Raw genomic sequence first — 243,793 nt, 5'->3', positions numbered from 1 at the left:
AATGCTCCAGTATATGATGGCCCCATATAATGCTCCATGCAGTATATGATGAGCCCCATATATTGCTCCATATATATTGGCCCTGTATATTGCTCCAGTATATGATGGGCGCCATATGATGGTCCAGTATACGATGGGCCCCATATAATGCTCCATACAGAATGTGCCCTATATAATGCTCCAGTATATGATGGGACCCATATAATACTCCAGTACACTATATGATGAGCCCCATGTATTGCTCCATATGTAATGGACCCCATATGATGATCCAGTATATGATGGGCCCCATATATTTCTCCATATATAATGGACCCCATATGATGATCCAGTATATGATGGTCCCCATATATTGCTCCATATGTAATGGGCCCCATGTGATGCTCCAGTATGATTGGCTCCATATGATGAACCTGTATATCATGGGCCCCATATATTGCTTCATATATAATGGGCCCCACATGGTGCTCCAGTATACTGTATGATGGGCCCCATATAATTCTCCATATGTAATGGACGCCATATGATGCTCCAGTGTATGATGGGCCTCATATGATGCTCCAGTATATGATGAGCCCCATATGATGCTCCATTGACATGAACTCGTTCCCTCGGTTGGTGACCATTTCCTGGGGAAACCCCACTCGGGAAAAAACCTCCAGGAAGGTGGTAGCCACCTTGTTGGCCTGAATGGACGACAAAGCTACCGCTTCCGAGTACCAGGTGGCATAATCTACTACCATCAGTATGAAGCATTACCCAGAGCGGCTGGGAATGGACAGTGGTCCAATGAGATCCACAGCGACCCTCCTGAAAGGTTTGTTAATGATGGATAGAGTTACCAGTGGGACTTTGGGACGCGGCCCCGCCTTCCCCACCCTCTGACAGGTGTCACACGAACGGCAGTAGGCAGCCACATCAGCCCCCATTTTAGGCCAGTAGAAATGCAGGGCTAACCTGGCCTTGGATTTAGGTGTGCGGCCATCGGAATCTCGTGTGCGATCCGCATCAATTCTTCCCTGATAGGGCACCACTAACTGTCGGTCCCTGGGCCACACCTCCGGTGAACCCTGCTTGACCGTTACCCGGTACAGCCGTCCCTGGTCCCAAACTAACCGCCCCCAGTCTGACTGCATGGGAGGCTGTGCTGCCTGCTCCTTGAGAGCTTTCAGGCTGTCATCAGCTTATAATGCCATCTGAAACCCCTGACTAGACCAGAATAGATTAAACTGTCACGTCCTACGTCAGTTCCTCGGGACCTGTCTCCTGGCCTCCGTCTGACTTGGCAGCCACTTGGCCGGAGGTGGGGAATTCGCGGCACCTCTGTAAGGTTATCTGGGCTCTGGCGCTGGTGTTTGTGTAATGGGATGCAGGTACTGAGTGTGTCACCACGGAACAAACAGACCAACTGTTGAGGGGAATTTATTAACAGGAGTAAGATTCTCCTCGCAGGGAGTAAACAGGGGGTTAATAGAGAAAAAGAAAACAGTAAATAGTTAAGCGGAATCGAAACGGTTAACGAATGTTCTTGTAACTTATCAGTCCAGGACGGTCCTGACTGGAGGATGTGGGTACAGTCACCAGCAGCGCTTGAAGATCCTGAAGTCTCTTCTCTGTCTCCTGGGAACTGGAGACTCCAGGGTTAAGTCTTTGCAGTCTTTCCTCCAGCAGTTTACTTTGTCACACTCAGGGGTCCTGGCTTGTCAGTGCAGTCACGGGGGCTGCGTGCTCAGGTCACTCTGATTATGGAGGCTTCCAAGTCCACACTCTCACATCCACATACCTCCCAACTTTTGAAGCTGTGAATGAGGGACAAAGTTAGCGGCGCGCAACGCGCGCCGCGGCAAATTTTAGGCTGCGCCTCTGACCACACCCATTCACTAGTCACACCCATATCCACGTCTCAACCACACCCATTTAGCACTGCTGATCACACTGTTCATAAAGAATAATTATAAACAAAAAAATATGGCCACACAGTGCTCCATACTGTATAATGGCCGCACATGATGCTCAATACTGTATAACGGCCACACATGATGCTCAATACTGTATAATGGCCGCACATGATGCTCAATACTGTATAATGGCCGCACATGATTGCTCCATACTGTATAATGGCCGCACATGATTCTCAATACTGTATAATGGCCGCACATGATTGCTCCATACTGTATAATGGCCGCACATGATGCTCAATACTGTATAATGGCCACACAGTGCTCCATACTGTAATGACTGCACATGATGCTCCATACTGTATAATGGCCACACATGATGCTCAATACTGTATAATGGCCACACATGATTGCTCCATACTGTATAATGGCCACACATGATGCTCAATACTGTATAATGGCCGCACATGATGCTCAATACTGTATAATGGCCACACATGATGCTCAATACTGTATAACGGCCACACAGTGCTCCATACTGTATAATGGCCACACATGATGCTCAATACTGTATAACGGCCACACAGTGCTCCATACTGTATAATGGCCACACATAATGCTCAATACTGTATAACGGCCACACATGATGCTCCATACTGTATAATGGCCACACATGATGCTCAATACTGTATAACGGCCACACAGTGCTCCATACTGTATAATGGCCACACATGATGCTCAATACTGTATAATGGCCACACAGTGCTCCATACTGTATAATGACTGCACATGATGCTCCATACTGTATAATGGCCACACATGATGCTCAATACTGTATAATGGCCGCACATGATGCTCCATACTGTATAATGGCCACACAGTGCTCCATACTGTATAATGGCCACACATGATGCTCAATACTGTATAATGGCCACACAGTGCTCCATACTGTATAATGACTGCACATGATGCTCCATACTGTATAATGGCCACACATGATGCTCAATACTGTATAATGGCCACACATGATGCTCCATACTGTATAATGACTGCACATGATGCTCCATACTGTATAATGGCCACACATGATGCTCAATACTGTATAACGGCCACACATGATGCTCCATACTGTATAATAGCCACACATGATGCTCCATACTGTATAATGGCCACACATGATGCTCCATACTGTATAACGGCCACACATGATGCTACATACTGTATAACGGCCACACATGATGCTCCATACTGTATAATGGCCCCACATGATGCTCAATACTGTATAACAGCCGCACATGATGCTCCATACTGTATATTGGCCGCACATGATGCTCAATACTGTATAACAGCCGCACATGATGCTCAATACTGTATAACGGCCACACATGATGCTCCATACTGTATAATAGCCACACATGATGCTCCATACTGTATAATGGCCACACATGATGCTCCATACTGTATAACGGCCACACATGATGCTACATACTGTATAACGGCCACACATGATGCTCCATACTGTATAATGACCCCACATGATGCTCAATACTGTATAACAGCCGCACATGATGCTCCATACTGTATTGGCCGCACATGATACTTTGTACCGTATAATGGCCACACAGCTACTCCTACACACGCGGCTGCGCTCCGTACACTTTGCATACACAGCTCCGCTCCATACACACGGCTCCACTCCATACATCTCAAACACACACGGCTCCGTTCCGTTCACCTCGTACACATTCAGCTCCGCTCCATACACCTCATACACACACGGCTCCGCTCCATACATCTCATACACATGGCACTACGTACACCTCATACACACACCGCTACGCTCCATACATATTGCAGAAGCTACTCCGCTCCGTATACCTTGCACACACACGGCTCCGCTGCCTACACCTCATACACATACGGCTCCTCTCCATACATCTCATACACACACGGCTCCGCTCTATACACATTGCACACACTGCTCCGCTCCGTATACCTTGCACACACATGGCTCTGCTCCGCACACCTCGTACACACGTGGCTCTGTTCTGTACACCTCGTACACACGTGGCTCCACTCCATACACCTTTCACACTCTGCTCTCATCCGAACACCTCTTAGGCTACGTTCACACTAGCGTTGCGCCGCCCTGCGTCGGCGACGCAACGCGCGGCGCACGAAAAAACGCGCACGTTTTGCGACGCGTGCGTCGTTTTTTGACCAAAATCGGACGCACAGAAAATGCAACTTGTTGCATTTTCTTGCGTCCGACGCTAGCGTCGGAAACGACGCAAGTGTCGAAAAACGCCACCCTAAAAACACACGCGTCCCCTATGTTAAACATAGGGGCGCGTCGCCGCTGCGTCGCCGGCGCAACAGCGACGCACATTGGCGGAATGCCAATGTGAACGTAGCCTTACACGACTCCGCTCCGTACACCTCGTACACACGCGGCTGTGCTCCGTACACCTCGTACACACGCGGCTGTGCTCCGTACACCTCGTACACACAACTCCGCTCCGTACACCTTTCACATGCTGCTCCGCTCCGTAGACCTTGTACACACGCGGCTGTGCTCCGTACACCTTGTACACATGGCTCCGTACACCTCTTACACAAGACTCCGCTCCGTACACCTTTCACACGCTGCTCCGCACACCTCGTACACACGCGGCTGTGCTCCGTACACCTCGTACACACGCGGCTGTGCTCTGTACACCTCGTACACACGGCTCCGTACACCTCGTACACACGACTCTGCTCCGTACACCTTTCACATGCTGCTCCGCTCCGTACACCCGCGGCTGTGCTCCGTACACCTCGTACACACGCGGCTGTGCTTCGTACACCTTGTACACACGCGGCTGTGCTCTGTACACCTCTTACACACACGGCTCCGCTCCGTACACCTTTCACATGCTGCTCTGCTCCATACACCTCGTACACACGCGGCTGCGCTCCGTACACCTCATGCACACGGCTCCGTACACCTCGTACGCACGCGGCTGCGCTCCGTACACCTCATACACACGGCTCCGTACACCTCGTACACACGCGGCTGCGCTCCGTACACCTCATGCACACGGCTCCGTACACCTCGTACACACGCGGCTGCGCTCCGTACACCTCGCACACACGCGGCTGCGCTCCGTACACCTCATGCACACGGCTCCGTACACCTCGTACACACGCGGCTGCGCTCCGTACACCTCATACACACATGGCTGTGCTCCGTACACCTCGTACACACGCGGCTGCGCTCCGTACACCTCATGCACACGGCTCCGTACACACGCGGCTGCGCTCCGTACACCTCGTACACACGCGGCTGCGCTCCGTACACCTCATACACACATGGCTGTGCTCCGTACACCTCGTACACACGCGGCTGCGCTCCGTACACCTCATGCACATGGCTCCGTACACCTCGTACACAGGCGGCTGCGCTCCGTACACCTCATGCACACGGCTCCGTACACCTCATACACACGCGGCTGCGCTCCGTACACCTCATGCACACGGCTCCGTACACCCCTTACACACACGGCTCAGCTCCATACACCTCGTACACACACGGCTCTGCTACATCCACCCTGTAAACACCTCCTGACCTCACACATACACTGCCTTACCCTCCTCCGGCGCCATGGCAACCAGCAAAGTCCTGTACACGGAGGTCCTCCTCCCGATCATGTGACCCCTGACTCCTCCCATCCTGTGACCTCATCACAGGTCCTGTGCACAGAGCAGCCATTATGTGCTGCTGTGCTGGCCGGGTGCAGGGAGCTCTCAGCTGACCGACCGGGTGATTCACATACCTCCCAACCAGTGCGGGACAATTAATGTCCCGCCCGGGATCGTGGGGCTGACTGTCAAAATCAGGACAGTCCCGCTGGATCCGGGACGGTTGGGAGGTATGCATCCAGTCTCCACTACGGCTGGTATCTTAGCCTCAGTGCCCTCACGGGGAGCACTCTCTTTAAGGGAGCGTGGCGCTGCAGCCTGCTCTCTCTGGCGCGCTGTCCCCACTGTCTCCTGCGCTCTGCTCTCCCGCTCTTTTCTGACCACACTCCTCTCTCTTCCTCTCTGCCCCCAGCAGTCACATGGTCTCCTCTGTCCAGGGCAGAAAGTCCTCCCCCCAACAACCCAGCTCTCTGACTAAGTGGTTCCACGTAAGGAGCAGGGAAAGCAACCTCCTTACATTCCTAGTCTCTTGAAGCTCGCCATTCCACGGGCGAGGATTCTTCGTGTTTCTCTTTGTTCTTTTGAGGGGAGTCAGATACCTGCAATTCTCGCATCTCCTTCTGCCTTTCTTCTTTCACATACTGCCAAACTAAATGATCTAGCAGTTGTTCATCAGTCAGGTTGAGATATTCTTTCTCTACCTTGTCGGCAGCCAGAGAAGAAAATTCCTCAGATGAATTTTGTGTTGTCACATAAGATTTTCCAACGGCATCCACTGTCCTCTTCTTCTTTTTCTTCTTTTTGGCTTTGCCGCTAGGAGATGCTTGCATTGACGATTCGTCCTTTTCCTTGTCGTTAACGGAAACTTTAGGGACTTCTTGCCCGGGCTCCTCAGTCTGGGGGCTTAGTACACGTAATTCTTCTCCATAGCTCCCCCTCTCTTTGACAGAAGTATTCTTGTCGAAACTAGAATCAGATGGATTAAGACCATGCAGGTCGGACTCTTCATCATCTGCGCCGGGCTCTGCGGGCATCACTTCCCAGGGCTTCTCAGCCAGACACCCTGTCTCACACAGCTGTTCCATTTCCTCTGTCCGATCAGGATCTTGTGATCTGACAGCCAGCACACTCTTTACCTCAGGGGGCGACTTCAGTGGTTCCTCCTTCTCATCGACTAGGACCTTGAAAACGAGCGTCTCAGGAACACTTGGCACTTTTTCCCCTTCTCCGGGGCATCCAACATTGTGGTACTGTCTTGCTCTAGGTGGGGCTCTTCTCTTCCTGCCGTACCACTCTCTCCAGGGGCGACGTTCCCTCCAGTTAGCAGGACCCTCAGAGGGGTGAGCGGATCTCTGCCACCGCTCTTCTCAGGTAAAGCAATTTCTGGACATGTGTCCCACCCACCTGCACGACCAGCACTCACGTCTGCATCTGTCTGGAGGGCGCTTCAGTCTGGATCGTCAACCTCGGCGGGAGATATCTCTCATCTGCGGTTGCTCTTCACTCCAGGATACAGAGTTACACTCTGGGGCCACCACTGAAGCCTTCTTCATACTACGCACCTCTTCGCTATCTCTTTCTGGCTGCTTCCACACATTACCTCGGGGAATGCCGCTGGTCCCCAAAACGGCAGTCAGGGCTTTCCCCAGACTCTCAATCTCTTCCCAGATTCTTCTTATTTTGAACCGAGAATCCCGGATCCATGTCATCTCCTCTTCATTCTGACTGGGTGCTCCACAATTGTAGCATGTCGGCAGTCTTCTTTGCCGAGCGGCACTAGTCTCACTTTGGGGGGCGGTCTCTCTTTCTCGCACCGGAGGGCTGTACTTTGCAGCAGGGGTCTTCTTATATTCAGCCACTTCCTCACGGACCCACTTAACCCCATTCTTCAAGTCTTGTACCCATTGGGGGCGGTTACCTCCCAACTCCATACCTTGCCCACTGGCACTACCAGCCCTTGCTCACGCGTGCGTGCCTCACTCCCGACCTCAGAGAAAGTCATATCTGGCTTTACTCGCATGTGCTCTCTCAGGGCCTGTTTCAGCAACACATCTCACAAGCCTTTCACCAGTTGGTCTCACAGCACAACGTCAATTGCCCCCACACCTATGCCGTCCTTCCGTATGATGGCAGTATGAAGCTCCAGCAGGGCATTCAGATATTGCGTCACGGTCTCCCCCTGTGTTTGTACCTGGCGAAACAGTCACATGCGCAGCTTCCCTATGTCAGTGGGGTTCCCATGCGTATCCTCAAGTATGCGTAATACTTTGTCCTGGGTATCTCTCGCCTGGAGGATCTGAGCATAAGAGAGTCCCGTGCATCCCCCTCTAGGGCCATCACAGCTATTTCCGCCTGCAGAGCCGGCGTCATAGGATGCATCTGCATCATCCCTCAGATGCACTCCGTCCAACTCCACAACATGACATCGCTTCCCGATAATTTTGGCAGGTTAACTAACATGGCTCCCAGGGAGATGCTAGACCTGGGGCCTCCCCCAACTGCTTGGTCTGACCTTTCCGCGCTACCGTGTGACATCCTGCCGACTACACCAAGTGTAATAGGATGCAGGTACTGAGTGTGTCACCACGGAACAGACAGACCGACTGTTGAGGGGAATTTATTAACAGAAGTAAGATTCTCCTCGCAGGGAGTAAACAGGGGGTTAATAGAGATAAAGCAAACAGTAAACAGTTAAGCGGAATCGAAACAGTTAACAAATGTTCTTGTAACTTATCAGTCCAGGGCGGTCTTGATTAGAGGGTCCTTATTCCAACGTGGGTACAGTCACCAGCAACGCTTGAAGATCCTGAAGTCTCTTCTCTGTCTCCTGGGAACTGGAGACTCTGGGGTCAAGTCTTTGCAGTCTTTCCTCCCAGTGCAGCTGGAAGCAGGAAGTAACACAGCCACTCTGCTGCGAGTCTCTGTATATTAGGCTAGTAGTCTCTCTCTGCAGCAGCAATGCTACACACACACTGAGCAGTTTACTTTGTCACACTCAGGGGTCCTGGCTTGTCAGTGCGGTCACCGGGGCTGCGAGCTCAGGTCACTGTAAGGGGATACGTCTTCTCTGATTACGAAGGCTTCCAAGTCCACACTCTCCCATCCAGCCTCCACTACGGCTGGTATCTTAGCCTCAGTGCCCTCACGGGGAGCAGTCTCTTTCGGGGAGCCTGCTCTCGCTCTGGCGCGCTGCCCCCTCTGTCTCCTGCGCTCTGCTCTCCCGCTCTTTTCTGACCACTCTCCTCTCTCTTCTTCTTTGCCCCCAGGAGTCACATGGTCTCCTCTGTCCAGGGCAGAAAGTCCTCCCCCCAACAACCCAGCTGTCTGACTAAGTGGTTCCAGGTAAGGAGCAGGGAAAGCAACCTCCTTACATTTGAGCGGACCCAATGGGCACGCTTGGCCATCAAGCCAGAAAAATACCAGCTGGGCATGAGCAAGGTCCTCTACCTGGGTCACTGGGTAGGCGGGGGGGGGGGGGGGTTCTGAAGCCAGAGCCTGGTTAAAGTGGATGCCATTGCATTCTGGCCCACTCCCAGGACCAAGAAGCAGGTGATGTCCTTCTTGGGGACCGCCAGGTACTATAGGAGGTTTGTCTCACACTCTAGTATTCTGGCAAAGCCCCTGACGGACCTCACCAAGAAGAAGCAGCAATTCGCAGTTGACTGTACAGTGCCCTGCGAGACAGCTTTCCAGTCGCTCAAAACCGCACTCTCTAGCTCCCCAGTGCTACAAGCTGCTGACTTTGAATGGCCGTTTGTAATACAGACCGACGCCAGTGACTTTTGCCTCAGTGCTGTGCTCAGTCAGGTTAACTTGACAGGCCAGGAACATCCCGTCTTGTACCTGAGCAGGAAGCTATTGCCGAGGGAGGTGGCCTACTCCACGATGGAAAAGGAATGCCTGGCCATTCTATGGGCCCTGCAGCATCTGCAGCCCTACTTATACGGGTACCACTTCACCGTGGAGACGGACCACAACCCCCTCAGCTGGTTGCACACGATCTCCAGGACGAATGGGAGGTTGCAACGCTGGAGCCTCGTGCTCCAGCAATACCACTTCGCCATTCGCCACAAAAGGTGGCGCGACCACGTGAATACTGATGGGTTATCCTGGCAAAGGGAGGTTGTGGAAGGGCGCACAGGAGAACACAGGAATGTGAAACCCCTTAGCGCCTTCTAAAGCGGGGAGGTGTGAGGGATGAGGGAGACTCCATTTTGGATTTATGAATTCAGGCCCCATAGATTCAGGAGCTCTCCCTTCACTTCTGAAATGTGGCCTCCACCCTAAGAAAAAGCACACAGATTCCCACCAGAGCAGGACTTTTACCATTTGGCCAGACGATTAGAGGACACGTGTTAATGAAGGCAGGGAGGTACAGAGCTAGGACCCCCTGCTGTCTTTTGTGTAAGGCAGCCAATATCAAAGCAGACTCGAGACCGAACGTCACCGAACGTCACCGACACCTAGAGATGAATCATAAGAGTACCATGAAAGCCAGATCCAGCGTCACCGACATCTAGAGATGAATTATGAGTGTACCGTGCATCTCAGGGTTATGTCCGATATACCATAATCCTGGGAGCCCCCTGCACGTACCCGTGTGTCCCATATCTCTTTAGGAGTCCTGGATTCTGAGCTATCGAGACTGGCTCTCCAGAACCACTTAGCCGACCCGAGTTTGGACTCTCTGTGTCAGTCCAGCCCCAATGAACTCGTTAAGATGTCAGTCGTCCCATTTGGACCTCCCCCTGGGAAGTTATGACCCATCCTAGACATTGGCAATTAATTCGACTAGGAGGTCAAGGGAGGAGAATTCAGTACAACCCAGAGGTTCGATGGCAAATATAGGAGGGTGCAAGCTAAGGGTTAAAAGCTGGCTACACACTTCCAGCCCCATCTTAGTTATGCTTTAAAAGCCATATCATGTTACGTGTGGAGACGGACTCAGGAACTAAGGGAGTACCTGTGGACTCAGCGCTTCCCTGGGGCTCACATGCTATAAGACACGTTAACTTCACACCTACAGCTAACGGCTGTTCCCAACCTGTACCTTAATTTTTATCTGTACCTCTGACTGTAATATCTGTATATATTTGTAGTTTCTAGTGCGCCTTTTGGCAATTAAAATATCAATTAATTTTGGGCTGCTCTTTTATCTCAAATCCCGATTTCCCACGTTCGTGAGTTTGGCTGGTGCTTTTACGCTACCTGGAGTTGGTTTCTGACCCAATAGAAGCTTGTGAACGGATCAGGCTTATATCTAACGAGGAACTGGTGGCAGCATACCGTTCTGGTGTTATTGGGGGATCCTGGCATTGACGGTTCGGAGGTTTATATATAGATTCCCCGCCTGGGACTGGTGAAATATATACCTCCCTCACTGCAGTATGCCCTGACAACCAGTACGTGATAGGGCAGCCTCTCCGGCGACTACTTACCTTAGGTGCAGTTCCCTGACGGATCTGAGGGTAAAAGGGAACCAGAGAGCTGCAACTGTGTAAGCTCCATCACAGATTGGTGACAGAGGGGTGATATCCGTATCCCCCTGGACTCCGAACCTCTCTTGTGGGGTGTTTTCCTTACAATCAGTGTTTGTTTTTTTCCCCCAAACTGCAGCACATCTGTGACGCCCCAGGGTCCTGGTTGTTACAGTGGCATTGCTTTCCTCACGGGGAGAGTGATGTCGCGCTTGGAAGCGAAGGATGATCTCTTTCACCAGGTAATCACAATGCACACAACATGTTCACACTCCAGGCCAGAAGGGGGAGCTCTAAACCTGGTTTAGGGGGAACTTCCCTATAAATACATTCTGGTCTGGAGGGAAAGTTAGTTTTTTTAGTTAAGATAGTGCCAGACAGCAGACTTGAGCAATCTGAGGCAGTGAGACGTCTTTGGGGCTGTGCAGCCGGAGGTGTTGCAGCTCCTAGATAGTGAGATATGGAAAGAAGAACAGTGTTTAGTGAGCTTGTAGGAGAACGAAGCACAGGAGAGAGACACCAGGGGAGCAGAGCAGCGTTTGGGCTACCTACCTGGCTGAGCGCAGATTCCGGTAGCCGGAAGACTGAGGTTGTGACTCTAGGAGGCACAGCAGAAACCGGCAGGACAGCTGGATTACACATCACCTGCCTGCCCTAATACCCAGGAGACACAGTGGCATATAGAGCCCGGGTCATGATAGAGACCCTGTAAAAAGGCTCGAGCCACCTGTCATACGGGTTTGTGTCCCACCTTTATGGAGGACAGAGAGAATTGTGAGGACCTTGCCAGAAGCCAAAGGCAGTAAGAGACTACAACAACACCGCGCTATGAGGAAGGCTTTTAACTCTGCCTGGTAAAGGGGACTCTGAATTCGCTGAAGTCTTCAGTAAACCAGGTAAAGAGACTGCAAACCTGTGTTCTCTGTTCTCTACTGCACCATTTACCATCTTCACCTACATACTGGGAGCCCTGGGGATATACTTCACCTGTGGGAAGGTATACCATCTAGCTGCCATTACATCACCCCAGCGGACGCCTTTAAGCAGTGTCGGTCCCCACTGACCGAATACCACAGGTGGCATCACGAACACAAACTTTATTTCAAATCCCCTTAAAAGACCCTTCCCTTTATTTGGGGACCGGGTCGCAGCCACCGTGACATCCCCTTTAAGTACCGCACCCTGTACCGAGTACCCCACGGCCCTGGCGGGCGACTCAAATCACACTCTGGTTTTTACTGCAGAAAAATCTGCTGCAAATACCCAGGCTGGAGTGACGCATCCATGTTTTACAGTCTAAGGCTACGTTAACATTAGCGTTGTGCGGGGCAGCGTCGGCGACGCAACGCACAACGCATGCAAAAACGCATGCACAACGCAGCTTTTTGTGATGCATGCGTTCATGTTTGCATGATTTTTGGCGCAGAAAAAACTGCATCATGCAGCGTCCTCTGCGCCCTGACAGTTGCGCCAAAATGACGCATGCGTCACAAAACGCAAGACAGCGCATGTCCATGCGCCCCCCATGTTAAATATAGGGGCGCATGTCGCATGCGTTGCCGCGGCTGCGCCCGACGCTGCCCCGCACAATGCTAATGTGAACGTAGCCTAAGGCCGGGGTCACACTTGCAGCTGCAGTACGAGAAACTCGCACGAGTCTCTCGCCTCACCCGGCAGAACTCGGGACCAGAGTGTGCGGCTGCATGTATGTCTATGCAGCTGAACGCTCCGGTCCAATCCGCCACCGGCAGAGCCGGGTATTGTGGAGAGCGACTCGCACAAGTTTCTCGCATTGCAGTTGCAAGTGTGACCCCAGCCTAAGTGTGGACCCCAATGCATAGACTGGATGTGGGTCTCCATGTTTTATGGGGGGTTTTTAATTATAATTTTCATCATGGGTTCTTGTGGGCGATGTTAGTATCTGCTGGGAAAAGAAGTGCCATAATAATAATAAAATATTATTATTAATTTTTCCTATAGTATGAACAGTAAATCCCCACCTCCCCTTAATACCTTAATAAAAAAAAGCCCTATTTTACCCCTAAAAAAACAGTTACATCAGATCAGATAGGCTGGTGTCAGAACACTGCGCGGTCCCTTTAAAAAAATAGAACTCAGAGCAAGAAGCAAACATTCCAGTAACCTGTTCCACAGCTCGGTCTTGCCGGCGATTGGCTGCATTCTGGTGTCACGTGACAGGCAGTACTTATAACTATGACAGGCGTCTGCGTTGCTATAGCGACCAGAGCACAGAATGGCTGGGAAGAAGTTTAGAGGTGCTCCCTTTGGCTGCCAGAGTGCCAGGTACAATGTCCTCCCTCCTGGGAGACCAGGGGCTTAGGTGTCTCCACTTTACCCAGCAATGACTGGCGCTGCTCCTGGAAGATCAGAGATCGATGTGTATGGTCTTCCTTTAAGCAGTGTTTTCGGTGCAATGTGCATTTTTTTAATTGCATGCTGATCTTCAGAGTTGATCCAACAATATAATAATTTCAGCTTTTCTTTCTCATCAGTATTGCAAACATTTTTAATTATTTATTTTTTATTATTTTTTATAATTTTGAGCCCAAACTTTATTTGTGTGTACCTTGTCCTCCATGGCATCCAGAAAAGTATCCAAACTAAGGTAACTTTGCATGACCAAAATATTTGTGCCACTGGCTGTAATTGGACAGCAAGAAAGGAAAAAAAAAAATAACGACCACATTGCAGATATGTTGTAATACACAACCACAGTTGCACGCTGCTTACATTGAGGTCTATGGGGGAAAATTCATTGAAAGACAAGGGAATCTATATGTTTTATTTAGAAAATCTGCCTCTCCAAAACCGGAAAATACGCACTTGAATGCATATGCAAATGAGACTGAAGTGCTGTGGGCGTGATCGGAGCACTCACTGATCCTCTGCATCTAATCTCTGTCTATGTCTATCTTCTTTTGCTTGACTGACAGATAAGTAGGCTTGGGAAGTGCTCTAATCACACCCAGAGCACTGCAGCCTCATTTGCATATGAGCTTAAAAAGCTACTTTTTGGTCATTGAGCGGCAGATAATATAGGGTTACAAGCTGGTTAATCCTTCAACAAACTGCATGACAAGCAGTTCATCGGGAGGGGGATCAGGTTGATCGTCATGATAAATTCCTTCCATTACATAATTGATATTCCAAGAATCTAACAGGTAAATTTTTCGGGTTTATTAAACATATCGTGAATTTTTCAAGATCAGATGTATGATTTTCGCAAGACATTAATAATAGGTCTCTGTAACACACATTTTATTTTTCAGCATTTTTATAAATGCTTGTTAAAAAAATAAAAAAAAACACTATGGATTTCAGTGTTTTTTTTTATCTTTTTTTTTTTTTTTTTTAATTTAGGTTGCTTGTAACATGCAAGTAACATGCTTTTTCTATGGTATTTTTTAAGTTCTATAAAAGAAGCCAGAAAAATCTTGACTAAGGATATGCTGCTTGAAAAATAAAAAATGTCACTGACCCTAAAATGTCAGAGACACCACAAACCATAAAGGTCTGGTGTATATAGCATCTGGTTAAAAGAAAAACAAAAGTTTAAAAAATGCCTTGAAAAATGCCCCCAAAAATGTAATATGCAAATTGCCCCTTCAGAGAGGAAGAGGACTTGAACTCTATAGCGCCACCTGTTGGAAGCAGCAATCCTACAAGTCGCTGTCGACACTTCGAGTATTGCAATATGGCTTAGGATAAAAGCCAAATCAGGCTCTCAATTTGCAGACACCATGTTTCGGGGTATTGCCCCTCGTCACTGCAAGTATGAGATCTGATTTGGCTAACTGAGAGGCGCAGCAAGTGAGTGAAACCAGCCATGCAGGCATACAGTATCTTAGTGATTAGTGTCCTGGTTTATGGTCCTTGACCTTTGTTGTGAACTTGCACCTAAGTGACTAACAGGGCCAGACTGGCCATCGGGCAGTTCTGGCAAATGCCAGAAGGGCCGGTGCGAGTAGTGGGCCGCTGCGCGCCGACTACCCCCTCCCCCCCCCGCCCCCACCAGCGCCGCCACCACATGACGCCGGTACAGTTGAATGCAATGGTGGAGGAGAGAGCGTCTGCTGACGCTACCTCTCCCATCATTCCCCGCTCTGCCTCTGACACTGCGGGTGCGCGCGCACTCATCGTGCCCCAGGCAGTGCAGCGGCAGCCGCAAAGACAGGACCAGGGAGCAACGCGGGCACGAGGAGAGGTGAGCAGTGTGGTTTTTTTTTACTGGATTGTGTGGCCATTTCGGGGGGAGGAAAGGTGCAGGCTGGGCTGTTTACTACTATGTGAGCTGTGCTATATGCTACTATGTGGGCTGTGCTATGTACTACTATGTGGGCTGTGCTGTATACTACTATGTGGGTTGTTCTATGTACTACTGTGTGGGCGGTGCTGTACACTACTGTGTGGGCTGTGCCATATACTACTATGTGTGCTGTGCTATATACTACTATGTGGGCTGTGCTGTATACTACTATGTGGTTTGTGCTATATACTACTGTGTGGGCTGTGCTGTATACTACTGTGTGGGCAGTGCTGTATACCACTGTGTGGGCAGTGCTATATACTACTATGTGGGCTGTGCTGTATACTACTATGTGGGCTGTGCTATATACCACTGTGTGGGCTGTGCTGTATACTACTACGTGGGCTGTGTTGTATGCTACTATGTGGGCTGTGCTGTATACTGCTACGTGGGCTGTGCTGTATACTGCTACGTGAGCTGTGCTGTATACTGCTGTGTGGGCTGTGCTGTATACTACGTGGGCTGTGCTGTATACTACTCTGTGGGCTGTGCTGTATACTACTGTGTGGGCTGTGCTGTATACTACTACGTGGGCTGTGTTATCTGCTATGCAGGTTGTGCTGTATGCTATGCGGTTTGTGCTATATACTATGCGGGTTGTGCTATATAGTATGCGGGCTTTGCTATATACTATGCGGGTTGTGCTATATACTATGCGGGCTTTGCTATATACTATGCGGGTTGTGCTATATACTATGCAGGCTTTCCTATATACTATGGGGGTATATTATAATCTATGGGGGAGGCTGTGTTATATACTATGTGGCTGTGTTATATACTATTGTGGGGGTATATTATATTCTATGGGGGAGGCTGTGTTATATTCTTTGGGGGAGGCTGTGTTATATACTATGGGGGGCTGCATTATATTCTGTGGGGCTACATTATATATTATGGGGAGGTGGCCTGTATTATATTCTATGGGGGGATGTATTAGATTTTATGAGCGATGATTGCATCATACTCTTTGATGGGGCTGCATTATATTCAGTGGGGGGGATGGGCGGTTTTAAATTGTATTCGGGGTTGCATAATATTCTATGGGGGGCTGTATTATATTTATATTCTTTGAGGGGTGATTGCATCATACTCTATGAGGGTGCTGCATTAAACTATGAGGGGGGCTGCATTATATTCTATGGGATGGCTGCATTATACTCTGGGGTGGCTGCATTATACTATATGTTGACTGCATTATACTGTATCGAGGGCTATGGAGAATACGTTATACTATATGAAGAACTATGGGGTGCGTTATACTATGGGAAGTGAATTGTACTACATGGATGACTATGGCGGTGCATTATACTATATGGAGCACTATGAGTAGTGTATTATGCTATATGGAGGACTGAGCAGTGTATTTTAATATATGGAGGACTATAGGGAGTGTATTATACTATATGGAGGACTGTGGTGCACATTATAATATATGGAGGACTACGGGGTGTATTTTACTAAACAAGTAAAATGCTGCATATTCAGATGTTTTTGCTGGAACAAAAATCCTTGTTCTCAGCAGCACATTGCCGCTGTAAACTGTAGATGTGCTGCTGATAACATGATACTGTATGGTGATCTGTTAGTGATCTATTAGTGATCGTTCTGTCCCATCAATATTCCTCAGCTGGTGGAAAGAGGCCGGGAAACAAGCGTTGAACAACATCAGTATTGTCGATCAAACTTATTTAGCGACCTGAGATCAGCGCATGTAAATACAACCAAAATGCTTTTGCGTGATGTTCAATATGTTAGTATTTGGGGCCCCATTTTAAACTTTGCCTAGGGCCCCACTTTGCCTAAAACCGGCCCTGCCTACAAGTGTACAAAGATATTATACAGTCACCATGTGACAAGTGGGCCTGTGTAACTTCAAATGCCAGGGCTGAATTTTAGTCCCAGTCTGGCCCTGCTACTATGTGGGCTGTGCTATATACTACTGTGTGGGCTGTGCTATATACTACTATGTGGGCTGTGCTGTATACTACTATGTGGGCTGTGCTGTATACTACTGTGTGGGCTGTGCTATATACTACTATGTGGGCTGTGCTATATACTACTATGTGGGCTGTGCTATATACTACTGTGTGGGCTGTGCTATATACTACTGTGTGGGCTGTGCTGTATACTACTGTGTGGGCTGTGCTGTATACTACTGTGTGGGCAGTGCTGTATACTACTGTGTGGGCTGTGCTATATACTACTATGTGGGCTGTGCTATATACTACTATGTGGGCTGTGCTATATAATACTATGTGGGCTCTGCTGTATACTACTCTGTGGGCTGTGTTATATATTACTGTGTAGGCTGTGCTGTATACTACTATGTGGGCTGTGCTGGATATTGCTACGTGGGCTATGCTGTATACTGCTATGTGGTCTGTGCTGTATACTGCTACGTGGGCTGTACTGTATACTGTTGTGTGGGCTCTGCTGTATACTACTATGTGGGCTGTGCTGTATACTACTGTGTGAGCTGTGCTGTATACTACTGTGTGGGCTGTGCTGTATACTACTGTGTGGGCTGTGCTGTATACTACTACGTGGGCTGTGTTATCTGCTATGCAGGTTGTGCTACATGCTATGCGGGTTGTGCTATATACTATGCGGGTTGTGCTATATACTATGCGGGCTTTGCTATATACTATGCGGGTTGTGCTATATATTATGCGGACTTTGCTATATACTATGCGGGTTGTGCTATATACTATGGGGGGTATATTATATTCTATGGGGGAAGCCGTGTTATATACTATGTGGCTGTGTTATATACTATTGTGGGGGTATATTATATTCTATGGGGGAGGCTGTGTTATATACTATGGAGGGTATATATTCTATGGGGGAGGCTGTGTTATATACTATGGGTGGGCTGCATTATATTCTATGGGGCTACATTATATATTATGGGGAGGTGGGCTGTATTATATTCTATGGGGGGGCTGTATTAGATTTTATGAGGGATGATTGCATCATACTCTTTGATTGGGCTGCATTAAACTATGAGGGGGGTTGCATTATATTCTATGGGGTGGCTGCATTATATTTATATTCTTTGAGGGGTGATTGCATCATACTCTATGAGGGTGCTGCATTAAACTATGAGGGGGGTTGCATTATATTCTATGGGGTGGCTGCATTATACTCTGGGGTGGCTGCATTATATTCTGTAGGGTGGTGGCTGCATTATACTATATGTGGGCTGCATTATACTGTATCGAGGACTATGGGGAATATGTTATACTATATGAAGAACTATGGGGTGCATTATACTATGGGAAGTGAATTGTACTACATGGATGACTATGGCGGTGCATTATACTATATGGAGCACTATGAGGAGTGTATTATGCTACATGGAGGACTGAGCAGTGTATTTTAATATATGGAGGACTATAGGGAGTGTATTATACTATATGGAGGACTGTAGTGCACATTATAATATATGGAGGACTACGGGGTGTATTTTACTAAGCAAGTAAAATGCTGCATATTCAGATTGTTTTTGCTGGATCAAAAATCCTTGTTCTCAGCAGCACATCGCCGGTGTAAACTGTAGATGTGCTGCTGATAACATGATACTGTATGGTGATCTGTTAGTGATCTATTAATGATCGTTCTGTCCCATCGTTATTCCTCAGCTGGTGGAAAGAGGCCGGGAAACAAGTGTTAAACAACTTCAGTATTGTCGATCAAACTTATTTAGCGACCGGAGATCAGCGCATGTAAATACAACCGAAATGCTTTTGCGTGATGTTCAATATGTTAGTATTTGGGGCCCCATTTTAAACTTTGCCTAGGGCCCCACTTTGCCTAAAATCGGCCCTGCCTACAAGTGTACAAAGATATTATACAGTCACCATGTGACAAGTGGGCCTGTGTAACTTCAAATGCCAGGGCTGAATTTTAGTCCCAGTCTGGCCCTGCTACTATGTGGGCTGTGCTATATACTACTATGTGGGCACTGCTATATACTACTATGTGGGCTGTGCTATATACTACTATGTGGGCTGTGCTGTATACTACTATGTGGGCTGGATTTTAGTCCCAGTCCGGCCCTGGTGACCAAATCCTTGATTGGAAGGTAATTACTGAGCACAATTGCATCTTATTTTACTGCTTTAGACATCTTTGTATCGCACTTTATCTTGCAGATTTGATGTGTCTGCAGTTTATCCTGAATTGAAGAAGCCTGGCACATACACGCAAGTATCATACTGCAAGAGGGCAACCTCAGAGCTAGTGAGTAAAAGATGCCAGAAGCCATTGGACAATAAAAGGCCATAATCGAACAGCCTTTGTTGCTTCAATAAACATTGCATAACACATGTTCAGCTAAATATACGGTACTTATTTCTCCACTTATGAGTCACTTCCTTTCAACCCCCTCTGCCTAAACGTATCATTCACTCAAAGGCCATGTTCATATATTCAGTATTTGGTCAGTATTTTACATCAGTATTTGTAAGCCAAAACCAGGAGTGGGTGACAAATACAAAAGTGGTGACGTGTTTCTATTATACTTTACCTCTGATTGTTCCACTCCTTATTTTGACTTGCAAATGCTGATGTAAAATACTGACCAAATACTGAACGTGTGAACGTGGACTGAAGGGGCAGCTAAAATCTGTAAGACTGACTGTCAATTCACTGAGAGATCAGGTTACAGCTGCCTTTTGAAATGTATGGAGGGAAGATATGGAGAGTTGGAGAACAGGCAGAGAGATACATCTAGGACAGTTTATTAGAAAAAGACATATCACACAGACTGGAGAACAATATAATCAAACAATCATTAAAGCGGTTTACAGTTTTCATAAAAACCCTGTTCACCGGCTGCAATTTGTATGTGTTTTTTTTTGTTTTGTTTTTAAAAGCAAACTGGTTTTATTCACCCTCTCTGGGTCCAGCACTGATTCTCCACTGCTGCTCCCGGCGTCTGTTACTGTCTGCAGCACTGACTTCACGTCAACAGCACTGCAGTCAATCAGTGAGCACAGCGGCTCTCACCACTTTTTTTGTGCCGTCAACTAAGGTTACTTTCACACTTGCGTCGGTACTTGGCCGTCACAAAGCGTCGGCGCAACGTACCGACAGAAGTGTGTCCTTTCATATTTCCGCCTGCAGTCCCGGGGAGGAAAGAGTCAGAGAGCGAGATTTCCTGCCGGGCATGCGCAGTCGGAAAAACAGGATACAACGCACAGAAAAACGTTCCCTTGAACGTTTTTTTCCCGACGACGGGCCGCCAAATTCCGACGCAACCAGTGGGCGACGGACAAAACGTGTGGCCATAAGTCACGATGCGTCACTAATACAAGTCTATGGGAAAAAAAAAAAAAACGCATCCTGCGGGAAAATTTGCAGGACGCGTTTTTTTCACAAAACGACGCATTGTGACGGGTTCTGAACAACGTAAGTGTGAAAGTAGCCTAAGTCAGAGCCATTAAGCTCAGTGATTGGCTGCAGCGCTGTCTACGGGATATCAGTGCTGCAGACAATAACAGTCACTGGGAGCAGCGGCGGAGACACAGTGCTGGACCTGGGGAAAGTGAGTAAAGCACACAAATAGGTATATATTTTTTAAACAACCTGCAGCCTAGATGACAAGGTTTTTTGAAACCAGAAAGCCCCTTTAGCTTTTAATGTGGCCGTGTGGATTGGAGCTCTGTCCTAAGTTTTGCTCTGTGGAACATATGGTTACAGCAAAAACGGCGAAATTGACTAAGGTCCATGTTATCAGTTTATTGAGTTTGGAATGACACCATAATCTAATCCAGGGAAGACGGTTGGGTCCAGGATCATATGAAGCAGCACCGGGCGATTTCAATCCATCAGTTCTCCAGAGAAATGCGTCAGCGCCTGGATGGAAACGAGCCGAAGAAACAGAGAGGCTGACGGAGATGCCTCACGTTCTTTACAAAGAAGCCTGGGAGAGGAACCGCTTGTTGGTGAGGGATGACGGTGGCATGTTACATTCTTCTCAACTTTAATAACTGGTCTGACTTCTTGGATATAACTTAATTTCTACAGAAACAAAACATGGGACCCGGGCGATACAATACGAAGTCATTTGTGGAATTGCTGGACGAGAAGCCAAGTAGTGTGCGTGGCGTGTGCGACACCAGAGACGTGCGATTCAAGGAAGATAAAAGGGTAAAGCGTTTTGCAATATTTTATATCTCTGTCTTTGCCACACGCAAGATGGCTGCTTTGTGTAGATGATTTTATACGCTAGATCCATGTAGAGTCCAAATTTCCTGCTGTAGCTCTGGCTGCAAATCTGCATGTGTTACTGATAAACGCACAAGAGAATGAGCATGCTGCAGAATAAGAAATCCGCACTTGCTCATTTTTCTCTACGGACACATGGATGAGATTTACAACGTTTCATCCACTTGCCCCGTACTGTAATGTCTCCTGCGCAAATCTGCAAGTAAAATCTACATTGAACCCATCACAACTGAATTTCACCAAAATTATATCAAGTCTGGTTGCTTCAGATAATCTCCTGAATATCCATACACTAATTATCCATAGGCGTGTCCATAGGATGGATTATAAAGTGATGGCATATCCCAACAATATTCCATCGTTTTCTGAGATGGGAGTAAACCTAACAAGAAAATCAGTTTATATCTTGGCATTAAAGAAGGGAAATGTCTTTTATAGTTGTTTTACGCATTTCCATCTTTGTATGTAATTATACTTTAATTATTATACATGTAACCAATTTGGCCGCTTCTCTCCCCTCCATGCAGGACTGTTACCCAGGTCCCGGATCTTATGGAAAAAAAGGAAACCGTTCTGCATTAATAGAGGAGAGGACTTCAAAGTCTGCAAACTCCAAAGGCATCATGGAGAGCGAGACAAGTAGATGTGGCACAGCAGACAGCAATGTGAGCGACTGTGTAACGAGAGGGACCTGTAGTAATTTGCATATTTCTTCATGGCGCTATAACAATAAATAATAATAAAATAATAATAATGTTAATCTCATTTTACAGGGATGTGACCTGGGACCAGGAACCTACAACATCACGAGCTCCACAGATGAAACCTTTAATCACATTGTGGGAAAGAGAGGTCCGTATGACTTATTCACCGGATCAAGATCAGGGCCCATCCTATACGGACACTTTGCTACACCTGTAAGTAGGGTCACATATATAAAGCTTGAAAGGTAAAATCTTTGGGCTTATGTGTAGTAATAAATCCCTCCTGCATGGCACTGAAGCCGACAAATTGTCAAGTACAGCAGGCGGAAACATTCTTTTTTTTTTTTACGGAGCTTTTTCTAAACAGGTTTTGGAAGATTTTGTGGTGGTGCTTCCCAGGTTTTCCTAAACCAGCGGTCTTTTTCCCTCTCGTGGCATTGCTGGCAGTTTTGTCATTGTTTTTTTTTTACGGCAGCTCCTCTTTATACTTTCAACTAAATGATTGGGTGGCTTCACAACAAAGAAGATTGAACATGTTACTTCTTTTATTTCATGTTACTTTTTCATGGTTTTTGAACCCTAAGGCTATGTGCACACGTTGCGGATTTTGCTGCGGATCTGCAGCAGTTTTCCATGCGTTGTACAGTACCATGTTAACATATGGAAAACAAAATCTGCAGTGCACATGCTGCAGAAAAAAAACGCGCGGACATGCAGCGTTGTTTTTTCCACAGCATGTCAATTCTTTGTGCGGATTCCGCAGCAGTTTACACCTGCTCCTCAATAGGAATCTGCAAATAAAATTAGGTAAATCCGCGGGTAATCCGCAGTGCGGTTTACCTGCGGATTTTTCAAAAACAGTGCGGAAAAATCCGCACACCATTCCCCAACGTGTGCACATAGCCTAAAGAAGTGATAAAAGACTGAACATGTGCGCAGCAATGTCATTTTTACATTGCTGTGCATTATGTTCCTTTTTTGCTGCGATTTTACATGGCTATGCATTAATTTGCAGCACTTTTATAAGCACATTTGAGGCAGAATCTGCCTGGAAAAGACATCATGTAAACATACCCTAAGGCGTTTTTTAAAGATTTTTTTTTTTTTAATGAACCTTCTTCAAAAAGTTAGGCCGGCCTCACACTAGTGAGTTTTACGGACCTATGAGCGCATTAAATACGTCCGTAAAACCCGCATTCCACACGGCCCTATGCCCCAGCTCCTATCTGCCCTATTTTACTGATCCGTATTATACGGCTTTCTACGGCTGTAGAAAATCGCAGCATGCTGCGTTTGTCACCGTATTGCGCCAAAAAATCGCCAATGCAAGTTTATGGGGGCCCGAAAAATACGGATTACACACAGACCAGCAGTGTGACTTGCCAGAAATACGCAGCGGTGTTAGCGAGAAAAGCCGGCAATTCAGTGCGGTGTACAGTAAAATCACACTGACAGCTTACAATAGAATAGGTGGACTAAATGTGTACACATAGAATAGGTATATATATATATATATATATATATATATATATATATATGTCAGTGAGACACATATATGTATATATAATAATATTTCATCCAGCGCTAGATAGCTTAAAAGCCGGTAATTCAATTGCCGGCTTTTGCTATCTCCTTCCTAAACCCGACATGATTTGAGACATGGTTTACATACAGTAAACCATCTCATATCCCCCTTTTTTTGCATATTCTACACTACTAATGTTAGTAGTGTGTATGTGCAAAATTTGGCCGTTCTAGCTATTAAATTAAAGGGTTAAATGGCGGAAAAAATTGGCGTGGGCTCCCGCGCAATTTTCTCCGCCAGAGCAGTAAAGCCAGTGACTGAGGGCAGATATTAATAGCCTGGAGAGGGTCCACGGTTATTGGCCCCCCCCACCCCGGCTAAAAACATCTGCCCCCAGCCACCCCAGAAAAGGCACATCTGGAAGATGTGCCTATTCTGGCACTTGGCCACTCTCTTCCCATTCCCGTGTAGCGGTGGGATATGGGGTAATGAAGGGTTAATGCCACCTTGCTATTTTAAGGTGACATTAAGCCAGATTAATAATGGAGAGGCGTCAATTATGACACCTATCCATTATTAATCCAATTGTATGAAATAGTTAAAAAAAACTCACACACATTATTAAAAAGTATTTTAATTAAATGAACACACCGTTTGTTGTAATATTTTATTGTACGCTCAATCCACTGGCTGAAGACCCTCGCTCTGTGACAAAGAAAAAATAATAAACCAACAATATACATACCTTCCATAGATCTGTAACGTCCCACGTTGTAAATCCATCTGAAGGGGTTCAATTTTTTTTACAGCCATGAGCTCTGCTATAATGCAGCTGTGCTGCTGGCTGTAAAACCCCAGGGAATTAATGGAAACTAGGTCAATGACCTGTAGTTACCTTCATTCGCGGTGAGGCGCCCTCTGCTGGTTGTCCTCATTTGAACTCGAGCCTGGGAACTTTTCTGATTTTTACCCACGCTCGAAGGACATCCACCAGAGGGCGCCTCACCGCAAATGAAGGTAACTACAGGTCATTGACCTAGTTTCCATTCATTCGCTGGGGTTTTACAGTCAGGAACACAGCTGCATTATAGCAGAGCTCCTGGCTGTAAAAAAACGTAACCCCTTCAGATGGATTTACAACGTGGGACGTTACAGATCCTAGGAAGGTATGTATATTGTTGGTTTATTATTTTTTCTTTGTCACAGAGCGAGGGTCTTCAGCCAGTGGATTGAGCGTACAATAAAATATTACAACAAACGGTGTGTTCATTTAATTAAAATACTTTTTATTAATGTGTGTGTGTTTTTTTAACTCTTTCATACAATTGGATTAATAATGGATAGGTGTCATAATTGACGCCTCTCCATTATTAATCTGGCTTAATGTCACCTTACAATAGCAAGGTGGCATTAACCCTTCATTACCCCATATCCCCCCGCTACACGGGAATGGAAAGAGAGTGGCCAAGTGCCAGAATAGGCGCATCTTCCCGATGTGCCTTTTCTGGGGTGGCTGGGGGCAGATGTTTTTAGCCGGGGGGGGGGGGGGGGGGGCAATAACAATGGACCCTCTCCAGGCTATTAATATCTGCCCTCAGTCACTGGCTTTACTACTCTGGCGGAGAAAATTGAGCGGGAGCCCACGCCAATTTTTTCCGCCATTTAACCCTTTAATTTAATAGCTAGAACGGCCAAATTTTGCACATACACACTACTAACATTAGTAGTGTGGAATATGCAAAAAAAAATGGGAATATGACATGGTTTACTGTATGTAAACCATGTCTCAAATCATGTCGGGTTTTTGAAGGAGATAGCAAAAGCCGGTAATTGAATTATCGGCTTTTAAGCTGTATAGCGCTGGATGAAATATAAATATATATATATATATATATATATATATATATATATATATATCTCACTAACATATATATAGACAGTATATATGTTTTTATTATTTTTTGAGCACATGGATCCCTTGTATATCCGTATGTCGGTTTTGCAAGCCTGCGAGAAAATCTCGCAGTACGGATGCCATACTGATTACATACGGAGGATGCCATGCGCAAAATACGCTGACACACCCTGCCTACGGAGGAGATACGGACCACTATTTTGGGGACTTTTCAGCGTATTACGGCCGTAAATTACGGACCGTATTTTTATACGCTGAGTGTGAGGCCGGCCTTACTCAAATCACTTGGAAAACTCTCATTCATTTCTATGGGTTTCTTGAGCTATTTTTTTCTGAAGGGTTTTTGAAAAATGCTTACTTCTTTGAAGCAAATCCTTATGGAATAGACTCCAAATTAAGCACCGTGAAATCAAAAGGCTGCAAGTAAACAAAAAAACTTTAGGAAAAAAACTCTTTCGAAACTCTTCAAAACTTCATCAAGAAACGCTGCAGGGAAAGAAAAACTTGTCATTTCTGAACACCTCCAAGCAGTCTTAAGATCTCGCTATCATACAATGTGGTGATTTAATTAAGAGACACATTAAACTTAATGAATTTATTGCATCTTCTTAGTGGCGTGCGGCTCGCCAGAAATGCTAATCCAGTACAGAACGCCAGTGCTTTTAGTGGTAAAGTACTTTTTTTATATACATACAGAAAAATTACAAGTCGGAGCCCGGACAGTATAAAGTCAAATCATTTACTGAAGAACTGGAAAACGAGCAGAAAAAGAAACACGGAAAGTTTGGGAAAATTTCTCAGTATCCAAAAGTTCCAACTGAGAGAATATTTTGCAGCACATTGACTCACTGGTCCCGGCCCATTGTAAGTATCTTAGATGGAGCAAGAAACTTGGCAAATTATATATCTCACCTGCCAATATCTAGCCTTGTCTGTTGAAAAAAAAAATCCTGAGAACTGAGTTGGGAATGAAGAAGTGATCGCCCGTGCACTGTGCTTGGCCTTCTCTAGCAGTCCCATAATTGAATGGAGCAGTGGTATTTGACTGCCTCTTGTCTCAGGGTTGCTGGGAAGCTTTCCACAGGCAGGTGTCTGAACAGTCAGGACCCAGGTCCTACTCTGCCGTGATCTCTTTTTACGCCTGCTGACATAGTGACCACAGGTGACTACAAATATTAGGTACCATCCCGATTGGGTCACCTTGTCGCGGTGGCCTTTGTTTTTTTTTTTAAACAAACAATATTAATTAAGTCCCCTATGTTATTTACCTATACTATTACTATTTATTTACTTACTACAGGGTATTTGCTCATTTTGGGTTTTTTTTTATCTTGGGTTCTGCTTGTTAAATGGCCACAGTGTGAATGTGCACCTAGGCATTGCTCTTATACCAGAAAAACTCAAAAGAAACACTACACATGCATAGGTCAACTTGGTGATAGAAATTAAAACATATGTAAAAAGTAAATACTAATGTGAGTGCATGTGCAGGCCGGACTATAATATGGCGACCCATCGATTAAAAATACACAAAGATCAAAGAGCGAAGAGAAAACATAAAAAAGGCCAATAATATTTAGGTGAAAAAAACTGTTTTATTGATTAATAATTTGGTACACAGAGGAAATGCCTCAGAATTTCCTAAGTAATATACCGTACATATTTACTAACATGGCAGATCTCCACACATTTGTCACAATGTACTGGTTCTGTCCATTATACTGGTTATATTTTATTATAGGACTCTCCAGGGCCCGGCTCCTATGAAGCAAAACCACTATTTGCCTCTGTACGGAAATCTTCAGCGCCCTTCCTAACGTCTGCTAAGAGGTTTGAGAGGAAGTCATGCAGGCTCCTTTTTGGAAGCAGTGTAAGTGTGCCATCCTGTTTGGTGCACCAGGTGTATCCGTTATGGCAGTCAGCTACAAATAACAGTATTGGGTGATTTTCTGGAAAATCCGCTGCATGAACAACCCACGTTAAAATACCCATATCAGTTTTTTAGCTATATGCATTTGTGTACCTCTTCATTGCAAGAAAGCATTTGTTGGCTTCTTAAAATCATGATTATATATGTACAGTCATGACCGAAAGAGTTGACACCCTTGGAATTGTTCCAGAAAATGAAGTACCACATTTTGCGGGCTATAAGGTGCACAGGACCACAAGACGCAACCCAAATTTTGGGGAGGAAAATTTGAAAAATACAATTTTTCTAATGTTAAAATGGGGGTCAGTCTTATAGTCCGAATTTAGCTTACCAGGGGAGTGGCAGCAGTGGAACGGGGTCACAGGAGGCAGGGTCGCTGCTGCAAGAAGCCGGCAGTAGGAGTTGGGTGATGCTGCAGACCCTGGGCTGGGAGAAGGGGGCGTCACGTCGGTTTGAGGCGTCGAGCCCTCGGCTTCAAGAAAATCTCTGCCGTGAGGCAGGAGTGGAATCCTTACTGTGTACATTGATTTTTCCCGGCGGTGGGCTCCAGGATAATGGCCGTCAGTTGCGGTACATACGCAGATTTAGATCTCGGCTCAATGATGAGCTGAGATCTCAATGACATCCCCTCCTCCTAGCCCAGGGCCCGCAGCATCGCCCCACACATGCCGCCGCCGGCTTCATGCAGCAAGGACCCTGCCTCCTGCGACACTGCTCCACCACTGCCGCCACCCCCTCGGTAAGGTACATTTGGACTATAAGACGCGCCCCACGTTCCTCCCAAATTTAGGGGGGGAAGTGCTTCTTATAGTCCTCAAAATACTGTATTTCTTCCAGCAATTACACATGTTTATTTCCTTTGTGTGTATTGGAACAACAGCCCCTCCCCCCAAAAACAGAAAAAATGCAAATTGCTCATAATTTCACACAAAACTCCAAAACGGGCCAGACAAAATTGTTAACACCTTTCCAAAATTGTGAGTAAAACAACTTTGTTTCAAGCATGTGATGCTCGCTCAACTCACCTGTGTGCAGTCTTACAGGCAATGCTTTATGGGAAATGTTATGCAAATTAACTGTCTCCCCATTTATGGAGAGAGGTAGCTACCTTATAAGCCAATATCCTACCTATAAAAAGCTTTCAAACATAGGCGTAATTTTTTTTTCCCGATTTTGCACAAGATTATTTGTACCTTTTGGGGATTTTCTTTCCTTACACTAAATTAATAGGGGGAAACAAAATTATTATTTTCCTTTCTTTCATCAACATCCTCTTCCCTCTACTCGTTAGAACTACCAAGCGTAAGTTGTCGAGGGGATTTTACCCATTGTAAATTTATGCCTTTGCATTAACATTCCTGCTCCTGCCTTTGGAGAAGACAGAAATGGTTTATTAACGCTTTTGTCTTATTTTTCACCAGGCTACATAGCGCTAAGGCCGGTTTCACACGTCAGTGGCTCCGGTACGTGAGGTGACAGTTTCTTCACGTACCGGAGCCACTGACACACGTAGACGCATTAAAATCAATGCATCTGTGCAGATGTCATTGATTTTTTGCGGACCGTGTCTCCGTGTGCCAAACACGGAGACATGTCAGTGTTCGTGGGAGCGCACGTATTACACGGACCCATTAAAGTCAATGGGTCCGTGTAAAACACATACCGCACACGGACGTTGTCCATGTGCAGTCCGTGTGCCGTGCAGGAGACAGCGCTCCAGTAAGCGCTGTCCCCCCCACATGGTGCTGAAGCCGCGATTCATATCTTCTGTGCAGCAGCATTTGCTGCAGAGAAGATATGAATAATCCATTTTTTTTGTGGTTTTTCGTGTATAAAATAAAGGTCCATGTCCCCACCCCCTGTGCGCCCCCCGCTGTTCTGAAAATACTCACCCAGCTCCCTCGTTGGCTGTCGCTGCTTCCTCTCCTGGCCGCACCTTCTACTGTATGCGGTCACGTGGGGCCGCTCATTTACAGTAATGAATATGCGGCTCCACCTCCCATAGGGGGCCTTTATTTTATACACGAAAAACCACAAAAAAATGGATTATTCATATCTTCTCTGCAGCAAACGCTGCTGCACAGAAGATATGAATCGCGGTTTCAGCACGATGCAGGGGACAGCGCTAAACTTTAGCGCTGTCTCCTGCACGCTCCGTGTGGTACCCAGTGGGCACACGTGTGCCACACTGATGTGCCACAGAAATGCAGGGGCACACGGACACGGATAATTCCGGCACCGATTTTTTTCCTGTACCGGAATTATCTGGACGTGTGGGACTGCCCTTAGGACCTAGTGATCACATGATTGCCGGGTGTCTGCTGAGAGAAACATTGGCTGTCACGTGACTGCTTGGAATTGCAGTTCCAAAATTGCAGAACTGACTAATTTAAAAAAAAAAAAAATTTCAAAGAGGAACTTAAATTATGTAAATCGTTATTACTACTTTTCCTCTTGCAGAACACAGTTGGCGTAGGAAGATATAATATAGACAAACCAGCACGTGGAAAAACAGCAACTTGCTTCCGAACGTCATTTCTTTCAAAGACGGGGCGATATTTATCAAATTTTGAAAGGGATAAAGTTCTACAGTAAGTGCAAAATGGTAGAATTTAGAATTGATGCTCTACATGGCTTATTATTTGTTCCTTTACTTACAGACATCGCACTCCCTTGAATTACTGAAGTCCTTTACTTCCTCCCTGCTAACGGAAACAATATGGCAAAAAAAAAAAAAATCTTTCTACTTGAATAGCCCTTAAAGCAAGCAATCTCTGCAATGTGAAAACAGAGGGGTGATGTGTAGTTATGTGGATATGCCATTACATAGAACTTTATAATTGGGGGGGTTCCAACCTCAGAGATCCAAATTCTTCTTACAAGAATAACCGCGTTTTAAAATTTCCATTTTTTTTTTCTAGGGAACGTATTCAAAAGTCCCACACTCCTTCGTCTGCTAAAAACTTATTAGAGTCTGACTCCTCAGCACCACCTCGTTCAGCGTGATGGCCGTCATAGCTGAAGATATTAAAAATAATGACTGACGGATGTGCAGGGTTTTATTATAGTGTGAAACGATTGTGATACGGACACAAATTGTAATATATTAACAGGATTCCTATGCAAAATCTCTGAATACATGCATAGAAATAACATGTTGCATTTAATTTTGTAGGGTGTGTCCAGTACTACGATATTAATATTGATAGCTCATCAATATCAGATTGGTGGGGGTCTGATAGATAGCACCACAATCTGTCTACCTTTTTTTTCCCGTTTTCCTGGGCAGGAAAGTTGCCAGAGCTCCTTACAGTATATCCGTTGTTCGCAGGTACTGCAGCTCAGCTTTTATTGAAGTCAATGGGAGCTGAGCTGCAGTATCGGTAAACTGAGCAGTCACAGTATACAGACATGTTGTTTTCTGGCTCTGTACACTGCGCACTTCTGACAGCCGTGGGAACTGCTACCGGCTGATCGGATACCCAATATCGTAGTCCTTGACACCCCCTTACGATCAGTAATTTAAATGATTTGCTGTGAATATGTGAGTTTGATATAGTTGTCAGATAATATATAAGATATTTTCCAGCATTTTAGACTGGAATTAAAGCTTTTATTATTTTCTTATTTTAAATCCATCCTCTGCATCTTCAGCTCAGACAATCTAGTGGTCCCAGAGATCTTCGTCAACTTCCCAACAGGGCTACTGTGATGTGCATCCATTAGACCACTGCAGCCAATCACTAGTCTCAGCGGTCCTGTGATGTATTTGCCATCATCACCACTGGGGTCAGTAATTTGCTGCAGCAGTCACATGCATGGACAACATATCATCAGGGAAGTAAACCTTAAAGACTTGCTGTGATCCAATCCCAGACAACCCCTTTAAATCAATCTGTATATGACTATGGAAATAGCCACGGCTACTTGATTTATATTTAAAATGATGCATGATTGTATTTTATTTTGTATAATTTGTGAATAATGTAACATCAAGCATAGGCTCTGTTGTCACGTTTTTGGTCAGAGTTGGGGTGTATGTTCTCTTTGCATTTTTGTTTAAGTCCTGGTAAAATAGTGACATTTTTGCAAATAGTCACATTAATTTGTGATGGTTGGAAGGTCACCAGTGACCTTAGGGAACTATTAAAGTTGTAGTAATTTAGTGATATTTATTGCAACTTGCTGGAGATTAAATGTAACTGCGTGCACCATCAGAAAGTCACCAAATTGAGACACTTAGTAGGTTCTAGGTGATTTCACCGTAGAAATAGTCTATTGCCCGTATAGTAAAAGACCTGAAATAGCGCCTACTAATGATGAGCATGCTCGGGTGCCAACTGAGTCTTCGACATGTTCGAAAAATCTGTTTGAGACCGCGCTGCTGCATCGCTCGCGGCTGTTTGACAGGCGCAACACAGGCAGGGATTCCCTAACAAACAGGCAATCCCTGCATGTGTTGTGGCTGTGGAACAGCCATGAGACATGCAGCCGCGCGGACTCGAACATATTTTTCGAGCACGCTGAAGACACTCCGTTAGCACACGAGCATGCTCAGATAACACTTTATCTGAGCACGTTCGCTCATCACTAGCGCCTACCATAGTTGCCACCACTGCACATTTACCATAAATTTGCCCCCGCAGACACTTTAAATTGCTTACCACTTGTCTACAGGTTGTTACTTTGATTGTAATATGAATGCAATGCACTTGCTTTTAACCCTGTTACCACTGTTTTTGCAAAATACAATAAAAACTTTGTGCCAGGAACAGGTGTGCCCATAAAAAAAATCCTATAGCCACAAGAGAAGAGACAATGCTTCATAATACATAAAAATACAAGAATTACATACAATTATATATTAAAGCACCCTGCTGGCATCCAGATATACAAGCATTGCCATCTTTTGGCTTCATCAGCAAAACAGACTTTTTGGCTTTTCAGAGACAGTTCGTCATTTCAGCCTTTCATGGGCCGGATGTGAATAACTGCATCCCGATGCCTGCCGCCGCAGGTGGGGATATGGGAAGCACCGAGCACAGCTGCACTGCATGCTTTCCATAACTCCCATAGATGTGAATGGGGGTGACACAAACAGCAGACCTGCTCCGTTGGCCGGCACATGGATGAAGTTATTACTTTTCATGGCTGACATGGGAACAACCTTTGATGGCCAAGGTTCACATTCAACTAAAGGACATTGTTTGCAGTCATATTGCATGGCAAGGAGAAGTCATCATGGCTGCACGGGGCTCTTCGGAGCTATTGTAATCCTTAGCTTTCTAGGGCACATTGTGCACTTATCTGGTGCAGTGATAAATAGTGACTCTTCATGGAAGTCCCTCACTGGCACCCAGATGATATATGGAAGCGGTACCAGCTGTAGGGATGGCATCGGTCACTTTTGCAATGTTAGACAAAGTGCAATGATGCATCCGATGCTGAAATGTCGGGACGCTGGTGTTGGAGGTTTGTCAAACTCCAAGGTCCTTCAGCTGATTGTGGGGACAAATGCTTTGTAGTCCGAGTCTTGATTAAAAAAAAAAAGAAAAAAAGAAGACCATAACGTTCTGCGGAAAATGTCTCTCACTCAGTGGCGTGCAGCTTTGCAGATTTTATCATACACCTCTGGGAAGGCGTTCTTACAACCCAGCTTCTGTCTCAACTTCTGATACGAGGATCCATCAAACATCTCCCAGAATTCGTCACGGCTCATGTAGCAATCTGCGTAAAGCATCTGGAACCTGAATGGAGAGCGAAAACCATCAAAAACGGAATAAGTTCAGAAACTGAAGTATTCAGATAATTTTCATTTGTACTGTAATTTATTATACTAATGAGCGGTGGAGGTCCCGTTAATCGACATATTAGGGCTAGTTCACACAGGATGGATACTCTGTGGATATTTCCAGGTAGGTATGCCAGTGTATATCAGTAGAGGTGGATGAGATTTCCCAATATCTCATCCACAGGTTGCAAATAAAATTTGCACAGCACTTGACCTGCGATGGGGATTTTAAATCAGCATGTTAAAGGCTGAAATCCGCGGCACTGCATAAGGTGAATGTTATATTTTGCCACCAATTCATGGCAGATTTTTTTAAAGCAATTTATGTCGCGAGTGGACATGACCTTGGGATGTTTTGTGTGAGAGAGAACTCCATGCAGGCGTTACCTCTGGTCTGATATAAATTTCTTAGTACTGCAAGGCAACAACACTGGGGCAGGATGGGAGAACATATGGGGCCAGGAATGAGACAAGGGGCCAGGATGGGGGATGTTATTACAGGAAGGGGCCAGGATGTGGGACATTATTACTGTAAGGGCTAAGGGATATTAGAGCTCCTGTGTATACTGTCACTGGTGATCCCTGTATTACCTATACACTATATACAGAGCTCCTGTGGGTAAGGTCACTGGTGATCACTGTGTTACATGTACACCATACACAGAGCTGTGTATAGTGTTACTGGTGATCACTGTATTACCTGTACACTGATTATACACAGGATATATATATATATATATATATATATATATATATATATATATATATATATATATATATAATGTCACTGGTAAGTCACTGTATTATCTGAACACTATATACAGAGCACCTGTGTATATTGATTGTCACTGGTGATCACTGTATTACTATACACCATACACAGAGCTCCTGTGTATAATTTCATTGGTGATCACTGTATTACCTGTACACTATACACTATATACTGAGCTCCTGTGTGTAATGGAACTTATGGTAATATGACCAACAATACCACATAGAAGGAACAAATACGGCCACTCCATGACCAGACCACATATTGTCACCACATAGTGACCGAATGCCACAATAGTGATCATTAATTAAAAAAAACACAATGCTAATTTTAAAAAAATGTATGTTACTCATATACCTAAAAAGAGTATTGGATATTTTAAGAAATGTTTAGTAGATTAGAGTAGAGTAGGGTGCTGCTAAAGAGTCTACCTTGTCGTGGTGGCGGCTTAAAAAAAAAAATCTTTTGGCCAAAACAAAAGCTGATGGCTATGTATGTGATCTGGTGTTCGATGGGAACCGATAATGAGTGATTGGTGATGACGTGGTGGAGGAGTGGAGTTTTTCCAAGAGGAGGCGGTGGGACTGTGAAAGGCTCGAAGGGTGGAGGCGGAGCAGGAGTGGAGCCTGGGCAAAGTCTCAAGGGGGCACGAAAATTTTGCCAGTATGGAGCTCTGAAATTCTTGGTGACAACCCTGCTAACTAGTGAACCTCCATGGTATCCTGTTGATGCTTGATAAATGTTAGATCACTTGAGATCCCACTGATCACTATTACAGGGGTCCTGAGGGGTCATTCCTTCTCTCCATATCCATAGTAAATAGTTGTATGGTGCAGTGGCTGGGCATATATCCATCCAACTCAATGAGCATTACAGCCAGATCTGCAGGGCGATTCCCCATAGAGTTGTATGGAGTGAAAGCATGCATGCTTTTTTAATCGGATTGCATGAGCCCGATTTCATTGCCAATGGGAACGAGCCCTTACTTGGAAGATTGCATTACCTTGGTCCAGCAGTCACAGAGTAAAAAAGTGGATATGGGACCAGGATACTGCAAATCTATTTGCTCTCCTTAGGCTACTTTCACACTTCCATTTTTTTGAATCCGTCACAACGCGTCGGCGCGACGTATCGACGGATGCGTCAAAAATATAGAAAAATGGATGCAACACATCCAGTATTTAGACGGATCCGCTAGACGGTTCTGTCGAAAAACTGGATCCGTTGCATCTGTTTTGTCCGTTTTTACCATCCATTTCATCCGTTTTTTTGACGGATCCGTTTTCCATGCCTAAAAATGGGAGTCTCCCAAATGTGATTGGCTACTGGAAAATAGGGAAACCAATATATTGACTGGCTGTTTTCAGGGTGGAAGGAGTCTTGCTGGCACATTTGGGGGTGACGCCCCAGGCCAGGTTTGTATAGATTTGGGGCCTGTCTGGCCAATTGGCTACAAATTCCTGATTCTGAGCAATGTCAGTGTAAAAAAACAGATTCCAGCGCTGGATTCCATCATACGACGTGTCGCGACGGATCCTGTGTCCATAGGCTTCCATTCTAGTCAACGACGTATGCCGCAGGATCCGTCGCGACACGTTTTCCCGACGCAGACAAAAAAAACGATCCGTCGCTAATACAAGTCTATGGGAAAAAAAAACGGATCCTGCAGGCACATTTGCAGGAACAGTTTTTTTCCCAAAACGACGCATTGCAACGGATCTGAAAAGACGGAAGTGTGAAAGAGGTAACAGATAATTGTTATTTGTGCAAAAAAAAAAAAAAATCACCATTAACAGTGTTCCTGCGCTCGTTTAATGTTTAGGATTATCTATGGTACGGGATACTTTGCTCTCTGTAATGACTTGTGCTGAGTTTGTGCATACAGATCTTTCTTTTTCCCTATTATTTTTGTAAATCTGTTAACCCTTTCTTAATATCAAGAAATATCATTTACAACAACTACGTAATGATTAGTAATTATTAAAATGCTTCATAAAGATAATAAAGACAGTAATCATACACATCAGGGCTGAAGATGTCGCAACCTGTTCCCTTCCCCCTCCCCATACTGACGGTCACATTGCACAGCAGCCTGTACCCCTGACCGTGAATGCATATTGTTGTCAATCTAAAAGCAAAACTTACCCGTGAACATCTCTGACAAATTTTTCCAGTTGGCGCATAGAAGCTTTGGCATCAAAGTGTTTCGTCTTTGGCTCCCCATATGCCCCGATATCTACGTAGAGCTCCGCTTCATTACCCTTGGGGTGGACCATGCCAGGATGACTGGGCAGAATGAAAGGACAGAGCCATAGTGGGTAGACCTGTGAAAAGAATATGAACAAGAACATTTTTCACTCAGCCTAAGTGCTCATTCACACGTCAGTTTTTCGAGTGCTAGCTGTGTTTTTCAGGATTAACACTCGTACCTATGACAGTCTTTGTGACTGTGATTTTTTGCAGACCCAGTGGTCTACAAAATCGAAGAGACATGTCGGACGTTGATTCAATTGTCGGATGAAACTTGGCAATGAAAGTCTATAGGTCCATGAAAAAAAAAATAAAAAAAAAAAAAAATGGACAGCACTCAAATGCCATCCATGTGCTGTCCATTTTTTTTATAGACTGATAGGAAAAGGAGGAGAAATTTTTTTTTGTCTAATCAGAGCAAAACTGATGAAAGTCGGAGTCGGACCAAACTCTGGACTAGAAAATCGGTCTGGGGTTTCAGTGTTTTTGATCAAAGTGAGCATTAAATCACAACCTGCACCGATAGTCCAGAGCTGCATTCACACTTCTGCTGCTCATCAGACACTTTTTGTGAACCATGTGTTACAGATACATACACTAATCTCCCTATGGAAGGCGCTGATGGCTTTCTGCAGACATTTCATTGGGACGAGCATGTCCTGCACCACATGATGCTGCTCGTACAGCTTCCTGATGGTCTCTCCTTGGGTGAGCTTTAGTAATGAGATTTTCGGAGGCACCATCCAGCCAAACAGGTAACGGAACGCGGGGTGATTGCCAAATGGAATGATATCCTAGAACCAAAGGGAGACGGTGAGCAATGGCTGTGAATGATGTTTCTGGGACGCACACTGACCCCAAGACTAATATTGGAAACCCACCTGCAGCTCCCAGAAGATACTCCTGGTATGTCTGTGGTAGTAGTGGCGTAAGGGGATGTACTCAGTCCCACTTTGGTTATTCTTTAAATATGACTCCACGTGACGGAAAAACCAAGGTTTCCAATAACTTCCGATACTATTAATCTAAAATGCATCAAAGTATTAATGGAATTAAAAATTAGGCGAGACAAAAGATAGAAAAATCAATGATGGTGTCAAATACCTGGTCTGGCTGAGCCTCGTCGGTTAGGACCCCGGTCATTATGACGGCCTCGTCAGCCGAGTATACCAAACCCTCTACAAAATAGTTCTCTTTTTTCATGGATTCTCTTGAAAACCTCTCGCAGATCTTCTCCAGGCCTCTCACAGGGTTGTAGTGCAGCTTCACATACTTCTTAGCCGGAACGATCTTGATTTCTGTTGCAACCAAGAAGCCCAGAGTCCCACACGACCAAGGAACGGCATAAAAGAGGTCAGAATTTTCCGTCTGAAGAGAGAATTAATACACTGACTGCAAAAGTAAAAAAGAAGTGCAACAAATATCCAATAAAAGGAGTGGTACGGGGAAAATATACGGTAGATAAATCAGCCACGAATAACTTACTAATATAGTCTTATAAGGCTTGGTGTCCCGATACTCTTGTTGCCTCTCCATCTTGTGTTCCACCGCATCACTTCTAGTTCTGTGCTCATGGCTAGTAGTAGCGTTATTCCCATCTAGAGATTATCACTTTTCCATAGAATAAGTGATAATTTGCTGATCAGTGGGGTCCGACCACTGAGACCTCTCAAGGCCGGGCCTATCTGAAGGCAGGAGTGGCCGGGCATAAGCGACCACCACTCCTTACATTGTCTAGGGGACTGCTGGAGAAAGCTGAGCACTCTGCTTCTGGCCGTCCCATAAAGAATGAATGGAGTGGTGGTCGCATATAACTTGCCACCACCGCAACATCGCTCAGCAAGTTATCACCTATTCTATGTACAGCTGATAACTTCTAAAGATGGTGATAAATCTTTAAGGAGCTAGCCGACCGCTTATTTAAATAGCCGACCCCCTCCTCTCCACAGAACAAGGGGATACGGGGCATCTGGCCTAATAGTGGTATATTAGTAAGCTATATAAAATACGATTTAATATGCATTCATCTATATTTTTGTTTTAAATAAACAAACTATGTTTTACCGGTGTACACCGCACAAGACTCCCATCAGCAAGGACAAGTTCATAGGCCAAGCAGATGTGTTGAAAAAGTCCAAAGTTATGGGATGACGATTCAATCCCTGTTCCCATAATCAGGCCACCTGTGCCCAAAAACATACAGAGAGATTTTTTAGAACTGATAGGGTTACCCAGGTTTGCCCAACACTTCCTTCACAACCGTTCCACCAAGTAGAGGCCATACGGGCTTCAGACACTGACGGGATCAGCTGTTATCGCCAGAAAAAGCTGCGTTTCGCCCTACAAATGTATTGCTACCAGCTATCAGGCTCCCTGCGGAATATTATCTCTGAAATAGGACACTTGCAGAAAAAAGACCAAAGCTTAACGTTGCGCTATTGCAGGGTCATCATGATGGCATCTCCTCTTGTTCCAATTCTGATAATTTCAGTTCTTTATATGAAACATTTTTGTTTAACCCACTAAATTCTCAAAATGTTATATTTGTCAACTCTCAGAGTCATTTTTTTTTTTTTTTTGCTTTTATACATTTCTTCTTACCGACTGTCAGATCGTCAAGCTCTGGTAGTACAGGAAGAGTCCAGCCGATAGAATTAAGAAGGGCAGTGACCTGACCCATATTTACCAAAGGCTCCACACGTACAATCTAAAGAAGCCAAAGGAAACGTGAAACATTAAAAAAAAAAAAAGAAATGCACTTATAAATTGGATTATCAGATTAAAAATGTAGAATGCTAATAAAAACAATCAACTTTGCAATTTACCACTTATTAAAAATCGTCTCTGTTCTTGAGAATGGAGGGATTTTTTATGTCACAGTTTACTGCTGTTTATCTAGGTTACTTGCCACCTCTGCAGTCTATCAGGGGTGGTCGGTTTCCAAGACAAGGAAAGCAGCGCTAGCTAGCTCTTTGGTATACAGCTTGTAAACACTGCCGGATCACTTGATCCATCCTGCTTTAGTCTCGCTGTGCTTTTCTGATGCTGCAGAGGCAATGCTGCCACAGCTTGCAGCATGGGAGAGTGCATAGCTTAGGACAGATCCTTTAACTGTCAGTCTTCAGGAGTGCACCGCCACTCCCCAGTAAAATAGGAAACCAGGAGACGGAGGAACGGTGCGCTCCTGAAGAAGGAAGACTGGACAACTACTTTACCAGCGTAAAAGGTATTTTAGAAAAACACTCCTCTGAGTGGTCTTATTCACGTTGGAGTAATAATAGAACTTGTACCCCAGGTGGAAACCTTTTTAATATTGTACTTTACACTGGTGTATTGGTGTTTTTTACTCTTTGTCATAATAAAAACAACTCCTTTGCCACTACATAATGTACAGCGCTGGGCTGCTTGCGATGCACCGCAGCCCCTTCAATCAGCCGATCGGTGGGGCACCTAAAGCGGGATCCAGTCTGATCCAGTTGACCTATCCTAAAGACAGGTCAGCAATATTAAAATCTAAGAAAACTCCTTTTACTGACCCCATAACTGTATCCCAGCTTATTCTTTCCATCCAACAGAAAATCATTCTAATTTCTTGGTGTAGAAAGTACCTGTCTCTTAGTGTCCACCTCCAGGATGTCCATGAGATTGATCATTATGTTCTTATGTGTGTTCTTGTACTTCCCAACTCGCAGGGATACAGTTAACCATCCCGGCCTTCCAGTGCACATGAAGTTTTTACCTCCTTCGGCTTTCCAGGCTCGTACCTGGGAAACAAAGTGATATAATAATACTATAAATAATACTAAAACATTATAGTAAGAACAACAATATAATAAGATATTAACATTAACCTCATTCTCTGTTTCCAGTTTCCTGATGCGGACAATTTTCATTTTTGCGTTTTCGTTTTTTTCCTTCCCTTCTTACAAGAACGGTCATTTTTTTTTTCTTTCTCCCCATTGACATTGCTGTATGAGGGCTCATTTTTTTGCAGGACAAGTTGTAGTTTTGAATGACACTAAATTCTGTCATTTTTTTGTGTGAATTGTTTTCCTGTGTCATTCATCATGTGGTTATAAAAGACCTGGCAGCGTGATTCTCCAGGTCATCATTTTGTTCTATACGTTAGTATTGAAAAATATGTAGAATTTTGTGAAAAAAAAATTTTTTTTGCAATTATCTGACACATACTTTTATTATTTTGTACAAACTTTTTTTACTTATTATTTTAGTCTCCCCAGGGGACATGAACCAGAACAGACGCCACTGGGATCGTGTCATTTAAATGCTGCTGTCAGAGATTGGCATTATTCCCCCAAAAATCTAATTATCGCCTATCCATAGGATAGAGGATAAGTTGCTGATCGCAAGGGGTCTGACAGCGGCGGTCCCAGATATTCCTGAGATCGGAGCTCTGAAAGCCCATCCCAAATGGAGTACATGTGTGGCCTCTGCTCCATTCATTGTCTATGGGACTGCTGGTAATAGCTGAGCGCAGTGCTCAGCAGGCCTTAGACAATGAATCGAGGGGAGGCCGAGATCGCTAGGGGTCCCAATGTTCAGAACCTCCACGATCACCACGTTATCCCCTATCCCATGGCTCCTGAGCTTTTTCCATAAATGCGCCCCTGACCTTCGCCGTTGGGAAAAGGTTAAAGAGTAACAAAACTTTTGGAAAACTTCTAAAGGTATACGGTTGGGGTAAAGAATTTGAAGAACAAAGTTGTGTAAACTCTTTTGAGTTAAAGGGGAAATTCTATCCTGGAACAATCAGCTGATTACCCAGAGTCTGACTTCTGGCCCCCTTGCAAACTGCCGATTTTGCCTTCCCTCTTACCTGTTCTTGAATCTCTTTTACCCGGCGGTCATGTTGCTTGGGGGCGCTGCACATTTTAAACACCAGCCAGGCCCTGACGTAATAATACACATCGAAAACAACGGAGAGCGGGAGCAAGAAGAGGCAAACAAACACCCATCTGTGGTGGACGATGACGTATTCAAAGCCTTTCGCCCTGATCCACAGCAGTAAAAGGACAAGTGCCCCGGCGACGTACAAGATCACGTCCATTGCTTCAGAGGAAGGAGAACTGGAAAGTACAAGAACAGTGGGAAAAAGGTTCCGTAAGATAAGGGGAAAAGCTTCTACCATCACTGTGAATGTTACATAACAGGGGTGATATATTACAGGGAAGGGGTCGGACGAACATGACCTATTGCTTAAATCAGGGTTTTATGATAAGTGCTTTTTCATATCACCATCTACTGTATATTAATAATAAAAATGGTAATAATAATCTTTATTTTTATATAGCGCTAACATATTCCGCAGCACTTTACAGTTTGTACACATTATCATCACTGTCTCCGATGGGGCTCACAATCTAAATTCCCTATCAGTATGTCTTTGGAATGTGGGAGTAAACCGGAGTACCCGGAGGAAACCCACGCAAACACAGAGAGAACATACAAACTCTTTGCAGATGTTGTCCTTAGTGGGACTTGAACCCAGGTCTCCAGCGCTGCCAGGCTGCTGTGCTATCCACTGTAAAAGTAAAAAACATCTTTCTTGGTGGAGTCTGTGTTATCTTCTGTATGTAAAGGTGTTATCTGTCATTATACAGGAGGGGTAGGAGGTGAGCTGTGACACTACTGACTGCATATAGAGGTATTATCAATCATTGTAGTCACTGTACAGGAGGAAGAAGTGAGCTGTGATATCACTGACTGTATGTAGAGGTGTTATCAAACATTGCAGTAATTGTACAGGAGGAGGAGGTGAGTTGTGACATCACCTATTGAGAACGGTAGATCCTGTAATCTTCTCTATATAGAGGTGCTATCAGTCATTGTGCAGGAGGAGGAGGTGAGCTGTGACATTTCTTATTGAGAATGGTGGGTCATGTGTTATCTCCTTTATATAGTGGTGCATTGTACAGGAGGAGGAGGAGGTCAGCTGTATAACATCTATTGTGAATCGTGGATCATGTGTTATTTACTGTATATTGTGGCGCATTGTACAGGAGGAGGAGGTGTGCTGTGACACCTATTGTGAATAGTGGATCCTGTGTTAATTACTGTATATAGAGGTTCTATCAGTCATTGTACAAGAGGGGGAGGAGGTGACCTGTGACGTTACCTAAAGTGTTGTTATGTCATGGAAATACTGTCTGTGATGATAATGAGACTGCTGAAAGTTCTTCAGTACAGAGCAGGAAGTGTGAGTCCTGAATAATTAAAAGTAAAAGTAAAAATTTTAAAAAAAGTTATAAAAAATAGATATATATAAAAATCAGAAGAGAACTGGAGTGGAGCCGGAGCCCTCGCAGACTTCATCTTCATTTACAATTCTAATATTTTCAGGATTTACCTACTGCTAATCCCATGAGTCTACAGGACATGAAGACATAAAGGGTTGTATTTACAGTACAGACCAAAAGTTTGGACACACCTCATTTAAAGATATTTCTGTATTTTCATGACGATGAAAATTGTGCATTCACACTGAAGGCATCAAAACTATGAATTAACACATGTGGGATTATATACTTAGCAAAAAAGTGTGAAACAACTAAAATTATGTCTTTTATTCTAGGTTCTTCAAAGTAGCCACCTTTTGCTTTGATGACTGCTTTGCACACTCTTGGCATTCTCTTGATGAGCTTCAAGAGGTAGTCACCGGGAATGGTTTTCACTTCACAGGTGTGCCCTGTCAGGTTTAATAAGTGGGATTTCTTGCCTTATAAATAGGGTTTTCTTGCCTTATAAATAGGGTTGGGACCATCAGTTGTGTGGAGCAGAAATCTGGTGGATACACAGCTGATAGTCCTACTGAATAGACTGTTAGAATTTGTATTATGGCAAGAATAAAGCAGCTAAGTAAAGAAAAAAAGAGTGGCCATCATTACTTTAAGAATTACTTTAAGAATTGAAGGTCAGTCAGTCCAAAAAATTGGGAAAACTTTGAAAGTGTCCCCAAGTGCAGTTGCAAAAACCATCAAGCGCAACAAAGAAACTGGCTCACATGAGGACCGCTCCAGGAAAGGAAGACCAAGAGTCACCTCTGCTTCTGAGGATAAGTTTATCCGAGTCACCGGCCTCCGAAATTGCAGGTTAACAGCAGCTCAGATTAGAGACCAGGTTAATGCCACACAGAGTTCTAGCAGCAGACACATCTCTACAACAACTGTTAAGAGGAGACTTTGTGCAGCAGGCCTTCATGGTAAAACAGCTGCTAGGAAACCACTGCTAAGGACAGGCAACAAGCAGAAGAGACTTGTTTGGGCTAAAGAACACAAGGAATGGACATTAGACCAGTGGAAATCTGTGCTTTGGTCTGATGAGTCCAAATTTGAGATCTTTGGTTCCAACCGCCGTGTCTTTGTGCGACGCAGAAAAGGTGAGCGGATGGACTCTACATGCCTGGTTCCCACCGTGAAGCATGGAGGAGGAGGTGTGATGGTGTGGGGGTGCTTTGCTGGTGACACTGTTGGGGATTTATTCAAAATTGAGGGCATACTGAACCAGCATGGCTACCACAGCATCTTGCAGCGGCATGCTATTCCATCCGGTTTGCATTTAGTTGGACCATCATTTATTTTTCAACAGGACAATGACCCCAAACACACCTCCAGGCTGTGTAAGGGCTATTTGACCAAGAAGGAGAGTGATGGGGTGCTACGCCAGATGACCTGATGGTTTGGGGTGAGCTGGACCGCAGAGTGAAGGCAAAAGGGCCAACAAGTGCTAAGCATCTCTGGGAACTCCTTCAAGATTGTTGGAAGACCATTCCCGGTGACTACCTCTTGAAGCTCATCAAGAGAATGCCAAGAGTGTGCAAAGCAGTCATCAAAGTAAAAGGTGGCTACTTTGAAGAACCTAGAATATAAGACATATTTTCAGTTGTTTCACACTTTTTTATTAAGTATATAATTCCACATGTGTTAATTCATAGTTTTAATGCCTTCAGTGTGAATGTACAATTTTCAGTCATGAAAATACAGAAAAATCTTTAAATGAGAAGGTGTGTCCAAACTTTTGGTCTGCACTGTATGTTGGTGGAGCATCATCTGCTTTCGCCGTATATTTGTGATGTTATAGCCAAGTTGGCACATTGGATATGTTAATCAGTTATTTAACTAGCGACCTGGTGACATTATGACCCCTGGAGTCACAGCCTGAGACATTATTTATTGTGTATTCTTGGTCTGATCACTTAGTGCAGGAATCCTCATCTTACTTATTTAGCATTATTGCACTTATGATTGTACTTTTATCTTATTATTTATCCAAAATAGTAAATAGTTTAACCCATAAGTTAATTTCTGAAGGGGTAAAAAGGATATTTCAGTTATTACACTAGCTTAAAAAAGAATTACAAAGGCGATCAAACCGTCTAATGGAATCGACCCTCACAGCCCAAGTGACGGAAAAATAACAAAAAAACTGTGGGAGTCGCAAAAGGGGCCACACTCCATTTATTTAGGGTTTTTCAACCAAGTTCTTGTGACCTGAATGATAAAAGCTGGTGTGATCCGTACAGCCACCGGTCCAGGCGGAGATCACTCTGTATATCATGCAGGTAACGGATCGCCTGTATCCCGTGGCTCTGCTGATGTAACACTACAACCCCCAGCAGGCGCAGTATATGGAGCAGTGTCAGCCGTCCGCTCACCTGTGCGCCCCGCAGCCGCCGTCACCTCCTCTCCCCAGCATTTGCCTCCCTCTGCCATCCAGCCCCTACCACACCGCCAGCTGTCAAATTAGACCACGCCCTAGTCGTGTAACTCCTCCCAATTATCGGGGTGATTGGCTGCTTCATAGCTCGATCAAGCTGAGCTCAGATGGCGAGGTAGTAGGAGGCGACCAATCAGATGCTGAGTTTAGTATCGGAACAGAATGGAAAGCGGCGCTAGGAAGGAGCCAGCCAATCCGCAGTGAGAGGGGCGGGATTAAACAGTTGCCATAGCGAAGGAGGCTGGTTCGTTCCTTTACTAGCTTATTACTGTAGCAATGTAATGTACAAGACACAGGAGACACGTGACCTCTGCATATAGTATGTTATATATTATACTATGTGTGTTATATGCTACTATATATGTCATATAGTATGTTATATATTATATATTATACTATGTGTGTTATATGCTACTGTATATATGTCATATAGCATGTTATATATTATACTGTGTGTGTTATCTACTACTGTATACATGTCATATAGCATGTTATATATTATACTATGTGTGTTATATGCTACTGTATACATGTCATATAGTATGTTATATATTATACTATGTGTGTTATATGCTACTGTATATATGTCATATAGTATGTTATATATTATACTGTGTGTGTTATCTACTACTGTATACATGTCATATAGTATGTTATATATTATACTATGTGTGTTATATGCTACTGTATATATGTCATATAGTATGTTATATATTATACTATGTGTGTTATCTACTACTGTATACATGTCATATAGTATGTTATATATTATATATTATACTATGTGTGTTATATGCTACTGTATATATGTCATATAGTATGTTATATATTATACTGTGTGTGTTATCTACTACTGTATACATGTCATATAGTATGTTATATATTATACTATGTGTGTTATCTACTACTGTATGTCATATAGTATGTTATATATTATACTATGTGTGTTATATGCTACTGTATGTCATATAGCATGTTATATATTATATGTGTGTTATATGCTACTGTATATATGTCATATAGCATATTATATATTATACTATGTGTGTTATATGCTACTGTATGTCATATAGCACTAGCTATTGAACCCGTTCTACGCCCGGGTGGCTAGCATCTATATTGATATATGGTCTCCATCCTGGAATGTGCTGCTCCATCCTGCGTCCCCATCCTGTCATGAGCTGCTCAATCCTGCGTCCCCATCCTGACATGTGCTGCACCCATCCTGCGTCCCCATCCTGTCATGTGCTGCACCCATCCTGCACCCCCATTCTGACATGTGCTGCTCCCATCCTGCTCCCCCATTCTGACATGTGCTGCTCCATCCTGCGTCCCCATCCTGTCGTGCTGCACCCATCCTGCGCCCCCATCCTGCCATGTGTTGCACCCATCCTGCGCCCCCATTCTGTCATGTGCTGCTTCCATCCTGCGCCCCCATTGTGACATGTGCTGCTCCCATCCTGCGCCCACATTCTGACATGTTCTGCACCCATCCTGCGCCTCCATTCTGACATGTTCTGCACCCATCTTGCGCCCCCATTCTGTCATGTGTTGCACCCATCCTGCGCCCCCATTCTGTCATGTGCTGCTCCCATCCTGCGCCCCCATTGTGACATGTGCTGCACCCATCCTGCGCCTCCATTCTGACATGTTCTGCTCCCATCCTGCGCCTCCATTCTGTCATTTGCTGCTCCCATCCTGTCATGTGCTGCTGCCATCCTGCGCCCCCGTTCTGTCATGTGCTGCTCCCATCCTGCGCCCGTTTTGTCATGTGCTGCTCCCATCCTGCGCCCGTTCTGTCATGTGCTGCTGCCATCCTGCGCCCCCGTTCTGTCATGTGCTGCTCCCATCCTGCGCCCGTTTTGTCATGTGCTGCTGCCATCGTGCGCCCGTTCTGTCATGTGCTGCTCCCATCCTGTGCCCCCGTTCTGTCATGTGCTGCTCCCATCCTGCGCCCGTTCTGTCATGTGCTGCTCCCATCCTGCGCCCCCGTTCTGTCATGTGCTGCTGCCATCCTGCGCCCCCGTTCTGTCATGTGCTGCTCCCATCCTGCGCCCCTGTTCTGTCATGTGCTGCTCCCATCCTGCGCCCGTTCTGTCATGTGCTGCTGTCATCCTGCGCCCCCGTTCTGTCATGTGCTGCTCCCATCCTGCGCCAGTTCTGTCATGTGCTGCTGCCATCCTGCCCCCGTTCTGTCATGTGATGCTCCCATCTTGCGCCCGTTCTGTCATGTGCTGCTGCCATCCTGCCCCCGTTCTGTCATGTGCTGCTCCCATCCTGCCCCCATTCTGTCATGTGCTGCTCCCATCCTGCGCCCCTGTTCTGTCATGTGCTGTTCCCATCCTGCGCCCCTGTTCTGTCATGTGCTGCTCCCATCCTGCGCCCGTTCTGTCATGTGCTGCTGCCATCCTGCGCCCCATTCTGTCATGTGCTGCTCCCATCCTGCGCCCCCGTTCTGTCATGTGCTGCTGCCATCCTGCGCCCCTGTTCTGTCATGTGCTGCTCCCATCCTGCGCCCCTGTTCTGTCATGTGCTGCTCCCATCCTGCGCCCCCGTTCTGTCAAGTGCTGCTGCCATCCTGTGCCCCCGTTCTGTCATGTGCTGCTACCATCCTGCGCCCGTTCTGTCATGTGCTGCTGCCATCCTGCGCCCCCGTTCTGTCATGTGCTGCTCCCATCCTGCGCCCGTTTTGTCATGTGCTGCTGCCATCGTGCGCCCGTTCTGTCATGTGCTGCTCCCATCCTGCGCCCCCGTTCTGTCATGTGCTGCTGCCATCCTGTGCCCCCGTTCTGTCATGTGCTGCTACCATCCTGCGCCCGTTCTGTCATGTGCTGCTGCCATCCTGCGCCCGTTCTGTCATGTGCTGCTCCCATCCTGCGCCCGTTCTGTCATGTGCTGCTGCCATCCTGCGCCACCATTGTATTATATGCCCCCCATAAGATGCTCCATTATATATGCCCCGTATGCTGCTGCCATATATAAAAAAAAAACAAAAACCATACTCACCTATCGTCGCTGGGTGCCGAGTGCTGGGGGCCTGAGCAGGCGGGGACACCGGCGCGCTGTGGAAGTCAGGTGCCGGAGTCACCGCTAGCTCAGGCCCCCAGCACTTGCTATACTCACCTGTCTGTCCCGTTCCAGCGCTGCGTGCCGCCATCTTCCGGCTCCTCTGGCTGTGACTGTTCAGTCAGAGGGCGGCGCCGGCGCGCATTAAGCGCGTCATCGCGCCCTCTGAACTGGGAACGTCACAGCAGAGGACCCGGGAGACGGAGCCGCACGCAGCGCTGGAACGGGGGACAGGTGAATATACTTACCCTCCTGGCGGTCCCTGACTCTCCGGTGGAGATCGCGGTGTGCGTTCAGTGTTTACGCATACCGCGATCTCCTGGGAGCGTCACTCTGCGGGGTCCAGACTGCGCCGGCGCTTGCGCAGTCTATAAAGGCTTCGGACAGAGTGACGCTCCCAGCGTTATATTATAGATGTTATACAGTTAGGGCCAGAAATATTTGGACAGTGACACAAGTTTTGTTATTTTAGCTGTTTACAAAAACATGTCCAGAAATACAATTATATATATATAATATGGGCTGAAAGTGCACACTCCCAGCTGCAATATGATAGTTTCCACATCCAAATCGGAGAAAGGGTTTAGGAATCATAGCTCTGTAATGCATAGCGTCCTCTTTTTCAAGGGACCAAAAGTAATTGGACAATGGACTCTAAGGGCTGCAATTAACTCTGAAGGCGTCTCCCTCGTTAACCTGTAATCAATGAAGTAGTTAAAAGGTCAGGGGTGGATTCCAGGTGTGTGGTTTTGCATTTGGAAGCTGTTGCTGTGAGCAGACAACATGCGGTCAAAGGAACTCTCAATTGAGGTGAAGCAGAACATCCTGAGGCTGAAAAAAAAAAAAATCCATCAGAGAGATAGCAGACATGCTTGGAGTAGCAAAATCAACAGTTGGGTACATTCTGAGAAAAAAGGAATTGACTGGTGAGCTTGGGAACTCAAAAAGGCCTGGGCGTCCACGGATGACAACAGTGGTGGATGATCGCCGCATACTTAATTTGGTGAAGAAGAACCCGTTCACAACATCAACTGAAGTCCAGAACACTCTCAGTGAAGTAGGTGTATCTGTCTCTAAGTCAACAGTAAAGAGAAGACTCCATGACAGTAAATACAAAGGGTTCACATCTAGATGCAAACCATTCATCAATACCAAAAATAGACAGGCCAGAGTTAAATTTGCAGAAAAACACCTCAAGAAGCCAGCTCAGTTCTGGAAAAGTATTCTATGGACAGATGAGACAAAGATCAACCTGTACCAGAATGATGGGAAGAAAAAAGTTTGGAGAAGAAAGGGAACGGCACATGATCCAAGGCACACCACATCCTCTGTAAAACATGGTGGAGGCAACGTGATGGCATGGGCATGCATGGCTTTCAATGGCACTGGGTCACTTGTATTTATTGATGACATAAGAGCAGACAAGAGTAGCCGGATGAATTCTGAAGTGTACCGGGATATACTTTCAGCCCAGATTCAGCCAAATGCTGCAAAGTTGATTGGACGGCGCTTCATAGTACAGATGGACAATGACCCCAAGCATACATCCAAAGCTACCCAGGAGTTCATGAGTGCCAAAAAGTGGAACATTCTGCAATGACCAAGTCAATCTCCAGATCTAAACCCAATTGAGCATGCATTTCACTTGCTCAAATCCAGACTTAAGACGGAAAGACCCACAAACAAGCAAGACCTGAAGGCTGCGGCTGTAAAGGCCTGGCAAAGCATTAAGAAGGAGGAAACCCAGCGTTTGGTGATGTCCATGGGTTCCAGACTTAAGGCAGTGATTGCCTCCAAAGGATTTGCAACAAAATATTGAAAATAAAAATATTTTGTTTGGGTTATGTTTATTTGTCCAATTACTTTTGACCTCCTAAAATGTGGAGTGTTTGTAAAGAATTGTGTACAATTCCTACATTTTCTATCAGATATTTTTGTTCAACCCTTCAAATTAAACGTTACAATCTGCACTTGAATTCTGTTGTAAAGGTTTCATTTCAAATCCAATGTGGTGGCATGCAGAGCCCAACTCGCGAAAATTGTGTCACTGTCCAAATATTTCTGGCCCTAACTGTATATTATAATATGTGTGTTATATGCTACTGTATATATGTCATATAGCATGTTATATATTATACTATGTGTGTTATATGCTACCGTATATATGTCATATAGCATGCTATATATTATACTATGTGTATTATCTACTACTGTATATATTATTATTATTATTTATTTATATAGCACCATTGATTCCATGGTGCTGTACATGAGAAGGGGTTACATACAAGTTACAAATATCACATACAGTAAACAAACTAACAATGACGGACTGATACAGAGGGGCGAGGACCTTGTCATATAGCATGTTATATATTATACTATGTGTGTTATATGCTACTGTATGTCATATAGTATGTTATATATTATACTATGTGTGTTATATGCTATTGTATATATGTCATATAGTATGTTATATACAGGTCCTTCTCAAAATATTAGCATATAGTGTTAAATTTCATTATTTACCATAATGTAATGATTACAATTAAACTTTCATATATTATAGATTCATTATCCACCAACTGAAATTTGTCAGGTCTTTTATTGTTTTAATACTGATGATTTTGGCATACAACTCCTGATAACCCAAAAAACCTGTCTCAATAAATTAGCATATTTCACCCATCCAATCAAATAAAAGTGTTTTTTAATAACAAACAAAAAAACCATCAAATAATAATGTTCAGTTATGCACTCAATACTTGGTCGGGAATCCTTTGGCAGAAATGACTGCTTCAATGCGGCGTGGCATGGAGGCAATCAGCCTGTGACACTGCTGAGATGTTATGGAGGCCCAGGATGCTTCAATAGTGGCCTTAAGCTCATCCAGAGTGTTGGGTCTTGCGTCTCTCAACTTTCTCTTCACAATATCCCACAGATTCTCTATGGGGTTCAGGTCAGGAGAGTTGGCAGGCCAATTGAGCACAGTAATACCATGGTCAGTAAACCATTTACCAGTGGTTTTGGCACTGTGAGCAGGTGCCAGGTCGTGCTAAAAAATGAAATCTTCATCTCCATAAAGCATTTCAGCCGATGGAAGCATGAAGTGCTCCAAAATCTCCTGATAGCTAGCTGCATTGACCCTGCCCTTGATGAAACACAGTGGACCAACACCAGCAGCTGACATGGCACCCCACACCATCACTGACTGTGGGTACTTGACACTGGACTTCAGGCATTTTGGCATTTCCTTCTCCCCAGTCTTCCTCCAGACTCTGGCACCTTGATTTCCGAATGACATGCAAAATTTGCTTTCATCAGAAAAAAGTACTTGGGACCACTTAGCAACAGTCCAGTGCTGCTTCTCTGTAGCCCAGGTCAGGCGCCTCTGCCGCTGTTTATGGTTCAAAAGTGGCTTTACCTGGGGAATGCGGCACCTGTAGCCCATTTCCTGCACACGCCTGTGCACGGTGGCTCTGGATGTTTCCACACCAGACTCAGTCCACTGCTTCCTCAGGTTCCCCAAGGTCTGGAATCGGTCCTTCTCCACAATCTTCCTCAGGGTCCGGTCTCCTCTTCTCGTTGTACAGCGTTTTCTGCCACATTGTTTCCTTCCAACAGACTTACCATTGAGGTGCCTTGATACAGCACTCTGGGAACAGCCTATTTGTTGAGAAATTTCTTTCTGGGTCTTAAGGCCCCTTCACATTAAGCGACGCTGCAGCGATACCAACAACGATCCGGATCGCTGCAGCGTCGCTGTTTGGTCGCTGGAGAGCTGTCACACAGACCGCTCTCCAGCGACCAACGATGCCGGTAACCAGGGTAAACATCGGGTAACTAAGCGCAGGGCCGCGCTTAGTAACCCGATGTTTACCCTGGATACCATGCTAAAAGTTAAAAAAAACAAACACTAGATACTTACCTACCGCTGTCTGTCCTCCAGCGCTGCGCTCTGCTTCTCTGCTCTCCTCCTGTACTGTCTGTGAGCCGGAAAGCAGAGCGGTGACGTCACCGCTCTGCTTTCCGGCTCACAGACAGTACAGGAGGAGTGCAGAGCACAGCGCTGGAGGACAGACAGCGTTAGGTAAGTATCTAGTGTTTTTTTTTTTTTACTTTTAGCATGGTAACCAGGGTAAACATCGGGTTACTAAGCGCGGCCCTGCGCTTAGTTACCCGATGTTTACCCTGGTTACCAGTGAAGACATCGCTGGATCGGTGTCACACACGCCGATCCAGCGATGTCTCCAGGGAGTCCAGCGACCAAATAAAGTTCTGGACTTTATTCAGCGACCAACAATCTCCCAGCAGGGGCCTGATCGTTGGTCGCTGTCACACATAACGATTTCATTAACGATATCGTTGCTACATCACAAATAGCAACGATATCGTTAACAATATCGTTATGTGTGAAGGTACCTTTACCCTCTTGCTTGAGGGTGTCAATGATGGCCTTCTTGACATCTGTCAGGTCGCTAGTCTTACCCATGATGGGGGTTTTGAGTAATGAACCAGGCAGGGAGTTTATAAAAGCCTCAGGTATCTTTTGCATGTGTTTAGAGTTAATTAGTTGATTCAGAAGATTAGGGTAATAGGTCGTTTAGAGAACCTTTTCTTGATATGCTAATTTATTGAGACAGGTTTTTTGGGTTATCAGGAGTTGTATGCCAAAATCATCAGTATTAAAACAATAAAAGACCTGACAAATTTCAGTTGGTGGATAATGAATCTATAATATATGAAAGTTTAATTGTAATCATTACATTATGGTAAATAATGAAATTTAACACTATATGCTAATTTTTTGAGAAGGACCTGTATTATACTATGTGTGTTATATGCTACTGTATATGTCATATTGTATGTTATATATTATACTATGTGTGTTATATGCTACTGTATATCATATGTCATATAGCATGTTATATATTATACTATGTATGTTATCTACTACTGTGTACATGTCATATAGTAGGTTATATATTATACTGTGTGTGTTATATGCTACTGTATATATGTCATATAGTAGGTTATATATTATACTATGTGTGTTATACTACTGTATATATGTCATATGGTATGTTATATATTATACCGTGTGTTATACTACTGTATATATGTCATATGGTATGTTATATATTATACTACGTGTGTTATATGCTACTGTATACGTCATATAGTATGTTATATATTATACCATGTGTTATACTACTGTATATATGTCATATAGTATGCTATATACTATACTACGTGTGTTATATGCAACTGTATATATGTCATATAGTATGTTATATATTATACCATGTGTTATACTACTGTATATATGTCATATAGTATGCTATATACTATACTACATGTGTTATATGCTACTGTATACGTCATATAGTATGTTATATAGTATACCATGTGTTATACTACCGTATATGTCATATAGTATGCTATATACTATACTACATGTGTTATATGCTACTGTATACATCATATAGTATGTTATATATTATACCATGCGTTATACTACTGTATATATGTCATATAGTATGCTATATACTATACTACGTGTGTTATATGCTACTGTATACGTCATATAGTATGTTATATATTATACCATGTGTTATACTACTGTATATATGTCATATAGTATGCTATATACTATACTACGTGTGTTATATGCAACTGTATATATGTCATATAGTATGTTATATATTATACCATGTGTTATACTACTGTATATATGTCATATAGTATGCTATATACTATACTACATGTGTTATATGCTACTGTATACGTCATATAGTATGTTATATATTATACCATGTGTTATACTACTGTATATATGTCATATAGTATGCTATATACTATACTACGTGTGTTATATGCAACTGTATATATGTCATATAGTATGTTATATATTATACTATGTGTGTTATATGCTGCTGTATATGTGTCATATAGTATGTTATATACACTGCTCAAAAAATATAGGGAACACTTAAATAACAGACTATAACTCCAAGTAAATTAATCTTCTGTGAAATCAAACTGTCCACTTAGGAAGCAACACTGATTGACAATCAATTTCACGTGCTGTTGTGCAAATGGAATAGACAACAGATGGAAATGTTTGGCAATTATCAAGACACCCTCAATAAAGGAGTGGTTCTGCAGGTGGGGACCACAGACCACATCTCAGTACCAATGCTTTCTGGCTGATGTTTTGGTCACTTTTGAATGTTGGTTGTGCTTTCACACACGTGGTAGCATGAGACTGACTCTACAACCCACACAAGTGGCTCAGGTAGTGCAGCTCATCCAGGATGGCACATCAATGCGAGCTGTGGCAAGAAGGTTTGCTGTATGTTGTTAATTCTGCTTTTGGGCTCCCTCCGGTGGTTGTAGATGGTAATGCAGTTGTGCCTGGACTGCAGGATTGGACAGGTGTATCTGCTAATTGCAAGGCTGACTGGGGTATTTAGCTTTGCAGGACTCTTTAGTCCCTGCCAGTTGTCAATGTTCCTTGTGAAGTGTTGGATCACTTTCTGGCTTCTCCTGCTCGCTGCCTATTTCAGCAAAGATAAGTGTTTGTTTTTTGTTTCTTGGCACACTGCCGGTGTGCTTGTTTCAGTTTTATTCCTGCTCTGATTGTAGGATTCACTGGAGTTGCGGATATACGCTCCTACATCTTTTAGTAGATGTAGGAAGTTTTTGTAATTTCTGCTGTGGATGTTTTTGAAGGGTTTTATACTGACCACACAGAACTCTGTCCTATCCTGTCCTATCTAGCTAGAGTGGCCTCCTGTACTAATCCTGTTTTTCTGCCTGTGTATGTTTTTTTCTCTCCGACTCACCGCCAATATTTGTGGGGTCTGTCTATCCTTTGGGGATTTTCTCTGAGGCAAGATAGTATTCCTATTTCCATCTTTAGGGGTATTTAGTTCTCCGGCTGTGACGAGGTGTCTAGGTGTGTTAGCTACACTCCACGGCTACTTCTAGTTGCGGTGTTAAGTTCAGGATTGCGGTCAGTACAGTGGCCACTTTCTCCAGTGAAAGTTCTCATGCAGCTCCTAGGTCACCGGATCATAACAGTACAACTACATTCATTCTAGGGATCGGCTGAGGGCTCACACATCAATGCCCTGGCGTTCATGCATCATCTAGCTATATGACATCACTCATAGTTGCCAAAATTTGTGTCTTTAGGAGCATTTTAGTTCTTTAGGAGAAACGCTCCTTTATCGTCAGGAATTACGGTTCGTAACCTATTCTCCTTTTGGCCTGGTACACTGCACATTTCCTGGGATTATCGCTCAAAAATCAGGACAATTAGACAAATTCTAAATAGTTGGCATATATGCACCTCTTAATGAGATGGAAATAACCCTTAAAGAGAACATGTCACTTGCCATAATTTTTACTTGGTATAAATGCCGCTGTTCTACTGAATCCGACACTGTTTTTCTTTTGTTCATGCTCCTCTCCATTCCTAAGATTTGGCCCCTTCTTCTTCTATATAAATCTTGTTTGGTTAGCAAAGTGGGTGTGGTCACCAACACTGGTCTATGGGTGTTTTCATAATGACCACACCCAAATGGCTAAAAAACAGTAGATTTATATACAGAGAAGAAGTGGCCATATCTTAGGAACAGAGAGGAGCAGAGACAAAAGAAAAACAACGCCAGATTCAGGAGAACAGCGGCATTTACACCAGATTATGGCAAGTGACAGGTTCCCTTTAACCCATTATCTACCAATGTCCTTTTTTTGGGACGCCTAATCTTTTAGCTTCTGGCAACTAAGATTTTATAATTTTTATAATTAGGTCCAATTTTTTGTGTTGTGTTTGTAAAATGAATGTTTTCAAAATAGGAAATCATGTCATTGTCATTTTTAATTGAATATTGGGACGCCCTTTTTCTGAAAAATCCGTACTTGTAAAAATTTTAATTTGGCAAGTAATGGGTTAAAGGTTATTCCCATCTCATTAAAAGGTGCATACATGCCAACTATCATTAATTTGACCAATTGTCCTGGTTTTTCAGAAATAATCCCAATAATCCAGATACATATTAATGGCAAGGTCCTCTATAACGGATCAGCGCAGAGTTCGTAGTGCGGAGGTATACTTTTGGAAAATGTTCCAATGTACACCCCTGACATAAGGCTTCAATGTATGGCACTGCATAGGCATACTGACTGAAAATTGTAATAAAACACATATACTGTGCGTTATATGTTTTGCTATGGAGGTCCAATGTATATCAAAATATATACAGTATATATATATATATATAGTATTAAAAAAAAAGTATGTCAATGACAGAGACCAAAAGAATGCTCTTTTGATCGCCTTTGGCTACATGAAGCACTAGGAATACACTTCACGTTTATGCCGGCCGGGAGATTTGCCTGGAACAAATGTCAAATGTGCTGCAGAGGGAGAAAGTGTAAATTCTCTGTGCAGTGTGGTGTCTGAGCATGATGTGCATTATCTCACCAGCAGATGGCACTCTTAGGTTAAGTACCCCTATAGTTCTTTGTCTATGGAGATCTCTAGTTCGCCCTAAGTACAAGTTGCTTCTGACTCTGAATGACCAGAATTATAGCATTATTCTTTATTTTTAACTGAAGCAATTTAATTCAGAGCTGTCAGAAATTCATCATATCTTATGCCAAATGAAAATGGAAACAATGCATACAATTTTAAAATACTTAAAGGGATTTATCATGCTTTAAAAGTTAGTATGTACAGGAAATTGCAGAAACAAAAAATTCTATACTCACCTCTTGGATGGCTGCAGCTCCTCTGCACTGGCTGTGTCCTGCGATATCTCCTGGCATAAATGGGTAGAGGAGGGGACAGGAGATGAGTACAGTTTTTTTTTTTTTCAATTAAATTCCCCATTCTTTATCTCGGTCAAAGTAGCCTTTCGACCCTGTTAGACACCGCAGCATTTCGGAGGGTGGGGGATTTATATCATGATGGAGATGGCAAAACATACCTCTCAATTGTACAGACTTTACAGGAATTTTCAGATGTTTTTTGACCCTAGAAAACTCATATTTCTCGTGGTTTGGCGAGATTAGGTCACAGCTCCTGCATGCACATTAGGGCTGCCAACTGTAGACAAATGCCTGAGCAATCCCCCATGTCCATAAAATAAATTAGATAAATCCATAATTTTTTGACGCTGGAAAACTCATGCGGATTAATCTTTCTAAACCTAAGATAGAAATAAAATGGGCAAATACCTTGTTGTACGTAAGCAAAAGGTAATAGTACATTTAACCAACATGGAGTACTTAGTAACTCCTGTTTCTTTTTTAATTAAAAAATAAGTGTAAAAGCCATTCCACCACGTTGAGGAGTACCCAAATCAGGATGGTCCTATACGGTCTCTAGTATTAAAACCTTACCATGTATCAAAAATGACCTCAATGTGAATGAGGACTGAACCCAGCTATGGACACCCAGCCGGAGGAAGCTATAGAAACGTAATGCCCAGCTCAAAGAAAGGGAGACCATGTCCTTGTTTGTACTGAGCACGAAAACCTAATGAAAAAACTAGAAAAGTTATTATTATTATTATTTATTGTTATAGCGCCATTTATTCCAAGGCGCTTTACATGTGAGGAGGGGTATACATAATAAAAACTAGTACAATAATCTTGAACAATACAAGTCATAACTGATACAGGAGGAGAGAGGACCCTGCCCATGAAGGCTCACAATCTACAAGGGATGGGTGAGGATACAGAAGGTGAGGATAGAGATGGTCATGCAGCGGTTTGGTCGATCGGTGGTTACTGCAGGTTGTAGGCTTGTCGGAAGAGGTAGGTCTTCAGGTTCTTTTTGAAGGTTTCGATGGTAGGTGAGAGCCTGATATGTTGTGGTAGAGAGTTCCCGAGTAGGGGTGATGCGCGAGAGAAATCTTGTATACGATTGTGGGAAGAGGAGATAAGAGGGGAGTAGAGAAGGAGATCTTGTGAGGATCGGAGGTTCCATGTAGGAAAGTCCCAGGAGACGAGGTCACAGATGTATGGAGGAGACAGGTTGCGGATCGCTTTGTACGTCATGGTTAGGGTTTTGTACTGGAGTCTCTGGGCAATGGGGAGCCAGTGAAGGGATTGACAGAGGGGAGAGGCCGGGGAATAGCGGGGGGACAGGTGGATTAGTCAGGCAGCAGAGTGTAGGATGGATTGGAGGGTGTGAGAGTGTTCGAGGGGAGGCCAGAGAGCAGGAGGTTGCAGTAGTCAAGGCGAGAGATGATGAGGGCATGCACAAGGGTTTTTGCAGATTCGTGGTTGAGGAATGAACAGATTTGTGAAATATTTTTGAGTTGAAGTCGGCAGGAAGTGGAAAGGGCTTGGATATGTGGTTTGAAGGAGAGATCAGCGTCAAGGATTACCCCGAGGCAGCGAGCTTGTGGGACTGGGGAGAGTGGGCAGCCATTTACTGTAATGGATAGGTTCGTTGGGGGGGTCGCGTGAGATGGGGGAAAGATGATGAATTCTGTTTTGTCCATGTTAAGTTTCAGAAATCTAGCGGAGAAGAAGGATGAAATAGCGGACAGACATTGAGGGATTCTGGTTAGTAGGGAGGTGATATCTGGTCCAGAGATGTAGATCTGTGTGTCGTCAGCATAGAGGTGATACTGAAAGCCGTGAGATTCTATGAGCTGTCCCAAGCCAAAGGTGTAGATGGAGAAGAGCAGAGGCCCTAGGACTGAACCTTGTGGGACTCCGACAGATAGGGGGCGAGGTGAGGAGGTGGTGTGTGAGTGGGAGATGCTGAATGTCCGGTCTGTTAGGTATGATGAGATCCAGGATAAAAATGAGTCAGAGTATACGTTGGTGTGCATGTAATGTATAGGAGCATGTTCACACTGGCCAGTAAATGGGCCAAGCAGAGCAGGCACAGAGTTCCTGGAATCAAAGTGCTAGATGGCAAGAGCTGCCATTATACCAGAGAAATGAGAGCCAGAGAGATTTTACCTTTGCTGTACAGACTGTGCGGCAATGACCCTTCTTTCCTCTATAAGGCAGGCCTCACACTCAGCGTATAAAAATATGGTCCGCTATTTACGGCCGTAATACTCAGAAAAGTCCCCAAAATAGTGATCCATATGTCATCCGTAGGCAGGGTGTGGCAGCGTATTTTGCGCATGGCATCCTCCGTATGTAATCCGTATGGCATTCATACTGCAAGATTTTCTCGCAGGCTTGCGAAACCGGCATACGGACATACAATGGATCCATGTGCTCAAAAAATCGTAAAAACATATATACTGTCTATATATATATATGTCAGTGACACATATATATGATATATATATATATATCATACAGCGCTAAATAGCTTAAAAGCCGGTATATTAATATAACATACAGCGCTAAATAGCTTAAAAGCCGGTAATTCAATTGCCGGCTTTTCCTATCTCCTTCTCAAACCCAACATGATATGGGACATGGTTTACATACAGTAAACCATCTCATATCCCTTTTTTTTGCTTATTCCACACTAGTAATGTTAGTAGTGTGTATGTGCAAAATTTGGGCGCTCTAGCTATTAAATTAAAGGGTTAAATCACGGAAAAAATTGGCGTGGGCTCCCGCGCAATTTTCTCCACCAGAATGGTAAAGCCAGTGACTGAGGAGAGATATTAATAGCCTGGAGAGGGTCCATGGTTATTGCCCTCCCCTCCCCCCCACCGGCTAAAAACATCTGCCCCCAGCCACCCAAGAAAAGGCCTATTCTGGCACTTGGCCACTCTCTTCCCATTCCTGTGTAGCAGTGGGATATGGGGTAATGAAGGGTTAATGTCACCTTGCTATTGTAAGGTGACATTAAGCCACATTAACAATGGAGAGGCGTCAATTATGACACCTATCCATTATAAATACACAGGTTTTTGTAATATTTTATTATACTGGTAATCCACCTGAAGACCCTCGTTCTGTAAAAAAGGTAAAATAAAAAAACAACAATATCCCATACCTTCCGTCGTTCTGTCACGTCCCACGATGTAAATCCATCTGAAGGGGTTAACTAATTTTACAAGCAGAAGCTCTGCTAATGCAGCTGTGCTTCTGCCTGTAAAAACCCGGCGAATGAATGGAATGTAGGTCAATGACCTGTAGTTACCTTCAGTCGTGGTGATGCGCCCTCTGCTGGATGTCCTCATATGAACTCGAGCGTGGGAAAATATTCTGAAAAGTTCCCAGGCTCGAGTTCATATGAGGACATCCACGCGCATCACCACGACTGAAGGTAACTACAGGTCATTCACCTACATTCCATTCATTCGCCAGGTTTTTACAGGCAGGAGCACAGCTGCATTAGCAGAGCTTCTGCTTGTAAAATTAGTTAACCCCTTCAGATGGATTTACATTGTGGGATGTGACAGAGCAACGGAAGGTATGGGATATTGTTGTTTTTTTATTTTACCTTTTTTACAGAACGAGGGTCTTCAGGTGGATTACCAGTATAATAAAATATTACAAAAACCTGTGTATTTATTTCATTAAAATACTTTGTAATAATGTGTGCGTGTGTTTTTTAACCATTTCATACTATTGGATTAATAATGGATAGGTGTCATAATTGACGCCTCTCCATTATTAATCTGGCTTAATGTCAGCTTACAATAGCAAGGTGACATTAACCCTTCATTACCCCATATCCCACTGCTACACGGGAATGGGAAGAGAGTGGCCAAGTGCCAGAATAGGCGCATCTTCCAGATGTGCCTTTTCTGGGGTGGCTGGGGGCAGATGTTTCTCTCCAGGGGGGGGCAATAACTATGGACCCTCTCCAGGCTATTAATATCTGCCCTCAGTCACTGGCTTTACCATTCTGGCGGAGAAAATTGCGCGGGAGCCCACGCCAATTTTTTCCACGATTTAACCCTTTAATTTAATAGGTAGAGTGCCCAAATTTTGCACATACACACTACTAACATTAGTAGTGTGGAATATGCAAAAAAAAAAAGGGATATGAGATGGTTTACTGTATGTAAACCATGTCTCATATCCTGTCGGGTTTGTGAAGGAGATAGGAAAAGCCGGCAATTGAATTACCGGCTTTTAAGCTATCTAGCGCTGTATGAAATATTAATATATATACATATATGTGTCTTACTGATATATATATATATATATATATATATATATATATATATATATATATATACCACTATACTATGTGTAGACATTTATGTTAGCTATTCTATTCTAACCTGTCAGTGTGGTTTTACTCTACACCGCACTGAATTGCCGGCTTTTCTATAGAACACCGCTGCGTATTTCTCGCAAGTCACAGTGCTGGTCCGTGTGTAATCCGTATTTTTTCTGGCCCCCATTGGCGTATTTTTTGCGCAATACGGTGACAAACGCAGCATGCTGCATTTTTCTATGGCCGTAGAACACCGTATAATACGGATCAGTAAAATACGACTGATAGGAGCTGGGGCATAGAGAAGCATTGTACCGTATGCAATCCGTATTTTCAGCACCTCTCTTACGTCTGTAAAACACGCTAGTGTGATGCCGGCCTAAGGCTAAAACTGATATGTAGCCAACCACGGCTACATATAATTTAGCTATATGAGAACTTGTCTTATGAAACCACCAAGTTTCTGCGCCCACAGTGACTGTAACCAGAAAGCGTGTTCCCTTCTTGGAGTAACGTTTGAGTTCTGCATTAATGACGCAATTTCTCAGAGGGGTTCACTACAAACCCTAGTGTCTCGGGTAGCAATCCCTGTCTCAACCACCTTATACAATCTTATTTGTTTACTGGAAACCTCCAAGGCTGTTGCATCTCCAACACTACAGAACCAGATTTTCCAATGAATGACTGCCACCTGTCTCCTCCTTACTGGAAACCAGCATTCGAAAAGCTAAATCTTCTTACCCCCGGAGACGAGCGGCGTCAGAGATCTGGCTGAATATGTATATTAGGGGTGATCGGTCAGGTTTTGACTCAGGACTTCTCCAACGCCCATCACCTTTCCTGGAATGACTCTTTGTGGATGTGACAGCTGAAGGAGTGTCTGCGATAATCACCTGTATTTATACTCAATAAACAGGACCTGCTGCGGACAAAGTGCTGTCATGTTCACTATTTATGGTGACAACAGTGGAGTTATCGGGAAACAAAAGAAAGCGTTCACGTTAACTGCTCCACACAACGTCAATCGCAGGTAATGGTTGTGGCTCAATGTATAAATAGGGTTTATGCAAAAGAAAAATATTTTGAGCAATAGTGATGAACGAAGGTGCTCTGATAAGGTGTTATCTCAGCATGCTCAGGTGCTAACCAAGTGACTTTGGCCTGCTCGAAAAATATGTTCGAGTCCCTGCAGCTGCACGTCTCACGGCTATTCAACAGCCGCAACGCATGGAGGAATTGCCTAACAAACAGGGAGTCCATGCACGTGTTGCAGCTGTCGAACAGCAGCCGCAGGGACTCGGACATATTTTTCGAGCATGCCAAAGACGCCTTATCCCAACACGTTCACTCATCACTACACATAAATCTCACTGTGTAATATGTACAGCTTTTTTGTGCTGTGTCCAGTGAAATTTCCAATACCAGGAGTGATTCTGTGACCAGTCAGCCTGATCTAAACGCCTGGTTGTGGCTGAAGGTCAATACTTGGAAATCCAGAGTGTCCTTAGAATTTTTACGAGTGCATTTATTCTTCAGGTCACATCACGAATCCTTATACTATAGCTCAGTGTTGGCCACAGAAAATCCTCTTAGAAATATCCAGAAGCGAAATATAATTTAACCCCAGAAAATGAGAAATTGTTAATTGCACTGACGTATAGCGATGTCCGCCATTGTTAATGTGGTGGATTTGCTGCTGATTTTGTATAGGAAATAATGGACAATAAACTTAGGTAAGAATCATCTTTTCAGTTTTAATGGGAATTTTTTTTCATGTTTTATAGAAAAGGAACGGATTAGGATGGGAAAGAGATCGGAGAATTATGTGTACAAAATGGTATGCAAGTGTGTGACCAGTGGCCACAGGCAGCCTGCTAAATACCAGAATGTAACATTAGAAAAGAGCAAACCTCATCTTCCCCTTATCATTATCAATTTACAATTTCTTTCTTTGGAGCTTTTTTTTTTTTATTTGTTTATTTTTTTAAATATATCGTTGAAGACGTCTAGTGTATGTTATGTATATGTTGTGTTACTTTGTACCCTATGTTGACATTGCACCTTTTTTTCCTGTGTGTATTCGGCTGGTACATGTAGTGCTCCGCCATACCCTGTCACATCAGTGGGCAGCATGAATGATAGTTTCCTGGCTGCCTACTTGCAGGAATAGTTGCCAGGTCATGCCACACGCCCAGGAAGAGCCCGGCACTGACATAGCTGTATGGATTTTGGTGCCAGGACGCTGGGCTATACATTGGTAGAAGGGGCAGAGGCGAGTCTTCCTAGGGGTCTTATTTTGGTCTAATAAGTGGCCTATTAGTTCCAGTCCAGTTAAGCCAGTGAACCGGTGGAATCCAAAGGGAGAGTGTTACCCCCAACTGGCTCTTGGTACATAGGCCAACTGTCCCTTACGTGTTACGGTAAGTAAAAAAGGGTCATCCGCTGAAACTCAACCTCCACATTGGGAGATGAGTACCCCCGATGACATTGCATCTACCCGTACCTGAAGGGACGTGTTCACAGTGCTGATCATGCCCCTGATGCAGTCATTAGAATACGACCCATGGATGATGCCCGGCGACCATGTGTGCAGTCCAGCAGGTATGTGTAGATATGACGTCACTGACTGACGCATTGATGCAGGACCTTACTCTCATCATGCGGACCATTGGGTGATGCACATGTTTGCAGAGCCGCATCAACAGGCAATTCAATTCTATGAAGGCTGTGACCTGGCAGCTGCGAGGACCCACGGAGATGCTGGCCTCCGCATAAACAGGGCTGCTCGGCAGACTGTAAAAGAGGGCTAGCTTCCCAGAGACAAAAGCTTGCAGGCAGTTTTGGCACAACCGGATTTTCAGTTGAGTCTTGGTCCCCGATAGAGGACTGTGAAAGTGTGAACAACAAAAAGTAAAGTTTTTCCACTATCAAGTGTATTGTACGCCCAAATGGGAATTGCAACCATCAAGCGTATTGTGTTATCTGTAACCATCAGAACTAGCATGACTCCATAGAAATATAGAAGCACTAGTATGACACCTCGAAAAGTGCAGATCCCGTAAAATACAGAAGCACTCCGATGACATCTGTGTGTTATCCATTCTTTTTTTCAATGTGGCCATTGGAGAGTTTGATCCTCAACATGGATAAAGTAATACATGTCTTCATTTAAAAAAAAATAAAAAATTTGAGGGAGACAATTGGTCCCCAAAGAAAAAACACCTGAAAAAGCATATTGATTATAATAGGTCCATGTTCTATCATCAAAAATGACCGACCGCACACGTACCCCCCATTAAACGCGCAAAATTGGCTTTAAAAGGAACCTGGCACCCCCAAAATCGAAGATGAGCTGAGCCCACCAGCATCAGGGGCTTATCTACAGGATTCTGTAATGCTGTAGATGAGCCCCCGATGTAACCTTAAAGAGGAGAAAAAGAGGTTAGATCATACTCACCTGGGCGTCGCGGTCCGGTCCGATGGGTGACTCGGTCCGGTCCGGGGCCTCCAATCTTTTTACAATGATGTCCTCTTCTTGTATTCATGCTGCGGCTCCGGCGTAGGCGTACTTTGTCTACCATGTTGAGGGCAGAGCAAAGTACTGCTGTGCGCAGGCACCGGGAAAGGTCAGAGAGGCCCGGTACCTGCGCACTGCAGTACTTTGCTCTGCCCTCAACAGGACAGACAGAGTACACCTGTGCCAGAGCCGCAGCGCGATGACAAGAAGAGGACGTCATCGTTAGAAGATGGGAGGCCCCGGACCGGACTGCGACGCCCATAGGACCGGACCGCCCCCCCAGGTGAGTATAATCTAACCTCTTTTTCTCATCTTTCAGGATACATCGGGGGCTTATCTACATCATTCCAGAATGCTGTAGATAAGCCCCTGATGCTGGTGGGCTTAGCCCATCTTTGATTTTGGGGGTGACAGGTTGCCGTTAATTAGATTATTCTAAAAATAAGTTTAGAAGTATCATCAAAAGCACAGGAGCAGGTAAAGCACATACCAATTGATAGCATTGTATACATGTATACATAATTAAAAAAAAAAAGGTGAAAGCTCCTGTAAAGATTTACAGGGGTACAATATAATATGGTGTATGGCACTGGCAGGCTCGGCACAGGTCCGCAGTCATTCATTTATATACACAACAGGTCTAGGTGTAGACATTCCTGGGTATTTATACCTCCAGGGAAGGTGAAACAGAGGCGGGCAGCATCGCTGGAGTGGAAATTTCAGGAGACTATTTGCATTCATTTCAATACTTTTTAGAACTGGCTGGATCAACTTTGGTCAGGACCGGTCTACGTCTGATTGTGGAACGGGCAGTAGATCACCAAGTACAGTAGGAGCTCTGTGACGCCTGTCGCTTTAATTCCATCTTTCATACCTGGACGCCTTCGCTTTTAATAACCCCCAAGGAAACTTTTTTTTTTCTTCTGGAGGATATGGCAGAGGATAAAACATTCCGCTACGGACTCATCGTCCTGGGATTTTTCTTGATAATGATCGGCATGTTCATTATGAGTGTGGAAAAACCCCAGATATACATCACATTCTGTTGTGTGGGGGTCTTACTGGTGTCTGTAGGGATCACCTGGAGCATCTGTCAGTGCTACCCCAAGGTAGGAGCATGGCCGCTTCTTCTATGCAGCTCTTCATGTTTCCTTGCATGTTTAAAGATTTTAGGGATGAGGAGTAATATTAGAAGAGGGTTTTTTTTTATTTCTAAATATTACAGCTAAGGCTAGTTTCACACATTAGTTTTTTGTGTTCAGGCTAAATCCGGCCAATTTGTAAAAAAAAAAACGGATCTGGCGCAAATTGTGAAAAACTGATGCGCCGGATCCGTTATTTAGCAGGATCCGTCCTTCTTTAATGCTCATGGATTTTTGACTTCCTGATGTGTGAAAGTAGCTTTATAGAGACACTTTATACTATTTTTTCGTTATTCCAGATGACTCTTCAGAATAAGCTGTTGTGTGTGTGAACATGGGGAATAACACCATTTCTGGCCATTATATGTATAACTTGTATCCTGCGTCCTTCACCAGTTTTCCTTGCTACCTCTACAATCCTCTCTGATCTAGTTGGTGAAGGCTAGCCGCTCTGATGTGTCCCATCACAAAGTTGTTAAAAATGAGCTTATAATAAGATTCAGAGACCGTTGTGCACATATACACGTTATTATCACGCCAGGTGAGTTATTACGGCCAAAAATGCCATAAAGTTAAATATATTAAAATATTATTAATAAACTTTCTTTTTTAGAAAGTCAGTGTTTATAATCAAGGTGCTGTTACTCTTCTGTGACATTATTCTAGTTTCTTGACTGTGCACATAATGTGGCATCACTGTGTGCAAAATTCCCTATTATACTATTAAATTAGCGTGTATAATAACCATTTCGTTATCAATACGCTGGCACATCATTGTTTGATATTCCACTTATGTGACATTATCACTGTTCTGTCATATGTTTAAGCACATCGTTTGACATTACCATGTGCATTATTCCCATTCTACATCACTTTAATATGTATGACTTTGCAGTGTTTGTTATCCATGTACTATGACATCATCGTGTCTGTTATTTCTTGTGCGTGACATCGCGGTTTGTATTATCGTACGGCTGTAATGATGATTGCTGTATTGTGACATCACTCTACTGTATAACCTCTCTGTTCTGTGACATCACCGTGTTTATTATCTCTTTGTTGTGACATCATTGTGTTTCCCACCTCGGTATTGTGACATCACTCTGTGTATTATCCATGGGGTGTGATATCATTGTGTGCATGATTAGATTTTGTAACCTAACTGTAAAATTTATCGCACTTTTACTACTAGCAAAAAAAACCCGTCAGACTAAAATTGCTTTACTTTTTTTTTTTTTTTTTTTGCATTTCTATATATATATATATTTTTCTGTAACATTTTTACAGATCACATTTGTCCCGGTGGATATGGAAACTGTCCCTTTCTCAGAGAAATCTTCTGCACTGGCTAATCCTGAATTTCCCCAGAAGCAGTGGTATGTCTCTAGCAGACTGAATGATGAACTTTACATAATTATTCCTACAGATTATTCCTCATGTCATTTACTCCAAGGTCAAACATTATTACGACGTGTAAAGTGGAAAGTATGTAGAAGTTTATCTAACAGGCACATCATATTAAACTGGAGTGAAAACAAGGAAGTTTATTATCAGAGATAATTCAGGAGAAAGGTAGTGTATAAAGAATAGAAACGTGATATATACTCATATATATACTCATGCTATTTAAATAGGACCTGTCACCAGGTCAAAAGTGGCCGTATTTTTCTCGTATCTTAGTCCCATTGCTCCCCTTAGTAGTCCATTTTTTACTTTTTATAATCCACCATACAGTTTCAGAGATATGGGGCTTTTAATTTAGTGCTAATTTTTATGCTCCTTACAAGGGGGCGTGGCTTATAGGGTAATAATGCAGAACATTCTGAAGACACGCCCCCGAGGAGCCTGTGAACAACTTCTCCTTGATAACAAGCTTAAAAAATAGCATTGAATAAAAAGGACCATATGTCTAGAACCGTATGGTGGATTTAGGACAAAAAAATTTGTATACTCAGGGGAGTGGCGGGAATAAAATAAGGGCAAAAAAAACCTGGAAACTTTCAACCTGGTGACAGATCTGTCACTAGATGTCACAGCACAAACTGTACATGTTACATAATAGATCTCCTGTACCTGATGCGATGGTGTGATGGCTGTGTAATTTTCGTTCAAAGTTTTCCCACCTAAAATGCTAAAATTACTATTTTAACATAACAAGGAAAAGCCTTAAAAAGGGTTAAAGATCCAGTCTGATGTAGGCTTGTGAAGTAAGTACACCAGCCACATCGGGTCTTAGAGATCCATTTAAGAATTTTTATAGTTTGTATTGTGAAATTTGGTGACATTTGACCTTTCAAGACTACATATACCTTCCCAACTAGTTTGTTTTTCCAATGCATCTTAAGAGCAAACTGTTATCTTGTTTACAACCATTATATCATGTTGAGTAAAACGTAAACCTTTGTGTCTCCATGGTTACAGACTACAAGTAAACCTTGTGTAGTCTGATCCTGCAGTTGTTCAATGGCCAGATGTGAGGTGTCATGTCTGCATGGTTAGCCTTTAACACGGTTTGTTCACAGTCTGTTAATATAGAGACACATAGGCAAGGATACCTACCGTAGAGGCTGACCGTAGAGGCTGACAATAGAGGCTGACCATAGAGGCTGACGTTGGCTCTTATTCTGTTCCTAAGAAAAAACTGGTGAAATGTCAGGAGGCTACCAGAAAAAGAAGAGAGATGGTATATTTTTCATGGATCATAAAAGTGTCCCAAAGTCTCCTGCAAAGCAGAACTACCAGAAAGTTTCTTGTGCATTGTGCCAGGATACTCTGCCATGAGACGGAGCTTGTCCAATCCTACAGGGAGAGACAGGAATGGACATATCATTAGTGTAACCTGTGCAGCTGCACAGGGGCCCAAGAGGTAAGGGGGCCACATCCACCTCCAAATCTAGTGGAATTGTTCCTTACGATGGCCTACAGTGGCATATAAATGTTTGGGCACCCCTGGCCAAAATTTTTGTTATTGTGAACAGTTAAGCAAGTGGAAGATTTAAAGGAACCTGTCAGCTGTTTTGGCCTATATAAGATGCGTCCTCTGCCTTTCAGAGCTTATATACAGCATTCTATGATGCTGGCTATAAGCCCCCAATCCGACCTGAAAGAGAAGAAAAATAATTTTATTATACTCACCCGGGGGGCAGTCTGGTCCGATGGGTGTTGCAGGTCCGGGTCCGGCGCCTCCCATCTTCTTGCGCCGCCGCCCTCCTGCTTGCTTCACCGGCTCCCCGGCATCGCGCTCCGGCGCAGGCGTACTTATCTGCCCTGTTGAGGGCAGAGCAAAGTACTGCAGTGCGCAGGCGCCGAGAAAGGTCATAGAGGCCCAGCACCTGCACACTGCGGTACTTTGCTCTGCCCTCAACAGGGCACATAAGTACGCCTGCGCAGGAGCGCGATGTCGGGGAGCCTGTGAAGCAAGCAGGAGGTCGGCGGCGCAAGAAGATGGGAGGCAATGCACCAGAGTCTGCTAAATCTTTGTGAAGGTCTTTTGCAATCAAGCGGGGGTTCTGATTGGCCTCTCTAGCAATCCTACGAGCACCTCTCACTGAAATGTTGCTTAAGGCCCCTTCACACATAACGATATCGTTAACGATATCGTTGCTATTTGTGACGTAGCAACGATATCGTTAATGAAATCGTTATGTGTGACAGCGACCAACGATCAGGCCCCTGCTGGGAGATCGTTGGTCGCTGAGGAAAGTCCAGAACTTTATTTCGTCGCTGGACTCCTGCTGACATCGCTGGATCGGTGTGTGTGACACCGATCCAGCGATGTCTTCACTGGTAACCAGGGTAAACATCGGGTAACTAAGCACAGGGCCGCGCTTAGTAACCCGATGTTTACCCTGGTTACCATCCTAAAAGTAAAAAAAAACAAACAATACATACTTACCTACAGCCGTCTGTCCTCCAGCGCTGTGCTCTGCACTCCTCCTGTACTGTCTGTGAGCCGGAAAGCAGAGCGGTGACGTCACCGCTCTGCTTTCCGGCTCACAGACAGTACAGGAGGAGAGCAGAGAAGCAGAGCGCAGCGCTGGAGGACAGACAGCGGTAGGTAAGTATCTAGTGTTTGTTTTTTTTTACTTTTAGCATGGTAACCAGGGTAAACATCGGGTTACTAAGCGCGGCCCTGCGCTTAGTTACCCGATGTTTACCCTGGTTACCGGCATCGTTGGTCGCTGGAGAGCGGTCTGTGTGACAGCTCTCCAGCGACCAAACAGCGACGCTGCAGCGATCCGGATCGTTGTCGGTATCGCTGCAGCGTCGCTTAATGTGAAGGGGCCTTTAGTCTTTCAGACCTTATCTTGACCTCCACTGTTCCTGTTAACTAACATTTCTTAATTACATTTCAAACTGAGGAAAGGGCAACTTGAAAACACTTTTCTTTCTTCTTATAACCTTCTCCTGCTTTGTGTGCCTCCACCATTTTCATTTGACGGTTTTTGGCACAAGGTTAGAGGATGCTGGGTTTTATAAAGCTGGGAAATTTGCATAACATGGCCTTTCCTAACAATGATAGTGAAACCATAACCCTAACAGGCTAAATCAAGGTCTGATACCTTGGTCAAAGTTATGCGAGCACACAAATATCCAAGGGTGTCCAAACTTTTTTGCATTGGCCCATTTTCCTTTTTGTAATTTCTAAAATGTAAAAAAATGACAATATATATATATATTTTTTTCCTCAAATACAAAGGAAATGTGTCCTCTTTAACTTTAGGCCTTTTAGAGATTATTTAATCTTCAACTTGCTTAACTGTTTACAATAATAGGGGTGTCCAAACTTTTACATGCCACTGTATTAGACAACAAAAGGCCCATATATTGTTCTTGCACAGGGGCCCTTTTCTGCCTGTGTCCACCAATGTAGTCAACAAAGAGGCTTAGAGAGGCAAGGTCAATATAAAATGGTGGGACTCCAACAAGGCCATCTCTCAAAAGGCATAAAACAGGGGAAGTAAAAGTGGCCCAGAGATAAGTAACTTTTGTTGTAAGGTACTTTGTTATGAGGATTATTTTCTCATTTACCTTAACCTGAATATTGCTAAAAATATGGCTGTTTTAGGTCAGCTTTACATTTTGCAATAAGCACAGGTAGTGCATAAGACATGGGATATAATAAGACATGGGATATATGATAATGCACTGGACTATTTTTCCGCATTTATATCTTATTAGGGCTACCACACCTTACACAAGCGCTAAAGATGCTGCGAAATACGAAGCCTCTCTACCATCGTATGAACAAATTCACATCAAAGTGGAGGAGCCTGGAGAAGACGACCTAGTCCAATCAGTCCCTCTATTACCGCAGTCAAAGTTGGGGGATTTACAAGCCAAGGTAGAAGCCAAGGTAGAGATACACAGGAATTCAGTCTGCAAAGAAGAGAACGCGATGCTCGAAGCCAATTGGTACGTAGCAACAACTTACTGGAAAGTGATCACGAACACATAAATCTCTGTTATCATACGTGATGTCGGCTGGATCCTGTACGCTAAAACTGCTAGTAGTGACGAATTTAAAAATATCAGATGGCGCAACATCTACGATTATCGCAAAGTGATCAGACTTCTACAGTCCCAGTGTCTGGAGCGGGTTGTCATGTAAACACAAGTATGAGATATGCATACTTCCTGCCACATTCCAACTAGTCGTGCGCAGCGTCGTCTAGTTGGAATGTGACCGGAAGTATGCTTATCTCATACTTGCGATCACAGGACCACCTGCTCTCAGCGCTGGAGAATCTGTGCATTCTGTGAGGATTCACAAGTTTGCAGTCACATAGAGTGATTGCAGACTTTTCGTACCAAATCTGGACTGGACAACCACTTTAAGTTAGAGCTTTTGGAAGAAGGGAAGGAAAAAACAAAAGGGCAAAAACAAAAATTGGCCACATCCTCTGCTAAAAGAAGGGTTTAGTCCAGCTCACATTAGTACGTGATCTAAAAAAAAATTCTATAACTTCCATTAATCTCAATGAAGTGGTGCACATGCGGTGAACTACATGACCAACATCCATTAGTTCCCTCACTAGATCCTACACTTAGAAAAACTCTCAGTGACATTTCCTTATGAGGTCCAATCTCAATTGATTGCTTTTCTTCTTTGTAGCCACTCCGCACCCCTTGTCTGTCTTAAAGAAGACACCAACCTTACAGCATCTGAAGATGGCAGAAGTTGTACGTCATCTCTCCACAGCAGCGATGATTGGCAGAATGACCGGCCGATGATGGGGAACTCTGGGCCTGAGCTACAAGGTCCCATCTCTGGAGAAGGAATCGACCTCATTGATGAACCTGGACCAGAAGCAATCAAAGTCCAATTGTCCCATGAAGTAGTGGACCCTGAGGTGAAACATGAATGCAATCCATGTCCCCACTACATTGGTAAAGAAGAACCAGGACTTGCCTCATTTATGCCGGGTCCTAGCCATGACTCTGAGATTGATGACCTCTACTATGGGATGAAGGATGAGACGGACAGTTTAGTGCCTGGGGATGAATCAGACTTTGATCATTGATGATGACCATCTCAATGGACGCCTAGATCATTTTTATTTTCAAAAGTCAGGCTCCCATCACAACACATGGCAGAATTTATAGGGAGCTGGAGTATTTATTGGATCCACTGTAACTTTTATACACATGACTAAAAAGGATCGTAGGCAAGATAATTAACCAAAGTGGCACGTACATGACAAGGTAATTTATGGGGAATGTGTTATCAGAAAATTACCTATTATATTATTATTACTATTAAATTAGTTTTTTTAAATGTTATATGCATTAAAAACATGACCATATTTTTTTTTCATATCACTCAACAAAATTTGTAATCTTGCAATTTTCACACTGACCATGAGGGCTATTTTAGACTCTGACTTGCTGTTGATTGAGGAAAAGTTTTCAGCAGGCTCCTTATCAACACAGGCAGGATTGCAAAGACAGTTCACACCTCTATACACAGCTGATAGCACAGGATCCACCAATCACAATGTGATTTCACAGCTCACCTGCTCCCCTTCCCTTCACAATAACCTTTGCACACGCTTATTAGATGCTTCAATACAAAAGACAGGGTTTGAGACTGTTCATTGCTGCTAATGTACATGTGCATTTTCTGAAACAACAGGAAGTTAAAGTATTAAAAAAGCCCCAGTGGCCGGTGTGAAAAGTGCAATGTTTCACATTTTCATTTATTATATAATTTGTGAAACGGAAACAACACATTGGCAAAAAATAAAATAAATACAGTTAACAAAGAGACTAAATTTATGCAATAGCTATTTTTTTTTATAACCCATTCAATTTAAGGGGTTGTCTTTTCTAGACAATTTCTATTTATCAGAAGATGTCACCCAAAGTTAAGCTGGGACTGGGACGCCCATTGATTGATTAATAACGGAGCCACTTAATTAAGTAGCCACACATTATATTAAGAGATTATTATGCAGATATCATAAAAGGCAATTGTCCTCTTCATAGTAAGTAATTAAACAAATAGTATATATTACTAAATATAATCGTAAAAAAAGAAGAGAAAATATGGTTGTAGAATTAAACAAAATAATTTATAAATAAAAACTTATACATAATCAAAATAAAAGTATGCCCGGGATGGGACAATTATGTTAAAGGCTCATAAACTGAAGACAAATAAAATAAGTATGTTTGATGTTTAGTACTTTCTTTGGATAATTATCTTACTTTCAAGTCACTTTTCAGAGCAAGCTGTCCTGTGTACATGACGAATAACACTACTATTGGATATTACATGACCGGTATCCTTTCATTTCACCTTTTTTCTCCGTTGCAATCTTTATCTTTTAAAGACAATCTGTCACCAGGTTTTTGCTACCCATCTAGGAGTTGCATGATGTAGGGGGCAGAGACTGTGATTTTGCCAATGTGTCACTTTCTGGGCTGCTTGCTGCAATTTTGATCAAATCAGCTAAGCATGCATACACATAGGATAGTTGTAAAACTGCTGGAAGTTAGAAGTATGGCTAGCTTTAAGGTTCTTGATCACGGCAAAATTGTGAGCACGGAGATAGATCTGCACTTATAGACCCACAGATTTATCATGTGCTGCCATATGGTATTTTTGCACAATAAGTAGTAATGTAATGACACTATTATCAGCTGAGATTTATCTACTTGTAATGTAGGTAAATTCAATTGAAACTGCATTGTGGAGGCCTCTCTGGCTGACTGAACATCTCTGCAGGAAAAAAAAACAAGTGGTGCTCTCATGGGGAGAGGTTTGATGTGAGATAACCTCCAAACAACACTTCATTAAATGTGTGTTCATAATAAACACTGCCCTGACCAAGCTGTGCCCTTCATGCTGGGTGGAAGGGACAGTGAAGGTGATATGACTGGGGCTTGAGTTGAGAAGATATGAATGTTGCAAGCCAAAACAAAAATGGCACGTATGATATTATAAAATATTTTCATCATGATGAGTTATATGTTATCATTGGCTTTTGTAGTGTAGCTATAGGAGGTTCAGAAGTTGCAGCTGTTCATGCCACAGGGGGCCCTTTGGCCCCTGTACCAGTTGTAGATGACCAGTCCCATACCATAAAATTGTATTTTTATCTTCCTGTGCTCCTGAATCTGGCAATGTTTTTCTTGAATCCCGCTCCATGCCACTCTAGAAATGTGTCCCTCTCTTCTCTGTATATAAATCTCTTTTTTTTTTACCAAGAGGGTATATTAACTTATAAATTAATATAATTGGGGCGCATGCCGTTCCCATGGCAGTGCCACAAGTTTATAAATAAAATATCACATACATAAAACTATGTAATGGAGTTTTCGAAGATGCCTAAATATTTCTTGTCTGTCTTGAAAAACCTCTTTAAAAAGAGACTGTCACTTCCCAGAAATACGTGATTTTTTTTAACCTGATCTAAAAGGTTTTTTTTTTGCAGTTTTCCTGAATCTGGCATTTTTTTTAGTGGCTGAAATATGGGCCCATCTCGTTTGTGTATAAATTTAATCTTTTTAGTGAAGTGAGTGGGGTACTCATGAAGACGAGCACAGAAAAGAGTTGTTGAGTATGACTGCTTGCTTACAAGACTAGATTTATGTACAGAGAAGAGGGGGTCATATCTCAGGAATGGAGAGGCACAGGAACAAAACAAAAATGATTCCAGATTCAGAAGGAAAGGTAACAAAAATACATATTATGACAAGTGATAGGTCATCATTAAGGGATCCACAGCACTATAAATAGCAAAGAAAAAAAGATCTGTCATATATTGTCTAAAGTACTGTAAATGGATTGGGGGGTCAATTCTTTGATTTTATTTTTGCTGACTATATAGCCTATGTTAGTAGATATATAATCCAAATTTTTGGGTAATGAGACACAAAGGATCCATTGGGTACATCTACATGCAGCATTGGACTGGCCCGCCGGAACACCAGTCGATCTTCTGGTGCCTTGGGTCCTCAGTGGGCCTCCGTGCCGAATATAGTGGGTGCCTGCTGTGAGGATTCACCATTTTCTGAGTTGGGACAGGAGGGTATGTATGAGTTATAGATACTCCCGGTCAGTGGGCGTGGCCTCGCTCAATACACTTGTATTGAGCCAAGGTTGCGCCCCATGTAGTGATGTGGCTAGCCAGTGGGCGTGGCTGACTAGAGGGCGTGGCCTCACTCCATACAAGTGTATTGAAAAGCAAGGCCGCGCCCACTGGCCTGGAGAATGTATAAGTCATACATACCCTCCAGTCCTGGGTTCAAAACTGGCTAATTCCCGAAGCGCACAGTGCGTGCTCTGGGGGGATTCATAAGTCTGCAGTCACACAGAGTGACTGCAGACTTTTTGGTTTGTACTGGACAACCCCTTGAAATGTCACTGCTATACTGCCATGTGATGGGTTGGTGGCCATGTTAATGATCACACCAGATATGAAGCTGCAAGAGGACGCCGGGATTGTGCCGGAAGGTTAGATTTTTTCCCCTCTGTGAATGGGCAGGGTAGTGGACATAGGGACCTTGGGTGGTGCAACGTACGGGCCCAGGATGGATGAACGTCACTTTGAGAGTGACGTTTAAGGTAAAGAATGTTAGTACTGTGGAGACCAGACTGAACCAAAGGATCCATTTTGTCTCCCAGATTAAATCTGCTTCTGCACAGCAAACTTGACATTTCCTTTTATAGAAGTAATCACGCGCGCATTTCTCCTTGATATTGTAGCCTTTCACCCACATACCAGATATTGTAACTTTTCACTAGTATAGATTTGCTTTGTAAGTGATTATGAAATATGAGCGCTTGTGCGCATGTCTGTAAATGCCTAACTTCTTACTATATAAAGAAGGGGCAGCGCCCAGTGAGGCAGGCGTGCTCCGGGGCTACCCCTGTTTATGAACACACAACCTTTGTGCTGCGTGTCATTTACTTGGATTCCTCAATCCAGGAAGCCAGGGACGGAAGAGGACTCAACAGTACTCACACCCAGGGACCCATCTGTTTGGTGGTTAGGGCTTCCGAAGTAAAGCTTAGCTAGGGAAGTTCCTTACTCTGGAACCTGAAGAATAGTGCTTTGGGTGCGCACTTGATGGCTTCTCCCCTCTCACCTAATCTAGATTTCTAGATTGACAGGTCCCTCGTATTTGAGTAAAGGGAAAGACCTTAGAACCGTCAATCAAGTCGGGTGAGGAGAAGGTGCTACAGGAAGGATGACTACATTGTAGTAGTGTTTCATGTCTAAAATCCATGCTGTGGTGGTAAGTAATAGTAACATTATAAAGATGGTAGAATGAGGAGAAAACAGAATAACATGGCTGTGATTTTAGTATAAACAGTTCTATCACACGATGGAATCTCTATGGTGTTTTCCACAAAACAATTACTGACTGTAGAACACTGCAATGTAATATGGCGGATAAGAATGCCTCTGGCCTTGTACCCAAGTGTATATAAAAATATGTAGACCCAATGAAAAGGTAAAACGCCACTTATTAATCCATTAATTATGCAGAGTTTGATCAGAGCGTGAGCACAGTGTGATCCGATTCTCTTGGATGAGAAGAAGATGGAGAAAAATGTCGTCAGAGCGCAGTCCGATGGTTTCCACGGACTCATTGATTTGTAAGGCCGAGGGCCATCCGAATATTGGATCAAACTCATACATACATATGGCAAAAATCGGACATGCGCACAGCTCCATTGGTCCGAGTGCAATCTGACGTTTTGATGGATCTCACGTGGACCAAAAATATGATCATCTGAACCTGCCCTGAAAGTTATCCCCTGCCCTAAAAGTTATCCCCTATCTTCAGTGGTTGGTGGTCCGCCTGCTGGGATACCCAACCAATGCCAAGAACGGGACTCTGAAATGCCCATCTGAATGGATCATTGGCCGGGCATGTGCACCACCACTCTATTCATTCTCCATGGTACTGCTGAAAAACACCGAGCTCTGTGCTATATTTTCTCTTCAAGTTCCATACCATAGAGAATGAACGGAGCTGTGGTGCACATGCCCGGCCAATGCTCCGTTCAGACGGGGCATTCCAGAGGCAAGTTCTTGGGACTGGTGGGAGATGGCACATTCATGGCCACGATTCTCCACCAATGTTTGCATTTCTTCTGGAGAAATGGGTTATCTCTAAGTAACAGCTCAAAAAGGCAGAAACAACCAAAACTGAAACACTTACAATCACGGGCTCTTAGCAGCTGCACGGTGCTTATGTGGTACCGTATGCCCACCTTTGTTGCTGCTTCAGGGGGCAGCCAAATTATTATAGATATAGCATAGCCAATCCATATAAGATTGATCGAGATGCAACTCTCAACAACTCTGTCAATCAGCTGTTGGAAGGGTCCGCATTACTTATCTATATATTAGAAACGTTCTTCCATTCACTTCAATGGGATGCGGCTGCAATACCCTGCACAGCCACTAGTAGGTAGATAAACAAGGCAATGATTTTATTAAGAGGCTGCAGAGCATGGCGAGTGCGGCTGCCTCTTCAGTGATTACAATCATTAGTTTATAGGGATCACACAGTCCCTTCACATATCTGATCGATGCAGGCACCAAGAGTTGGACACCCATTAATATAATATTGATGGACTATCTTAAACATAAGCAACCAATTTTCTAATCCCAGAAAACTCCTCTAATTTCCCATAGGAACAAGGGCACCCTGAGGAAACCTACCCTACATAAACACAAAGAAACATTAAACCCCACTGCAGATTTTACTTTTTGCCAGATCCAAACCCCAGAAGCTACTCAGAATATCTCTTTAAATGTGAACAGATCAAATATTGGGTAGGAAAATGTACATATTAAGTTCACTTACTGGTCCCCGAGGTTTTTTTTTTTTTAAATTCCTAGTGGTTTCAAATAGAATTTTGGATAGAATTTTTACAAAGCTAATTGCTGTGATCTCTTTGGGCACACATGTTTTTTTGTATATACTGTATTAAAGGCAAAGAAAAATGTATTAAGGGAACAGTGCCACCCAGTGGCCAAATAATCATTGCAACCATAGAAGTGTGTTGAAGGCTGTATTGCACTGCAAGGTCGTGGATGTTGTCTATTTGGATTTTCATAACACTGAGTTACAGTAAGGGTCAGTATCGGGCCCTCTTCTTTTAATATATTTATGAATAATCATATTAACAGTATATTTTCAATATTTGCAGATGAATCTAAGGTCTGCAAGGAAATCTACTATATAATTGTCTAAGGGTCACTTCCGTCTGTCTGTAACGGAAATCCCAAGTCGCTGATTGGTCGCGGCAAAACAGCCACGACCAATCAGCGACAGGCACAGTCCGGCGGCAAAATGGCCGCTCCTTACTCCCCGCAGTCAGTGCCCGCTCCATACTCCCCTCCAGTCAGCGCTCACACAGGGTTAATGGCAGCGGTAACGGACCGCGTTATGCCGCGGTGTAACGCACTCCGTTAACGCTGCTATTAACCCTGTGTGACCAGCTTGTTTCTATTGATGCTGCCTAAGCAGCATCAATAGTAAAAAGATCTAATGTTAAAAATAATAAACAAAAATAAAAAATAGTTATTTACTCACCGTCCGTCGGCCCCTCGGATCCAGAACAGGCCTTTCCCACTCCTCGCGACACTCCGGTGACTGCTCCATGCATCGCGATCTCGCGAGATGATGACGTACAGTCTCGCGAGACCGCTACGAGATCATCTTGCGAGACCGCAATGCACTCTTGAGACGGGAGCGCGCGAGGAGCATCGGTAAACGTTTCGCCTGGATCCGGGGGCCAACGGAAGGTGAGTATATAACTATTTTTTATTTTAATTCTTTTTTTTTAACAGGGATATGATGTCCACATTGCTATATACTATGTGGGCTGTGCAATATACTACGTGGGCTGTGCAATATACTACATGGGCTGTTATATACTACGTGGCTGTGCAATATACTACGTGGCTGTGCTATTTACTACATGGGCTGTTATATACTACGTGGCTGTGCTATATACTATGTGGCCGGCCGCGAACAATCAGCGACAAGCGCAGTCAGGCTGCGAATTGGCGCGGGATTTGAACCACGCTTCGCTAATTGGTCGCGGCCGGCCGAATCCTGTGTATTCAATGTATTATTCTAAAATCTTCATAAATAAACTACATACATATTCTAGAATACCCGATGCGTTAGAATCAGGCTACCATCTAGTTAACACATAAGAGGCTAACTTAGTATGACAGAGGGATTTTAGGGAAGCTGGAGGCTTGGGCCATTAAATAGCAATTGAAGGTTAATGTAGATAAATGTAAGGTTATGCACTCGGGCAGAGAAAATACAATGTACAGTTATGTGCTAAATAGTAAAATACAGGATAAAATTCACTGAAATAAGAAAAAGACTTGGGTATGTGGGTGAACAACAAACTCAACTTTAGTGACCAGTGCCAGGCAGCTGCTGCCAAGGCAAATAAAAAAAATAGGATGCATTAAAAGAGGCATAGATGTTCATGACAAGAACATAGTTTATCTCCATAAAGTTCACTTTTAGATACTGCTTACAATTTTGGTCTCCAGTGTATCAGAAGGACATTGCTGAACTAGAGCAGGTGTAGAGAAGAGCGACCATGGTTGTTAAGGAAATGGGTGGACTATAACACCATGATTGGTTATCAAATTTGGGATTATTCAATTATGAGATACAAAGGCTTAGGGGCGATCTTATTACAATGTACAAATATATGAAGCCACAGTACAGAGATCTTTATAACGATCTTTTTACACCTAGGACTGCAACGGTGACAAGGGAGTATCCTCTACATATAGTGGAAAGAAGGTTTAATCATCATTCCAGATGACCATTCTTTAAAATTGAGTAGCGAGACTATGAATTCTTTACTATAAGAGCAGTGAGATTATGGATTCTTTACTGTAAGAGCAGTGAGACTATGGATTCTCTACTGTAAAAGCAGTGAGACGATGCATTCTTTACTGTAAAAGCAGTGAGATTATGGATTATTCACTACAAGAGCAGTCAGATTATGGATTCTTTACTGTAAGAGCAGTGAGACTATGCATTCTTTACTGTAAAAGCAGTGAGATTATGGATTACTTACTACAAGAGCAGTCAGATTATGGATTCTTTACTGTAAATGCAGTGAGATTATGGATTCTTTACTGTGAGAGCAGTGAGACTAAGGATTATTTACTGTAAAAGCACTGAGATCATGGATTCTTTACTATAAGAGCAGTGAGACTATGGATTCTTTACTGTAAGAGCAGTGAGATTATGGATTATTTACTATAAGAGCAGTTAGATTATGGATTCTTTACTGTAAGAGCAGTGACATTATGAATTCCTTACTGTAGAAGCAGTAGGTCTATGGATTCTTTACTGTAAAAGCAGTGAGATTATAGATTCTTTACTGTAAAAGCAGTGAGATTATGGATTATTTACTACAAGAGCAGTCAGATTATGGATTCTTTACTGTAAAGGCAGTGAGATTATGGATTCTTTATTGTAAGAGCAGTGAGACTATAGATTCTCTACTGTAAGAGCAGTGAGACTATGGATTCTCTACTGTAAGAGCAGTGAGATTATGGATTCTTTACTGTAAGAGCAGTAAGATTATGGATTCTCTACTGTAAGAGCAGTGAGATTATGGACTCTCTATTGTAAGAGCAGTGAGACAATGGATTCTTTACTGTAAAAGCAGTGAGATTATGGATTATTTACTGTAAGAGCAGTGAGATTATGGATTCTCTACTGTAAGAGCAGTGAGACTATGGATTCTCTACTGTAAGAGCAGTGAGATTATGGATTCTTTACTTTAAGAGCAGTGAGATTATGGATTCTCTACTGTAAGAGCAGTGAGACTATGGATTCTTTACTGTAAAAGCAGTGAGATTACGGGTTATTTAATATAAGAGTAGAGAGATTATGGATTCTTTACTGTAAAAGCAGTGATATTGTGGATTCTTTACTATAAGAGCAGTGAGATTATGGAACATTCTGTCATATGATGCTGTAATTCTTCAATCACCAAAAAAACTTTAAGTTGGGGCTTGAATGCCTTTTTTTGACAAATATAATATGACAGGTTATGGGGACAATATGGGTCAATTAACATCTGCCTCCTGGGATTTTGCCTTTCTCTTGATCATCACGTTAGGTTTATAGGGACTTTCGCCTTCTTTCAACCTTAAAACTATAAAACTATAATGAAAATATGCTAGTGGCGCTTACTCTTACAGAATAAGACATATGGAACAAAAACATAAAATAAATAGGACAAATAATTTCTCCCTTATGGTGACATAATCTGTCAGTACAACACGTCTTTAGGATGCACAGCTTGCGGCAGAAGTGTCAAGGGAAAGGACAAAACAAGAATTTAGTGCGGTTAGTGAATCATCTAGAGCTGTAAGAATTAACATTTGCAGAGATTTAGAGATCAAAGGCAAAGCTTTAAAAAATTAGCTTCGGAGGATATGCAAAATGATTCCTAAAATAGCACAAATGATAAGCAATGGGCAAGGGAGATAATTGGAGATTGAATTAAAGAGGGCAGGGAACTGAGACATTTTTGCTTCCACTGCCCAAAATGTGAGGGGTGAAGATCTAGTGGTATCAGAGGGCAGATGTTCTGTGTGTGGGAGTGAACCGTCACCTACAAGAGATGCATCCAACTTGTGTTTGAACATGAATTTTGGTGTGGGTGGAGGGGCACAGCGTGCTCAGTCCTGTGCCTGTCCTATGAGGGGGTGGCATTAAACCCTAAACACACAACCTTTCTCTTTTGTAATTCGATTCTACGAATGAGGTTCAGCAAAACCAGGTAATCAGTAACCCGACTGGATCATCCGATGAGACAAGAGGTGGTGTGATTCCGCTTTTCCCCTCCCAAAACCAGGCTGCAGACTGAAAACTTAGTGAGTACTTTTTTTTCTCCAGTATTTACTATTTTAGCATTGGTTTTATTCCTATAGCACATTGTATAACATCTTCTTTTTGCACGTGCAAAGGTTTGGATATTTCAAATCTGTATCCATTGTTCTTGCCCAGGGTGACACCATGATCCTAAGTGTCTCCGTCCTGCTTTGGGCATGCTGTTTGCTGCTCGGTCCGGTCAAAACTGCAGCAGATGAAGGCGATTACGGAGAAGAAATCGTCCTCACACTCGCCCTAGAAGAAGAAGCCAATGTGGAGATGGAGAAGAAGACAACTCCAGGGGTTTTCCTCTGGAGCAATAGGGTAGGTTCTCTATTCAGTATTTGCTATTTTTTCCATATTAGGCACAATGGAAAAGGTTTTAAAGAGGATATATATATATATATACCCTTAAGCCCCCCCCAAAAAAACATACGGTGGCAGAAATACAAAAAAGGCACAATAAGGGTTTCTTACAGACCTGTAAAATTAGTTATTTATTATGTGATATTCAAGCTATACATTGGAAAAATATCCAATATTTCGGCAGGTTGGCTTGCTTGACTAACTGGACCAAGCACCAAGTGGACCTTTTCCATCCTATTGTTCTGATGTGAAAACTGCGTATTCACACAACGCTTAGGAAAATTTAATGCCACTCAATGTTGTTTGTGGGGCGGCAATTTTGGAAAGCCAGAGGGCTCTAGGTATGAGAATGGAATACAAATAGTTTTGGGTCAATGTAAAATTTAGTGAGCTGGTAAAGAGATTCTGTTAATTTGGGGGTGATCTTACAAAGTGTTCTAGCAGAAGCGGAGGGTAACCATATACAGTATCTTATTTCATATCTATAAAAATCCAAAATATAATCCAGTCCAGTTAGAAATGATCATGAATTGAATTGATCAAGGCACCGCGTCATTCAACTAATAATATAATAATATAATATAATGGTGGCCACCTGTATCATTGCAGTATTAGGGGGATTTGTTACAATAAATTTCTAAACCACATTTAATATTTAAAATTATCGATTCTCTTGCTCAAAATAAGGGGCAGAAAGAACCACAAAATAGAACTGAGTACAAATCCAAATACTTTCTATTGACCCCACATGATGGGATGGGATAATCTGAATACTTCAGTCTTTTGGTCGGGGTTCTCAGGACCTGGATGCCCCCCAATCATCACTACTGAAAAAGGGCTATAAAATATATGTGGTATATATATATATATATATATATATATATATATACATATATATATACTGTATATACAACCCCTTGTTCTCTGCTGACTACACATTTCTCCCACTAGTTCCAGCACAGAGATCTATAATTTAGCTCGGGACTGGCAGACATTTCCATAACTGCTTTTGACTACATGGATGGCGCCTCCTCACCCTGTTCCCTCCCATTCGCCTTTTTAATAATAATCTGTGACCATCACAGTTAGTTCTAGAGCACTAGACTCCATCGTCACTAAGACGGGGAGGGGGAGGGATAGGTGATGGGTGGGTAACAGTTCCCCTATAAAACTAGTGCAACATAATTTGGACAGGATGGCTTTACTCGACACGATGGCAGATACGGGGTGTACTGGCTACTGCCACTTTAAAGGGCACCATAGAGTAAGTGGTTTCAACATTCACATGAGGGATAAACATTGCTGAATAGACCAAACTGAAGGAACCCAGGACACATTGTACATCCCTCTTTCTCTGGCCTCAGTTTTCCTCATAGGGACCAGAACAACACAGGGTTACTTCACTCGTCTCACACCAAAATCACAACCACCCTTGTGGGCTCAGAATCATTCTCACTCCCTCACACAGACCCTACTACTGTCTGTGACTCTGTATCCATCACACAGACCCTGCTCTCTTGGGCTCTGTCTCCATCACACAGACCCTGCTCTCTTGGGCTCTGTATCCATCACACAGACCCTGCTCTCTTGGGCTCTGTCTCCATCACACAGACCCTGCTCTCTTGGGCTCTGTATCCATCACACAGACCCTGCTCTCTTGGGCTCTGTATCCATCACACAGACCCTGCTCTCTAGGGCTCTGTATCCATCACACAGACCCTGCTCTCTAGGGCTCTGTATCCATCACACAGACCCTGCTCTCTAGGGCTCTGTCTCCATCACACAGACCCTGCTCTCTTGGGCTCTGTCTCCATCACACAGACCCTGCTCTCTTGGGCTCTGTATCCATCACACAGACCCTGCTCTCTAGGGCTCTGTATCCATCACACAGACCCTGCTCTCTTGGGCTCTGTCTCCATCACACAGACCCTGCTCTCTTGGGCTCTGTATCCATCACACAGACCCTGCTCTCTTGGGCTCTGTCTCCATCACACAGACCCTGCTCTCTTGGGCTCTGTATCCATCACACAGACCCTGCTCTCTTGGGCTCTGTCTCCATCACACAGACCCTGCTCTCTTGGGCTCTGTATCCATCACACAGACCCTGCTCTCTTGGGCTCTGTCTCCATCACACAGACCCTGCTCTCTTGGGCTCTGTATCCATCACACAGACCCTGCTCTCTAGGGCTCTGTATCCATCACACAGACCCTGCTCTCTAGGGCTCTGTATCCATCACACAGACCCTGCTCTCTTGGGCTCTGTCTCCATCAGAGACCCTGCTCTCTTGGGCTCTGTATCCATCACACAGACCCTGCTCTCTTGGGCTCTGTCTCCATCACACAGACCCTGCTCTCTTGGGCTCTGTATCCATCACACAGACCCTGCTCTCTTGGGCTCTGTATCCATCACACAGACACTGCTCTCTTGGGCTCTGTCTCTATCACACAGACCCTGCTCTCTTGGACTCTGTCTCCATCACACAGACCCTGCTCTCTTGGGCTCTGCATCCATCACACAGACCCTGCTCTCTTGGGCTCTGTATCCACCATACAGACCCTGCTCTCTTGGACTCTGTCTCCATCACACAGACCCTGCTCTCTAGGGCTCTGTCTCCATCACACAGACCCTGCTCTCTTGGGCTCTGTCTCCATCACACAGACCCTGCTCTCTTGGGCTCTGTATCCATCACACAGACCCTGCTCTCTAGGGCTCTGTATCCATCACACAGACCCTGCTCTCTAGGGCTCTGTATCCATCACACAGACCCTGCTCTCTTGGGCTCTGTCTCCATCACAGAGACCCTGCTCTCTTGGGCTCTGTATCCATCACACAGACCCTGCTCTCTTGGGCTCTGTCTCCATCACACAGACCCTGCTCTCTTGGGCTCTGTATCCATCACACAGACCCTGCTCTCTTGGGCTCTGTATCCATCACACAGACACTGCTCTCTTGGACTCTGTCTCCATCACACAGACCCTGCTCTCTAGGGCTCTGTATCCATCACACAGACCCTGCTCTCTTGGGCTCTGTCTCCATCACACAGACCCTGCTCTCTAGGGCTCTGTCTCCATCACACAGACCCTGCTCTCTTGGGCTCTGTCTCCATCACACAGACCCTGCTCTCTTGGGCTCTGTATCCATCACACAGACCCTGCTCTCTAGGGCTCTGTAGCCATCACACAGACCCTGCTCTCTCTGACTTTGTATTCATCACACAGACCCTGCTCTCTGTGACTGTCTCCTTCAAACAGATCTGTTCTCTGTGACTGTCTCCATCACACAGACACTGCTCTCTAGGGCTATCTCTCCTTCACACAAACACTGCTCTCTATGACTCTGTCTCCATCACACATACCCTTCTTGCTATGACTCTGTCTCATTCACACAGACTCTGTTCTCTATGGCTCTGTCTCCTTTGCACAGACCCTACTCTCTATGGCCCTGTCTCCTTCATACAGAACCTGCTCTCTAGTGCTCTGTCTCCATCACACAGACCCTGCTCTCTAGGGCTCTGTCTTCATCACACAGACCCTGCTCTCTAGGGCTCTGTCTTCATCACTCAGACCCTGCTTGCTATTGCTCTGTCTCATTCACACAGACCCTGCTCTCTGGGACTCTGTCTCCATAACACAGACTCTGTTCTCTATGGCTCTGTCTCTTTCACACAGACCCTGCTCTCTACTGCTTTGTCTCCTTCACACTTTTCTCAGCAGTGCTTGACACAGAGTACTTGCTGGACCACCTTTTTCATGATTAGACCTTATAAGCTCCACAAAGACCTCCCCGTCACTATTCGTAACCTCCAGTTTACCACCTTCATAGCCATAGGTTTCCATCTTCTCTGTTTCGCCTCAAAGAAACAATCTTGCTTCTTCAGGTGATCAGGTCCTGGCCTTAAACTGCACATAGCGTCTGCTCATGCCTATAGTCTGCACACTCCCATAATGGCACCAAATCGTCTCCTCATGTGGGCTCCCCTCTCTGAAGCATATCAACGTCGCCATGCTCTGCTTTTGGCCAACACAAACCCCTTCCTGGACCTCGCCAATCTGCCCGGGAACTGTCAGCCAGATGACTTCTCATTCAGTCACAGCATCTGACATCCAATGGCGCCACATAGCACCGCGGCTCGTGCTCCAACGTGATATAGGCTGCAAATAAATAGAGGTCCCAAAGTTCACCATCCTTACCCCCATTCAGCTTCAAATCATGTCTGTTCCACACAGGAAACAGGAACCCACCTTTCAACAAATTTGGCACAATTTGACTTCTTAAGAAGACAGATAATTCAGTTTACATTTGCTATCAACATGCATAAAAATTCCCTACAGGTTTGACCTTTTTAATCAATTTACTATATATTACTCCATGTATCTTTGGAGGTCATGCCCATTTTTCTTCACACTTTTCAAATTCAGTAAGTTCCTTCAAATTCTGGAACAAAGTTTTGCATGTCACATTTGTTTTGTATCCTGGCACATTTTGTATGAATCTACTTGTTTTACTTTGCCTTGCCCCATCCAATGACCAAAGACTATTTCTTTTTAGGATGCCTGGAGAATGTCCGGCCAGTACGTGGTGGTCTTAAAAGAAAATGTTCACAAGTCCCAGATAGAAAGAGTAATCCGTCATTTGCAGACCAGAGCGGCCAAGCATGGCTACCTAACCAAAATCCTCTATACTTTCCATGAACTGTTTCGTGGGTTTGTGGTAAGGATGAGCAGTGATCTCCTAGAGATGGTAAGTGGCAGATATTCATCATTTCATTCATTGTTTAATTTGGAAAAATAGTAAAAGAAAAAAAAATATTCTTCAACGAATTTGGTCACAAATCAGCAATGAATCCATATGTGTTACCTGCAAATTTTGTTGCAGATTTGGTTGCGGATTTCACCTTACATCAGACAAAGCATTGAATATGGTGAAATCCGCCATGAAAATCAGAAAATCCGTACATGATTGACCACGTTGCAGATTTGATACTTTAAGTTTGTCTTTATTTTTTTACCGCAAAGTGTGAATAAATTGTTGAAATACCCAATTATTTGGATTTTGCTGTAAATTGCTGCAAATCTGCAGAAAATCCTGAACATGTGAACTTAGACTAACAGTAAAATATACCCACTTTCTATCCCTTAGGCCCTGAAGCTGCCACATGTAGACTATATTGAGGAAGATTCCTATGTGTTTGGCCAGACTGTGCCGTGGAACCTTGACAGGATTGTGCCCGCTCCACATGTCGCCAACCACTTCAACCCCCCAAGTAGGATATTTCTTACCATTCATATATATCTTATGCATACACAAATTTTTTTATCCTGTACAAGCTAGAACTGATTATAATATGTGGGTTAAGCCTCATTTAGACGTTGTTTCTTTATGTACGTGTTCTATCTGTGTATTCCACTGATAGAATACGCACCCATTATACTCCGTGGGGCTGTTCACATGTCTGTGTTCACTATCTGACAACCCTTCATGCCTCCAAAAAATGGAGACTTGTCCATTTTTGATCAGTCATGGATCAAACTCGCCTATGTAAATAAAAAAAAAAGCAGCAGCAGCAGCACACAATGGATAGGAGACACTTGGAAAAAACAAGAAACACGGATGGTGAAAATGGACCAAAAATGGAAGAAAATGAGAAATCGCTGCTCCACCGCTACCGTGGAAGACGTTCTATTGATTGGACGCAGTTCTGTTATTTGGCATGAACAGTTTTTCATATATAACGAGTGAAAAAATCCAACAGGGCAAATTAAAGGGTTTATCCGGCTCCATTAACTAACACATTGGTGGTGAGTAGTGATGAACGAATGTGCTCGGATAACGTCTTATCGGAACATGCTCGGGTGTTATCTGAGTATCTTGGGTGTGCTCGTATATTATGTCCGAGTCACTGCGGCTGCATGATTTGCAGCTGTTAGACAGACACAACACATATGGGGGCTGCCTGTTTGTTATGGAATCCTCACATGTGTTCAGGCTGTCAAACAGCTGTAAATCATGCAGCCGCCGGGACTCGAACATAATATACGAGCACACCCAAGATACTCTCTAACCCCCAAGCATGCTCTAATAAGACATTATCCGAGCACGTTCGCTCATCACTAGTGGTGAGCAGTGCCGATGACATTACGACCCTGCATGCCTGCTGAGACTCGTGAATGTATTAGCAGGTATTGTGCACATATTAGATTAGTACATGTGCACGATAACTGCTGATCAAGAAAGCGTCTTGGCTGGTGTGTAGGGTCATAAAGTCACCGGCACCACTTTCCTGTGATGCCAAAGTGAGCGGTGCTGGATTCCCTTTAACATTTAGATATCTACCTACAATGTGGCAACTTTGTTGGACTTTCATGGCACAAAAAAGCACTGATGGTCGTCTGGGGAAAGGTGAGAAGCCTCCATCCATATAAGATGCTTGGGTAGTCGTGCCGAAATTGGCCTCCTCAGCTGACTTTACTGCTAAAGTGTAAAACTAATAGTCTACAAACCTTACAACGCCTGTCAGTATAGTATTCACTGCCATTAATAGCTGTTCCAGAGGAGCAAATAACTCAGGAACGCTGGGAAGAAAGAAGCTGTGTACATCGAGACCTGCACACCATTACCTGCTTGTTTTATTCGGTCACCATTACTTTATACTGTGTAAGTTTACCTTCCATCTTCTCCTTAGACACAGGGGAGTCAGTGGACATATATCTGTTAGACACCAGCATTCAGAGCACCCATAGGGAAATCGAAGGCAAGGTTCTCATCACGGAATTCGAGAATGTCCCCGAGGAAGATGGGACCAGATTCTATCGTCAGGTTGGTTGTAGTTTGGGCAAGGTGAATGATTACATAGAATAACTGATGATGGACATGGTGGTGGTGGTGTATGATGACCACTTGGCTTCACCATTTTTCATACAAAGGGGTCCTTTAATGGAATTACATGAAATTCAAATTTCTTTTCCACTTTTTCTTATAGGCCAGTAAATGTGAGAGCCATGGGACCCACTTGGCCGGTGTTTTGAATGGAAGAGACGCCGGTGTTGCCAAAGGTGTAAATCTGCGCAGCTTACGAGTATTGAACTGTCAGGGTAAAGGGACAGTGAGCGGAAGTCTGATGGGTACGTCCTCTACTAGTCATTGTAATGTTTGGGATGTGTGTTGGCGGTGCGTGTGGTTAACGTATGGTACAGTGTAGGTGTAAAGAGACCTGCGCCATATGTAAAACATACAATATAATGGTGCATTTAGAGGCAATGATTTCGGCAAACCAATGCACCTTAATGAGTCTATAGGACAAGTCGTTTACTGCTCATTTACCAGCCCTATTTACACAGGAAGACGAACAATGATGGGGACTGAACTATCATTAATATGATCGATCTGTCCCCATACAGTACATTTCCTGTTTACATCGGGTGTTGTTCTCTCAATAATGATTTTTTTCCCAGGTTTTAATAATTCGGTCACTTATCGGGTCCTTTTCTCGTCTGGCGGGTGATTGCCAGCATATTTTTACAAATGCTACTGTGCTAATTATTTACTTTTCTAAATGCCCCCTAAGTTCTGATATTATATGACTGCATGGAATAAAGAAGCCTAATATGTTAAAATTACACAATTTTGCCATGCACTGGATTAGTTGGCCCCTATGAATATGTTCAGCATATGGCCCACAATCTTTCATGTCTTTTGATCTGAGCGAGCAGCCTCATATATGCCTGTTTGTTCGGGTTAGGAAACCCAATGTCAATCCTGGCATTGTGGTCCATTGACGGACTGTGAAACACGGACGTCTGTATTCAGCTAATCTCTATCAGTATTTGGCTTAAATGTTTTAAAATTTGCTTTGTTGTTTGTTGTGTCTGGTACTGCACTTCAGCCCATTTAAGTAATTTGCATAGAGCTTCCATATCAGACACAGTCCATTGACAAAAGCTGTGCTGTTTCTAAAAAAAACTCCAATAAACAACGGGTTCTAATCCTGTATATATGCTTGTGGATTTGTTGCAGGTCTGGAGTACATAATGAAAGCAGTGACTGAGCAGCCATACAGCCCCCTGATAATTCTCATTCCCTTTGTTGGAGGGTATAGTCAAACACTCAATATGGCCAGTCGGATGCTTATTAATTCTGGGGTCATAATTATTGCCGCTGCCGGGAATTATAAGGATGATGCTTGTCTGTACTCACCAGCTTCAGAACCAGAGGTTAGTATACCTGTATAGTGGTCAAACTTCTATTTTCTTGGTAATGGGCCCATCTGAAAAGACCAAAGTTAAAGGGAACCTGTCACCCCCAAAATCGAAGGTGAACTAAGCCCACCGGCATCAGGGGCTTATCTACAGCATTCTGTAATGCTGTAGATAAGCCCCCGATGTAACCTGAAAGATGAAAAAAAAGAGGTTGGATTATACTCACCTGGGCAGGCAGGTGGTCCGATCTGATGGGCGTCGCCGTCCGGTCCAGGGCCTCCCATCTTCTTACGATGACGTCCTCTTCTTGTCTTCACGCTGCGGCTCTGTCCTGTTGAGGGCAGAGCAAAGTACTGCAGTGCGTAGGCGCCAGGCCTCTGACCTTTCCGCGGCATTGAAGACAAGAAGAGGATGTCATCATAAGAGGCGCTGGACCGGACCGCGACACCCATTGGACTGGACCGCAGCAGGACCGCCCCTGGGTGAGTATAATCTAACCTCATTTTCTCATCTTTCAGATTACATTGGGGGCTTATCTACAGCATTACAGAATGCTGTAGATAAGCATCTGATGCTGGTGGGCTTAGGCTACGTTCAGACTAGCGTTGTGCGCCGGCGTTTTGCGACGCGTGCGTAGTTTTTTGCCGAAAATCGGACGCAAGAAAAATGCAACTTGTTGCGTTTTCTTGGTCCGACGCTTGCGGCAAAAAAGACGCATTTGTCGCAAAACGCAACAAGCAAAAACGCATGCGTCCCCCATGTTAAACATAGGGGCGCATGACGCGTGCGTCGCCGCTGCGTCGCTCGACGCGGCGCCGACGCACACTAGCACAACGCTAGTCTGAACGTACCCTTAGCTCACCTTCGATTTTGGGGGTGACAGGTTCCCTTTAAATGATAACCTTCTGTCTGTCATCAGCCATGACTAGGAGGAGCTGTGGAGCTTAGTGGCAGCTCCAGGGAGACAGAACTGTATCCCCACTGATCAGACACTGATTACCTATCCTGAGGATAGGCCATCAGTGTTAAAGTCCCGGACAACGCCTTTAAATTATAACTGTTGTTTCAGGAGAACTTGCAGTAGAATGTCTGTGTCTGCCTTTAGCTCCTCCCTAGAATGTCTGTGTCTGCCTTTAGCTCCTCCCTAGAATGTCTGTCAGCCTCATACTCCCTAGAATGTCTGTGTCTGCCTCTAGCTCCTCCCTAGAATGTCTGTGTCTGCCTTTAGCTCCTCCCTAGAATGTCTGTCAGCCTCATACTCCCTAGAATGTCTGTGTCTGCCTCTAGCTCCTCCCTAGAATGTCTGTGTCTGCCTTTAGCTCCTCCCTAGAATGTCTGTCAGCCTCATACTCCCTAGAATGTCTGTGTCTGCCTCTAGCTCCTCCCTAGAATGTCTGTCTCCCTCTAGCTCCTCCCTAGAATGTGTCTCCCTCTAGCTCCTCCCTAGAATGTCTGTCAGCCTCTAGCTCCTCCCTAGAATGTCTGTGTCTGCCTCTAGCTCCTCCCTAGAATTTCTGTGTCTTCCTCTAGCTCCTCCCTAGAATTTCTGTGTCTCCCTCTAGCTCCTCCCTAGAATATCTGTCTGCCTCTAGCTCCTCCCTAGAATATCTGTGATTGCTTCTAGCTCCTCCCTAGAATGTCTGTGATTGCTTCTAGCTCCTCCCTAGAATATATGTGTCTGCCTATAGCTCCTCCCTAGAATATCTGTGTCTGCCTATAGCTCCTCCCTAGAATATCTGTGATTGCTTCTAGCTCCTCCCTAGAATATCTGTGATTGCTTCTAGCTCCTCCCTAGAATGTCTGTGTCTGCCTCTAGCTCCTCCCTAGAATGTCTGTGATTGCTTCTAGCTCCTCCCTAGAATATCTGTGTCTGCCTATAGCTCCTCCCTAGAATGCCTGTGTCTGCTTCTAGTTCCCCCCTCCTCTATAGAACCTTAAAAGCACCAACTGTCATCTTATATCTCAGTAATGGAAAAATCTGTATTCACTAAAGACAGAATTTGCAGATTTTAACAATGAACTTAGATTAAAAAAAATAAGTGCAGGAGGAGAAAAACGCAGATTTCTCTGACTAGATATTACAAACGAGATTATTTATAAGTGTCTTAACCCTACAATTACACTACATCATGATATGATGGATCTCTTCTGTTTGCAGGTGATAACAGTTGGAGCCACCAACTATGAAGACCAACCAGTAACAATGGGAGCACTTGGCACTAATTTTGGCAATTGTGTTGATATGTTTGCCCCTGGAGATGATATCATCGGTGCGTCCAGTGACTGCAGTACTTGTTTTACATCGAAGAGTGGAACATCTCAAGCAGCCGCGCACGTGGCAGGTATGGGGATTGACCTTTACAGAAAATAAGAGGTTGAAAGTAAATAACTGCTTTGGTTAATTTTGTAGCTGACAGACATCTTTGTGAGTAGAATGTCCTGTTCATTGTCATAGCACTGCCCTTGTCCCGCTGCTTCCTAATGACCTTGTTTTAAGGGAGTTTGTTAGAGCAAAATGACTGTTCAAGCCAAGCACAGGCGCTCGGTGCAGCCATGGCGTGGCCGAGTAGTTCCCACGTACTTGTTTTCCATCTTTCTCCACCCTTTTCTTCCTTGATTGGCATCTCTGGCTTTACAGGTGACAAAGAAAGTCGGAGATAGGTGGAAAGATGCACTGAACTGATCAGTCACGCCAAGGGTGCACCGAGCAGCTGTACTTGATTTTAGCCCTCATTTTGTGCTTAAGACCCGCATTTGTAAGGTATATAGGCTATTGGTCGTGGTTGAGGGGCTGCATTCCCAAACCCTGGCACCGCACAAATAAACAGTGTCCCAGTCCCTAAGTGTGCTGTGTACACTGCAGTGTATTAACTTTTAGGCCGGAGGTCTCCGCTGCATCCACGTCCTTTGGTCCAAGGTCAGCCGCACATAAATCAGGGGACACTCGCTGCTTAACAACCAGTTCAGCTTTACTTAATAGTATGAGTTCAATTCATGACAAATCACATTTCCATGTTCTCCATTCGCTATCCCTTCCCTTTCTGGCTCATTCACCTCCTGCATACTCTGCCCAGCTCCGCAGTATTCACAAGACCCATCCCGCCTCCCTCATTCATTTCCCTGTCTGGTTTCCACTTGTTGGAAGGGAATAAGGCAGACTTCCCAGTGCCTAGTTCAGGCCGTAGGCCACACACATTACAGGAATGTCCGCTGAAGACCATTGCTGATGTTCTCATACTGCCAGAACAATGCGTAGTTCTTGTGCCATCCAGCCCTCTGGCTTTGAATTCTTACTATTACTTTATCTATCTCTCCATCTTCAACTAATCTAACAAAAAAGTTTTCCCCTTTTAATATGACAACCCCCTCTCATGCTGGGCTGGTCCCAAACATATTAACCATGTCTAAACCTGTGCACTACTTTCTATAACTAACATGCCCACCACTGCATATGGAGCGCCCACTAGGGCCGTGGGGAACTCAGGCCGGATCCGACGGTTCTTAAAGGGGTGGTCACGGTAGCAGTGACTGGTCTGTGGCCCTTGGCGTCCAATAAAAGTCAAATTAAAGGGGAATAAAGTTTATAAGGGATTAGTTTGTGATGCCACCCGTGGTGCTCAGCAATAGGGAAATGGCCGACGCTGTGGTTCAGGTCCACTGGGGCAGATGGTGACGCAGCAGAGATGTTTCAGCTCTCCATGGGTAGAGCTAGGCCCCAGGGCAGTTAAAGAGTTAAAGTCAGTGATGGTGAATGTTGTGATGCAGGGCAGATGACGCAGTAATAATTCAGAGGACATAGCAGGTTGCAGTTTCCACACTTTTACTCACAGTTCTTAAGTGCAGTCCCAGGCAGGTGCTGTGTCCTCCGGGCCTGTGGTCCAGCCAGCTCTCAGGTAATTTGGGGTCCACCTTGCCAGAAGCCCCTTCTTATGTTCCTTTCCTGGCCGTCTCACTGTGCTGGCTCCCGCCTCTCCTGCCCCTTCCCATACGCAGTTCCTATCACAGCGGTTCACATTTCCCGACTGCTCCTTGCTGCACTCCACACCGTCCTGCTGGGCGCTGCCCATCCTTGTCCCTTCGTAGTAATGCCCTGGCTGTTGCTGAGCAGCATATCGATCATTCTGTTTTAGGTATTGCAGCAATGATACTTAACGGTAAGCCCGATATGTCGGTGACAGAACTGAGGCAGAGACTCATAAACTTTTCTACTAAGAACGCCATTAATGAAGCCTGGTTTCCGGACGATCAGCGGCTCATCACTCCTAACCGGGTGGCTGGATTACCTGTTCAACTCAATAACGGCAAGTTACCTAATCCGATGTATACTTCCTAATTTATGTCTTGGCTGTTTTTTTATTTAGTCTGCCATAGATCAGACACTGCAATAAAATCAGTGTATTAGGAGTATTTAGACCAGGGACTATGTATTGCCACAAAGCATCAGTGACTGGTGAAAGCTGCTGTAATGTCCTCTACTCAGCCTTGGATCAGCGGCTTCAAGGAGAAATACCACCAAAAACAAGGGATAGGTGATAAATTTGTGATCGGGGGTCCAACCACTGGGACCTCCACCAATCACATGAACGGGGGGTAAGGAGGTTAGAGTTGTAGTACACAACTGGTCTTGAAAGTGGTAGCCTTGCATGCTCCCTACTATGCCAACCACACGGGAGTCCTGTCCTCTGGATCATTGGGGATCCTGGTGGTTGGACTCCAATGGTGGATGAATGTATTTCAAGGTATAACCTAGGAGAAGACTCCAGCACACATAAAAGAGAGCGTTATGACCACTTTGTAATCTAAATATGTTTATATCTGACCGCCGGTAGAGCTGAGAACAGCTGATCGGCGGAGGCGCCGGAACCCACCGATCTGACACTGATGACCTATTTTAGGGATAGGTCATCAATATCGCAGTCCTGGACAACCCCCACAATGCTAAGGTGATTACTATTGAATTTTTTAAGACTCAATAGGGGCTGGTGCCTAAAGATGCCTCTGCCACCAGTATTATAAATGGTACAGTAGGGGCCCAGGAGCTTCACGTTACACCTCTGTACCATGACCACTGGATGTTGCTTCTGTAGAAGGTTGATAAAAAAGTCCTATGAAAATACAAAAAATTGCTGCTGTCTTCCAGAAAACGGCGCCTCTCTAGTCTGTGGAATGAGTCTGGTACTGCAACTCAGCCCCATAATTGGCCAATATCAGACACAGCTCATGGACAAGTGTTCCTCCAAGCGGACAGCCATGTTTTTCTAATTTTATGAGCATATCCCCAAAACATGTTCCTATTTCTCCTCTTAGATGAGCAGCTTTTATGTCGAACAGTTTGGTCAAAGCCATCCGGCTTCGCTCGCACAGCAACAACATCGGCGCAGTGCACCGGAAATGAGGAAATGTTCAGCTGCTCCAGTTTTTCCAGGAACGGTAAAAGAAAAGGGGAACAGGTGGAGGTAGGTAATAAAAAACACACGATAAAATACAGGTTAGGCCTGGAAATTTTATAAGGATGTTTAGTTTTATTTAAAGGGAACCTGTCCGCTCTTGTGACTTGTCTGTTTCAGTAAATAAATTAGTTCCCCATCGTACAACAATGTGAAACATCTTAATTTATAACTTTGTGTTATGCGGTTACTTTGTTATTCTTCCTGGCAATGTATGAATAGTTTGACAGCTGGGATTTAGCAGTTGCTGTTTGCGCTATTGTTCCGCTATTTGCAAACGGTGCATTCATAATCTTTAATTATTCAGGATAAAGACGGTAAGAAAATCTGCACTGCGCACAACGCCTTTGGTGGAGACGGAGTGTATGCAATTGCTAGATGCTGCGTGTGGCCTAAAGTGAGCTGCAGTGTTAATGCAAGTATCGCCGACGATGCAAACGCAATGTCCGCTGCCAGCTGCTCGCAGGACGACCATGTTCTGACCGGTATCTATCATTGTTCTGCAATACACTTTCATACACATCACTTGTTTTATGTCACAAGTGACTCTTTACCCTTCTGTTTTGCAGGTTGCAGTTCCCATTCTTTAAGTGGCCATTTCAGTGAACATGTGAGGCCCGTACACAGCAGTGGGAACAGGGATCCTGTGTGCATGGGGAAAAGTGAGGTCACTTCTCATGCCTTGTGTTGTCATGCTCCAAGCATCTTCTGCAAGGTTAAGGAACACTCTCCTGTGGGCTTCACAGATAAGGTATAGACTCAAGCATATTAGTAATATACCTAGCACAGAGAAATCCTGTGGCTGCATATACATTAAATGGGAGTATACTGGGGACTACAGAACAGAAGGACTTGGGTATTCTGGTGACCAGTAAGCTGAGCAGCAGTACTCAATGTCAGGCAGCAGCTGCAAAAGCATGCAAGATTTTAGGGTGTATAAAAAGAGATACAAGTTTGTGGTCCCAATGTATTGTTACACCTCTATAAATCACTTGTGAGGCCACATCTAGAATATGGAAAAGAGTTTTGCACCCCACATTTTAAAAAAGATATTCAGAAGTTAGAGTCAGTTCAAAAGAGGCAACTAGATTATTACAAGGGATCGAAGGCCTCTCATATGATGGGAGGCTGGAAAAGGTGGACTTGGAGAAAGTTTGACTTCGGTCTTTTTCAACATAGTAACTATAGAGAGGGGGGGAGAGGCCTGTGATTTTTATTGTAGGTACACTTTATCTGTGAGAGACAGAACCTAAAAATGAAAAAAAAAAGAAAATCGCGTTGTTTGATTTCTACATAATTAACTAGCATTTTATTGCATGAAATAAGTATTTGCTCTTCTTTTGTTCCTGCACCTTTCAGTTCCAGAAATATGGACTTCTCTTCTGTATAAGTAAATCTAGTCTAGTTAGCCAAGTGGGAGTGATTATCAACTCGGTGAGCTTCTTCATGAGTTTACCCACCCACCTCACTAAAAAGTCTACATTTATACACAGGGAAAATCAGGCACAAGAAATAAAAACAAAAATCCAGATTTAGGAAAACAGTGGCATTTAGACCAGGTAAAAAAAAAAATCACATATTTATGGGAAGCGAAAGGCCCTCTTTAAAAAAGTTTTTCAATCCTGACAAAACAGATTAACATAGATTTATTTATAGGATACTTTATTAACAAGCTTGTGGCACTGCCATGGGAACGACATACACCCCGAATTATATTAATTTATGAATAAATTAGAGTGAGGATTTCACTTGGAAATGCACAAAAAAAGAAACTGTTTTGGATTTTAAAATTCCAATTGATGGTCAATTAAAAATTTTATTTTAAAACCCATAGATATGAAATATTTGCTTCTTTAACAAAGTTGACATCCACCATCTCAGTAGCAGATACTGTATCCTAAGATTAATATTTTAAGAGGAGGCACCATTGTATTTAATGATTCAGGAGCTTTGCATACTACAATTGTTTCTGCCCATACTGGTTAAAGGGAACCTGTCACCCCCAAAATGGAAGTTGAGCTAAGCCCACCACCATCAGGGGCTTATCTACAGCATTCTGGAATGCTGTAGATAAGCCCCCGATGTAACCTGAAAGATGAGAAAAAGAGGTTAGATTAAACTCACCTGGGCGGGCGGTCCGATGGGCGTCACGGTCCGGAGCCTCCCATCTTCTTAGGATGACGTCCTCTTCTTGCAAGTTGATGAGGACCCTTGACGTTGGGTTGCAAGCTTATCCATTTTGGCCAAAATTGTAACACCTCATCTAATGTATTATATACATTATTTAATTTTTCATCTTTTTTGCACTTTTTATCATCTTTTTGCAGGGTGCGGCAGGGCCTCTTTATGTTATTCCTTGTGTGTTGCATTTATATATATAGTGCTGGACGGCCCGCCTGCTAATACTATGGGCTTGATCAATAGGTTGTCCAGACACTGTGCATCACATTTATCTGTGTGAATAGTGTCCTATGCAAGCCTTACCTGTGTGCATTTTTGCTACTAGGCAGCCAACCTCTCTAATATTTGGGCGAGTGAGTGGTTGCTCTCATCAGTATCTTGCACCTATGCTGCTTTAGCATTTATTATCGGGGGCCTGCTGCACCCTGCGAGTGCATTTGTCAATTGACAAGGTTTTGGTGAGTCTGCTCCTCATGTTGTGTTTTTTTGAGTTTTTCTATGTTAGCTGATGATGACGTCCTCTTCTTGTCTTCACGCTGCGGCTCTGGCGCACTTTGTCTGCCCTGTTGAGGGCAGAGCAAAGTACTGCAGTGCGCATGCGCCGGGAAAGGTCAGAGAGGCCCAGCTCCTGCGCACTGCAGTACTTTGCTCTGCCCTCAAGACAAAGTGCGTCTGTGCCGGAGCGTGAAGACAAGAGGACGTCATCCTATGAAGATGGGAGGCCCCGGACCGGGACACCCATCTTCATAGGATGACGTCCTCTCCTTGTCTTCATGCTGCGGCTCCGGCGCACTTTGTCTGCCCTGTTGAGGGCAGAGCAAAGTACTGCAGTGCGCAGGGCCTCTCTGACCTTTCCCGGTGCCTGCAGTACTTTGCTCTGCCATCAACAGGGCTGACAAAGTACACTTGCGCCGGAGCGTGAAGACAAGAAGAGGACGTCATCGTAAGAAGATGGGAGGCCCCGGACCGCAACGCCCATCTGACCGGACCGCAGCGGGACCGCCCTGGGTGAGTATATTCTAACCTCTTTTTCTCCTCTTTCAGGCTACATCGGGGGCTTATCTACAGCATTACAGAATGCTGTAGATATGCCCCTGATGAAGGTGGGCTTAGCTCACCATCGATTTCAGGGGTGACAGATTCCCTTTAAAAAGATTCGATGCTGTACATCTCCTACTTCAGGATGTTTATTTTTAGACCATATAGAAAAGGAGATTAGATGAAAAATGAGCTTTTGCAGGTATGTCCACTGAAAGTAGCTGTACTTACATGGGACAATGATTGGAAAAAATGTTCTTATTAATGTTTGTTTGGGTGATTATCGTATACAAAGGCTTGTGTTTTATTTTTTGGTGTTCTGCATAGGTCAGCACCATTCGCTAGAAATACTAAGTCTCATTGTGGCCTGAAATTGCTTTTACACTGTACATGTGAAGTAAACTTTTTCCTTTTTGTCATTTTAGGTGACAGTCTCATGTGACGATGGCTGGACTCTGACTGGTTGTAATGCGTATTCCCGTGGATCGAACACTTTAGGAGCTTATCCGGTTGATAATACTTGTGTTGTCTTAAACCCGAAAGGTGGTAAAGGGGCAGCAGCCATCGGTATCTGCTGCAAGAATGCGAATACAGAAAACAGTCAAAATTCTAACTATAGGTAGTCATTTCACGTCCAGCGTGCAGAAAGCTACATATGTACATCATACTTTTTTTTTTTATATACTGAGACTATGTACATTTCAGATCCAATTTGTTACAATAGTGTGAATGCTGAGGCTCTCCGAGAATTGTATATTCCGAAGAGCCACAAAGTTATGGCTTGCGATACACTTGTTTATTTTATGCATTTTTCATTATTCATTTATATAGCTAGTGACCATTTGTATTTCCATTGCTTGAGAACTTTGCCGAAAGCAATTGTGACAGACGAGGTTTGGAAATGAATGGCAGCGGCTATAGCACCACTTTAACTTTGCACCAGTTTTTAATTTTCCAGATGTTTCCCAATGCACAGAAGAGTACGTAGGTATTTTACTGTCAAAATTATTACATGAATTTTAGAGAATCTGGCAGTAGATTCATGCTGCCTGAACCACAGTCAGCATGGTTTATAGACTGGCAGCTTATGTTTTACTTTGAAACGCTGCAGTGAAATAAAAACCGTACGGTCGAGCACCATCCATCGGAGATGAGTAGTCCATAGTGATGTGCGCAAGTGCTCGAGTTTGCAACGAGTATCACGGGTGCTCGAGTGACATGTTCGAGTCCCTGCGGCCGCATGTTTTGCAGCTGTTGGACAACCATAAAACATGTGAGGATAGCCTAACATAGGCAATGCCTGCATGCTTTATGGCTAACAGCAGCGAAACATGCAGCCGTGGGAATTAAAACATGTCCCTCGAGCACCCGCGATACTCGGTGCAAACCGAGCACCCTAGGTAAACTCGAGTAACAAGCACTCATCACTAGTAGTCCATTGTCACTCCCTTAGACAGATCTCAGACATATAAACACATAAGGAAAGATCCGTCAGTCTAGAGGAGCGGGCAGGGAGAAGCCAACGGACCTGCCTTGGACTAGTCATTCAAAAGGCTTAGTCTCCGGCCAGAGCATATTTTCTCTGAAATGCCGCAGCGATAGCTGCATAAATCTAATGTTGGGAAAACTAGTAGTATGTACAAAGTCAAACAACAACATGGCAGAATGAACTATTACATGAACGCCATAGCAGAGCATTGTACATACGTCTGCTCTATGGTGTCACAATAGTGCAACATTTTCCTTTAAAGGTCAAGTCTCACCATTAGGACCTTTAAAATAATGCAGAAAGCTTCTTGTTGACCTCATGAACCCTGGGTTTTCCTAGATTAGATAGGTAATAACTTGCTGATTGTTGGGGTCTAGATTGCTGGTACCCCAACCAATCCTGAAAATGGGGCTCTGAAATGTTCCATTTATCGTTTATTGGACTGATGGAGACCGAGTGCTTTCCTTTGCCGTCTCCAAGAGCCTCATGGAGAATAAACAGAGATGTGACGACAACTACATTAAAAAAGGGGCATTTCGTATCTGTGACAGTGATCAGCAAGTTATCACTTATCCTTGGCAAGACTGGGACAAACCCTATAAAGCACAGGGTGAGGGACGTAACTTATATTTTTATATAGAAGGTGCATGAAATGTGATGACTCCAATTATCTGCTTGTACGGTCTACACAAGCATGCATTTCATTAAGTCTTTTTACGTAGCATCTAACAAGTCTTTTTTTTTTTTTGTACATTTCGTATTTATTTGCAGCAAATATGTACAAACTTTGGATTTTCAAAAAATAAAAACAAAAAAAAACAAAAAACCTGTGTGGATGTATTATACATCGGTATAGTGAAAAGTGTTTGTAGACATAACATGCAAAGGAGAGCAACTGATGGAGGGCAGACACGGAGGACAGCAGATCTAAAGTACAGATATGGCCTCCATGTTTTAGGGTTAGGCTACTTTCACACATCAGGTTTTCGCCGTAAGGCAGGATCCGACTAATTGTTTGAAAAAATGGATCCGTTGCAAATAGTGGTAAACCTGATGCAACGGATCCGTTTTAGCTGGATTTGTTTATTTTTTCATTTAAATTAACCAAGGGATGAACTTCCTGTTCCGGGGAAAGGAGAGTGAGTGCAAGAGAGAACAAACTGGATCCGGTGGCCGGATTCGTCAGTTTCTTCTTCCGTTTCATACATTTTTGTCCGGTTCAGTCGCTCTGCGGTTTTCCACCGGACTGAAAAACCGTTCCTCTGAATATTTTCTCCGTCCGCCAGAAAAGAAATTGGGACATCAGGCACAACCCGGCGAAAATACAACTCTATGGGAAAAAACGGATCCGGCGGGGAAAAAAATAAAAGATTTTTTTTCGAAAATGCCCCGGATTGTGCCTGACGCAAAAAAACTGATGTGTGAAAGTAGCCTTACAATGCCTACAGCATCACTGCTAACTACTAAACAGAGTTCACATTTTACATCAGTAATTGTTGGTCAGAAAAATGTGAACGTTACATATTGTATCTTCTAGTTTAAGCTTACTAGTGCAAAAAAAAATATCCTGTTGTGTAAAAGTCTGCAGTTTGGACTTTCTCCTTTTTTTATATTTCATGTATTTTTCAGATTTTACTGCAGCTTGTAAAGGGTGAAACTTGAGTTGCATATCCAAGACAAATCTTTATCACCCAACATGCTGCAGATTAGAAAAAAAAAATTGCATCATGCCCTCAATTCCATGTGAATTATATTGGACACAGATGGATTGGGTAGTGGGTAGAGCCTGGTTTAAAAAGGTATTGAAATAGTAGAGTCTAATTTACCATTTGAGATTTTTTTTCTAACTATTCGACACAATGATTTTTTTAATAGAATATGGTAGACAAAACAGATACGGTTGCCTTACCAGTGCAGGACCTGAGGAGGCTGAGCATGAGTCTCTTTGGTGTCCTTAGAAAGTAAGTGGAGTGTAAATGTTGGACTTCCCCAGCCAGAAAATCTGCTGTGTATTACAGTAGCAACATGATGCATAAATGTGCATAAAACATCATGTCCCTTCAGCTGAGAATATCTGCAGCTTCAATACACGATCTCCAGCACATCAATTTATGCAAAAGTCAGACCCTCATAGCTTGCAAAACATGTCCATATGCCAAAGTTTATTGTAAGAAACCCATGTTTAATGACATGTTATATCTCAGGACAGAACAGAGAAGTTAAAAAGAAGCAGTCAGTCAGCTATTCTATGCCTTACAAAGGAGGCGATTGGATGACCGTCTGCTCCAAAACTTTTGTGCTAGCAAATAAACAAAATAAAAAAACAATACGCTAGTCTTGGCACTGCTGCTGATCAGACACTTAAAGGGGTCAATGCACTCATGTGAGGACTGGAGCCTCTTCGATGTCCTCTTTGGATTGATGCTGGGACACACCGGCAAATATTGCACTTTTAGTAGCGGTGGTAAAATGCAAGTTGCAAAAAAAGGTTTATTTAATAGACCGGACAATAGCATACATTCCTTTAATATTGTATGACAATAGTTTTAAAAAACACAAACTTAAAAGTGCTTTGTCAATTAGCAATGGATCCATGGCCAGTGTCGTAATCACAACGGTAACACATATTGAACAGATTTGGGGCTTATGTATGAAAACTGGGGCAAAGTAAAGCCAGGTTCAGACGAAAATTTTAAAAATTGCCTTTTTTTGTAAAAAATTAAAATAAATACAATATTTCATCTGTATTCTAATCAACTTTTTTACACTAACAATGATAAGAGGTCAAATGCATTTTACCAATTTAAAGCCTCTTGTTCAATCTTTAGGAGGGCACTGCTCCCCAGCTTCATGGCCTTCTGCTTGCCAGGGTGCTTGGTGAAAATTGATGGTTCACACGAGAGACATGGTTGAGCTGCTGGAACAAACTGAGTGCTTTCCAAAACAGATAGAGGCATCTTTGCATCGGAGGAGCACTGAGGCTGGATCCAGCGATCTGACCGGCTTCAGAGCAGCGCTTACAAGAGCTAAAGCAAACAGCTTGTAAGGGCTGCTCTCCTTGTGTAGGAAACCGTAATAAGATGTAAAATCCCACCTTTCTTGAGAACAGAGGATTGTTCATAAGATATAAATTACAATGTTGCTTGTTTTATTTACTTTACAAGCACTTAAAAAAAAACAAACCCATTTTAGATCCATTATAATTGAGGTTTTCAGTCTGCACAGGACTGCAGACTACACTAATAAAACTGGGGTGTAACCGCTGGCTGCGGGAGGCAACTGAAATTCCCATAAATAAGTCGTAGTCCAGGTTACACAGCCCCTTTAAGAGACGGCAGGAGGTGGTGACAAGACGCAGCAAATACTGCAAGGATCCATTCTTCATACGCATAAAACATAGTGGTGAGGAGGAGGAGAAAGAGGAGGAGGAGAAAAAAAGAGGAGAAAGAGGAGGAGAAAGGAAGAGGAGGAAAGAGGAGGAGGAGGAGAAAGGAAGAGGAGGAAAGAGGAGGAGGAGGAGAAAGGAAGAGGAGGAAAGAGGAGGAGAAAGGAAGAGAAAGGAAGAGGAGGAGGAGAAAGGAAGAGGAGGAGGAGAAAGGAAGAGGAGGAGGAGAAAGAGGAGGAGGAGAAAAAAAGAGGAGAAAGAGGAGGAGAAAGGAAGAGGAGGAAAGAGGAGGAGGAGAAAGGAAGAGGAGGAAAGAGGAGGAGGAGGAGAAAGGAAGAGGAGGAAAGAGGAGGAGGAGGAGGAGGAGAAAGGAAGAGGAGGAAAGAGGAGGAGGAAGAGGGCTCTGAATGTTGTGGATAAAGTCTCTGCTCAGAGTCCGCCAGTTTAATACTGGATGTTATTCATTGCCAGCTCGGTGATAAATCCCAGCACTCGTACAAGGAAATCCTTACTGAGGAACTAGGGAGAAAAAGAAAGAGAATTATATTGTGTGATTGAAGGAAGTACAAAAAACATTTTTTAATGTCAAGTAAAAAAAATAAAAAGTTTGAATCGGAAGAAAAAGTGGTGTCTGCCCTGCGGTCATAAGATGTGCAGTACATTGCGCCCTTTATTGCTGGCATTCACCGCTTACAGAGTGACTGCTTTGCATTACTAGGTGGGTGTCATCCACATGATCATTTTTCCCAGGCCATGAAGTATGGCAGCCGTATGTGGATTACCTTGTCAGTTGTACAAAAAGTATCTCCTTCTAAAAATAGTGAGAGACCCCGAGTCCCAGATATGTGAGGATCAATAACCGATCCATTGTGCTTCTTTCTGCAAAATGGTCTTCTAGGTAGACATTCATATGAGAAGGGTCTTGACTAAAGGTACCGTTACGCTAAGCGATGCTGCAGCGATATAGACAACGAGCCGATCGCTGGAGCGTCGCTGTTTAGGTCGCTGTAGAGACGTCAAACACGGCAACTCCAGAACGATGCAGGAGCGATCCAGTGACGTAACGGCGACTCACTTATCGTTGTTGCTGGTTGTTCGCTCCATGTAAAACGTTGCTGGCGTCGTCCCTTTTGCTGTCAAACATGACGAATCACGCCGACCTGACGACCAAATAAAGTTCCGGACTTCTAGCTCCGACCAGCGATGTCACAGCGGGATCCTGATCGCTGCTGCGTGTCAAACATAAGATCGCTATCCAGGACGCTGCAACGTCACGGATCGCTATCGTTCTCGTTGTAAAGTTGCTCAGTGTGAAGGTATCTTAAGCCCCTGGCTGCCATGGCAGCCCATCGGTATATGTCATGTATGGTGGCCTTGGGACTGCCACAGGGATGGTCGCGTGACATGATGGCTCAAATCCCGTTGTGAGATTGACCACAGTGGTTCGACCACAGTGGTTCGACCATAGCGGTCAGAGCTGCAGGTGGTGACAAAACACCTTAAAAAATCCATCTCAATTGTCTTCCACGTATTTTCATGCCAAAAGGGACATAAAACTTCTATGGGGACCTTGTAAATTTAATGGCATTACAACACAGTGATCCTCAGATCTACGGCTTCATTACCTATGTAGTAATATGGCTCTTTTTAATTTGCGTATTTATCTATTTATATAAAGTATTTACAGCCTCCACATAGGTCACATATGACGAGACACTGCTTATTATACACTCGGGTGTAAGGAGACGAGTGCTAATAAGACACCGGGGCTCAATAGGTTGTCTAATAGTCCAGAACTTGCAGAAGTCTGGAATGAACAGATAAGTTTGAGTGATGATCTTCCTCCAGGAAAAGTCACATCTGAGAGAACGGCACCAACCATATTAACACACGAGCGCAGACGCAACACTGTAAATGGCCGACGATTTAAGAAAAAAAAAAAAAATGGCCTGATTGGATTCTGACCACGGCTGCCACATAGCAAAACAAAAATAGTAATACTACAATATATTATTTATAATATTAGGCTGTGATCAAATAAATAAAGGTGTATAAAAAGATGCCACACACACTACTGAGCATCATATCCTTGTCTTGAAGCATTTCCACTGAAGTCAGATCAATTTTGAGTATCATTCCAAATCCAGACCTCCATGGGATATTCATTTTGATTTACATTGATAATTGTTATGCTTTATTCTGACCACATTCCACTATGCAATGAATAAAACTATGCAACTGGAATATTTCATTCAGTGATATCTAGGATGTGGTATTATAGTGTCCCTTTACTTTTTGGAGATCTATCTATATACACTGCTCAAAAAAATAAAGGGAACACTAAAATACCACATCCTACATATCTCTGAATGAAATATTCCAGTTGCAAACTTTTATTCATTGCATAGTGGAAAGTGTTCAGAACAATAAAACATTTTATCAATGTAAATCAAAATGAATATTCCACGGAGATCTGGAGTTGGAATGATGCTCAAAATCAAAGTGGAAAATCAAATTACAGGCTGATCCAGCTTCAGTGGAAATGTCTCATGACAAGGAAAAGATGCTCAGTATTGTGTGTGGCCTCCACGTGCCTGTATGACCTCCCTTCAACGTCTGGGCATGCTCCTGATGAGGCGGCGGATGGTCTCCTGAGGGATCTCCTCCCAGACCAGGACTAAAGCATCCGCCAACTCCTGGACAGTCTGTGGTGCAAAGTGACGTTGGTGGATGGTGCGAGACATGATGTCCCACATGAGCTCAATTGGATTCAGGTCTGGGGAACGGGCGGGCCAGTCCATAGCTTCAAAGCCTTCATCTTGCAAGAACTGCTGACACTCCAGCCACATGAGGTCTGGCATTGTCCTGCATTAGGAGGAACCCAGGGCCAACCGCACCAGCATATGGTCTCACAAGGGGTCTGAGGATCTCATCTCAGTACCTAATGGTAGTCAGGCTACCTCTGGCGAGCACATGGAGGGCTGTGTGGCCCTACAAAGAAATGCCACCCCACACCATTACTGACCCACTGCCAAACCGGTCATGCTGAAGGATGTTGTAGGCAGATCTTTCGCCACGGCATCTCCAGACTCTGCTCAGTGTGAACCTGCTTTCATCTGTGAAGAGCACAGGGCAACGGTGGCGAATTAGAAAATCCTGGTGTTCTGTGGCAAATGCCAAGCATCTTGCATGGTGTTGGGCTTGAGCACAACCCCCATCTGTGGACGTCGGGCACTCAGACCATCCTCATGGAGTCGGTTTCTAACCGTCTGTGCAGACACATGCACATTTGTGGCCTGCTGGAGGTCATTTTGCAGGGCTCTGGCAGTGCTCCTCCTGTTCCTCCTTGCACAAAGGCTGAGGTAGCGGTCCTGCTGCTGGGTTGTTGCCCTCCTACGGCCCCCTCCATGTCTCCTGGTGTACTGACCTGTCTCCTGGTAGCGCCTCCAGCCTTTGGACACTACGCTGACAGACACAGCAAACCTTCTTGCCACAGCTCGCATTGATGTGCCATCCTGGATGAGCTGCACTACCTGAGCCACTTGTGTGGATTGTAGGGTCCATCTCATGCTACCACGAGTGTTAAAGCACAACCAACATTCAAAAGTGACCAAAACATCAGCCCGAAAGCATTGGTACTGAGATGTGGTCTGTGGTCCCCACCTGCAGAACCACTCCTTTATTGAGTGTGTCTTGATAATTGCCAATAATTTCCATCTGTTGTCTATTCCATTTGCACAACAGCATGTGAAATTGATTATCAAACAGTGTTGCTTCCTAAGTGGACAGTTTGATTTACTTGGAGTTATATTCTGTTTAAGTGTTCCCTTTATTTTTTTGAGCAGTGTATATAGATACATATATATATTTGTGAAGAATATGGGGAGATTTAATGGTAGCTTACAATCCGCCATCAGCATGTGTAGCTGTAACAGGACACCTGGCTCAGCAGGTTGTCCAGCCACATCAGCAAGTATCCAAGCTCTTCCAGGATGACAAACTGTGGCGCCCACACCATGTGACTGCTTCATTTAAACTTCCTCCAGCCAAGTATGATTTCATAAGGAGATTTAATGAGACTATAGAGTTATCGTAAGTCCTAGCCTCACACCGGTTACATTTTCGAGATCTCTGGAACAGGTAGGGCGCCTACGAGGTTCTCGATCCATTCCAGCACCTCGTGTTGGGGAGCTATGCAGAACAACTAGTAGAAGCCGGGTAGCGAAAGAGTGTTTGATCTCCAAGCAGGGGACCGTCTGGTTCCGATTTCACCAGAACTGCCACCCTATGACCTTCTGTTGGGAAGATTTGATCCTTCATAGGTTTTGGGAGTTTTAGATACAAACTCTCAGGTGAGAAGAATAAGGCCCATCCCAGGGGCAGAAAGGAGTGACTAACCAAGGAGTTAGATGCTTGTGGAAGGCAATGTGCCCGCTCTCTTTATCATTTTTGCTGTTCACTTCTAAAGGGGGGGTGGGGAGGGTCACGTTAAGTAACGTCCTGTAAGGAACTGGAACCAGCTGGCAGCCCCATTCGGCACAGCACACATGGTCAACCATCAAACCAGTAATTGACATGATTCATCTGCTTATATCTTTTGTACTTCACCTGTAATTTGCATATCTGCCTATTGTATATGTATAACTATTGAATATATAGCATATAGTTTAGAGTGGATTTAAGGTGATTAAATACTGTATATAATTTAACCTTGGGCTGCTCTTATCACGATCGACTAATTGACAAGATCATGTTCTAAGTTTTAACTTTACATGCTACCGGGGCTGGTTTCTGGACCGATATTATCCCATAAACATGCCTGGATAATATCTAACAAGGTGGTGGCAGTGATCTGTTTCAATGTTGCTAATGAAAGGGGCCTTTCAGGGTTGTGAGCGAGTGTGGTGCCACATCAGTGGCTGCATGGGTCAGTTTTTCTCACTGCCCGTGCCTCCCTGGGCCCTTCTGGATAGGGGGTGTGTGTAAAATCTGTGCCAAGCTGACCTTATATGTCCCCACGGGGCAATGAACGTTACGTTAGTGCAAGTGCCAAGACAATACACTGCGCGATCCCTCCGAATAGTGACGCAAGGCGAGGTGTGGGTTCATCACACACACAATATATATGATATATATATATATAATTTATGTGTGTGTGATGAACACATAGATAGATATAATATGTAAGTATTATATAATATTTAGCATCCCCCCCCCAAAAAAAAAAAAAAAAAAAGAATTAAGAAAAAAATGTGACAACATGCTGTGTGCCTGTCCTAGATTTATGGCAAATGGCAAAATCTGCATCCAAAATTTTTTGTCAACATCCTTGTATAACAAATGTATGACATATGAGCAGTACGGGGAAGTATCCCAAAACACAGTGTCTGCAAATTGAGATTCTGGTTCTGGCTTTTATCCTACGTCATGTGACAAGGCTCGTTAAAGGGTCGACTGACTGTTAGGATCGCTACTTCCTATAGGTGGCGCTAGAGTTCTAGTCCTCTTCCTCTCTGAAGAAGACACAATTCACATGAGCTGTAATTGTGCATCGTGTCCACGTAGTTTGCCAGTCCGGGATACCAGTGCTTCCTTTCTTTTACACTGTGTTTTAGAATATACACAAGAAATGGGAACCACTCACCTTCACTTTTCCTTCCCGATGTGCTGATGCCACAGATGCCGTCACCTTGACAAGATGTGTGACTGATAAGTGAATTCTAAAGTGTCTGAAGAAATGTGAACAGAGACATTGGAATAAATGTTCCACCTCCTCCAGTGTGACCTCGTCTTGTGATTTGTGAATATCGTTCCATAAAGTTTTCAAGTCCTCAGTTTTGATGCCGTAAGAAACACTCAAGTGAGGCTCCACTGGCAAAGAAAAAATGAGTTCTGTGTTCCTCATGCGCCCATGCACTTCACACCCGGTCCACATAGCTGCAAACCACGCAAGGTCCTGAGAACTGATCAGCAGTTTACCAAAGCAACAGTCAAAGTTTCTTTGGAACCAGGTCCCCACTAGAGCGGTGAGGGCCTCTGCGCCATTATACAGGAAAAGTGGCAGGCACGTAAATGTCTCTGGTATCCCCTCCAATACATCATCTTCTGCGTACGTCCCGCAAAACCAACCTGTCCACACTATCCGGTCCTGTGCGCCTGCCTGCGTGAGTGGTGGCTTAGACGAAATCTTTGGTGAGAACAAGAAAAGAGAAGAATGCAATAATATTTAACAGTTTTTTTTTTTTTTTAATCTTTGTAATTAAACATGCAAAATTAAGTTTTTTTAAAAAGATTATGCTAGGTTCACATTGCGTTTACAGCAGTCCGTTCAACACATACGGTAACGGGCCGCTGTAAACACAAGTGCCGGTCATGCAGCACGCTAGTGCAGATGGAGCATCTGCTAGCTCTATCTGCGCTAGCGGTGACGGACCCGGAAACGCTGCAGCCCGCGTCTCCGGGTCCGTCACTCAATGACGGCACATCCCTAGCACACGCCCATTGTGGGCGTGCGCTAGCGATGCGTCCGACATTGCATTCAATGGCGGTGTTGACGGACTACATTACACCACGTTTATACCGTGGTGTAACGTAGTCCGTCTAACGGACGAGATGAACGCAATGTGAACTTTTTTTTGTCGGTCGCATCTGCCATTTTCTACTCCCTCCTCCCCAGACTTCAGAATGGGCAGCGAATGTGTTGAAAAACTGCATCCGCTGTCCACGTCGTGCACAAATTTCATAACGTGCGTCGGCCCGACGCATAGCGACGGACCCGTGCCAATGCAAGTGTGAAAGAGGCCTTAATGAGCATTTAAGGAAAAAAACTACGTGGGCTCCCATGCAATTTTCTGCGCCAGAGGGGGCAATCCATGGCCCCTCTCTAGGCTATGAATATCAGCCCGCAGCTGTCTGCGTAGCCTTTACTGGCTACTAATATAGGGGGACCCCCCAAAAAAAATTACGTGGGGTCCCCCTAAATTTTATAGCCAGAAAGGCTACGCAGACAGCTGCGGGCTGATATTCATAGCCTAGAGAGGGGCCATGGATTGCCGCCCCCCCCCCCCCCCCGGCTACAAATACCAGTCCGCAGTTGCCCCAGAAATGGCGCATCTGTAAGATGCGCCAATTCCGACACTTAGCCCCTCTCTTCCCACTCCCGTGCAGTGGTGGGATATGGGGTAATAAGGGGTTAATGTCACCTTGCTATTGTGAGGTGACATTAAGCCGGGTTAATAATGGAGAGGTGTCAATAAGACGCCTATCCATCATTAATCCTAGTGTAGTGAAAGAGTTAAAAAAAATAAAGACACAGCCAGAAAAATGTATTTTAATATTGTTCATTTAGCCATACTTCAGCACCTGCAAAAAACGGAAAATAAACCGTATACTCCCTGTCCGACGCAGTCCAATTAATAACGAGTGTCCCACGACGATCTCCCCTATAGAACAGTGATATCGGGTGATGTCACTGCTCTATAGGACCCTCAGTGACACACTGACAGGAGACAATGGCTCCTGCAGTGCATCACTGAGAGGTTACTATAGTTCAGAGTCTCACTTTATGGCAATTGCTGCGTGGGAAATTTCTCACACAGCAATGCCAAAAGTGAGACTAGGGACTATTTTTTTTTACAGCGGCGGAGGAATACAGTGCAGAAGGATACCTTCCTCCCGTCATTGTATTCCTGGATCCCCTAGAGAGCGGTCGCATCAGCTGATGCTGCCGTTCTCCGATAGTCGTGGGACACTCGTGGATTTCTGCGGATCAGGGAGTATATTGGTTGTTTTGTTATTTTAATATTTTTTTTACAGATGACACTGGCTTCGGGGAACAAAGTGACAAGTGATGGTGAGTATGTACTCTATGTTATATGTACTGTATGTCTATATGTATGTAATGAATGTATGCATGTATGTGTATGTATGTGGTAGGTATGTGGTATGTATGTATGTATGTGGTATGCGTGTATGTGTGTGTTATGTGTGTATGTATGTATGTGTGTGGTATGTGTGTGTGTGTGTGTGTGTGTGTATGTATGAATGTGTGTATGTATGCAGGGCCGTATTTAGAGTTTCTGCTGCCCTAGGCACTTTTAGCGATGCCTCCCCTTGGTGAGTATGACACTATCGGCAGTGACTTTGGCAAGAATCGCTGATGTGAAAGTCGCCTTTTGCAGCAGATCCGGCAGTGTGTTTCTGCATGTGCCGCATAACAGATCAATTACGGCAACACTGCGTTTGGCCTCATTCATTCCCTATGGGATTTGCGGCACTTGCCATGATCTGGCAAATGCAGTATAAATGACCAGGGTCACCTTGCACTCAATATAAGCTGGTGCTTAGGAGGAAAAAATTGATCAATATAATAGAACAACCTCCAGCACTGCTCTGGGATTGCCGTTTGGAATCTTGTTCACTAATACAGATTGTACCCTTGATAAAGACCATTCTATGGTCGAAACGTTGGGAAAATTTTCTGTTACATCCTGTTTTCACGGCTGTGAACTCCCAGAATAAATAATAATAAAAAGTTCATCATTTATGGCAAATGCAGTACCATACCTCCCAACTTTTGAAGAAGGGAAGGAGGCATAAAGTTTGCGGTGCACTTAGTGCGCCGCGGCAAATTTTAGGCCACGCCTCTGACCACACCCATTTCACAACTAGTCACACCCATATCCACATCCCAACCACACCCATTTAGCATTGCTGATCACACTGTTTTATATACAATAATTATAAACAAAAAAAATATATGGCCACACAGTGCTCCATACTGTATAATGGCCACACACAGTTCTCCACACTGTATAATGGCCACACATGATGCTCCATAGTGTATAATGGCCATACATGATGCTCCATAGTGTATAATGACCACACATGATGCTCCATAATGTATAATGGCCACACATGATGCTCAATACTGTATAATGGCCACACATGATGCTCAATACTGTATAACGGCCACACATGATGCTACATACTGTATAATGGCCACACATGATGCTACATACTGTATAATGGCCACACATAGTGCTCAATACTGTATAACGGCCACACATGATGCTCAATACTGTATAATGGCCACACATGATGCTCAATACTGTATAATGGCCACACATGATGCTCAATACTGTATAATCGCCACACATGATGCTCCATAATGTATAATGGCCACACATGATGCTCCATACTGTATAATGGCCGCACAGTGCTCCATACTGTATAATGGCCGCACAGTGCTCCATACTGTATAACGGCCACACATGATGCTCCATACTGTACAATGGCCACTGGCCACACATGATGCTCCATACTGTATAATGGCCATTGGCCACACATGATGCTCCATACTGTATAATGGCCACATACAGTTCTCCATACTGTATAATGATCCCACATGATGTATGGAAGGATGGGTGTGCGACACATGGACGTGCAAATGTATGGAAGGATGGACGTGCAAATGTATGGAAGGATGGACGTGCAAATGTATGGAAGGATGGACGTGCAAATGTATGGAAGGATGGACGTGCAAATGTATGGAAGGATGGACGTGCAAATGTATGGAAGGATGGACGTGCAAATGTATGGAAGGATGGACGTGCAAATGTATGGAAGGATGGACGTGCAAATGTATGGAAGGATGGACGTGCAAATGTATGGAAGGATGGACGTGCAAATGTATGGAAGGATGGACGTGCAAATGTATGGAAGGATGGACGTGCAAATGTATGGAAGGATGGACGTGCAAATGTATGGAAGGATGGACGTGCAAATGTATGGAAGGATGGACGTGCAAATGTATGGAAGGATGGACGTGCAAATGTATGGAAGGATGGACGTGCAAATGTATGGAAGGATGGACGTGCAAATGTATGGAAGGATGGACGTGCAAATGTATGGAAGGATGGACGTGCGACACATGGACGTGTGAAAGTATGGAAGGATGGATGTGCGACACATGAATGTGTGAATGTATGGAAGGATGGACGTGCAAATGTATGGAAGGATGGACGTGCAAATGTATGGAAGGATGGACGTGCAAATGTATGGAAGGATGGACGTGCAAATGTATGGAAGGATGGACGTGCGACACATGGACGTGCAAATGTATGGAAGGATGGACGTGCAAATGTATGGAAGGATGGACGTGCGACACCTGGACGAGCAAATGTATGGAAGGATGGACGTGCAAATGTATGGAAGGATGGACGTGCAACACCTGGACGTGCAAATGTATGGAAGGATGGACGTGCGACACATGGACGTGCAAATGTATGGAAGGATGGACGTGCAAATGTATGGAAGGATGGACGTGCGACACATGGACGTGTGAAAGTATGGAAGGATGAGTGTGCGACACATGGATGTGTGAATGTATGGAAGGATGGGTGGGTGTGCTACACAGATGTGTGAATGTATGGAAGGATGGGTGGGTGTGCGACACAGATGTGTGAATGTAGGAAGGATGGGTGTGCGACACATGGATGTGTGAATGTATGGAAGGATGGGTGTGCGACACATGGATGTGTGAATGTATGGAAGGATGAGTGTGCGACACATGGATGTGTGAATGTATGGAAGGATGGGTGGTGTGCTACACAGATGTGTGAATGTATGGAAGGATGGGTGGGTGTGCGACACAGATGTGTGAATGTAGGAAGGATGGGTGTGCGACACATGGATGTGTGAATGTATGGAAGGATGGGTGGGTGTGCGACACATGGATGTGTGAATGTATGGAAGGATGGGTGGGTGTGCTACACAGATGTGTGAATGTATGGAAGGATGGGTGGGTGTGCGACACAGATGTGTGAATGTATGGAAGGATGGATGTGCGACACATGGATGTGTGAATGTATGGAAGGATGGGTGGGTGTGCGACACATGGATGTGTGAATGTATGGAAGGATGGGTGGGTGTGCTACACAGATGTGTGAATGTATGGAAGGATGGGTGGGTGTGCGACACAGATGTGTGAATGTATGGAAGGATGGGTGGGTGTGCGACACAGATGTGTGAATGTATGGAAGGATGGACGTGCAAATGTATGGAAGGATGGACGTGCGACACATGGACGTGTGAAAGTATGGAAGGATGGATGTGCGACACATGGACGTGTGAATGTATGGAAGGATGGGTGTGCGACACATGGATGTGTGAATGTATGGAAGGATGGGTGAATGTATGGAAGGATGGATGTGCGACACATGGATGTGTGAATGTATGGAAGGATGGGTGAATGTATGGAAGGATGGGTGAATGTATGGAAGGATGGGTGAATGTATGGAAGGATGGGTGAATGTATGGAAGGATGGGTGAATGTATGGAAGGATGGATGTGCGACACATGGATGTGTGAATGTATGCAGTGCTTAGCCGGTTTGTATTTTTGGTCTCCATGCAATATTGGCAAATAACAGGGTCGTCCAGAACAGATCACTTCTGTATGAGGAGATGAGCGGGGTCGATTATGTCGGGTCTACTTGCACTCGCCATGACACATGCAGAATTGTCCTATTCATTAGAATAAGATGTGAACCTTACCTGCTGATCGTGCACGTGTCCCAGGAGGTGCATGTAGATGTGACGTCATCGACCCCGCTCATCCCCTGCTGCAGAAGTGATCTGTGCCAGACAGCCCTTTCACGTTAGCTACAATCTCACCTGTATAAGTAATGCAAGCGGATCACTGTCCTTTCCCTTGAGTCCAGGTAAAGAGGAAAACGTGGCCTTTAGGTTCAGATCCGAGCCTAACTCAATGGCGAGACCCTTCTGTTTCTCGGCAGCTATGTAGGCAGACAGATGCCTGGAATACTCCTTCAGTCGGGTGTATGAGAACTTATACATTGGGGTCACGCTGTACAGACTCCATTGTTTTTGGGTGAGTAAAGCAGCCTTTGCCGGGTCAAGTGTCTCCTGAAATTGCAAATAATTTACACATCAGCTCTAGGTAGATCTGTAAATTGGGCAGTCCGCTTGCTTGGCTATTAGAAATGATAGTATAGGGCGGCGCAACATATGGCACCATTCTAAAGACCGTTCTAGGCCAAGAAATGGGATCAGCATCGTTCAGACGTTTATGCACTGTGCAATACGGACTCGGCCTTATTATGGATCCATATCCTTCCTGGAGAGATTGTACTATAATAATAATTTTTATTTATATAGCGCCAACATATTCCGCAGCGCTTTACAAATTATAGAGGGGACTTGTACAGACAATAGACATTACAGCATAACAGAAATACAGTTCAAAACAGATACCAGGAGGAATGAGGGCCCTTCTCGCAAGCTTACAAACTATGAGGAAAAGGGGAGACACGAGAGGTGGATGGTAACAAATGCTATAGTTATTCGGACCAGCTATAGTGTAAGGCTCGGGTGTTCATGTAAAGCTGCATGAACCAGTTAACTGCCTTAGTATGTAACAGTACAGACACAGAGGGCTAATAACTGCATAAAGTGAATGAGAACAATGTGAGGAACCTGATTATAGTGTGTTTTTTTAATTTTTTTTATTAAAATAGGCCACACAGGGATCGTTAGGTTAATGCATTGAGGCGGTAGGCCAGTCTGAACAAATGAGTTTTTAGGGCACGCTTAAAACTGTGGGGATTGGGGATTAATCGTATTAACCTAGGTAGTGCATTCCAAAGAATCGGCGCAGCACGTGTAAAGTCTTGGAGACGGGAGTGGGAGGTTCTGATTATTGAGGATGCTAACCTGAGGTCATTAGCGGAGCGGAGGGCACGGGTAGGGTGGTAGACTGAAGGCCCCGTCACACATAGCGAGATCGCTGCTGAGTCACAAGTTTTGTGACGCAACAGCGATCTCAGTAGCGATCTCGCTATGTGTGACACGTACCAGCGATCAGGCCCCTGCTGTGAGATCGCTGGTCGTGTCGGAATGGCCTGGGCCATTTTTTGATCGTTGAGGTCCCGCTGACATCGCTGAATCGGCGTGTGTGACGCCGATTCAGCGATGTCTTCGCTGGTAACCAGGGTAAACATCGGGTAACTAAGCGCAGGGCCGCGCTTAGTAACCCGATGTTTACCCTGGTTACCATCGTTAAAGTAAAAAAAAAAAAAACGCTACATACTTACCTATCGCTGTCTGTCCTCGGCGCTCTGCTTCTCTGGTCTGGCTGTGAGCGCCGGGCAGCCGGAAAGCAGAGCGGTGACGTCACCGCTCTGCTTTCCGGCCGCTGTGCTCACAGCCAGACCAGAGAAGCAGAGCACCGAGGACAGACAGCGATAGGTAAGTATGTAGCGTTTTTTTTTTACTTTAACGATGGTAACCAGGGTAAACATCGGGTTACTAAGCGCGGCCCTGCGCTTAGTTACCCGATGTTTACCCTGGTTACCGGGGACCTCGGGATCGTTGGTCGCTGGAGAGCTGTCTGTGTGACAGCTCTCCAGCGATCAAACAGCGACGCTGCAGCGATCCGGATCGTTGTCGGTATCGCTGCAGCGTCGCTATGTGTGACGGGGCCTTGAGACCAGAGAGGAGATGTAAGGTGGTGCTGAGCCATGGAGTGCTTTGTGGATGAGGGTAGTAGTTTTGTACTGGATTCTGGAGTGGATGGGTAGCCAGTGTAATGACTGGCACAGGGTAGAGGCATCGGTGTAACAGTTGGTGAGGAATATGATCCTGGCAGCAGCATTCAGGACAGATTGGAGCGGGGAAAGTTTGGTAAGAGAGAGGCCGATTAGTAGAGAGTTACAATAGTCCAGACGAGAATGAATAAGTGAAACAGTAAGAGTTTTTGCAGAGTCGAAAGTAAGAAAAGGGCGAATTCTAGAAATGTTTTTGAGATGCAGGTAAGAAGAGCGAGCCAGTGATCGAATGTGGGGGGTGAATGAAAGGTCAGAATCAAGGAGGATCCCAAGGCAGCGGGCATGTTGCTTTGGAGTAATGGTGGACCCACACACGGAGATGGCAATGTCAGGCAAAGGTAGGTTAGTAGGGGGAGAGAACACGAGGAGTTCAGTTTTTGACAGGTTTAGTTTCAGATAGAGGGAGGACATGATGTTAGAGACAGCGGTAAGACGGTACTACCTATAGCTCGGTAATGGATTCCATATGATGCTATTGGAGCTTGTCCTATGCTTGAGGTATAAGTCACTACTGTATAATGAGTAAAAAAATAAAATTACCTCTAAGGGCGTGCTCTGTGGGATTTTTCTTTTAGACAAACTTCGAAGGGCAGAGCGTCGACGTGTAGAGGCTAAACTTCCGGGAGGGTACCTGGAGCTGTGAAAATGGCTGCTCCTCCGTGACGATGACCTACTTTCCGGGGTAGACACCCCGTTCGTAGGAGTTTGCATATCCTACAAAAAAAAACATAACGCCACTTATTGTACATAACACACTGATGGCGAAGGGGATCGAGTCATCAGATTAGATGCATCAAAGAGTGCAAGTCTAATAATGATGGAGCAGTTTTTGATGGACCTATAGAAGTCAATTGTGTGGAGAGTTCGAAGAACTTGGATAAAGAATGCAAAGACTGAGCCGATAATATCCTAAGGGTGTAAAAGTGCAGTTTTTGGAAAATCGTAGTGAAGTACCAGACGCTGGTTCATCGAGTGACACATTGTAATGCAACTCAGTGTGATCAGACAGTAAATTGTGCTTAGAAGGTTCCTCCCAACCTTAAAAGTAATGACCTATCCATGTGACAGGTGATAACTGTCCAGTCAGTGGGGGTCTGCCTGCTAGGACCCTACAGACTCCAAAACCAGGATGGAGTGGTCGCCACATATGACAGAGCGATAGACAAGTGCACGCACAGCCACCACTCCGTTCAGATGGAGGATTTCAGAACCGGAGTTTGGACCCCAACTAATGTAGGAGATGGCTTTCAATAATAAGAATAACCTTTTAAAGTGACTGTAGTCACTCACCTAAGGGGACTCATTCCTTATATACCTGCATTACCGCTTAAAGGGGTTATCGGACACCGTGCAGCAGTATCGATGACTGTAAGACCCCACAAACACCAGCACAAGTGTCCTGTTCATTACAGGTGTACGATATCCATCGATCGTGCATGCCGTAGGGTCTTAATGTGTCAGCAACGCTCACCTGATGCATAAGTAACACCGGATTACCCCTTTAAGCCACTGATTGGCTGCAGCGCTCACATAAGTCACATCACCGAGCAGGTAAGTAAACACAAGACCCAGGAAGGGAAGCCTGGAGGGTTACACTGCAGGGCATGGAACAGGTCAGTGTTATCTTTATCAACTCCCATTTTATAAAGGGACTCTCCGATGAAAACAAGGTATAACCCTTCTACAGGACAGGTGAGAACTTACCGATTTGGCGGCGGTCCGACAGCCAAGACCTGCTCAGATCGGAGAGTTATCCTGGACTTAAAGTGGCTGACTAGGGAAAACAAGTTATCGCCCATCCACAGGGGGACTCGCGCTAATCGGCAACTGTCATCCAGCAGTGCAGATGCCCCCCCATCCCTCCATTCATTATCTAGGGGGCAGTCAATAAAAAAACAAGTGCAGCCCCCTAGAGAATGGAGTGATAGGCGAGCTTCTGCACTGTGCTGATCCATTGTGAAACGAGGATGAAAGTTGTCAGTTTTGCTGATTGGCGCGTCTCCTGTGGATCGGCGATGACTTGTTCTGTCTGGACAGCCCCTTTAAGTCCAGGATGACTCCTTTAAGAAAAAAATAAGTGTAAAGGTTCTCATCAGTTGCCACAGGCAATACATCTACCTTCATCTGCATTAGTTTATATAGTGGCAGAACCAAGGAGGTCAATGTAAATGCAAGAGATACAAGTCTGCAAAAAAATAAAAAAGGGAAAAACATTTTTTTAGTATTTTTTTGTGCTATTTTTAGCAGTTCCATTTGCAGCGACCTCTCTGGGAAAGACAGTGTCGCCATCACTCCTCCGTATAGGACACATGTAGTAAATGTCAGCGAGGCCCTTACGCCAGTACGGGAGGAGGCCCCGGCTCCCGCTCGCAGTGCCCGGCTCTCCTCACCACCACCTCCGCCGTCGCTGCTCACTGTACACCGGGCGCTGTGCAGACCTCCGCCTCCATTTTGGCGGTTACACTTTTTCAAAATTTGCCCCGGAAATTATCTCAGCCCGAAGCGAAGACGAGGCTTGGAACACAAACCAATTCCAAATGACGTAATCGAACAACTTTGCCTCTGCGCCCCCAGTAAACATGGCCGCTGCGAACGCCCTGACTGGAATGCGTTTGGTTCTAATGGGGCACGTGACTGCTCGAGTTCTAGCAGCTTTGATTGCGCCTGGGTCAGGTTTGGTTTCACAAGGACACTCGTCTCACTCGCCCGGCGGCGGCGGCGGCGGCATGTGACAGGTCAGTGCGGGGAGACGACGCTCGTTCTGTTACTTTATACGGGGGGTATGCAGCACTGCAGCTCGGTTCTGTTCACTCACCTGCAATACCAGGTACGGCCAGTGCACAGAGGGGCGCTGTTACCAGCAGAGACCACCATGTCCTCATCCTGGACGTCACCTAAAACTTCTTGCCTTACAAAAGCTATCACTTATTTCTTATTTGCTTTTCAGTTAATACTTGGTTCAGTTCTTATTTTTCGGGGTCCGGGCTGTCGCTCTTATGGTCACCACCTTGGGGGTTCTACAATTTTTGAATACTTTTATTTATTTTTATTTTTTATTATAAAATTTTTGGGGGAGGTGAAGTAATTGGAAAAACTGTGATTCTGCACTTCTGATATCACCTCATATCACTGTTTGTTTTAAATATTCCAATATTAGTTTAGACAGATGGAATATGGGAAGTTTTATATTCTGGAGATCCTATGTACATCCTGGAGAAGGGGCAGATTATATATATATATATATATATCTCCTATATAATGGTCTAAGGGTCACTTCCATCCTTCTGTCTGTCACAGATATTCAATGGTCGCGGCCTCTGTCTGTCATGGAATCTAAGTCGCTGATTGGTCTCGCCAGCTGCTATATATATATATATATATATATATATATATATATATATATATATATATATATTATAATCTGCCTGTACAAAAAGTTTTAGTCATGCTGCAAAGTGACAGTACTTTGAAAACAGTAATGATAATAGTTTATTAATGAACAAAATATATAAAAAGTGAATGAACAAAAGAGAAATGTAGATCCCATCAGTATTTGGTGTCTGTGGTCGGTTCTCCGAGATGTTTGGAACAACCTTCCTGCCGAGTTCCTACAGAACCTGTGTGCAGTAACTGGAAGAAGTGACGGAGACAAAGTGCGGTGACACTAAGTATTGATTGGATTCTTCTATTTTGTTCATTTGCTTTCTATTTTGTTCACTGATAAAAATAATCTAGTAACACTTCTATTTTCTAAAGATTTTTTTATTGTGGAGCAATTTTTACACACCTGCCTAAAAGTTTTGCACAGCGTGTGTGTGTATATATATATATATATATATATATATATATATATATATATATATATATATATATATTATAATCTATAATTCGAGTGTATTGTACACATTAACCCCTTAGTGACGGAGCCAAATTTTTGAAATCTGACCAGTGTCACTTTATGTGGTAATAACTCTAGAACACTTCAATAAATCCCAGTGATTTTGAGACTGTTTTTTTTCATGACACATTATACTTTATGATAATGGTAAATTTAGGTCAATATGTTTAGTGTTTATTTATAACAAATATCTAAAATTTGAGAAAAATGTAAAAATTTTTTAGCAATTTTCTACATTTGACTGATTATCCCTTTAATCCAGATAGTCATACCACAGCAGACCATAAATAAATAACATTTCCCACATGTCGGCTTTACATCAGCACCATTTGTAAAATGTTCTTTTATTTTGTTAGCATTTTAGGAGGTTTAAAAATGTAGCAGCAATTTTTCATTTTTTCAAGGAAATTTACAAAATTTATTTTTTTAGGGACTTATCCATGTTTGAAGTGACTTTAGGGGTCTCATATATTGGGAAACCCCCAAACGTGATACCATTTTAAAAACAGCACCCCCTGACATATTGAAAACTGCTGTCAGGTAGTTTATTAACCCTTCAGGTGCTTTACAGGAATTAATGCAAAGTGGTATGACAGAAATGAAAATGTGTATTTTTATCACCTAAATGCCGCTAACTTCTGAACAGATTACAACAGCCGTCAGACTCTAAGGCCGCTATTTGGTCGTGAAGTGCCATGGCAAACATCAGGACCACACAGTCATGATCTGAGGGCACCAATTGGGATAAAGAGGAAGCCCCCACACTCTGTTAACCATTTATAATGATGTAGTCACTAGTTACAGCAGCATCCAAGGGGTTAAACAGATTTGGACGGTGCAAACACTGATCATGGCTGATGCAGCAAGTTGTCAGCTATAAAGTGTACAGCCGACAGCTACTGGATTGTCACCTGTATGGGGAGGCTATTCTCTTATATCTCAGGTCAGTTAAAAGACGTATTGGCTGTCATTAAGGGGTTAAGCGCAGGCTGCCCGTCCGTGCTCTCACCTGTCAGTCCTTGATGGGACGTCTTCCTCGTATCTGCGCCGTCCTTCTTCCTTTGTAGGATCCACGACTCGTTCCATTGTTTTATAGGGCAGATAATGGCTCTTCGTACCGGTGTGAAACTGTTTTTGAGCTGCAGCTTCTTACGGAGACGACCGGGGATCAGGACATTGTGTGTAACACATCGGAGCAATGCTGGGAGTATCCCCACAAGTCACCAGCCCCCCAGGACCTCCGGTAATGGACATGTGATAATACACTGACTACGTGTCCTATATCTGTGTATATATAGTTATTACCTTCTTTACTATTTCTATCAGATTTCAGCAGCTTCGCCTTCCGATCTCACACGTGCGGTGAGCTGCGCCCGGCTCATGTGGGGCAGGAGGTGACGTTGTGCGGATGGCTCCAGTATCAGAGGTGACTGGGCAGCGAGTACTTTATGCTTTTAATAGTTATTTTGGTTATAGTTTTTGCTTTTTTTCCCAGAGTTTCAGTTCTGCTGAATCTCTCTGAAGACGTCCAAGTCATTAAATAACGAGACTCTGATATCGTTAGTATTGGGCATTTAGGTGACTAAGGCGCTAACCACGGATTATACTGAGCAGCACCGCACATCACAGTGCTGTCACGTGGTGGCACCCAGCTTACCATATGTGGGGCACATCCGTTGTCAAAATCCCAAAGATGCTGGGTTTTCCATGCACATAGCAAATGTAAAATGGTCCTCTTGCATCTTAGCATTTTTCTTTCTGTAAAATACCTAAAAATTGGTGTCTCCGTCCATCTCATCCACTAATAATGTTTAGGGTATGTGCACACGTTGCAGATATCCTGCAGAACTGCAGCTTTTTTTTTCCGCGCAGAAATGCTGCAGATTTGCAAGTGATTTACAGTACAATGTAAATCAATGGCAAAATAAAAATGCTGTGCTGATGGTGCTGAAAAATCTGCACAGAAAACGCAGCAGATTCAAAAAAGGACCATGTCACTTTTTTGTGCAGATCTGCTGCGTTTCTGCACCCATTCCATAATAGAAATCTGCAGGGGTAAAAAAAAAGGAAGAAATCTGCACAAAAATCTGCAACGTGTGCACAGACCAAAAAAAGGTGCCGATTCCGACCTGCGTTTTCTGTCAAGAAATTCAGAATCTGCACAGGAAATTCCACAGTCAAATCTGCAACGTGTGCACATAGCCTTAGTGTCCGCTCCGTCCCGTTATTGATAGGTGTTCTGTATTTCTTTTGCAGACATGATCTATTTCTCGTGCTCAGAGATTCGCACGGACTGATCCAGGTTGTTCTTCCTGCTGATGTAGTAAGTGATGTATTCATTGGGACTCTGGAAGGTGATAGATGATTATCACTGAAGGGGTCGTCCGCTACATAAAGATTGATAGAAGAACAAAACTATAACTGAAATATAAAGGACAGGATATAAGAGCCTAAGTACTGGCCCAGCATCTCCTGCTGTCCCATGTCAGTGTTCCATTTATCTGTCAGACATGTTTATTTCCAATCTGAGTTAAATAAACACTCTAGGTGTTGTAGTCACACACTTGTTCTAGCGCCCCCTGGTGTTCTTTTTAGAATGTCCACCGAACGCGACCAGTCTGGTGGTCAGACATGCTCAGTAGCTCAGCCCCATCGCTCAGATCCTCTTGTCTACAAGTGATGGAGAGATTACTGATCTTGTGCAGCCGATAATAGAAGCGGCTTCTCTCCAGCAGTGATGTGTGGGAGAACCTGGTATCATGTATGCAAAAAAACATTATTTAGAGCATGCTACAATTTGGGGAAAAAAATAACTCACACCCCTCCTAAAGTGCAAAGGGCTAAATTGCTGCAGTGATGGAGTAGCGGGTATAAGTCCTAGCGTCTCTGATCGTTCTCATTAGTGATCACTCCTCTGGGCTTCTGTGCTTTGTGTTACTAGGAAGGTTCTCGGCTAAAGGAAATGACGAGTGCAGTCCCATTGGAGTCTGTGCTGTTGGTAAAGGGGACGGTCATACCCCGACCATCGGGCCAACAGAATCCGGTGAGTCTGTTCAGAATATACTGACAATAATACAGACATTATATGGAGGAAAGTACAAGTCCACGTGTCCTAATCATTGAATGTAGGTTCTTTGTCCGGCCCCATCGCCCCCAGTGTATAACCTCCAGCCCTTATCCCACCGGTGTATAACATCCAGCCCTTATCCCACCAGTGTATAACCTCCAGCCCTCACCAATGCCGTCTACTAACGCCATAGAACTGCTGGTGCGGAGCTCACTGATAATAGGTCCCTGTGAGACAGCGGGGTAACAAGTCCGTACATGACGTTTCTTCCTCCTAAACCTTTCCCCATCACCTGTGACTGATGTTATTGAGAAGTGGGAGGAAGCGCAGCAACTCAGCCATGAAGTGGAGACCCCGTAATGTTACAGAGCGGGGGGCTAAGTGCTGAGGAGCAGAAAAGTCACCAACTCTCTGCTGACCCCATAACTGCAGAGTCCAGACCTCCTCTGGCTTTAACATCTGCAAAAACACTGCGCCCCCACCAGGAGCTTCATGGCCGAGCAGTTGCATGCAGCCTTACATCACCAAGCACAATGCCGAGCCTCGGATGGAGTGGTGTAAAGCCGCCACCACTGGACTCTGGAGGAAACGTGTTCTGTGCAGTGACGGATCACACCTCTTTATGTGGTGTCTGGAGGAATCTGGGTTTGACAAATATAAGGAGAATGTTACCCCCTGCATTGTGCCATCTGTAATATTAATCTTTTAACCAGACATTTTGTACAATTTTAGCTTCCATTTTTGTGGGAACAGTTTGGAGAAGACCCTTCTATGCTCCCCATGACTGTCCTAAGTCCACAAGGTCCATGTAGTCATGGTTGGTGGAGTTTGGTGGGAAGTACATGACCGGCCGCACAGCTCCTTTGAGATGACCTAGATCGGAGATTCTGAGCCCGGCCTCCCCCAACATCAGGGTCTGACCTCACAAATTCTCCTCTGGATGAAGGGGCAGAATCCCACCGATACAACCCAGAATCTTCTATAAATCCTCCCCAGAAGAGCGGGAGCCGTTATATGTGCTGACTCCATATTAATGTGTATGGATGTAGATTGGGGTCAGAGATTATCCTGTGGTATAATGGGGGGGGGGGGCACATACTTCTGTCCATATAGTAAATGACGAGCGGTAATCTTATCACCTATAACTGTGCGATCCGCTGACTTTTGCTTCGTTTTCTTTTTTAGAGAATGGCCACAGGAGCGATTGAAGTTGAAGCCAAGGAGGTCCGCGTCCTGAACGCCTGCAGGAAGCTGCCGTTTGAGATTAAAGACTCTGTGAAGGTTCATTGTTGCTGTAAATGTTCCCTTACGCTCTGCTTAATATTTCTGCGCTGATTTCTCGCACTCCGGCACCAAATGATATAATCGATCCATTGCTTTTTCTTTTAGAAATCGGAGTCGCTGAGAATGCAGTACCGATACCTGGACCTGCGCAGCGCCCAACTCCAGCACAACCTCCGGCTCCGGTCCACCATGGTCATGAGGATGAGGGAGTATCTGTGCAATCAGCATGGTAAGCGCCACGACTACATACTGCACCCTGAGACGTCCGTGCTGCAGAACAAAGATAGGCAGGCTGCCCGCTGTACATGAGCTCGTCCTGTCCGGGCACCAGTGACGAGAGACCCGGAGATGCTTCTCAGCGCCTCCAGGAGTCACAGCCATGACTGTAACACATAATTACCAGCATGTGGAAGCCGAGTGACTCCTCGTGTGCAGGTGCAGTGTCTGCCCGCGGTACGAGGCTTCCTATAGTAATGTCCTGGAGATCTCTGTCTGGTTCTGTAGAGCGCGCAGAGCCGGATCGTTCCTCTCCAGACACCAAAAGTACAAATAAGTTTTTATTTATTTTAATTTAAACATTTAACTTTTCAGTAATGTTGTATTAGAAATGTTGCCCTATTTGTTTTTTACAGCCTCTATTTATCATCGTGCAAAGCAGCCTGCAGAATGAGTTACCAGTGAGTCCATCAGTGAGCTGCTTCTGGTGGCAGAGTTCTCCTGAGCTATCTTCTATATAGAGCGATATAAATTGGCATAGAAGTTACAGATTCTTCCATTAGGACAAGGTCTCGCTGATAGATTCACTGCTAACTTATTCTGCATGCGGCTGTGTACAGTGATACATAGAAGCTTCAGAAGTCTAAAATGCTGAAATCCAGTTGCAAAAATATGATTTTAGTAAGAAACCGATGCATTTAAGTAAGTCCTCTAAGCCGGTCTGTAGTCCAAGAGACGCGCGGACTGACATGGCCGGCTACGGAGAAGTTTGACATGGAACTAACAAATATGCTTGTGGCCCAGGTTCAGCTTGCAAGACATTAATGTCACCACATGGCCCTGTCAGCATTGCTTACTGGAGGTTTTAAAGGATGTTGTTTTTTTGTTTTAATAAACTGCACAAGTTAACAAAAAATGTGCAGTTTTCCACAGTGATGACCTTGTTAAATAATTTTGAGAGATATATATATATATATATATATATATAGATTTAAAAATGTTTAACTTTTTAGCTTTTACAGTTTCTTTACCTTCTTGGATATTGCTGACTGCAGAATGAGTTAACTGAGAATCCATAAGTCAGCTTCTTATGGTGGAGAGGTTGTCATTGTTATCATTTTTTTTTTTTTTTTTTAAACTGTTTGTTATATACTGTCATGGAAAAACAAGATATATTATAACATTGTTAATAATCAGAGTTCTTGTAAAAAATGAAACTGTCATTTCGAAAGGTTAAACTTTTCTTGTATTAGCCAATTTATCAACAATAATTTCTTAGCTATCTTTTAATGATGACGTCAGATTTGTGACCACAGAACACATCAGAGTTTGTTGTAAAACACATGAATTACCACACAATCTCTCCATCGGAACGAGCTCACTGATGGATTCTCAGTTAACTCATTCTGCAGTCCGCAATGTGCAAAGAAGCAGTCTGTAATAGCCAAGTGGGACATCATTTTTAATGACCCCAATTGAGAAAATTGCAGTTAAAAAAAAAAAAAAGTGTCCTCTGTCCCTGACTTTTCAGTATTTTCCCAGTAGAGGTATGTGTTATTTATATGCTAATGTGAAGCTTGACTAATCCTTTGTTTTAGGCTTTGTGGATGTGGAGACTCCCACCCTGTTCAAGAAAACTCCGGGGGTATGTATGTGCTGTGCACCCGGGGGTATGTATGTGCTGTACTCCAGGGACTGCAGCGATGGCTGTGTGGTTACATCCTGCTATTTGTGAATGAATAGACCGCCGGAGACCCTGGTTCGAATCCCGGTAGCGACTGATGAGTGATAGTAACACATAATTTCCAGCGTGTGGAAGCCGAGTGACTCCTCGTGTGCAGGTGCAGTGTCTGCCCGCGGTACGAGGCTTCCTATATAAATGTCCTGGAGATCTCTGTCTGGTCCTGCACAGCGCGCAGAGCCGGATCGTTCCTCTCCATACACAGCTTTTTATACACAGAAACCTTCTTGTTTTGTATCTCACCAGTAGGATTCATAGTACGGGAACGGCTGAAGTAGCAATTCCATGCCATGAATAAGGGACCGATATCGTGAGCGCCTGTCACTTCTCAGGGCGGTGCACGGACGGGTGCGAACACCCAGAATGTCGCATATCAGTCGTGGGTTCTGTCTGTTTCAGGGAGCGAAGGAATTCTTGGTGCCGACACAGGAGCCCGGCAAGTTCTACTCCTTACCCCAGAGCCCCCAGCAATTCAAGCAGCTGCTTATGGTCGGCGGCCTGGACAGGTAAGAGGGTTGTATGCAGCCTGAAGCGCCCCCTGGTGTCTGATTATAGAAATGCACTGAAGCGCCCCCTGGTGTCTGATTATAGAAAAGCGCTGAAGCGCCCCCTGGTGTCTGATTATAGAAATGCACTGAAGCGCCCCCTGGTGTCTGATTATAGAAATACACTGAAGCGCCCCCTGGTGTCTGGTTATAGAAATACACTGAAGCGCCCCCTGGTGTCTGGTTATAGAAATACACTGAAGCGCCCCCTGGTGTCTGATTATAGAAAAGCGCTGAAGCGCCCCCTGGTGTCTGGTTATAGAAATACACTGAAGCGCCCCCTGGTGTCTGATTATAGAAAAGCGCTGAAGCGCCCCCTGGTGTCTGGTTATAGAAATACGCTGAAGCGCCCCCTGGTGTCTGGTTATAGAAAAGCGCTGAAGCGCCCCCTGGTGTCTGGTTATAGAAATACGCTGAAGCGCCCCCTGGTGTCTGGTTATAGAAATACGCTGAAGCACCACCTGGTGTCTGGTTATAGAAATACACTGAAGCGCCCCCTGGTGTCTGATTACACAGGGTGGAGCGCGGTAATTTGCTTTTTTGCACTGCATGCTGTGGTGGCACTGTCGGTCGAAGAGAGGGGAGAGTGGGTGTGGCTTACAGTGGCTGATGGGAGATTTGTATTCCTCTGCCTTTCAGTTGCCATCATGCAGTGGACACGTGAGGAGAGGTCATTTTGTGTTGAAGCGTATTTTTCAAATGCCCACTCGATCATTGCAGTGCAGCGTGCTTTTCGTTTACAATTCGCTGTTCCTCCACGCGGACGTGTTCCTGGACGGCAATCAATTGTAAATTGGGTGAATGCATTCAGAACAGCAGGGAATGTGTCATGTGTACGAAGGGGACCTGAGAGAAGGATTACAACACCACAAAACATCGAGAGAGTTAGAGCAGCAGTACTGCAATCTCCGAAACGCTCTGCTCGGAAGCAATCATTTGCTCTTGGCATTTCAAGACGTTCTCTCCACCGGATTCTTCATGATGAACTGAATTTTCACCCGTATAAAATGTGCGTGGTCCAACATTTGTCAGCATGGGACTATTTGACACGGCGGACCTCTTGTGAAGACATGTTAGCAACGATACCCCGTGACGCAATTGTGTTTTTTTCTGATGAGGCACATTTTCACCTCAGTGGGTGTGTAAACAAACAAAATATGCGTTACTGGAGTGAAACAAACCCCAGAGAAGTTCACGAGAGACCTCTGTATTCGGACCGCGTCACTGTGTGGTGCGCCATATCACGAGTAGGCATCATTGGTCCTTACTTTTTTCAGGATAATGGTCGTGCCATAACTGTGAACTCCGAACGGTACTTGTCTATGATACAGGATTATTTTCAGCCGGCTCTTGAGGCAATGGAACTAGAGGATACATGGTTCCAACAGGATGGTGCCACTGCGCACACAGCGAGGGTTACCATGAATTGTTTGAGGCAAATGTTTCCTGGACGGCTTATCTCTTTGAGGGGAGATGTGACCTGGCCAGCACGCTCACCAGATTTAGCCCCATGCGATTTTTTCCTTTGGGGTTACCTGAAGTCTAAGGTGTATATCAACCGTCCCAACACCTTGGAAGACCTAAGGAACAATATTGAAGCTGAAATTGGCAGAATACCAGTGGACATGCTTGTTAGAGTTCATGAAAACTTCAGAAAACGTATGCAGCAGTGTGTGGATAGCGAAGGTCGACATTTGCCAGATACACTATTTAAAACCATGTAATTTAAAAATTCCATTACTGTTCAGTATAATTAAAATATAAAATAAATTTTTCTAATGATCATAATTTTTTTATTTCATTCCCAAATCAGCAAATTACCACGCTCCACCCTGTAGATATATGGTGAAGCGCCCCCTGGTGTCTGATTATAGATATATGGTGAAGCGCCCCCTGGTGTCTGATTATAGAAATGCGCTGAAGCGCCCCCTGGTGTCTGATTATAGATATATGGTGAAGCGCCCCCTGGTGTCTGATTATAGATATATGGTGAAGCGCCCCCTGGTGTCTGATTATAGAAATGCGCTGAAGCGCCCCCTGGTGTCTGATTATAGATATATGGTGAAGCGCCCCTTGGTGTCTGATTATAGAAAGGCGCTGAAGCGCCCCCTGGTGTCTGATTATAGAAATGCACTGAAGCGCCCCCTGGTGTCTGATTATAGAAATGCACTGAAGCGCCCCCTGGTGTCTGATTATAGAAATGCACTGAAGCGCCCCCTGGTGTCTGATTATAGAAATGCACTGAAGCGCCCCCTGGTGTCTGATTATAGATATATGGTGAAGCGCCCCCTGGTGTCTGATTATAGAAAGGCGCTGAAGCGCCCCCTGGTGTCTGATTATAGATATATGATGATGCGCCCCCTGGTGTCTGATTATAGAAATGCACTGAAGCGCCCCCTGGTGTCTGATTATAGAAATGCACTGAAGCGCCCCCTGGTGTCTGATTATAGAAATGCACTGAAGCGCCCCCTGGTGTCTGATTATAGATATATGGTGAAGCGCCCCCTGGTGTTTGATTATAGAAAGGCGCTGAAGCGCCCCCTGGTGTCTGATTATAGATATATGGTGATGCGCCCCCTGGTGTCTGATTATAGAAATGCACTGAAGCGCCCCCTGGTGTCTGATTATAGATATATGGTGAAGCGCCCCCTGGTGTTTGATTATAGAAAGGCGCTGAAGCGCCCCCTGGTGTCTGATTATAGATATATGGTGAAGCGCCCCCTGGTGTCTGATTATAGATATATGGTGATGCGCCCCCTGGTGTCTGATTATAGAAAAGCACTGAAGCGCCCCCTGGTGTCTGATTATAGATATATGGTGATGCGCCCCCTGGTGTCTGATTATAGAAATGCACTGAAGCGCCCCCTGGTGTCTGATTATAGAAATGCACTGAAGCGCCCCCTGGTGTCTGATTATAGATATATGGTGAAGCGCCCCCTGGTGTCTGATTATAGAAAAGCACTGAAGCGCCCCCTGGTGTCTGATTATAGATATATGGTGAAGCGCCTCTGGTGTCTGATTATAGAAATGTGCTGAAGCGCCCCCTGGTGTCTGATTACAGATATATGGTGAAGCGCCCCCTGGTGTCTGATTATAGATATATGGTGAAGCGCCCCCTGGTGTCTGATTATAGATATATGGTGAAGCGCCCCCTGGTGTCTGATTATAGATATATGGTGAAGCGCCCCCTGGTGTCTGATTATAGAAAGGCGCTGAAGCGCCCCCTGGTGTCTGATTATAGATATATGGTGATGCGCCCCCTGGTGTCTGATTATAGAAATACACTGAAGCGCCCCCTGGTGTCTGATTATAGAAATGCACTGAAGCGCCCCCTGGTGTCTGATTATAGAAATGCACTGAAGCGCCCCCTGGTGTCTGATTATAGAAATGCACTGAAGCGCCCCCTGGTGTCTGATTATAGAAATGCGCTGAAGCGCCCCCTGGTGTCTGATTATAGAAATGCGCTGAAGCGCCCCCTGGTGTCTGATTATAGATATATAGTGAAGTGCCCCCTGGTGTCTGATTATAGAAATGCGCTGAAGCACCCCCTGGTGTCTGATTATAGATATATGGTGAAGCGCCCCCTGGTGTCTGATTATAGATATATGGTGAAGCGCCCCCTGGTGTCTGATTATAGATATATAGTGAAGTGCCCCCTGGTGTCTGATTATAGAAATGCGCTGAAGCACCCCCTGGTGTCTGATTATAGATATATGGTGAAGCGCCCCCTGGTGTCTGATTATAGATATATGGTGAAGCGCCCCCTGGTGTCTGATTATAGAAAAGCGCTGAAGCGCCCCCTGGTGTCTGATTATAGAAATACGCTGAAGCGCCCCCTGGTGTCTGATTATAGAAATACGCTGAAGCGCCCCCTGGTGTCTGATTATAGAAATACGCTGAAGCGCCCCCTGGTGTCTGATTATAGAAAAGCGCTGAAGTGCCCCCTGGTGTCTGATTATAGAAATACGCTGAAGCGCCCCCTGGTGTCTGGTTATAGAAATACACTGAAGCGCCCCCTGGTGTCTGATTATAGAAATGCACTGAAGCGCCCCCGGGTGTCTGATTATAGATATATGGTGAAGCGCCCCCTGGTGTCTGATTATAGATATATGGTGAAGCGCCCCCTGGTGTCTGATTATAGATATATGGTGAAGCGCCCCCTGGTGTCTGATTATAGAAATGCGCTGAAGCGCCCCCTGGTGTCTGATTATAGATATATGGTGAAGCGCCCCCTGGTGTCTGATTATAGATATATGGTGAAGCGCCCCCTGGTGTCTGATTATAGATATATGGTGAAGCGCCCCCTGGTGTCTGATTATAGATATATGGTGAAGCGCCCCCTGGTGTCTGATTATAGATATATGGTGAAGCGCCCCCTGGTGTCTGATTATAGATATATGGTGAAGCGCCCCCTGGTGTCTGATTATAGAAATGCGCTGAAGCGCCCCCTGGTGTCTGATTATAGATATATGGTGAAGCGCCCCCTGGTGTCTGGTTATAGAAATGTGCTGAAGCGCCCCCTGGTGTCTGATTATAGAAATGCGCTGAAGCGCCCCCTGGTGTCTGATTATAGAAATGCACTGAAGCGCCCCCTGGTGTCTGATTATAGAAATGCACTGAAGCGCCCCCTGGTGTCTGATTATAGAAAGGCGCTGAAGCGCCCCCTGGTGTCTGATTATAGATATATGATGATGCGCCCCCTGGTGTCTGATTATAGAAATGCACTGAAGCGCCCCCTGGTGTCTGATTATAGAAATGCACTGAAGCGCCCCCTGGTGTCTGATTATAGAAATACACTGAAGCGCCCCCTGGTGTCTGATTATAGATATATGGTGAAGCGCCCCCTGGTGTCTGATTATAGAAAAGCGCTGAAGCGCCCCCTGGTGTCTGATTATAGATATATGGTGAAGCGCCTCTGGTGTCTGATTATAGAAATGTGCTGAAGCGCCCCCTGGTGTCTGATTATAGAAATGCGCTGAAGCGCCCCCTGGTGTCTGATTATAGATATATGGTGAAGCGCCCCCTGGTGTCTGATTATAGAAATGCGCTGAAGCGCCCCCTGGTGTCTGATTATAGAAATGCACTGAAGCGCCCCCTGGTGTCTGATTATAGATATATGGTGAAGCGCCCCCTGGTGTCTGATTATAGATATATGGTGAAGCGCCCCCTGGTGTCTGATTATAGATATATGGTGAAGCGCCCCCTGGTGTCTGACTATAGAAATACACTTAAGCGCCCCCTGGTGTCTGATTATAGAAATACACTGAAGCGCCCCCTGGTGTCTGATCATAGAAATACGCTGAAGCGCCCCCCTTTGTCAAAACAAATTAAACAGAAATTTGCATAATAAGTTATATTGAATATTAAATCTGTCTCCAGTATTGCCGGGTGTAAGTGTTCGCCGATCCCCAGTGCCTCCATGTTCTCTCTTGTAGTCTTACAATTAAATGTGCTGTAGGAATTCATTGGTACAGATGCAAATAAAATAATATAATGTTTTGTTAGATACTTCCAGGTAGCCCGTTGTTATCGAGATGAAGGGTCGAGACCGGATCGACAGCCGGAATTCACGCAGGTAAGTGATATAAATTGATAAAGTGCGTATTACATACAGGCCGCGTCATAATCCAGGAGAACTGCATTGAGTGATAGACATTAAAGGAGTATTCCCGTTACAGTAAGTCATTACCTATATCCACACGATAACGTCTACAGTGCTGGTGGTCCTGCAGCTGAGACCCCCACCAATTGCTAGAACCGCACTCTGCTTTCTCCTGCGTTGCCATAGAGATAGAATGCAGCAGCGGTCGGGCTTGTACACTGCACTATCATTCAGACAGGGGACAACAGGCTCGTTTGTGGAAGTTTCAGTAGCTGGACCCCACAAATCTAGAATTTATCCCCTATCCCGAGGGTCAGTAATAACGTATTGTTACCAGAATACCCCTTTACAATGTTCATCTACCACCTGTCTCTTCTGATGTCTGGTATATAGCTGTTCACCAAATGTAGCAATGGATAGAGGGTGACCCCACCGACACCCGCTTATCTCCTGGCATTGGGCATTGACTTCTAGCATGCTGATCCGTGTTTTCCTTCACATCTGCCACCCGTGGACAGTTTGGAGGTTGCTCTTCACCTTCGTCCAAGTTCACGCCTGTGTCAATTCTGAACTGCAATGTGAACGGGGCCTAAGGTTGTGGGAAAATCTGTCTTCCTCCTTGTGTTCACACCTTTATGATTCACAATTTACTCCCAAATGCTGTAAGTTACTGAACTTTTTGTGCATCTAATGCATTTGGCACTTTTTGTTCCTAAGGTTGATATCGAAATGTCCTTTGTGGACCAGCTGGGGATCCAGAGGCTGGTGGAGGGCTTATTGCGGTACTCATGGCCAGAAGAAAAAGGAACTCTACCTGATCCATTCCCAATGATGTCTTACGCGGAGGCCATGAGCAGCTATGGAGTAGATAAACCCGACACTCGCTTCCAAATGAAGGTAACATGATGCTTATACCACACTGATATGTGAACAGAAATGGCTGCGGACCTAAAAAATATTAGGACCATCCAGATTCTGGCCATCCAGATGCTGACCCTGCCCATCCAGATGCTGACCCTGCCCATCCAGATGCTGACCCTGCCCATGCTGTTTTTATAGATATAACATAGACTGAACTATATTGATGTGTATACACATGATATATACAGATGTTATCCTGCTGGAGTCGTGTATGAATGTCCTGTACAATGCCCGGGATGAGCCTTGTAATGGAGGATTCCTTATATAACAGTCCATTTTCTTCACCAGATCACCGATGTGACCGAGCAGATCAGGACCTTGCCTTTGAGATTTATAAAAGAAGCTCTCGGTAAACCCCAGGGATGTGTGAAAGCCATAAGAGTCCCAGATGGAGCGGTGAGTCCGCCACAGCGGAGCAGCAACATGTTTGTACTCTTTAAGTGTACATATTAAAAAAAAAAAATATAATAAATATAATTTTCCTCTTCTTTTTATTTTTTTTTGATAAATAAAGGGGTTGTACCCTTTCAAAAATGTTGCCTTCAGACTCTGTGGGAGGCAAAAGAAAATTAGACCGACCTGCCTCTTGACACTGCTCCGGTGATTGTGTGCAGCAAAGAAGTCACGTCTACAGCGCTGCAGTCAATCTCTGATCTCTGCAGTTTTTTGTCTTTGCTGCTCTGGAACAATAATCTGTGAAATGAGACAACCCCATTTAACATAATGGCCTCTATAAGAGTGACCTAAAAAGTGGAAGCAGTCAGCTCTACAGCTTCCTCCGATTCCCCATCCGTAGCCCTCTTTTGAGAAGTATATGTGAGGTCTTTAGGAGAACTCCTGGGAATGATGACGCCTGCCCACGATCTCAGACGGGAGAGCAGGTCATAGAGAAGAGTTACCTGTCAGTTACGGACAGGAGGCCGGCAGTGGCGGGAGGGAAAAAAGGCCGGAGAGATGCAAGCACAGTCCAAGCCCCAGCACCTGTGAGCTTATTTGGGGCTTTCTTAGATTTCCTGTGTTTTTAAGAAAATCCACATTTACATTAGCCACAATGGTCATTAGACCCAGACACAATCTTTAGTATCGAAGCATCTAATGAGCGTGTGCAAAGGTCATTGTAAAGGAGGAGCAGGAGAGCTGTGACATATTGGTGAATCAACTGTGTAGAGGTGTTGCCTGTTACTGTAATCCTGTCTCTGATGATCATCAACCTGCTGAAAACTTCCTGAAAAGACAGCAATTATGAGTGTAAAAAAAACCCCCAAATAGGAGCCAGTGTGAAAATGACAAGATTACATATTTCAGCAAGCATAATAAATGAATAATTAACCCACACAGTCACAGGGATCAGCCCATCAGTGACCATAGCCGTCATGTATAATTTCTGTATCACGCAGTCCAGCGTTCACACTCTGTGGTGCTGCGTTCACATTTTATGTTTTGATCCCTGTTTTTTTAATTCTTACAGATTTATCTAAAGGGAAAAGCATTGGATTCAATATTGCAGATGATCAGGGACCAGTGTAAGCAGGTATAGTAACAGGTTACCCTGTACGTGCTGTTAATAATGTCTAAATGTGTGTAAATATCCAATCTTGTGTGTCAAATTAAACATTTTTGACCAGTTTTAAGAGTATTTGCATTTTTTTTTAAAGGGAATTTTTCAGCAGTTTTTTTGCTGTTGAATATGAGAGCAGCATAATGTAGGGACAGAGAGCCTGATTCCAGGAATGTGGCACTTCTGTAGTTTCAATACAATCTGTGTTTTATCAGCATGTAATTCACTGGAGGACTACTTGTCTCCTGCCTCCCGGTCCAGCCACACCCCCACCTCTGATTGGCAGCTTGCTGACAGTATACACCGAAAGCTGCCAATCAGGGGTGTGGGCGGGGATTCTGACAACTGCTACATCTACAGTAGAGAAAACAGGGATTCTATCAAAAGTACTCCAATCAGCCCAGTAAATGATACATCGCTGGAATCAGGGTCTCAGCCCCTACATTAGGCTACATTCAGATTCCATTGCAAACATTTACTGCCAGATTCCCTTTAATATATTATACATTGTTTTATTATTGAGACTAATGCTTAAACAGTATTGTGAGCACCCCCTACTGGTGGTGATGCAATTCTCACGCTACTTCTTTCTCCCATGTATACAGCCATTACCGTATATATTTATTACAGGAGGTCCTGGCGGTTATAGTTGGATCTGATGGAGCCTGGAGATCTCCTCTTGGGAAGAATCTCACTGAAGAACTTCAGAAAGCTCTTGCAGATGACTCTGGGGCCACGGCTGAAGATCTCCTCCTGCTGGCGGCAGGGCCACGTGATGCAGCCGTGAGTGCCGGCTCTGTATTACTGTCAGCCGTGGCTGGTGACGTGGTCCAGGGCAGAGAAAGGCAATGGATTGTGTATCGTTTATCTCCCATAGTGCACTGCTTTAGGCAAGCTGCGCCTTGAAGTTGCCTCTCGACTAGAAGAATGTGGGGTCCCACTCCGGGACCCCAACACCTTCCACTTCTTGTGGGTAGTGGACTTTCCACTCTTTCTCCCAAAAGAAGAGAATCCGGGGGAGTTGGAATCTGCTCATCATCCATTCACTGCTCCCCACCCAGATGACATGGAGCTTCTGTACCAAGACCCGGCCAAGGTAAAGCTGTATGTGGACAGCCCCTCACCCTCCATGGACCCTGAAAGTCATGGAGTTCTTGTCATGATCTCCTGTGCATGTGTTCTCAAGTCGTCTCCAGATGTGTTACTATTATCTCCCATGTGATCGGACATGTTGAAATCCCATATGCCTGACCCTTCTTTCCCTCAGTGACAGCCGTCAGCGTAACAGGTCCTATGTATATGGGATCTGATGCTTGTCCTGTGGAAGCAGCCATTTTTCTCACTGACTTTATTTTTCAGGTTCGCAGTCAGCATTACGACCTGGTCCTAAATGGAAATGAGGTTGGAGGTGGCTCAATACGTATTCACAACTCGGAATTTCAACGTTGGGTTCTTCAAGACGTCCTAAAGGTCAGAGATTTTCCTATTAATGTGTTGTCAGGAAAAAAAAAGGATTTTTGGATTCACCTTAAAATCCTTCAGGCTTTTGTGTTACCACGATCTTTATTAAAAAAATAAAAATGAGAAATCTTGCAGTTTTTACACTGGCGACTGGGATATTTATTCACCTACAACTTGTCTCCATGTTCCTGCAGGAAGATGCGACTCTCCTATCGCACCTCCTAGAAGCGCTGGAGTCTGGAGCGCCCCCTCATGGTGGCATCGCGTTAGGTAATTGTCCAGCTCCATCAGATCTTTAATCCCGGTAACATGGGGTTCTCATACATGCAGACTTGGTCATTTTTAATAACCAAATATACAGAGGAAAGGTTTTGTCGTGTAGATGTGACTGTAAAGGATTGTCTGCTACTTTTATATTGGTAACTTCTCATCAGTATAAAATTGGTGGAGGCCAACACACGTCACCGATCATCAGGTGCCGCTGGAAGCGATACGTTTATGGAGAGGAGATGCCCACCTTTTTTTATAGAGATTGTGACCTGATCGGCAGCACCCGCCATGATGTATGGTGGCGATACAAGATGATCGTTGTAGGACCCTCGCAAATGTTATAAGGTCAGCCTATTCCTAGGCTATCCCGTCAGTATTGGGGTAGCGTCATACCTCCGTTTTGTCCACATTCGAGAAACTGACCGATTTATTCTGATCAGACTTTGGCATCAGTTTTATTTCATATATTTGAACAAAAAAAAAAATTCCAGCTTTTCTATAACGTCAGTCCGTGAAAATTTAACCGCACGATTTTTTTTTTTCACTGATTCGTAGACTTGTGTTGCCGATTTTGATCCGGACACTTGGATCAAAATTGGACATGTCACTTGTTTTTTTTTTTTCTCCTTGGACCACTAGACATAAACACAGCCCCATAGATAAGTATATTTACAAGCGCTGTCCATGAAAACTACGGCCGAGAAAATAGATTGTGTACGAGCATTAAAAATAGTGGAATGTCTCTTTTAGGCTTGGTTCCCATTGCGTTAATGGGAACACGCTAACGGACAGCGTTGCACAGCGAAATTAACGCCGTGCAACGCGTCCGTTAGCGCGGCCATTCACGGCAATGGGAACGCGCAGCACCAGCGCGTGCCATGTTCGGCATGCGCTAGCGACGCGCCGGTGTTTTGTGGCGCGCCGCGGACGCTGCTTGCAGCGTCCGAGGCGCGCCCGCGGTCCGTTCCCCGCTCTCGCAGATCGGGGATGTTACCGCGACCCCGGAACGCGGCCCCGGTAAAAACATTGCGTTAGCACTAGCAGATTGCACTAACGCAATGTGACCCTAGCCTAAGGGTCTGTGCAAGAACCACACATTTGGTGCTTGTAGCAGCAATGGATCCCACCTGCCGAGGTCAGGAACGTCTTTCCCAAATAATTACTGATGTCACACTACAGAATTGTATCCTGTTCTCTATATATAAAAAATATATACTGGTGTGAATGGGAGATGTTTGGAGCCAGTTGCAAAGATTAATACCAACTACTAAACTGTTCGTGCTCTTGCTCCAAACTATTGTTCTATTTGCCTAGAGTTATTGCAGTCATCTGTTTGATATTTGCACCTATCTATTAACCCATACATGACTGTTTTCCTCTATCTTTAGGATTAGATCGTCTCATCTCCGTTATTGTTGGAGCGCAGAGTATACGGGACGTCATCGCTTTCCCTAAGTCGTTCCGAGGCCACGATCTGATGAGTAAGGCACCGGACTATGTATTGTCTGCGGATCTGGAGTCCTATCACATACAGGTCACTTCTAAGTAATGAAGCTGGGAACCATTGCTGCTGGGATAAGATCGACTGGTTTCCCGTGAGTGGTTCTTTGTTATATACTGGGACCTTCCAGTTTACAATGGTGATCATCTGATGTAAGATGTTGAACGTGACGGCAGACACATTCCAAGTGAAGCGCACTTTATCATAGTTTTTAGGTGTGTCTTCTGGAAACCTGTTCTTGCAGAATTACATCATTCTTAAAAAGGGGCTGAATGCTGTAAAAGTGAACGGAAATCTACCTCCATTCTGGAAAACTGGGCTCCTTGGTCAGAATTGGTCTCCTGTAGGAGAGTTACATTGATTACAATGCTAATCTGCAAGCAAGAAGTAACCTGACTGTAGTGGCGCCTGTGTCTGGAGAGGTCGTCTGCTTAGTGCGGATATTGTAGCTTTTTCGATGAATGGTGTAAGATCGATGGTGCTGTTATCAGATCTGTATTTTTCTTGAAATACAAGTATATATAGATTTATTGATGAGGTGGCTGCAACTGTCAGGTCAATGTGTGCATAAAGGAAAGACTTATATACATAAAGACTTTAATACATTGTGTTTTTGGGGCACATTTTTAAACTAAACATTTTTTTTGTCCCAAATTCATGAATTTTACGCAAAGTAAAATAATGTTTTTTTTCCTTTGACTGTCGTGACAAGTCCCACATTTTGCAGAATGTCACAAATTGCTCAAAATATTCTGACTTTCATAAACTGCATTCCTTACCTTAGAATGATATTTGCGCCTTTTTTTTAAAAGTTGCAAATGATAAAATAGGCAAAAACATCTGGAGACCTTTGAAGGAGTCGTCCACTATACAACAATGTCAAGCGAGCCCTTTTACCAAGCAGCGCTGGTTTCACTTCCCCCTCTCTCCTCTCCTTTGGAGAAATCAAGACATCAGGAGGAAAAGTGAGGTGCGGCTGCCATGTCAATAGGAGAGGAGAGCGAGGCCAACGCTGAAGTATAGTCACGAGATCCCTGGGAGAGTCAGTGCTGACAACGGTGGAATGGCGCCCGAAGTGGAGGCGAATATAGGTGTTAGTATTTTACATGGGGATTGGGAAGGGGTTGTCTGCATAGAGGTCAATCCCCTTAACTGAAAAAACAAAAAACACAAAATAGACTTTTTAGGTGTAAATAGGAAAGTGAATCGGGCACCTTAGGGTACCGTCACACTATACCATTTTTTTTTTTTTTAAATTCGTTTATTAATTGCAGAATAAATCAAATAATACACACATTTGCATTCATGTCCATCATTTACAAATAATCACAATGCATCGTCACTTCAGGAGTATTACAAAGAAATAACAAATGGTGTATGTCAATCATTAACATCCTATAAATCTCCTATTATATAACCTTAACTACATTAACTACTAACAGTACGCCGCCTTAAAAAAGAATTCCGCATAAATTTTACTCTGTAAATGATGCCCCCAAAACCAAGAACCCTACTTTTTACATAGATATTAAGTTAGTGTAGACTATAAAGTGTGATGGGAGGAATTCCATCTACCCCATATTTTCTCAAATTTATTTGGACATCCTCTATTCTGATATAACGTTCGTTCATATGGGATAATTGAATTTACCAAATCCACCCAGGCTCTAAGAGTCGGGCAAGAGCCACCCATCCATCGTAACGCCAACACCTTCCGCGCCAAAAAGAGTGTCTCTCGCAGAAAAATCCCAGTATAATGATCCCAGGATTCAGCATCCCACACCCCAAATAAACAGATCAGAGGCTCAAGTGGGACAGGAATCAACAACAAGGATGACAGTAATGTCGTCACCTCTCCCCAATAATGAAAAACAACAGGGCACCTCCAGATCATATGAATGAAATCTGCATCGCCAGAATGACATCTCAGACAATCTGACGAGTGAAGACGGCCCATTTTAAAAAGACGAATCGGGGTCAGATAGGATTGGTATATGATGTACAATTGAATCATCCTATTATTAATTGATGGGGAGACTTTAGTTGGAGATTCCAAAATATCTTCCCATTCTTCCCCTAGTGTATCAGGAAGAAGCCCCTCCCATTTCTTTTTAATAAAGTCTATAGTAGATCCCTCTCCTACGGATAACAGATATGTATATAAAGAGGTTATAAGACCTTGAGGACCCTGCGAATTAAGAATTCCTATTAAAGGTAAGGAAGAGATAGCTCGACCCGCACCCCCATTCCGCATGTGAGATTGAAAGGCTGACCTTAACTGTAGATAACGGAAAAATTGGGATCTCGGGATGTTATAAGTATTTTGTAATTGGTCAAAGGACATAAAAACCCCTTGTATATGTATATTGCCCACCGAAAGAACACCATGCGATCTCCAGAAATCCGCGGACGGGTGGTCTAACAATCCCGGGAAATAACTGTTACTCCACAGCGGCATCTCCGCCACTATATCTACAAATTTAGTGATTTTTTTAATTTGCCCCCATACTAATCGTGCCAACCGGAGCAGAGGCAGCAAGCGAGGGACACCAACCCCCCCCAGCTCCAAAAACCCCAGTGGACAATCAATACGGGCAGAATAGAGTAGATGGCTCTCTGAGTTAGGAAGAGGATTAGAGTTATTGGGCATCCAGTTATTTATCATCCTAACCTGCCCGGCAAGATAATATGAATAAAAGTCTGGCAAAGCCGCCCCGCCCCCCTGCCTCGGTCTCTGCAGAGTAGATAACTTAAGTTTGGGCCTAGCCTTCCCCCATATGAAAGATGTGATTAGGGAGTTTAGGGTCGCAAAAAAGGATTTGGGTATAGGCACAGCGCTGTGTTGAAGGCAGTAGCTCAATTTGGGTAGCAGTATCATTTTAATCAGATTGATGCGACCAGCCACAGAGAGTGGAAGTTTATCCCAAGCAGCAAACTTGGATTTAACCAGATCTAACAGTGGGTAAATATTAAATTGTAAATCAAACTGACTACTTTGAGACATATGAATTCCTAAATATTTAAAATTTGAGACGGTGGGCAACAGCGAGAGAGTTTCAAGGCGTGCCATTGGGGTATGAGAAAGAGGCATCAGGGCAGACTTATCCCAGTTTATATAGAGACCGGAGAATCTACTGAATTTATCTATAATCGTTATTACTTTCGGCAATGTGTCCTCTGTTTGATCCATGAACATCACCATATCATCAGCATAGAGACCAATGATGTCTGTTCGATCCGCAATACGTATTCCCTTGATATCAATGGAGGACCTCATCCGTATTGCTAAAGCTTCTATCGCCAGGGCAAATAGAGCCGGGGAGAGAGGACATCCCTGACGAGTTCCCCTATGTAAAGAAAAAAGCTCAGAAATAGAGTTATTCACAACCAGACGTGCCTTGGGTTTCGTATATAATGTACCTATCCCTCTCAGAAATTTGTTCCCAAAACCATATTTCTGTAAACATGCAAAGAGGAAGGGCCATTCAAGGGAGTCAAAGGCCTTAGCCGCGTCCAACGATGCTAGTGCCCACTTATTATCTGGTTCTAGAGAGCTATACTGAATGACTGACTGAACCCGCCTAATATTGATGGAGGTACTCTTCCCCGGCATAAAACCAGTCTGGTCTGGGTGTATAAGGTCCAATATGATGGTGTTCAGCCTAGTAGCCAGAATTTTAGTAAATATTTTATAATCTAAGTTCAATAGAGATATGGGTCGATACGATCCACAGTCTAGAGGATCCTTCCCCTCTTTCCTGAGCACAACAATATTGGCATCATAGAAGGTTTCAGGCATAGGCTCCCCCTCCCATATTCCCCTGAGTACCTTCAATAGAAGTGGTGCCAATTTCTCTCGGTATTTCTTGTATAACTCAATGGGAAATCCATCGGGTCCCGGGGCCTTCCCAGCAGTCATATTCGTTATAGCTTGTTCTACCTCCTCCAGAGTAAACTCAGCATCCATAAAGGCCTGTTGGGATGTGCTCAACGATGGGAGTGTTATATCTGATAAGTAATCTAAGCATTCATAGACGTCAAGACCACTGCTAGATTTATACAATGACTTATAATAATCATGAAAACATTGTAATATCTCATCAGTGGAGGACACCAATGAGCCATCAGGTGCACGAATCTGTAATATTGTGTTGGAGGTGTTATGTTGGCGTACTAAGAAAGCTAGGAGTGTACTGGCCTGATTCCCCAGCTCAAAGTATGACTGACGGGTAAAAAATAATTTACGCTTCGACTTAACGTCTGCATGCTGGGTATACAACCTTTGGGAAGTAAGCCACTCAACCCTATTACCACTGGTCTGACTAGCTATATATGTGGCCTCCGAGTCCTTTAACCGCTGCTCCATCTCATCATCCTCCCTCGTCGTTATCCTTTTAATATAAGAGATTGTAGAGGACAGGCACCCCCTTAAATATGCCTTTAGGGTATCCCAAAACAAACCAAGATTCTGGGGTTCTGGATGGGTTAGAACAAAACAATTTAACTGATCGATCGTCCTATCACTAGAATCTATTAATTTCATCCAAAAGGGGTTCAATTTCCAGGATCTGTTATTATTGGATAGCCCATATTTAAGTTTTAAAATAACTGGACTGTGGTCCGAAATCCCCCTGTTGCCATGTTCAATACTATCCACCCATAATGCCAGACCACTAGATCCAAATATATAATCTATACGAGATAGAGTTCTCCTAGTAGATGAATGGCAAGTATACCCCTTATCCTCCGGGTGACTCACTCTCCATAGATCTAGCCAGCCGCTGCCTTCCATAAATAGTGCCAATTGGGTAGGGGTCTGAGGTAAGGACTCTCCGGATGTTGTGTCATCTAATCTCAATCTGTCCATGGAGTTATCCATAATGAGGTTAAAGTCACCCATACAAATAACATTCGCATCTGGATATTTTAAGGAGAAGCCCATTGCCATACGAAGAATTGATATGTTAGCAGGAGGAGGGTTATACACTATACCATTTTGATCGCTACGACTGTACGATTCGTGACGTTCCAGCGATATCGTTATGATATCGCTGTGTCTGACACGCAGCAGCGATCAGGGATCCTGCTGAGAATCGTACGTCGTAGCAGATCGTTTAGAACTTTCTTTCATCGCTGGATCTCCCGCTGTCATCGCTAGATCGGTGTGTGTGACACCGATCTAGCGATGTGATGCGTTCGCTTGTAACCAGGGTAAACATCGGGTTACTAAGCGCAGGGCCGCGCTTAGTAACCCGATGTTTACCCAGGTTACAAGCGTAAAACTAAAAAAAAACAAACAGCACATACTTACATTCTGGTGTCCGTCAGGTCCCTTGCCGTCTGCTTCCCGCACTGTGACTGCCGGCCGTAAAGTGAAAGCAGAGCACAGCGGCCGGCAGTCACAGTGCGGGAAGCAGACGGCAAGGGACCTGACGGACACCAGAATGTAAGTATGAGCTGTTTGTTTTTTTTTAGTTTTACGCTTGTAACCAGGGTAAACATCGGGTTACTAAGCGCGGTCCTGCGCTTAGTTACCCGATGTTTACCCTGGTTACCCAGGGACCTCGGCATCGTTGGTTGCTGGAGAGCTGTCTGTGTGACAGCTCCCCAGCGACCACACTACGATTTACCTACGATCACGGCCAGGTCATATCGCTGGTCGTGATCGTAGGTAAATCGTATAGTGTGACGGTACCTTTAGAGTCCTCGTTTAAATGAATGGGTTAACTAAGTTGATAACTGGTTTGTCCACTTTAAATTCACTATCTAGAAGCTTAAGAGTCTGATTAAAATCTAAGCTGCACAATGAAAGACACGCCTCGTTTTAGCAATGACTTTTTATTACGAGTAGTATTGTGATGGGTTAATAAAATGTAAAGTTGCATACAATACAACACTGTGTCCGAGGGCAGAAATCCCAAAGACCATTAGTGAAATTAAAGAAAAAAATTTTTTTTTGCACTTTTTAGGCAGCAATGTGTCAATTTTTTTTCTTTATCCGATATGTAAATATGCATTTCTATAAACATTTGTATTTTCACTGAAACATTTTATACATACAAAACACGTACATGAATCAGGCAGCCCTGGCTAAAGCCTATGAATGTATCCAAGAGGATCACCCGCCGGCTAAAGCCCCAGGACCCATGTTTATACTAAAATAATACAAGTCCGTTAAAATAATAAAGTGTAAAAGTGGCAGCAGCCCAAAGTTCAGTCCTAGGCGAAGCAAGAATCTGCGGCAAGGAAGGTAGACCGTGGCCGGGCCCATGATGGCGTCCAGCCCTGTAGTAATTTCCTTTGCTTGCGGTTCTCCGCTTCCCGTTTGGTCGTCTTGTGCTCTTGTGGGGTCTCCCTCCGGCTGTTATGTGCTCTCCTTGGGTGCCTGTAGGACTGGGCTGGAGGCTTGGGCTCCCTGGGGGGACTGTGCGGGAGGCTGGGTCCCTGTGGCAGTTTTAATAGAGTTCAGGGTTTTACTAAACCAGGAGTTTTTGGCAGCTTGGATTTCGTTGAGCAGCGCTCCTCGCTGGTGCTCCAGCTCCTACAGGGACACAGAAGACAGAGCCCAACATGACGTGTTGCAAATAACGAGTCATTTACTAATAAAAATGTTGCAGAATTGTCGCAATATTACCTAAAGTCTCATGCAGACGTCTCACACTGGGTCCGAGCACGGACTGTCTCCTGACCCGAGCTCAACAGTCTCAAAGGCGTACATGAGGCTGTCAACTTCGGGTCTGGAGATCAGTGGGGTCCTACGTGGCATTTCATGGTGCAGCCGCTACAGAGCCATTTTCTAAAAGTCACGGTGGCTTTCCGGACAATTATTAGAAGTGCATTGCAAATGTCTTGGCTGTTAATGATCGTCCAGTCTCTGCAGAATCTTGTGGCCATTAATAGTCATTTCTAATGATGCAGCGGAAAGCTACTATGACTTTTGGGAAGCGGCACTGCAGGTGCTCCAACCCTTCGCTAAATTTATTTAGCATTTTTACCAATTGTGCAGAAAAATTGCACATTTTTAGTAGTTTCATAATTGCAGGAAGCCACTAGATACAATAGAGAACCAGGTGGCATTTCCTCCTCATCCCTCCATCATAATGTTTTACTTTGGAAATTACTCTTAGGCCGGGGTCACGCTTGCGTGTGCAGTGCGGGAAACTCACGGATCAATACCCGGCACTCGGGACCAGAGCGTGCTTGTATTTCTATGCAGCTGAACGCTCAAGATCCGCTGGCGGCAGTGTCGGGTATAGATGCGTGAGTTTCTCGCACTGCACATGCAAGTGTGACCCCGGCCTTATGGATGACATCTCTAACCGTGCGATCGTCCTATGTACCTGTATCCTACACTTGGCCTCCACAAGCTGCAGTTTGGTCTGTGCCAGCTCTAGCTCCATCTCTCGCAGGTGCTTCATGAGGGAGTCCTTCTCGTCATCTCCTCCATCGCCGGCTTTGCCACCGGCGGAGCTTTGTGCCGATCCTTCCTTACTGAAGATCTCGCTGCAGTGACTGCAGGACATCACCTTGGCCTGTACAAACAGAACGGAAAGCAATGACGTGACGCTGCCTCCAGTGCTGTACTCGCATGTCTGATAGCTGACGGCGTCTCACCTTTACGATCTCCAGCTCCTCCCGACTGGCGGTCTGTTGTTGTTCCAGCCGAGTACTCAATTGAGAACATATCTAAAATCAGAGAGAAGACAATGGATTTATTATCGCGTTATTTAGACTAAATTCGGCCATACACATTAGATGGATGTCAGCAAAACAAAGCTTTGGCCGATCGTGTAACTCTCCCATACAGGAGCTCCTGTGTTTTCCATGCGAGCGCCTTTCCCCAGTCCCATCTGACTGCAGCTTATTTCCAGGAGACCATATGATCAATGGTCCAAAATCGGACGTGCCGGATCGACAATTGTCCGTGGGGTTTGCCAGCATTAGTCGAATGTGTGTGCTGATCATTTAGAATGGCAGAAGTTGGCGTTTGAGCCACTACATAAACTTTACTCAAAAGTCTGAGATCCTGTACCCTCCTCAATAACCTTTAGGGAATGTGCACACAATGTCTGTCAGGCAGATCAGCTCCAAAACTCGCCAGAAAAAGCACCATGAAAACGCTGGAAAAATTGATGTGTCTGTGTTAAAAAGACTTTGCTGTTCACATGTTCAGCATTTTAAGTGTCTGTATCCAAGCTCCCAAAGACATCAAGAAGTGGCCCAGCCATCCTCCTGGTGTCTTCAGGTCTGAGGATGCTCCACAAGTCAATGTGAAAGCTCAAACAAATGCCTGGGTGTCTGAGTAACTTAAAAAAAATGACAGTGGTTTCTTCATTGTTGAATAGAGCTAAAAAAAAAAAAAATTCCAGAAAACACCAGTAAAAAATAAAAAACCCACCTCCCTCCTTTCCCCCCAAAAAACGAAGAAGCTCACAAGAAACAACCAAAGAACGCTAAAAAGGATGTTATAGTAAAAAAAAATAAAAAAAAATACACATCTAACGTTTGTCTTTCTCTTGAAAAAAATCTGCATGTTCACTTGCCTGGAAAAGGCGTCGTGTGCACATCCCCTAAAGTGGTTTTTCGGTTTCATAAAATCCTTGACGCCAGAAACAAACTGCGCTGTACTCATCCTCCCTGGGTCCGCAGCGGAGTCTCCATCGCTGCTCCCGATACCCGTTGTGGTCTGCAGCGATTGAGAGCTGTTGAGCTCAGTTCCTGGCTGCAGTGCTGCAGACAATCGTAGACATCGGGAGCAGCAGTGTAGAGCCATTGCTGGACCCGAGGAGGGTGAATAAAGCTTAGTTTGTTTCTTTTTTTCTTTAAACAAACTGCAGTCGTGAAATGGGTTTTCTGACACCAGAAATCCCCTTTAGTGCCATTTTGGGATGTTTGATATCTCACCCGATTGGGTAGAGTAACATCACATGTTATAATGAGCGCCCCCTGCAGGCTGCTCCCCTGCCCGCAGTCATAACCATACTGGCTGACACTTACCTGCTTGTACTCTGCTATGATGGCCGTTGTCTTTTTAATTTCTTGCTCTGCTTTTTCTAACTGCTTTCGGAAAACCTCCTTTAGCTGCGGGGGCGCAAAGAAGACGCATTTACTAAATATTCACATATTTTACAGGTATTGGGTCAGCAGAGCAACCACGAATAGTATCATCAGAAATTGCAGAGCTGCTAAAGCAGATTCTTATCGCATTCATGCACCATGCGCCGTCCGCTCACCTGCGCCGTCTCCTCTTCCTGTTTGCGCTTTTCTTCTTCGGCTTCAATCAGCCTCTGTTTAGTGAGCAGAAGCTCCTTATTTAACACCTCGGCCTTGTCTTCAGCCTAGGAACCAAAAATTGCAGAAGGTAAAAGTTGGCAGCATTGGTAAGAGACAGACCGCACAGCCATGTTCTACGGCAAAGCCTCATCCTTACCGAATAAAGCAAGTTACAGTGGGCAGGAGAAAAGGAATAAAGGAGCCATGGAGCTTGTAAACCTCATGCCTCAGTGCCTCACTGTGTGCAGACACAGCCTTTTTGTGGAGTTTTTGGATCAGAAACTTAACATTTTTAAGATTGAGAGTTTTCACTTAAGATTCTGCTCCAAAAACTTCTAAAAGGGTTTGGTCCAAGTGCCATCAGTTTTTCTCGTATATGGAGAAGAAAAAAACATTCTTCGCCTTCTCCTATGTGACAGTCTGTAAAAATTGGACTGCACTCCGATGTCATCCAAGTGCGGTCCAGTTTCCTTCACAGACCCACGGACTTGCATTACTGGTTTTGATCGCACGCTCTGATCAAAATTGGACATGTATTTGCCTATAATTTACGGACAAGTGAACGGCCCCATAGACTATCACGAGCGTGAGTGATATCCGTGAAAACCATGGAAAGCACTTGTACAAGAAAATCGTATGTGAATGAGACCCAAGACTGTATTCACAGGTCATTTTTTCTCATACATTAAACATGGTCTTTTTTTGATCCATGCTGGATCCAATCCTTGTTGCATCCGTTTTTCTCATAAGAAAAACATCTTTGCTTCCACCTATTAAACATTTGCACGGGGGAGTTTGATCCACAACATGGAAGAAAGTACGGCACGTCTCGGTTTTCCTTTTTTTTGGGATACATTCGGTTCCGCAAAAAAAAAAAAAAGGCAATTTCATTATAGTTTATCCGTGATCTGTGCACAAAAAGGGGTAAGACGTCTCACCTGGTCCAAGTCATTGCGCAGAGCAATCTTACTGGTGACCAGTTCGTGCGCCAAGTCGTCATTTTCCTGTTCCAGTCTCATACTGGTTTCCTGTAACCTGCGGTTTTCTCTCTGTGGGGGAAGAACAAGCAGATGGTTACTACTACTCCTAACATCTATAAAAGGAGGAATATAAAGCAAAGCATCTGCGATAAAACGCGAGACCAGACCTCAAGGACACGTCTCCGTGTGCCGCCTCCTCCAGCACTAGATCTACCTGTTTGGTCACATCCCCGTCCTGCTTATCAGAACGACAGGCGAGGACGATGAGAGTTGTAACCCAAGAGGTGTTGTTTCAGGTAAGACGGCAGAAGATGACGACGGTCTCTGAGGACTGGTCACGGCGTCAGATTGGCAAAGCTTGTACACACAATGGACGGGTGCTGGTCCTGATCGTGCAGCATCTTGTGCAATTCACTGCTCGGCAGGACAAGGCAGGAAGAAGCAACAAGCCGCGGATTTCACAAGCGGAGGAGCAGCCTGCCCCGGGCAATGTGCGCTCACCACAGACAGACAGTGATACACAGCAGCTTTCCCAAAACTAGGTGTATCCGAGAAGGTCCCGGGCTCCGGACCCGCACTTTTGCTGGGTGTTCGCCGCAGGCCTACCTCGCTCGGTGCAATTAGGCAGCGACTCCCAACATAACCTGGGAGTTGTAGTTCTCTCTACAGCTGATCTAGACTGCAGCTCGTGCCTACAGTCCTTATGTAACCAGCGCACGACACTCGGGGTCTTGGAGGTGAATTGCTGCTCTTTTTGGAGACAGTTTCCCCCGTAACTTGTGCTGAAGCCTCCGACTGTCAGTGCGATAGGAAGCTCGGGTTATTTCCTGACTTGCTGCTGTGCAGGAAACAGAGCGGCTCTACGTGCTGCCATACGGCGTAATACTTGGCATTTACGAGAAGTGAACGTGCCTCCATCGCTGCACTGATGACAACACAGAAAACGGAACTAGATGGAAATAACGCAGCAAATACCGCCATCCCGGGCGGAGATCTTAGCAGACTCCTCTCCAACACCTTCATTTCTCCATGGCTTAGTTCACAAGGAAGAAGCCATTAACAGCTCAGAGATGGCGGCAGACGGAAAAACAGGTGTCCCCATTTAGCCCGCTCGTTCCAGTCCCCCCCTCCTTTACATTCTACTTTGTAAGGCTATATTCACACTTTGCGGATTTTGCTGCGGATCCGCAGCGGATTTGACCGCTGCGGATCTGCAGCAGTTTCCCATGAGTTTACAGAACAATGTAAACCTATGGGAAACAAAAAACGCAGTGCACATGCTGCGGAAAAAAACACGCGGAAAGGCTGCGGATTACATTCCGCAGCATGTCACTTCTTTTCTGCGGATTTTCACCTGCTCCAATAGAAAACTGCAGATGAAAATCCGCAGAAGAAACCGCAGTAAAAACCGCGATAAATCCGCAGTAAAAACCACGACGGGTTTTCACTGCGGATTTTGGAATTCTGCTGCAGAAAAATCCGCAGTGGAATCTGCAAAGTGTGCACATAGCCTAAATGTTGCACCATATGGCGGTATAAGACCATGTTCCCAAATAGAGGAAATGCTGCATTTTTCTTTTTTTTTAGGGAGCATTTGATGCAATAAAGGCTGTAATCTTATGTTGTTTTTTTTTTAGGCATTAAATATGACGAGTTTTCAAAATGGAAACCACTAATGTAAACACTTTTTTTTCTGATTTTTTTCCCCTCAATTTTTTTTTTTTACAGTTGCAAAATCACATCATATTAACAGCCAGGTGGATTTCCCATAGAAGTGAATAGAAAGCGCTTTCAGCAGCAGTTTTGGAGCAGATGCACTAAAAAGAAAAAAAGTCAAAGCACGAGGCCCACTTCTGCATCACGTTTTTTTTGGTGCAGCATGTAGCTCTATGCAATAAATAGAGTCTTTTTATACATCATCCCAATGCATAGAGATATACAGAAAAATTATATTTTTCTCGCCTCCGATCCCTGTAAAAGTGACGGCTTTGTCAGGTTTCCTGTAAGTAAAGCAACGTATGTTGTGCTAAAGTGAGTGCACACAAATGTTTTGCAAGTCCACAAAGACAGAGGAAGGGTCGGTTGCAGCGTTACTAAAAGTCGTTACGCCAGACGATTGCATAAAAAAAAAATATTACGTAGCCTGACAAACATTGAGGCAAGGTTCCTCGCTGCCATAACGGTATGAAGGCCGGCTATGGTGGGCTTGAAAATAATCTAAGAGCAAAGAGATCACATACGATGGATTCCTGGCTGTGCTCACACGGACTTCATAGAAGGAAAAGGTCACACTAAGAACATTGCGTAAAACTTTATGTATGAATTCAGCCTCACCCCACACCACAAGGTGCAGCCTACGGATATACTGGTCAGACTGGTGCACAATTGCCTAATATTTACATTTGTTCCCTTTCATGACAGATTACCATGTGCCGCATTTTGGCAGAGACCTCACCAGCTTCAAATCTGTACACACTAAAATCCTTTTTACAAGCAGTTTTCAACTTTGCACATCAATAATTGAAAACTGACGTGACATTAATATATTTACGCCAATTCTACAGACAAGGATACAACAAGCTTATATTCCTGGGTATGAAGTGTATGCACAAAGTAGTTATCTAGTATATACCACCCAAACCATTATAACCAAGGGTGTGCGGCACACGTTAAGAATTTGGTGGAGAAATTTCTACATCTCTGGGCAGTGGAAATGGGAGTTTTTTTTTTTACTTGAATTTTTGGTGCAGATTTTTTCCCACTCATTAATATGGATGAAATCTGCAGCAAAGAAAGAATTGACATGCAGCAGATTTATATTTGCAAGGAAAAAAATAGACAACGTGTGCATGGGACTTCAGGAACCTCATGTACTTTACTGTCATCGGGAAACCCTTCAGGGTTTGTGACAAATCTGCACTGAGAAAACGCAACATGTGCACACAGCCTTAGAGTCTGAGAAGCAGTGACAAGATGCACAACGTGCCGGAGCAGAAAATGAGAAAGTGCTGAGCCTTGTTTGTATAGAAAACATCACAGGAACCTATTCTAGAGAGGAATCATTCCCCACACCTACACTCCATGGAGTTACTATATGAAGCGTGTGCACACTGCTACCGAAAACCGTGCAAGGAGCGCCAAACGTTTCTGACAAGTCACCGATCGGAAAAGAAAAGTATGGCGCCTTACATACCAATGTGCTACTCGCAGTTTCATTTGAGGTCCTTTAAAAACCGAATAAACTATTCCCAAAGTGATGACATTTTGGTCTTACGCAGAGACAAGCAATTTGGTTTGCGTTGCCCTGGTGTGGCGTTCAGTCCGACCCTCCGCGGCAGTCGGACATCACTCCTGTACTCGGCATCCTGAGCACCTTTGGCCCTTTCTAGGCCCCGTGACATACAAGTATGTCATGACATAGCGGAGCCTAATAAGTGCTGAAGTGAAGACCGGCTGCCACCACGGTGGACCGGACCGGTCCCCAGCAGCAAGATCTAACTGCTCATCTCCTGGTTTTATAAGATTTGTGGATAGATCTATCGGGACAAAATATATTCTACAACCTATGGCACAGAGCACAAAGAAAGCTCGGACAGAACAATCCTCCTGTATAGCCAAGCGGAGACACCTGCACACACTGCTCATAGCGGGGGAGACAAGGACGCAAGCGGTGGGAGCAGGGACTTACCTTCACCGTGCACAGACTCGTAAGACCAAGGGGAGATGTGACTGGGGCTGGACCCAGGGAGGCGGCTGCAGATACTTCCTCCTGGAGGTAATGATAATCTGCTGCTCCTGATTACAGAGGAGCCCAGGGCGGCCGGGACACGGGAGGCGTCCGCTGACTAGTCCCTTCCTGTCACTACATCTATGCAGGATCCTGCTTCTCACCATCTCCCGGCACTTTTTGTAGAACTACAATTTCTCAGAGCATTTGTTGCAAATTTTGCTGCGGATTTACAGCAGATTTCATCCAAAGAGTGAAAAATCCATGATGAAAATCTGAAGCATAAACTAACAAGCGCAGGATTTAAAATCCGCAGATCAGGTCAATTTCCATTGCAGATTGTCTCCCAATCTACGTAAATAAGATTCCGTAAAATCTTAAGCAGTGTTGGCTGTTTAATACATCGTGGATTTTAAGCCCAGAAAACCAGGAAGGAAAATTTGCTGCATATCGATTTATTTTTTTTGTGGGGATATTTAACAACTAGAGTTTAAGGGTATGTGCACATGATGCGGAAAACGCTGCGGATCAGCAGCGTTTCTGCAGCAGTTTCCCATGAGTTTACATTACAATGTAAACCTATGGGAAACAAAAAACGCTGTGCACATGCTGCGGAAAAAAACGCGCGGAAACGCAACGGTTTACATTCCGCAGCATGTCACTTCTTTCTGCAGAAATAGAAAACCGCACTTGTAAAACCGCAGTGAAATCCGCAGAAAAACCGCGGTAAATCCGCGATAAATCTGCAGCAAAAATGCAGAGTTTTTGCCCTGCAGATTTATCAAATCCGCTGCGGAAAAATCCTCAGTGGACCATTATACGTGTGCACATAGCCTTAAGGCTATGTGCACACATTCAGGATTTCTTGCAGAAAATTCCTGAGAAAAACCTGAAATTTTGTGCAAGAAATCTGCACGCGTTTTTTGATGCGTTTTTTTTTCCGGACATTTCCCAATGCATTGGGAAATCCGCAAAAAAATCCCCGCAAAATTAATGAACATGCTGCGTTTTTTACCGCGATGCGTTTTTTTCACGGAAAAAAAACGCATCATGTGCACAAAACATGTGGAATTCATTCTGAATGATGGGATGCTTATTGTATGCTGTTTTTTGCAGTTTTATAGCGTTTTTATAGCAAAAAAACGCGAAAAATCAGCAACGTGTGCACACAGCCTAAGAATCAGTTTCCCAAACGAGTGCATCTGCGCCCATAATAAACTGATGTAGTCAAAGTAGGAGAACACTTGGGTGTGCGAGTATCCGGGCAGTGTGGGCACACGTGCACATGGGCAAAGCCGCCAGTCAGGAGAATTTCTCCTGTGCTGCAGAGAGATAACGGTTATGCCGCGCTTCTACTTCCCGTCAGTCACGTGTGATCCTGTGTTACTACTTGTAAAACATACTAAAAAATGGCTGCTGATTTTGCTGTATGGACATGTAGGAGTAAAAACCAGACAACTAATCAATGCAACTGCACTGACGAGAATGGCATTTATAGATGTGTAAGGATATAATACAGTTTCTGACACCTGTAAGGCTATGTACACACACTGCATTTTTTTTTTAATGCTGGCAAAACCTGCTCTCGGAACCAGCTTACAAAAAGCAGCTTTTGTCTATTGTGCATGCTGATAAAGTTTAGTGCCCCCCAAAAACATGATTCAACTTCCTTGGGTTTTTGGTGCGTTTTTGTACTTATTTAAATGCTGAAAGAAGTGACAAAATTGCAGTTTTCACAAAAGCAGCAGTTTCCCAAATCAGTCAGGAAAATAAAACCAATATGTGTACATGAGATTTCTGAAATCCCATAGTCTTTGCTGGCACTGTAAAACACAGCTAAAATTTGCATTAAAAATGCAGAAAAAAAAGGCCTGGTGTGAACATAGGCTAACAATGAATTGTAAAAATAAAAATTGTGCCACTGATTTGCCAACATTTTTCTGCCTCGAAGCTACAGTTCACTACGCCAGGTCCAAGCAGCCGTATTCCAGTATCTGTGAATTACTCCACTGTAGTAACAGAGTGCACCCTAGGCGCTAATCAGTACATGTCCATTAGTGTCCGTACAGTTGCAGCCCCTAAAATCTGCTTACGGACCGAGCTAAGAGATTAATGATATTATGTTTTCGAGAACCTTCTGAAAAGTACATAGAAAATAATGGAAAGTATTGAGTTAATTTACATATATACAAATATACTGATATAATACAAATAGATAGGAGATATCAGTGCAGACGCCCCTGTACGACAGTGTATGGAGAAGGCCGTGTATCACCATGCAGGCTCCCTCAGGGGCCATATATCTATAGAGCTTTTCTAGGAGAAGGTGGCTATGTTCACACTGAGCTTTTTGGAACCAATCTGCTCCCAACAACCTTCACAAAAAAATGCTTACAAAATGCTTGGGAAAGTTCTATTGGAAATCCATTTTGCTGTTTATATAAGTTTTTTAGATTTTTTTCCCCTTAGGTTATGTACACACAGTCTATATTTGCCATTTTTGTGCACCAAAAACACCAGAAAAAGCATTGAGAAAATGCTCAAAAGAATGGATCTATTGATTTCCATGTAAAAACGACTTGCTGTCTATATGTTTCGCTGGTTCCTCCTCCTCTCACCTTCCCCTTACTGTTGGGGTTCCTCAAGGATCAGTCCTAGGCCCCCTCCTCTTCTCTTTGTATACTGCCCCTATTGGACAAACAATCAGTAGATTTGGCTTCCAGTACCATCTCTATGCTGACGACACCCAACTATACACTTCTTCTCCTGATCTCACGCCTGCCTTATTAGAAAACACCAGTGATTGTCTTACCGCTGTCTCTAGCATCATGTCCTCCCTCTATCTGAAACTAAACCTGTCAAAAACTGAACTCCTCGTGTTTTCTCCCTCTACTAACCTACCTTTGCCTGACATTGCCATCTCCGTGTGCGGTTCCACCATTACTCCAAAGCAACATGCCCGCTGCCTTGGGGTCATCCTTGATTCTGACCTTTCATTCACCCCCCACATCCGATCACTGGCTCGCTCTTCTTACCTGCATCTCAAAAACATTTCTAGAATTCGCCCTTTTCTTACTTTCGACTCTGCAAAAACTCTTACTGTTTCACTTATTCATTCTCGTCTGGACTATTGTAACTCTCTACTAATCGGCCTCCCTCTTATCAAACTCTCCCCGCTCCAATCTGTCCTGAATGCTGCTGCCAGGATCATATTCCTCACCAACCATTACACCAATGCCTCTACCTTGTGCCAGTCATTACACTGGTTACCCATCCACTCAAGAATCCAGTACAAAACTACTACCCTCATCCACAAAGCACTCCATGGCTCAGCACCACCCTACATCTCCTCTCTGGTCTCAGTCTACCACCCTACCCGTGCCCTCCGCTCCGCTAATGACCTCAGGTTAGCATCCTCAATAATCAGAACCTCCCACTCCCGTCTCCAAGACTTTACACGTGCTGCGCCGATTCTTTGGAATGCACTACCTAGGATAATACGATTAATCCCCAATCCCCACAGTTTTAAGCGTGCCCTAAAAACTCATTTGTTCAGACTGGCCTACCGCCTCAATGCATTAACCTAACGATCCCTGTGTGGCCTATATTAAAAAAAAAAAAAAAAAAAAAAATTAATTAACTGGTTCATGCAGCTTTACATGAACACCCAAGCCTTACACTATGGCTGGTCCGAATAACTATAGCAATTGTTACCATCCACCTCTCGTGTCTCCCCTTTTCCTCATAGTTTGTAAGCTTACGAGCAGGGCCCTCACTCCTCTTGGTATCTGTTTTGAACTGTATTTCTGTTATGCTGTAATGTCTATTGTATGTACAAGTCCCCTCTATAATTTGTAAAGCGCTGCGGAATATGTTGGCGCTATATAAATAAAAATTATTATTATTATTATTATATTATTATTATATGCTCAGGCTTTCAAAAGACGTCAAGTTATTAAAATAGTACATTCTTCAAGCATTTTCCATTAAGAAAAAAATACTAAAAAAAAGAAAGAAAAAAAAGTCAGGAAATTGATAGTAAAAAAATACTCAGGAAATTAATTAAAACTGTGAAAAAAAAAAACGCTCAAGATTACAAACTCTAGAGAAAAGCAGAGTTTCCTGAAGCGTTTTATGCTTAGAGAACAAACGTTTTTAATCACCGGAAAGGTTTTTTTTAAAAATGCCTAGTGAATAAAAAAGTGCACGTCACTTCTTTGAAGCGGATCCTGATGGAATCTGCTCCCAGCTAGACACTGTCCAGTCAAAAGGTTGCAAAAACAGGAAAAGAAAAACATGTCCAAAAACAACTTCTCCCAAAAAGGAGCATTTCTTGAAGTGGTTTCTGATTGAAAAACTTGTTGTTTTTGAAGGGCTCAAAAACCTCAGTGTGAGCACAGCCTAATGTCCATTTACAAGGGCCGATTTCTGGCCATAAGGCCGAGTCTACATTTAGAAACTCAGTTTCCGAGCTGGAATGAAGCCTAGAGGACAAACCCGCCATTCATACACCATATCGGTAACATGAGCAGGAAAGAAACAGGAGAATTCTCTCACACCAAAATAACTTTATTAGTACTAGTTGTATTTACAGGAATTTAATATAACTAAATCACTTGGTGTCGCTCGTTCCTTCAGGGTCTACCGTGGCGTCTCCTTCCGAGCTAACCAGGCCCGTGTACAGGACACAGGAGCTCACACATGGACGCCAACGATCGATCAGGCGCCGAGTCACAGAGCGAAGAAAGGAGACATCTGGGTTACAAACACAAACTGAAAGAAAAGGGACAACAGCTTTTTTAAGGGACACCTCTCACCAATATACTGTCCAGCCATTCTGTGTCTGACCCTATAGCCCCAGCATTAGTGGGAATCCACCTTCGTTATACAAGATGGCCGCCACAACCGTATCTAGGGAAGACGCTGCCACAGCCGTTTCTATGGAAGACGGCTGCCACAACTGTACCTAGTGGAGAGGGCAGCCAAAGCTGTACCTAGGGAAGATGGCCACCACAGCAGTATCTAGGGGAGAGGGCCGCCACAGCCGTATCTAGGGGAGAGGGCCGCCACAGCCGTATCTAGGGGAGAGGGCCGCCACAGCCGTATCTAGGGGAGAGGGCCGCCACAGCCGTATCTAGGGGAGAGGGCCGCCACAGCCGTACCTAGGGAAGATGGCCACCACAGCAGTATCTAGGGGAGAGGGCCGCCACAGCCGTATCTAGGGGAGAGGGCCGCCACAGCCGTATCTAGGGGAGAGGGCCGCCACAGCCGTATCTAGGGGAGAGGGCCGCCACAGCCGTATCTAGGGGAGAGGGCCACCACAGCCGTATCTAGGGGAGAGGGCCACCACAGCAGTATCTAGGGGAGAGGGCCACCACAGCCGTATCTAGGGTAGAGGGCCGCCACAGCCGTATCTAGGGGAGAGGGCCGCCACAGCCGTATCTAGGGGAGAGGGCCACCACAGCAGTATCTAGGGGAGAGGGCCGCCACAGCCGTATCTAGGGGAGAGGGCCGCCACAGCCGTATCTAGGGGAGAGGGCCGCCACAGCCGTATCTAGGGGAGAGGGCCGCCACAGCCGTATCTAGGAGAGAGGGCCGCCACAGCCGTATCTAGGGGAGAGGGCCGCCACAGCCGTATCTATGGAAGATGGCCGCCACATCTGTACCTAGGGAAGATGGCCACCACAGCTGTATCTAGGGGAGAGGGCCGCCACAGCCGTATCTAGGGTAGAGGGCAGCCACAGCTGTATCTAGGGAAGATGGCCACCACAGCTGTATCTAGGGTAGACGGCCTCCACAGCTGTATCTACGGTAGACGGCTGCCACAGCTGTATCTAGGGGAGAGGGCCACCACAGCTATCTAGGGGAGAGGGCAGCCACAGCTGTATCTAGGGAAGATGGCCACCACAGCTGTATCTAGGGTAGAGGGCCGCCACAGCTGTATCTAGGGGAGAGGGCAGCCACAGCTGTATCTAGGGAAAATGGCCGCCACAACTGTATCTAGGGAAGACAGCCGCCACAACTGTATCTAGGGAAGACAGCCGCCACAACTGTACCTAGTGGAGAGGGCAGCTACAGCTGTATCTAGGGTAGATGGCCGCCACAGCTGTATCTAGGGTAGACGGCCTCCACAGCTGTATATAGGGTAGACGGCTGCCACAGCAGTATCTAGGGGAGAGGGCCACCACAGCAGTATGTAGGGGAGAGGGCCACCACAGCTGCATCTAGGGGAGAGGGCAGCCACAGCAGTATCTAAGGAAGAGGGCCACCACAGCAGTATGTAGGGGAGAGGGCCACCACAGCTGCATCTAGGGGAGAGGGCCGCCACAGCTGTATCTAGGGGAGAGGGCCACCACAGCAGTATCTAAGGAAGAGGGCCACCACAGCAGTATGTAGGGGAGAGGGCCACCACAGCTGCATCTAGGGGAGAGGGCAGCCACAGCTGTATCTAGGGTAGACGGCCTCCACAGCTGTATCTAGGGTAGACGGCTGCCACAGCTGCATCTAGGGGAGAGGGCAGCCACAGCTGTATCTAGGGTAGACGGCCTCCACAGCTGTATCTAAGGTAGACGGCCACCACATCTGTATCTAAGGTAGACGGCCTCCACAGCTGTATCTAGGGGAGAGGGCAGCCACAGCCGTACCTAGGGAAGATGGCCGGCAAGCTGTATCTAGGGTACATGGCCTCCACAGCTTTATCTAGGTTAGAGGGCCGCCACAGCTGTATCTAGGGAAGACGGCCGCCACATCTGTATCTAGGGGAGATGGCATCCACAGCTGTATCTAGGGGAGATGGCTGCCCCTTAAACGGCATTCCAGAGATAAAGATTGGGTTTTATTTCTTTACATTTCCAAAAATGAAAATTCACTGAGGGTCATTGTGCTATGAGAGGCTGGGAAATAAGGGAGGTTACCGGACTGGTTGCTATGGGCAATTTCCACCATTTTTCCTTTTAACTTGTTTTCATAGGTATGTCATATAACTTCAATCTCTTAACCTTCGATGATTCCTGTTAAACAATAAGGACTCTATACTCCGAGGGGGGACGACATATTTAATTGCTGTCATTTTCCCATTGCTCTAATTATGTTCAGGCTGAGTTAATTACAGGGCCGACTGGAGCGTGACATCAGATCTATGGACTAGAGAAAATGAAATAAAGCAATCTGAGTCGTCGTCAGGGATGGCGTGTCACAGCCCAGGCCGAGCGGGTAGCATTTCTATGGAAAAGAAACCATGAACACGGCGTATTATCAGCTTCTCCTACAGGCAGTAGATGTGGGTGTAAGTTTGCTGATTCTGTCCCTTTTGGGGAAAAAACATTGCCGCTCACAAAGGCAGAACCCACAATTTAGTCAGTAGGGTCTGACAGGCGCCGGTAGAGCCCGGCGCCACTGAACAGGGTCTAAGGGCTTTTAAAGCCATAACCAAAATTGTATTAAACCACTTCACAACCCACCATGTGCATTTTTTGTTATAAATTGCTATGGAAAGTATGAAGCAGGCTCAGGAACTGAGCAGGAGCCGCGGTGTTGGGGGATGGGAACACGTCGTCTTTTATATAGCGGCGTACCGGCATAGTTTTTGAAGCAGCGGTGGTTTACCTGAAGCGTCTGCTTTGTTGTATTGGATTTCAAATTTTGCCCCCGTTTTTTTTCCCCTTAAATCTTACATATAAGATGTATAAAATAATGGCGTCTTCCGAGCAGAAGCCGCCTGAAGAATGGTCAGGTCACTTCTCCGAACGCCGTGAAGCGGTTAAAAATAAGCTATAAAAATTGTTTTGACATTGCTGTGCACTTGTTAATTCTTTTTCACAGGGATTTTTTTTTTTTTTAGCGCTGTTCTGGGCGGAATGTGCCTGAAAAAGACGCAGTGTGCACATTACATAGAGAAAAACGGAGAGGGCTTCAATCTGTGTTTCTTGCTAACAGAGTCATTCATATAATTGTGCCCTTTCATTTGTGTAGTCGCCTTGCAAATCAACTATGAAAATCAGCCTCCCTTATGGAAACTTCTCCTGTGCTGCAGCTGTGCCCTGGAATGCTCCTACCTTCCCCATTGCTCTGTAAACACACCATACCAAAGCCTGCATAGATCACACCTAGGAGACAGTCTCATGCAGCCCCGGAGAGACCCATCTGCTCTACTCGTGTCTCATTGCTAAAGATATGGCTGATGTGGTCATTTATTTTGGATTTTTATCTTGATTTTGAATGGCATGCATAAATTGAATGGCTGCAAAACTGAACAGACGTTTACAGTGCTATTAATGAATAACCGGCAGCAAGTAGAGACCCTGTGGATATATCATGTACAAAAAGAGACTATAGAAATATGGCTCCGTTATACAATGGGAAAAAATCCAGCCCCTTGAAGAGAGGTCACATAAAAATACAAATCTTTATTCACTCAAATTTAAAATAAAAAATGCCATATAAGTATTACAGTCGGCACGTGTTTCAGGTGATCATGTCCTTTTGGGATCATCATTACAAAAAAAAGGGGGAAAACACAATGCTGTTGCCCATAGCAACCAGTAATTACTTTTTTTTTCTCAATCATCGCCTATCAAAATGGAATTTTATAAGATTCTACGTGAAATCTGCCTGTTCCATATTAATCTGCCTATTTTAATTAGGAATATCATGCGCATGCAATAGTAAGAGCAAGGTGATGGATGAAGTGGACAATAAATATTATTCATTGCATGAAACTCTAAAAATGTCCTGGTGTCATGGTGCACGATGTAATGCTGCATTTTCGCAGGGTTACAAGAATGCCATGCAATTTCTCATTTGCAATGTACACACTAATAATAAATGCCCCTGTGATTATTACCTTGTACCTCTCTATCGGATCTTCTTGTTGTAACTGGCTCTCTCTCATTGCCAGATATTCCTTTTCATATTTTTTAAGTTTTTTTGTAGGCACCTGGGAGAAAAAAAAAAACACATTAGGAAAATTAACTCTAGAATGCAATGATACAAACTTACCACTAGGTGTCATGCAAGTACAATTTACAGAAACAGGCTAAGAAGTGCAGTTCCTGATTTTGACACCAGATGGCAATGTCCTTAGTGGTAAAACACCTGCAAAAAAATCCTCTCTGCTGTTGCGGCAATGAACTTGCATGTCCTCAATGAAATCTATAACTTGCAGCATCATCGGAGGAATGTCAGAATTACAGGATTTACTAGCCTGTAAATACCTGCAATAAAAGCGCCAGGATCATGTACACAGCAATACTCAATAATTTCAGTATTAGTTCCCCTGACTCACATCTTCCTTACCTCTAAAGGTTCCTACAGAAAAGTTGTGTCATTTGTTGCCACAAACGTTTCACACTGTTATTCATAATTTCCATCTATACATATATATTTGTGAAAAGGCTACACGCTGTGGGTCCTCGTCCCCTCTACCCATGTTCACACACCATAAAATGTCATGACGTACCTTTCTCTAAACAGTCACCCGACAACCTATAAAATACAGAATGCCTCGGTTCATACAGTTACACACATGGCTTCCAAAATGTTCCAGGCGCCCCAATATGGGCGACATAGTCTGAAAAATGAGTGCAATCTGAGGGGGCTACAGGACAAGACTTAAACATGGCTACTTTATCCCCCCGAAACAGCAGCAAACCTATCTACAGACTGTGTCTGGTATAACTTATAGCAGAGAATGGGGCGAGCTGTAACGCTAGAGCGATCGGGGCATGTTGGGAGTTGTAGTTCTGCAGCAGTTGGAAAGTCACGGATTGGGCACCACATGCCCTAAAAAGTAATATTGCCCCCTCTTGTGACATCCTCACCCTGCATAATGAATTGTGGGCCAAACCCTACTGTAAAGATTAAATGATTTTCCTCTCCACAAATCCCAAAATCGCCTGCGCCTCGGGCCATACAATGGGCCCCTGTCAGCCGCCTACCTAATCTGGAGTGAGATTTAATTAGACCGGGGCCAGGACGTCCGTTCAGGAGGCAGAGCGAGTCTTTCCTGCTCACGAGAGGATAAAATAATAGATTAATAAGTGACAGAATGGCGGCATTGTGTGATAAACCTCGCAGTAGGCGCATCGGAATCTGGCTCAGGTGCTGGAAAACATCACACCTTCCTATATTCATACAATCGGCTGCGGAAAGTCGTCTACACCAGGATAAGGGCTTGGACCAGATTCACCGCTGGTGGGATGACAAAAAAACGACACGCGGCAACGGAAAAATGGATTCACAATTGGGCTGTATAGACCCACCGGGGTGAATACTGGTGTTCCACCCTCCATATCTACAGTACTGTAGTAACAACGACGTAATCATACTAAAGCCTTATCCAGACGCCTGTTTTCATGTGCATGTTCTATCTGTGTTTTTCAGGGCTAGAAAATGTACCTGTCACACTGTGACGTCTTCGGTACGGGAGAAAGCCTCATATTGTCCCTGAAACTAGGACTCTAACTATCCCTGTCCTGGGGTACTCTTTAAGGTGGGGAGGCCTGGGTTTCCGACCTTGCTATTCTCCTGTTAAACCCTGATCTATACCCTCCTTCATGAGGCATGGGACAGAAATATAAGGGAAACAAGACACATAGACAAAACAGGGATAACACAAAACCTCTATCATACAAAAGCACTAACCAACAATAGAGAGGAGAATAGGGACAGGGAGGAATAAACTAAATGGGACCAGGGACCAGGAGATAAACACACACGTACTACAGCAAACCACAGAACACTACTACAATAACTCTACACCAACCACTTCGCTTCAGCACACAGCACAGGAAGACAAGTCTTTCACCTGCAGGGACTAACCGTCCAGAGCCAGTATATATAGAGGGAGTAAATGATAGGCAGTAGCAGCAGAGAACAACCAGACTGTATGGTCTCAGCCAGCATGAAAAGAGTCCTAAGCCCTCATCACCGAAGGAAACCAAATCCATTTAAAATAAGACCTGACTCACACCATCTCTAAAGAAGGCCTGCGATTCATAACCCAACGTGACCATCTAACGCCAGGTCTTCCAGTGGGACGTGACAAGACCTGTTCAGATGTTGGTGTCTATTTGGGGACTAAAGGCCCCTTCACACTGAGCGACGCTGCAGCGATCCAGACAACGATCCGGATCGCTGCAGAGTCGCTGTTTGGTCGCTGGAGAGCTGTCACACAGACCGCTCTCCAGCGACCAACGATGCCGGTAACCAGGGTAAACATCGGGTTACTAAGCGCAGGGCCGCGCTTAGTAACCCGATGTTTACCCTGGTTACCATCGTAAAAGTAAAAAAAACAAACACTACATACTTACCTTCCGCTGTCTGTCCCCGGCGCTGTGCTTTCCTGCACTGACTGTGAGCACAGCGGCCGGAAAGCAGAGCGGTGATGTCACCGCTGTGCTTTACGGCTGGCCGGCGCTCACAGCCAGTGCAGAGAAGCAGAGCGCCGGGGACAGACAGCGGAAGGTAAGTATGTAGTGTTTGTTTTTTTCACTTTTACGATGGTAACCAGGGTAAACATCGGGTTACTAAGCGCGGCTCTGCGCTTAGTAACCCGATGTTTACCCTGGTTACCAGCGAAGACATCGCTGAATCGGCGTCACACATGCCGATTCAGCGATGTCTACGGGAGATCCAGCGACAAAATAAAGTTCTGGACTTCTAGCTCCGACCAACGACAGGACAGCAGGATCCTGATTGCTGCTGCATGTCAAACTGAACGATATCGCTAGCCAGGACGCTGCAACGTCACAGATCGCTAGCGATATCGTTCAGTGTGAAGGTACCTTAAGAGTAAAAAAACAAAACCCAGACATCTGATTTTGATCAGAGTCACAGATAAGACTCGTCAATGCAAGTCTTTGGGTCTGTGAAAAACTTGAACAGCGCAAAGAAGTCAGTCCATACCAGTGCTGTCGCTTTTCACTGACTGACAGACGTTAATAGAACCTTCATCGGGTCTTGTTTTTTTTAAGCCTAAAAAAAACTGAGGGCAAAAAATACAAAGACTGCTGAAAATCTGTTCCGGCACCTGATGAAAAAACAAAGGACGTCTAAATGAGGCCTTTTTGCTACCTCATCTGAGAGCAGCATAATGTAGGCAAAGAGAAGCTGAATTTAAGGATGTATCGTGTAGTCCACTGGGTGCAGTCGTTCTGATACAATCAGAGATTTTCAATTTAAAAAGAAGCAGAGCTGAGAAAGCGAGCCCCGACCATACCACAGCTAACCCCGCCCACACCAGGCTTATCACAGGGAGAGGGTCCTCGCCAGACTAGTGTAGTTGGCAATGTTAATCTCCTGGTGATAAATCCTTCACAGTTAGTAAACTGGCTCCTGGGTTTCATCTGTTTTTCTTCACCGAAGCAGGTAGACTCTGATTTGTTTTTTTATCCATTGATTTTTAGTAGTCATGAGGGTCAATAGTGACTTGTGGGATCACGGCTTCCAACAGGCGGCGCTATAGAGTTCAAGTCCTTCCTCTATGAAGAGGCAATTTGCATATGAATGGATAAATGAAACTCTATGGTCCGTGTGCTGTCCGGGACAAAAATGGACGAGGATGTGGTTATGTGGTCTTCAGCTCATAGGGTGCAGTATATTGACATCACCACCCTGCGCCATGATTACTCCATAATCATTACACTTCCCGTTTTCCCTTCGCGCTCCATGTTTCCCCCTAGCACCCGTCCCAGTCCCCCCTATGTCTGCACATCATGCTCCTCCAGGTTCTGCCCTGTTGGCTGAGCTCACTGAGAAGTTTCAGGCCTGGCTGGAGCTTTTCACCAGTGACATGGCGGTGGCCTGACCTAGATTCCGGCGAGAGTAGAAAGGATTCCTTGTTCTGCTCCCGGTCACCTCAGCTACCAGACGTGCGGGACACAGATCCGGGCTCAGAAACCTTACATTCTAGTACATGCAAGTTCTGATAAGGACACAGCAATTTTAACTTTTTTTTCCCCAAAAAAATATTTAATCTTTGAAAGGATCATGATGGGTTTTGGGTGAGTTTTTTTTGTTTCATTTCCTAAAAAAATGCAAATAATGTATTTTACTTATTGGGTGCAGAAAGTCTACATGAAAAGCTCGTGGTGTGAACATAGCCTAACAGAAATTTATCTAGAGAGTATATATATATTTTTTTTTTACTGGGGGCATACACAGTGTTTTTTTTTTTATATTTTGGATGGAAAATCCGCTACTAGAGTAGCAACATTGTGAATGAAATTGAGATAAAAAACCAAGACACGCAAAAAAAAAAAAAGAAAAAAAAAAAAGGACACATTGCTGTTCTCGATCCGTGTTGTCAAACTCACCAAAGCAAGTCAATGGGTCAGAGAAAAAAAAAAAAAAAAAAGATTGCGGTCGGATGGCGTCTGAATGTCATCCAAGCACCGTCAGTTTGTTACTGACTAATGGGTAGGGGAAATTTTTTTTGCAGGCGAGAAAAATGGATGATAAACTGAGAAGAACTAAAAATGGATTAAGAGGAACACACAGACATTCTAGGGAGGAGCTAGAGGAACACAGACATTCTAGGGAGGAGCTAGAGGAACACACATACATTCTAGGGAGGAGCTAGAGGAACACAGACATTCTAGGGAGGAGCTAGAGGAACACAGACATTCTAGGGAGGAGCTAGAGGAACACAGACATTCTAGGGAGGAGCTAGAGGAACACAGACATTCTAGGGAGGAGCTAGAGGAACACACATACATTCTAGGGAGGAGCTAGAGGAACACACAGACATTCCAGGGAGAAGCTAGAGGAACACACATACATTCTAGGGAGGAGCTAGAGGAACACAGACATTCTAGGGAGGAGCTAGAGGAACACAGACATTCTAGGGAGGAGCTAGAGGCAGACAGACATTCTAGGGAGGAGCTAGAGGAACACACAGACATTCTAGGGAGGAGCTAGAGGAACACACAGACATTCTAGGGAGGAGCTAGAGGCAGACAGACATTCTAGGGAGGAGCTAGAGGAACACACAGACATTCTAGGGAGGAGCTAGAGGAACACACATACATTCTAGGGAGGAGCTAGAGGAACACACAGACATTCTAGGGAGGAGCTAGATGAACACACAGACATTCTAGGGAGGAGCTAGAGGAACACCCAGACATTCTAGGGAGGAGCTAGAGGAACACACATACATTCTAGGGAGGAGCTAGAGGAACACACAGACATTCTAGGGAGGAGCTAGAGGAACACACAGACATTCCAGGGAGGAGCTAGAGAAACACACAGACATTCCAAGGAGGAACTAGAGGCAGAAAGAAATTCTAGGGAGGAGCTAGAGGAACACACGGACATTCCAGGGAGGAGCTAGAGGCAGACACAGACATTCTAGGGAGGAGCTAGAGGCAGACAGACATTCTAAGGGGAGCTTAAGGCAACAGACATTCTAGGGAGGAGCTAGAGGCAACAGACAGACATTCTAGGGAGGAGCTAGAGGCAGACAGACATTCTAGGGAGGAGCTTAAGGCAACAGACATTCTAGGGAGGAGCTAGAGGAGCACACAGACATTCTAGGGATGAGCTAGAGGCAGACAGACATTCTAGGGAGGAGCTAGAGGAACACACAGACATTCTAGGGAGGAGCTAGAGGAACACACAGACATTCTAGGGAGGAGCTGGAGGCAACAGACAGTCTAGGGAGGAGCTAGAGGCAGACAGACATTGTAGGGAGGAGCTAGAGGAACACACAGACATTCTAGGGAGGAGCTAGAGGAACACACAGACATTCCAGGGAGGAGCTAGAGGAACACACAGACATTCTAGGGAGGAGCTAGAGGAACACACAGACATTCCAGGGAGGAGCTAGAGGAACACACAGACATTCCAAGGAGGAACTAGAGGCAGAAAGAAATTCTAGGGAGGAGCTAGAGGAACACACAGACATTCCAGGGAGGAGCTAGAGGCAGACACAGACATTCTAGGGAGGAGCTAGAGGCAGACAGACATTCTAGCGAGGAGCTAGAGGCAACAGACAGACATTCTAGGGAGGAGCTAGAGGAACACACAGACATTCTAGGGAGGAGCTAGAGGAACACATAGACATTCCAGGGAGGAGCTAGAGGAACACACAGACATTCTAGGGAGGAGCTAGAGGCAGACAGACATTCCAGGGAGGAGCTAGAGGAACACACAGACATTCCAAGGAGGAACTAGAGGCAGAAAGAAATTCTAGGGAGGAGCTAGAGGAACACACAGACATTCCAGGGAGGAGCTAGAGGCAGACACAGACATTCTAGGGAGGAGCTAGAGGCAGACAGACATTCTAGCGAGGAGCTAGAGGCAACAGACAGACATTCTAGGGAGGAGCTAGAGGCAGACAGACATTCTAGGGAGGAGCTTAAGGCAACAGACATTCTAGGGAGGAGCTGGAGGCAACAGACATTCTAGGGAGGAGCTAGAGGCAGACAGACATTCTAGGGAGGAGCTAGAGGCAACAGACATTCTAGGGAGTAGCTGGAGGCAGACACAGACATTCTAGGGAGGAGCTAGAGGCAACACATTCTAGGGAGGAGCTAGAGGCAACAGAAATTCTAGGGAGGAGCTAGAGGCAACAGACATTCTAGGGAGGAGCTAGAGGCAACAGACATTCTAGGGAGGAGCTAGAGGCAGACATTCTAGGGAGGAGCTAGAGGCAGACACAGACATTCTAGGGAGGAGCTAGAGGCAGACACAGAGATTCTAGGGAAGAGCTAGATGCAGACACAGACATTCTAGAGAGGAGATAGAAGCAGACACAGACATTCCACTTCAAGCTCTTCTGAAACAACAGTTCCAGTTTTCCATAGAACTTTATGAGCACCAACTGTCACTTCGTATCTCAGTAATGGGAAAGGCTGTATTAAGTGAAGACAGATTTTACCCAAGAATTAAGAATTTTGAGAGTGAATGATCAGTCCAGGAGGAGAAAGAAGCAGATTTCTCTTATAAGATATATTACAAAGTTTCTTATTTGCATGTGCACAATATGCAGTAAAACAATTAAAAGATTCATTAATGTCAATTACAGGACCACCATAAAGGGAAACCCCACAGAGGTGGAGGACTGTCCTCGCCATTGTGACAGCTCCTTTCCTACACTTTATTCTCTCAGTAAACTACGGTACCGATTCAGTGCTGTCAATCTACAGATGGCTTTTTTTTTTAGGGAGTATTTGTGTGTTTTTTCAGGCTTCCTAGCAACAGAACCCATCAGATCTCTGCTAAACCGGCTGCTCACAACCTGAAATCAAAGACCTAACAGAGAATTAAGGAGGGAAAAAAAACCAAAATGCGACTTTTTTTTATTTAATCTCCCAAAAAATCTTGTCTGAGCGTAATCTCTAGGAAAAATTCTTCTTTTTTCCTCTCCACATTTTGCCTGATTGCAGTCGATAGCTGTCAGCCCCGAGGGCAGCGTTTTGCAGATGTTCTCCCAGGAAGATCAGAGAAGTCCAAAAACTATTTTTTTAATTATTATTATTATTAAATTTTTCAAGAAACGTTCAAAAACTTAAAAGCTGGGGAAGAGTTTAAAATATATTAAATCGATATTCAATCTATATAGAGTCTAACTAAACGGTTGTTAACTACAACTCCCAGCAAGTTTTAGCTACTTAGAAGTGGTTATTTGCTCACATAAAGACAAAGAATTAAACAAAAAATAAGTGCAAAACTAGATTAATATTTGTCTAGTGCACATCTTGGAAACTGGAATCTCACCCAATTCTAGAAGAATGAACGCCACCACCGCCAGAGCTCACTGACAGAGGCTTAGTTTCCTCTTCCACCCTGAAATACGCACGCTCAGCTGAATGAGCTAGTAAGCGCGTTGAGTTACATTCAGGCTGACGGCATTTGGAGGGGGGCACAATTGTAGCCACTACTTTACATATAATTTATAAGATATTTTTTACATTTGGGGCAGATTCTAAACCAAGTGTCTTTATTATGAGCATTTCCCCTTGTGTTTGGTTAGAATCCCCTTTAAATTCTGCACACAGACGCAAATATTATTACTCGCATGGCCACATAAAGACAAAGGACTGGAAAAACTCAGATTGGAGCCGTCTGCCCGCAGTGCCGGGAAACACAAACGCCACGGCGGTGGCCGGAGCCGAAATGAGTGGGCACCCATCATCCGTACATAATAAACCGCAGCAATCGTGTGACCAGTAGAAATGGGCGACTTTAATAAAAAAAAAAACGCATTTGGAGCTCAGAAACTATTTTTCTTTTTCGCCCTCTTGGTGTAGTGATAAATAATGAAGGTACAAGTTATGTTATCAGTAACGTGCCCCTCCCTGACCAAACACAAGGAGGCGCCGTGTGGAGCCGCTTCGCTCTTCTCGAGGCTTGGCTGCCCTCCCGTCACCGCTCTGCATTGTGCTGTGTAATACAATGTGACCTGCTCTTGTTCCAGACCCAGATCAATTACTAACCCCGGCTCACAGTTACACAGAAACATAGAGGTGTCCTTCCTTATTTCTTCTTTTGGACCAACATATCTCATGATCAGTGGTGTGAGATTACCATATTTTTTTTTTACGCCCCCATTGATCCCTAAAACACGATTTTGCGATACTCTGTCAGGAGAGGTTTATGCTATATGTCTACATGTGGCCACCTAGTGGTTGTAATGTGATTTGCAGCTTATTTAGGGTTTTTATTTGCATACTTCATTATTCTATTTAATGTTTGGTGGGAGATTGGAGTCCTTAATGAAATGTAAGAATGTATTTCACATCCAATATGATTCCGTATAGCGACAGTCACTTTATTAAACGGGCTGTCAAGACTTAGGACTGCAGATCTGTGAATCCTCACAGCATGCACACTGTCAAGATTCGCCTGCAGTTTGCATCCTTCTCGCCACATACCAACTAGACTGTGTCCATCCTTGCTCAATTCACGTCTAGTCGGCGTGTGACCGCATATGGGCAAATCGCATAGTTGGGGTCATGCGCCAGCCCGCTCCCAGTGCTGGCGAATCCTGACAATGTGCACACTGCACGCTGTGTGGAATCACAAGTTTGCAGTAACATAGAGCGACTTTAACCCTGAACCTGGATAACCCCTGTAATGAGAAATGGCCAAAAACTTGTATATCAAAGGTGAAATCTTAATATGTCATGAAGACCAGGCTAGAAATTACTTGGTGGAATCTGGATGCGAGGAACCCAACTTTCCCACCCAAAAAAAGGATTTGCTCCTCTTTTTACCCCTACCCTTTTAATAGTGCTAAGGGTTTCCAACTACATATGAGATCACCATATATTAGGTCTATGGGCAGCAAATATTTCCCAGGTTTACAGCAACCAGCCAATATTTAGTCTACACCTGTAGTCCCTTGGCTTGTGTCACTACAACCCCCAGCATGCTCTGACATGGTAGTTGGTTGAAATCCTATTTTTACACCAGTATACACTGAACATAACCCAGATGTGCCATCCGCCCGGCCTGTAATAATAGACACATGGCACCCAGCGCACTGCACAGCATGGCCGCCGCTCAGCATCTGATTAAATCTCACGGGTTTAATCTCTCGGAAAACCTTGTGCTGCTTTATATGATTAATGCCATGAGATAATCACCCGAAGAGAGGAGGAAAAAAACAAATATCGCACTTTCTGCCTTCAATGTTTCAAGGGGCCGTTCCTACAGGGAATCATCCCAAGCCTAATGAATATATACAAAACTATGATGAATGGAAAGGACAATGATATCAGCGGCGCCCGTTACACTAGAGACCAGTCCAATATCCACCGATTTACAGTAGAAATATCTGTAACAGCTGCACAGCGGCTGAATATCTATGGCTCATCTCCTGTGATCTGCAGCGATCACATACACAGACCAGCCCGACGCATGTATATAGCACTCGGAGTGACCGGTCCAATATACTCAGCGGACCATGAGAGCGTGGCCTCAGACCCCAATCCCACATCTGTACTGCCATGTGTGGGTTATATCTGCGTTTTTCCCAGACAAAAAACTCACGCACCCAGCGCTGTGGGTCTGTGAAAAATTTCGACAGCACAGTCCTAGTTGCATCATGGTGCTTCCCATTTTTCACTGACTGCAGGAGAAGCTTCACGCAGCTGAAAATATGATCAAGCTCATTCATGGAAATCGGTTTGCTTTTCTTGCACAAGATAAAAAAAAAAGATATAAGAAAGAAGCAGCCGTTCTTGCCAATATAAGATGGTTCTGATGGAGCAAGATGCATTTCCAGACACAGACAGAAGAGGGCGCTGTGCAAGAACAGTATATGAGCCCTTAATGTGTCTGGGGCAGAAGCACCTTGCTGCTTTGGAGGTGCATGTGGCCCCCTTACCTCTTCGGCCCCTCTGGAGGTGAACATGTTGCACCAATGATATTTCCTGTCCCTGAACATTTCTATTTTGCAAAAAAAAATAGATCTGCTTTAATAACGATTAACGAGTCCACACACCGCTTTGTGTAATATCCACAGTATTGCACACTGAGGATTTAACCCCTGTCATTGCAAAGGCTCAACACGGTGGTGGCTAAATTGCAATGTAGCAAATAAAAAAAATTACATAATTTGTTTACTAATGTAAGCAAAAAAATATTACATGTACACAGATCTTCAGGCCCTATGGAGACTTGTCTGATATTGATGTTTGTGTTGCGTGAGGATGCTGAGAGTAGTAGTTTACTCCTAAGTAATTGGAAGCAAGTAAATGGAGGATGTTGGTGTCACTGTACACATGTAGCAGAGCCAGTTGTGCTACCCATACAGGAATATCCTGCCCTTCCACTGCCCACCGCCCCCTGGGATCCTGTAGAGCAGCCTATGGAATGGGGGGCAGAGGCTTCACTTACAATAGCACCCTGCCAGGCTCTGCTGCCCTCCCCATAGGGTTAACCCTTGCACTACATTGACTGCAGGGTTGGTGGAATGCTCAGAATATTTCACATCAGGTTAACTCTTCACCTCCTGGCTATTTCACAATTGCAATGATATTTTTGCCTGGGGCCAGCAGCTCAGATAACATTTCCAGGACAGCGTGTGTATCCGGTCATGTGTAGGAAAGTCAGATGCTGCGGATTTATCTGTGAGGTTTTTTTCCTAATGGGTGATATGAGTGACGTAACGTAGATTTCCTGTACTCGCGGAGACAACACTGTTTCCTTAGATTGTGTCAGACACAAACAATTCAGCAGGCCGGGTTCTCTCATCTCTTTATGCAGAAAGTTCACTACAAATGTCCTGTTCTCTAGAGTTTTAGGCTGGGACTGCCTCTGGTACCACAGAATGCAATAAATGTACAGAGGTCAGACCCTGTGTTGTGTCAGGGACCAGGTCCACCGGGGGATCCTCTGGTACTCTGGGCCCGTCTGCCCAGACCAACATGTTCTACGCCTTCACAATACGGGTGCAGACTGCGATGTTTCCTTGACCTAAACTCGAAGGCAGCGGGTCTCCAGACCCGAACGCCATGGCTGTGGTTCTCCAGACCCTAACGCCACGGCTGTGGGTGTCCAGACCCTAGCTCAACAGCAGCAGGTCTCCCAACCGCGAGTCTCCTGACCTGTACGCCACAGCAGTGGATCTCCCGACCAGACCTAAGCAGCCATGAGTCTCCCAACCCGAACTACGCAACCATGAGTCTCCCAACCCGAACTACGCAACCATGAGTCTCCCAACCAGAACTACGCAACCATGAGTCTCCCAACCCGAACTACGCAACCATGAGTCTCCCAACCCGAACTACGCAACCATGAGTCTCCCAACCCGAACTACGCAACCATGAGTCTCCCAACCCGAACTACGCAACCATGAGTCTCCCAACCCGAACTACGCAACCATGAGTCTCCCAACCAGAACTACGCAACCATGAGTCTCCCAACCTGAACTATGCAACCGTGAGTCATCATGAGTCTCCCAAACCGAACTGTGCAACCATGAGTTTCCCAACCCGAACTACGCAACCATGAGTCTCCCAACCCGAACTACGCAACCATGAGTCTCCCAACCTGAACTATGCAACCATGAGTCTCCCAACCCGAACTATGCAACCGTGAGTCATCATGAGTCTCCCAACCCGATCTATGCAACCATGAGTCTCCCAACCCGAACTACGCAACCATGAGTCTCCCAACCTGAACTATGCAACCATGAGTCTCCCAACCTGAACTATGCAACCATGAGTCTCCCAACCCAAACTACGCAACCATGAGTCTCCCAACCTGAACTCCACAGCTGCGAGTCCCCTATTCTGACTGCAACAGATTCGTAGACACATATGTTCTTAAGCTTGCAGCCAGTCCGGACATTGTGGGCATCAGACATGTGAAGCCCTCCTTAATGAAATGATTCCCCTGTAAGTTATAAAGGGGCTGAGATGAGTCTCTCTCATAGCTGTATGGATTTCCCCTTCCACAATGGTCACGGGGTTTGCAAGGGAAGAGCTGTGTACAAACTACTGCTGCAAAAAAGACCAGACACAAATAGGCGTGCACACCTGTTTCAAAACTCAGATCAAGACAACTATAATAAAATATATAGCTTTATTTGGACGTTAGGACACACAAACAATGAAAACAAATATTCATCATGGCGGTCAACCCGCACCCCTCAATATTAAACGGTGACAACCTGTCAGTTTTCATAACCGTGTGTTGAATCAACAGTACAAAACTGTCAATTAATAATAAGCTAGGACAGAATCACAAATCAATAAATTACAATAGTTTGTGAGAATAATTAATGACTAATCATTCATAGCAACCGTGACCAAACATCAAACCTGACCTATTCATGTCCAGAATGTGACCCAGTCGTCCCCTACAATAATGGGATAGATGTCAGTAAACGGAGTTTAGAATTGCATGGTATGCAGGTCACAAATCACACAAAAAAGTGTGCACATCAAAGAATCTATTAATGCTCACTACTGCTGGCAGGAGGGAAAAAAAGAGCCAGAAATGTCCATTTAACGTGAGTGCTTTTCAATGCTGACAGGAGGAAAGGCCAAGGATATCAATAAGGAATGAGCCAGTGAGCTGAAGAAAAAAGTTCATATATACCTGAAGACACACTGGAAGCACGGAGAAACTGCCATGGTGGGCAGCACCTGAAGAAAGAGGGCTGGGTGGGAGAGCTCTCACTGGCTCATTCCTACTGATAGCCTTTATTTTTTTTTTGTCCTCCTGCCTGCAGTGGTGAGCATTAAGCTTGAATAGATTTTTTGATGTACTGCAGACGCACGATAAGGCAAAAAAATAAGTGCCCCCCCCCCTGATTACAATGGAGGTCAATGTGAATGGAGCAGTAGTGCACAGTGTGACCAGCGCCTACGGGTGCGTTGCTCCCACACGTGCACCAATGCTCCCATAGATGTACATGGAGTGTTGGTCACGCTCACCCAGGACTTTTGAGCCCCCATTCTTGGGATCTGTAAGACTCCACGTGATCAAAGCAAGGAGTTAGCCAAAATCACAGGAGGACCGGCAGCTCCACATTTTTTTTTTAAATTTATTATAGCAACAAAAATCTCCTTTTTGTCTCTCTGGTTATAAAAGTGACAGGAAGTGCAGGGTACAAGCAACTTTCCCACAATCAAAGCTAAATCTCACAATCGTATTCCGTTCTGACAACTACATGAAAATGAAAGCCAAATGTATGGTGAAGTGTTCAGAAACGCATACAGCTTTCTTACAAAAAGCATTTCCAAGTACTTTATCTGAAAGCCCAAAAATAAATTGAGGGGATGGTCCACTGATTTTATTGGGAGCTGTGTAATGCATTATTTCTCCTGTGGTGGCGCCGTATGCGAATTTGAATGTTCGATCCGCCACAGGTTACAGCTATTCACTGGGAGGCCCAGCAGAAAGGACCCCCTGTGATCAATGTGAAGGACCCTTCTAACAATAGGGGACAGCCCTGAAGTCAGAGGGTCTAACCCCCATCCATGTGCGACCACTGGCTGCGCCTGCCCTATGTGCTCTTCATGGGAATTCTATGGGAATTACAAAAACAGCCGCCGACTCCCATAGAAGTGAATAATGACATGAGCCGCCACCTCTCCAGGCAGGAAGAAATGATGGGAGGAAGGTGCAGGTCTCAGAGGTGGGAAACGCATCTATCAGACATGTATGACATTTGGGATTACCGCTTTAAAGGGGTATTCCGGTTGGAATTAATGATCACCTACCAAGGATTGCCAGAATGGGTCACTTATGTAGATAGAGCAGCAGTGCGTATGCTCAACCAGCCGCTGAGAATGAATGCAACGGCAGTCAAGCATGCGCACTGCTGCTCCATCTAATGCAGATCAGTCGGGGTCTCAGTGGTTGGACCCCCATCGATCAACAAGTTATCAGCTATCCTGGGGATGAGTGATAAAGGGGCATTCTGGATGAAACATCTACAGCTTGGATAATCCAATAGCCCAGAACATACCGGATTATCAGACTTTCGCCGTACAATGATCTTTCTTCTGAGCTTGCTTTGCACCTGTTAACCCGTTCTCCACCCCTGTTGTATACCTTGTGGTTTAGGCGCCTCCAGACATGTTTTGTAGTTGTAGTCATTAGAACAGAGGTTAGGAAACCGCAGGTAAAAGTCAACTAACTGGGTAAAGAGACCCGCACGCCCAGCAAAGTTTCCTACACGACACGTGACACCGTCTACAGAGTTTCAATGGTGACAAAAATTTTCAGGCTGATCACAGTCAGAGGAAAAAGCAGAAATATCAGGAAAAATCAGGAGGGGGTCACTCTGGTCATTATGTACATCTGATTCTGGCTCTGCCGACCAAACTTTCCAGACTCCCAGAACCTGAACGACTTGTTACTTTGACAAAATGGAACTTTTCCCATCTGGGCAAAAACAAGGGATTAAGCAGGTAAAAGGTTTTCCTCTTAGATCCTTGTAATGATTGTAAAGCCCATATATATATATATATATATATATATATATATATATATATATATATGTATATATATATATGTATATATATATATGTATATATATATATATATATATATATATATATATATATATATACACACACCTACATCCATATAGCCACACATATACTCCTTTATGTGTGTGTATGTATATATATATATATATATATATATATATATATATATATATATATATATACACACACAGTATATACAGTGGGGCAAAAAAGTATTTAGTCAGTCAGCAATAGTGCAAGTTCCACCACTTAAAAAGATGAGAGGCGTCTGTAATTTACATCATAGGTAGACCTCAACTATGGGAGACAAACTGAGAAAAAAAAATCCAGAAAATCACATTGTCTGTTTTTTTATAATTTTATTTGCATATTATGGTGGAAAATAAGTATTTGGTCAGAAACAAACAATCAAGATTTCTGGCTCTCACAGACCTGTAACTTCTTCTTTAAGAGTCTCCTCTTTCCTCCACTCATTACCTGTAGTAATGGCACCTGTTTAAACTTGTTATCAGTATAAAAAGACACCTGTGCACACCCTTAAACAGTCTGACTCCAAACTCCACTATGGTGAAGACCAAAGAGCTGTCAAAGGACACCAGAAACAAAATTGTAGCCCTGCACTAGGCTGGGAAGACTGAATCTGCAATAGCCAACCAGCTTGGAGTGAAGAAATCAACAGTGGGAGCAATAATTAGAAAATGGAAGACATACAAGACCACTGATAATCTCCCTCGATCTGGGGCTCCACGCAAAATCCCACCCCGTGGGGTCAGAATGATCACAAGAACGGTGAGCAAAAATCCCAGAACCACGCGGGGGGACCTAGTGAATGAACTGCAGAGAGCTGGGACCAATGTAACAAGGCCTACCATAAGTAACACACTACGCCACCATGGACTCAGATCCTGCAGTGCCAGACGTGTCCCACTGCTTAAGCCAGTACATGTCCGGGCCCGTCTGAAGTTTGCTAGAGAGCATTTGGATGATCCAGAGGAGTTTTGGGAGAATGTCCTATGGTTTGATGAAACCAAACTGGAACTGTTTGGTAGAAACACAACTTGTCGTGTTTGGAGGAAAAAGAATACTGAGTTGCATCCATCAAACACCATACCTACTGTAAAGCATGGTGGTGGAAACATCATGCTTTGGGGCTGTTTCTCTGCAAAGGGGCCAGGACGACTGCTCCGGGTACATGAAAGAGTGAATGGGGCCATGTATCGTGAGATTTTGAGTGCAAACCTCCTTCCATCAGCAAGGGCATTGAAGATGAAACGTGGCTGGGTCTTTCAACATGACAATGATCCAAAGCACACCGCCAGGGCAATGAAGGAGTGGCTTCGTAAGAAGCATTTCAAGGTCCTGGAGTGGCCTAGCCAGTCTCCAGATCTCAACCCTATAGAAAACCTTTGGAGGGAGTTGAAAGTCCGTGTTGCCAAGCGAAAAGCCAAAAACATCACTGCTCTAGAGGAGATCTGCATGGAGGAATGGGCCAACATACCAACAACAGTGTGTGGCAACCTTGTGAAGACTTACAGAAAACGTTTGACCTCTGTCATTGCCAACAAAGGATATATTACAAAGTATTGAGATGAAATTTTGTTTCTGACCAAATACTTATTTTCCACCATAATATGCAAATAAAATGTTAAAAAAACAGACAATGTGATTTTCTGGATTTTTTTTCTCAGTTTGTCTCCCATAGTTGAGGTCTACCTATGATGTAAATTACAGACGCCTCTCATCTTTTTAAGTGGTGGAACTTGCACTATTGCTGACTGACTAAATACTTTTTTGCCCCACTGTATATATATATATATATATATATATATCGGTGAGACATGGCAATCCAGTGAATGGATCCAGATCACCCGTACAAGTCTATGGGTCTGTGAAAATAACGGACGGCACATGGATGGCATCAGAGTGCAGTCCATTCTTAGCATGGTATTAAGTAGGAGAAACTTTGAAAATTTCTTTTTTTATTTTTCCTGCATACAGGAAACTCACTGATGATAAAAACAGACACGCTGACCGAACAATGATAAAAATTGGCCCTCTCCCCCCCACATATGAGAAAAAAGATGGAACTCTGAATGAGGTCTGGATACGCTGGGCTCTACAGAGGGATATGGTGGTAACCTGGCTGATGGTTTTTGGCTTTTTTTTTACCGAGCGTATGTAGCCACTATTCTAACGTGCACCTGCTGAAGCAACTCACGGGGGAAACAAGCAGGGGAATTCCCGCAACAAGTCTAAACATTGCAAAAAATCAAAGTAGTCAGATAACTGAACATCCAACCGCCAGAAAAAAAATTACCTAAGTTTTCAAAGCTAAAAATATTTTTGCTGAAAGCATGAGAGTGATGAAAGTCATTACCAAAAAAAGTGTCCAACCAGACGGAAGCTATAAGGGAGCGCATGTGGACCCAGATCCAGGGTCAAAGGCAGAAGGACGGTGGATCTTACTAATGAAGTATTTAATTATGAATGCGTTTACCTGGCCAGAAAACGAGGACCCTTGAGCTATCTCATCCCTTCTAAATGGCCAACATGTATTTTACAACAACTGCACCCTTAGGTAAATGCATTCCACCCAAAATTGAAATTTTGGAGCTTCTGCATGGTGCCGTTCCTCTGTTATTCCTCCTAGAAATGTATCAGTAAATTGAAAAATATTAAAATTTGAGAGTGCTCAGTGGTTGATACCATTCTACGCCTGACGAAGAGACCTGAGCAGTCTCGAAAGCTTGCAATTTGTTACCAACTTTTCAGTTAGGTATCCAGTGATGAGCGAGCGTGTTGGGATAAGGTGTTATCTCAGCATGCTCGTGTCCTAAATCGATTATTTCAGCATGCTCGAAAAAATGCTCAAGTCGCCGCGGCTGCATGTCTCCCGGCTGTTTGACAGCTGCAGCACAAGCAGGCATTGTCTGTTTGTTAGACAATCCCGATGTGCGTTGCGGCTGTTGAACAGTTACAAGACATGCAGCCGCGGGGACTCGAGAATTTTTTAGAAGCACGCAGAAATAATCGATTAGGACAAGAGCATGCTCAGATAACACCTTATCCCAACACGCTCGCTCATCACTTGATACCTAACTGAAAAGTTGGTAACAAATTGCAAGCTTTCGAGACTGCTCAGGTGTCTTTGTCAGGCGTAGAATGGTATCAACCACTGAGGACTCTCAAATGTTAATATTTTTCTATCTAGTGGCCAGCACAGTACAAAGATATAGATTTTTCCTGTATCAGTAAATTGGTAACTGCAGGTCACCGGTTGGGTTGTTGGCCATACATAGCCAGATACTGTCCAATCATTACCGGCAGTATGGACCAAGATAGGACCGCAATGCATAGACTGGTCGGTGGTTCTCCTGAACCGAGCAGGACCGCTTCATATATTTCTATGCAGCTGTTACGCTCGGGTGGGGAGAGCCGCCGTCCAGTCCGAGCATTGCGGTCCGATTTGTCCGGCCATGTGACTGCTCTTTGATAAGGAGAATGGTAACAACCAGTGGTAAATTAATTAGCAAAGTTATAGGGAAAGAGGCCACATAATTGTCACTTCAAGGAGAACATGAGGCGAGCGGACCGATCCTCTTTAAAAAACGGACCATGACTTGATGGGAACATACAAGGCCATTTCCAGGGACATAGCAATAAAACATTGAGCTGTCCCTGAAGATAATCGAGTGACCATGGAGCCAAGGAATGCAATCTACACGGCATAACGAGTGGTTCTGACAAAGTCATCCGCTCCATAGAACAAACTGAAGGACTGGTCTGTATATGTAGGTGTATATAGCAATAGGATATCACTGCAGTCTTCATACAACAGTCATCCTCTGTCTGTTCATCCCAGTTAAAAACAAAGCAGCGGTGCTCTCCCTACAATCCCATTAAAGAAGAGAACCAGCCTCAAATGGCTGATTACAGAGAGCAATAGAGCGCCCAACAAAATAGACAAAAAAATCATATAAACCTATGCTTGCAATATAACTACTACACAACATAAGCTCATAAATAGGTATATGTGCATGCATCACAATCCCAATTATGGCTTATATATAGGTTTCCTTCCCTAAACTATTAAGATCTCATTTTCAAGAAACAATTATTTAAGGGTCCCAAATATTAGTCCAACTTACCACGGGTTTAGGTTTACTGATCTCCACTAGCTGGGCCAAAATGTCCTCATCCGAGAGTCGGCTGAAGATGTGGGCATCGTAGGCCATGGAAATGGAGATTTCTTCCATCATCTTGACAAGTCCACCGTCAACTTGCGAGGAGGTAAAAACCTGCTTGTCAGCGAGGGTCCAAATACTAGGACCCGTTTACAACCTGGCTTTATAGATCTTAATGTAGGGGAGGAGTCCAATCTGGGGAAATTCGAGTTTCCCTTCTGTACAATAAGCAGGTGGGTTTCTGGGAGGGAACTGTGCTACCTAGATCCCATTCACACACGTTGTCTTGTCAGTAGACCTTTCATGGCTGCAGTGTTCTCAGTTTCAGTATCACAAGAATATTATCATCATAATGAAAGCTCTCAGGTCTGTAGAAGGGTAGAAGTCTGTGTCTATGGAGCGATACCAGTAACCAACACACAAACCTCACACGAAGTATGAATCGAGCTCGTCAACGCTGAGGAGTATTAGTGAAGGAGGGAGCTTAGGACCGTGAAAGTATTCTAAAAATGTCTGGAAAGCCTTGGATTGCTACATCAGCTTGTTCTTTGCGTAGAGTTTTCATTCTAAGGATCAACAAGGTTACAACCAAAATCGCAATTGACCGGTCGACCTCTGCAAACCATCAGCAGGTCATCGTCACGCACAAGATTAAAATATAAAGTATCACGCACAATCAAAAAGTTATTGCTGTTTCCAAAAAAGTTTACCAATAAATTACATACATATAGATATTAAAAAAAACATTATTGCAGAAGAATTATATGGTGGAAGGTTCCAAAAAAGTAATAGCTATCCAAAGAAAAAGAAAAAGGTTCTCGGAGCAGAAGGTAGACGTCAAAGGTCATCAAAAGCCACACGACTCGTACCAAATGGTTTGGCTGATAGTTTCCTTCCTTTTGGTGAGGAGCTAATTTACAATCTTTTTTTTTTCCTCCATGGACCATTGACAATCTCCTTACACCACCTGGATTCTCCTTCCAGAACCTAAAAACCAACAAAACTCTCAGGTTCCTTCAGTTTTGAAGCTCAGACAGGATGACATTTTTCACTTTCTCGGCACGTTCATCCCTCTTCTGGTTTCCTCGCTTTCTTTCCGGGAGCTCAGGTCCAATATTTGAACAGAGGCATGTTGATCGTTTGCATTTCAATGGGCTGCTAAAATAGCAGCGAGGACAATAATGTGCAGCGTGGCGGTGGTGGCGGCAGCAGGGGCGGAGGTAGCCTCCATAGTTCGTGGTGGCGGAGAAGAACAGGAAGATATTCTGTTGCCATCCTGATAACAAGGCGGCATCTAATAGGTCGAAAATAAAATATTTGATGACATCCTGGAGATTAGAGCGTTAACTGGTTGGGTGCCGGGCTCCGGTGGCAGCTGCTAACTCGCCCCTTGACGAGATAATTTGCAGATGATTTGGTGAAAAGCGGAGAAGACGGAATTCAGGCTGCGATGACCAGGATAGAACGAAAGCAGAAAACACCTGTCTGCTGTCCTTATCTCATTGGGAGAGGCTGCTCCCTCCCACAAGCCGTAAGGAGCTGTCACTGCCAGCAGGAACAGTAAAAATCCTATCCCTGAGCCCTGGCAGGGTTGTTCCCAGCACAAGGGCAGACCCTGGCCACTCAGGAGGAGAGCATGGCACCTGTTGCAGGCGATGTTGCCTTGCCTGGTTAGGATGATGCCCAGCAACAGGCAGAAGGGGACGCGGCACAAATGAAAAGGATCCGTAACATAAAATAAGCGTTCGGCTTGGTTAATGATAGGAAAAATGGCATTCTGTGACCGGGGCTGGGGGGAGGGGACGGGGAAAGGAGCGCCTAGTGATACTGATCACCATTTCCTTAAAGCCACAGCTCACACATAAAAATAAGAGGAAGAAGAAGGGGGGTTGGTCTGTGAGATCTGTTATCTTGCAAAAGTCAGATGATAGCAATCTATGATGGCTTAGTATGGATATGAATGGAATATCAGAAAAAACAAAAAAGCTACGAGGTTAAAATTAATTGTGAAGCTTCGGGAGGGTGATGTGTGTTACTCAAGAAAAAAAATCTACAGATAGCCATTGTTCTGTGCGCTCCAAAAAAGGGTGAAGCACAGAATAAAGGGTCATTACAAAGCCATGCTTTAGTGCCGAATAGGGTCTGTGCACAATGGGTTTTTTTGGCCACGTGTTCGTGGCTCTGTCGTGGGTGCGCTATGAACCCCTAAAAAAAACATAATTTCGATACACCGCGGACGGAGCCACAGACTTCGATTTTTGAAAATGGAGTCAATTGTAGAGTCCAAAACACGTAAAGTTCGACTCCGTATGAGCAGTTTCTCAACCGTATCAGTCTTGGAAGTCTGAAACATTAGCACAGTAGATGGCGAAGATGGACATGGCAAAAAAAAAAGAAAAAGCTCAAACATAGACCATGTGACGGGGGTCAGCGGTCAGAGTACTTCCGGCCGCACGGCCGGGAGCGCTAGTTAAATGCCGCTGTCAGCGTTTGACCTCAAAGCGGGGGTTCTGCCAGCTGACGTACTATTCCGTCAGCTGGCAGAAAGGGGTTAATCGCAGCAACAGCATATGAGGCATAATCTATGGAGCATGTTATGGGGCCATAATCAACCTTTATGCCGCATTATAAGGGGCAAATGTTTCTATGGAGCATCTTATGGTTCCATAATCAACCTTTATGCTGCATTATATGGGGCAAATGTTTCTATGGAGCATCTTATGGGGCCATAATCAACCTTTATGCAGATTTGTATGGGGCAAATGTTTCTATGGAGCATCTTGTGGGGCCATAATCAACCTTTGTGCAGCATTATATGGGGCATATTTTAATATGGAGCATCTTGTGGGGCCCATCATAAACTGTATGGAGCATTATATGGGGTGTATTTTATATGAAGCATCTTATGGGGCCCAACTTAAACTTTATGGAGCATTTTATGGGGCCCATCATGAACTGTATGGAGCATTATATGGGGCTCCTGATTCAATCTGGATATTCAAAAACACTTAACCTACCGATGTCTCAATTAATTTTACTTTTATTGGTATGTATTTTTACTTTTGACATTTACCGGTAGCTGCTGCATTTTCCACTCTAGGCTTATACTCGAGTCATTAAGTTTTCTCAAGTTTTTTTGTGGCAAAATTAGGGGGGTCGGCTTATACTCGGGTCAGCTTATACTCGAGTATATACGGTAAGTATTTGATACACTGCTGAGTTTGCACGTTTTCTTGCCTACAAAGAATGGAGAGGTCTGTAATTTTTATGATAAGTACAATTCAACTGTGAGAGACAGAATCTAAAAATAACAACATGAAAATCACATTGTATGATTCTTAAATAATTAAATTGCATTTTATTGTTGCATGAAATAAGCATTTGATCACCTACAAACCAGCAAAAATTGTGGCTCTCACAGACCTGTTAGTTTTTCTTTAAGAAGCCTCCTACTCTGCACTCATTACCTGTATTAATTGCACCTGTTTGATCTTGTTACCTGTATAAAAGACTCCTGTCTTCACACTATGACCACTCCACCATGGCCAAAACCAAAGAGCTGTCTTGGGACACCAGGGACAAAATAGTAGACCGGCACAAGGCTGGGATGGGCTACATAATGATAGGCAGTGTGGTGAGAAGGCAACAACTGCTGGCACAATTATTAGAAAATGGAAGAAGCACAAGATGACTGTCAATCTTCCTTGGTCTGGAGCTCCATGCAAAATCTGGCCTCGCTGGGTAAGAATGATTCTGAGAAAGGTCAGGAATCAGCCCAGTACTACACGGGAGGACCTGGTCAATGACCTGAAGCAAGCTAGGACCACAGTCTCCAATATTACAGTTAATAACACACTATGCAGTCATGAATTAAAATCCTGAAAACACGCAAGGTCTCCTGCTCACGCCAGCACATGCCCAGGCCCATTTGAAGTTTGCCAATGACAATATGGATGGTGCACAAACAAAGGTTTCTGTACCAAATATTAAGTTCTGTTTTTCTATTGTATGAAATACTTATTTCATGCAATAAAATGCAAATTCATTAAGTAAAAATCATACAATGTGACTTTCTGGATTTTTTTTTAAGATTCTGTCTCTCACAGCTGAATTTTACCTACGATAAAAATTACAGACCTCTTCATTTTTTGTAGGTGGGAAAACTTGCAAAATCAGCAGTGTATTAAGTACTCTTTTTTTTCCCCCACTGTGTATATACGGTATACACAAACACACATAAGTACACACATATATTGGTATGTAAAAGTTTCGGCACCTCTGGTCAAAATTACTGTTATTGTGAACAGTTATGCAAGTTGAAAATGAAAATCTCTAAAAGGCCTAAAGTTAAAGATGACACATTTCCTTTGTATTTTAGGCAAAAAAAGGATATAATATACTAGATGGAGGATATCACATTGGGAGGGCGGTAATGTCACGATGGCGGCAGGCTTTGCAATGTTGAGTATCTCCCCCCCATGTGCTCACCCACCTATCCACTCCCTCTTTCCCCATGTGCTGACTTCTCCAGTCTGTGCTCTCTTCTTTGACCTGTCTACCCCATGTGCTATCCCCCTTGTCTGCTGTCTCTCTCCTTCCTGTGCTGTCCCGTTTGAGCTGTCTCCCCCGTGCTCTGTCTCTCTCACCCCTGTGCACTTTCTCTCTCCCCCATCTGCTGTCTGTCTTCTCCTCTCATGTCATCTCTTCTTTGACCTGTGTACCCCATGTGCTCTCGTACACGGTCAGACACAGACAACTTTTACAACGAACTTTCGTTTGTGGGAAAACCCCCTTAATGTGACCGGCTTCCTCTGCCTGTAGACACGTCGCGCATCTGCCACCGGGATCAGCCGAAAGATTCACTGCGCCTGCGCGGAATTCGCACAGGCGCAGTAAATCAGACCGCCGCCATCTTTGTGCAGACAGATAGCGGCGGTCACATTAAAACTGTGCATGCACTCCTCCTGCACAAAAATGGCGGCGGTCAGTGAATCATTCGGCTGATCCCGGCGGTAGCATGTTCGCAACGGTGTTCTGCTGGTGGTACCGCGCAAGAGGCTGCGTACGACGTATACAGTGTGTGGTGCGTACGGCGTATACAGTGTGTGTGTGTGTGTGTGGTGCGTATGGCGTATAAAGTGTGTGTGTGGTGCGTACGGCGTATACAGTGTGTGTGTGGTGCGTACGGCATATACAATGTGTGCGTTGCGTATGGCATATACAGTGTGTTTGTATGTGTGTGGTGTACACTGTATACAGTGTGTGTGTGTGTGTGTTGTGACGGTGTTCCGCTGGTGGTACCGCAAAAAGGCAGTACCTACAGTCAAACATGGTGGAGAGTCAAAGATATTTTGTGGTTGTTTTGCGCTCTCTGGCACTGGGTCCCTTGACTGTGTGCAAAGCATTATGAAATCTGAAGATTACCAACGTATTTTCGGTCACAATGTAGTGTCCAGTGTCAGAAAGCTGGGTTTGCGTCCTAGGTCATGGGTCTTCCAGCAGGACAATGATCCCAAACATATGTCAAGAAGCCCCCAGAAATGGATGGAAACAAAGCGCTGTTTTCTATTAGTGGGCTGACAGAACAACGGATGCCAGAAGGACACTTTTCGGCCTCTGTCGGGTGCAAGGAGCCATATCGAAATGTAAGACGTATAAACCAAGCGAATAGCCCAAAACGTAATATTCAGAGCATGTCATGAATTTAGTGTAGGAAAATCTGCTCTTATCTCTTCTTTTCATACATTGGACGATATCTGCTGTGAATGCAATGTTTGCAACTGTAGAAAAATTGTTTTAACTTCTGCAAATGTGATTTATGTGCATTGCTGCTCATATAACTTATCATAAGGTGACTGATTACACGCTACAAGTGAACCAGGGAGAATTGTCAGATCTGGAATAAATCATTTATTGATAGTAGAGATAATCATTAACAATTACCCGACTTCTTCCTACCATGTCACAACTTCTGCAAGAGTATTAAGATACCTTGTGACTTTCTTCCCTATAGGGAATAGCTCAATTATTCCCGATGGAAGGATCATATGCAATCTTATGATCACATCACATGCACTTTCAGATGTTGAGGATTTGGTGCAGATTTTCAGTGCAGAGTTCTCACCCAAAATTCTAATGAAATACAATCTAGTGTTGCCTTTTTAATTTCATAAATCCCATTTTCATGCATTCTTGCAGATTTTAGGAAATGTAACAGGAATCATATTTTTTATACCTTCTCTTCTCTTGTGGATTTTGTCAGGAAAATCACTCGTTTTAATATAAAATGTGCTTGGTTACAAAATCTCATCTGCATGCTCCAGGGAGAATCAGCAGCGTAAACTGATAACCGCAGTCCATCAATGGACGTGGAGATACCTTCAGAAACATAGCGCCACATTTATCAACCATTCCATGATGGTTTTTGGCATGGTGTACCAGGACAGGGGAAACTCTTTTAAAGGCTGGGTTCGTATGATTAATATTTATTTAGTGCAGATTTCTAAACCGCTGCATGTGGAAGACATTACATTAAAGTCCTACAAGTCTATGGGTCCATGAAAATCATGCTCAGCACACAGATGCCATCCTGCCATCCATTTTTTACATTTTAATGAGCAAAGGTTTAACAATTTTTTTGTTTTTGCATACGAGAAAACTTACGGTAAAAACTGTCAGATCAAACACGGATGAAAATCTGATCCAAAACACTGGAAATCAGGCCGTTTTTATCATATATGAAAATTTAAAAGGACATCAAAATGAAGTCTTAAGACAGTGTTTTATGGCCTTATACTAGAAAATGTCGCCAATTTTGGCATTAAATCTGCACTTGCTCATAGAGCCTAGGTTTAATTTACCGACATTGCAACAGGAAGCAAAATCATTAGTCTTTTTAATACATTTTATGCAATTTAATCCAGCGACCTTTTCTTTAGACTCGCGTATAAAACACCAATTTTCATAAATCCGACCCATGGTGTGTACGCCTTTAAGGCATTTGTATAATGGGTTTTTAACTCTGCAGCTGATCATTGTGGTTGTTCCTTTAACTATAAAAATACATCGGTGACGAGGACATAGTGGTCCAGATGTGCGGGCAGACCATAGAGAACGTGGCGCTTTAAAAACCACCATAGTCATAGGATATGAAGAGTGATATAAAAGTATATGCACTCGGGTTTAGTCTACCCAAAGACGCTGCGGTATAAAATGCCTTTGCAAATGCTAATGAGCAACAATTGTTCTGATATTCAGGAGAAGCGACATGAAAGCATCTTTTTTACATATCAATGTTTCTTTGATATTGACATCTTCTTCGCTCACAGCATTGCGAGTGATTGCAGCAGCTCAAAGGTTCATGAAAAAAAAAGGGACAAATATATGATATGATGGGTTCAGTAATTAACAATCAGGTCACCTTTTTGGGAGAACCTTCAGCTTTGTGTCTGGTTTAAATATAAAAGAGACTGGACAACTCTGCCCTCTAGTGGCCGTCTGGAAAATGGCTTCCTCTTAGGGGTTGGAAGAAAGGACACTTCGGCTATGTTTACATGCTGAGTTTTTGCTGGGTTTTTTTCTGCTTTCTTGGCAGTAGAGAAGCTGCTTACACAAAGCAGGTTTTGCTGCCTTTTTATTGTCTCATGTACATGCTGATAAAACTTCGTGCCCACCAAAAAAAATCACGAAGCAACTCCCTTAAGGTTCTGGCACCGAAACCTGATGCCTGTGTTGTTTTTCTGCCTTGTGGTGAAAAAACGCTGAAAGAAGTGACATGGTGCAGTTTGCAGAAACGAAGCAGAATACCAAATCAGTCTTTTCTTTAAAAAAAAATAAAAATAAATAAAAAACCCTCTTGCTATTCCTTTGTATTATAAAACCGCTTTGCTGTTCATAAGTTCAGTCTTTTGAGCATTTTTTTCGATCGATTTCACTGTGAAGAGCAGAACAAAAATGATTACCTCAATGAACAAAAATAAAAAAAAGAATTTGTGATAAATATTGACCTGTCCATTCAAGGACATTTTAGCTATAGTATGAAATCCTGTTTTTCTTGTCTGTGGAATTGCCTTTGTACTGTTTGTTGTGAAACTGCCGCCCACGAAACGGTTTTCTTTTCTTTTCTTTCTTTCCTGTTTTGTCTCTTTGTTTAAACATGCAAAACTTGTATAACCACTAAACCTACTGAAACAACTATATAAAGAAGGGATAGCACCTTGAAGGCAGGCGTGCTTCAGAGACTTCCCAGTGATACACTATACAAGACGTGTCTTGTGTATTATTTCTGGTGATTCCCCACTTCCAAAGGCTGCTCCGACTGAGTGTGATCCCGACATTTCCTGGCGCCTGAACAGGGACCCGAGGTCTGTGTATTCCTTCAAGAACACCGGCAGAATACGAACGAAAAGAGAATCTGGGATAATGGACGGCAGATGAACAAAAACCTGGCCAGGTAAGAGACACTGTTAGATCTCTTATATCTGCCCTGCACTGTCCGTAAGATTTTCTGTGTCGTGTTCTTTAGCGGGTAGTTCTAGTAGAGGAGGATACCTATAGCTCGGGTTCTTGAACTATTTAGGAATTGATCACCTCACGGAGTACGGCATTGAATGAGAGTGAATGTGAATAGAAGGTGTGTGGAAGTTGGGAATAGCCCTATAAGCCGCCCAGGGGGTTGAAACAGAAGAAGTGACTGTCCCACTGGGCAACGTGGTTGCGTCCTTTCGGGGAGACCTCCGCGCCTATGTTCAATCTCTGATCCTGTCTTTGACAAAAACCTGGTGACGGATAAGTGTATGATAGTATGAGCCCAGGACAGATAAATTAGCCTGGGACAAGAATACGTTGTATGTGATAGTATAAGCCCAGGACAGATAAATTAGCCGGGGACAAGATACGTTGTATGTTCTTTTTCTTTTTCTGTCTGGTTGCATTTGTGTTGTTTGCTATAGGTGTAGGAATCAGGATTTTCTTACATCAACACAGTTTAAACATCCTAGCTCCTTAGGAAGAAGGTAACGAGGTATTCTCATACCCAAACGCCACCTAGGGCAAGAAAAAGACATCCTAGCTCCTTAGGAAGAAGGTAACGAGGTATTCTCATACCCAAACGCCACCTAGGGCAAGAAAGCTCAGGATAAGAAAATGGGGAATAAGCAAACAAAATCGGAACCAGAAGAATTAGATATCTATACTATCATAAAGGAGAGAATTGGTGAAGATGCCACTAAGGGGCTGAAAAAGATTTTTAGTAAGTTTGGAGTTACTAGGGCAGAAGCTTTTAGTAGAAAACTATGGGAAGGAATTCAGGAAAGGAAAAAAGGCATAATCAGAGACAAGAAATGGATAAATCAGAACCAAGCATTGATTGATGTCTCTAGGGTAGCAGAAAATGAGGGATGGACATATAATCAACAGAGTTAAAAGTGGTGTATTAGACCCACAGGCTGTGGAGAAAAACAAAATGTGGAATCTAAAAATACCCCACCCCCATACCTTAACCCACATGCCCCAAAGTTTAGCCGGACCAGGAGGATGGGTATGTCCGCACTGTGGACAACAAAATCCAGACTGGAGAAATGATTGCCTAGCCTGTGGTACACCTAGACATGGCGCTGTACTTGCCCCTGTTAGGGTAGTACCAAGACCCTTTAGGGAACCTGGTGCTGACGGAGTAATGGGAACTAGATATCACCAAACTCGACAATATTTCCCTTGGTCCCCCGCTGAAGGCATGTCTCTCTTGCATAACGCACCAGATCCCACCCAGTGTCCAGTTAGATTTGCACAATATATACAGCAAATTATGCAGACTCACGCTGGAGTTTGGGCAGATGGAGAAGAATTATGTAGAATGAAAATGACTCCTGGACTCTTCCAGGAGCTATTAGCAAATCTACAGGTACATAGGCCCCAAGCAGGAGATGGTGCCTTACAAACGATAGAATCAGGTACACAATTTGTAGATCACTTAATGGTTTTCATGAGGGAGAGACAGAGGCAGAGAGGAACAACGGGAGTGGTGGCTCAGAAATCTGGACAATCAGTAGACGAATATTATCTAAGTGTAGTAAATAATTTCAGAGATGAAGGCATGGATCTAACCGCTCCAGGAATGATGAGGTTAGTTACAAAAACCTTTATAGATGGATTGTCTCCAAAAGTGAAGGAAAAGCTTAATGCCGCAACCCCTGATTGGAGAACCTTGGAAGACCCACACCTGGCTAGACAGAAAGCTGTAGGGATAGAAATGGACTTAAGAGAAAATTCTAAGCCAGTAAGAATTGCACAGGCTAAGGGTATGTTCACACGTTCAGGATTTCCATCCTTTTTTTTTCCTGACTGTTTTTTAAAAAACTGCAGCTCTTGGCAGAAAACGCAGGTCCTTTTTTTGGTCCTTTTTTGGTCCGTTTTTGATGCGTTTTTTGATGCGTTTTTTGATGCGTTTTTTTGATGCAGTTTTCTAGCCAGAGTCTGTGTGTTTTCTAGGAATTTTTTTAGGGTTAAAATGGCTGAAAATACCCTAACCCTACCCCTAACCCTACCCCTAACCCTACCCCTAACCCTAACCCTACCCCTAACCCTACCCCTAACCCTACCCCTAACCCTACCCCTATTCTAACCTTAGTGAAAAAAAAAAAAAAAAATTCTTTATTTTTTTTATTGTCCCTACCTATGGGGGTGACAAAGGGGGGGGGTGTCATTTACTATTTTTTTATTTTGATCACTGAGATAGGTTATATCTCAGTGATCAAAATGCACTTTGGAACGAATCTGCCGGCCGGCAGATTCGGCGGGCGCACTGCGCATGCGCCCGCCATTTTGCAAGATGGCGGCGCCCAGGGAGAAGACGGCCGGACGGACACCGGGACGCCGGGTGAGTATAAGGGGGGGAGATTAGGGCACGGGGGGGGCATCAGAGCACTGGGGGGGGGCATCGGAGCACTGGGGGGGGGGCATCGGAGCACGGGGGGGCGGGATCGGAACACGGGGGGGGGCAGCCACACTCCGCCCACGCACTTCCGCCCGCTCCCCGCACTTCCTGCTGCAGCGGTTCTGCACATCAAACCGCAGTAAAACCCGCAGATATATTTTTGATCTGCGGGTTTTACTGCGGTTTGGACCTCACAATGGAGGTCTATGGGTGCAGAACCGCTGCGGCTCCGGAAAAAGAATTGACATGCTCCTTCTTTTTTCCGGGAGCTATTCAGCGCGTCTTTTTTTTTACAATTTCCGGACCATGTGCACAGTGTGTCCTGTTTTCCATAGGGTACAGTGTACTGTACCCTGCATGGAAAACAGGTGCGGAAGCGCAGCGGCAAAACCGCCGCGGTTCCGCGGTAAAAAACGCACTGTGTGAACATGGCCTAATACTGGCTCTGCTAATCAAAAGTTTACTTGTCATTACTGTAAGAAGCCAGGACATTTCCAAAGGGAATGTAGGAAGAGAAAAGCAGATATAGATTCAGGAACCTTTGTACCCAAAAATAGGATAAATAACCCAGTGCCTGATCAAACAGACAGCTCAGAATGACTGAAAGTTATGCAGGTCTCTCTTCCTTCTAGAAGACCAATAATACAAGTTGAAGTTGAGGGTAAAAATGTACCTTTTCTGATAGATACGGGAGCAACATCCTCCATTTTAAATCAGGACTTTTTACCATATCCTGACAATATATCCTCAAAGGTTACATATGCAGAAGGGTATGATGGTAAAATTCAGGCGTTGCCCTTTACAAAACCTTTAAATGTGAGCTTTGGCCCTAAAACTTTTGTATCCAAATTTTTATTTGCTAAAGGTGCACCTACCTGCTTGTTGGGTACTGATGTCTTAAGTAAAATGCATGCAAACATCCATTTTAGAGAAGATGGCACAGTTATGCTGACCATCCCTGAAGATGCAGAAACTCTGGAACCATATGTTAGAATACAGGCAATGGAGGATTTTCCCGAAATTTACACTCAACAAGCAAAAATTGACTTGTCTCGGGTTCCTGACAGCCTATGGGCAAAAGGAGACACTGATGTAGGATTTTTATCAGTAGCTCCTATACTGTTAGAAACTGCCCCGGGAACCATATTACCTCAGCTTAGGCAATACCCCATCAGCGCCCAGCAAGAACAGGCGATTTCTCAACAAATTCAGGATTACGTGTTACAAGGTGTTTTGGTAGAAATCAGGTCACCCGCCAATACACCCTTATATCCTGTTAAAAAGAAAGTGTCCTCCAAAGAAACTATGGTGAAATATCGCATGGTGCACGACTTACGGGAAATCAATAAGGTTTTGGCACCGGTCACCCCTGTGGTACCGAATCCTCATACCTTACTGTCTCAAATTCCCAGCACTGCTGCATATTTTACGGTAATTGACTTATCAAACGCATTTTTTTCTGTGCCACTACATAAGAACTGTTGGCATTTGTTTGCCTTTACATTCAAGGGTAAACAATTAGCATGGACAAGATTGCCACAAGGTATGGTACACTCACCAACTTTGTACTCTGAAGGAATGCAGACCGTGCTAAAAAATTTCATCCCAGAACCAGGAGTAGTCATTCTACAGTATGTAGATGACTTACTTATTTGTTGCCCTGATGAGCAGACGGCAGTTACCTCAACTGTTAATTTCTTAATTTTCCTAGCGCAAGAAGGCTGTAAAGTAAATAGACAGAAACTCCAGGCTTGTCAACAAACAGTCGTGTTTTTAGGTCACTGCATATCACAGGGCATCAGACACCTCACACCTCAACGTACGGAAGCCATACGTAACATGCTTGAACCCAGGAATCACAAACAGCTGCGTGCTTTCCTAGGTATTGTTTCACACTGTAGACAGTGGATCATACATGCAAGTCAACTCATGCAGCCTTTATATGACTGTATTGCCAACACACCATATTCACTCAGTGAAGAGGCTAAACAGTCATTTTCCTCTTTGAAAACAGCACTGGTATCAGCTCCGGCTTTGGGACTCCCAGACTACACTAAACCTTTTCAATTGATGGCAGCTGAGATATCCTCACATGCTACAGGGGTGCTCACACAAAAACATGGAAACAAACAGAGACCTGTGGCATACATATCAGCTCATCTGGACCCTGTAGCTAGAGCCGCACCTTCTTGTGTAAGAGTAGTAGCCGCAATTTCACTGTTATTAGATAAAGCTTCTGAGATTGTTCTTGATCACCCACTTCTAGTTCAGGCCACTCATGATGTACATGGCATTCTTAACCAGGTCCAACCTAAACATATTTCAATGGCCAGACACCTCCGTCTCCAATGTTCCCTACTACTGCCGCCCAACATTTCCTTTGCCAGGATTCAGACTCTTAATCTCGCGTCTTTGCTCCCTTTAGAGTCTGAGGGGGGTACCATACCTGAGGAAACTGCAACTGCACTCTCCAACTCCTTTGACCCATCAAAGTCAATGCATGATTGTGTACAATTAATGGAACAAGAGACTCAGGGCTTATGTAATGTACGTGACAAGCCACTCTGTAATGCTACATTTGAACTTTTCATAGATGGCAGTAGATATGCAGATATGAATGGACAATTTCATACAGGTTATGCGGTAGTAACTCAGCATGAAGTGCTGAAACCAGAACCTCTCCCTGCTAATCAGTCTGCACAAGAAGCAGAACTTACGGCATTAGTTGAAGCTCTAAAAATAGCCAAAGATCAGACAGCAAACATATACACTGATTCTAGATATGCACATGGCATTATTTTCGATTTTGGCGTAATATGGAGAGCCAGAGGTTATATGACTGCTTCAGGCCAACCTGTTAAACATGCCTCCCTCATTAGACAGATTCTGGAGGCAGCACAAGAAACTAAAGAAATAGCGGTGATAAAGGTAGCTGCACATGTGAGACTCGACACCGAGGAAGCCAGGGGTAACGATAAAGCCGATAATGCAGCAAAACAGGCAGCACGTAAACCCTTACATCATGCCCACACACTAGATAGCTCTGAAGATGATGAGGAAAGATTTAAGGAAACTCAGAAACAGGTAGACGACGAAGAACGAGGGCAGTGGCAGAAAAAAGGGGCAGAAGATCAGCAAGGATTATGGAAAAAAGGAACTTTGTTGTGTTTACCCAGAGCCTGGTACCCCGCAGTGGCAAGTGACCTCCACCTACCCACGCATGTGTCGGCAAATGGTATGACGCTCAAGGTAAAAGAAAGGTGGTTGGCTCCAGGTTTTGGTAATTTTGCTCGGAACATGTGTGCTGCATGCGCTATATGCCTGGCACACAATCAAGGTCAGGCCATTAAAACCCCAACCAAGCATCATGTAAGACCACTGTATCCCTTTCAAAGACTCCAGATCGACTACATCCAACTTCCTAGGTACAATGGATACGAATATGTGCTTGTGTGTGTGGACATGTTCTCAGGGTGGCCAGAGGCTTATCCAGTTCGTAAAGCCTCAGCAAAAACTACTGTCATTAAAATAGCACATGAACTTATACCCCGTTACGGCATGCCTGAGGTGATCGAGTCAGATAGGGGTACCCATTTTACTGGGGAAATATTCCAGAATGTTATGAAAATGTTGGGAGTAGAAAACCAGTTTCACACTCCATATCATCCACAGAGTTCAGGTAAAGTGGAAAGATTAAATGGGACAATAAAATTAAAAATCCAGAAGGCCATGGCAGAAACAGGAAAGCCTTGGACCGAGTGTCTACCACTTGCCCTGTATTCCATCCTAAACACCCCAAGGGGGAAGGCTAAGCTGTCACCACATGAGATTCTTTTTGGTAGAGCAGCAAATTTGGGTTGTTATTTTCCACAACAACTGATGTTGAATACTGAGACTTTAACTGCTTATGTACAAGAATTACAAAAACGTTTAACTAAAGTGCATTCGCAAGTTTTTGCTTCCCTTCCAGATCCAGAAAATCTCGAAGGAGGCCACAAGTTGGAACCTGGTGATCAAGTCTACGTGAAAAGACACACCAGAAAGACTCTGGAACCGAGATTTGACGGACCTTTCCAAGTCCTGTTAACAACTCCAACAGCAGTCAAGCTTGAAGGAAAGGCATCATGGATACATGCAAGCCATTGCAAAAAAGCAGTATAAGACTCATGATATTGATGTTAATAATGTTAACCTCAACGGAGGCATGGGAAAGACTGAATTCTCTAGCCCCTTTGAACAATAGATTCGTACAACATCATAGAAAATTAGTGCATGACTTGTTAAATAATACGCAACCCCTGGCAGATTGTTGGATCTGTACCCATTCACCAGTATCAGCCACAAGTATACCTTTTCTAGCAGTTCCCGTGTCAGCTGAAGAAATATTCGCTTGGCCTAATTGTTCAGACAACCTGGCCAACAACCAACCTGGCAATACTAGACTATGGAATACTACAATCGCCATACCAATTGTGGGATGGGTAGAATTTCCTTGGTGGCAGGGCAATCTTACAGGAAAAATAGACAACTTACAATATTTAGCATTCAAGGGAGGAAAATGGGTACCTAGGAATAAGACTGGATTAACTGATTTAGGACAGGTCCCCACTGAAAATCTACAACTCAGTTTCAGTACAACCACCCCTTCCTCTGATGCTTTCAAACCTACAGTATTGGAAAGATACATACATAATAGAAAATGGGAACATTCTGAGTTGTTCCCCCAAGGTGATGCAGACAGTTGTACAAGTAAGCCGGGGAACCTGGTTTGTAATGAATCCAATGAGTATGTCAACGGAATGCATGTATGTGGGAATCCCGCAGCCGGGTACTGTAGCCCCTTGGGACAAAAACCCTCTTGGTGTATGCTTCAGAATGTATCTAGTTTTGTGGATTTGGCTCACATATTGGTATTGCAGCACTCAGCTTTGTGGGATCTGCCTGAGGGTACATTTTGGATATGCGGAGAAGGAGCATATAAATGGCTTCCCGTAGGTATAAAGGGTACTTGTACATTAGGACGCCTAACCCCGGCTACTTTCATAATTTCAAATAAACAAGTGAATATGCAAGCCGTGCCCAAGCACACACTGTATAAAAGAGCTGCAGATAACTCACCACGTCCCTCGGGGAGGCCGCATATAGTACAAATGGGAATTCCCAACAAAATTGCTAGTACCATTTTTATTTATCCTATGTTAACACAAATGTGGGATAAATTAGTTAGAGCCACGGATTATCTAGATGATCAGATTTGGGATATATTGGACATATTAAATACTAGTATAGCTGTACAGAATCAGCTTATAATAGTCACTAACCAACATACATAAAAAAAAGAATTTGTGATAAATATTGACCTGTCCATTCAAGGACATTTTAGCTATAGTATGAAATCCTGTTTTTCTTGTCTGTGGAATTGCCTTTGTACTGTTTGTTGTGAAACTGCCGCCCACGAAACGGTTTTCTTTTCTTTTCTTTCTTTCCTGTTTTGTCTCTTTGTTTAAACATGCAAAACTTGTATAACCACTAAACCTACTGAAACAACTATATAAAGAAGGGATAGCACCTTGAAGGCAGGCGTGCTTCAGAGACTTCCCAGTGATACACTATACAAGACGTGTCTTGTGTATTATTTCTGGTGATTCCCCACTTCCAAAGGCTGCTCCGACTGAGTGTGATCCCGACACCACGACAATCTAGGCTCTGTTCAATCAAAAGGTTGAAAAAAAAAATGCTACAAGTAAAAAAACAAAAAAAAAAACTTGTCCAAACCTATTCAGAAGAGTTTCAAAACAGACTCTGGAAATGATAAGAATAAATAAAACAGAATCTCTCAAAATCAGGAGCGTTTTCTGAAGTGGTTTACCCTAGAAAACCTAAAAAAATCTGAGTGCACATAGAAACATATCCTACAGTATACGAAGACTTATCAGAATGGTGCACGCAGAATGGTAAAGGGGATTTAAAGAAATATGTCATCAGAAAATTACCTATTGAATTCTTTTCCATTTTGATATTGTAAATTTCATAGATTTTTGTAGATCACATGGTAATTTTTATAAATATATATATATGTGTGTATATATATATATATATAATTTTTTTTTTCCTGTTAGTGACATGGACATTAGGAGCGCTAGACTGACTTGGACCCTATTTGTATATAAGTGTTAATTGAGCATGCTCTAATGTGTGACATCGCCTGTTGTGAATGATGGATAGTTAGTCACTGTACAGGGGGGAGGAGGTGAGCTGTGACACCATCTATAATGAATGGTGTGATATCAGCTATCACTGAAGTCCTGTCTGTGATGACAATAAGAGTGCAGAAAACCCTTTTAGACCATTGGAATGGTGAGAAGTGCGACAGCTGGGTATAAGTTATTTTTAATTTTCTGGTGGCTAGATTTTTTCTCCTTCGTGGACAGCCCTTTCCATTGCTTGTGTGATCAATAGACTCTCTGATATTTATAGGTAGCAGAGAGTGGAATCGATAAATGGTGACATTTATTTCCTTTATATTTGGGTACAATTCCAATTCCGTGTTCCCAGAATAAATACTGGTACAAGACTGCCACCTGTGGCCACAGAGCAGTAATGCAGTGGAACAGAACATAAATGGACAGTGAGTAGGACTGATGGAAGAAGCTGAGCACTGGAGGAGATGATATCCGGCAGTCCCATAGAGAATGAATGGAGTGGGGACGTGCAAGCTGGTCCCCTCTGCTGAGCCACCTTCTCCGGATCGGTGGCGGTCTCAGCAGTTGGACCCCCAGCAATCGTGAAGCTATCTGCCCAGAATACCTCTGTCCCCCTGGTAACACCATTTTGGATGAGTTATACGTCAACCCTTCCCCTTTAAGTTCGTGAAGCCCAAAGTTGTTTAAGAATGATATCTGGAAATTCGGAAGAGTCCTGGAAAATTCTGGACAGTTGGCCCGTATGGCTGCAGCTCACAACTTCTGATGGATGTGGTCGGGGCAGAAAGTGATGGAGGATTGTACTACTTACTATGATGGCAATAACCACTACAGCAGTATAGTGAGGTCGTTCTCGTACCTGAATAGACCCCCGTAGCCGCTCGGTACCCTATAGCAGCTGCATTCGTCTTCGTTACACCCATGACTCTATGGATATGAATATGGTCTTATATGGGACAGTAACATGACATAATACCCATCCACTAAAAGGAAGAACAAAAAAAAAAACACTACAAAAAATAAAAATCACAACTATTGTATAGGACAGATTTGACCATTGGCATCAATTCTATGATATCTGTGGCGGCGATTTCTCTGTCACTCAGGATGTTATTTATCTGATGGGAGCAATGGAAAGCAGATATCAGTATAACACAGAAGGAAACCACATGGTCAGGCCACGTGGGGAGAGCGGCGGCGCCTGCGGTGAAGCTGTGCTGTAGGAAACACATCGCAGCTTTGTATCTGCACATAGAACTCACTGTGCATTTCGGGATCTTGGATTTCCTCTGCTTCTCGTACACAAAGCTCCAGCACTTTCCAGGACAAAACGGAATGTTTTTCAAGACACCTTCCCCAAAGCAATGGCTGCATATTGACAATAAGCAGCGCTGCAGTGTAAAGCAAGGCGATAGGAAAAAAAACAAAACAGAATCCTGTAAAAGGGCAATCTGGGCAGAAACGGCACATTAAGACGAGACAATGATAGTGAATGAGTGTAAGTAGGGTGGTCCTTCCCAACAAACGAGCAGTGCTTATAACCATCGTTAGAGAATGGTGGCCGTGCACAGGGGGTCTTTGTCCTATATCTTCTATTATAGAGAGCGGGTGGATTCCAAATGGAGCCCCCCAAAGAATAAACATGTCACTTTTTTATACGCTTCATGGTTTTTTCACATTTGTTTTCACGCATCTGGATACACAGAAGTCCAAATTATTTAACTCACTGCAAAACTGCCATGAATAAGAAGAAAATTACCCACATAGGAGACTAATGACAGATTGTAAAGTCCGAATTCAAGGAGAACAGCAAAACCTTTCCATTGTACCCGACTGCCCCCACAGTTACTGTAAATGGATCAACCAAATTATTTGGAAAGATAGAGCATTTGCGGGGCATGGGACCGCCCTCTGTGCACTTGTGAGCTCATTTGCATAATCAATACTGATTTTCTTTTTTCCTATTAACTAAACACACACCCTTCAATCTTTAAAAATGAAAAAAAAATACCCAATGTACGAACCCTTTGAATTTTTGCTCCTGTGATCACAAGTCATATGTACAGACCTAATACTAATATTCTTTACACTGAGGATGCTTAAAGGGGTCGTCCTCTGCTTGGGTTAGAAGACTCACAACAAATTAGGACAACCACAGGCTATCCCGCTGTGGTGACCACCAGTGATCCTGTGTAGGAACTTTCTGCTGCAGAACCTCCACAGGTGGGATGAAGGATTACAACACTGTTCAATTAATGCAAGCGCACATCAAGTCCTCCAAAGGGAGCTCTACTGTGTAGGTGCGCCACCATCTAGTGAGCAGATTAAAGGAAATCTGTCAGCACAAAATGACTGTTCAAACCAAGCGCGGGAGCTCAGTGCAATCTTCACTTGTCCAAGCATTTCTATGCCCCCTTCCCACCTACTTGTTTTCCATCTCCGATTTCTTCTTGCGCTGGCAAAGCCAGATCTGTCAATCAAGGAAGAGGAGAGTGGAAAAAGGTGAATAATAAGTAGGTGGAGGGATGCACTAAGGTGCCTGGTCACCAAGCACATGTGCTTGGTTTGATCAGTCATTTTGTGCCGACACCCTCCTGAACAGTGGAGAAGGCACAAAATTGGGTATTGTGAACCACACTACCCTCTATTAAAAAAAATCATTACAATTTAGCATGCACAGAATTAATAAAACATAAAAATAAAATGGTGCAGGGGCTACAACACAATATTTTTCTAATTTATTAAAGCCGTATATTAATGGGAAAAAAAAAACACAAAACTTCAAGGACGTCAATTATGAGATTCTGACTGAAGAAAGACGGCAATCCCAGGCTGCCCAATACTGACACCGAGCGCCACGATTCTCCATTATCGCCTCTCCTTCCTGAGCTGAAGATTTCTACTGCTACTTTTGCAGATGTGGAGAATTCCCATGAAGATACGCAGGTTTCTGAAGATCACTGCTTGTTTCTAAGCAGAAAATTGTCATTTGTATGGCTGCCAAGATCTCCACCCGCATTGTACCCTACTGATTCAGACTCCGCGGCTCCTGGAAGACCCCATCATGCCCAGCTGCTTATGGCACATTCTGTGATACAATTAGTCTGATATTCCTTGTAATCGATCGTTAGGAAATACAAAGGAAATAGATCAACTATTATCAGGACTACAAGGTCAGTGCACAATAAATAGCCGTGAGAGTTTCTGTCTGCTGGTGGCTGGGCAGGTGATCGTTTATGGACCAAACTGTGTCGTACATGGTGGAAGGTCTTATCCAGATCTATGGTCAAGGTGACTGGAGAAATGAAGAGCGATTAGGGTCTCAGGGCGTCATCTCTAATCACTAGAGCTAGGAAAATTACATTAGATTTCACCTCCATCTCTCATCCGCCATGAACCATTGAAAGGCACAATGGGGGGGTTGCTAGACCCCGTTTTTTGATAGAACTCCCCCCTACAAGACATTTAGTGCATACCGTACATATATGGTACAAAGATCAACTGATCACCAGGGTTCTAGCACTGGGACCCCCACCGATCATGACAATGTGGTCCCCAGTCCCTAACTTGGACGGAGCAATGATTGCGCCTGCACCATGCCGCTATATGCAAACTCTACTGGGAAAACTCTCGCAAAGTCATGGAGTTTTCACGGTCGGAAGTGCGCAGGCTTGACTTTTCAGATGTGGGACTCAGAACGCCATTCTTGCGACTTATGAGGGTCCCAGAGATGAAACGTCCTCCAGTTATATACTTATCACCTTTTCTGCGGTTCGATTAGCGGGCAGCAGGTTATAGAGCAGGATGAGCGATTCGTAAAGTGAGTCAAGTTTCAGATAACCCCTCTGATTCCTTCTCATTCTGGGCTTAGGAGTCCAGTGGGCGGTTCTACGCACTGATTGACAGGTATGTCAGCATTCCCCCTTATACAAGTTGGCCATGTCTGAAATTCGGTGGAATAGTGGAGGGATCAGATTCTTCTCTTTCCATAACAAATGGGAGAGATAACATCATTGCTAAGAATTTTTACTACATATTAAAAAAAGCAGTTTTTACACCAAGCGATTCGGATCTCTCCCATATGTAATATTGGCCATCCTAGCTTAATACTAAGCGGTAACAGAACATTACCAGGTATAAACTAATACACTACAATAAAAGAAAACATTGACATTGGTCATTTAAGAAAAATTAAAAAAAAAAATTACAAAATGGCTGTTCGTTACCTTGATATTACAGGCCTGTTCCATCAGTCTCCGAGCATTCTCCTCGGCCCTGTAACGCTTTGGCAGCTGGACCCGGAAAAACTTTAACGCCCCTTCAAAATCAGCCTGTAAGAGATCTTCCTTGGAAGTCTAAAAAAACAAAAAACAAAGGATTGTGATGATTACCTGCCATTCTGTACAGATAAATTCCGATTATCTCCATACATGAACTTTCAACAGAAAATAATGCAATGACACAAAATAGGGAATACGGCTTTAAATTCTATTATTGTGTATGAGCCTATAGAATAACAATGGCGGCACTTTTAGGACCTGTTCCAGGTTGATCCCAATGCACTTGAACCCTAATCATTAGGCTATGTGCACACGTTCAGGATTCCTTGCAGAAATTTCCTGACAAAAACCGGACATTTCTGCCAGAAATCCGCATGCGTTTTTTGCGTGTTTTTTTCACGTTTTTTTTCCGGAGCAATGCATTAAATAGCGGGAAAAACGCGAAAAATTAATGAACATGCTGCTTTTTTAGCGGAAAAAAAACGCATCATGTGCACAAAAATTGCAGAATGCATTCTAAATGATAGGATGCATATGTATGCGTTTTTATAGCGAAAAAACGCGAAAGATCCTGAACGTGTGCACATACCCACAAAGTTATCGCAAGTCACATACGTTACAAACAATAGTCTAAACCGTCATATTATTATTATGCTTTAACCTCTCCCCATAAATACATGTGAAAAAAAAAACCCGTCTTATTTGCAGGGTGCTGGTGTATGGAGCGGACTTGGAAGCAGTTTCGTGAGCGGAGCTAGGCAGCTGGAAGGTTAAATTACCTGCCTTTTCCATTTGCTAAATAATATATATTAAAAAAATATAATATATATTGAAAAAAAAATATCATTAATATTGCTTTGACCATAAAAAGTCAGAACTGCTAAAATATTGTGTTACTAAATTAATCAAATAGGTTATGGTGAATGCGGTAAAAAGAAACTAAAAGAAATCAGAATAGAGTTTTTTGGGTCACTTTGATTTTATTCCACTTAAAGGTAAAGCAATCAAAGTGTAGTATATTACTCTGCAAAAACGATATACGGTAAATTTGGTATAATCGTACTGATCAGCAGCACTTTACCCCACAGTAAACACTGTGCCAACAGAAGCCAATACAATGGAGAACTACTGGGTTTTATTTTGTTTTTTTTCTCTAAACATTATATTGTAAATTAAATTGAAATATTAAATACAACTTGTCCTGCAAAAGACAAGCCCTCATGTGGTGAAAAGGATAGAGGTTATGGGGCTACTGGAATGAGAGAATGAAAAATGAATAATAATAATACTACTAATAATAAATAAATATATACATATACACATACACCCCCCTTAAAGGGTTAATAAACCAAAGACCCAGAAATAGTGCATGACTGTCTATTCTCTTGACAGTACAGACCTTTCATCGTCTTTGCCTTCCCACAGCACTTCATTCTGCAGGATCAATCATGCCCTGATCATGTCATCCCTTACATCTAATATTCCCACACTTCCTCCCTGCCACCTCTTATGTGGCTCTTCATTAGACCACCTCATATATCTATTATTTCTGTGTGTGTGTATACCGTATATATATATATATATATATATATATATATATATATGCCGATATATATAAAGTATATATATATATATATATATATATATATATATATATATATATATATACAGTGGGGCAAAAAAGTATTTAGTCAGTCAGCAATAGTGCAAGTTCCACCACTTAAAAAGATGAGAGGCGTCTGTAATTTACATCATAGGTAGACCTCAACTATGGGAGACAAACTGAGAAAAAAAAATCCAGAAAATCACATTGTCTGTTTTTTTAACAATTTATTTGCATATTATGGTGGAAAATAAGTATTTGGTCAGAAACAAAATTTCATCTCAATACTTTGTAATATATCCTTTGTTGGCAATGACAGAGGTCAAACGTTTTCTGTAAGTCTTCACAAGGTTGCCACACACTGTTGTTAGTATGTTGGCCCATTTCTCCATGCAGATCTCCTCTAGAGCAGTGATGTTTTTGGCTTTTCGCTTGGCAACACGGACTTTCAACTCCCTCCAAAGGTTTTCTATAGGGTTGAGATCTGGAGACTGGCTAGGCCACTCCAGGACCTTGAAATGCTTCTTATGAAGCCACTCCTTCGTTGCCCTGGCGGTGTGCTTTGGATCATTGTCATGTTGAAAGACCCAGCCACGTTTCATCTTCAATGCCCTTGCTGATGGAAGGAGGTTTGCACTCAAAATCTCACGATACATGGCCCCATTCATTCTTTCATGTACCCGGATCAGTCGTCCTGGCCCCTTTGCAGAGAAACAGCCCCAAAGCATGATGTTTCCACCACCATGCTTTACAGTAGGTATGGTGTTTGATGGATGCAACTCAGTATTCTTTTTCCTCCAAACACGACAAGTTGTGTTTCTACCAAACAGTTCCAGTTTGGTTTCATCAGACCATAGGACATTCTCCCAAAACTCCTCTGGATCATTCAAATGCTCTCTAGCAAACTTCAGACGTGCCGGGACATGTACTGGCTTAAGCAGTGGGACACGTCTGGCACTGCAGGATCTGAGTCCATGGTGGCGTAGTGTGTTACTTATGGTAGGCCTTGTTACATTGGTCCCAGCTCTCTGCAGTTCATTCACTAGGTCCCCCCACGTGGTTCTGGGATTTTTGCTCACCGTTCTTGTGATCATTCTGACCCCACGGGGTGGGATTTTGCGTGGAGCCCCAGATCGAGGGAGATTATCAGTGGTCTTGTATGTCTTCCATTTTCTAATTATTGCTCCCACTGTTGATTTCTTCACTCCAAGCTGGTTGGCTATTGCAGATTCAGTCTTCCCAGCCTGGTGCAGGGCTACAATTTTGTTTCTGGTGTCCTTTGACAGCTCTTTGGTCTTCACCATAGTGGAGTTTGGAGTCACACTGTTTGAGGGTGTGCACAGGTGTCTTTTTATACTGATAACAAGTTTAAACAGGTGCCATTACTACAGGTAATGAGTGGAGGAAAGAGGAGACTCTTAAAGAAGAAGTTACAGGTCTGTGAGAGCCAGAAATCTTGATTGTTTGTTTCTGACCAAATACTTATTTTCCACCATAATATGCAAATAAATTGTTAAAAAAAACAGACAATGTGTTTTTCTGGATTTTTTTTTCTCAGTTTGTCTCCCATAGTTGAGGTCTACCTATGATGTAAATTACAGACGCCTCTCATCTTTTTAAGTGGTGGAACTTGCACTATTGCTGACTGACTAAATACTTTTTTGCCCCACTGTATATACACACTCCAAAATTATTGATATAAAAAGTAGCCTTACTGTCTATAACAACCAATCAGAACGCAGCATTATTTTTTTTTTAAGAGATGTCTCTCATCAAAATCCTTCTCGAATCATGTGATAAATATATTCTTCCAGTAACAGACGCGTACGGCTCGCTATATATCCTTATAATAAGTCTTTGTCCTTATTTAGCTCTCTTTTTGGCTGATTGGTCAGTGAAGTCCGTGGTGTTTGTACGAATATGAGTTTAATCAGTGACTGACTGTCTCCCCTGTATGACTGTGCATGTAGAGATAGCTGTCAATCACTGGAAGGGCCGCCCACTGGACTCTTCTACACAAACACCAGGACCAGGGATGTCAATGAACAAAATTCAAGCTGTACTGAAGTTTTCTAACAAACCAATATATCATTCTGCTCCCCTTCTCCTCCTCTATACCATGCTAGCCACAGATCACACTGCAAGTACAATGGGACAGGTTCTCTTTAACAAGGCCCCACGTGTTTGAACCACTGACCAATGGACTTGCTTTTAAAGGAATTGTCCAGGATCAGGGTATTAATGACTTATCCTTTCAGTAGGCAGTCAATATCAGATTAGTAGTGGTCCTACACCCGGATGAATTCTTCTCATCTCTGGCGTTGGCCAGATGTACACAGTAAAGAAGAGTGAATCTATTCCCAGGACCCTGGTCCAACAGCCATGTTAGCACTCCGTGACAGCCAGTCGATAGCCCTTTGAACCTCCCTTTATTAGACCCGGCGTGATGTCATGCAAGCGTAACCTTACAACGATGATGTCATGTCAGGCCTACAAATCAGAAGAGGTGCCGTGGATACCGGTAAGTAGAAATCGGTTCACAGAACTCCCAATTGGTGGCAATGGACTACTGACTTGGCTCCTACAAATCGATCTGCTGATCTCTAGGACGCAGTAAAGGGAAGGACATAGCACTATTCACTTCAATAAGAGCTGAGCTGCAGTACCAGGAATGGATACTACCCACTTAACAGAGTTGTGTTACTTGTCTCGAATCACGGCCAAAGGTGGAGGTGAAAGAAACTGAACAGAAGGGGTACCGGGTTTCGGACCCACATCAACCTGACATAGAGGACCTATCCTAAGTTTCTGTCTTCTCAAATCCACACCAATGGGTTGTGATCACCAGGGAAAGCTTAAGCAGATTGATGGCTGACAATGTGATACATGGAGGTGTAGAGATCACCAATGGAATACACCTTTAAGGAATTTCAATTGATACTATCCCTTTAAATTATCTAAAAAAAAGCTCTAAGCATAAGGCCTCATTCAGACGTCCGTATTGCACAGAAGTGTTCTACCTGTATTTTTTCACGGATACAGCACATATCTTTTATAATCTATGGGGCTGGGCACAAATGAAATGAGCCAATATAAGTCTATGGGTCCGTGAAACATGTATTGAACACGTTATCAATTTTATAAGTAAATATATTTCTAAGGGTGCCATTGTCATGACATTCTCACCAGATGTCAATAACAACCCATCCAATCCACACAGGCAAAGGCATCAAACCATGGAGGTCCATAAATTAAGTTGTGCGTAATAGTGAGGAATGACACAGGGAAAAAGTGGAAGGTCATGACACCAGCTGAAATATATCAGTAATTAGAAAGCAATCCTGCCACTTAGTGAAAATTAGTATCAGCTGGCTCAACTGATGGCTTATAAAAAGGTGTCTCATTACTAAGGTTCCACACAAGGAACATCTCATGATGGGTAAATCCAGCGAGCTGGCTCAAGACCTTCACAACCTTATTGTTGCAAAACACACTGATGGCATTGGTTACAGAAGAATTTCTAAACTACTAAAGGTTCCAGTTAGCACTGTTGGGGCCATAATTCAGAAGTGGAAAGAACATCATTTCATCATAAACCAGACACGATCAGGTGCTTCCTGCAAGATTTCCGACAGAGGAATGAAAAGAATTATGAGAAGAGTTGTCCAAGAGCCAAGGACCACCTATGAAGAGCTACAGAAAGGCCTGGAATCAGCAGGTACAATGGTTTCAATGAAAACTATAATAAATGCATAAACCTCCATGGCCTGTATGCACGCTCACCACGCAAGACTCCATCGCTGAACAGAAAGCATGTTCAAGTGCGTTTAATGTTTGCTCAACAATATTTAGACAAGCCTGTGAAATACTGGGAGAATATAGTCTGGTCAGATGAGTCCAAAATTGGACTTTTTATATACCATAATAAACACTGTGTTTGGAGATCAAAAGGCACTGCATATCACCCCCAAAACATGATATCAACAGTGAAGCTTGGAGGTGGGAACATCATGGTGTGGGGCTGTTTTCAGCATACGCCACTTACAAACTTCATGTAAACGAAGGAAGGATGAATGGTCAAATGTACCGAGGCATTCCTGATAAAAATCTGCTGCCATCTACCAGGATACGAATATGAAACGAGGGAGGACATTTCAGCAAGAGAATGATCTCAAAGACAAAGCCTAGGAAACTCTCAAATGGTTTCAAAGAAATTGAAGCTGTTAGAATGGGCCCACCGATCACCGACCTAAATCCAATAGTTCATAGAAGGAGCCTACGGATGTGATGTGAAGAGCGTTTGTGTGGACGAATGGGCCAAAATTACACCTGAGTAGTGATAAGTAAGCATGCTCGCCACTCAAGTGAGGATTGGGGTGCTCGAGCGCCATGCTCGAGTTGCCACCCCGCATGTTTCGCGGCCGATAGCCAAAATACCTGTAGGGATTGCCTGCCATATATGGAAAATCCCCACGTTTATTGGCTGGTGCTCGAGCACTAGCGATACTTGAGTGGTAAGCACACTCGCTCTTCACCACATCTGAGCAATGCCTACGACTAGTTTCTCCATAAGGAGTCGTCTTGAAGCTGTGATCACCAACAAAGCCTTTTGTATGAAGTACAGTAGTAAATACATTTCAGTAAGCGTGTTCAATACTTTTTCCTGTGTTATTTCTCATTATTATACATAATTTAGTGGTTGATTTTAAAGATCATTTTCTGGTGATAATTTCCCTTTAGGTCTATGACAGCCTTGATGCAAGTCTTATAGGTTTACACTGGGAAAGCAACGACAGCGCCGCAGAAAAGAGGAGATTATTCTGTCACACATAAGTGAGGGAGATAAATATCAGATTGGTTTTTGCTTCTAAAAGACCAAATTGCACAAGATCTGGTCCATTATTCCCTTAGGAGCCAGACTCCAATAAGTTCCTTTGTATTTCCCTTAGCTGTATTTGATATGTTGAGTGCTTATAATGTTTAATGGTGGATGCTAACTTCTTCTAAATATATCAACATGTCCACTTATCGAATTGAGCCCAATGACCTGTTGAACATGAGGTTCATTCTTTTTCTTAACACAAACCTTTTACTGGCAGACCCGGCAGTGGGGACCGCCATGCTAGGCTATATTCATCATGTAGCAGAAAGCACTTTTGGGATTTTACATAGCACCACAGAATCATTCATTAAATATTGTTCAGATTCCTGGCTGCCTGCTACAGTCAGTAAAAACAAGTTATTCCCTAATCAAAAAATCTAAACCTGCTGATTACTGGGGGTTCTGACCAGTGGGACCCCCAGCGACCCAGAGATCAAAGCACTGGAACCTTGAGACCAAAACTATACAGCATGCCTGACATTCACTCTATTCATTTTCTTTGGGACTGTCAGAGAAAAAAGGAGCATTGGACTTTCTCTAGCAGTCCTATTGACAATGAATGGAGAAGAGACCTGGTAAGGCTGGTGCATTTACTTTGAAAATAATTGTCAGAATGGCTGTATATTCTGACATAAAAATGAGCCTTTTATCCAGCTAAAGAATGAATTAGCTCATGAGCCTAATTGTGTTTGTTCTCCCACCCAGCCTGATTGATAGCTGCAGCTTGTACTTAGCAGTATGGAATCTCAGCAGGGAGGAGGGACCATGAGAAGCTGTGAAACAGGCTAGGTAGGTGGAGACTGAGTTATAGGATTTTACAGCCAAACTGATGTGGATTTTTACAATAATTTCAGCATCTTCATCAGGTCTAAGATCTGCTTAATAACATATGCAGATTGCATTGTTTTCCCTTCTTGCAACGTGATAGCATATCCATATCACTTGAGTATGCTGTCATGATCTGACCAGTAGGCTCTAACCTGCTACTGATCCTAAAATTGCAGGAGTCCGATTCAGCCTTGTACCCCCTTCTAACTTTTCCCTGCACAGCGGAACTCGGGTCACGCGACAGCTGCCCTGCTCACTTAGGGCCGTGTTTCAGTTTCCTTCACAGCCGGCAATTGAACACTACTATGCAGAAAAAAAAAATGAAGGCGGCACAGTGCCTGTCCATCTTTGTGACCCCTTCTTTCTCAGAGGGTCCCAGAGGTCGGAACCCATTAACCATAAGGCAATAAAAACCCATCACTATGTGCCATCTCTTTATAAAATTGGACTGTCCGTTACCAACTCTCCTAATCACACAACTACTGCAGCTTGTACTCTGTATACTCCGCCACTCAGACTGGCGTAAATGGTGCCTTTATTCTGATTTATTACATACTTCTAGATATCATGGTCGCTATTCTTATAAGTTAAACTGAAATTTTTTTTTAAGGGGGATCCAAAATGAAATCTCACATGAATATTCAATTACTGAAACCTAAAAAAAATCTATATATGATATGCACCTCCAAACAAGATTTCCGACCCTACCCTCATCCCTTAGCTTACCATTGTTGAGCTCCTACCTCATTTCATTGCCTATTCACATATACTTTTGGATCCTAAATTTAGGATGGTCTAGATGTCAACCGAGGGAATTCCCGACCAAAATGACTTTCTAATATATATTTTCTTGCTTTTTTGTATGCAGAAGTATATGTTAATGGTATATATATATATATATATATATATATATTAGTCATTGCCTGGCAAGTCAGGCAAAGTCAGATCTGTGACAAAAATGGGTGTAAAATGAACCACATAGAAATCACAGCTCAGGAGAGTTTTTCCAGTGGAGCAGTAAACCCAACATTAAGGACAGCTCATCCTCAGAAACCCATCAAAGGCTGAAGACGTGGGAATTTCTGCATTAGCATAGGAATGCCTGTCAATTGCAGGCCAATGAATGATTTAAAAAAAAATAATAATAATAATGACGGGGCCGTGATGGGCGATTCTTATGATTTGGTGAAGGCCCAGAAGGTGTGATGTATATATTCAGATATGCATTCATGACAAATAATCACCAATATCTCAACCCTGTTGTAAACAACCCCGGTAGGCCTCCGCATGCCTCCAAATATTAAGCCTAACCCATTCCAATATGGAAATACACCATATATCGGCTAATGGGTGCAACAGTTGGAGAAGAAAAGACGTTTGGCAGGGTTGGGTTGCGCAGAAGACAACGCCGGTGACATACAACAAAGTCATGCAGAATGAAAAACATGCAGACCCTGCTCCAGAAAAAAATAAAAAATGACGATGCAACAAGTCTCTCACCGCCAGAAGTCGGGGTACAAACAAACGATGCCCCATGCCCAGAAGCTCCAGGACACGACAGGCGTACTCGTTGACAAAGTTGCTCTTCTCATCCTGAACGTCCTGGGACTTTTTGATGGGAGGGGAAAGCTTAGGGGCTGTTGAGGTAAAAGAAGGAATCCTTTCCTCCATGTGGGGGTCCTTAAGGGAATCCCCCCCCACGCATACACTAAAGGAAGAATTTCTGGCAAGTGGAATGGTGGTGTTGGGCATCTAGAACATGGTAATGCCACATGGAAGTATCCTTAGGAGGAACGTGACCAGACATCCATTACATGGCATGTGTAGAGTCATCTGTGCATGTATCTACGATAGACGTGAAGGCACCATTACAAAATAGAGCAGCATCTGTGAGAGGGCAGGGAGACGGCGTAGAGCCAGCAGTGGATGCGGAGAGGGAAGAGCAGGGCCCGGCTTCTGTATGTGGGGCTGCAGGAGCGAGCGATGAGATCACTGCATCCACAGACGCTGCTGCTACAGCCTCTCATCATGAATCAGTAATGAAGGAGGGAGTAGAAGGGAGGCGAACAAGCATGGACGGAGGGAGGATGCTCCGAAAAGGATGCTGTCATCACAACCCAATAGGAAACCCCTTAGTCCTTATCGCCCACACCCTTTCTCTCTACCTTCCATGTCGCCGCTCATCCCAGTGCTCTTCTTTTCCGTTTATCCTACAAGACATTATTTTATAGGAAGTGGGTCTGACATTAATGCATAAAAAAATGCAAAATAGGAAAAAACCTTCTGTGCAATTATTAGAAAGCAGAAATCAACCAAGGGAAATCACCTGTATATACGGGCGCTCGCTTACGCCCATGATAATGGACTTTCTATATGGTCAGATGATTTCAGGCCTCGGGTGGCGACACTAGGTAAATCCCTGACAAACATGGCATACAGATCTGAAATCCAATCCAAGCTCTCCCTCTAGTGTTATACTCAGGGTTTGCCGAGCTTAGAGCAATGGCCTCGCTTCATGGAGTTGGAATAGTCCGCAGCCGCCTCTCTCGCCACAGTTAGGTGAAAACTTTCCAAGTTACTACTTTTAGGGTTCCTGCAGACGAGCGTATTAAAAGTCGCCCGGGTTCATCCAGAAAACTTGGACTATTGTTTTCTAATTTTCAGATTTTTATCCATGTGCCATCTGTGTATCCAATCTTTACGTCTGTGTGATGCCCGTGTATGGTCAGAACTATGTTAACATATACATGATCAAATAAAACAACAGTTACCTAGGTTTAGAATAGAAAAATATCCGTAAAAATCTGATGGTACGTCTGGGATCCGATTTTTTCTCTCGCACTGACAGATTTGTATGAGTAAGGGTCTCACCGGAAATTCAGATGATGGTAGTTCGTGGTGCTATTTTTCTGTCACTGACACTTGGGCCAAGAAAAAAAGTAGTTACATGGCTCTGTGTCCAATACGATTAAAAATCGGATAGCACATGTCCGACTTATACGCTCGTCTACATGAGCCCTTAGGGTAAGGGAAAAGATGCCTCGTATTACAGTAAACTAGAGAAAAAGATTGGAGTAAACTGTAACCACCAAAAGTAAAGTAAACTACGGGTTTATTAAAATATAAATCCTTTATTGGTACACGTTAAAAAACATTTTTGCAATAACTTACTATGAGGAAGTCACAATAAATAATAGCACAAGTGAATAACAAGAACAGGTTGATCCTCAAAGCAAATGGGGATACTTTCATTGCAATGCCTAGAATGCCAGTATATACGGAATAGTATGGGGATTATGTATAGCGTATACACTAATTAAATGCTCGTAAAAGCAAGAAGCGAAACGCGCGTCGGGGTATAGATGGGTGATCCCCCTTCTCCTCTTCTATAGGTAAGTGATCTACTACATTTAAATTTTGTCCCAGTACATGTATTTCCACAGTTCAATCCTTGCCATTTGAGAGCATTGCGTGTCTGACTTTGTATTGTTCTGTCTATATACATGCTCTAAGCCTAAATTATTATCATTAGTATCACACTGCATGGTGGACCACTGTACGTGCATTGCACTAGCACGTTATACATATCTCCTATGCACCTGCCACTTTGATATTTTCTTATGACGAATGATTGTGTACGTATACTTCATTTATTGCCTTTCTATAGGTAGCAGCAGGCTGGGTTTTTCCTCTTAGTGTTTTTCTATACTTACGTTGTATACGTTATACATAATCCCCATACTATTCTGTGTATACTTTAATTCTAGGCATAGCAATCAAAGTATCCCCATTGCTCTGAGGATCAACCCGTTCTTGTTTTTCACTTGTGCTATTGTTTGTTGTGACCTCCTCAAAGTAAGTTATTGCAAAAACATATTTTAATGTGTACCAATAAAGCATTTATATTTTAATATCCCCTTAGGTCACTTACTTTTATTGGTTTCAGTTTACTTCAATCTTTGTCTCTAGTTGTTCAATGAGTGCACATCACCATTTATATCATTATGTCTTAATGTGGGGGGAACATCACACTAGTAAGGTATGTTTCCAGCCTAATTCTATACAAAATTGTGCTTTGTCTTTTCTTCGCCATGCGTATTACAGCAGCAGCACTGGGTATGATATTTCACTAAATTTAATTTGCACAGCGCAGAGGAAATTCGCAGCATGTCCATTAATGTACAGACGTCGAAAGAAAATCCACAGCGGTTTCTGCCACTGAGGTTTTCCTGCTGTGGATTCGGTAGCTGTAAAATACCATAAGTGTAAATTTACACAGGACTGATATGCAGCGGATTTTCCATGCTGGGCTTACAATTTCGGTAAATCTGCTCTGCAAATTCTGCAGCGCGTCAATTTTTTTTTTTTACCCCGCATGGGGTTAAATCTGTGGCAAAGTCTGCAGCAATTATTGCCATTGTAGTGTAGAAAGTCCAGACTGGATCAATCCTGTGCAAATGTTCGCAACTTGGCTCTATATGCGGCAAAAATCAATTAAAGCCAGGCTGGGGCTACATGGCGTAATTGTAGTTGTCACACAGATTTTCTGCAGTATACTACAGTACCACATCGCAGTTAACTGAGGGGCAAATCTGCATCACAAACGATAGTACGCAACATTTTAGGTATATCCTCCCTGTCTCACAAACCTAAACAGCTATTCAGCACTTGACTTTCCTCTGTCCTCCAGCTCCTACTCCCTCTCCACTCAACTCAGCTGAAGACTTTGCCTCATTCTTCAAGCAGAAGAATGACAACATCAGAGAAAGCTTTGGCTTACAACCCCCCCACAAACCCTCCACATAACTACATGGCCCTCCTCCGCCAAAATCAGCTTCTCCACCATTATAGAAGATCAACTTTCTGCACTACTCTCAAGATCACATCTCACCACCTGTGTACTCGACCCGAACCCTTCCCACTCATCCCAAACCTCACCAGTGTTCATCCCAACCCTAACCAATCTCTTCAACCTATCACTAACAACTGGCGTTTTCCCCTCTTGCTTCAAACATGCCTCAATCACACCTATCCTCTAAAAGCCGTCCCTTGACTCATCCTCCGTGTCTAGCTATCGCCACCATATCACTTTTCCCCTATGCCTCAAAACTAATGGAACACCACGTCCACCTTGAATTATCCTCCCACCTCTCCTCCTGCTCCTCCTTCGACTGCTTACAATCTGGCTTCCGGCCACATCACTCCACTGAAATTGAGACACTACTCTGTCCTTGTCCCCCTCGACCTGTCAGCTGCCTTTGACACAGTGGACCGTTCCCTATTATTACAGACCCTCTCATCCCTTGGCATCACAGATTTGGTCCTATCTTGGATCTCGTCATACCTAACAGACCGGACATTCAGCGTCTCCCACTAACACAAAACCTCCTCACCGCGCCCCCTATCTGTCAGTGTACTGCAAGGTTCAGTACTAGATCCCCTGCTTTTCTCCATTTACACCTTCGGATTGGGACAGATCAAAGAATCTCACGGCTTTCAGTATCACCTCTATGCTGATAACAAACAGATTTACCTCTCTGGACCAGATATCACCTCCCTACTAACCAGAATCCCACAATATCTGTCCGCTATTTCATCCTTCTTCTCCGCTAAATTTCTAAAACTTAACCCCTTCAAGACCTTGCCCTTTTCTGTTTTTGCGCTCTCGTTGTTCGCTCCCCTCCTTCCCAGAGCCATAACTTTTTTATTTTTCTGTCAATATGGCCATGTGAGGGCTTGTTTTTTGCGGGACAAGTAGCACTTTTCAAAGACATTATTGGTTTTAGCATGTCGTGTACTAGAAAACGGGAAAAAAATTTCAAGTGCGGTGAAATTGCAAAAAAAGTGCAATCCCACACTTGTTTTTGTGCTTGGCTTTTTTGCTAGGTTCACTAAATGCTAAAACTGACCTGCCATTTGGATTCTCCAGGTCATTATGAGTTCATAGACACCAAACATGTCTAGGTTACGTTTTATTTAAGTGGTAAAAAAAAAATCCAAACTTTGCTAAAAAAAAAAACATTTTTTGTGATCTGGGGTCGGGTGAGGGCTTATTTTTTGTGTGCCGAGCTGGCGTTTTTAATGATACCATTTTGATGCAGATACGTTCTTTTGATTGCCCGTTATTACATTTTAATGCAATGTCGCGGCGACCAAAAAAACGTAATTCTGGTGTTTCAAATGTTTTTCTCCCTACGCTGTTTAGCGATCAGATTAATCCTTTCTTTTTTATTAACAGATCGGGCGATTCTGAACGCGGCGATACCAAATTTGTGTAGGTTTGATTTTTTTTTTATTGTTTTATTTTGAATGGGGCGAAAGGGGGGTGATTTAAACTTTTATATTTTTTTTTATTTTTTTCATATTTTTTAAAACATTTTTTTAAAACTTTTGCCATGCTTCAATAGCCTCCATGGGAGGCTAGAAGTTGGCACAACTGGATCGGCTCTGCTACATAGCAGGGATCTGATGATCGCTGCTATGTAGCTGAAATGAAGGCTTGCTATGAGCACTGACCACAGGGTGGCGCTTACAGCAGGCCGGCATCAGTAACCATAGAGGTCTCAAGGACCTCTATGCTTACCATCCTGACGCATCGCCGACCCCGATCATGTGACGGGGGTCGGCGCCACGATCATTTCCGGCCGCACGTCCGGAAGCGCCGGTTAAATGCCGCTGTCAGCGTTTGACAGTGGCATTTAACTGGTTAATAGTGGCGGGTGAATCACATGAAAGCAGGGGACCCAACCCCCGCTGTAATAGTACGGCGGAGGTCAAGAAGGGGTTAATATGGACACAACAGAATTCATCATCTTTCCCCCATCTCACTTGACCCCCCCAACGTACCTATCCATTACAGTAAATGGCTGCTCATGTTCCCCAGTCCCACAAGCTCGCTGCCTCGGGATAACCCTGGACTCTGATCTTTCCTTCAAACCACATATCCAAGCCCTTTCCACTTCCTGCCAACTACTACTCAAGAATATCTCCCGGATCCGCACACTCCTTAATCAAAAATCTGCAAAAACCGTAGTCCATGCCCTCATCATCACCTGCCTTGACTACTGTAACCTCCTATGTGGCCTCCCTCCTAACACGCTCACACCCCTCCAATCGATCCTAAACTCTGCTGCCCGACTAATCCACCTGTCCCCCGCTATTCCGCGGCCACTCCGCTCTGTCAATCCCTTCACTGGCTCTCCATTACCCAGAAACCCCAGTTCAAACCCTAACTATGACATACAAAGCCATCCACAACCTGTCTCCCCCATACATCTGTGACCTCGTCTCCCGGCACTTACCTACACCTTACCTCACAAGATCTCCTTCCCTACTCCCCTCTTATCTCCTCTTCCCACAATCACATACAAGATTTCTCCCACGTATCCCCCCCAACTCTTGAACTCTCTACCGTAACATATCAGACTTTCGCCTACAGTGGAAACCTTCAAAAGGAACCTGAAGACCCACCTTTTTCGACAAGCCTACAACCTGCAGTAACCACCGAAAAGACCAAACCACTGCATGACCAGCTCCACCCTCGCCTACTGTATCCTCACCCATCCCTTGTAGACTGTGAGCCCTCGTGGGCAGGGTCCTCTCTCCTTCTATACCAGTCGCTGACTTCTATTGTTCAAGATTACTGTACTCTTTTTTAAATTAGGTATACCCCTTTTCACATGTAAAGAACCGTGGAATAAATGGTGCTATAATAATAATATCTACATGAGATTTTTTTTTTGTTAAGGGTATGTATACAACATATTTCTCAGGCGGATTCTGCTGGAAAAACCTCTGCAAAAAAAGGACATAATGCTAAGCAATGTAAAAACAACTTGCTGTGCGCATTGTTCAGTCTCTTGTTACTTTTTTTTTTTTATTGCGTCAGGATTCAGAAACTTGTAGTGATTGAAAGAAGTGACCTGTTCACTGTTCTATATACTTAAAAGTGTAGTGCAAAGACATCACCGTCTAAGCCATCTCCAAAATGGCTGAGAAAATGTTTCATTGAAATTACCGCTGGCAATTTGCTGAAGTGCTTTTAACTTAGAAAATGTGACAGTTCCACTGGCGTCTTAAAGATACTGTGTGCCCGTGCTCTAAGGCAGACTCAAAATCACATCAGAAGACCTTATGGGGTTTGACTGCAACCCGTCGTGGTTTTGCAATGCAATTAATGGCCGTGACTTTTTCAGAAGTGAAATAGATAAATAAATGTGTTTCAGCACGGCATGAAAAAACAAAAACACTGCAAAACCACAGGAATCTGGAATAAAACCATGTACGGCTTTATATTCACGTGCTTCTCAGAAAATTATTATCAAAAAGTTAATTTCATTTCTTCAATACAAAAAGTGAAACTATATTATATAGAGTCATTAAAAACAGAGTGATCAATTTCAAGTGTTAATTCTGATATATTTCTGTTAATGTTGATGATTATGGCTTACAGCCAATGAAAACCCAAAAGTTATTATCTCAGTAAATTAGAATAATTAGCAAAAACACCTGAAAAGGCTTCCTAAGTGTTTAAAAAGGTCCCTTATTCTGTTTCAGTAGCTCCACAATCATGGGGAAGACTGCTGACTTGACAAATGTCCAGAAGGCAGTCATTGACACACTCCACAAGGAGGGGAAGCCACAAAAGGTCATTGCTAAAGAAGCCGGCTGTTCACAGAGGGCTGTATCCAAGTATATTAATGGGACGTTGAGTGGAAGGAAAAAGTGTGGTAGAAAAAGGTGCACAAGCAACCGGGATAACTACAACCTTGTTAAGGCCATGTAAAAATTTGGTGTAGATTCACAAGGAGCGGACTGCTGCTGGAGTCATTGCTTCAAGAGCCACCACACACAGTCGTATCCAGGACATGGGCTACAAGTGTCACATTCCTTGTGTCAGCTACTCATGACCAATAGACAACGCCAGAAGGGTCTTACCTGGGCCAATTAGAAAAAGAACTGGACTGTTATCAGTGGTCAAAACAACAAGGTGTTGTTTTCAGATTAAATTAAATTTTGCATTTCATTTGGAAATCAAGGTCCCAGAGTCTGGAGGAAGAGTGGAGGCCACAATCCAAGCTGCTGGAGGTCTAGTGTGAAGTTTCCACCATCAATGATGGTTTGGGGAGCCATGTCATCTGCTGGTGTAGGTCCACTGTGTTTTATCAAGACCAAAGTCAGTGCAGCCGTCTACCAGGAAATTTTAGAGCACTTCATGCTTCCCTCTGCCGACAAGCTTTTTGGAGATGGACATTTCATTCTCCAGCAGGACTTGGCCCCTGTCCACACTGCCAAAAGCACCAATACCTGGTTTACATACAACAGTATCGCTGTGCTTGATTTTCCAGAAAACTCGCTTGACCTTAACCGGGTATTGTCAAGAGGAAGATGAGAGACACCAGACCCAACAATGCAGACGAGCTGAAGGATGCTATCAAAGCAACCTGGGCTTCCATAACCCCTCAGCAGTGCCACAGGCTGATCGCCTCCATGCCACGCCACATTGACGCAGTAACTGATGCAGAAGGAGCCCCGACCAAGTATTGAGTGCATTTACTGAACATACATTTCAGTAGGCCAACATTTCGGATTTTAAAATGATTTTTCAAGCTGGTGTTATAAAGTATTCTAATTTACTGAGATGATGACTTCTGGCTTTTCATTGGCTGTAAGCCATAATGATCAACATTAACATAAATAAACACTTGAAATAGATCACTCTGTGTGTAATGACTCTATATAACATATGAGTTTCACTTTCTGTATTGAAGACCTGAAATAAATTAACTTTTTGATGATATTCTAATTTTGTAAGAAGCACCTGTAAGTGACCGTATCCTAAGGGGAGATTTTCATGTGATATGTTTTCTTAGCTGAAAACTTCACTGCAAAAATGTAAAGCCATGTAATCCTACGGGAGGGAATACAATCTAAAACACATTTGTGGTTTATATTTACGCGCTGAATTTTTCTGCAGCGTTTTCTGAATATATTGGGGGTTTTAAGTGTGGAGTCAACAGAGGCTTCAATGTCATGTGAAATTTAGAACAATAATCTGCCACAAATACGGCACAAAATTTGCAGCCATAATTCTATTTGGATTTTCTGCTGTAGAATTATTGTTACAGATGTGATACCTGCACCCCTGGTGTGAATGCAACAATTGGCCACAAGTTTTATTTTTTTTTTTATACATGAAAGGCTTCATTTAACAATTGCCACATGTAAGGCTATGTTCACACAATGGATTTTTCATGGGTACCCTTGGAGTTGCAGTTTTATGGAACTGCGGCAAAGTGTAGTGAGATTGTGGTTTTGACCTAAACTCAACCATTGCATTTGAAGAAGCCATAAATATAAGAAATCAGAGTTTCCGGACCCCTGTGATATGGCAGTGCAGATCCTGGTCTTTATTGATCTCATATATGTCTTTGCAGGTTTTCTTCTGCCTAGGGAGTAATTACTAGAGCCAGAGACAGGATGATTTATTCTTCCTGCTCCCCACCATGCACTGACATACAACAACCTATTTTGGAGCCATAGCACAAGGCTCCGGTTTACAGACATACCTGCGCCGAGAGCTTCAGTAACGAAATCATGGAACTGACTCTACATAAGGCTGAATTCACATGTCCATTTTGCTAGACCCAAACTGACTGCAGATCTTTTTTTGAGGCTATATGTATGCATAGAGGGGCATTATTACCGCATGTAGGCACAGAGGGGAACTATTACTGTATAGAGGCACTATTACCATAAAGAGGCACAGAGGGGCACTATTATCGTATGGAGGCACAGAGGGGCACCATTATCGTATGGAGGCACAGAGGGGCACTTATCGTATGGAGGCACAGAGGGGCACTATTATCGTATGAAGGCACAGAGGGGCACTATTATTGTATAGAGGCACAGAGGGGCACTATTATTGTATAGAGGCACAGAGGGGCACTATTATGGTATGGAGGCACAGAGGGGCACTATTATGGTATGGAGGCGCAGAGGGGCACTATTATCGTATGGAGGCACAGAGGGGCACTATTACTGTATGGAGGCATGCAGGGGCACTATCACCGTATGGAGGTACGGAGAGGCACTATTACCATAAAGAGGCACAGAGGGGCACAATTACCGTATGGAGGCACGGAGGGGCACTATTACTGCATGGAAGGGCACTATTTTCGTATGGAGGCACAGATAGGCACTATTACCATAAAGATGCACAGAGGGGCACAATTACCGTATGGAGGCACGGAGGGGCACAATTACCGTATGGAGGCACGGAGGGGCACTATTACCGTATGGAGGCACGGAGGGGCACTATTACCGCATGGAAGGGCACTATTTTCGTATGGAGGCACAGAAGGGCACTATTATCGTATAGAGGCACAGAGGGGCACTATTATCGTATGGAGGCACAGAGGGGCACTATTATCGTATGGAGGGGCACTATCATCGTATGGAGGCACAGAGGGGCACTATTATCGTATGGATGCACAGAGGGGCACTATTATCGTATGGAGGCACAGAGGGGCACTATTACTGTATGGAGGCACAGAGGGGCACTATGACCTTATGGAGGGGCACTATTATCATATGGAGGCACAGAGGGGCACTATTATGGAAAATGCAAACAACGAAACTGGGAAGAAAGAAAGCGCAATAGGGTCTTAACTGGTAACAAAAAGGTGACAAGGAAAACGATCCACTCACCTTATATAGTTGCTACACAGCAACATGAAACTGTCATGAAATAGATGTCAGCTGCTGCAAGGACATCGGTCACTAGAAGGACCAAACAGTGCGAAACAATCGGGAGGGAGATGTCACTCCTGCTGAATCCACAATGGTTTCCAACAGATAAAAATTTATAAGGAAAACAGGGTTAACGCGTTTCGACGTTGTGCAGCACCTCTTCATCAGGACAGAAACCGCTGGCATCGGCCCCGCACCTTAAACTGTTTCAAATACTCACATCTCATTGTTAATCCAGTCTCCTCACCATCTTCTGACTCTCTGTGACATCGAAGTGTAGAGGGGGCAATGAAGTCACTACAGCGCGCCCTCTGTTCAGAAAGTCAGAAGACACTGAGGTGACCGTAACAACTGAGACCGTAGCAGCAGGGAACGGGGAGAGGTGAGTATTTGATTATCTAATTTTTATGAATGGAACAATGTATGGGGCCCATTATACTGTCCGGAGCACTAGGTGGGGCTTATTATACTGTATGGAGGGCTATGTGGTGCCCACAATACTGTATGGAGGACTATGCTGTACATGTAAAACTGTATGAAGGATTATGTGGTGCCCATAATACTGTTTGGAGCACTATGTGGTGCCCATAATAAAGTTTGGAGCACTATGTGGTGCCCATAATACTATATGAGGGAATCTGTGGTGCCCATAATACTGTTTGGAGCACTATGTGGTGCCCATAATAAAGTTTGGAGCACTATGTGGTGCCAATAATACTATATGAGGGAATCTGTGGTGCCCATAATACTGTATGGACGACTATGCTGTGCACATAAAACTGTATGAAGGATTATGTGGTGCCCATAGTACTGTTTGGAGCACTATGTGGTACCCATAATACTGTTTGGAGCACTATGTGGTGCCCATAATACTGTATGGAGCACTATGTGGTGCCCATAATACTGTTTGGAGCACTATGTGGTGCCCATAATACTGTTTGGAGCACTATGTGGTGCCCATAATACTGTTTGGAGCACTATGCGGTGCCCATAATACTGTATGGAGCACTATGCGGTGCCCATAATACTGTATGGAGCACTATGCGGTGCCCATAATACTGCATGGAGCACTATGTGGTGCCCATAATACTGTTTGGAGCACTATGTGGTGCCCATAATACTGTATCGAGCAATATGTGGTGCCCATAATACTGTATCGAGCAATATGTGGTTCCCATAATACTGTATGGAGCACTATGTGGTGCCCATAATACTGTATGGAGGATTATGTGTTGCCCATAATACTGTATGGAGGATTATGTGGTGCCCATAATACTGTATGGAGGATTATGTGGTGCCCATAATACTGTATGGAGCACTATGTGGTGCCCATAATACTGTTTGGAGCACTATGTGGTGCCCATAATACTGTATCGAGCAATATGTGGTGCCCATAATACTGTATGGAGCACTATGTGGTGCCCATAATACTGTATGGAGCACTATGTGGTGCCCATAATACTGTATGGAGGATTATGTGTTGCCCATAATACTGTATGGAGGATTATGTGGTGCCCATAATACTGTATGGAGGATTATGTGGTGCCCATAATACTGTATGGAGCACTATGTGGTGCCCATAATACTGTTTGGAGCACTATGTGGTGCCCATAATACTGTTTGGAGCACTATGTGGTGCCCATAATACTGTATCGAGCAATATGTGGTGCCCATAATACTGTATGGAGCACTATGTGGTGCCCATAATACTGTATGGAGCACTATGTGGTGCCCATAATACTGTATGGAGCACTATGTGGTGCCCATAATACTGTATGGAGCACTATGTGGTGCCCATAATACTGTATGGAGCACTATGTGGTGCCCATAATACTGTATGGAGCACTATGTGGTGCCCATAATACTGTATGGAGCACTATGTGGTGCCCATAATACTGTATGGAGGATTATGTGTTGCCCATAATACTGTATGGAGGATTATGTGGTGCCCATAATACTGTATGGAGGATTATGTGGTGCCCATAATACTGTATGGAGCACTATGTGGTGCCCATAATACTGTATGGAGGACTCTGTGTGTCACTCTGTATGTCTGCAGACTTTTGAATCCCCCCAGTGCACGCACTGTGCGCTGTGAGGATTCGCCCATTTCTAAACTATTGTAGAATTTAGATATCACTCAAGTAATGTAAGACACTAGTGGAATCTTTGGCATTGTACTATATCTGTTTATCAGTGCATCATGAATCGTGGTATGGGTTAACGGGGCCCACTGAGACTCTCTTGCCCGGGGCCCACGAACACCTGCAGCTGGCCCTGTTATCCGCTCTCCACTGCTGATCCTCGTACCAGTCCCTCCTGCTATCTCTAACACTGAGAGAAGATACGGGACAGCATTCAGAACCACTAAGCTCTGACGGACATGTGATATTTTTGCAGATCCCTCAGCTAGATAAAGGCCTTACAGAACGCCTGTGTGACAAGCCCCTTAGTCTGGCATGGTGGCAGAGGAAGAACTGATCATGCAATAACCCCGTCCTAATTTTATTTGCTCTACTGAGATACATGTGTATCCGCTGCTCTAGCCTTTATTAGTTATTAAAGTGAAGGTGAAGCAGGAAACTCCACCTGCTCCCCGACATGGTCTTGATGCCGGAGCTCCTCTATTTTCTTCATCAGAGGTAATTAGAGGTCGGTTTCCCCAAGAGACTGGATCTAATATAAAATAGCTGCACTGAGCTCCACGGTCATACGGGAAAACACATCATTTACTGTCAGAGCCCGGGATGTAATCCCTCTAATAACCAGAAGAATAAACCCAATCCTCACTCATTCGGAGAGGATTTAAAGAATACATTTCCAAAAAGGGTATGTGAGGTGATATCTCTGTGTAAAAAAATCATATAAACAGCTTTGAAGAAGAAGAATGGCAGGGATACGTAACAGGAGTTGTCCTATACTGGACCCCTTATTAACAGATTCAATTAGCATCATGAAATAGAAAAGGAATACAAATTGTATACCGGACTGTTGCCATTTCTCCAATCGCATCACTCTGCCCAACCCCTGTGATCATTATGTCACATGACCGCTGCGACCCATCAGTATCCTCTGATCGGCCACAGTTATAACTATCCCGTCAGAACAGAACGGAATCTTCTACACTGTACCGCTCCTCGGTTATTCCTCCTGGGTGTTACCAGTTTGGGGGTGTGGCCCTGACATTGTCCAATCAGACTGCAGGGAAACACCCACAGCTGGTAACATGGTACTGTTACCTTTAATGAGAGCTCCTCATCAGTCTGGTTATCTAACAAGCCACAGACTGACAATTATTCTAAATCTACCTCCTTACTATGGGTAAGTAATTTCTCCGTATGTAATTATGTTGAAGTGATTTATCAGGTCCTGGCACTTTTTTTGCTTTAGTTCTGGAAGACCAAATAAGCATTTAGTATAAAGGCTAGACTAGAGATCCTGTATTTTAGGAAATACACCAGTTTTCTTTTATGTTCCATCTGTTTTACTCCTTATTTCTAAACTCTTTGGATTGTAAAAATAGTTCATAAGTAAATGGTCTAAGTGTTTTGATAGTTCTGTGACTAGTTTTTCTTGGTGTTGAGTTACTGTAGGAGACATGGAGGACAATAGATATGACGGTATTATTATTATTTACTGTTATAGCGCCATTTATTCCATGGCGCTTTACCTGTATGTACCAAGCCCCAATAGATGATTGACTCCCGATGAATATCAGCTAAAAAAAAGTAAATAGGTGTACACCAGAGCTTCTCCACTAATCTTATAAGTATGTAGTTGTGGTATACGCCGTATCTTATAGATTGTAAGACTCTGTGTTACTTTGTGTTATTTTTATTGTCTGCACATGTCACCGCTTAATCGCAAAGTGCTTTGGAATATAAATGAAATGGTTATTATTATTTATGCACCACATAGGTTAATAAATGTAATATTTCCTTTTCTGCTCCTTCCTCATCGTCCGCAAAGACATAACTTATCTCCCCCCATACAAGCAGACTCATCTCGCAGTAAGGTACACCCCTGGGGTCCGGCGGCTCCAGAGGAGGAAATAAGCCGCTAATTGTACATATTGGACTTACTGATGCAGGAAGGTAGAGTGCTGAATAAGGGGAAAGTGGTGGCCAAGTTTTCCATACTTTGCATTTGTAATGTATTTAAGGCCAGGAGCGATGGAGCTAAACAATAAATAAATCAACCGGATTCATTAATCCTCTGGATTGGGAGAGATGCAACATTGTGCAATGCAACGCAGTCAGTAAAACCAGCGGAGGTATTTGTCCAAGTTACCTGGGGGTGGAAGGAGGCATAAAAGGGAATCCAGAAGTCTGTAGAACACGCAGATCCCCTGACCCCACTCCACAGCCTCATAGGTATAGATGAAGCTGCCGAGTATGAGTCAGGAGACCCTCGGACGGTTCGGACACCAATCTCCGTAGTGTTTTACGTCCGTCCGTTTAGAAAGTTGGGATCATGTAGACTAGCATATGTGATAAGTTACATAGGACGCTGTTATTACACCAGGACTACAAGCTGGTCATTTATCCCAATGTTACATACCTTCAAAAGTGCCAGTGCCACCTGGAAGATGATCGTCAGACCCTACGAAGAGGAAGAAAGGGTTAATGAGAATCGCAAAGTCGCCGCCATCAGTCATACATGGAAGTGATCACGACCCTGCATATATGTCTGCACACCATCATTATACAAGATCGCCCGTGCATGGAAGTTAGTACAGGTGCAAATTCAGCCACGAGATTTCTTTTATTTCATCCTGATCTTTCAAGAACCAGAACGGTAATATTTTTTATTTTCCCATAAACAAAATTAATTTGAGGGTGAAATGGAAATAAACCTGCACAATTGTGTGACTATAATTCAGGCTCACTTTTTGCAGTGTTCACTTTGCAGTAAAAATGAAATGCTCACTTTATTCTGCAGGTCCGTAGGGTTAAGGTGGGAGGTTTCACTACTTTTTAAACCTTTCAATAAATAAACATTGCGTAATTGAACATTTTTTTCTAAGTTTGGATTGTGTACTATGATAGACAAATAACAGTTTTTTTGTAATACTTATTATTTAGATTGACAAAGATGAGCGAGGGTTTTTTGTTGGGACAATTTGAAGTTTTCATGAGCACCTTTTTGGGGTACAAGTGACTTTTCCATCACTCTTTATTCTTGTTTTTTGTAAGCAAAATGCATTTGTGGAGGCAGCATGAAGAGTATACCAATGTAATAGTATGGGTGGCTATAGATGAAGACAAGGACGGCGAGGTGGAGAAAAACAAAGAACATTTACTAAACACAGCAACATTTCAAAATCCATCTGATCCTCAGGCTAAATTGAGACAGCGCTCACCACAACGGTTTGTTGTTATTTTTTGCCTCACAATTGTTATCTCATTACTGTGACATCACCATGTATTTACTGCCAATAATTCCACATCTCTGTGTGTATGATGACTTATGTGACATCACTCTGTGATTTATCCCTGTACTGTGACATCACTGTGTATATTATCCCTGTACTGTGACATCACTGTGTGTATTATCCCTGTACTGTGACATCAATGTGTGTATTATCCCTGTACTGTGACATCACTGTGTATATTATCTCTGTACTGTGACATCACTGTGTGTATTATCCCTGTACTGTGACATCACTGTGTGTATTATCCCTGTACTGTGACATCACTGTGTATATTATCTCTGTACTGTGACATCACTGTGTGTATTATCCCTGTACTGTGACATCACTGTGTGTATTATCCCTGTACTGTGACATCACTGTGTATATTATCCCTGTACTGTGACATCACTGTGTGTATTATCCCTGTACTGTGACATCAATGTGTGCTTAATCCCTGTACTGTGACATCACTGTGTTTATTATGCCTGTACTGTGACATCACTGTGTTTATTATCCCTGTACTGTGACATCACTGTGTGTATTATCCCTGTACTGTGACATCACTGTGTATATTATCCCTGTACTGTGACATCACTGTGTATATTATCCCTGTACTGTGACATCACTGTGTATATTATCCCTGTACTGTGACATCACTGTGTGTATTATCCCTGTACTGTGACATCAATGTGTGCTTAATCCCTGTACTGTGACATCACTGTGTTTATTATGCCTGTACTGTGACATCACTGTGTGTGTTATCCCTGTACTGTGACATCACTGTGTATATTATCTCTGTACTGTGACATCACTGTGTGTATTATCCCTGTACTGTGACATCACTGTGTGTATTATCCCTGTACTGTGACATCACTGTGTTTATTATCCCTGTACTGTGACATCACTGTGTGTATTATCAATGTACTGTGACATCACTGTGTATATTATCTCTGTACTGTGACATCACTGTGTATATTATCTCTGTACTGTGACATCATTGTGTTTATTATGCCTGTACTGTGACATCACTGTGTGTATTATCCCTGTACTGTGACATTACTGTGTGTATTATCTCTGTACTGTGACATCACTGTGTATATTATCTCTGTACTGTGACATGACGGTGTCTATTATCCCTGTACTGTGACATCACTGTGTATATTATCTCTGTACTGTGACATCATTGTGTTTATTATGCCTGTACTGTGACATCACTGTGTGTATTATCCCTGTACTGTGACATCACTGTGTGTATTATCAATGTACTGTGACATCACTGTGTATATTATCTCTGTACTGTGACATCACTGTGTGTATTATCTCTGTACTGTGACATCACTGTGTCTATTATCTCTGTACTGTGACATCACTGTGTGTATTATCCCTGTACTGTGACATCACTGTGTGTATTATCCCTGTACTGTGACATCACTGTGTGTATTATCCCTGTACTGTGACATCATTGTGTGTATTATCTCTGTACTGTGACATCACTGTGTATATTATCTCTGTACTGTGACATCACTGTACTGTGACATCACTGTGTCTATTATGCCTGTACTGTGACATCACTGTGTGTATTATCTCTGTACTGTGACATCACTGTGTATATTATCTCTGTACTGTGACATCACTGTGTATATTATCTCTGTACTGTGACATCACTGTACTGTGACATCACTGTGTCTATTATGCCTGTACTGTGACATCACTGTGTCTATTATCCCTGTACTGTGACATCACTGTGTGTATTATCTCTGTACTGTGACATCACTGTGTATATTATCTCTGTACTGTGACATCACTGTACTGTCACATCACTGTGTCTATTATGCCTGTACTGTGACATCACTGTGTCTATTATGCCTGTACTGTGACATCACTGTGTGTATTATCCCTGTACTGTGACATCACTGTGTGTATTATCCCTGTACTGTGACATCACTGTGTGTATTATCCCTGTACTGTGACATCACTGTGTGTATTATCCCTGTACTGTGACATCACTGTGTTTATTATCCCTGTACTGTGACATCATTGTGTATATTATCCCTGTACTGTGACATCACTGTGTCTATTATCCCTGTACTGTGACATCACTGTGTCTATTATCCCTGTACTGTGACATCACTGTGTGTATTATCCCTGTACTGTGACATCATTGTGTGTATTATCCCTGTACTGTGACATCACTGTGTATATTATCTCTGTACTGTGACATCACTGTGTCTATTATCCCTGTACTGTGACATCACTGTGTCTATTATCCCTGTACTGTGACATCACTGTGTTTATTATACCTGTACTGTGACATCACTGTGTGTATTATCCCTGTACTGTGACATCACTGTGTGTATTATCCCTGTACTGTGACATCACTGTGTTTATTATCCCTGTACTGTGACATCATTGTGTATATTATCCCTGTACTGTGACATCACTGTGTCTATTATCCCTGTACTGTGACATCACTGTGTCTATTATCCCTGTACTGTGACATCACTGTGTGTATTATCCCTGTACTGTGACATCATTGTGTGTATTATCCCTGTACTGTGACATCACTGTGTGATTTATCCCTGTACTGTGACATCACTGTGTTTATTATCCCTGTACTGTGACATCACTGTGTTTATTATCTCTGTACTGTGACATCACTGTGTGCTTTATCCCTGTACTGTGACATCACTGTGTGATTTATCCCTGTACTGTGCCATCACTGTGTGGTTTATCTCTGTACTGTGACATCATTGTGTGTATTATCCCTGTACTGTGACATCATTGTGTCTATTATCCCTGTACTGTGACATCACTGTGTGTATTATCCCTGTACTGTGACATCATTGTGTGTATTATCCCTGTACTGTGACATCATTGTGTCTATTATCCCTGTACTGTGACATCACTGTGTGTATTATCCCTGTACTGTGACATCACTGTGTGTATTATCTCTGTACTGTGACATCACTGTACTGTGACATCACTGTGTGTATTATCCCTGTACTGTGACATCATTGTGTGTATTATCCCTGTACTGTGACATCACTGTGTCTATTATCCCTGTACTGTGACATCACTGTGTCTATTATCCCTGTACTGTGACATCACTGTGTCTATTATCCCTGTACTGTGACATCACTGTGTTTATTATCCCTGTACTGTGACATCATTGTGTATATTATCCCTGTACTGTGACATCACTGTGTGTATTATCCCTGTACTGTGACATCACTGTGTGATTTATCCCTGTACTGTGACATCACTGTGTGCTTTATCCCTGTACTGTGACATCACTGTGTGATTTATCCCTGTACTGTGCCATCACTGTGTGTATTATCCCTGTACTGTGACATCATTGTGTTTATTATCCCTGTACTGTGACATCACTGTGTGATTTATCCCTGTACTGTGCCATCACTGTGTGGTTTATCTCTGCACTGTGACATCACTGTGTGTATTATCCCTGTACTGTGACATCACTGTGTGTATTATCCCTGTACTGTGACATCACTGTGTGCTTTATCCCTGTACTGTGACATCACTGTGTGATTTATCCCTGTACTGTGACATCACTGTGTGCTTTATCTCTGTATTGTGACATCACTGTGTGCTTTATCCCTGTACTGTGACATCGCTGGGTGATTTATCCCTGTACTGTGACATCACTGTGTGATTTATCCCTGTACTGTGACATCACTGTGTGATTTTTCCCTGTATTGTGACATCACTGTGTGTATTATCCATGTACTGTGACATCATTGTGTTTATTATCCCTGTACTGTGACATCACTGTGTATTATCCCTGTACTGTGACATCATTGTGTATATTATCCCTGTACTGTGACATCACTGTGTGTATTATCCCTGTGCTGTGACATCACTGCGCGATTTATCTCTGTACTGTGACATCACTGTGTGATTTATCCCTATACTGTGACATCACTGTGTGATTTATCCCTGTACTGTGACATCACTGTGTGATTTTTCCCTGTATTGTGACATCACTGTGTGTATTATCCCTGTACTGTGACATCATTGTGTTTATTATCCCTGTACTGTGACATCACTGTGTATTATCCCTGTACTGTGACATCATTGTGTATATTATCCCTGTACTGTGACATCACTGTGTGTATTATCCCTGTACTGTGACATCACTGTGTGTATTATCTCTGTACTGTGACATCACTGGGTGATTTATCCCTGTACTGTGACATCACTGTGCGATTTATCTCTGTACTGTGACATCACTGTGTGATTTATCCCTATACTGTGACATCACTGTGATTTATCCCTGTACTGTGACATCACTGTGTGATTTTTCCCTGTACTGTGACATCACTGTGTGATTTTTCCCTGTACTGTGACATCACTGTGTGTATTATCCCTGTACTGTGACATCACTCTGTGATTTATCCCTGTACTGTGACATCACTGTGTGTATTATCCCTGTACTGTGACATCACTGTGTGTATTATCCCTGTACTGTGACATCACTGTGTGTATTATCCCTGTACTGTGACATCACTGTGTGTATAATCCCTGTACTGTGACATCACTCTGTGATTTATCCCTGTACTGTGACATCACTGTGTGTATTATCCCTGTACTGTGACATCACTGTGTGTATTATCCCTGTACTGTGACATCACTGTGTCTATTATCTCTGTACTGTGACATCACTGTGTGTATTATCTCTGTACTGTGACATCACTGGGTGCTTTATCCCTGTACTGTGACATCACTGTGTGATTTATCCCTGTACTGAGACATTACAGTGTATTTTCTCCCAATAATTCCACATCACTGTGTATTATCTGTGACATCACTGTGTGCTTTATCCCATTGTGTTTTCACCATTTAATATTGTGAGATGAGGTCCCATTTTTCTTGCAGTTTTCTCTCGGTTACTTGTTACTCCCTTGCTTGTTATACATTCCTTTCCCATTTTTCCACGTTTGTGGACAATATATAGATTTTTTTTTTCACTTAAATACATGTATTTGGGGCTAAAAATCATGTTTGCAATTCCATTACATTAAAAATGTTGTCTTGTTTTGCCTTTACAGGCTGTTTGGTTTTCTGCACAGTCAACCTCGTTGTCATAAATCAGCTGTTACAAGTTCCGAGAACTAAAAAACTGACTAAAAGGCAAATAATGGAACTTTTTTTTTTATAAAACCCAATTACAGTGATGATTTTTTAGCTAAAAATGCATGCATTTAAGAAAAAGGCAGGCAACCACTTTAATGATCTTTTTGATCAAACATATGTAGTCATCAAATGTTCGATTCTCTTAACACTGGACCCATTGTTTCCTTATACAGATATTTTTACTTATTTAAATGCACTTCCGCATGCACCGTTAATTGAAATTGTTGAAATCAGTGACATTTTTTTTAGGTTTGTAACATCACTTTTCTTTTAACCCATGAATGCCAGTCAATTACCAATAATTCTAATAAGAAAACCCCCCCCGAATGATCTGCTTTGGAATCCAAACCAGAGACATTAAGGATATTAATAAGGAGATTAGCAACTCATCTAATGAGAAATTCGCCATATGTATGAATTTCCAAACACAACCACAAGAGGGCACCAAAGCAGCATGTTCCGGATCAGTTCAGTGATGGTGGTCTCAGACAGAAGATGGATAAGGGGCGATTCCTACAGTTGGTTTTTCTAACAAATTCCCCCACGTGACAGACAATATGATAAAATGCAGATATAACATGGAGATATCTCATTGAGACGTTTTACTGAAACTTTTAAGAAGCGCAGAAATTTAAAACTTTAATTAATACTGCCACGATCCAACATTTAGACCATACGAAGCTGATCCCGCACACATAGGAGGAATTACTTTACATGTGGGTCACACAAATCCTCTGCAAAACACTTTCCTGAGTTCCTGGCAATGTTCTATGTCGAAAACTGACAACATATGAGCTAATCCTGATAATACCTAAAGTCTAAAGTAGCCGATTCCATCTCTAATCTGGTATGAAACTAAATAAATCCGACCATCTGGCGCTCAGACGGTGACACATAAGTGGGCGAACCACTAGGAGAGCGGACAGTACGAGGCTGCAGCTGGACCAATTCTAATCGACGGCTATCGGAGCGGTTTTCCTCTTCGAACAACCTTTACTTGTAATAAGAGACAAAATCAAGTCAGAGTGTCTTCCTGATGGACCTCCAGTTTCCCCAGTAACATCACAGGCAAAATAGACCCCCTCTAGAACTTTTGTTTTTACTTAAATGCATGTTTTTGGGGCTAAAATTAATTTTTGCTATTTCGATTCATAAAAAAAAATAGCAGTTTGGTTTTTTGCATAATGAGTTAACTGAGGATCGGTCAGCGAGCTTGATCTGACAACGTTCAGACATCACCTCGTTTATGATAACAGCGCTGGCGTCCTGGGTTCAAATCCCACCAAGGACAACATCGGCACGGAGTTTGTATGTTCTCCCCGTGTTCTCTCCGGTTTCCTCCCACATTCCAATGACATACTGATAGGGAATTTAGATTATGAGTCCCAATGGGGACAGTGGTGATAATGTGTGCAAACTGTAAAGCGCTGCGGAATACGTTGGCGCTATGTAAGAATACAGATTATTATTGAGCTTTCATGAGATCTGTAGACATAATTCAGCTGCGAGGAGCTCATAAAAAGACAGATAAAAGAAATACTAACGCACTGTCAGACCACCAAAATGAGCTCACTGATGGGGGGCTGCGTTTACTAGTTCTGCAGCCAGCAAAACACGGTTCAATACACAGGCTACCCAGTTGCAAAAAATAATTTTAGATTTTAACTCAAAGTATATATATATATATATATACAGTTGTGCTCAAAAGTTTACATACCCCGGCAGAATTTTTGCTGTCTTGGACTTTTGTTCAGAGAATATGAATAACACCAAAACTTTTCCTCCACTCATGGTTAGTGGTTGGGTGAAGCCATTTATTGTCAAACTACCGTGTTTTCTCTTTATAAATCATAATGACAACCCAAAACATGCATGTTTTTATACAGCAGTCTCAGAGTATCCATTGTGACATATATACAAGCACAGCCTTAGTATATCCCATGTGATGGAAATACAGTCTCAGTGTTTCCTGTGATGTATATACAGCAGTCTCAGTATATCACATGTGATGTATATACAGCAGTCTCAGTATATCACATGTAATGTATATACAGCAGTCTCAGTATATCACATGTGATGTATATATAGCAGTCTCAGTATATCACATGTGATGTATTTACAGCACTTTCAGTATATCACATGTGATGTATATACAGCACTTTCAGTATATCACATGTGATGTATATACAGCAGTCTCAGTATATCACATGTAATGTATATACAGCAGTTTCAGTATATCACATGTGATGTATACACAGCAGTCTCAGTATACCACATGTGATGTATATACAGCAGTTTCAGTATATCACATGTGATGTATATACAGCAGTCTCAGTATATGATATGTAATGTATATACAGCAGTCTCAGTATACCATATGTGATGTATATACATCAGTTTCAGTATATCACATGTGATGTATACACAGCAGTTTCAGTATATCACATGTAATGTATATACAGCAGTCTCAGTATATCACATGTAATGTATATACAGCAGTTTCAGTATATCACATGTGATGTATACACAGCAGTCTCAGTATACCACATGTGATGTATATACAGCAGTTTCAGTATATCACATGTGATGTATATACAGCAGTCTCAGTATATCATATGTAATGTATATACAGCAGTCTCAGTATACCACATGTGATGTATATACATCAGTTTCAGTATATCACATGTGATGTATACACAGCAGTTTCAGTATATCACATGTAATGTATATACAGCAGTCTCAGTATATCACATGTAATGTATATACAGCAGTTTCAGTATATCACATGTGATGTATACACAGCAGTCTCAGTATACCACGTGATGTACTGTATTTACAGCAGTCTCAGTGTATCCTTTGGGATGTATATACAGCAGTCCTGATGTCTCCTATGTGATGCAAACTGCAGTCTCACGGTCTCCTATGTGATGTGTATTCAGCAGTCTCAGTGTATCCTATTCAATGCTGTTACAGCAGTCTCAGTGCTTCCTATGTGATGTGTATACAGAAACTTTAGTGTATCCTATGTGATGTACACAGCAGACTTCCCACTGCTTCAGTTATATAAAAGCTTTTCACAACTTATTGCTAAGAGTCGCTTGGCTGACACAAACCTGAAAAAGCAATTGTGAGTAGCAACATCATCAATTCCAGTCATCACATTTGGGGAGAGTTAATTGAATGTTTGACCAAATACAGCAAGCTCATTTTAAGTTGATATTTTTACTTAAGGTTTTCCTTAAAAAAAAAAACTACTCATAACTACAATAAAATTGATTCTACCTCACAAAGCAGAAGGTCCATGATGTGGAAGACCATGCAGAGGGGAAACTTGGCTGTGAACAAGCTCAAGAACCACTGGGAGGCGTACATGTGGGCTTCCAAATTCAGCGACATAAAGTGGGAGTAAAGGTCAGGCAGCAGGTCCTAGCAAATGGGAGAACAGAAAAAAAATATGTAATTGTGCACAAACCATTACAACCTGATCATCCATTTCTACTAATCAAGCAGGAAGAGTAGATGATTGTTATAGGACACCACATGAACGATTTCAACTTCTCAACTGGGTCTAAGGAGCAAAAACAGTTTATCCATATGTCAACTTTATTTGGTATTTTCCAACTATTAAGGGCAAGACGGAGGATTAAAAAACTTTGCTGGGAGGTGGGCTTCTTTAACAAGTATCTTAGGGTAAAAAAAGTCCTGGAAGTGGATGATCCTGCCCCCAAAGAGCCCTGATCTCACATCATCCAGTCAGTCTGGGATTACATAAAGAGAAAAGTAGCAAGAGCTGAGGTTGGTTCTCCAAGATGTTTGGAGCAACCTTCCTGCTGAGTTTCCTCAAAAACTATGTGCAAGTGACAAGTACCTAGCAGAAATTAAATTTCAATGTTGTTTTGACGACAAAGATTAAAAAAAAAAAAACTTATTTCTTTATCTTCATTTCTTTTTTCTTTATTCACTTTGCATTTTGTTAATTGATACAAAACAGTTGTTTATCACTTAAAAGGTTAATTGATGCAAAAAAAAACAACTTTCAAAGGCTATGTACACTTATACACGGATTTTTGTCATTATCAATTTGCTTCCTAAATACAAATAGAAGTAACTTCCTAAATAGTCTTTGTTAAAAAAAAATGTTCTGTTGTAGAACATCTGTATGACTTATCTACTGGAATGCTTTTGCAGAATGAATAATGAGCTCCTGCTCAGATCTGACAGCATTCCCTGCTTTCCCGTTTACTCTCAATGTTAGAGATAGCAGCAGGGAGGCCGTTGTACACAGATCTCTAGTGGAGAGGGGAGAAAACATGTACAGTCTCAGGGAAGGCTATATAGGAGTAAACATGTGGAGTGGAAATAGGTGCAGGATAGAAGCTGTGCTCATATATGAGTGAAGACTACAACATCCTGGATACACACAGGGCTCATATCCAGCCTATAATACAGGGAGGGACAATCCCACAAGAGACATATCTGAAACTTTGATCAGACTTCAAACTAAAGACACGGAATACAAAACAGGCACAATCTAGCATCCCCTCTACACATGATGTATCAACCAAATATACGTGAGGGGTAACTAGCGCCTGTATACGGAATGTCACAGGACACACCTACACTAGCAGAAGCAACAAACCACAAAAGAAAAGGTGCACAAAATGTCCAAAATAGACAAAATCTTTATTGAATATATGCATATTAAAACAAGGAATGCAAAAGCAGTGGGTAAAAAATAGCAGCAGATGTCATGTACAAAACGCATGGAGCAAGACCACAGAACCCCCACAAATCAGCGCACTGGAAGAGATACAATAAATAACAAAAGCAAAGAGTACTGCCTAATTAATACTGCTGACATATAGAAAATAACAGAACTCCTAAATAGTTAATGGCTCCATCTGAAAAATCTCAGAGCGTACCACATAAAACGCACAGGAGCCTATACCAACAGATGGCGGCAAAAGATAATACCAATATAAAGACAATAGATGCAGAGAATCATTATATATCTCTTACCAGTTGCTGACGTGGGGACAGTGTCCGCTCCAAACCCACCCCAACGCGCGTTTCGGAGATATCCTTCCTCAGGGGGCGTGTCTAGTCAGTCACCAAAGGGGGTATTTTATATGAACTCCATGGTCCCAATTAGCCAATGCGCACAAGCGCTAGGTAGTACGGGCGTCAGACCGGCACCGGAAAGCACGGGCCCATGCGATCCGGCGCCAGGCTGCGACCCGGAAGTATCAGGTAAACCACCAACCTATTGCGCAAGACCGGAAATATGTGCGCGGCCATAAGAGAACCAGGGACGCCGCAATAGAATATCAGCGCTATACAGAACCGGAAGTACAGATGCGGCCATCTTACGAGAGGGCAAACATTGCCCATAACCACAAAAGAAAAGGTGCACAAAATGTCCAAAATAGACAAAATCTTTATTGAATATATGCATATTAAAACAAGGAATGCAAAAGCAGTGGGTAAAAAATAGCAGCAGATGTCATGTACAAAACGCATGGAGCAAGACCACAGAACCCCCACAAATCAGCGCACTGGAAGAGATACAATAAATAACTAAAGCAAAGAGTACTGCCTAATTAATACTGCTGACATATAGAAAATAACAGAACTCCTAAATAGTTAATGGCTCCATCTGAAAAATCTCGGAGCGTACCACATAAAACGCACAGGAGCCTATACCAACAGATGGCGGCAAAAGATAATACCAATATAAAGACAATAGATGCAGAGATGGAGGCCAGATGGATCTGGCAGTTGAACACCGTACATCCATACGGCCTTAATGAGTGTCTCTCATTCGTCCCTTTTCTGTGAGTCGGTTTCTTGGGATTGGCTGGGTATGCGGATCTCTGTACTGGTTTTTAATTGTATTTTATTTGTGTTGTATTATATTTTCACATTTTTGTTTTATTTTTATAGCATCTTTTTCGCTAGTCGTCTTGTCATTCATCTGATATCCAGTTCCGGTGAAGTGCATGAACAGCGTTGGACCAACAATTTGTGCGGCTTGTTCTGTATTTTGTACTTGGTGCCTTACCGTACTTGGTGTCTTATTGTTTCCCTTTGTATGCATTTGTATTCAGTTATATTTGGGGTATGTGTTGTAATTATACATTGAATAATCTGCGTCGCTTTTGTTCAGCTCCATGTTTTATCTATTTCTATCCTTTACCAGCCAGATAAATTATATATATTATTGTTATCTAGGATACTTTTTATGTTTCTGGTTGATATATATGTCACGTACTGTAATGATTTATAGATTTTGTGATATGTGCGTGTCTTTTTATTGGTTGTAATGTACATATGGGATATGTTCTTATACATCTATATATGTATATATATAAATATATGGGGTTTTGTAATATTGGTGGCGACTGAGGAATCATCTCCTTCCTTACATTATTGGTAGTGGATGATTCCTCATAATACCCTTTATTCTAATTTCTTGCATGCTGGGGGTGCTATATTGTGGCGCCATGTATTGGCAATGTTTGCCCTCTCGTAAGATGGCCGCATCTGTACTTCCGGTTCTGTATAGCGCTGATATTCTATTGCGGCGTCCCTGGTTCTCTTATGGCCGCGCACATATTTCCGGTCTTGCGCAATAGGTTGGTGGTTTACCTGATACTTCCGGGTCGCAGCCTGGCGCCGGATCGCATGGGCCCGTGCTTTCCGGTGCCGGTCTGACGCCCGTACTACCTAGCGCTTGTGCGCATTGGCTAATTGGGACCATGGAGTTCATATAAAATACCCCCCTTTGGTGACTGACTAGACACGCCCCCTGAGGAAGGACATCTCCGAAACGCGCGTTGGGGTGGGTTTGGAGCGGACACTGTCCCCACGTCAGCAACTGGTAAGAGATATATAATGATTCTCTGCATCTATTGTCTTTATATTGGTATTATCTTTTGCCGCCATCTGTTGGTATAGGCTCCTGTGCGTTTTATGTGGTACGCTCCGAGATTTTTCAGATGGAGCCATTAACTATTTAGGAGTTCTGTTATTTTCTATATGTCAGCAGTATTAATTAGGCAGTACTCTTTGCTTTTGTTATTTATTGTATCTCTTCCAGTGCGCTGATTTGTGGGGGTTCTGTGGTCTTGCTCCATGCGTTTTGTACATGACATCTGCTGCTATTTTTTACCCACTGCTTTTGCATTCCTTGTTTTAATATGCATATATTCAATAAAGATTTTGTCTATTTTGGACATTTTGTGCACCTTTTCTTTTGTGGTTTGTTGGTTCAGACTTCAAACTGCAGATCAGGGAGTCTGAAAATCAATAAGGATTGTAGACTGAAACGGAGAGCAATGGTATTTAAGATAACAACTATCATTTCCAAGGAGCTCCAGATGGGAATGGATAGATATTGTCAATGTTCGTTTGAGTTCTCTAGATCATTATAAGTCCCAAAAGTTTAGACACCCTGACCCCCCCCTTCCTCACTGATCATAATAACCTAGTAAGATGAGGATAATCCTCAAATGGGGTTGTTTCGATTATCTCCCTCCAAGATGGAGCAACTTTTGCTGCGACAGACGTAGCCCCTCAATGGGATCTTACAGCCAACGTTCGAGATCGCTAGGGTTTTCAGAAGCATGACAAATATTAGACAATAAGTTGATTTTTTTTTCCTTTCTGAGAAGACATGGCATATTAGGTTACGATGCTTTTTATTTGGCTTGTGTAATATCAAAAAATCTGGGAGTAAACACTGTTCTAAAAAAACAAAACAACAGTGACATCCAGACTGTTTGCTATGCAGAATGGGGGAATGAAGAAACAGATGGCCATTATTTTAAAAGCAAAGTTTAGAGTAATATTGACAGTAGCATGGCTTGGGCTGTGCGCCTGCATATGTATACACAAATATTTAATATACAAACACAGAGAAAGCAAACACTAGCCAGGGAGCCATAGTATCGACTCAACAGCCCCTGGAAAAGCAGAGCGCCAGGGGTAAACAAATCATAATGGAAAGATACAATGTAACAGTTTGTTGCAAAAATAAACACAATTCAAGAGGTTACCGGGATTTAAAAAGAACCGGTCCGGACCTTTTACCCCACAAAACCACAACTGGCTAAAAGATCCGAGAGATCACACCTCACTCCTGGGGAAGACATCCTCGACCCCGGCACTTACTACTTATGTCAGTGCAAATCTTTTTGCTCAATTCCATTTTATAGTGAATGGGATGTTTCTAAAAAACGTGCCCATGCAAAAAAAAAAAAAAAAGATGCATTATCTTAAATAAAAAAAGTTTACAAATGTCGCATGCCGCAGGATAATTTCTTTTTGAGAACAGTCAGGCTGGGCAGCCCCTTCTTGCTTGATACATTATGCTTTCTTGCATCAGGCACGTGCCCAACAGAGCAAAGTGTACCGTCCTCAGCATCATCCGCACACTGCGCACAACAGCCAGCTTGTGGTGACTTATCCTGGTCAAAGGGGCACGCCGTATGGTAAATTACTGCTAAAGAGTCAAGGGGGTGGTCCCTCTCTATAGATCAGTCCTACTGGTCGGCCCCTTCTTGTATCGCTGACACTCCTTCTGGCTGGTCCATCAGTATCTGCCGCATAGTACAGATAGGTGCGCTGTCCTCGGCTTCCCCTGTGAGAACTAGCTGCTGATGACTTATCCCGGTATAAGGGGCATAACTATTATTTATGGCAACAGGTTCCTGCAGCAAGAGACTAAGTGAATACATTTATGGACACGGTATTCTGGGTTTATTTGTGACAGGGAGATGATTATTTCAGACTTCCATTTCACAGTACAGAAATGAGCTGCCAGTATAAAGCCCCATCCTGCAGAAAAAAAAAAATCAGCATCTCAATTAACAGGCATCCGGCACTGGCATCATACCATTAGTCCAATAATTTACCGTATGTAGTGTATGCGAGATGGGGTTAAAGAAATGGTGGGGATATTCAGAAAGACTATTTTTTCCCCAGTGGCTGCAATAAAATCCAAAAATCCCATTTCATAAATGACCTCGAAGTCTGTACATAAAAAATACCTTCATATCTGCATGAGCAGAGAGAGAGAATGCCCCATACACATTAGAGAGTGTCGGGTGAGCGATCATTCAGCCAACAGCTATCTCAACTGACCCCCCATACACAGGTACGCTCAGCTCCGCGAGAGCGCTCCTCCCGGGCACCTCAGCCTGCCTCCTTCTTCAGAACCCTTAGGTTTGCCTCCTTCAGTCTCCTTGGTCCGCCTCCTCCTTCAGTCTCCTTGGTCCGCCTCCTCCTTCAGGCTCCTTGGTCCGCCTCCTCCTTCAGGCTCCTTGGTCCACCTCCTCCTTCAGGCTCCTTGGTCCGCCTCCTCCTTCAGGCTCCTTGGTCCGCCTCCTCCTTCAGTCTCCTTGGTCTGCCTCCTCCTTCAGGCTCCTTGGTCTGCCTCCTCCTTCAGGCTCCTTGGTCCGCCTCCTCCTTCAGGCTCCTTGGTCCGCCTCCTCCTTCAGTCTCCTTGGTCCGCCTCCTCCTTCAGTCTCCTTGGTCCGCCTCCTCCTTCAGGCTCCTCGGTCCGCCTCCTCCACCAGGCTCCTCAGTTAATTACCTCCTCCAGGCTCCTCGGTCCACCTCACCCTCCTGACTCCTCGATCCACCTCTCCACTCGTCGTTCCGCCTCCTCGATCCTCCATACGCCTCCTCCTCCTCCAGACTTCTTGATCTGTCTACTCCTCGATCCACCTCCTCCTCCTCCTCACTACTTGATCTGTCTCCTCCAGACTCCTCGGATCCACCTCCTCCTCCTCAATCCACCTCCTCCTCCAGATTCCTCGATCTGCCTCCTCCTCCAGATTCCTCGATCCGTCTCCTCCTCCAAACTCCTCGATACACCGTCTCCTCACTACTTGATCTGCCTCCTCCAGACTCCTTGATCCGGATTGTACACCTCCAGATTCCTCAATCCGCCTCCTCCTCCTCACTCCTCAATCCGCCTCCTCCTCCTCAATCCACCTCCTCCTCCTCAATCTGCCTCCTCCTCCTCACTCCTCAATCTGCCTCCTCCTCCTCACTCCTCAATCTGCCTCCTCCTCCTCACTCCTCAATCTGCCTCCTCCTCACTCCTCAATCTGCCTCCTCCTCCTCAATCTGCCTCCTCCTCCTCACTCCGCCTCCTCAATCTGCCTCCTCCTCTTCACTCCGCCTCCTCCTCCTCACTCCGCCTCCTCCTCACTCCTCAATCTACCTCCTCCTCCTCACTCCGCCTCCTCCTCCTCACTCCTCAATCTGCCTCCTCCTCAATCTGCCTCCTCCTCACTCCT

The 243,793-nt window shown here is 43.9% G+C and overlaps 7 protein-coding genes, 1 long non-coding RNA gene and 2 other non-coding genes across 22 annotated transcripts in view; 6 read left to right on the top strand and 4 right to left on the bottom strand.

Annotated features, from left to right (window-relative positions):
- Positions 1-1,408: 1,408 nt before the first annotated feature.
- Positions 1,409-5,977, bottom strand: LOC138647517 (uncharacterized). Its single transcript, XR_011314989.1, has 2 exons — positions 5,531-5,977; positions 1,409-1,799 (listed from the first exon to the last, which is right to left on the bottom strand). It is a non-coding gene; the product is annotated as an uncharacterized lncRNA (long non-coding RNA).
- A 7,323-nt stretch (positions 5,978-13,300) lies between these two features.
- CIMAP2 (ciliary microtubule associated protein 2) lies at positions 13,301-32,463 on the top strand. Its single transcript, XM_069737838.1, has 10 exons — positions 13,301-13,363; positions 19,541-19,628; positions 21,164-21,334; positions 21,417-21,539; positions 22,145-22,282; positions 22,391-22,534; positions 26,458-26,625; positions 27,503-27,631; positions 30,152-30,282; positions 30,613-32,463. Exons 1-10 carry the CDS (start codon positions 13,314-13,316, stop codon positions 30,695-30,697), a joined length of 1,227 nt encoding a protein of 408 aa, XP_069593939.1. The 5' UTR covers positions 13,301-13,313; the 3' UTR covers positions 30,698-32,463.
- On the bottom strand, positions 30,733-45,277 carry DHCR24 (24-dehydrocholesterol reductase). 3 transcript variants are annotated; one of them, XM_069737835.1, is made up of 10 exons: positions 45,176-45,277; positions 41,342-41,591; positions 40,113-40,268; positions 39,106-39,211; positions 38,569-38,687; positions 37,609-37,872; positions 37,386-37,529; positions 37,101-37,298; positions 36,400-36,578; positions 30,733-33,438 (listed from the first exon to the last, which is right to left on the bottom strand). In XM_069737835.1, exons 1-10 carry the CDS (start codon positions 45,214-45,216, stop codon positions 33,285-33,287), a joined length of 1,611 nt encoding a protein of 536 aa, XP_069593936.1. In that variant the 5' UTR covers positions 45,217-45,277; the 3' UTR covers positions 30,733-33,284. The 3 variants fall into 3 exon arrangements, with proteins under 3 accessions (XP_069593936.1, XP_069593937.1, XP_069593938.1); XM_069737836.1 differs by lacking the exon at positions 45,176-45,277 and adding an exon at positions 41,972-42,041 and having other exon boundaries at positions 32,494-33,438; XM_069737837.1 differs by lacking the exons at positions 41,342-41,591; positions 45,176-45,277 and adding an exon at positions 40,356-40,536 and having other exon boundaries at positions 32,494-33,438.
- Positions 45,278-65,726: 20,449 nt separating this feature from the next.
- Positions 65,727-73,820, top strand: BSND (barttin CLCNK type accessory subunit beta). Its single transcript, XM_069737833.1, has 4 exons — positions 65,727-66,100; positions 67,421-67,509; positions 71,315-71,548; positions 72,249-73,820. Exons 1-4 carry the CDS (start codon positions 65,924-65,926, stop codon positions 72,655-72,657), a joined length of 909 nt encoding a protein of 302 aa, XP_069593934.1. The 5' UTR covers positions 65,727-65,923; the 3' UTR covers positions 72,658-73,820.
- Positions 73,821-82,154: 8,334 nt separating this feature from the next.
- PCSK9 (proprotein convertase subtilisin/kexin type 9) lies at positions 82,155-100,881 on the top strand. 2 transcript variants are annotated; one of them, XM_069737830.1, is made up of 13 exons: positions 82,155-82,533; positions 82,667-82,855; positions 87,447-87,638; positions 88,038-88,161; positions 89,581-89,714; positions 89,878-90,019; positions 90,912-91,108; positions 93,252-93,435; positions 95,224-95,394; positions 96,401-96,549; positions 96,848-97,025; positions 97,110-97,291; positions 100,185-100,881. In XM_069737830.1, exons 2-13 carry the CDS (start codon positions 82,676-82,678, stop codon positions 100,380-100,382), a joined length of 2,031 nt encoding a protein of 676 aa, XP_069593931.1. In that variant the 5' UTR covers positions 82,155-82,533; positions 82,667-82,675; the 3' UTR covers positions 100,383-100,881. The 2 variants fall into 2 exon arrangements, with proteins under 2 accessions (XP_069593931.1, XP_069593932.1); XM_069737831.1 differs by lacking the exon at positions 82,155-82,533 and having other exon boundaries at positions 82,554-82,855.
- Positions 100,882-103,708: 2,827 nt separating this feature from the next.
- On the bottom strand, positions 103,709-120,725 carry CENPL (centromere protein L). Its single transcript, XM_069737832.1, has 5 exons — positions 120,598-120,725; positions 118,801-118,974; positions 116,309-116,560; positions 110,278-110,820; positions 103,709-105,152 (listed from the first exon to the last, which is right to left on the bottom strand). The coding sequence occupies exons 2-5, from the start codon at positions 118,969-118,971 to the stop codon at positions 105,078-105,080; spliced, it is 1,041 nt and encodes a 346-aa protein (XP_069593933.1). The 5' UTR covers positions 118,972-118,974; positions 120,598-120,725; the 3' UTR covers positions 103,709-105,077.
- A 147-nt stretch (positions 120,726-120,872) lies between these two features.
- Positions 120,873-141,104, top strand: DARS2 (aspartyl-tRNA synthetase 2, mitochondrial). Of its 2 annotated transcripts, none has more exons than XM_069737829.1 (18): positions 120,873-120,995; positions 123,255-123,401; positions 123,485-123,584; positions 124,415-124,481; positions 125,100-125,201; positions 126,411-126,506; positions 126,615-126,738; positions 128,324-128,370; positions 128,866-128,972; positions 134,517-134,586; positions 135,331-135,510; positions 135,823-135,930; positions 137,003-137,065; positions 137,723-137,875; positions 137,970-138,188; positions 138,452-138,562; positions 138,748-138,823; positions 140,212-141,104. In XM_069737829.1, the coding sequence occupies exons 2-18, from the start codon at positions 123,263-123,265 to the stop codon at positions 140,370-140,372; spliced, it is 1,923 nt and encodes a 640-aa protein (XP_069593930.1). In that variant the 5' UTR covers positions 120,873-120,995; positions 123,255-123,262; the 3' UTR covers positions 140,373-141,104. The 2 variants fall into 2 exon arrangements, with proteins under 2 accessions (XP_069593930.1, XP_069593929.1); XM_069737828.1 differs by having other exon boundaries at positions 120,949-121,087.
- LOC138648509 (small Cajal body-specific RNA 3) lies at positions 126,915-127,048 on the top strand. The gene has a single exon (XR_011315122.1). It is a non-coding gene; the product is annotated as a small Cajal body-specific RNA 3 (non-coding RNA).
- LOC138648510 (small Cajal body-specific RNA 3) lies at positions 128,537-128,670 on the top strand. Its single transcript, XR_011315123.1, has one exon. It is a non-coding gene; the product is annotated as a small Cajal body-specific RNA 3 (non-coding RNA).
- A 5,042-nt stretch (positions 141,105-146,146) lies between the features above and the next one.
- Positions 146,147-243,793, bottom strand: part of RABGAP1L (RAB GTPase activating protein 1 like) — a 304,875-nt gene continuing 207,228 nt past the window's right edge. For 3 of the 9 annotated variants that reach the window (XM_069737819.1, XM_069737817.1, XM_069737818.1), the window contains 10 exons: positions 236,769-236,912; positions 227,480-227,521; positions 203,802-203,930; positions 163,147-163,239; positions 150,536-150,646; positions 149,558-149,662; positions 149,322-149,405; positions 147,939-148,010; positions 147,665-147,856; positions 146,147-146,865 (listed from right to left, as the gene is read on the bottom strand). In XM_069737819.1, coding sequence (XP_069593920.1) covers positions 146,689-146,865; positions 147,665-147,856; positions 147,939-148,010; positions 149,322-149,405; positions 149,558-149,662; positions 150,536-150,646; positions 163,147-163,239; positions 203,802-203,930; positions 227,480-227,521; positions 236,769-236,912 — 1,149 coding nt within the window. In that variant the 3' untranslated portion in view covers positions 146,147-146,688. Of the gene's footprint in view, positions 146,866-147,664; positions 147,857-147,938; positions 148,011-149,321; positions 149,406-149,557; positions 149,663-150,535; positions 150,647-150,945; positions 151,106-158,854; positions 159,078-163,146; positions 163,240-182,403; positions 184,218-203,801; positions 203,931-212,668; positions 213,288-227,479; positions 227,522-236,768; positions 236,913-243,793 lie in introns of those variants that run through there. The other 6 variants (XM_069737822.1, XM_069737823.1, XM_069737824.1 and 3 more) reach the window with 6 other exon arrangements.

Source organism: Ranitomeya imitator, chromosome 8 (genome assembly GCF_032444005.1).
Source record: "Ranitomeya imitator isolate aRanImi1 chromosome 8, aRanImi1.pri, whole genome shotgun sequence".
NCBI lineage: Eukaryota > Metazoa > Chordata > Amphibia > Anura > Dendrobatidae > Ranitomeya > Ranitomeya imitator.
The sequence above is the reverse complement of the archived record's forward strand: the minus strand, read 5'-3'. Positions and strand labels throughout refer to the sequence as shown.

What these genes read in the sequence shown, in the direction of transcription:
- CIMAP2 (XM_069737838.1), top strand. Translation starts at nt 13,314, where the DNA reads ATGGCTGGGAAGAAGTTTAGAGGTGCTCCCTTTGGCTGCCAGAGTGCC. An exon ending in ACGGACACTTTGCTACACCT is followed by an intron (nt 22,535 to 26,457) that starts GTAAGTAGGGTC and finishes ATATACATACAG; the next exon opens with AAAAATTACAAGTCGGAGCC. An exon ending in GAAAGGGATAAAGTTCTACA is followed by an intron (nt 30,283 to 30,612) that starts GTAAGTGCAAAA and finishes TTTTTTTTCTAG; the next exon opens with GGAACGTATTCAAAAGTCCC.
- DHCR24 (XM_069737835.1), bottom strand. Translation starts at nt 45,216, where the DNA reads ATGCTGGGGAGAGGAGGTGACGGCGGCTGCGGGGCGCACAG. An exon ending in GTCTTGTGCGGTGTACACCG is followed by an intron (nt 37,873 to 38,568) that starts GTAAAACATAGT and finishes TTCTCTCTTCAG; the next exon opens with ACGGAAAATTCTGACCTCTT. An exon ending in TTTGTCAGAGATGTTCACGG is followed by an intron (nt 33,439 to 36,399) that starts GTAAGTTTTGCT and finishes CTCTCCATTCAG; the next exon opens with GTTCCAGATGCTTTACGCAG.
- BSND (XM_069737833.1), top strand. Translation starts at nt 65,924, where the DNA reads ATGGCAGAGGATAAAACATTCCGCTACGGACTCATCGTCCTGGGATTT. An exon ending in TCTGTCAGTGCTACCCCAAG is followed by an intron (nt 66,101 to 67,420) that starts GTAGGAGCATGG and finishes ACATTTTTACAG; the next exon opens with ATCACATTTGTCCCGGTGGA. An exon ending in GAATTTCCCCAGAAGCAGTG is followed by an intron (nt 67,510 to 71,314) that starts GTATGTCTCTAG and finishes ATATCTTATTAG; the next exon opens with GGCTACCACACCTTACACAA.
- PCSK9 (XM_069737830.1), top strand. Translation starts at nt 82,676, where the DNA reads ATGATCCTAAGTGTCTCCGTCCTGCTTTGGGCATGCTGTTTGCTGCTC. An exon ending in CACCAGCTTCAGAACCAGAG is followed by an intron (nt 91,109 to 93,251) that starts GTTAGTATACCT and finishes TTCTGTTTGCAG; the next exon opens with GTGATAACAGTTGGAGCCAC. An exon ending in GGACGACCATGTTCTGACCG is followed by an intron (nt 97,026 to 97,109) that starts GTATCTATCATT and finishes TCTGTTTTGCAG; the next exon opens with GTTGCAGTTCCCATTCTTTA.
- CENPL (XM_069737832.1), bottom strand. Translation starts at nt 118,971, where the DNA reads ATGCAAACTCCTACGAACGGGGTGTCTACCCCGGAAAGTAGGTCATCG. An exon ending in CACAGAGCACGCCCTTAGAG is followed by an intron (nt 116,561 to 118,800) that starts GTAATTTTATTT and finishes TTGCAATTTCAG; the next exon opens with GAGACACTTGACCCGGCAAA. An exon ending in CGCTTGCATTACTTATACAG is followed by an intron (nt 110,821 to 116,308) that starts GTGAGATTGTAG and finishes TTCTCACCAAAG; the next exon opens with ATTTCGTCTAAGCCACCACT.
- DARS2 (XM_069737829.1), top strand. Translation starts at nt 123,263, where the DNA reads ATGGCTCTTCGTACCGGTGTGAAACTGTTTTTGAGCTGCAGCTTCTTA. An exon ending in AGATTAAAGACTCTGTGAAG is followed by an intron (nt 126,507 to 126,614) that starts GTTCATTGTTGC and finishes TTTTTCTTTTAG; the next exon opens with AAATCGGAGTCGCTGAGAAT. An exon ending in TCATGGTGGCATCGCGTTAG is followed by an intron (nt 138,824 to 140,211) that starts GTAATTGTCCAG and finishes CTCTATCTTTAG; the next exon opens with GATTAGATCGTCTCATCTCC.